The sequence below is a fragment of the Lemur catta genome, chromosome 24 (genome assembly GCF_020740605.2).
Source record: "Lemur catta isolate mLemCat1 chromosome 24, mLemCat1.pri, whole genome shotgun sequence".
NCBI lineage: Eukaryota > Metazoa > Chordata > Mammalia > Primates > Lemuridae > Lemur > Lemur catta.
Window position 1 is genome coordinate 1,637,998 of NC_059151.1, and position 288,358 is coordinate 1,926,355.

A 288,358-nucleotide genomic window follows, 5' to 3' on the forward strand; every position below is an offset into this window, starting at 1 on the left:
ACTCTCACAAATAGTCACATCTTTCTTTGATATTTTGGGGTTGTATTTTTTATCTTTTTTTAATGTATGACCATGACCAAATCATCACTGTCGAGCACCTGATACTAAGAATGAATTTGATAATGACCAGATATGATTGCTTAGCACACAAGCCTTCTAGACATGTCAATCACAAGTTGCACTCAGCATCACAGATGGAAAAGTTAATGTTGAAGAATGAACTCGGTTGATTTTTTTAAGGTCATAGCTTAATCAAATCATCCACTCCTCTATCCCAACCTTCTACCTTCACCTGGGGGAACTGGGTAGGAAGATAAAAATAATTAAGAATAAATCCGTCTTCACTATTAGAAAGCCATCTCTGAGTCTGCCCGGATGACAGTAACTTAATGTATTATGATACTTAATATCATACACAGGGAGTTCTTCTGGTCATTAAAAATATCCCATCTGGATGGGATCCGAAAAAGAAAAAAAACAGCTTCTCAAGAGATCCTTGGGTTGGTTCTCCTGGGGAATTCTAATTTTAGGGTAGTTCCAGAACTGAACATTCCCCCAACAGCAAATGATACCTTGGGGGAACCCCTAAGAGACAAACGTGTTGAGTTCCCCTTGGGAAACAGTTTCAACCATTCTAGAACCGCAAGCCTACTCTTAGGCTAGACTCCACTCTAAAGCAGTTATGTTCTTGTTGGTCATTGAGGGTGATTTGAAGCCAACCACCACATAAGGCAACTTGACCACACTTGTTAGAGTTTACTTAAAAAAAAAAATGATTAGAAAATATAATGCATTTACCAGAAAGGGTATAAAATTGATATGTACAGGTTTAGAAATAGTTATAAAAGAACATCCCCATGGCTATCAACCAAACTAAGGACACTGTCAACAGCCCTGGAAACAAGTGAAGCCCGTCCTTGTCACAGCCCACTCTCTGCGTCCGTTTGACTCATTCCCTCTTCAGTCCCCACAGAGATTCTTGGCCAGTATTTTGTCAGCACCGGAGAAGCGTCAGAAAGGCTTTCCAAAAATAGTCCTTACTGTACAGCAGCACATGACACTTTTTGGCATTTAACCAAAAGGCTGCTACTATTTTCAAAAACTTCATATTGATCCTAGGAAATAACTGTTTTCCAGGACATAAAAATGCATAGATGTTCTACAGGATAGCTCGCTCTAGCAGTTTAAGATAATTCAACTTGCTTTTTTAATGATTATGTCTGAAAGAATATTGTAAGCAATTTACATTTCCTCTTCTGAAGTCTATGTTTATATCACTTAGCAATTGGTTTCTTAGTATTTTTCCTATCAACCTGCGTATGTGCCTGGTTGTATATAAAAATGCACATGCATGTATGTGTATAAAAATGGATGCTAATTCTTTGTCTGCCATATGTGTAACTAATATTTTCCTTAGTCTGTTATTTAGGAAGGCATAAGAGTTCTTAAAATTTTATTTATGGAATAGAATATATTGACCTATTCTTTTGTGATTTTTCCCAATGTCTTTCAAATAATTTAAATGGACGTTTCCAATCATACAGAAAATGAGTAAGAAATATTATAATAAACCCACATGTACTTATGACCCAGTCCAATAATTCTCGACATTCTGCAGTTCTTGTTTCATCAATTCTCTCCCCTTTCCACATGGTTCTTTTGCTGAAGCATTTTAAAATTCATCTCAGACATAATATCATGTCACACATAAATACTTCAGATTATGTCTCTAGCTAACAAGAGCTTTTAAAATAACAAACAACACGCCCATCAATATTAACAATGATTCCTTTATATCTAATATCCACTCAGGCTAAGTTTTTCCTCATTTTTTTTAAAAAAAATGCCATTTCCAATTGGTTTTTTGAACCCATATTTGAATAGGATCCACATGCTGTGTTTGGTTGATATGTCATTTAAGCTCCCCCACCCCATTCTACTCCATACCATTTATTTGTTGAAGAAAGTGGGCCATTTTTCCTAAAGAATATCCTACGTTTGGGGTTTCGATGATTACATCCTTGTGATGTCATTTTCTACATTCTCTGAATTTTCTATCAAGGAAGTTTTCTGTCATGAGAGCTACAGATTTGGTAAGATTTAGGTTTACTCTGTTTTAGGCAGAATACTTTGTGTCATGAAACACAGTGAGTCTGAGTATCCCGTTCCACTTTAAGTCATATCAAAAATCAATTAGTGGCTTCAGGTATTGTCACAGCCTGATCTATCCTTTCCATAATTCCCAATGAGCTGGTGGTTTCAACAGTCATTGATAATGGTTGCCTAGATGTATTAGTACACTAGACTGCCAATACTCTTAAGCTAAGAAGGTCTTACTCAACATCAGATCATTAAATAATTGCTGGTAATTTTTCTAAGATTTGTTTATTTATTAACATTCAGTTCTTGGATCCATCTAGAATTCCCTTCAGTGCATAAGGGAAACGAAGATTTAAACTGATTTCTTCTAGAAAGTATGTCTTTCGAGAATAACTCAAGTAGTCAAAATGGTACCTGTATTGTACCCTACACCTAGTGAAGGAATTCTGACTGGCTAGAGTGCTTTTCTAAGGGGGATGCCAAACTTTTTTCTAAACATTTTCCTGACACTCTTACAGAGATTTCATTATTCACAGAGATGCTACAGTGGGACAGTTTGAGAGAATATCCCAGAAGATTGGGTGTTGATTGCATCTTCCTACAGTAAGGAGCCCTTCGATACCAGAGTGGAAAACTAAGGCTTTTGTGATGACTCAGGGTTTTGTTCAACCCCTGAGTTTCTGAATCTTGACAATGTCAGCTTTTTATTTCTGCAAACCATCATTTTGCCATGGAGGGAAATAACCTTCAAAAATCCATACACATAGCACAATGACTCAGTTTTAAGCAGAAGTAGTTACATTTCCTGTTTCCCTTCTTTAAGACAAAGGACACAGTTACCTCTGTCCAAATGTTGGCACCTTGAGTCTGCTCCTTAAATTGTCAGAAATGAAACTCATTGGCAAGGTAATTCTTTAAGCCATTTTTTTTTCTACATTAGGGGGGAAAAAAGTTATCAGACACTTGGTTTTAATCAGGAATAAAAAGCTGTAAGTCTTATTGTGAATGGTTTCTCTGACTCCAAAAATGTCCCATTCAAATGAATGCTAGACTAGTCTTGCAAAAATTTTAATCACATTATTTTTTGTGCTCAAGAACCAAAAATAGCTCCCTGCTGCCTACCAAATCAAATCCAAGTTCAAGTTCTTTCACCAGAGCTCCCCTATCGCCTAGCTACCCTTTCTTTTCCCACTCAATATTGTCATCCTAGTCCCTTCTCTAATCCTGTGTGCTTTTACACACGCTCATCCCTAACCTAAACACCTTTCACTTTTTAAAGAAAAAAAATAATCCAGATCAAGTTTAGTCTCATCTGTGAGCATTTTCCTATTGGTGGCCCTTGCAGATCTTTGCTTTAAATGATGCCTCTTTAGAAACAGGATGTTATAGGGTTTTTTTTTTCCTTTTACTATTTACAGTGTATTCGTTATGGTTGCCTAACTATTAACACATTGTAAGAGCAAAAGTGGTATGCTATATAGGACTTTATTTTTAGACCTTATTGAAATAAAAATTTCCATGAAATTTTTTAAAGAATAATTTTGAGGGTGTGCTGATCAAATCCACAAATGAAACGATCCTAGGAGTATGACAGATTACAAAAACGACCACAATTTTCATGTCTTCCTATAAGTAGGACCTTCCAAAGTAACTTTGAATGTCTTCCCATTAAGGGCTACAGTCTATTTTTCCAGTTATTTTGGCTAACAGAATGCAGGGCAAGTCACGGAATGGCTGTTCTGAGCTCAGGACTCAGGGGGCCTTTCTTGATTTCATCTGCCATGTATGTGGATGAGCCCGGGCTAGCCTGGTAGAAGATGAGAGACTGTGTGGAGCTGAGACCATGTCGACCAACCCAGCTGAGGTTCTTCTAGGCCAACCAGCTCCCACCTGACCCAGCAGCTGACCACAGACGTATGAGAGAGCCAAGTCAAGTTCAAAAGAACCACTGAACTGAGCCCAACCGAACTGCTGACCTGCAGAATTAGCAGCAAGATTGTTATTTCAATTCACTAAGTCTGGGGTGGCCTCACATTTGGCCAAAGATAATGGCTACAAAGGAGTACAAAAAATGTCAGAGGGCAGAATCTTGATCCTAAAAGATGTCAGCATTCAGGAATAATAAACCATACTGTTAAGACAAAATATAACTGTGGTAAATGCAAAGCTCTAAATTCAAATTCAAAAACCCAACTTGCAAATACAGGACGGCAGAAATAGAGCTCAGCAACATATATGCAAAATACTCAGTGGCTTTGATGGACACGAACATCTGGCTCAAACTTCCATACTTGCAACAAAGCTAATGTTACATAAAATGTAACTCTATACATTGTATTGTCTGTAGAGGAGCCTAACACAGAGTTTGTCCAGAGGACATTGTCAGAGACCGTCTCACACAGGAAAGTGTTAGCCAGTGTCACTGTCAGCCCAGCAGAGACACTGAGGGAGTAGAGTGGATTGGGGAGCGACCTTCAACTGTTTGAGGGTGACTATGTGCAACAGAGCTTGGACACGTTTAGTGTCAACCCACTGAAAATCAGGACCCATGAATAGAAGCTCTAAGAAGGTAGATTTCAGGTCTGCGTAGGAAAGAAGCCGAGTTAGAGAGGCTGCAGGTGTACACTGTTTAAGGGAAAATCCACGTAGTCAAAGCCAGGCTCTCTGCTGACCAGCTGTGCGATTTTGGGCAAGTTGCCCAACCTTCCTAAGCCTCGGTTTCTTCATCTCTAAAATGGAAATAATAACCATCCCATTGTATAAGGTTGCAATGAAGATTACATAGGATTTTTGAAGACAGAATACGTAGCTCAGGGTCTGGCACAGAGTGAGCATTCAATAAATTTTGTTTCTTATCATTAATAATAAGAGCTATAGAAATACGAAATGAGCTGCCTTGGGAGGCAGAAAGCTCCAGCTCCCTGGAGATACGCATAGAGGTGGGGCAGATGTTCGTAGGACAGATTTAAGCATCAGATGGGACGCTGGAGTAGGTGATAGTTAAGTTACCTGCCAACAATGAGCGTGCCTTTCTGTATTCCTTAACAGTGGAATAACGTCTTTGGTATCTTTCAGAATACCTAGCACTACTGACCAAATGCTATTCATCAAATACATCTGATAAAACTTTTTCGATTATATTATTAAATGGACACTTTCCTCATAGTAAGATCTGTTCCATGCTGAAATGAAGGTGTGTGCAGATTTTGATTTTTTTTTTTTTTGGATCTCATGTCCTGTAAAACGAATATATCATTAGAGTTTGTTTTTGTAATTCTCAGTTTTGACTAAAACTAAAGAGTGCAAATTTTGGCGCTACGAGCTCCTTTTTGTGTGGAGCTTAAATGCATATGTGCAAAGCCCTTTGTTTTCATACCTGGCATTCCTCACCAGAACGTCTAACTTTAAACAGGTCAGATATTTTCAGTGCACAAGAAGCCTAACTCTCTTCTGTGATTAACCTCACGTCAAAAGTCCAAGCTGGCGGAGCAGAGAGGCTCATATCTGTAATGCCAGCACTTTGGGAGGTCAAGGCAGGAGGATTGCTTGAGGTCAGCAGTTCGAGACCAGCCTGGACAACATATTGAGATCCTGTCTCTACCAAAAAAAAAAAAACAAATTAGCTGGGCACGGTGGTGTGCACCTGTAGTCCCAGCTACTCGGGAGGCTGAGGCAGGAGGATTGCTTGACCTCAGGAGTTTGAGGCTGCAGCCAGCTACGATCATGCCACTGCATCCAGTCTGGGTGAAACAGTGAGACTCTGTCTTAAAAAAAAAAAAAAAAAGTCCAAGCTGGAATCAGTAACCATTTTTCCTTCTCTTTACGCTACAGCATCTGGAAACGCTAATCACAATTACTCCTGCCTTCTAGAGGCACAGCAGGCAGTTCTAACTCCCGTTTCAATTCTGTTTAATAAAACAGATCTGGTAGAGTCACCTCAACTGGGTAATATGCCTATCTTCCCCAATTATCTCATTGTTATCAGCTAACAGAGAGAAATTCACCCTGGCCAAGGCTCCCGTCTTTACGGTCTCTGATACAAATCTTTCCTTTTCTTTCCATGAATTCCAGCGTAATGATGAGCGTGAATCATCTGTGAGGAAAAGAAGTGTTTTGCTTTCCTCATTCATGAAGTCGAGAGTCTGATACTCTGGCTGAGAGAACTGCAGAAACGTGCAAGTGAAGAGAAGCGTCCTCAATTCCGGGTTTGAATGAGCTCTGGATTCTGAGTGTGTAGCGAAATGAAGAGACAAAGGTTTTCAGAGCCACAAGCAGGGTTTCCGGACCATTCTGTGCCTAGTGTGTCCCACGCATCCTGCCCCACGCTCAACACAAAGACAAGAAACACACTCCATCACTAAGAGGAGACAAATACAAAATTTCAGCCAAGTGACAGCAATGCTGTAATAGAAGAAAACGCAAAGTACAGTTGTAACTCAGAATAGAGGCTGCAGTAGGGGAGGCAAAGAAGTGGGAGTGAATTGTAAGATCGGTTTTGGGAAAGAGGAGGGACTTGGGCAGGAACAAGAGAAGGGACAGCATGCACGGTGGCATTGCAGTGTGACCTTGCAGGTCACGGGCAGACACATCACATGCGCCTCACTCTGCCAGTCGGAAAGATCTGGACTAACCCACATGGACCTAGAACCGTATGAATTTGGTGGCTAAGCGAATGGACGAGAGAGGAGGAGGAGGAATCAGGGATGGTGCCCCAGCATCTGGCTGGATGGTTGGGCAGGAGGTGGGAAGGGACAGAGGAAAGGGACATTCGCAGAGCGGGACAAGCGGGAGGGAAAGAAGCCAACGGCTGCAGTTTCGAACATGTTGAGTAACCAGCCAATAGCTTAAAGACCATTGCTCCAAGGGAGTTGATCTTTTTAAAAAGTGCATTCTGGGGAACACAAAGTGAAAATTAGAACAGTCTGCTCTCTAACAGCCGAGAGGGGAACGACTTTCAAGAAGAGGGAAGTGGAGTCAAATGCTGTGAGATTAAGTTAGAGAACTGGGACGTATTCTCTGATTTATTTGGCAGTTGGAGTTTCCCTACTGATCTTGGCAAAACCGCTTTCACTTGTGTGGAGGAAGGAAACGGCTTCCATGCCACAAAGCATGAGATCAACATTTTCTCTGTTTTTTTCTCTCTCTCTGGCTTCTACTTTGTTTTAATCTCAGCATAACGTCTCTTATCGCTGATTCCCTTAGAAAGGCCTTAGTGTAAAAATTGTCCGTTCTGACTTTTGCAAATCAACAGAGCCTTTTAAGAGTTATCATTCTGTAAGCAACTGCCTTGTAAAATTTAAAGTTAAATTTTCCACTAAAGAATTTGTTCCAGAGGTTTTTGGGAGGCGTTTAACAAAAAGCAACCTGAACCCAGGTAACGAGGAAACACAGAGCTCAGATTCAACAAAATGAAAATTTCTTTCCTTTTCTTTTCCTACCACTCCCTCCCCTTAACAAGCGGCTGCCACGTGGAAAGAATTGTACTTGGTGCTTCGGAAACATAAATAATCAATAAGGCAAAATCCTTCCCCCACCCCAGCTCCTAGTCAAGGAGTCTCGAAGCCAGTGCAAAAGATAGATGTTCCATCAACCAACTTTAAAATAAGGTGGGCTGAGATAAACGTTCATCACGGTACAAACCATGTTCCACGGGAGCCTAAATGTAATTCCCCCATCTTTTATCAAATACAGGAAATGACCTTTAAAAACACAGACAGAATTGGGGAGTTCGTCACACCACTAATCACCTCCCTCGTCTTCAGACCATAAACTTTTACGTGATCCGCTTTCTGTTCAACTCATTTGCACTCGTTTATTTTAACAGGCATCCACACTGCCCACGTGCACAACCTTCGGCGCTGGCGGCGGGTAGGTTTCAGCTCCACCCTTGACTTTCAGATTCTTCCACTAAACTGAACTTTAATGATATTTAATAATATCACTTTGACTCTTTTCACGGCGAGTTTTAAAGTTCTTGAAATTAAATGGATGGCCTCGTGGATCTGGGGAGCACTCAGCCTGCTTCTCCCAGAGGGGACAAACTGGGACACGGAAATACACGGAACGGCTTCTGAAGAGCACTGCTCCGATCCGAGTAACCTCGCGGGGACATCTTTGCAGCTCATGCCCCCTTTAAAGTTCTTTGTAAAGCAACTGCCTTCAAAGCATCAGTCTGACGCTGTGTGCTCAGACTTTATTTCCCATTTGTGCGGGGGCTGCTATTTATAACCGAGGCCTTTTAGAAAACGAAAATCTAAGGTTGGTTAACTGTAGCCAGAGTGACCCATGACATAAGCCGGGTCATAATTTTTTCTGGCAGCCTTCTGTGTCCGCTCAGGAAACTTTGATTCTATTTCAACCAGGGATAGGAAAGAGATTGTCCAAATTAAAAAAAAAAAAAAAAAAATCCCTCCAGCAGGTGGTGAAGGCTCAGGTTCTTGAGTCAGCACGGCTGGGTCTGAACGTCACCTCCGCCATTTATTAGCTGTGACTGGAACAAGCCGTTGCTCACTTAGGCTTAATCTGTGAAATGATTAAATGAGATTCTGCTTATAAAGAACTTATTTAGTGTGTGGCGCAGAGTCTTCAAACAATGGTAACTGTAACAGTTATTACTGCTGTTATCATTTGTACCAGATTTCCCTGAATCTCTGTTTGTAGCACACCGCCTCCCGCAGGGTAGGCACTCGATGCCTGTTTATTCCTTAGCAGGTGTCTGGCTGGCCTTTAGCTTCACATGCAGTATTTCCAAGGAGTGCTTCCTCTGGCTTTCTTAAGAGCACTCCGAGTATCGGGAAGGTAGCCAGACTGCCTTCATTCTGTACTAGTTCTGCTGATAATTCTGCAGTGCAGTTTCTCAGACCTCAGTGATATTATTTTTTTTCTGATCTACGTGAAATGAGAGTATACGTATCCTATGGCAGCCTTAGGTCGTGTTTTTTCCTGGCTCTGAGGCGGTACAAATTAAATTTTCTTTTTTTCTCAATCATATGCATTTTTCTCTGCTTTGCATTTTTCTATCAGAAGTTCCACTTGATATTTTTCAGCTGCGTTCTGGGAGGGACACGAGGGTGGTGTTAATGGGAAAGCATTAGCGTATTGAGACGAGGAAAAAATAAGCAATATCGCTGTGACACAGATATGACCCCATGCAGTGGCACACGCCACACTAGCAAGGGCCTGGGGAGTGTGTGTATGCGTGTGTGTGCATGTGTGTGTGCGTGTGTGTGCATGTGTGTGTGCACGTGTGTGTGTGCACGTGTGTGTGTGCATGTGTGTGTGCATGTGTGTGTGCGTGTGTGTGTGCGCACGCGACTGCGGGCATGTGCTGTTAATAAGACATTTATTGTATATTTGAACATCAGTAGATTGTGTTGTGAGTGCTCATTCAGCCCATGCATCTTGTACCACGTATTTTAGCCTTTACAGATACAAGCTATAAAGCAAGATCAGAAGCACAAGAATAATTTTCATTGCTTCTATTTGTTTCCCATCTTTATGAGGAAGAGGCCTCTACATGCTTCTGAAATTAATGAATGTTATAAGCTTAATAAATATATTCCACAGATACGGTTTATATTTCATTTATTTTCTATGGCTTTTGGGAGCTGGCATTGAATATCTTGTGCTTATAAGAGGCCAGAAAACGAACGATAAAACCATTGGTGTAAACATATCTGTTAAGTTTATTACGACACTTCTGAGCTTGTCAAGCCTGTGCGCAGACCTCTTTCCTGTTGGGAGTGCTGGGGTGGGCAGACTTCTTGCCTTTGTGCATCAAGCTGTGTTTTTTTTTTTTACCCAGACGATCTCCTCGTACGGATGGAAGCAATGTAGTAAACGTCACCCTCGGTGGTGCTTGGGTGGCAGTGAGAATCCAGGAATCCAAATTTAAGAGGGACATATTCCTACCTCTGGTGATCCAGTATTTATGGGACAATGCTAATGACACTGGCTTTAAAATTTCCTTGTCGTTAGTCAAAAACAGGAAGCCAGTGACATAAACGACCACTTCGACAGGCATCATGAACGAGGATAAGAGGAGCACGTCTGACTGAGCAACAAACGAAAATTCCAGGTTCGTTTAACCATCGGCAGCCGGGCGGCCCCGGCCACGTGCGGACCACGGCGTCGGGCGTTTGAGGAAAGGACTCCAACGTCTGGCAGTGGGACCGGTTGACTTTTAGAGGCTTAATTTATCGTCAGAATAATAAGTGTCATTTCACGTTAAATAGAAGGCGAACGGAGCTAGCATGCGGTGAGAGGTGGCAATGCCCTCTCTTCCCGGAACAACCTGTGTGATCAAGTTACAGCACACACACCCACGACATTTGCCCCCCGGAATCCGAACCTGCTTCTGATGGTGACCGAATAGAATATTCTGCCAAATACAGACATAAGGGTATTTATGGACATTTCTAAACGAATGACAGTCTGACACGTAAATATTAATAGAAACGTTATCCGACAGACGCAGGCTCACGGCAGTGCTTGAGTTTGAGTGTTTTCAGTAGAAAGGTGTCTGCCTCACCCCAGGGAGAATTTGCTGGAACCTAGACACCGGGGTCTACTTCCTTCGGAGCTCAAAGACAGGGCTGTCTGCTAAGCAGGGTCCTGCTTGTCACTTTGATCTCTTAGCCGAAAGTCAGCTTCTTCGTCGCTTTTTTCTCAGCCAGGCTGACTCTGGGAGATGGGTGTTAGCAAGTGAGCATCTTCGTTCCTTTAACTGATGTTTATTGTGCCGGGCTCTGCCAGCGACCTCCCGTGGAGCGGGTGGCCTGTTCCCTGCTCTGTGTGACCGTGCACTAAGCTGTCATTGCGGCTGCAGTGACAGTGGCCACGTTCTCAGCAGTGGTGCAGGCAAGGGGGAGACAGAGCTCTGTCTTGGGCCGTCCTGGTTGGGCACAGCAGCCAAGGGCTCTACGGAGCCAAAGACCCCACTCCCCAGTGCTCCTCCCTGCCAGCCTCCCTTGGTCTAAGGAGGCCAGTCCAGCTGCTGCTCCCACACCTGTGTCCCAGCCAGCAAGCAGGGCAGGACTTTCCTACGAAGGGTGTGACACGTGAATTTTCATCACACATCATTCCTACCCACATCCCATTGGCCATAATCTCGTCAGTAAACACACCTGGCTGTGAGGGAGGCAGAAAAATGGTGTCTTTAGCTGGCTGGACTAACGCCCAGCAAAATCCTCCATGATTTTAGAAGAAGACAAAATAGACTCCTTAACATGAAGCTTTCATTCACCTTGTCACAAAAAGCCCCAGAAGAAAAATACTGGGCTTGATGCATTTTTCCCTCAGTGACCAGAAGCTAAATATATACAGAGAGGGATCCAGGCAAATCAGGGGTATTCACACACAGAAAAACTCAGATTATGTTTATCCACAATCATAAAATGGCTTGCTTTGCTGAGAATTATCTTCCGATGCTTCCACTCATGATTTTTAGTGTTTTTTGGAAGCAGCAGTGGGCCACAGACTAGTTGTTGGGTTGGCTTCTCCATCTTGCTGGGTCACTGAGAGCCCTAAATAATGAATATTAAGTCCTGAGGCACTTCCTATAGAATTGCTGCCATTCATCCAAACTTACTCATATAATAATAGGATATTCAGCGATTTTGAAGGGGCTATGACTTGAGACTACTCAAAACAGCCCCCAGTTGCTAAGCTAAACGTTCCTTTGCTAAGGAAAATTATCCAGTGGTAAAAGGAGCTAAAGATCAATTTGTAAAGGGGACACCTCTGTTTTTTTCTTCCCACGAAGGCCTCCCGGCTTTGAAATACAGCAGCTCGGCTTTGCCCAGTCTGAGTTCGCCGGTTCCTTTCTTCCTATCTGCTGTTTAAACAGCCACTTCCACCTGGCCCTTCGGCTTCCCCTCCGCCCCCTGAGACACAGCAGGCTTAGGGAGCTTATTTACTTTCTTAACTCCCTTCCACTTAATCACACCGCTACCCTTCAGAGCACTTGATCCCTCCATTTCCTTCTGGCCAAATGAAACAGTGCATTCAAGTTACATTTCTTTCGACTGAGGACAAGTTTGACTGTCACCTAAACTCTTTTGAGACAGGCAGGTCGGCAGTCACGGTCACCCCCTAATTCAAAACAGCCCCGCCTGCCTGTGTGTCAGGAGGGTCCCGCACAGCTGGCCAAGGCCGTGGCGCTGGGCTGGGCTATTTCAACCTGGCACAAGCAGCTCAGTGCCCGGCCAGAGCTCCGGTGAGAATTTTGTGGAAGAGCCTCGTAGTTGAGTTTTATGTCATCCTCTTTATCTTCCTAAATCCCGGCTTTTGTCTCCGTCATCACTGTCTAATTCCCTTGCAGCAGTCCGCTTTGGATCTCGGGGCAATTAACTGAACTCCTGAAATCCTTCCTGTGTTGGCCGACCTCCTGGGAGCCACGTGTTTGCTCCCGGGTATGTTAAAGTCGCTCTCTCTCAATGCGTCCTCCAGAGGATCTCCGATACGTCAGAAAGAACAGCCCTTCGGTGGTGACGTTGTGGGATTTGGCAGAGTAAGTTCAGCCAGAACTTTCTCAACACAACATCTAGCAACTGCAGAGGACAGGAAGACAAAGCTGCCAGGTTCTTCCCAGGAAACCCTAAGACACATAATTTTGACATTTGCATTCTTATTTACGTACATCTGTATGTGTATGTTCCGTTCAAAAGGCGCTGACGCCAATCATGTAAAATAAAGCCCTCAATCCCTCTTTGTGGAGGGTGGATAGGCTCATAGTCGAGGCTCGCTTGTCTGGTGCCCAGAGTGACGGCTCTGGTCCCTCCGTCTCTGCTCCAGGACTTTCTCTCCTCTGTTCCCACCTTCCGATCACAGACATTAAGGAAAGAAGATGTTATTTAGCTGTAGGATTTGAGCTGGCTCCAAAATATTCTTTTTTCTATTAGGAACTCACATTGGAATCCTCTGTTTTCCACGTGGAGTTTTCACGTGATCCTCCCTTCTCCCACAGCAAGGAAGCAACACTGGTCCCCGATTCACCCTGGGGCATCGCAGTTTGGGTGATAAAAATCCCTTCTGGGTCCAGTTTTCAGCCTTACCCTCAAAAGAAAGTTTCTTGGTAGCCGGGAAGAAAGTGTGGACTCCAGGCAGATTGATCCCAGGTTTCAAACATCCGCCCCAAATGCCGCCTTCGATGGGCCCCTATAATGGGAGGTTGACTCTGCTTAGATTTTCAGTGGCATTTCTCTTCTTCCAGGTAGATGGATGTCAGAGCCGACTGCGAAATGAATTCATTACAGTAATTCTCAGCAAGTACAGGAAGCTCAGAAGCCACAGCGATGAGGAAAGAGAACAGAGAGCAAGAGCATCTTTTGGGAGGGATCTCACTCGACCCAAGACAGTCCTAGAACACGGGGCGGAAGATCTGCCTGCAAACTCCGCCCGGTGGAGGAGAAGGACGCAAGAATCGCAATATTACAGACAACATCACAAACCAAGGTGGTCGAACTGCACCAGACTCACTCCCACCCTCTGAAAAGCCTTGCAAACAATCCCTCCCCGACGACTTCATACTGCTGTTCCCAGTTCCCAACCAGCGAGTAACTCAGCACTATCTATTCATTGGATTGAAATGAAGTTTAGCCAAGAGACCCCTCAAGCGTTCATTGACTTATGACCTCAGCCTTTGAAATGGCTTCTCTCGGCCCCCACAAAGCAGTGGTCGTTCCAGACCCTGTATCCACAAAGTCAGAGGCGTGGGGCTAGGAGGGACGCTGGTGCCACAAGGCAGTGAAGGCTGAAACGGTGGCCAACACATTTTGTGACATCTAGGGTGTGCTTTCTGGGTCGGTTGGTTTAATCTTTGGGCCACATTTTACTCCCCTCACTGTGACCTGAAGTCAGCAGAGGGGAAGTGCAGACAGTGCCGAACACAAAGTGCGGACACACGATCCCAAGAAGCTCGGGCCGCTCCCCTGTGACGACAGCCAGACGTCAGCCCCGCGGACAGGAAAACAGCTTCCCTTCCTGCAGAAACTGCAAGAAACTCTGGTTCCGCCCACATGTGTCTAGAAGTTGGAGAGAAGCCTATTTCAAGAACTGTTATGTGTTTGGTTTTGGCTTTTCCTGGCAGTGACTGTGTTTCATCCTAGATGTCGGCTGTGTGTGATCCCGAGATGCAGCACAGCAGCGAAGGACCGGACGGCAGAGGGGACACCGGGGACCCCGTGGTCCCTCTGTTAACGTGGCCTGGAAAGTGTGTTTGTGCTTGATCGACTCACCTGAGTTCCGCTTCTCTTTCTGAAACACAACACCACCTTCCCCCATTTCCTGAGCTAAGCAAATAGGGGGCTTGGTGTCTCTAAGCTCACTAGTCAGCTTTCCATTTATGCATTTATTCCATTCACTTGTGTAACTCCTTGGTGCTTGGATACACGGTGAACAAAATGGGTAAAAAATAATCCTTGCTCGTGTGGGCTTGTATTAAGTTATTTCATCCGTGCGACAGCCCCACGAGCCAGGTACCATTACGATGCCCTTTTCACAGGGAACTTGCTCGAATCACACAGCGAGCGAACGGTGGAGCCGGGATTCGAGCCCAGGCAGGCCGGCTCTGGACGACCCACACCCTCCCCAGGAGTCTGTGCCCCCCGCTGGGACCCACGGCTGCCACTGCGGGTCCAGAACAGCAGCAGTTCAGGCATAAATATGCAGTTTCTAGAGGCAAAGTCCTCAATGCCACCGGAACGTTTAAATAAAAAACTACTTTAAAGTTAGTATGGTGGCTGAATTTAACACCAAGACGTCCATGGCTAAAAGCACTCTCTTTCCTTCTAGCAAGGTCTCGTAGGCAGGGGAAGGCGTGTCAAAGAGCTGAGAGACCAGAGGGAGGGACGGCCGGGAGGATGTCACCAGGATCGGGAGAGTGTCACCAGGATGGGGGTGGAGGCAGGGGCTGAGCCCAGGGAATCTCCACGCTTTGCCCAAGGCAAGTCCCGCGAGGGCCAAGCGAATACTTCAAATTTTGGTTTTCACCAGCCTCTTTTTTTTTTTTTTTTGGAGACAGAGTCTCGCTCTGTTGCCCGCACTAGAGTGCCGTGGAGTCAGCCTCGCTCACAGCAACCTCAGACTCCTGGGCTCAAGCGATCCTCCTGCCTCAGCCTCCTGAGTAGCTGGGACTATAGGCATGTGCCACCATGCCTGGCTAATTTTTTTCATATATATATATATTTTTAGTTGTCCAGATAATTTCTTTCTATTTTTTAGTAGAGACAAGGTCTCACTCTTGCTCAGGCTGGTCTCGAACTCCTGACCTCGAGCAATCCTCCCGTCTCGGCCTCCCAGAGTGCTAGGATTACAGGCGTGAGCCACCGCGCCCTGCCTTACCAGGCTCTTTTAATGAGATCAATTTATGTCACCCAAAGAGCTCAAGACAAGAAGAAACAACAGCAAATCAGCTCAAGTCATCCTGTCCAACAAGAAAGGGATCCGTTCCTACCTTGCCTGCCGGCTTCTCAATCAGAGGGCTCGGGAAGCAGACTGGAGTCATGCTGCTGCACACAGGGGACTTCCATTGCTGCTCCTGCAAGAGGGAGACACACACAGGGAGAGATTTCAGGGACCTGGCTGGCTCCCCTGCCGCCTGGAGCCATCCCCTGCCACTCGCAGTAGTGCCTCGAGCACTTGACAGTTGTCACTCGAAATACCTGAGTCGGCGTCTTTGAGTGGCTGCTTCAGTTGCAGCCTGTGTCAACCCGTTAAACCTCGGGCACGGACCCCACTTAGGACATTTCGAAGGAATCCGCACGCACATGTTGACATAAATTGAGACTATTTTCAGCTTCATCTGTTAAGGTATCTTCCTAGAACATAGATCGGACTCTGTGAATCTTTTTTAAAAAATCAACTTCAGTAATATCTCATTGCATAGAAACAACGACCACATGTAAACCTCCGGTTTTCAAATCTCTGAATCCATATGGGATAATTTTCAAAGTTCTCTGCCTGCTACACAGAACCCTTCCCAAAGGGTCCTGATTACTTTTTCAGCTTCAGCTCCAACTCTGTCCCAAATTTATCCTAAATCTCAGGCAACACTGGTCAGTGCATTTTTTGTAACAGTCTCCAATTTATGCCTTTCTCTGTGCTGTTCCTGATTCCTAAAATAGCCTTTCTTCAATATCTGCCTGTGCTGTAAAGCCCAGCTAGGAAACATTGCAAACTCACTGGGAAACATTTCCCTATTTTCTTCTACTTCCGACTAGAGTCAGAATAAATTTCTCCCTACCACAGGGCCCCATGAGACTATTATCAGAGCATGCTGCGGTTTGATTGTGGCCCCCGTAAGTTCATGTGTTGGAAACTTAATTACCATTCTAACAGTATTAAGGGGTGGGGCCTTTCAGAGGTACTCAGGCCACCGGGGCCCCATCCTCATGGTTGCATGAATGTTACATTGTCACAGAGGTGGGTTAGTTACATCAGGAGTGGGAGCTGGATAAAAAGGTATATGCAGCCTCTACTTTCTCTGTGTCTCGTGGACTTGCCTACCCCCTCTCCTCCTTGCCATGGGATGACCCTCAGCAGGTGCCAGTGCTGTGCTCTTGGATTTCCCAGCCTCTAGAACCGTGAGCCAAATAAATCTCTTTTCTTTATAAATTACCCAGTCTGTGAAATTTCCTTACGGCAACAGAAAATGGACGAAGACAGAGTACACTTGTCACTCTCTGCTGGGAATGTGAGCTCCTGAGAACAAGACCCACGTCTTAGTTATCTTGCGTCCTTCACAGTCTAGCACAGGTCTTATAAAACACAGGTGCTCTTTTTTTTTTTCAAGTAAATTTTTCTTTTGTCAGTCAATTTTTTCTTTAGGTCTTCACTCATTTCCAATACACCCACTAGATCCAGTTCTCTCCTACCCACAGCCCCGGTTCTCACGACACACGTTTTTTACCCTCTCTTTTCGATCTTGTTGGAGAGAGACATGAACAGACATATTGCAAAAACTTTACTTGTAGGCACCATTAAACCCCGTAAAATGAAAATGAACTTTAAAAATGATTCAGCAAGGACTGACCCCTCCCCACCCCCTGCTGTCCACTAACGGGCTGTGCTTCTTGAGTAAGAGGAAGATGTTTCGGGGGTCTCACCCAGGAGTGGAGTGTGACCCTCTGGAATCTCTACCCCTGCTGTGACTAATTATCTTCCTCCCTGCCCCCAGGCAAGTCACTTGCACTCTCCACCACGTGGCCCTGAATGCATATGTGGTTTGCGTTATTTACACACACCTTGCAGGGCATTTTGAGACTGATTGCAGTAGTCTCTGTGGTCTAGAAGGCAAAACAGAATTCCTAGGGAGGAGGCCCTGCAGTTCACCCTCAGGAAAAGCCATTCAAACTTCCGACTTCTTCCCAGGGTCTGAAAACAGGGGGTGTAGTTGGATTCCGAGCGAGGTGGCTGTCTGTCATGAGTTACAATGAGTTACAATGAGTTACAATGAGTTACAATGAGTTACAATGAAACCAGCAGCTCATTGCACAGGCCACGTCCCAGCCGTCACAGCCTAATGACCATGCAACCCCACTGGCGCAGGCATGAACGGAAGCCCCAGAGGATCCCGTAACCAACTCCCACCTTCCAGAGATAAAAAGACACTGACCGGCACCAGGAAAAGGGCCCGGCTCTATCGACTGGAAACTGCAACTTTGTTTGTTTGTTTTTTTAAATGAAAATAACACTGTCCGTGTCGATGATTGGGAAATAGGATTCTGTTTCCAGGAAGCCGATCTGCAGACGCAGGTAGATGAATCTGGAGAACTCCGCCCTCCATCACAGGCGGGCCCGGCTACCACGGCAACGGGGGACGAGCTTTCTTGGGGTGTCACCCAGCCTGGTTTTCTCCAGGCCAAACATTCCCTCGATACCTTTACACTGGGTGTACTCGAGACTCAAACAACTCCGCAGTTGCAAAAACGTAGATTTCTTACCTAGACATTATTTGTTTGGTGGGAGAACATGATGCTGAGCCACTCACAGAAGGGAATTTCTCAACTGATGGGTTCACATGCAAAACACAGGGTAGCGGGGCATCAGGGGCATCGAGTTACCACCAGAGTGAGTTTCCCTTTTCCCAGCCCTCACCCTCATCTCAGGCTTCCCCGCAGGATGCTGTTGTTGTCGTCTGGGGTGACTGAGGTTTGCTGTTGTTTCACACTAACTCAGTATTTGCGGAAGGTCAGGGTCTGGCTGCTGAGAATAGACTTTAGAGACAAACTGCTGAAGCCTCAGGCCAAACAGCCATCTTCTGCAGATCTCTGCAAAACGAGGGCAATTAGTGCCCCTTGTCCCTCTTCCCATAATAACCTCAGAGCCCCCCAAAAAGCTACAGAACTTCTCAGAGATTTCCCCATGAAAGGTGCCTGGTGTTACTCTCTAAGACTGGACTCGTGAAAGGAGACCAAAGACATTGTTAAGGCCTTGAACTGTGCTTGCAACTTTCAGTGTTTATCCTCGTGCCTTGAAATGTAAGAGCAACTCCTGGTGCAAAAGGAACGAGGTGAGCTGGGTTTTTAAGGAGTGAAGACATGGGGCTCATTTTGCAGGCTCCGCCGGTTGACTGAGCAGTGAGATCAGTCCGAGTGGCATCGGCTCAAGGCTGCCTCACTGGGTCGCTCAAATGACCCTAGTATCTCTAGAGGAAAGAATGAATCCTCCCTCAGAAATCCGATTCTATACTCCATATAAACACGGACGTTCGTGTCCAGCCACTGCCCGCCCTTCCTCCCGTACCTCAAGGCTAGGAACACACGAGCTGTTTCTGGGACATCGGATTTTGAAGCAACTGGGACCTTTCAAACACTCCATGGGAACAGAGGAAAGAGAACGTTCCTGAACCAGGACGTGACTGCAGACAATTGTCACTGCCCGGGCCCCTGCTCTCTCTGGCCCCCCAGTCTGGCTGTTGAGGCCGAGCAGTGGGGCCCCGACCTCGCCCCACCCCTCCCAGCTGGAGCTCCTTCCTGGAAGGGTTGAGCACACAGACAAGCTGAGGTGGCCTTGGGAAGGGAGGGCCACTGGGCAGAGGGCGATGACCTGTTGACTCACTCGGGCTTGACCAGACTTCCTCCCTTTTTCCACGCTCCAGCACAGCTTTGGGTGGACTCAAGTAAACCGTGCACACTGCTGCATTTCCCCCTTCCTTCTGGGCTACGACCACAGACTCACAAGCGGAGGAGGGTGGTGGGGAGATCAGGCTCAGGAGCCTTCTGGTTTTTAGGTTTTCTAGGCAGGATCCTGCCAGGGCCTGACCTGTTGATACAGTCTTTGCACCTCCCTCACTACCCATTTCTCTTAAACAATCTGCTAAATTTTTGCATTTAAACATCCATTTCCTGGTTGTTTTGCATGCTGAGTTTAAAAAATGCCCCTAGTGTGTTTGCTTTCCTCCCCTAAGGTTTATGCAACTTCAGTGGCACCTGTACCTGCCACAAGGCTCCGCTTACAAAGGAAAGAGGCACATTCCCTTCCTCAGACTCCCATGTGTGAGTTTTCTGCCTGCGTTTACCCACACGCACGTCCATGGAGCTAGACCACTTTGCATCGCATACTTTTATCCACTCAGCAGCAGCAGTTACCTATTTTCTGGGTTGTTACACAGTTTCTGGGTTTATAATATTTACTAGCTACAGTGTTCCATCAACATTCTAAAGCATCACGCATTTGATATCTTAATACATATTTTTATTATTTCCATTTTCCTCTGTCATTAAGTATACTTTTTTTTTTTTTTGTCTTTTGAATCATTTCTTTAGATTATACTTCTAGAAGTAAGATTCCTGGGCCAAAGATATAGACATTTTTATGGCTCTTTTTATTTACTAGCCTATTATTGCTTTTCAAAAGGATGAGACTGTTTTGCACAGCTGTCCCTAATGTGTACATGTATATATACACACACATACAGGTTTATAAATGTACATGTGTATGTACATATACGCACACACACACACACCCAACATTTTTTTTTCTTAACCTCAAACCCCTGAGGAAAATGCCATAATTAACCTCATATTTACAGATGAAGACACATTAAGGATCGCAGAGGTGAAGTAACTCAGTGTCAGATGACCAATGTCCTTTTTATGGGCTTCGTTGCCTTCAAATGCCTGTTCCCAACACGTTCCTGGTTTCAGTGAGTAATTGCTGACTCTGTCTCTGTCCTGTAATTTCAGCTGCTGTCACAGGGAAACCATGACCATGGAGTCAGAAACATGTCAGTGTCATAACCTACTAGGTTTGAAACCCGGAGTAAGTTACTGAACCTTGCAAAGACTCAGTTTCCCCAAATGCAAAATGGGATGATTCCTCTATCGTAGGCTTGTTTGGAGGATTTATATTGAAATTCAGCTCAGCAAAGGAACTTACATAATAAGGGCTAATATTATTTTTCACTGTAATAAAAAAATGTTTTATTGTTATTCTTCCTGGGTGTCTTCCTCAGAGGAGTAAAATAGCAGGTGTCTACAAATCTCTATTGTAATTTAGTAAATACATACCCGCCCATACTGTCAATCAGCAAATTATTCTGTAAGTACTGTAACTTAGCTCTGTGCTAAGTGTATAAAAATTTTTATATAAAATGTTCATAAGGTAAGTAATATGAGTTCATTAAAGTATTTAAATAGAAATTATAACAATTATAAAAACTACAAAAGGTATAGAATATTTAGACATTTATTAAATAAGCTTAAATAAATGTTTACTTTAAAATTTTAAACATTCAACATGTAAAGCATAATTATAAATATAAATTTTAAGTTCACTTAAAACTTATACAATTAAAGTCTCTAAGCAAATGTTTTTTAAAAGTAATCGATTATGTGTTAATAAAATAAGCATAGGTTTATAAAAGTAAATGCTTACAAAATATGTTTATGTCGGCTTTTAAAGAACTTGTAAATATTAATAAGATATTGAGTGGAAAACACATTGGCCTGCTAGTCTGAAGACCTGAGTTTGAAAGCTGGCTTTGACACTTGATATGTGACCTTTTGGGGTCTCCATCTCATCAGCAATAAAGAGTATACAGCATATAATTTGCTTTTTTTTTAAAAAAAAAAAAGATCCAACAAGGCAATAGATCTGAAAACAATCAACAATCTTTTATGCATCGCTTTGGAACGTCAAAACCAAGACATGATAGTCACACCATAAACCGGGCATCCACTGGTATGATAGGAACTCCAGATTCTCTAGGAGTTCAGAAAAGATGAGAAAGGAAATGAGAAATCATCTATTTAAACATGAGAAAACTTCACATGGGAGAAAAAATGATTCTCCGCAGTTCTCATATTGTCCCTGGAGGTCAACTTCCTGCCCTAACAGGTCCCAAAAGTCATGAGGAGGAAAGAGGGCGGCAGGGACGCTGTCACTGGCATCTCTGCAGCGGGGCTGCTTGGGGACCTGCAGCACATTCAGGGCAACGTAACAATGGCTAAGAGACATGTTATGTCCCCCCAGATTTCAAAGGCTGAATTGTGCACCCCCCCCCCCCCAAATGTGCATGTTGACGTCTTCACCCTCAGTGACTCAGAACATGACTGTATTTGGACGCAGGGTCATTAAATAGGTAATTAAGTTAAAGTGAGTTCATTAGGGCGGGCCCTAATCCAATCTGACCGGTGTCCAAAGAAGAGGAGGAGATTGAGGGGGGGGGTACAGAGGAAAGACACAGGGAAAACGTAGCCATCTACCAGGACTCAGGGGAAACCAATCATCCCCATACTTTGATCTCGAACTCCAAGCCTCAAGTCTTCATGTTAGGAAAAAAAATTTTCTGTTGTTTGAGCCGCCTAGTCTGCGGTGCTGTATCACGACAGCCCTAGACTATGGATACAAGGCATCCCAGCGAAACCAAAAGCCCCCAAAACCTCAATGTCAGTGGGAGGGACTTTCGGGCAGAAGGCAGTCGGGTTAGGGGAGGTTTCCGGATGAGCTGGGCAGAGGGTGCCGCAGTGACCATGACAATGACGTAGAAGCTTGAACGGGCAGAGTTCTCTGTGCCAGGACTGTGCAGGCACTAGGGATGGCAGTGAATAAGACGCAGTCTCACTGTCCAAGCTCCCTCGAGTCTAGTGGGGAGAAAGGTAAACAAATCATGTCTAAAAGGAATGGGGAATATTGAGGACAATATTTGCAGAAGATGCAGTGGGAGCAAAAGGAAGAGCATCCAGCACAACCAGGAGAGGAGGCTGGAAGGCTTCCCGGAGGAGGTGATGTATGAGCTGAGCATAAGAGGGTAGAATAAAACGTAGGTGGACAAAGAAGAGGTGTGGGATGGTCCGGGGATACGAAAAGAGGCTTACGGTGCTTGAGGAAGAGGAAATACCGTGAGTGCTAAAAAAGAAAAGGGGGTGTGGAATAAAAAGAAATGCTGAGCTTTTTTGTGAAGCATAAATACTCTGGTGCTGATTGAGACTGGGATGGCGAGAGACGGTGCAGGAATCACTTTTGTAAGTTATTTGAATGGATTACTTGGCAAGCAGAGAGGACGATGCATTTGCAGGGAGGAAGGAGTGAAAGCCAGGCGACTATTTAGGCTGCTGGTGCCACAGCCAGGAAGGACAGGCTCGTGCCTGTGCAGTAGCAGAGTGGCTGGAGAAGAGGGGACAGACTGAAGAAACAGTGTGGGATTAAAATCATCAGAACTTATCCATTGGCTGGAAGTGGAGGCTGAGCGGGAAATGATCCCTGGCAGGTTTCTAGGAAGTGGGGCAGAAAGGCAGTCGAGACGAGGAGTCCGGACTCTCGCTAGGATTACGAGAGAAGAGAGGACGTGGCAGGAGCACGGTGCAGTGCAAGGAGGGACAGTTTGTGCAGGGTAGGGTGTGTCTTGACATCAAAAAGCGCAAAGAGCATTCACCATTTTGCAACTCTGGTTTTGAACACACTGTTCTTTGATGTGAATTTTGCGCTACATTCTGGCCTCAACCTGTCTTCCTATCTCAACCTGAACTTTTTGCTGCAGCTAAAATTTTCCGCCATCAACCATGCATACGCTAAGCTTATTTATTCCTCGGTCCCTTCTCCTTTTTCTCCAGTTCTGACTGATCCTGGCTCCACCCTCTACTAGGTGTGGGAACTTGGGCAAGTTGCTAAATCTTTCCAATCCTCAAACCTCCTGGTCCACCAAATTTGGATGATGCTAATAATGCCCATCAAACAAGGTTGCTGTGCAGGTTAAATGAAACTAACGCGGGGTTCCACGGGAAGACAGGAAGAAGGCTCTCACCCAGACGTGAAGGTGGAAAGGGGTGAGGGGTAGGAAAGCCAAGGAATGTCACAGAAGTGGGAACCCCAACTTCCATCTGCTTCCACTCATAAATGTCTCTTCCGTGGACTTCTGGAAGATCCTCCACTCTTGCTCCCCTCCGACCTGTTCTCTGCACTACATCTGAGAGATCTTTCTAGAAAGAAATCGAATTGTTGATCCTCCCTCTCTATTCTCTTCCCCCTCGAAGCAAACACTCCAGAGTGTCCCACTGCTCTTAGGCGCAGCCTGAAATTTCATCTTGGCCGACGGGGCCTTTCTTGGTCCGGCCTCTTCCTCCCTCTCCGGACTCACACTGCACCTCTCGCCTCCTTCTGTTAGAATCTTGAATGTCAGGTTTTTTCCTGCCATGGAACCTTTCCTTCTGCTCTTCTCTCTTCCAGGAAAAATACTCTTTTACCTCCCAGCACCCCCACTGCTCACGTCTCTTTCTGAGTTAATCCAACCTTCCCTTCAGTAGGGGCAGCTTGACTATAATTTCCATCGGGTTACAGTCACCCCTTTCTGTGCCTTCATTCTACAAAACGTTTCTGCTTTGTAACTCCCACCAGCATTGCAATGATTTGGCCATTCCTTTTTTGCCCATGTATTTGTGTGGCTTTTAATAAGAGAGTACATATCATCTGTCACCATTCCACATGACTCTAAGCTCTCTGTTCTTGTCCATCACTGCGTCCCCAAACTCTAGCGTAGCACCTGGGATATCAGAGGCACTCAACAAATATTTCTCAAATAAAAAAACAAATAGTTAAATAAACAAATGGATGGATTCCTACGACAATTCTTCCAGTAAGAAGGGGGTAGGCAAAGAAAACGGGTAGAGTTTTCTAGGCACATACATAGACAGATGGGAGAGCGAATATATCTTGAGTAACTGCAACTTCTGTGAAAGGTCATCGGTGTGCAGCCGGCTTGAGCTGGGCAGGGCCAAACCACGAAGGACCATAATTATGAAGATATGGGAAAGCAAGGAAAATATTTTAGGCAAGAAACATCTGCATTGGCCACGTGCTCTGCAAGAATCGCTTTGATGTCATGGTGAAGAATGTATTAGAGGAGCCTGAGGCTGGAGGCCCGGAGATCAGACATTATTCTGGGAACAAAAATAAGGGGATATAGAGAAGAGGTCAGATTGGGGAGATTCGATCTGTCTCCCTCATCAAGCCGAGCTGCAGGATGATGCTGAGGTCTCCTTTCACGTGACTTGGCTCTGTGCCCGTGCTTGGCGAATGCCCAGACTTCATCTTCTACATGTATCCAGATCCCTGTTGAGATCGTGTTGTGTCTTTGTGGTCCCAAATAAAAGAAGAACAGAGTGGAGGTGCCTCTAGAGTTCGGGTGGGGAATGGGAAAGGAAAGATGTCAACCAAAGGCATAAAAACCTGCTCATTGATCGGAGATGCCGGGTCTCATCCTAACTTTTAGAGTTAGGTGTACTGCTTTCGATCCCGGACAAAGGAACAAAGTGTGCACAGGTAGTGTGAATAAATAATCAAGATATAAATAAATTATGGTAGATACCCTTCTGGATGACATTTTGGCAACAAATTACTTTCGTGATAGCTCATTCAGGACCAGCTCCATGGGCGTACGACTGGCACAGTACACAGGACTCAGCACTCAGAAAGAACCGGTGCTTGGTGGAATGCTATACTGTCGCCATTTTTAAATTTTTCATAACTTTATCTTTACACTCTGTTTTATAAGTGAAGTCAGACAGGGCAACAGAGGAGGTACACGGCAGAGGAGATGAGCACAATGTCCGTGTCTGTCTCTCCTTGTCACCCATTAGCATGTAGTGTTTGCCGTGACCATGAGCACGGCATTCTAGTGGAACCGCAACGTGTGGGGGTTCAGGGACATTCAAATCAAGTACGAGATGAGTATGTTGCGTCTTCAGCTGAGTGAACAAGAATGCTGACAGCCCTGAGAGGTTGTGCTTTCCACTGGGACCAGAACTTGCTTCCGACGCACCATGAAGGCAATGGTGTTTTAAGAAACAAAAACAATCAAAGAACCCTAGGATATACATTTTATTCATCTTAATTTTCTATTAGCTAACCACTTGTGCTGAAAACAATGACACAGGAGGTCACAGAAGGTCCTAGAAGAAGAAGAGATAGGGACATCACCGTCCTTTTCCCTTTAGTCCTTCCTCACTCATCAATAAGTCCAAAGCAGGAAGTGCTGGTGGAATGTGTGTGTTTCAAGAAGTCGCATGAAAGCTGTTGAGTCGGTTGTGCAGGGTGTCCGCTGTTCTGGTGAGAATGGAACACATATGCATGTACGAGCTGCTAAATATAAATTGCATAATCTCAGCGATTCTGAGTATGAATTAAACGCTCTTGCATTTGCCTTTAAGGCTGACATTGCACAATATAAAGATGAGGGATAAAATTCATAGCAATAATTTAAAATTTAATTTTTCTTTACTTGGAATGACAACAAATAGAAAATAAAAAAACACCATGGCAAGCTGAGAGAGAGAGACTACGGAAGACAGGAAAACACTACTTTTTAGCACACTGAACAGCAGTTTTTCCCTACTTTTTTGGACAAAGGACCCTCTATCTACATTTTTCACGGGCCTCTGCAAGTCACGAAGCTAGCCTTGCTGCTAAATAAAGCATGTCCAGGTCCCCAAGCACAGCCAGGACAATCACCAATCCTGTCCACAAGCAGTTAAAAAAAAATAACTGACAAAATTCAGTATTAAAAACCGATTTGTCTATATAAACTGCCGTGGCATTTATGGCCTAAAAGATGAAACTTATAAGCAAATTCATCTTAATATAATATTTGAGTACTATGATAAACTGCACTTCATACATTGCATCACTTTTCCCAAACCAGGAGCTCAGGTAAAATTCAGAGACAGTCAAATTGGATTCCAAAATCACCAAAAACAATCTTGCAAAAACTTAAGAGCTTTATGTGGTCCAGGGTGAAGCCAAGCTTTGGATTCTGAGACTATATAGACAAACAAAATTTCTGTTCTCAAAGATGAAATCAATTAATATTAGCATAAGTTTTATGGAATGCTAAAACAATAAAAACCCCCAAATATCCATGCATTCTTTACACTTGAATGCAACTTTTATGGAAAAGGGAATAAGCTTTTGTTCTCACATTTTCTAGGGCTTTCTCTGTTTCACGAGCCCATGCATTTTGGCTGATACTCTTACATCTTCCTTATAGTGACTCTTGGATCCATTTTTACCAACTTCTGGAAGACAGACCACCCTGAACAGAGTAAAGTGGAAGATTCCTTAACCTCCTCTCCTTGCAGCTAAAAGATTTCTCGGAATCACTCTAATATTTCTAAGAAGTATTAATACTTCTTAGTGGTAGTAAAATTACTACTATATTACTACGTTAGAAGTATTAGTACTTCTAAGTAGTAATAACATTTCCAACAATATAGGCCTTAACTAGTCTTCCTAAAAGTTTGTGCTACTAGAAATTAAGTGGGGTCACCTGGCAGATGACATGCCCAATGGAGTGACAACCCACAGGCACGATTCCCAGTAAGCAGACAGGTGGTACAATTTCAAGTGCAAAGGTTAAAGAGGCCCCACCCATTAATTGCCTGAACTGGAACTTTCTGTCCAGGGAAACATTCATTCTGTGATTAATAATTAGCAGAAGGCTTAATGTATAAAATTCCCTGGGAGAGACGGCATGTTGGTTTTAATTCATGATAGGGGGGACAGTGGCTGAGAGCAAATAATCTGTCAAAATCAGGTTTTGGTAGGAAAGAGGGCAGAGAGGAATGACAGTGACCGCGGCTGAGAGTGGGGTAGAGTGAGGCACGTGAGATGCATCTGCCCTGTGACTGGGTTTGGGGCCTCCATGACTGCATGTTCCGCACCGCAGTGATTTATGAGCCAACAGCCATCCTCGCCATTTTAATCTCGGTGGTAACAGCAGAGCTCTTCCCGGGCTGGACTTCAGAGCAAGAGCGGAGGTGCCGCCTGCGTGGCAACGTTGGACGCGGAGTTCGGAGCACAGCATCGCGCGCTGCTCGTGTTACTTTTCAATTGTTAAACCAGCTGTTTCATTTCCAGCACTGGAAAGCGTGACCCATTATCCAAACTCCATTCAGACTGAAGAGCGCAGCATTTAGCATGAGAAGATTTACTCCTCAGGAGGAAAGTAAAGACACTGGGACCATTTCTCCTACCTGCTCTGCCCGCTTCATGGCTTTGCTGCGAGCCGCCACTCTGGTCGGAAACTGTGACAGAGGCACCCTTGACATTGTCTTTCATCTCCAGAGCAACACTCCACGCGATAAAGCATGTGAACGTGACTTACAAGCTAGAACACACGCAAATGTCAGTTTATCTCTCTCTCTCAAAAAAATAATTTACAGTATTATTTATTTTAGTAGAGAGGGTGCAAGCCAATAACCTTTTCATTTGGAATTTTATTATGAAAGGTAAAAATAAAAAAGCAGACACAGGGCGTGTTTCACAACACGGAGTCATCTCTGCCCCGTGTCCCTTAGTGGGCCAGACTGTCCTCTCATTTCTCTAAGCCAGGCAGGGTGTGGTATCCCAGACCCCTCAGGCCAACGAGGACAGAAGTTTTCTCTCCCTGCCTTCGGGCAAGCAGCCTCCGGCTCAGCAACCTGAAGGCCAATTAAGACCCCACCCTGAGATTCATTGTGCCATCGTGTATGGCTATTGTTCACTCAATGCCACTGTTGTGTAGAATTCCATTCTGTGACTATATGCAATGCATCCATTTCCCTGTTGATGGACATGTGTATTGTTTTCAACTTGGGGCCATTACAAATAATGGTGCTATGGACATCCATAGCCAGGCCTTCGGGTGCACATATGTACATTTTATCCTGTGGGGTGTATAGATGGGAATAGAATTGCCAGATCCTAGATTCTGCCAATATTCAATTTTAGTAGACAATTCCAGTAGTTTTCTAATACATTTCTTTCCCTGCTTATACTGGCCAGAGCTGGATTCTGTTGCTTAAAAATACGAAGTACGTGAAAAAACTGGAGAGGAGGATTACAGGTTGAGAATAGCAGGAAGAAAGGCCCTGGGGCCTTTAGGTAACCACTTTGTGCTGACTGCTTACTCCGCAGATACTGTTCCCACATGTTTACTCACACACGTCTAGATAGATAAATAGATAGAGATGGACAGATAGGTAGGTAGGTAGATAAAGCCAGAAATAATCTCAGTTAATCATTCTTCCTTACCCATTGTACACAAGGCACTGTTAGGCAAAACTCTATGAAATAAGTATTATTAATATTTATTTAGGTTAGAAAACTGTCCTTTATTAAGTTTAGATAACTCGATTAAGACTAAATATTAAATAACGACAAAGCAAGAATTTAAACCCAAGATTGTCTGTCTCCAATGGCTATACTGTTCACCAATGTAACACACTGATAGAGACTATTTTTAAAGCCAAGAAAAGAGTTAACAATCTCATAAAGGGTATTTAGAGCGGATTCTGTTAACTCTAAATAATACGAAACAGCAGCAACCATGTTCCAGGGTTCTTCCTTTTTTCCACCGTCTGTGTAGATCATCCTAGGCAAGATGTAGATGTGTCATGAGAAAGACAGAACATTCCAGGGAGTGGAGAACATGACAAACTGTTTGTGAATATTCTCCGTTTACTGGTGGATGCTGACGCTGCATTCCAACTCAGCTAAAATCAGAGTCTTAGGTAACAATGGTAACTCATAATTATAAAATATTTTGCATCCCTAAAACATTGCAGGTCAGAATGCTGCCAGGTCATAAAACATGACATATTTCTTTACCATCCATACTCAAGTCTTTCTTTAAAAGATGCCTTTTTTTCAGAGTGAGTGCAGACTAGAGAGGGAATATAATTTTGTTTGCTATTATGATTTGTTTTATTTCATTATCACAGATAAATACTAAATTTGAGTCAACTTATCAAAAGACTGTACAAATTTAACCTGTAAGAATTTTACTGATTGTAAGATGGATGTATTTTCATTGGTTGGTTAGCGTGGAAAGGCTCATACATGTACAATAACATTCAGGTAATTACCCTTATTTAGTTGTAATCCCATATTTCAAGGAGTGTTGCTGTCATTATGTGGGTGGTGGCTTATTGATGTTTGATTGTCATAAATTGTCACTGGTTCAGGGACCCTGATACATGTATCAGGAACACTTCATTCAAATAAAGAGGATCCCATCCTTGGATAAGATTTCCCTCAATTCTTGTTTTAAGTTTCTATGATTCTAAAACATAGATAACATTAAAAGAAAATTTAAAAAGCTGGCTACTTTTGGCACACACTTAAGGTCATTTCTGCCTCTCCTGTAACTGTCCCTATAAAGTTATGTCACATCAAAAGGACACATCGGAACCCACTTGGAAATCAGTAGTAACAATCATCCCCTAAGAAAGGGCTTCCCACGATCAAATAGGAAAGGATAGAGTAGGCCCGTAAGAAGAGTTGAAATATTTCCTCTTTGCAGCTTATTTAATTACATTGTTTCATAAGCCAATTCTATTTTGAAAACCTCTCTCTGAAAACGACTCCTGAGCAGTTACAGTATCATCTGTTGCCTGCTGCTTGTAACTTACAAGTGATTGCTGGATGTAAATTGTATAATTAATCAGCCTTAAAGAGAAGCAATAGCTGTGCCCTCCATCCAACTGCAAAGCTAATTTTTGGTGCTGGTACTTTCTATTTTTGCAGCTTGGGCTGATGTGAGCATTTAGCAGCCACGTGCAGGCCAGCTGCTGCTCCCAGCGGTGCCCTTCAGCCTTCAGAAAGTGGGCAGCGGCCTCCTTCGTGAATGGCACCAGGTGAGCCTACACACCTTGTCATACTTCACCCTCAGTCGTGTCCATACCCGGGGAGAGAAACGCAGCCTCTTCTGCAAAAGGGCAGATGCCCACAGACAACCAGCCCCCCTGTGCACCTGCAGGAGAACGTGGCCCCCGTGACCCAAGTGACACTCCTTCCCACCCCCAATGCTCTGAAGGAACAGTTTATTCTTTGTGAGTGTCCCTAGCATTTAATTTATAATCATATTTTCAAAAAGATAACTCTGGAACCGTGAAAATGAACTTGACAGCTAAAGACACATTGAGGCAGAATTAAACTCCTGATGGAAAACTATCAATTTAAGGCTTTGCAGTTTTTTCAAAACCCAGCTAAGAAACTCAGAGGATGAGCCAGCACTGCGGGTTTGGAACCTGGCATTTAGGTGTCTCCACCTGTCAGAGGTGTCTCCAACCTGGTATTTAGTGTCCCTGAGTCACCCTCCCTCTAATCTCCCGTTCGTCAATGTAGATTTTAATGGATTTTTCTTGGCTTAGGAAAGCTAAAAATACAAACTTAACATGGCGACACAGCTATTATATTTCTTCTCAGCATAGTATCTTTTAATATTAGTGTATGCATATAAATAGTAAAAAAAAAAGAAGAAGAAAAAGAAAGGAAAGAAGGAAAAACAAAAGTTGATCCACCTTAACTTACTGCTATATCTGTTCTATATCTGCACTCTATGTGACCTGGCATGATAAGAATTGAGAACTTCTAGTACTGACCACCAAATAAAATAGAGAATAACAGAAAACATTATGACAGAATTCACAGAGTGGGAAAGAACTGTCTTACCAACTTTATTCCAGGAGACTCCCCCTGCTCTTTGGCTGAACTTGAACTCTGGTCTCTGTGAAAACTATTTGTTTTGGCTGAAATTTGGAATCCAGCTAATGTCAGCATTAGTTTTATCATTAACTACGAATTCAGCTTAATATTAAACTTTAGAATAAACTGAGAGGATTCCTTGGCTTGCTTATTTTTTATAGGTGCCATCCCGACATGTGAAATGGAGCTATGAATTATGTTAAATTAGTAAAAATAATGTTGCAGATGTTTACTTTTTGCAATCTATGATATCCGCCCAATGCATGTGTCCGATTTGAAGGGTCCGGGGCACCCTGAGAGTGACTTTGGTTTGAGAGTATAGGCTATGGCCAAAGCTGTTGTAAACTGGCCGGGCCCATGTGCTTCAGTCTGCTAGAGTTAAGTGTGTGTGTGTGTATGTGTGTTTGTACACACAAATGAAAGAAGGTCCCTCTTCTTTACAATCAGAATCCTAGTCAAAGGACTCTGATTTCAGTTTCCCGTGTAAATGTTTCACAGCGATTATCTCTGATTTGTAATCCATGGGGACAAGGATACTATGTTTTATTCACTGTTGTGTCCCGAGCACCTACCATCCTGCCTTGCACAAAAGTGACAATATATTTTTGAGTCCTTGTTGCTGAGTTGTGTTCTGAGTGCATTTCTATAACTGCTAAAATCTTTTTAAATAATGAACCTACATTTATGACAATGAAAAAGAATGTTATTTCTATAATGCTTAATATTCTACTTCTTTCACTTATATGAGCCAACTTGTGAATTAGTCTATCCAGAAATTAAAATTTTGAAAATTTGAGAGGAATAGGACATGTGTAACTGTTTCCTTGCGCTGCCTTCCCGTACGACCTTCTGCAAATATTTCCCACGAGGAACGGGGGGAATTTATGAAAACTGGGTCTGCTGACACCATGCACAACTCCGCCTGCCAAGTCTGAGCGTTCAAGGTCAGTGGCTGAGCTGCCAGGATGGAATTTCCTTCACAATAAGATTAAAAAAAAAGCCAGAATCTGTTGTTTTCAGAAGATCGGAGCACTTGCTTTCCCTGCTTAATGGGCCTTGGGGGTCGGGTCCACACGGACGTCTCTATTCAGAAAGACGGATTCCACGGGAGCAACTTTTCAGTAATGGGAGGTAAAAACAAATTTCCTTCCGATGAGGGAAAAGGGAGGAAGTACCGAAAGGCTCTGGTTCATGTAGGAATGTTCAGGGCAGGCCAGCGAGACTTGACCGAATCACTGGAGTGGACCAATGACTACTTCTTGCCATTCTACTGCTATTTTTTCCTTTAATTTACCGGAAAAAAAAAATTGCCTTAAGTGTTGCTCATACTTGTACAGTAACATTCATGTAGTTATCATTGTTTAGTTCTAATCCCATATTTCAAATCTTCTAAACCGGATTCTGTGCTCTCCAAGAGCTTTTTGTGTGAGATATTCGCGATAGTTCTGCAGCCTTGGTCACTGGCTACGGCCGATGAGTGTCCCTCGCTACGACTGGTTCTCCTCTCCTTCCAGGGTACATTCAAGGACTTCCCAGTGTGACTTTGAGGTCATATTGGAGCAAGATGTGGTTCTGGTAAACAAGCTCTGAGCAAACATAAAGAGAGTTTCAAGTTCATCTCGTTATCTCTTCTCTTTTGCAGCAGCAAAATCTTAAGTACCATGTTAAGTGAGGTGATGGTGTCAGAGGATGGCAGAGATTTTGCCAGCCTCGGTTGTTGAGTGACTACGTGATGGAGAACCTAGCATTGCATGTGTTGTACTGTGTTAAGCCAGTAAGATTTTAGGGGCTAATTTGTTACCACAGTATAACGAAGCCTAGACTGACTAACATACAAAAAAACATGTTGAGGACATGCTTAGTTGTCCCTAATAAGAGAAGAAAATCCTCAAATGAAGATTCACGCCTCTTCAATCTGTCCAGGGAATACTCAGATAGTTTTGGACTTACGAATGTGATCTCTCTTCACTTTCTGTGCAAGTAACAGATCAATAACGGAATTCACTCCTTCATTAAACAAGCCATTACTGAACACGGCATTTTCTAGATGTGTTTCTAAACACAACACTGAACAAGACAGAGAACCTCCTGCCCCCGGTGGAGCTTAGATTCCATTAAACTTAGATTCTAGGGGTGAAATTAAAAATAAGTGCGTGAAATAGGTAGTATTTCAGAAAGTGAAAGTGCTATGAATGAAAAGTAAATCAGGGAGGGGGCTGGGGAGTGGCCAGGGCGGGGAACGGTTGCCTTATTCCTGGTGTGTGACAGCGCCTGGCACCAAGCTCCTCCTCAGTGAGTGGGGACAGACACTGGAACATACTGTCACGCTGCGAGCAATCAGCTCCCCTTCAGCTCTTGTCTGGGATTATTCTAACACATCTGTTTAAACGTACACGGCCTTGAGGACCTGCCCTATCTCCTCCGCTGCCCCATAAGGCAGGAATGGCAGGTGTGGTCTCTGTAAAGAAATAGACCAGCCTCCCCTAGAGATGCCCCTGCCCCTCCCCGACTGCTTCCTGCCCTCTCCTATCCCGACTGGTCCTTGCTGGGCTCCTGAATGTCGGTTCCATTTTCTCCCCACAAGCTCCTCTGGACTCTTGGGGTACTTAGTGCTGACAGTTAACCTCCCCAGTTAACGTTGCGTCCCCCTCAAGCACGCGTCTCATTTTCCGAATTAGAGACGTCAGTTGGTATCTGCTCATCCCAACCGCCCCTGGGGAGAACTTTTCACACTCTTAGCCCCTGATAGCACATTTTACATGTTAAACCCCACGATCCCTTCGCTTCCCTTCCTCCTGCCCTCATCCAGGCTTCGGGTAATGACGCTAATGTCACCATCTGAGCCACGCTAATCCATGGGCTTGCTGGTGTTAAAAAAAAGATGAGCTGGGACAACTGAGTTCTCTGTCTCCTAAATTTGAATTAAGTCATTCAGACGGACTATACCAGCTGGTGGTGTGAACTGAAGCTGCAAAACAAAAAACAAAACACCACGAAGCAGAGTTGGGTTCATGGCAAGGATACTCCATCCGAAATCATGAGGCTACAGAAAACCGTGAGTGAGCAGAACAAGCCTACCGGGGAAGGAAAGCAAAGCTGACACTTGCAGGCGGGCCCAGAAAGAAAAGGAAAGAGAGAAAGAGGGCGAACGAGGGCACCTTGTTGCTCCCTAGGGCTGTGCCAGGAGCACATTCTAGTTTCAGTCGAATGAGAGTGCGGAACCCACAGCGATGCCTACAGCGATCACCGCCTTCCCCAGGAGCCAGGCCAAGGGACCAGGCCCTACCGGTCCCGTCTCTTCTCTGCTTGGCTCTGTGGCCACGCAGAGGCGGCTCTGTCTGACGGTGACTGTGCTGGACACCAGGGACACAGAGACATCTCTGTTCACAGCAGAGGCTAAGAGCAGGCCCGTAAGCCCCGACCTTCAGTGAGCCAGGATGGACAGTGCTGCAGATTCCCAAGTGCAGAGGAGGCATCGAGGTGACCACTGGAGCCAGGCTACTCCCTGGCTCTGAGTTCCTCACCCTCAGGGTGCTGAGCCTGTCCCTGCGACTAGGTTCTAGCCTCCGTTTCCCTGTTTTGGGCTTAGGGACCACATGGGGCTCAGCACTCTGCCATGATGCTACTGCTTGGGTGTGGTGGCGCTTGAGTCTCTGGCCTGCCCCCCCCCATGTCCCCGCCCAGGAACTGGGCCTGGACTTCGTTTTTCCTCCTCCCCCTCGGTTTCCAGTGACTCAGGCTCTTCCGTGAAAAGTCTACACGTCGGGTCAGGCAAAGACTAAGTGAGCACTGAAGGACTTCCCGGCTCAGAGTCTTTGCACTTGCTGTTCCTTCTGCCTGAAACAGGCTTTGTTTTGTTTTTTTCTATTCATCCACTCAGCAAATAATGGAGACAAAAGAAATAACAAGGGCAAAGACCTGGAGGCTCTTCCCTCATACTTCTGCATTGTTTACTCCCTCCCTTCCTTCTGGTTTCTGCTTAGATGTCACCCATGACAGAAGCATTACAGGTTAATGGCATATAGAGTGACAACTTGCCCATCACTCCCTAACTATTTTGTTTCATTCTTTTTCATAGCATGACCACTGTCTGACAAATTTTAGTTATTTTTGTGTTTTCCCTGTCTCCCCAACTAGAAGGTGAGCTCTGCAAGAAAGAGACACAGATGGTCAGATTCACTGGTGCATCTGTAGTGCCTGGGAGAGTACCTAGTAGTTGCTCAATAAATGTTTGTTTAGTGAATGGCGAACAACCAGCAAGGCAACAGGAACCTCAGTCCTACCAGGGAAAGGAACGGAATTCTGCCAGCCACCTGCCTGAGCACTTCCAGATGAGAACACAGTCAACCAACGCCACGAGTTCAGCCTGGTGAGACACGGGGCACAGAATCCAGCTACGCTGAGCCTACAGAAACGTGAGCTGATAAGTGGGTGTTGTTTATGCCACTGTGTTGGTGGTAATTTGTTATGCTGGACTGGAAAATGAATACAGGCTTCTGCTACTCTGTGTGGGAAGCAGCTTGCAGAGGGTTAAGACTGGAGGGAGAGAGACAGGGCGTGGTTGCCGCAGTCATCCAGACATGGGAGAAATGCCCAGAACTGCAAGGATCCCACGCATGTGGAATTCTCAGAGGCCTTCCCTGCTGGGCTGAGCCCACCGCTGCCTTTGAACTCCATGCTTTAAAGCACCTGGTAACTTCGGAGGGAGCTACTTCCACAGACAGGCTGGCTACGCCAGCTCTAATCAGTCCATTTCCAGCTTCTCCATGTTCCTGCCAACACAGGTTGCTGGGTGTCAACAAGCTTCCTGTCCAAGGCGCCTGAGTTATAAAAATCAGCCAATAGCTTCCTTTTGGAGGCACGGACACGTAGCAGTAATTCTCAACCCTGGCAGCCGAGGACAATGGTCCAGGGTGCTTTTAAGTACATGATATCCAACCCCTCAGAGATTCTCATTCAACCGGATCTCAGGTGTTGTGTTGTTTTGGATTTTTTTTTTTTTTAACTCTTTCAGTGACTCTAATGTACAGCCATGGTTGAAAACAACTGAAATACAGCCTCCATTGGAAGGTGTAAGATTAGAGAAACAATAATAAAATGCCCCTCTCTCCTCTATCTGCAGAATAGCATTAGAAAACAGGGATTCTCCTTCCTCCTCTTCTTCCTTCTCCTTCCAACTTTACCAACAGGGAAACTATTATCATTGTCATTGTCATCGTCATCGGTATGCAACATTTGTTAAATGAACACTTCATTGTATAAATGATTTCAGATGATTGACGACGAAACTAAGGCTGAAAAAAGTTAAGTGAATTGACTTATAATCACAGTCATCGTGGACTAGGCCCAATCTCCAACCAGGGTCACGTCCCAGACCCCGTGTCTTCCCAGCAACACCATCTGTAAGGAACTAGAAAGGACACACTCACTTCACTCCACCAGCCATCAAATTCTGATCACCGACTGAGCTCCAGATACTTGACCCTCACACTGATGTGATGTGATGAGAATAGATACTTCCACGGTGATAAAACTGAGGTTTGGAATCAGGCAAGAATCAAGTGATCAATCCGGAATCTATATCCCAACGTTCTGATTCCAAGTTCAGCGTTCCCAACTGTGCTCACTCGATCCTAGTGACAGAAGACTCTGGCAAAGGCACTATTGTCCTTGGAAAGCATATTCTTGAGCCCAAATAAAATAATAAAAACATCCCCCACTATTTCTTCAAGTTTCTCCCCCACCACTTGGGGCACCCACGTAAATTCTCCACGTGATTCTAAGCTGTCATTTGTCACCAGTGGTGTCAGGCTGCCCTTCATGAGAAGGTTGCCGATGACCAAGTGCAGGCCCTCTGAGAGCAATGACCCTGATAAGACACTGTTTCGCAAAAAATCACAGGATCATACACACACGCATGTGCACATATGTGAACACGAGTGAGACACACAAGATGTCTATACCGCAAAAATCTAATCATCATTATTCTGGGAAGTGAATTGTTTTTTTTCTTCTTGTTCTCCTTCTCCTTCTTCTTCCTCTCCCTCCTCTTCCTTCTGCTCCTCTTCTTTTTCTCTTCTTCTTCATCTGCCTATTGCTCTTTCTAAATTTCCCACAATGGACATGTAATATTTTGTAATTAGGAAAAAGCAAGTAAGAAGAAGAGAAAAAGTAGCAGTCTCCAAAATTCCTTTTTCTCACCCCCTCTACCCCAGTGCTGTGCATTAGTACCCAACCTCCCTCCTCCAAAGATTATTTGCTATTAGGCCTCAAACACTCTCCCCTTATCATAGTGCCACATTCATTCAGTTATAATTACAGCTACACACTTCTGTTGAACCCCTACAAACCGCCCACGGCAACAGAAAGGTAAGCAATACTTTCCCTTTGTCCCCAAGAACCTTCAATCTAGGGTAGGAAACTACTTAATGGATTATTACTCCTTAAGTATTACAACGCAAGCAAGAAGCAACTCCTTCATTCTCTGCTTTTCATCTTAAGAAAAATGTCTTCCTGGCTCCACTTACCCCGCCTTGGTTTAAGAGAGTCTACACCTGGCAGCTAATGCACGATGGGCAAGTCACACAGATCTGTCTAGAAACAGCCCGTCTAGTTACGAAAAGAAATTAAGAGAGAAAATGTCAGCGGTGGAAGACTAGACCCACAACTGTGGACCATAAGGAGGCTGACCTGAGCATTTACTGTTCAAACCGTTGAGCTACTTTTGAGACTGGAAAGGCAGAGCGGCATTAATAGTCGTCCTGGGACAAGAGACACAACACCCTGATCCTTCCAAGAAAACTGAGACGTATGTTCTTGCTCACAAGGGACTCAGGAGAAAGCCAAGACTCTTTTCCACTGAGATGACTTCTCACGGAAAGTCAAGGACGGCTGCTCAAGCTGCTCACATTCTGTTCTGGGACAATCCTGAAATAATCCCCATTCGTGTCATTCTCACCCTTCCACGCACGGCCCACCTGCCATGCGCACAAGGTTTCCACCAGCTCTGCCTTCCCGGTGGGCTCTGAGTTCTCCACCTGCACCCTCCAACATTTCTGCCCGGGAATTTGTCCTCCTGGGTCCCTTATCTCTGCATCCAGACTTCTGGAACTACAGCCACTGGGCCTCCCTGAGCCTCCTTAGTGTGGCGGCAGGGGCCGGCCTGGTCCCAGCTGCAGAGACAAAGGTAAAGCCCCCTGGAGCTGGCTGGGGGGTGGGGGGAGAACAGCGGCTCAGGCTTTGGCGTGGGTACGCATTCTTCCCGTTTGCCGTGGAATATGATTTGGGGGAGTAACGAGGGAGCCCTGTTGTGCTCACCACATGCGGCTTCATCGGCACAAAATTTCACTCGGCAGATGAACACAGGCAGATGCATGTGTTCTTCAGCAATGAAATATTCAACACGACAGGTGCGCTGCCCGTCGGGAGAGGCTGCATGCAAAATGCATGCACAACCCACAAGGCCCCCCCACCCCGTGGTGCCCCCGCTGGGCCGGCCCCCAGGAGACCCTCCTCTTCCTGCAACTCGGCTCAGGTATTCAATTCCAGCTCACGGCCAACGCCATCCCCGGGAAGGTGATTTAAAGGCTTTTGGCTTTAAATTAAGAACCCATTGAGATAATAAAATGTTCCTTCCAGTTTATTGTTATTCTGCCTGAGGGGTCTGTGGGGGGAACACAGGATAAAAAAAACTAGGGAGAGAAAGATTCCCGTCGCTATGGAAACGGGTTCATTTATTTTTATGGGCTGCTTTCTAATTCCTGTCTCTGGGCAAAGCTCCCACTAACTTCGGATGCTAGGAGATTATGCTCATTCAAAAGATATTTTGCTGCCGGGGGCCGCATTTCCTGCTTATTTGGGGAGAGGGGTGGCAGGGGAGGGAGGCCCAGTAGAGAGCGGTTGAGTCTAAGAACATCTTTCCAACCGTTTACCTCGATCAGAATAGCGCGCTGATTGGAGTGAGCGGGCCGTAGTCAGAATTTACTGCCCATACAGGAAAAAGCAGCCCCTTAACGGTGACTAGCCTGACATCGAGTCTTAATAAAGGTAAAATACACAGAGAGTAGGATTCAGGAAACATAACTTTTTAACGAAATTCTATCTGTTGACTAGGTTCAGCCTAGAACCTCATAATTCTGTGTAGATATTAGCACAAAGAGTAGCGTTCTTTAGGAATCACAACATGTTCCAAGTCAATTATTTTTAACTACTTAGTTCTTATGGGTTGTAGAGTATATATTCTTTCATGGAACGCCAAATTCTACCTCCTACCAGCAGCGTGTTTTTGTGGCTAAGCCACCGTGTCTTGCTTCCCCTACTAGCAAAACGACAACGGTGGTATGTGGCGACTTCCAAAAACAGACGAGGAATGTGACCGATACCCGCTGCTACACCGTGGGACTCTTCGACCTGAGAGCTGCCAGGGCTATAAATAGCACTTTGGTGACTGAACTCCATCTGCTCCAAGAGATCTTGTGCCGCTGTCACTTTGCAAGAAAGTGATGTCATGCCTGGTTATTCAGCGGGCGGTGCAAGCCAGCAAACCGTGAAGACGGCCAGTCAGAGACCTTCGCGTCAGAATTTGCTCGGGGCCCTGGAATGCAGGATGGAACAGCGCACGCAGAACCGGTCGCAAGATCGGTGGAGCGTGTCACCCGTCAGTTCTGACCAAAACATCTGCCACTGCCCTTCACCAACTCAGACACCAGCCAGCAGTCATGGAAAGCCACTGGCGGGAAGCCAGTGAAGTGCTGATTCAGTAAGTCGAGGTTCAGGTAGAGTTCAGCGTGGCATGTTTGTGTGTGGGCGTGGGCGTGGGTGTTGGCGTGGGTGTGGGTGTGGGTGCGGGTGTATGAGGAAGGCTGTGGGAGTGGGGAGAGGTGTCCCTGGGTGTGGCAAAATGTCCCCGAGATTGGGTTCCTTACCCAGTTTCTAACAGAGAGGTAAAGCTATTTTATTAATAATTGGTTTTTAAGATGTCTAAAGGTTGTTTCATATTGGCGAATATTTGACATCAGGAGACACTTGGATGTTTGAGCAACTTCTTCATCATTTGGTTTGACCCCAGTGCTTTAGTTTATTGCGGTGCAAATACGCACACGGCCCTTCAGATGGCAGTTGGCCCATTTGCCTCCCAGCCCCAAAGGACCCCAAATGCTACTGACAGCAAGATGCAGAGTTGGGTAAAAATGCATGTAGGAGAAGGCTAAATCACCACCCCTGGGACGGAAGTGTACATCATGTAATATTGTACATTCAAGGCCACCTTTTCCAAAGCAGGTGGGGGAAGACAGTGTGCGATTTGAGGGTTTTGGTAAGACCACTGGCATCCCTCTGAATTAGAAATAAAAGCTGAGAGATAGCCATGTAATGGAAACACGGAGCAATCACACACTAAAATCCTCAAGTCAATGACCATATGTTGGCAGATATGTGCAAGGTATCATGCAGAAGACGAGATAAACATAACACAGTTCCTGCCCTCAATGACTCTGCCGTCTAGTGGAGGATACAGACCCGAAACAATGAATCACCGCAAAAGGAATGGGGAAGGAGGAGTCTAAGACGATGCCAAGATTCCTACTTAACAGAGAGAAATACGGCAGGATGAGCAATTAAGTGTTTTTTTCATGCATTACAAAGGCATCATGTGCTCACTCCGCCCCCCACTGCCCCACCTAGGGAAACAAGTCTGTCCACCACCCTGCCACTTCTTCCTCCGTGCCCGTCCAAGCACACACACACACACATATACAGGTAGAGCTTTTTGTTATTTTTGCTTTTATAATAATGGGGTAATGGTCACATTAATTTGCAAGCTGCTTTTTCACTTCAGAAGATATAATAGATGTGTCTTCCCATCAGAGAGCTGTATAATGGCCATAATTCACTGTTTTCTATTCTGGCTCCCGGTTCTCTACCACTACAAACAATAAACATCCTCACACATATACCCTTATAGAGACAGATGCTTTGATTTCAATACGATAGAGTCCAAGGGCTAGGCTCACGCCTGTAATCCCAGCATTCCGGAAGGCTGAGGCTGGAGGATCGTCTGAGGCCAAGAGTTCAAGACCAACCCGGGCAACAAAGTGAGACCCTGTCTCTATAAAAAAATTTTAAACAATTAGCTGGGTGTGGTGGCCGTGCCTGTAGTCCCAGCTACCGGGGAGGCTGAAGCAGGAGGATCTCTCGAGCCCAGGAGTTCAAGGTTGCAGTGAGCTATGGTCACACCACCACACTCTAGCCTGGGTGACAGAGCAAGACGTTGTCTCTAAGAAAAAGAAAAGAGTCTAAAAGCGGGATTGCTGGGTTAGGTTAAAAGGTATACATATTTTTAGTTGTAACTGAGTTTTCCAGATTTCTTTTCCAAGAAGGTGAAGCAACGTATGTAACATGGAAATTCTAACAGACGACCAGCAGCGGTGACAAGCGGGGGCCTGGGTGCAGGAGGGGAAGGAAGGGAATGAGATTTAGTTTGATTTTCAGCTGGTTGAGTCTGAGGCGTCTGCGTGTTCACACCCAGCGGGCAGGAGCCGTCCCGCTGGGCTCTAAGGGGCCCAGGTGCGGGTGGGGACCCCGGCCCGGGCGGGACGTGCCGGAGAGGACAGCGGGGCAGGGAAGGGGCCACGACAAACCCTCAGGCAGCCCCCCACCCCCCAACCACGGGGCGGAGGGAAAATGGGGAATTAGCATGGAGGCCGAGGGCAGTCGCAGAGGCAGGGGGGAGGCGGGGGGAGGCAGACTCAGCGCAGCAAGAGGACGAGCCGGTCGTACCAAACTGGGCGTGGACGATGGTGGCAAACGCTGCTGACATCTTTCCTCCCGGTGACCTGAATGTTGCTCTCATACCCTACAGCTAAGGCACAGAGACCCGAGTTCCAACCTCATATATATATATTTTTTTAAATGTCATCTGTGTCACCTTTTAAGGACCAGGGTGCTACCGATACATTAAAAATAGCTTTCTCCAAAACTCATGCCCAGGCGTCACGGCTACTGGGGTCATACCCCACCCCCCCAACAGGAAGTTCTTTGGCAAAGCTGAAAACGAGTCGGAAAACGGTCACGTTTGAGTTTTGTCTTGTTCCCCTCCCCCGCCCGCTGTGGGCACGAAGTGCTGGCATCACAGGGTGACGGGCCCCAAATCAGTCCCCGAGCAGCAAGCCGGCCGCGCACGATCCCAGGCTCGTCCCATCCGTGTCCCCAGCACGGGCTGTGACGCCGGGATCGTGCACGCCTCCGCTGTCCCTGCACAGTGGAAACAGAGTCCTCACCTGCCTGCTGTCCAGTCCTCCCGGTGACAGCTCTAAGTGAGTCGCTGCGGCACGCCACGTAATTACCTACATCACACACTCGTGACGCTGCCCTGCATTTGCCAGGGGACCCAGGGCAGGAAATGGCTCTGTCGTCACAACTGGCACCCGTGTGAACACGCTTAGAATCTTTAACCTCCAGTGGGCACTTACAACCCCCCCCCCCGCCCACCCGTTTCTTTTGTTCAGTGAGGACCCACTGCCATTGCGGGGGCCGCACGTGTACGGAAAGGAACAGCCATGACATGACATGACCGTGACATGACATGACTGTGACATGACCAGGCCCGACTAGAGGGAAAGCGAGCTTGTCCACCCCAGCCTCGTGCAGCCAGGTGAGGCACAGGTATCCAATGCTGCTCAGACTGGTTTGCAGGAAGACGGCGTTTGCACAACCCCAGGCTGGCCAGGAATTGCAAATTCGATTTGACTTACAGCAGCCCTGCTTGCCTCTGGAGACCGGGAGGATCTGAGCTGCAGGAAAAAAAACATACCCGACTCTTTGCACATCCTGAAAATTAGTATGGATTGACAAAATGCAATGGCACAGCAGACGGGCAGAGAGACAGTAATTGCAGTCGGCGACCGGGGCTGGCCTAGCCCCGCGCAGGAAATTATCATTTTGATTATGTTCAGGAGAATCTATTTATGAGGACCGGTTTTTCCTGCTTGAGTCAGGCTGAATATTTTTCTGGCTATATTATAGCACAAAATTTGGATGGAAATAGACACAGTTAGGTAAATTCTTTGACCCGGAGTATTTTCAATCATTTCTGCTTGATGAAGGGTCGTCCTGAGGGTGAAGGAAAGCTTCCCGTTTAGATCACGGATCGTTCACGCCTGCAACTCGCAGAGGTTTTGATCTCATGTTTTGGCAAAGAAAGGCCGAGAACCCTCCTCCCACGCACTCCCCTGCCACACCCTGTCTCCTTTTCCTCCTGCTTCCTCTGCCAACCGGCTCAGCCCTGATGACAGACAGCTCAGCCTCTGCAAGAACGAGGAAGGAGAGGCTCGTGCAGGAGAAGAGCTGCCATCTTGCAAGGAGGCGTTTGCAGGAGACAAACACCAACGCGCTGGGCTTTGAACTCACAGAGACCCGAGTTCAAATCCCGTCTCACCACTTACAAGGTACAGCACCTTGGGCAAGTGATGTAACCTTTGTTTCCTTATGTGTAACCAGGGAAAATAATATTCACTTCTTAGGACTGTGGTAAGAATTAAAACAACAACAACAAAAAAAATAGGCAAATAAATGGGCTCAGACATGCACATGGTTAGGGCCCCCGGCATGTTGCGGGCCACGGTCACGATGTAACGATTGTGTCTGGATGTAACGAATTGTATGGAAGAGCCGTACGATTTTATAACAATGTGCCGGAGTCGCTGACTTCAAAGCAATGAACTAATTTTCTTTAACGTTAAATGGCAAAAGCGTCACTCCAGAAATGTTCTTTCTCTAGGGTTTTCCCATAAGATCCACAACTTCTTTATCCTATCAAGTCGGCTGGAGGGTTTCGGGGGGTACCGATCCCCGGACTGAGGTTTTGTTCTAGTTTAATCACATTAAGGTTAGAAGAAATTAACAGATCAGGAAGCCATTTCTAATTCCTTCCGTAAGGAAGGTGGTGGCTGGAGACAGAGCCCGGCGGGGTCTAGATCGCGAGGGAAGCAGGGACACAAGCACCACAGACCCAGGGGCTGCTACGATGACATCAGACCACCCTGGCGTCCTCGTCACGGGTTATCGGAGCCAGGACGTGAGGATGGCACGTGTCAGTCCACTCAAGACACATTTGTTTCTTCTTTCTGACATTGCATCGACTCACCCTTGTCCCGGCCACCTTTCTGTCACTGCTCTTCCTTCTTCCAACAGGCCCTTCCTTTTCACTCCTCCGTGTCACTGTCTCTGCCCAGAATCCTTCACCCTCCGAGCTGGGAAATTTCTACTCTATGCATCGTTCGAGGCCTCCTGCTTTCTCAACTTGTTTATGCTTCTCCCTTTGTCAGACAGCATTAGTGGTGTCTGTCCTTATGTTCCCGTGGTGCTTTGTGTGTACCGCCATTCAGGGCTTATTGCGGTGTGTTGGAGGTGGCAGGCCTCTGCTGGTTCCAAATAAGCAAGCACGGTAGATGCACAAGTTACGAACTGGTGGATCACTCGAACCCAAAGCACAACTTCTGACGCTGTGCTTCCCTTATGAGCCTGACAGCAAAGTGCTGTTGACGTGAAAGGCCATTGTCACAGCCCATCGCCTCACTGGGTGGGGGGCTGGCAGGACGCCCGCTGTTTTGTGGTGCATGTCACGTGTGCAGGTGTGTGCCAGCTTCCATGCCATCAAAGCCACGTGGAAAGGAACTGGCAGAAAGGCAAGATGTGCGGAGTGTGTCCCCCACTTTGAACTCTGTCATGATCAGAGATAGAAAGACAGAGGAGACTCGAAGGCAGGACGCTGTCAGCAGGCCACCTAGCCACAGTGCCTTTTCTTAAAAAATTCCAGATTCAAAATAACCTTGTAATGGCGCATTTTAAAAAGTTACGAAGAGAAACTGTGACAAATAAGAATGCCACACTCAGGACTAAAGAGTTAATTGCACGGCTCAAAATCAAATTGAGGCAGGGTGGCTGCTATAAAAGTCGATGAGCTGAGTTTTTTCATCTTGAAATTGCCATTCTTTCATCTCCGCACTAACGCATTACGATAAGGACGCTAGGTAGAGAGGAGAAAGCGTGTAGCGTGAGGCTGTAACTCTGTTGAGCGTCTCCCGATCAGGAATTCAGCATCACATGCAAGCATGGCCGACCAGCTCCCCCTTTGTAACCAAAACTCAGCTTACAGTTCCACGTTCTAAAGTTCCTATAAATGATCCCACACTAAGCTCTTAAGCTCCCCTCAAATTCCCACGTCAACATGTCACATCGATGAGCTAACAAGCAGATTGTAGAGGAGACTTTCAGATCACACTCCCATCTCAGCGTGAGGAAGTCTTGCTCCACTTCAGCCAACGTTCATTAAAATCAAAACCCAAGTTTTGCCTAAACAAGTGTTCATACCGTGTGACTTGTCTTGACGTGTCTATAATATTTCTTCGGCTCTGATCAGGTTTTCCTAAGCTGACGGGTCTTCCCCGGTAACGATGCAGGCGTATGAACTGAGTCAGAGTTCGGCCGAGTCGGGCTGGCAAGATAAGGGAAGATGGAGCATGGGACTCCTGGGAGAGGCCCAGCAGGATCTGTTTTGGAAAACGAACGTATTTTAAATCCTAAAAAGGAGAAAGTTATTCCAAATAGGAAGGGTGGCACACGCAAAGGCTCAGGGGTAGGGAGACAGAAACCTGTCACCACAGCACAAGCAAAGCTGGTCACCCATTATCATGGGCTCAACTGTGTCCCCCTCAAAATTCACACCTGGAGGCTCTAAGCCTCGGCACCTCGGAACATGACTATGTGTGAAGACATTGCCTTGAAAGGGGTGATCAGACTAAGACGAGCCTATTAGGGTGGCCCTAGTCCCATATGCTTGGTGTCCCTGTAAGAAGACACCAGGAATTCGCACACACGAAGGGAAGACACAGTGAGAAAACGAACATCTACAAGCCAAGGAGAAAAGCCTTGGAAGAAACCAACCCTGTGGATACCTCGGATCTTGGACTTCCAGCCTCCAGAACCGTGTTTGAGCCACTCCATCGGTGGCGTTTTGTCACGGCAGCCTGAGCCGACGAATACACCCACCAAGCAACCGTTCCTTTTTCCCGGCCGGCAGAGCCCAGCTCCCACCATAGCGTCTGCCCTGGGGTGTGGACCACCGAACCCACCTTGGCACAAAAGGGCAAGTCTACTGAGGGATTCTGGAAAGGGTTTTCCTCTGTCGTAAACCGGGAGCGACACACAGGTCGGGGGCCCTGTCCCCGGAGTTGTGATCACCTTGTACCAGGAGGGAACAAACACAAGGCAATTACAGAGAAGCTGCCCCGGCACCCTTGACGATATCGAGCCACCGAGCCAACCCCGTAGCTGCTTTCCTGGGATGTCTCGTCAGCTGAGACAACAGCTCCTGTTGTCTGAGCCCAGTTGAGACGGATTTTTGACCTGCTGGGTCCAGTACGGAGAATCACCTGGCTGATGGGAGAGATTAGGTTAGTGGAACCAAATAGACCCAGGGCTTAGAAAAAGGCCTTTGGACATTTTGTAGGGAGTGATACAGGAATCTGAGTAAGAGAAAGAAGAGTTAAAGATAAATTCTGCGTCTCTAAACTGGGAGCCCACGACAAGGGAAATACCTGGAGGAGGAGGATGACCTTTCCCTCTGGATGAGCGAATTTGTGAGTTTCCAAGCCCGTCCCTGTGAGTTTATTTAGTAGACTAGTGATGGCTCAGCCTGTTGGGAGAAGCGATCGTTCTCTGAGTCTGCTGAGAGTGGAACCGGGCCCGGGGCAAAGAGACTTGGAAGATTCCCTTCCAAGAGACTGTGAAAACGAGGTATTTTTTCAGTTTGTTGGAAAGATTCCGGGAAAGAAATTCCTCTTTCTGACATGACAAAATTGCCTGACGAGAAGTCTCTGTGAGGATCTGGGCTTGGAGCTACCGCAGCCACTTTGTGACCATCAGGGAAAGACCAAAAAAATCGCAGGAACCCAGAACAAGATCCTTGATGTCTCTGAGCCACTGAACCCTTTCTAGAACCCCCTCTCTCCAAGACTACCTGCTGTGTAAGGCAAGTGAACTCCGTTTGTTAAAACCACCGTGAGGTTTCCTGTTACCTGCAGCTTAAAGCATTGCTTCTCATACACGAACATTTTCAAATCGATAAAACCTGGCCTCTAACCCTAGGGAAAGACCCCAAAGATATAGGGTTGCCAGATTAAATATGGGACACCATAATAAATACAGGACTTGTCAAAAGCAAGTCATTTTTTTTTAGTACAACTGTGTCCATTCAATATTTGGGACACACTTACATTTTAAACTACTTGTGATTTATCTGACACACAAATTTAACTGCGTGTACCTCTATTTGTATTTGCTGAATCTGGTAACTCTTCGCGGATAGCAACAAAGGCAGAGTAGATGCTTCAATCAGAGCAACTGATTGAGCAAACAAAACCACTCCCCGGATGAGATAACAGCATTAATAACAACTTAAATTATACAGTCCTTCACAGTTTGCAGAACTTTCATAGACATTACTCATTCAGGAAACAGTTGCTGGGCTTGTACTACGTAAAGTATTTCTAGCAAGCTTTTTGCACGAGGTGGCACAGATAGGTAAATATAGGAGTCGAGATCTGAATTCTTCTCTTCTGGGGTCTGGTTTCGTGCTGGTTCTTTATAACAGAGTTTCCCAAACTTCAATGTGCATCACAACCACCTGCAGGGCTTGTGAAAAACACAGATTGTTGCACCTTCAAGCAGTAGTGGTCCGAGGTGGGGCCCAGGTATGTGCATTTCTTCCAAGTTCCCCAGTCATGCTAAAGCTGGCAGTACCGGGACCACATTTTCTCGAAACCACTGCTTTACCCTACACAGAGGCAGTTCATTCCTCACGGGGCAGAATCAACAAACACCTCTTTCCAAGAAGAGAAAAACCTAAGCGGTATTCCAAAGCCAAAGGTCTTTTGACAACACATTGCTTGCCAAGACAAATAATAACTAAACCCTCTGTTTCTTTGAGTTGCATCGCTTGGATCTGGGAAGTTAAATGCACATATGAAGAAACACTTTAAAATGAACTTGGTGCCTTCTTACTCTCTTGAACACACTGGTTTCTATCTGCAGGTGTGGACGTTGCCCACATAAGCCAGGAGTTTCACTGTGTAAATGCAGGAGGCGGGAGTGGGGTTTGCACACGTGTCTGTGTGTGAGCACACGCATGTGCAGCACCTCTGGAGGACAGGCTGCGAGGAACTTACTACAGAAGTGCTCAGGTGCTTGGAAATCAGAATTTCCAGTACTTCTGTCTTGAAAATCATGTTTCCTTTAGGTTATGAAACCTGGTCTCTCGGATGAAGAACCAAGAGATGATGGCCTTTCTTTATCAGGAGTCACTTACGTTCTCTTCGTTCTTTCCTCCTTTCCTTGCCTCCTTCATACGCCCACCGCAGCCACCTACCAGATGGGAAGATAAAATAGAAACCGAGAGGAGCAGCCGAGTGTCAAGCAGTCGAGTGTGGCTGGCAGACCGTGGGTGCTGTGGGGTGGGCAGGGGGACGCGGGAGAGAAGAAAGAGCTATTTATCCTCTGAGTCTCTGCCTGTTAATTTCACTGTCTACATAAACAGTAGCTGAGAGCATTAGAAACAAATACAATTATACTACAAACAAGGCTCCTATTCTTGGGGTCTCTCTCCATGGTGAGTTCTGAAAGTCTTCTGGGGACCTCCAACACTGCGGGCCAACCCCGGACCCTCCAGCCGGAAGGTGTAACAGCATCGCTCACTGCATTCCAGCTTAGCAACTACCCTCGTCTATGCGAATAGAGTTCCTGCCAATATTGGGCAAGGATGAGTAATGGATGTTTTTAAATTTTCAAAACCATTAATGTTATAGAAAATGACAAAAAAAAATAACATAACGAAGTGGATCATACTCCTATGATCCAGATATAACAACTGTTAACATTTGATTGTACTTTTCCCAGGTTTTAATATTTCGTTTTAAATGACAGACATAATTAAACATCTTTTTTAGCTACTTTTCCCTTTCCCATTCTCCTTCTGAGACCACAAATTTTGTATAAGTCCTTTTATATTCCATTCTTTGAAATTTTACATATAAAACATGCATCCCAAAACAATATATAATATTGTTGCTTTGTTGATATAAAAAATTCATACTGTTTTTGTTCTTCTCTTTATTTTCATTCAATGTAATTCTTGAAACATAACCAGTTGATTTAGATCATCATTTTCAACTGCCCATTTGATCCATTTCTCTATTAAGGACATTGAGATTGTTTCTATTGTTTTACAGACAATGCTGCCGCGGCCGTTCTATGGCATGACTGTGTGCAAATGCACCAGGGTTTCTGTTAGACATGTACACAGAAGTGAAATTATCGAGACCCAAGTATTATATCTTGAGTTTTACCAGATGAGGCCAACATATCTTAATAATGGATATATACCAAACTACACTCTCAAGAGTCATGCAGAAGCATACCATTCCACTCACATGCTGACAACTCCTGACATTGTCGGACTTCTTAATTTTTACCAGTGTGACCGAAGACAATAAAAGATGTCTCATATTGGTCCGATTTGGATCTTCTTATAAATTATTGAGGTCTTCCTGGTTCAGATTTCCTCCTCTGTGACTTGCCTGTTCACATCCTTTGCCCATTTTTTATGTGGTTATTTGTCTACTGACTAGTGATCTGTAGGAATTCCTTTTAAACATGTTCTGAACAATAGCACTTGGTCCGTTATTTATAAGCATTACAAATGTCTTCTCCTTGTCCATGGCTTCTGCTTTAACGTTATTTATGAGTCACTTATTACCGATTAGAGAAGCCAACAGAAGTGAGCACAGAGCCTGGACTTGGCCCCATCGAGCCCCTCGCTGGGCTGAGGGATGAAAACACAGACTCAAAAGCGAAGTTCTAACTGAAGGAACCGACCGTTTAAGGTTGTGTCCGAAAACCACAAATCCGGTATTCGCTTCACTTCAGACCAACAAGCTTCCTCACATGTTGCCTCTTGCCGAAACGCCACTAAGCCTTATCGCAGTTAAAATATGCAAAGATAGAATTTATGGCTTCAGAAGTATTTTGGGAATCCTGTTAAGAGGCCAGAGATTTTTATTCTGTAAAACTGGGTAAGCTCTAGCAAGTGCGTCCTACACGAGCTCCCTGGGTGACAGTGATGCCAGTAGGTGGCCAGAGTTTGAGGACGCTCTTGACAGCGAGTTGAGAACCAGAGTTCTCACTGAGCTGGTGGCCCACGGGAGGTCGCGGGGCTGCAGCTGCCAGTGTAAATGTTTGCTGTGGCTCCCTCCTGCTCATCTCTGGACTCCACGGGGTCAGGGATTTGCTGTTTCCTCCCAGCATCCAGCACGGTGCCGCACTCAGTCAACATGCGTTGAATGAGCAAACGCTCTGTGTATCACTCTCCAGGCCACTGGCCCTGCCTCGGAAGAGTCCTCGGAAACCCTGCACTTGGCCTCAAATCCTCAACTTCTTTCTCCCGCTAAAAGGGAGACAGACGCCAGTGATTCGCTCCACGTGCCGAGTGCTCTTGACCTCAGTCAACTCACAGCGTTGGCCCCTGCACCGACGATTATCATCCGAAAGTGCATTCGTGAAAACAAATGTTCCTAAGAACGGTTGTGTCTATAAAACGACAGTCAGTTCAGTAGAGAAGAAAATGTATCTGAACTCTTTAGCATGTGACAGCGAACACCCACGGTTTCTTTAGCAGCCGATGCTCCACAGGTGCCATCGGGGCCCTTTGGAAACCTCCTCCGCTCACCTTATCTTGGGGACACAAGGCAGAGTAAGCTCCCAAGGGCTCCCTGCCTCACGACTTCTCTCTGAAGCAAGCGTGAGTCACTGGGCCCGCGCGTTCAGTCCTGACAATTGCCTGTGACAGGTGCAGGCCACCCCTGTCTGGTCACAGCTGTCAGCACACGCCTTAGTCACACACCGTTGACATGACCAGTGGGTCTCCTCTCCCAGGCAGGCCAGCCAGGTACAAACGCACCACGGAGTGACGCAACCTGCAGAGATGTTTGTCAGGAGAGGGAAAAAAAAAAAAGCACAAGCATTTCTGAGACCTCTGTCACCTCCGCCCCGTTCCACTTCCTTAAAGGGACAGGTGTCTCTGAATGTCCTCAGAAGGCACAATGAGAGGCCCTGAGAAGTGTACCTGAGCGAGAAGGATGACAGAGACATGAGGGAATGTGGTTCAGGCAGATTCTTATTTCTCTTAGATATTGTTATTTTTTAAAATAACATTAAATTACCTTTTAGAACTATAGAGAGGTTAAAACTCCTTACAGTTGAAATCAAGAAACACATGGAGTTGCTGGTTTGAAGACGGGGACTGTGAAGTTGTCACCTCCACAGCTAGAGAGGGTGACACTGACTGGGACCTTGTCTTACGGCCAATGTGCGGTGACAGTCAGGGCAGCGGCTGCAGGTGCAGCTGAACAGAGGCGGGTGCAGGATTGTCTTCTCTGGGGGAGGGTTGGGAATTCATTCTGCCCACCTCCCCGGGCTGGCCGCCAAGCTCCATCCTCTTCTGATCTGCAGAGCAATGGGCCTCTCTCTCCCACTCTTCCCTGGAAGCGGCAGCCCGACGGGGGATCCACACAGCACTGCTGTTTGGGCCCCAAGCACGGGGGCGGGGGGGGGGGTGGCTGTCACAAACACGACACACAGGGAGTGTGGGAATTTGCTGGCTGGTTTCGGCAACGGACGGTAGTTTCCACAGCCTGGATGAACCGAATCCAGATGTTTTTGCCTATAAACGTATATATAGCCTCTGAAGATATTTTAAGACATAATTCTGATTAATTAGCACTTGACTCCTAAAAGCATTTTTCCTATGAGCTTAATGTTGTGTGAGAATTATTTTCTGATCTTTTTAAAGCTCTTGGCCTTGGAAACAGGAAGTGGCAAAACAAACTGGAAAATAAAAAAGTTCAGATTTAGGGCAAAATCCAACAGTCCCCAAAATTCTGGTCCGAAGTATTTTCTGATCCCAACATTAGAAATAATATCAATCTCTCAGCAGTTGTTTTAAGAAGAAATAAAGACTAGAGATAAAATAAAATGTCTGTGAGAGAAAATAGCATATCCCAATTCTTATCTTAACTGCTTATATATAAACTAGCATTTGAGGGGAAGCGACAGGGTGGAAGGGGGACTCCGGGTCTTCTTATGACAGTTTGATTCATGCTCCTCACGCCTCAAAGCGTCAACTTTCTCAAGCCTCTCCCCCGTGATCCAACCTTTCCCACCTGCTGTTTGCTTTCCCCTCTTCCCACAAGTGCGGGCATGTGAGTGTGGGTGTGTGTTTACATGTGACCTGTCTGTGCATGTGTGTACGACTATGGCACATGCATGTGTGTATGTGTGTGTCCTTCACTCTTACATCTTATTTCAATACTCCAAAAGCCAAGACATGGCGCCAACCCTTCTTGGGCCAGTAGCTTTCTTGTCCCTGGCCACACTCCATGCCCCGACCCTCTGCCTGCCATCTGACGAATAATATGTAATTACGATCTGCGTGATCATAATCAACTGTCACTTCTTGAGTGCCTTCTATGTCCCAAACACTGTACCTGGCACTTTACATGCATCTCATTTAATCATCAAAGTAGGCTTATGGTGTATTCGATAACATCTCCATTACACAACTGAAGAACTTTATGTTCAGAGTATAGAAATCACACAGGTAGGGAATTTTGGTTTCAAGACTCAAATTCAAATCTTACTGATTCCAAAGCCCAAGATTTTCCCGCTACGTGACACTTTTAGGCATAGACAAAGGCTTGAGAATGCAATGAATTAGGGCCCATTTTCTCTAATGGCAGAGAAGAGTGAATGTACGTGGGTGGGAGGGTGGGTGTGGGCACGTGTCAGAGGGGAAGGAGACAGGTGTGCTTTTAAGGATATTAATCTGAAGAATTCTGTTGCATGTGCATAATTTCTCTGTAGACTTCTATTCAGCTTAAAACTTTTATTTTAATTTACATCCTACCTCGTAATATATTTATGTTTGCTATAATGTTAAAGGGTTAAAAAAACTTGCCATTGACTAAATTAATTCTCTAGGAAGAGGTACCATGTTCATCCTGCTAATCTGGGTCCCAGGCACCCGGCCATTGCCCTTGGAATTACCGTACGCAGGGGTGAACAGAAGAAAAAAACAAACACTTTCCACGACTGAAAATACAACTGAGAAGAATATTACTTACAAAAGGTGTGCCAACAATGTATCCATTGCACCTAAAGGGGAGCACATTACTATTAACAATCATATAGTGGATTTTGAATATTTGAAAGGTGACTACAAAGACAATGATAAATAAGAACAGTTGAGTGAAAACTTTGATGACAGGGAATGATTTCTACAGCCTAAATCAGCATTTAGAATCGAGCATAGACAATCAATCAAATGCTCAGCTCCCAGCAGGGCACAAATAATTATGATGTACAGAGGCAACAGGTCACGTAAGAAGAGCTTGGGACTGGGGTTCAAGACCTGAGTTCGAGATCCATCTGTGGAACCAGTTTGTTTGGAATGAACCCTGGTAGGTGCTTAGCCCTGTTTTCTCACCTATGAAATGTGGAGTTGAATAGGGGCGTGGATGATTTCTAATGTGTCATCCGGCTTGAATTCTGTACGAATCTCTGGTGCCTAACGCAGTGCAGTGGATAGAAGACAGGCATTGAGATTGGAGAGGCCAGAACTTGAATCCCAGCGGACGCATTTGATAGCTCCAGGAGCCTTGTAAGCTCCTTGTGAAAGGTAAACGAGAAGACATTTGTCAAAACCTACCAGAGCACCGTGACAGGTACTTAGCACTCAATACTGGTAGCTATTACTGTGATGATATTTATAACGTCTCAAACAAGGGGATGGAGGAGAAGCACCCAGTTTGTTGTGCTGAGCTGTCAGTGCACTGTGAACTTAAACGTTCTATCTTTTTTTTTTTTTTTTTTTGAGACAGAGTCTCGCTCTGTCACCCGGGCTAGAGTGAGTGCCGTGGTGTCAGCCCAGCTCACAGTAACTTAAACTCCTGGGCTTAAGCAATCCTCCTGCCTCAGCCTCCCAAGTAGCTGGGACTACAGGCATGAGCCACCATGCTTGGCTAATTTTTTGTATATATATTTTTAGTTGGCCAGATAATTTCTTTCTATTTTTAGTAGAGACGGGGTCTCGCTCTTGCTCAGGCTGGTCTCGAACTCCTGACCTCCAGCGATCCACCTGCCTCGGCCTCCCAGAGCGCTAGGATTACAGGCGTGAGCCACCATGCCCGGCCTAAACGTTTTGTCTTGGTTCACATGAGGTCCTGCTGTCCTGCTCTCTTGGCTCCATGGAGTTTTCCTTCATAGCCTCTACAAGCTGCCACTACCTGCTTACTCTGTGATTCGAAGATGGTCTATTCGGTGTCTTCGTCCTCGTGCTGCTATGAGCCCCATAAGGGCAGGGACCACATCTGCATTGCTCACATCTGTATTCCCAGAATCTAGCATAGCGCCTGAGACAAAGTCAGTGCCCGATAACTACCTGTTGAATGAACGAACGAACGAATGGGCCTGAGAAACCCTTGTCCTTATATCGCCTAATCTACACACATCACGAGGAGAAAGGTACACATCACTTGGGACCCAGGAAACTTACGTCTTCAATCCCGCCTGTATTACTGAGTTGGATTGTTGTACCAGAGGTCATTTCCTGAACAGTATAAAATGTTCAATTGTAGGACATTCTGCTGTTGATTCATGAAGTTACCAATTTCGGGGGGCTCCCCCCAAACTTCTAGCCCCACAGCCCAGGTTCTGCCACGTCACCCACTCACGTGGCCGCCCAGTGACACACTTTATCCGCTCACAGCAGCAGTGGCGAAAGCTCTGTTTCCATCGTGTTTAAAGAGAAATGACGGGGTGTTTCTTGCATTTTACTTATTTTTTTAATGCTCTAAATGTACGGTCCTTATTCTACAAAGTACACCAGTGTCATCTAGGAACCTGCTAAATGTGAAGATTCCTAGGTCCCACCCACTAGATATTGGACTCAGAACATCTAGCGGGAGGCACAGGAATCTACCTTTTAAGCAAGCTTTCCAGGCAAGATGCAAGAAGACTGGCCCACGCTTTGAGATATCAACTTTTAGAGACTGTACTGAAAATAATTGACATCGGGTTTCTTAATGACTTTCGTGCAGAGAAAATATTCTGAACCAATACTCCTGAGATTTAAGTGGATATAATATGTGACAATATGTGCCTACCCTTCTGAACTTCTCAGTGGAATTTAAAAAAGGACCGACAGAGACAAAGGTCTACATTAAGTACAACAGGAGGGAGAGTTAATATTTTTGATCCTTTAAAAAAAAATTGAATATGTATATCTTTTGTAGCCTCAAGGTTCTAAATTATTACCAGTTACAAAAGTTGCTATTTAATTTAGCAGAGAATTGGTTGCTATTTAATTCAGCAGAGAGTTGCCATTTAATTCCCAAGCAATGGGAAACCTCTCAGGTTGCTTTGAGTTCTGTCTCCTCTGTGGACATGAATTCATTTATTTCACTCTTTCAGAAAAAGCACTGGTTGAGCCCTTATTATATAACAGAGAAGAGACCATTAATAAATACTCAGGCCTCCAAAACGGCCATTTCCAGTGGCTAAGGAGATAAGGAATAACTATAATAGCGAAGACTTGTTCCCATTGTTCTGGAAGCCTTTGGAAGGAGTGACGAGGGTGCCCGAGACGCTGTCCCTTGGCAGAGATACCAAGATCACGCAGTAAAAGTGCAGATCGGGACTGATCATCTCACCGATGCCAGGGGGACCTGCCACATGCTGGGGTCACGGATGTGAAAGTTCCTCTCACCGCTGACAGACTGCCATCAGCTGCGCCCAGCCGGCTTTGAGAGGGGCAGTGACGAACACCCAGGCTTGGTTTAGTAGACCGAAGGGCGTCAGTCTCTGAAAACTCAAAATGCCAGGCATAACTGCCTATTAAAATCACACCTGTGACTTATCTTCCAGCCTAAATCGCTCCAGTGTGCAGGTGCCACAGCCACTTCACCTGTAGACATCTCCCACACACCCGAGAATAAATTATCAAGCTACAGAATGGGATTCCACCTCTCATTTAGAACCTGAATTTCACGTCTCTGGAGGTGTAGGAAAGGCCTGTGCCAACCTTTTGCTTTCTGCAAAGATAATAATTTAGGCCATCACCAGACACCTGTCCAACCTGTAATTTTTCTTACTCCATTTTATTTTGTCTCCATGGATATGCAGCCCCCAGTGCTTGCCGGGGCGCTGAGGTGCTTTACAAAGGGGCGTGCATTTAATTATCCAGGTGGATGCGGAGGGAGGAGCTTAAAGGTGGCGAGTCCCCAGCACTGGGATCCACTGTCCTCCTTCATTTCATCCCGGGTAATTATGGGCCATCTATCGTGCTTGGCACGGTATGCCAGGAGCCCCAGAAAGGCCATTAGGGGAGGAAGAAAAAGGATATTAATGCAGCTGATGAGAGACTAACAGGGATCGGCATGAGGAAGGGCCACAGGGGGCATGCTCGCTGCAAGTTCGTGATTGCCTTCGTTCCGCTCATTTATTCCGAGGGGGCGGTAAAGGTATTAGTAGAATTATCATCTGGCAATAAAGAGGTTACCCTGGGTATCAAGCGATGGGAAACCTCTCAGGTTCCTTGGAGTTCTGTCTCCTCTGTGGACATCAATTCATTTACTTTACTCTTCTAGAAAAAGCACTGATTGAGCCCCTGTTATGTAATCGGGATTTGCTCCAGGCAGGGAGAATATAATAGGATAAGATACGTTTCCATCCGCGATACGTTTAAGTCTACTGGGAGAGATGAACTAGCAAGTATGTCTTCCCGCTAGGACTTGGGGTCGAGGAAGGCCCCTGGAGCGGGTCCCCAAGCTGTAGTTGGGAGGAGACGGGGGACCGTGCGGGAAATGGGGGGAGAAGCTTGCAGGGAAAGGCTTGGTGACGGGGGAGGAGGCAGAATCAACAGGCCGCGGGGAGGAAGGGAGTACGTTGACTGGAGGCAATTTCTGGAGCAGCAGAAGAAAGAGCTACAGAATAGAAAGACGTTTTCACTTTCTCATCCCACTGTTGCTAAACATGGCAACACTCATACTCCCTCCCGGCACTGCGAGCTGCTCTAACCAAGCAGCCAAGCTTTGCAGACTGACTTCTGGTGGTCTCAGATCCGTTTGCTTGTAGCCAAGGCAAACACAAATTATACTTTCTTAATCTACCTGCGTACACCACACCCTGAGGCTCCGTTTCCTTGTGGCCTTTCTTCTTTACTTCCTTCATTTCATACACAATGAACAATGGTACCTACAGTGCTGCCTTCCCAGACAGATTGAATACTCTCTCTCTGTGTTTATGTTGTCTACATTAAACCAACTTTGTCAAAATGTATCTCTCCAAATTCTTCTCGTCTCGTGTTCAGTCGGGTTTATTTTCTTTTCAAAATTTTAAGAAGTCTTTTTGATGTTTTTAGAAGTGGCCTCTCTGGCAAGCCGGGCTCCTCTCTCGTTGCTGTTGGTGTGATCTGTGTGTTAAGAGCACAGTTGCTGGGGCCTTGTGCTGGCACCAAACAAAGCACGTTCCATGGACACATCCCTGCGCTTTAATTTGCTTTGCCTTCGATGGGAGTTTAGAATCACTTACACTTCCCTGCCCAGTTTTTCAAGCATTCCAGGGAATTCACAGAATTTCGCCTCTGTTGGCTAAATGTGTGGGCATCGCCAGTCTGAGGTTGGCAGCCCCCAGGCGGCCGGCGGTGGGGAAGCAGAAGTGGCCCAGGACGGAGGCCAAGGAGACAGAAGACGGAGGAGAAGCAGCCCTGGTGTCCGGGCGTGTCTGGCTGGAGTGGAGGAGTCGAGAGCAGACAGAGAGGGAAGGAGCCCAGTGTCTGGGCACACCCACACCTGTCTCTGCCACCCTCGGCTTTGCAAATCACCTCCCCAGGCCCATTTCAGGAGTGCAGCCCTGATTCCTGACGGCAGCGTCCGCAGCGGGACAGCCCAGTCCAGTGTCCCCAGAGCTCGGTACACTCACCTGCCACGAGCGTTACCCAAGAGGATTGGCAGTAACACACACATTTCAAAATTTAATTTCAGTTGTCATGGGTTTCTCTTTTACATATTAGGAAAGTAGAACATAAGGCCCATCATTTCTTAGCTGTTCTTTCTCAGGACAAAACTATGTTTGAAAAAGTGCATTGATTGAAAGAAGAAATCCTTGAAGGGATAGAAGAGGTGGTATACAGACATGGCTTAAAAACAAAAAAGTCACAAACAGTCTTTGAATACCTTACATTTGGGAAAAGCTAATCCAGTGTGATAGGACAAATGTCTGTTCTCTTGCTCCTCTGTCTCCCCGAGTCCTGGTCTCTGTTGTGCACCTGAGGAGCATCACACTGCAGAGGAAGTGCCCAGGTGATCGTGTGACTCACGAGTGCTCTTTGCTTTCCTGCTCCTGGCCAGGTGCCACCTGCCACCCGCCTGGGAGCCCACCGGGGCTCGGCCTCTTAGCAGAACACACTTTCTGCTGCCTCATCACCCCGCGCTCTCTAGAGCACAGCTTCAAGTCACAGAGAGTCAGAGTTTTAACTGTTCCTGCTAAATGCTGACACAAGCCAAGCCTTCGGGAAGAGGAGAGGCACAGGGAGGCAGGCTTTGGATGCACGCAAGTGCTGGGAGCGTGTGGTAAGATCCACCTGAATCCACTTGAATCCTTGTTGGCACATTGTATTTAAAAATATTCTGTTTGTAGACTCTATATTAGCATGGGATGGAAAGGAAGTTTGAGCCAGTCCAGCACAGGCCTTTAACATTTCACAGGGGGCAAAACTGAGACCCAGAGAGATTCTGGGACAGCCCCAAAGCAGCCAGCCAGTCAAGGCGGTGACAGGACTAGAATACTACAATGACGCTACCGCATGCTAGGAACACTGGTCCTTGTGGAGGGTAAGCTCTGGGAAACTTTTGCTTGCTATGAAAGCGAGAAATACCATAAAAAATAGGCTTCCCAGAGAATGGCAAGGGAAAAGCTATTTCAACTACTAAAAGCACAGTCTCCAACTCCAGAAAACCACTTTGGTCTAACAGGGTTACTTCCAAGCCAGTCAGATTGGATGGAGATAAATGTGATAATGTTTAGGCTAAGGTATACTTTTTGCACTTTACATTGCTTGGAAACTGACTTTTAAGATGATATTATAAACAAGAGAACTCTAATTAATACAATTTAATTACTTTTTCATGACTTAGATTTTTTTAGGATCTCATCGTTTCATTTAATCACTTAATGAGGCCGTCATTAAAAACACCGGTTATGGATCTATTAAACAGGCAGAGGTTCTGGTTAAAGAAGTTCGGCTGGTCGGTGAACCCATGTTCACAATAACCTGTTTTCTGTCCGGTTTGGGGGTGAAAGCGCCTGCTGGTACCGTGATGCCCGGCACGCGGTGGGCACAACAGATTCGGGTTTCTCTCCTCTCTTCCGCCTAGGTGCACACATGGCTGTTTTGGATGTGTGTGTGCATGTGTGTGTGCATGTGTGTGCACGTGTGTGCATGTGTGTGCATGTGTGTGCACGTGTGTGCATGTGTGTGCGCGTGTGTGCATGTGTGTGCGTGTGTGCGTGTGTGCATGTATGTGCGTGTGTGTACGTGTGTGTGCGTGTGTGTGCATGTGTGTGTGCATGTGTGTGCATGTGTGTGCATGTGTGTGTGTGTGTGTGTCTGTTGACAGGGAATTGAGGACGTGGTTGTCCTAAGAGCCCAGGCCCCAGAGTACCCGCTCTGTGGCCCCCTGTCACTGGTGGTCATGAAATGGGAACCAGACTTTTCCTGCGCAGTGTCGTCGGGGTCTGCTACCGCAGTAACGGGTCTGCCCACCCGCACAGAACAGCCCCAGCTCTAGCCACAGCCAGCGACAGGGGGACCCGGAACTGACGTTGTCAGACAAACCCCTTCTGCCTTCAGGACAGGGATTCCGCTCTGGAGGGAGAGACCATGAGGCTCAGCCAGGGCCGCGCGACTGACACTTGCTGTGCACGTCAGCTCCACGTGGGTCTTGCGAAAAGGCAGATTCTGATTCCTTAGGCCTCAGATGGGGCCTGAGATCTCGCCTTTCTAGCAGATTCCCAGGGGATGACAAACGCTTCTGGTCCACAGGCCACGCTCTGCACAGCAAGGACCCAAGGAGCAACTCCAAACTACCAATCACCGCCCACGGCCGCCACCATTCGCTGCAGTCCTGAGCTCTCATCCCGGGGGGAGTGTGTTAAAACCTTCCAGTGAGTTAGACAAGAAAATCATTTATGATCAGAAAGCTGGAGAGTTGGAATGAGCACAAAAACATAACCGAGGGAGAAACGGAGCAAAGGAAGGAGAAAGAGAGAACGAAAGAGGAAGAAAGAAAAGGAAAAATGGGAGTTTTTAGATCTCTGACATTCTTTGAATAGTCAGTCTTTATGACAGCATCCATGTTGCAGTTTTCTTCCCCCCAGAGTATTTCTATAAAGCCTTACTCTTTTCTTTTCACAACTAAATGCATTTCTGAAATTCTGTTATCTAGGCATCTGCCATACAGTGTATGTGAGGGTCTCTCTCCAAACCCCAGCCAATAAGAAAACGAACTACTAACCTATGTCAAAAAACAAAATTTCAACCGAGTTTAAAGACCTAACTGGTTTTTATTAATGATTCATGAATTGAGCAACACTTCATCCATAAAAAATGGAAAGGTGCTTTATTGGGCATGGCAGAATAGTTGGGTTTTTATGAGGGAGCTTGAGCAAAAACAAGGAAATAGAATAATACAAACAGCAGATTGGTCACCATCAGGCCACCTTGCTTGTGAGGGGACTTCCTTGTCACACTGGCTCGGGTGGACTGGACCCTTTTCAACTGGTTGCTGTGAATCTCCTATTTGTAAAAGAAAATACCGATCTGTTTAAGGATTTCTCTGCTTCCTTGAAGTTTCAGCTTAATTATGCCACACTTAGATTAACTGACTGCATTTCGGTGTGGTCTGCTGGGGCCTGGTGCAGGACCTCAGCCAAAAACAACGGCCTCATAATTTTAGTTAACACCGGTTTCCTGGAACCTGGTATGAACACAACCGCGTGTGGGGAGGGAAGGGCAGTATCACCGTCTCCGTTCGGTCTCCAGCAGTAAACAAGAAACTAGCACAAGGAAGCTTCTTGCCTTTCAGTCACTGTGTGTGAACATAGTCCACGGAGGTCTTTAATCTGGGAAACTCTCCAGCAGAGTGGAAAGAGCCTGGATTTTGAGGCCAATACCCCTGGGTTCCTACCCTTACAGTTTGTACAACTTTGGGAAAATTACTGACACTCTTTGAGCATCTGTCCCACATCCACAGAACACAGACAATCATGTCCCATCTTACGGGTTCTAAAAAGAGCTAAGTGAGATAACAAATGAAAACGTCCACTGTATCCTGCTGAGCACAGTATAGACACTGAATAGAGACCAACACCGCTATTTTCATTTTGAAAAAGAAAATTTCTTTTTCAAAGTCTGACAAGTAAGATGGTGACTTAAATAAAAATTATATGAACGTTATGTTATTATTATTACGTAGTCATTTTGAGGTTACATTTAAAAACAAACACACTTTAACATTGTAATCTGCAAGATGACCCATTTCGAGCTCTCAGTATCCACCTCGGTGGGCTGACTGCAGGATGCCTCCAAATCCATCAAAACAGTGTTTAAATTCTGTAAGATTCGGAGGACATAGAAAGGAAGAAATGTTAACATTAGCAATTTCGGCTTTTATGTATGTCCTAGAATTTAAAGAGAAAGAGATGTCTTTGCTTAAGAGTTAAGAACATTAATAATGAAGTCCAACTCCAAGTTGAATATGTAGTCACTATAATTATTTAAATATCGATTACTATTCGTCGGGTACCCCCAACCCTGCGTCCTTCCACTTCACTCCTATCCACACCATCTGAGCACGACGGCTACTGGCTGGTGACTCCCCAGAGAATCTCCCTCTCTCAGAGAAGACTGACTTTCAGGCCATCTGGATGTCATCAGGAACGAAGAACAGAAAGAATAATTTACTGGCTGAACAGACACTGCGACAGCTAGTGTGGATGACAAGGAGCCCATGTTTTTGTTTTTATAAAAAAAAAAACATTTTTGTCATTTGGCTCGTATGTGTTTCACATTTGGAAACATTTTGAGACAAGCATTTAAACTGTGAGATTGAATCCCATCACTGCGGAGACAGCAGCGGCCCTGGTCGCCGAGTCGCCCAGCCAGCTGACCCCTCTCCCGGCCTTTCTGTCTGTCTCGGAAGATACAGGGCAGTGGGGTGGCCCACACGGCGAACTTGGGGGCGATCTTGCCTCACGGATTGGAAACACTGGGAGGGGAGCTGTGTCTAGCTCCGCTGGCGTCCCCGGGCTGCTCTGGGTGACTCTCGCCTTCCAAACCTTGCTCCATCTCTTCTGCCACCAAGCGTAAAGAGAAACTGTTTTAGCTCCCTGATTCCTGCCCAGGCAGATCTGGTTAGAAGGAGGAAGAGCCGATCAATGAACATCTGTAACCTACACATGTAACCAGGACACAGATTATTTCCACCGAATCTGGTGACGCTGGCGGGGAAGGAGGCAGAGCTCCGGGGAGAGGGACCCCAGGTCCCCCGTCCCCTTAGCAGTCCCCAACGCAGACCCGACAGATCCAGTCCTCGGCTGCGGGAGAGGAAAGGCTGACGCCTGGTGCAGGACCGCCACAGTAGGGTCACATTACGTCACACACACTGTCGTGGAAACCACTCCTTTTGGAGCGAGGTGGGAAGCAGATTAGGGCATGTCTGGGAAATATCAGAGCTTGGAGTTGCCCAAGATTTTCCCTCCCTTCCTCCCCGTGTTTGTGTTGCAGTTTGCGGCCGCCCCAGCTTCCTTGCAGCGGAGACAGAAGGAAACCTACACCCGGCCTTGAGTGAGCAAAGCAAATATCCCAGCGCATCTGTGCCCGGTCAGGATTCCTCACCAGAGTCTCCCAAATGGGGACCCCGCTCCCTGAGGCCAAAGACGCGGTGTGAAGAGTGTGGGTGGGGAAACCGGGGCAACAATAATGGATTAAAGCCATCACATATGTAGCAAGTCACGCATCACGTTGACAGTATGGTCGTCCCGTGGGACACTGAGTCCAGGAACCGGCTCGGGTACCAAAGTCGGCAGATGCTCGAGTGCCTTGTATAAAACAGTGGGGTATTTGCACAGAACCCATACACATCCTCCTGGGCACTTGAAACCATCCCCAGATTGCTCACAACGCCTAACACGCCTGCACACATCGCTTCATGTTCAGGGATTCAGCGTAGTACTGGGCACAGGGCAAGTTCAAGGGTTCCTTTCTGGAACTTTTTGGAATGTTTTATTCTGAATTTTCAGCCAAGGCTGGTTGACTCTATGGATGCGGGACCCACGAGTATGGAGAGCTGCCGTGTTTTCTTCTTCATGAGCGGAGCACGTCGAGGGGCACAGAGAGACAGGAAGGCACAATGGTCAGGACGGCTGTTCCCAACCCTGCCTGTCTTTCCCCTTTGTAGTGTGGAAAATCTGGAAGGAATATATTTTTTTGAAATCTCCACAGATAGGAGTTACAGATTTGAGCACTTGGCTGCAGAATCCAACCAACTTCTGCTCAAATCCTGACTCAGTCATTAGTTATGTGACAATCCTGCCACGCTACTATTGCCCACAAGAAGCACAAGTTGCTCACTCTCTCTAAAATAGAGATAATATTTTACACACACCAGAGGGATGGTGCAAAGATTAAGCAATTAAGTTTAGAGTTGGCACCTCATATGCACTCCATAAACTATTGCCTCATTATTTATCATTACTATTTTTCTTCTTCTTGTGACTACAACAGGTGCAGTTAAATTTTCCCAGAAGGTTGTCTAGGGACAATATCGCTGTTCTACACTATTTGGGGTATATCAAGACTTTACTCTGAGTTCTTGTTGGAGGAAGTGAATTCTGGCCCACATATAACTAACTATTCATAACAGTAAAAGCTACTCTATAGGAAGTTTCTGAACTGTGCGCCCGAGGCCTGGCTTCGCTACAATAAGTAAAATTGCCAAGTCACAGGGTACACATACCTTACACTTTGATACATGTTGCCAAATCGCCTTCCAAAACATTGTACCAACAACAAACACATAACTATTTCATCTGAGATCCTACTATGTGCCAGGCGCTGTGCTGTATCTCATTTAATTCTCCATACAGTTGTGGCAAATAGATTTTATCTTCATCTACCAGGTGGTGAAACTGGAGCCCAGGTGTGTCCAGCCGTGCTCTGCCATCACCCAGGCAGTGAGCGATGGGGAAGGGTTTGAACCAGGTCTGAGTTAGGATGGACCAGATGCTGTCCAACTGCACCACGGAAAAATTCTAACCCAGGATAAAGACGAATCTGGGGTGCTGAAGCATACCCATAAATCGGTCAGATTTGTAACTGAACGGTACCTAATCCCTGCATTCGTTCACTTGTCTGTAAAATGAGGAGGGTCAACGTAAGTAGCGTCTAAGGTTTCTTCCAACGCAATGAATGAGTCTGCGTGTGGAAGGACTGCTCAGCGTCAGCCTTCAGGGATGACGGGATGTCTATGTGTAAATATTGTAAGGTGGTGATTTGTTAGTTGTCTCCCACATTTACAAAGCACCAAACAGAAGAAATAGACCCTAAGTAAAGCCAAAGGTTTTAGTTGAGTTGAAAGATCTCATAAGATTATGTGTCTCAATGATCAAACCCGGATATATTAATGGGTTCTCTGTCCTTGAATGTCTCCAGCAAGGAAACAAACACTGCACTGGGCTGACGTAGGAGAGGAGAGAAGGAGGCATCATCCCTCAGCTCACAGACGGCTTCACTGCAGATGCTCCATCTACGCAAAGTCATCAGGAGGTTGGAAGAGGTGGTCTGGACAAGCAGTTCCTTTGGGGTATATTTTTCTGCTGCGTGTTATTACTGAGTTCTCAAAGACCACATACATTGTATTTTGCTGTTGCTTTTGCTTAATTATGTTGTGAAGTTACACCCTATTTGTTGATAATAAAATAAAGAAAAACTGGTAAAAGTAAGTATCAGCATAAAACTTTTAGAATCTCTTTTGAAGGATTTGCTGTCCTTAGTCTCACAAACACCACTGACAATTTTCTTCACTGACGTCACTGCTTTCAAATAACATTGTAACATTTATCAAGAGATGAAATTTGTGCAGCTTCTTTTGGAGATGTATTAACAACCCAATCCTGCCTTATAGAAATATATGACTCGATGAGTCAATGATGTTTACTGATCACTTAGCATTAGAGACATACAAGTAAACAAAATAGAACCACTGCTGCCATAAAGCTTGTAGACTAGCAGGGAAACAAAGCATTCAATGCAAAATTCCAAGTATGAACAGTATCATGAATACAAGCAGAAGGTGCTAGCAGAGTCTACAGTAGAGGGGCGCAACCACTGAATGCATGAAGTCTTGAGATCGTGTTTTCCTGAAGACACATGTTAACTCTGAGACCTGAAGAATGAGGAGGAGTTTGCTAGGAAAAGAGAAGGCAAAGAGAAAAAAGGGAGGGAGGCTGAAGCATGAATGCACTGGGCAGAGAAGCAACGGAGACAATGGCCACCTTTCAGGCTAAGGATGGTGGACTTGACCCTAAATTCATTGTGAGACCACTGAAAGGTTTTAAACAGAAACAAAACTGATCTGTTGTTTTAGAAGATCACTTCCTGCTGCGACATAGTGATCGAATTGTAACCGGGCAGAAACGGGTGCTGGTGGATCAGGTCAAAGGTGATCCAGGTGGACATTGGCAGACCCCACTGTGACAGTGGCAATAGGGATGGACAGAAGTGGGTGGATTCCCAGGATGTTCAGGAGGCAGGATTGGCAGGAACTACTGATCGATTGGGTGTGGGGAGGACGAGGAGTCCGGGACACTCGGGCTTCTAGCCGGAGCAACCGTGTGCCATTGCTTGACATGGGAAAAGTCAGAACAGGACAAGAGGGTGACGAGGGGATCGTGGATGTAGACAAGACCTCCCAATAGCAATTCAAGAACACGTAAAACATATTTAATCGGTAAGGAGCCACAGGAGAATCAGGCAAAAGAATATCCACCCCTTCCACTCAGTTCACTCCAATTATCATCATCTCTAAAAATACTATTTAACACGAAGCTGTTGATCTAGGATCCGACAGATGCAAAGTCCCACAGCAATTTTCTGCCCAAGCTTCCACTTCCACAGGATTCTGAGCTTAAAGCCAATAATTGTCCAAGCTAAACCATACATTAAGTCAAGCTGTCTAAAGAGCATGTCCGTAATGACATTTGATCTGCTTTTTTTTATTGCATCTGTGATAAAGTCTTGCAGAAAGGCCAAGATTGAATTAATTGACCCCTATATAGCCATCATTAACATATCTCATGGAAACAAAGAAATCCTTAATGTTGGGGGTCTCCTTAGTGTTGGAGATCACTTTGCATGTACATGTTTCTATACTCGATGTACAGTTATTTATTGAATTTTTCAAATAAACATTCTTAATAATCCAGGTCACTCAGACTACCACTTGGTAGGACTTAGAGCCACACCGGGTCAGAAAATACCTAATAATATCTGCTATGCACTGAGTTCCTACTTAATACTGTGTATTTACTAATAACTTCATGTGTTTCGATAACCCTAAAGACCATTTGGTAATTGAGAAATGTAGAGTTGGGTGAGGCTGAGTTGACCAAGATCATATAATTAAGTAGGTGTTGATGCTGGAATTCACACCCAGGTGATATTTTTAGGTTTAGAGAAAAAATATATGGTTATTCCCACCCCTGCAATTAGGAAACAGGTTCTTAAGACTCTCAGTCCTCTTTGTAAGAAGCACAAATAACATCTAGCAACTCCCTGGTATACATAAGTCATTTGTCTCCATGAATAATTGAGACCTTTGTCTGCATGGTAATGCCTGTGAAAAGGATACGTTTGATTTATTTCAGCCTAATTGAGGAAGAGGGTGTGCAGCAACATACTGGTAAAAATAATACTTAAATTGCCCCAAACCAGAAACAACCCAATGGTTCATCAACAGTAGAATAAAGAAGCTGGGGAATATTTAAACAGTTGAATCCAGCAATGAACATGAACTTAATATCACTGCAGACTAACAGCATGGATGAATCTCAGAAGCATAATGCTCAATAAAAGAAGGCAGACACAAATGAGCACCTATAGTATATAATTCCATGTACTTAAAGCACAAAAGCAGGCAAAACTAAGCTACGCTGTCAGAATACAGGCTCCTGGGTACCTCTGAGAGGGCAGTGGCTGGAAGTGACCACACAGGGTGAGGAGGTTCTAGGTGCTTGTACTGCTCTGTGCTGATACTGTTTGAATATTCATCAAGCCTTATGTTTATGATTCGTGTACTTTTCTGTATGTATATATTACTTTCATACAGTTCAATAAAAAGTTTACTAAAAGAAAACAATGAGACCTTATGTATTTAGAGGAGTCTCATCAATAAAAAGACCAAAAAAGTTCCCTATAATTTAAGCTCCAACTGAAAATGTGCAACAGATATATAACAAAAAGGATTCACAAAAGCACAGATTAAAAACATAAAAAACAACTTAAGATGTTGAAGACAAGTTATTGAAAATAATTTTTACAAAAGGCTATTGACGCATTTACTTTCCAAACGAAGGCTAAGACCACAGAGAGACTTCAACCATATGGAATCTTGGATGACAATTCCCATTGTCATCGTGGATAAATTACTAAATCCTTTAGTTTCTATGTCACCGCATCTAAGAGCAAGATAATTCCTACCTTCATCACAGGGGTGTTGTGCTGCTTAATTAATGTTTATGCAGCACTTTCTGTTCCCTGGGTGAAAGGTACCACTAAAGAGCAAAGTATAATTATGTTTTAATTGTAGGGCTAATTTTGAAGACGCCAAAAAAAAAAAAAAGTGCCTATGAATTGTGATTTAATCAAATCGCTGCACTAGAATCATAGTCATGACTTCTGTCTTCTGCCTGGTAAATATCACCTGCTGTACTCGAGAAATGGCCTTTCGTTTGTTTAAGTCACGGCTTGGCTTATCCATCTATAAAATGGGGTAACACGCTTTCTGTGATCCCCAAGTATGTCTTCACTCTTTGCAAAGCCCTTCAGTGATCCGAATTTAGATGAAGAGAAGGTACATATTGCCCGGAGAAGAACTGCAGCCTCCTGCTGCCCGCGATGAATGGAATTGCTTTTCTCCAGGGAAAACTAAAGTGCCAGCTGTCCCGTACGGAGACCACGGAGGGGCTGGCTCTGCAGCAGGCCAGGCTGGGGACAGCCAAGCCACAGGAGCCCAGGGGGCCCGGACGAGGACTTTGGGAGTTCTTCGGCATTCGAGGTGGTAACATTCCATTTTCTCAAAGGGTCAGTTGATTCTACTGTCTCTTTTGTTGAGGTCATCTCTATTCCTGCTCTTAATCCAAACAGTTTACACTTACACAAAACCGGTCATTGGAAATCCACTACTATGTGCAACTCGGACTATGAGCCTGGATGAGGTGACCGACAAGATCAGGCTGTGACATTGCTTTCTGAGACCCTGACCTGGGAAAATCAAATAACTATGTCACTATGCACTACATAGTTTTGAAGGGAAGGTATTTATAAGAAGAAATTCTAACAATATTTTTTATTTCTCCTTTTTAACAGGCGAGGTAAAACATACAGAGACTCAGAAAAAAAAATTTGATCCCTTGAGGAAAATAAAAGAACTTCAAATCCTACATTAACCATATAGAGCTTTTCTGGCATTTATTTATTTCCCCCAACGTGTGGATTTGAGTAATCTGTGTCTTCGATTTAATTGATGTATAGAAATAGTCCTCATCGCCCCTCCTTCGTAAAAGAAAATAAATGTCAAGTCAGACCAGACTACTCAGAAATGCAGGTCACATCTTGGAGCAATATACTCCAATGTCTGTATGAAAATTTTTAATAAATAACCTTCCTCTCTCCACAAAGACAAATCATACGGAGATACTTTAAAAATAAAAAGCAGTATAAATCTGGATGACGGTGGATATGACTTTGCAGCAGCTAAAATTCCCCTGAAAGATTAAAACGTCTATTTGAATATCTCTGCACAGCCACTAACATCTTCCCGGGGACGATCTGGTGCCTCAGGAAAACATGACCCAGCCAGGTGCACTGAGTTAGTGACACTGCTGGCTGTTTTTCTGGAGACCCCCGACTTACACGGCTGTTAACACGACCAGTCACGTGACTGTTTATCAATCATTTCTTTCTAAAGCTCAATTCAAGGCGAACTGATTCAAACCTCTTCTGCAGGACCAATAAATTAGGAGAGATTCCAGAGGTTTCTAGCACAGTCCTTACTGCTATCCACCAGACTTTTCCACCTCTCTGACTTCTGAGCGCAGTAGGATTGTAAGTAGTAGAATCTTTGCGGTTAGGCGTGATCCTGTGACTTGCTTTGGCCAATGCAATGTGAGCAAAAACGGCACGTATTTCCAAGGCAAGTTTGAGGAGCCAGTGAATACTTCTCCATGGCGCCATTTCCTTCTGCTACAGCTGTGGGCAACGTTCCAGGCGGTGCCTGCTCTGCCGGCCGAGGAGCTGGAGTGACAGTGACAGGAAGCAGAGCTCCTAGCTCACACACGAGAGACACATGTGTGCATGTGTGCTTGTGTTCTATGTGTGTAGAGTTACAATCGCATACTTTTGTAACGTGCCTTCTCACTTGGTACATAAATGTCAGCCGAGGAACATCCCCCACCACTCGTGCTTCACTTAAGAAGGAGGTTCGTCCCAACGGGGGAACATAGGGGACCCACTTCCGGCCTCTCTCTCCACCTCCAAGGCAAGAAGGGGGACACTGTGAGCTGGCCCACGTGGCACGCTGAGTTCCCCTGGTGCATGCATCCACCTGGGTGAAGTCAGTGGGGGAAACCTGACCAGGCAGCTGACCCTCCTCTGGGATGTGCCCGCAGAAGCACGTGTTCTGGGCCCCCCATGAAGAAGCCGGCCGGAGACGCGTGGCCTATCATTCGGGGTGGAAGGGTTTAATCCAGGAGGGGAATTCATAGGCAGCCTGATTGTGGCCGTGAGTCAAGCTGCTTTCTCCAATCTCGCTGAACCGGTAACGCCGCCGCCATTTCCAAGTTATTACACATCACTGTAGGCAGCTCTTTTGATGGCTGGATAAGGCCAATGAGAGGGTTTGTTCAGCCATTTCCCCATAGTTGACATTAGATGAATAATTTGGTGTTCATGCCCAAGCCTCTCGGACATTCGGTGACTACAAACAATTCTGCGAAGTGTCTGTTGATTGGACTGGTTTGATTTTGTTGAATAGCGTCTTTCATTCTCCAAGGGTGGCCACAACAGTAACTCCAATCCCACATTTTTTTTTTTAATATACCAAGTGAGAGTACCACTTCCTCATCAGACGGGGGAATCTGACTCCTTTCTTCCTGGATTGGGGCAGGCCCTGACACCTCAACCCATAGAATATGGCAGAACTGAGGCTGGGTGACGTCTGAGGCTGGGTGACAAAACGCGATGGAGCTCCTGCCCTGCTCACTGGTGTTGGCTGTGCTTGGAGCCAGCAGGGAAGAATCCCATCCTCCTGCAGCTGTGACGACCAAGCCACACACGTGGCCTGCAAGCAGGTGCCCAGCTGCCACCACCGAGTCACCCTGCCCAGGTGCAGGGTACGTGAGTGCAGAAATTCCAGCGATCAAGTCATCCCAGCCTTCAAATCCTTCCGGCCAGGCTTCCAGATGTGCACAGCAGACACAAGCCACCTCGACCGTGCCCGGCTGGAATTTCTGACCCACAGAATCCCTGAATAAAAAAATAGTCACTGTTCAGATCACCTACAGTTTGAGGTCGTTTGTTACGCAACTTAGTAACTGGAACAACGCCTGCTTTATGCATTTGCATCTCGCTCTCATTTCCATAAGCGTTTACCGAGTTTCGACTGCTCAGCAGGCGACGAGCCTGGCTCCTGAGGTCCACAGGGAAGTCGGACGCGACCCCTCCCTTAACGTGCCCAGGGCCTGGCGGAGACGTGCAGAGCTGCCCTTGGGGACAGGAGTCGGGGAGACGCAGCCGAGCCCCACCCGCACCTGCCGGGACCTCTCCGTCCACAGCCGAGAGCGTCACAGTTTCCTCCTCATAAACGGAACTGAGATCAGTGTGGTTCTTAAAATGCGATCGGTTCTCGTACATAATTATTTAAATGAAGGTCAAATACAAAAATGAAAACAAAGAACATATGCCACAAATGACTCATTGTTATGGGCTGAATTCGGGCCCCACCTGCGCCCCTCCCGCCGAAGTCTGCAGGGCGAAGCCCTAAGCGCCCTAGAGCCGGGAATGCGGCTGTAGGGAGAGACAGAGCCTTACAGAGGTAATCAGGGGAAACTGCGGTCATACGGGGGCCCCGATCCAACCTGACTGGGGTGCTCATAGAAGAGAAGGTCAGAACACAGGAGTGCACAGAGGGAAGACCAGGGTAGGACACACGGAGGAGACGGCCACCTCCAAGCCGAGGAGACCAGCCCTGCCCATGCTGCGATCTAGGATCACCAGCCTCCAGAATGTGAGACGACACATTCCTGCTGTCTAAGCCACCCAAGCCGTGGTATTCACGATGGCAGCCCCGACAGACTAACGCGGTCATCACAGGACGACTTTCATGTTCCACAGCCGCACCACACAAGAACAGCAGCCGTGCGAGGAGGGGACGATGGAGCCAGCCGCAGAGGGGGTGGCGTTGGGCTGTGGGGAGGCCGGACCACACTCTTCACTTCTGCCGCCAGCCCCCATCGGAGCAGGAAAGCTAAGGCAAGCAGTGACTGATAACGTGGCCACACTAATTTTGACTTCCACAGTACAGTCGGTCTCCCTGTCTTTAACTTGCAGTGCAGGTGATTTCTCTCCTGCAGTGTGTCATTTATAACCTTCTAGTGTCACTCTGTGCCTGAATCATCCACGTAAATATGACTTGAAATTTAGCCTGATAGGACGGGCCAAGAGTGTCAGAAAAACCACCATTCTTCACAGCATTTGAAGAAGCTGCATGTCTAACACCAAATTACACAAAAATTTAAATCCTCTGAACAATTATAAAGGACAATTTGAATAAACACTCAACTTTAAATTATATGATGGCTCGAGGTCAGGAGTTCAAGACCAGCCTGAGCAAGAACAAGACCCCGTCTCTACTAAAAATAGAAAGAAATTAGCTGGACAACTAAAAATATATAGAAAAAATTAGCCAGGCATGGTGGCACATGCCTGTAGTCCCAGCCACACAGGAGGCTGAGGCAGGAGGATCACTTGAGCCCAGGAGTGTGAGGTTGCTGTGAGCTGGGCTGATGCCACGGCACTCATTCTAGCCCAGGCAACAGAGCGGGACTCTGCCTCATTCATTCATACATACATAAATAAATGAATAAATAAATAAATAAAATGATGGGGGTAAAACACCAAAGCATATCCCTAGCACTTAGTAAATGCCGAATGTTTGTTGAATGAATCCACAAATGAATGAATGAATGATGTTTGCATCAGCCGTCGGCAACCATCTTCTGTGCAAAGTCAGATGGTAAATAGCTAAGGCTTTGCAGGCCACGTGGCCAGGTGTCTCTGTCACAACTACTCGACTGTCCCATGTCACCGAAAAGCAGCCACAGACGATACAGAAATAAACAGGCAAGGCTGACAGGGCTGTGGTTTGCCAACCCCTGGTTTAAAATATTTAAGATTCACCTCCCTGATCCAAATCCTCTTCCAGCGCCCTATTACCTACAAACGTCAGGACAAGCCACCATTCGGGATCCCAATCCTCTGCAGCGCGAGTTCCACCCACCTACCCTCTCATTTCTCCTTCCTCTGCATGGGTGACCTCCAGTCTGCGTGAACTCGACTGCTACTGCTATGCTCCAGGTTTGGCCGTTTCTTCACTTTGCTGGTCCAGTTCCTCTGTCCACTAAGATCCTGTTTACCCGTCAAGGCCATTCTCCAATTCCACTGTGTCCCAGGAGCTTTATGAATCTGTCCCATCAGACGTGAGCTTTCTCTCCTCCGAACCCACCCCTGGCGTTTGCTGACTTGCTAACTGCACTTGTTAAACTCAGCCTCACCTTGGAGTCAACCCTGTAAAACTTCAGGCTTCTTAGGAGCAGGGGCGGAGGTTCTCTCCAGCTCTGTCTGTCCGGCAACGCTGCGAACATCACTACAGCCCATCACTGCGGCCTCAATGCATGAACCGAATGCTACCGTTTTGAGTTTTCTGCCCCAACAGAGTAGAGAGCACTGACTGGTCTCTGTTCATGTGGATCCCAAGACTTGTCCTCTCTGGAATGTCTGTACCGGATGCCTCTCCGTGGGGTCATTAATCTGGCAGGCCCTGCAACGACCTCGTTGGCTACAGGACCTTATAAATGCATTAGGAAGCCGGAATGATGTATCCAGCGTTGAGTACAGTTCTCTGCTACAAGAACAGACTCCAAACTGGCTTCAGCGTGGAAAAACATTACCTCTACCAAAACGCAGTGAAGGATGACCTTCTGTTAACATGATTTTTTATATTTTCTTATATTAAAGGATTGCCCTTCTCTTTCTCAGTACTAACTGACATTAGCACAGGCCTCCTGCTTTTTAGTTTAGTCTGGGGGCTCCCAAATTCTAGGAATGGGGACTTGTAGGTGAGGGGCATACACTCATCTCACTACAGTTTACCACGTAGTCCTTAAACTAAGAAGGCGAAAGGCAAACTAAAATTATAAACGGGGACATGGATGGCTTTTTATCAGTTTTAATTTCTACTTTTTAATTTTTTCCAGATTTTCTACAAGGAGCAAGTGCTGCTTGTATAATCTAAAAATTTAAAAAAACAACCATTCTTAACAATTTAATTCTTAGCAGAAAAAGTCTGCTTTCCTTGTTTCAACAAACTATTAAGCACAACTTTTTGCCAGTTAGTGTGCTGGATAAAAAGATGAGGAATTTTGAATGTTCCCAACACAAAGAAATGATACATGTTTAAGGTGATGGATACATGCTAATTACCCAGACTTGCTCATCACACACTGTATATACGCATCTAAATATCACTCTGTACCCCATAAATGTGTACAATTAATACGTGTCACTTAAGAATAAAATGTCTTTTAAAAAGATGAGGCAACGCTGGCCTATCTTCATTCACAAGGAAGTCACAGATATTTGAGGAGAAAGAAGAGCTACATGTTCAAGTGATGCTAACATGCGACACGCTTTGCAACCTATGGAATGGACAGAGCGTAACGGGAACACGAGAGAAGGAAGCACACAGAAAAAGGAACATTCAAGCTGAGCTTAGGAGAAAGTTTCGTCTCCTTATTTGGGGGGAAACAAGGCAAGAAAAGTCCAAGGGGAGAGAACAGAATGAAGGAACAGGGTCAGGCTGGACCCCCTGCAGCTGTCACGCTAATCTAGATAAAGGTGAAGGAGGTGTGCTCAGTGGCAGCATGGGGACAATGGCAGGCAGGAGGGACTCGAGTGACAAAGCAGAGGTGAAACCACAGGACTTAGTGAACCCTTGGCTGTGGGAGGTGAAGGATAAAAATTGAAAAGCCACTCCAAGTTTTGTAGTTCAGGCAAGACTAAACACCCCCACTGTTGGTTAGGGGGCCATTAGCTAAGTCAACTGAGCAAGAGAGAGGGGAGGCTGGGAGAGAGAGGATACAGAAGACAGGAACTTATTCTGGGCGTGTAGAATTAAAGCTGCCTCCGCAACAAACACGCCGACAGTAGTTGTGCCTGATACGGAAAAAAGAAACCTGCTGGAGCCCAAGACAGAGATCAAGGTTGGGGGTTGACATTTGGCAGGAGAGGTTATTGCCAAAATAATGGTAAAGGTAAGAACAGAAGCAGCCTCCTCACCATCCTCCCTCCCCAGTTCCCTCCTCCCATCCTACTCAGTTTTCCGTGTTGCAACGCCGGCGATCTATGAAACTAGAAATCTTACGGTTTCATGCCCCGCCTCAGAGCCTTTCAGTGTCCCCAGCCTCGCTGGCAGCCAGAGAAATGTCAATTGAAAGGACAATGAGATTCCATTTTTTGCCTGCTGGGCTGGAAAAAAATTAAAGATTGATAATATCTACTGCTGGTAAGCACATGGGGAAATGAGCACTCATATATTTCTGGCATGAGTGCAAATTGCTAGGGTATTTTGGGATATCTATTACTATTTTAAAATCTCATGACTTTTCATCTCACTTTTAAGAATCTGTCTTCGAGAAATAAAGCAACAGTATGAAAGGATATATGTACGATAGTGCATTGCTACATTGTTTGTAAGAATGAAAACAATAGAAACAACCAAACGTCTACTAAAACTGTAGTGTTCAAACAACCGGTGATCTGCATTAGGCAGCATTATGCAGCTATTACAAATTAATAATATCTACATATGTCTGGATTTGAATCTAGAAAAATGCCTGGGATATATTCAGTGAAAAAGTGAGCTGCCAGGTTCTATATAATAATTTAAGAGAAAATTAAAAAATGGCATCTCGTAATAGCTATGCTAGTAATAGCTAATAAGAATATCGTACTTACTTTGTACCAGGTATTATTTTAAGTGCCTCATGGGCTACTCATTTAATAGAACAACCCACACGGTGGGTAAAAAAACATCACTCCCATTTTGCAGATAGGGAAATTGAGGCCAAATAGGTTAAATAATCTACGCAAGGGCACATAGCTAGCAAGTGGTCGGCAGGCTTTACCCGAGGCATTCCCGGGCTCTGCTACACATACTACTAAAGGAGAGGGTTGGAAATTGGTAGATTCCTTTATACCACTGCATCGTTGGACTTGTTAAAAAAACAAGTTATTGCTATAATGAGAAAGAAGTTCAGTACAAACACATAGGGACGGGGACTCCAAAAACTGCCCCGTCCTTACGACAAGAGCTCATACTGCCCCACAAGCGGGGTCATAGGCCTTTCTCGGAAATACTTGGTAAGTGGGGTCCCCCCAGCTGGCGGGTTCATCGCTCTCCTGGCCTGGAGGTTCATTTGCACGGGACAACGGCAGTCTGTGTTCGTGGAAGTCTGGAAGGGCTCCCGAGGACTCAGCCTTCTAGAGGGAGAAGGTGGGAGCGGAGCGGAGCCCCCGAAGGGACGGCGGTGCCCGGAGGGGAACCCGGCCTTGGCACCCACCCAGGACACAGCGAAGCCCTGGCGCCCTGTTCACGTGGCAGCTCGTAGCTGCCAGGCTCGGGCCTCCTGTCCCTGGTCCCCGGGAGCTGCAGGCCCCTCAGGGCACCCTCGGCCCGCTGGGCTCTGGTCACCACGACCAGGCATGCACGGAGGGGCCAAACGGACACCCGGGATGCGCGTCCCCAGCAGTCCTGGATCTAAGCTGCCTCCCCGCGCCCGGGTCGGGGTGCAAGTCCCCTTCTCAGGGGATTTCCCAGGGGGACACATCAGCCTCCTTGTTTGCCGTCCCCTCGCCCTCCCAGCACTGTCCCCATCCAACACTGCATTGGGACACTCATGTCCCGCACCCAGGCCACCCCGCACCCCACGCACACGGCACCCTCCCCGGGCAGGTCACGGGCGTCCGGGCTCCCAGGACAACACAGGCTCCTCGGGGCCGGGACTGTCCTGCTCCAAGACACAGCGTGGGCGCTCGGTGCGTAACTGTCGCAGGGACAAAGGTGCTGACTCCTGGGATCCCTCCCCTGCTGGTTCTAGAAGTCTCTGCAGTTCTCCGCTTTCCAGTCCAGGCTTTCTCGGTTTGGGACATCCGGACATATGTGGAGGTATTGTACTACAAGCCATTTCTTTTTTACTAACGCTAATAACCAGTAACTGGAAAGAGAACGCCATTCTCACTCCAGTGCATTCTAAGATGCTTGAATTGAGAGGGCAGGGGCTAGAATTTGATAATGTTCACGATATATTCACAATAGCCAGCGGCACACACGCGTGCACACACACGTACTTTAAGAATATATACATTTATTGAGAGTCTTTACTGGGGGTTTTTAAATGGATAGGGGAAGACTTTTAAAAGTTTAAAGACTAGTGGCTTAACGAGAGAGAGAATAATGCAAACTCCTTTCAAGAAAACATCCATCTCTCCCACCGTGGACGCACTTAGCAGCAGCTCTCCTGGCTGCAGAGAAGAGCAGGGCTGGTCCTTTAGGCAATTGCCATCAGAGACAGAAAATGAGGGGCGGGTTTTCAGGCACTTGTCATCCTGCTTATACAGAAACCTGCAGGCCCAGCTTTTCTCCAGAGCGGCTGGGCGCTGCCTGACACGCTGGTCGCCATTTGCCTTTCTCCTTTTAAATTTTCTGTCCATTTTCCGACCAGTAAGGTCCCAGCAGGCTCTGAGCTCTCGTGCGGAGCTCACGGGGCGGAAGGGCAGGGAGAAGCCGCGTTGTGAGTACACGGGGGGACGGGGGGTGACCTCTGCCCCAGGAAGCCATCCCTGAGCTCGTGCTGAAGACCCCGAGGCTTTAAACTGCTCATCACCTAAGACCGCCGTGACATGGAGCCCATCGCAGGCATTCCACAAAGAACGGGAAAGGGGGCATATTCTGATGTGGGGGTGTGCTTGTTGCACTTGAAGGGCATCTTTCCTTAAAGATTGAAATGCAGTTTCCTGTTGGGAACAGCTGCACGCGGGCAGCCCCCCCCTTTTGGTGACCAGGGGACAAAGAACTGCACAGGCATTAAGCTAATCCATCTTCCCCATCAGTCCTGCAAGTAGATTTACTGAATACATGAGCCCTGGAACATTCTTTTTACAGACTTATAAAAACGTCGGCAGCATCTCCCCTCTCTCTCGATGTCGCTATCGGTCAGCAACTCTGATTGGTGCACGGTGCCAATGGGATCAGTGCTGTGCACCTGACGTCCAACATGACAATCGGTTCCACACAGAAAACTGTCCCACGGACACAAACTACACCAGCAATGCCAGCCAATGGTGCCACAAACGCCGGGTGAAAGACTATAGCTGGATGTTGCGAATCCACCAGAACGTGGCCCCCCGTGAGAAGGGCCAGAGAAACGGACTGTATGTGGGAAAGCCGATTGGGCACAAATGCCAGGGGTGACGGTGCCTGGTGACTCTGCGTGTCAGCTGCTCAAAGTACAAGGTCAGACTTTTAAGTCTTAGCAAAAATGTTTAGTTTCCTACTTCACGTGGGTTGTTTGGTTTAGACCTAGTTCAATTCCTTCCAGGCTCAGATTTCTCCCCTGAATTCTGGACCCAGGCACCATCGGCTAGCTGAGCATCTCAACCTGCAGGTCCCAAAGGTGCCTCGATTTCCAATTGTCACAAACCACGCTCTGTCCTGGCCTCCCAAGCCTGCTCTTCCTCTGGCGTTCCCCCTCGTGGCGAGTGCGTCCCAGGGGGTGGTTTCTAAACCAGAGAGCTGGGGTCGACCTTGGCCCTCCCTTCAGCGCACTTTTCACAGTCAGTCTGCCACGTGCAGTGCAGCATGGAGTGCAGGGTAAGAATCCAAACCTGCTGCTGCCCCTGACTGGCTGTGTGTCCTCGGACAAGTAGCTTAACTACTCTGTGCTTCAGTTTCGTCACCTGGAAAACACCATAATATCAACCGCAGATGGTTGTTATAACTGTTCAATGACAGGTGGGGTGCTGCGCACAGTGTCTAGCGAAGTGTGACACTCGGCAACCACTGGCTACTGTGAAGTGTGTCTTTCACACACATCGCCTCCTGCCCGACGGCACTGCCACCACCGCACAGCCTCCAGACCCGCCTTTTTAGTTCAAACTTCAACTATTCCCTCCTCCTTGTTCTCAGGTTCCTGCCACCGTGATCCCTCTGGGCTCATCGCTGGGTGGGGGAGCTGGGTGTGGCCCGGGGCCTATGCTTGGGGACAGAGGGGGGACGGGTGAGACACAGAAGTTTCATCTTTCTCCTCTTTCCTGAATAACATTACAATTCGACTTTGACATTTCTGTCTTGAACTACATCCCAAGCAGCCTGTGAAATACGCCAACAGCACAGCCCTCTTTCAAGCGCAAATACCTCGGGCAACTCCTAAGCTAGAGTATCTGCCTTCTTCCGACAACCTCCAATCTTCCAGGGGCTGCCATACACTAAATGACGACCTCATTAAGGACAGAGCCTGTATCATTTAACTTTGACCATCCCAGACATAGCCTAGCGCCTGGTATGTGGTAGGTTTTCAAAAAATGCTCGTCAAATGGCTACTTGCATGGCCACCACGTATTCTGTAGGTCCAGGCCAATTCGCTACCATTTGGCAATAGAGCAAATCAAGGCTGGAGGCAGAAAGAAAAGCAGAGGTATTCTGGTCCCTAAACCCTCCGTACACCAGTTACTCGCGCCCTGTCTGCAAAAGGGGATGACGGTGACGTAGTCAGTCCCACCGCTCCATCCTGTTCCAATGTGACAACCAGAGACCAGAGGAAGGCCTGCTGGAGCCCAGCCGGGAAGTGATCATGGAAGTCGAGAGGAGCTGCCAGCACATGGATCCACCCAGAAAATCTTCATTTAACGCCCGCCCTGCACCTGGCCCTCCCCTCCTGGGGGACTGGGACTTCTGCACCCCACAACTCAAGGGGGCCACTCACGCCCCACTCAGGGCCCAGCCTAGTTCACACAGCGCAGCACGGCAGGGTCTTTGCAAACTCCGATTTCTTTTCGTAAAGAAATTAGTTTTCTTCAAATGGAATTTCTCACTGTTATTTCTTCTAACTGTTTGTTGATCATAACACGTGTTCTTCTCAGTTGCACGATGCTTCGTATTTGAACAGTCTGACCTTTGTCATTCAGTCTCACAGACTCACGCTCGTATCCTCCTGAGCAGCACCAGTAGGTAGTTAAGAAAAATGGGGCGTCAGGTGCCACAGGGGAAGGGTCCGTCCCTTAGGGGAATCAGCCTGCCTTCCGTCCTGCACAACTGCGTGTTCCAGTGATAAAGCTCCCGTGAGTGTTGCAGGCCCTGAGCTGTCATTGACGCACGTGGCCTTTGGGGACTGAGTGTCTCTTCTGGCCTGGAGTTCCCTCTCCCTGACAGGCAGTTGACATTCCCACCCCCAGGCTGCTGTGCACAAGAGCCACCTGCCCCTTTGGGTGACTGGCGTCGGGGAGAGGATTCGAGGGCTTGGTTCAGAAATGCCCGGGAGTTTGAAAGGACCTAAAGCTTACGGGAGAAAATGACTTTTCTTTAAAGTCTTCTTGGTTTTCTGCGGGGAAAGAAGGATTCTCCTCTTGCCGCGTATGTCTTTCTTGGCCTGAATTCCAAGAATTTTGTTTGAAATACTCTGTACCCTCCCCCTCCCCAACACACACGCACACAATTACTATTCAGCAGTTGCCTAGAGCGGGGTTTCTGCACTGTTTTCTCTACGTTACCTTTAAAGGGCCTTTTGAGACATTGTTTCCTAATCATCAGACCCTCCCGTGAAATGCCAATACCACAGATACACGCTACTGCTTACGTGCTGTACGGATGTCTGTGCTTTATATGTAAAAAGACCGAGATATTTTGGCCCCCCAAGACCAGTTTTCACCTCTTAAAGGCAATATGGCCCTCGTTGAGAATTTGTGGCCTAGGGAGGGCAATTAACCAACTTAATAATTTAAAATTAAACTTTACTTTCTATATATCTCAGCAGTATCACAAAGTGTCAGGAGTTGTCATGACCCTGACGCTGCGTGATGACTTCCTTACAGCTCCTCAGGGTCCTGGGAGAGGAGAGGAATCAGTGGTCCCGTCTCCGCGTCATCACCCAGGGTCAGCCCTCGTCCTTCCCCCCGTAAAGTGCATTCGCTGAGGACTCAGCGGGAGCCAGATGCCCCGGTCTGTGTTCCCGGGACTGAAGATCAATGAATACCCTCGTCCATGAGCCGCTTCGGCCGAGGTTGACGGACATGGGCATTCCCGGTTCTTCTCAGAATGTCACTGTCTCCCCAACTCCCACGCAGCTGTTTTTCTTTGTCTCTTGTCAAATACAGAGAGAAAGAAGCAACTTCTTAAATTCCGACTTCTATTATGTGAACATCTGTGAGCGAATAAACTGTGAATGTGGTTTCCATCTTTCTCCCTGCCTGGGACCCCGCATTTCACTTCTAACCCACCGAAGCCCAGTGCATCTGGCAGACGAGTCGGAGCTCGGTGGGGTGGCTTTAAACCCATAAATGATTCAGAGGCAATAAACAAAACAAAGGCTCCAACCCTTTCACTGAGAAAGGAGACGGTGTTTAGGAGATTAGCACCTTAGGCCACAATTTAGGAAATTATTTTCCCATCTCAAAAGAGCTGATGATGCAGAGAAAAATAAAAGTTTCCTGAATACTATCAGAAAATTCCCTGTCATTTTCATATTTTGACTCCATGCTGGTTAGCGTGAATATAGTGCTATAGGAATTTGACCAGAATGCCACACTGGAAATTCTAGTCAGCTTTGTAAATACAAATAAATATAAAATTTAAATCAAAACATCATGTTAGTCTCAGAACATGAATGTTTTGGAGGAGTTATGTTCCCCGGAGTATACCCACAACCTCACAACATAAACTGAGGGGCAGTAGGGGTACTGGGGACACCCTGGTCTGTCAGTATCTTGGTCACCTTTCCTTTAAGGTAAACTGGGGAATTATCAGGCTGAGCCAAAAAATCAGTCACCCTAAAAGCTTGTAGAGTTGATGAGACTACTCCCTCGCTTCTCAGGCTACCAGGGCAAGATCTAGCAGAGAAACATACGGTTTTGGGTCTGACCACACAAATAACCTGTTTCTAAAGACGGTCAACTCTGGGAGAGAGCGATGCTGTCATCGGGGTGGTGGCCTTAAAAGGGAGCAGATCCAGTTAGCCACCCCCATTTATTTGAAAGCTCCATGTAAGAGCTGATACTTTGTTTAAAGAGCTATAAACGAGAATCTCCAAATTCAGGAGTGAGAATCTCCCACATTCATTCTCATTCATACTTACAGTATTCCAAGGCAGTTTGGTCATCTCGGGTTTGGAAAGGACACAGGACTCGGCAGACTGGGAAAGAACAACAGGGCACGTCTCACCTCTGCTCCCAGGCAGGGCTCTCTTAGAAATCAGAGCTGCCTTTCTCTTGGTACCTGTGGTCGATGTGTTCACAAGTATGAGGGGTCACACCATCTGCTTCGGTAAACACAGAAGTCACAAACCATTGGCAAACTCTTTTTCCTTTTCTTTCTTTTTTTTTTTTTTTAGGGTCTCACTGTTACCCGGGCTAGAGTGCAGTGGTGTCATCATAGTTCACAGCAGCCTCAGACTCCTGGGCTCAAGCGATCCTCCTGCCTCAGCTCCCCAAGTAGTTGGGACAACAGGCATGCGCCACCACACCTGGCTATTTTTTCTATTTTTTGTAGAGGCGGTATCTCGCTCTTGCTCAGGCTGGTCTCGAACTCCTGGCCTCAAGCGATCCTCCCGCCTCGGCCTCCCAAAGTGCTTGGATAACAAACGTGAGCCACAGCGCCCAGTGCATTGGCAGACTTCGTGCACTTAACTCCTACTGGGCAATGACTGTAAGGAAATCCGTGTTCATTTGCTCACTCACGTGTTCATCTATGCAGCACACGTGCACAGCGGGTGCCCAGCATCACTCTGTGCTGAGGATACAGCTGTGCACATACAAGGATTCTGTCTTCAAGATGCCTACATTCAATAAGAGAAATAGACAACTCCCAGAAGCCAACAAACAAAGTATTAAGTACTTGCTGATTGCAATATGAACAGCAAGTCCTTGAATAATGCCATTTCGTTCAATGTCCATGAGAAAAAAAAAAAAGTTGATTCCCAGCCGGGGCCCCCGTCTCTGTGGAGTTTGCATGTTCTCCTGGGTCTGCATGGGTTTTCTCCAGTCTCCTCCCACACCCCAAAGCTGTGCCCGTTTGGTGAGCAGGCATGTCTCAGACGGTTGTCCCCGGCTGAGGGAGGCTGTGTGGGACTGTGCCCTATGAAGGAATGACACCCTGTCCAGGGTCAGTTCCCACCTTGTGCCCTGAGCTGCTAGGATCTACTCTGGCCACTCTTGACCCTTAACTGCAATAACGGGGTAAATAATTATCTTACTTGTTTTTGTTCATCTTTCTTAAATATATGAATAGCTCACGTTTATTCCAATGTTTAACATTAGATGTGTTTGGGGTCTTTATTTGGAAGTTTGGTGATGTTTTTGTAACCAGAAATATGCCGTAGGAACGTAGCTCTTCTTTATATCGAGTCTTGTTTGTATTTAGTCCATGGTGTGATTGGTTCAAAAATGACAAAAATATGCCCAAAATTCTCCAATCGTTGTTCTGAAATTAACATCTGTCGTTTCAGCTTCCCTCCCCCAAAGCAATTCCTCTGACCTAGTTATCTTACGTCTGATGAAGAACGAACGGATATTCATACCTTTGCAGATTTTTTTTTTCACCTTGGGATAACATTTGTTAAACTCTTCATTATTAGTGGTTTTTATAGTGGCTTCGATATCAATTCCACCTGTAAGAACTCCCTTCTTACAATTTCATTAACCACCAGTCTGTTCGTATTTGTTAAGCCGGTGTCTACCGTAATTCACAAAGAAACCGCGCATGCCCAGAACGCTGTGAGCGGGAGGGAATTTTCCACCTATGGTGCAATTAGCCGGGTATCTTCCAGAGGTTCCCAGGGACCTCAAGGTATTACCGCTGCTCTTTATCCTCAGTTCTCCTGAGATGCTTCATCTCCAATTAACTTTTCAATCTCACGGAAACCACGTTCCGACCTGGGACTGGCCCAGGTGAGATGCTTATTCCCTGCTCCGGCTGGCTGAGCGGCCTAGCGGGGTGGGGAAGAGGGCAAGGCCGCAGTGTGAGTCTGCCCGAGGGTGAGTCTTGGCACCGCCGTTTACAACACTCCTAGGCTGTTGCTAACTCTGTACAGCGGAGAAAATATTAGCACCTCCTTCAGTGGGGCTGTTAGGAAGAATAAATTAATTAACACATGTGAAATGTTGAGAAGGGTGCCTTGGCACATAATAAGCTCCCGATAAATGCCAGCCATTATTATTAGACAGCAAGGCGAAGAGCTTTGTGTCCCTCCCAAAACAGGGACAGCTGCACACGGCACAAGAAAACTCTGTCCACGGTCCCCTGCCTTCTCGCCTCAACCAAAAATCTAAAATAATAAATGATGTTTAATGTTAATGCCTAATCCAAATTTAAATGTATTCTTTCTAAGCCTCTCAGACAAGCGTCCCAGCGATGTGTGCCTTCCCCCGTCGGGATGGCCTGTCTCGGGGCTGTCCCCTTCTGTCCCCAGTACCAGGGACGGGAATGGCAGGCCAAGGTGTCCCGGGAGGGCCTCCTCCCCAAGTGACAGCTGGTGCTGTCAGGAGTTGTTACTGCTGGCGTGCACAGACCTTCTGGCAAAGCCGGGCGGAGCAGAGGAGCCGCGGTCCCCTCCAGGAACAGCAGAGAAATTTGCTCTTTTCTTCCTTCAAAGGGTCCGGCGTGCCCAGAGCCCGCATTAACACGCGCCCCAGCCCGGCCCGCCTCGCCGCCCTCCCCAAACGCACACGCCGCAGCCTACTCTCCCAGGAAGGGGATTAGCCCAATTAATCTCAGGACAAATGTCAAGGAGTCTCGGGGAGGGGGCCCCTTTCAGGCACCGCGCCCCAAATAGCAAATACACCCAGACACGCGCCGGGCCGCGGAGCACCCACGTGAGCCGAGCAGCTGCCAGCACGACCCCCCGAGTCCTCCTAATCTGGGGCTGAGCTCCCCGGGGCTCACTCTCGCCAGCCCAGCACCATCTGGGAGGGGGCAGGATCAGAATCCACTTTCTCAGCAAGCACTGGTCTCCTCTCACCCCCGCCTTGGCCTTCGGTGCTTGCCCTCTCCGCCCTCGAGGGCAGGCAGCCGCCCCCAGAGCACGGCTGACAAATGCGACATCGTGGGTTCCAAGTAAGGAAACACAGAGGGCAAGAAAGTCACTGTGAGGAGGGGGTGGGAGCGGAGGACGTTCTTGTTATCCAGACACAGAATGGTTTCCCCCACCGCGGGATTCGCTGCCCCGATCCACAGCATTCCAGGAAAGGCCCCGAGAGTGCTGTCTCTTCACTCCAGTTCCCCAAAGGACCTCATCCGGCCCATCCAAGGGAGTGACTGAACTTGCAGTAATTCTCTGGAACAGAGATGTCTCAATCACTCCATAAAGTCGTTCCAACTTCTTAATCGGCGGGGCTTCCTCTATGAGTTTCGTCCTTCCCTCCCTCCCTCTCTCCAGCCCCCCTTTTCGCTGCAGCCGGCCAAAGCTGGCTCCACCAGCAGGCTATTAGACAGCACTTGCACATGCTCCAGTCCAATGACTCAGTAATTAATTTTCATAACGATGATCTGGAAGGATTTCTAGAGCCTCCTGGAAGACCCAAGAACTGTCCCTACCCTACTGGTTACGCATATGCTTGGGGTGTGAGAGACGGTCTCGCTGTCCAGTCCCGGTAGTGTCACTCGCTACCCACATGGCCGTGGGCAGGTTACTTAACCTCTGTGCCTGTTACCATTCCCTCGTCTGCGATACAGGGATACAGAGTTTACTAAGCAAGACAACAGCTAACGCTCTAGTTATGACATGTGTCTGGTGAACCAGGCCCTGCACCACATCACTTACCTGAATTATCTTATTTAACCCTCGCAACAACTGCTGAGTGGATATCAAGTGTATTTCATTGCAGCATGATTTGTCTAACACTTAGCAATGCATGCACGGCACTTACAGTGACTATTAGCCGGAATATTTGCTTAACGTAAACACCTCACTTCCAGACGGTCAGATGGCACAGGCAGTCCACTTCAGGGCTACAGTTATCGTCTACAACTCCTCTGTTCAGACATGCTTTTGAATTTGATTCAGAAAATGTCTGGACTTTAGAAGAACAGTATGGCTCATCCACCAAATACACCACCCCGAGCTGGGGCAGCACCTCCACCTGAGAGCACGGGCATTTCTGCACTAAAACAGAAGAATATTCTCACGAAAGAGGACAACAGAGAGCTTCACATTATCTCAAAACAGGTTTTGTTGCCAAAAGCTGTTCAGGGCCGGGCGCGGTGGCTCACACCTGTAATCCTAGCACTCTGGGAGGCCGAGGCGGGTGGATCGCTCGAGGTCAGGCCTGAGCAAGAGCGAGATCAGCCTGAGCAAGAGCAAGACCCCGTCTCTACTAAAAATAGAAAGAAATCATATAGACAGCTAAAAATATATATAGAAAAAGTTAGCCGGGCATGGTGGCGCATGCCTGTAGTCCCAGCTACTCGGGAGGCTGAGGCAGGAGGATCGCTTGAGCCCAGGAGTCTGAGGTTGCTGTGAGCGAGGCTGACGCCACGGCACTCACTCTAGCCCAGGGCGACAGAGCGAGACTCTGTCTCAAAAAAAAAAAAAAAAACTGTTCAGAACAGGTAGTTCTACCACCAAATTAGTTAGGAAAGAAAACAAATAACTTTATGTTGCTGGTGTTTGGATTTCAGAGTTTCAGATAAGAGACTGTGAACTTAGCTACAAAACAACCCACTAGATAAAGAGTCAAGACTCTAGTCCTGGCTTTTATGGTAACTACTTTGCGATCTTGAGCAAACTGTCGAACTTGTCTGGCTTCAGACTCTCCATCTACATAATTAGCCATGACTCCCGCCTCCTGAGTTATGCAGAGGTGCTGTGAAGATCAAACGAGGCAAGATTCACGGAAGTGTTTTGAGCAAGTGAAGCGTTTAGCAGATTCAAGCTGTTTATTATCTTTCAAAACTTCTTTTTACGATGATTATAGATTTGATCGTGCACGACTGCCGCTTCTTCGAGGGGCACAGCACTGCTTACGCGGAAGGGATCTCCAGTTCCATCTCTCTCTTGCAGGCACCACCGTTGCTGTTTCGATGACGATCACATCCGTGGTGACCGTACCACGGACATATTTCTCGGGGTTAATCTGCAAGAATCACCTCCGGGAAGTAACGACAGGCTGCCGTGGCAAATCACTGCAGCTACTGCACCCCCGAAAGACCTTCCGTGCGTTGCAGAAGCAAACTACTCAAGTGACAGGGTGAGCTCAGCCGGACGTCACAACTTCTTGAGAGTCTGCCCGGGGCTCCCCTGTCTGTGTGGTGTGTGCAGAGAACCTGGCCCGGGAGTCTGACCGTCCCGCTGCTAGTCCCAGCCTGGCTCCCGTGTCCTGCGCAATCTGGGACATCACACCTCTCCGATGCTCTCCCCATGTCAGCTGAACCCGGTCAGACTTCAGACAGCAAGAGGGGGGCTCCCTGCTGCTACATGGCACCCCCAACGGAAGAGTTTCCTCTCATAGGATTCCAGCCCTGCTTGTCCCTGCCACTCACCCTGGCGGACGGGCGGCTGTCTCTGCACGGGTCTCGATCACACGTTGCTGATGTCAGCCCAGCTGTGACGGCTGAGGCCACTGCCACCCACAGCCGACCAAGTGAGTCCCATCTGCCGGCTTTCTCTTTGCCACCAACCCCTGAAGCCCGGGACAGAGCCCATGACCTGCTTCTCCCCGTGCGTGTCTTTGTACCCTTTAGGCCTGCAAATGTCTCTGTGGCCGAGTGATTTGTCACATTAGCCACGGTTGTGCAAAATTAACTACGAATGTCCCCCAGCGCCTGCGGTAACCTTTCTGCCAGGGAGCAGTTACAACTAAAGATGCCTTCTCTGGATGTTAACTTCTAGAAACACAAGCTCCTTGGCCACTAGAATGCAGTGAGGTGAGTTTCTCGTAAGAAAGGAAACACGTTAAATGCTCCGTTTCCTAGAGAAGGGGGACACACGGGGTGACCGTGGCTATGTAAGAAAGCTCGTCATTCCCCTCAACAACTGAAGGGCGTTCTGTGTTTCCAAACCCCAGGCCCACGACATGTATGAAAATGGCAAAGGTAACATGCAGGAAAAAGTGCTGGACTTAAAACCTGAACCTCCCCTACCCGCAGGGAGGATGTGATCTGACAGAGGCAGCAGAAATATAAAACATATTTGACGAAGACAGTCACAGTTTGCTACGGGAGATGTAACAATGTTGAACCCATCCTGAAGTCTAGGGAGGGCTTCTTGGAGGAGGTGATCTATTGACGTTAAGTCACTTAAATTCTCCGCGTCTCGATCTTACCATTTTTGTAGTGGAATTTAAAATACCCACATCTACATTTGTAGTGAGAAGTTCGACATGTAGGTATAAGTAGTCACTGAAACACCACCTGCTGAGCTCCTGTACTGATCGAGAAGCTAAGGTGCTTAAAACAGAAAACACTTTTTGCCCAAACGTCCCTCCGAGATTTCCCTGGCCTGTGTCGCCTCCTATTGCTTTAAGACACGCCAGCGTCTGAAGATGCACTGATAACGGCTCCGAGCAGCCTCGCTTTTTGATAACTTCCAGCAAACAAGTTCGTGCAGGTCAAAGAACAAGCTGTGTTTCTAGGTGTATTTTCCTTCCTTGCTCCCTGCCCCTCACCCCCGCGTCTGGGGCTCTCCGTGGTCACGGCGTTCTGCCTTCAGGACCTGCACCGCGCACATCCGCAGCTGCACGAGGAAACGTCAAGGCGGCTACGAGGATACGGCGGCCGGGGGACACGGGCAGATGTCTCGCTAAATTATTCAACCAGTATTCGCTCCGCACTGCGTCGTGGAGGATGACAAAGAGTAAGAAATAGCTCTTCCCTCAAGGAGTCTTCTGCGTTCTAGTTGGAAACATAAGGCTGATACGATTGGAGAAATTCAAGGGTAATAACATGCAACATCTAATGAAATGCAAGACTAATGTGCGATGTGCACACCGCGGTGGTTTAAGGGACAGTGACCTATGTGGGTGGTGATGGCAGCAGGAGGCACCCGGGCCTGAAGGCTGCGGGGGAGGGGACTCAAGGGGGGAGAGACAGGTGGCCCCAGGGCAGCGTGTCGACCGGCCCAGCTGGAGCGAGGGGTGTGCACCTGCCCCTCAAGCCTGACCTGTCCCCTCAGGTGCGTCTGAGGGAGATGATGACCTCATCGCTCGCCTGACCCTGTACAGACTTCTTACCTTATAAGGACATTCCAGAGGCCTGAAAATACCTGGAATGTCCCGTGGATGTCTGGCCACTCACTGGGTGCCGAGCGAATGTGACGTGCCCCGGTCACTGGACACGCCGTGATCTCAGGACGTGGTCGGCCGTCCAGGCAACTTAACCATCCCACAGTCGCTGTCTCTGGGCGTCACAGCGCTGTGCTCGCTGCTCATCCAAGGAAGAATAAGCTTCCCACAGTCACACAAAAGTCCCATGCGGGATGCAAGTTATTTGGGTTGGTATTATATGAAAAAAGAAAAGGCAGGAAGACTTCAATCCTCAGGTGCTCAGCCTTGTCTTGCGAACTCGACTCACCGGGGAACTTTTGCACATCCTGGGGTGCAGGCCCCCCCCAGACCCTTTGAACCTGACTCTCGGGGTGGGGGGGGAGGAACCCACGCGTGGGACACTCTCAGGCTCCCCAGATCATGACAACGTGCGGCCAGTGTTGAGAACCACTGCCGGACTGAACCACGGAGGTGCCACTGTGTCTCACGATACACTGAGTAACAGAGAAGGAAGCCCAAGCAGAGACTGGTCACCAGTTAATCCTAAGGATTCATCTGATGAATGGACAAGACAGGAGTTGCCAGCAATCGAGGTGACGTGTGCACCCACACTTCTGCCTGCCCGGGTTGGCTCCGATTTCCACCAGGGAGAGGTGATTCTGCCTCTCTCCCCTCTCGGGAAGTTTCCTGTCTGTCCCCAGCCCGTGCCCTAAACACGATGGTTTGGGGATTGAGTAACTGCTCACAGAAGAGGCCAGTGGCCTTCAAATGCGGGAACACAAGCAGGGAAGGACTCGTCTCCTTCCTGCAGTAGATAAGGGCAGGGCGGGAGGTCTGGGCAGGACTGGAGAGGAAATTAGGGGAGATAACCACGCTCGGGTAATGAGCAACCTCATTATGAGCTGAGATGCTGCGACCGGGATGGGGACAGTGAAACAGGGAGAGTCTTCGCTGGGAGCGTGGGCTCCAGTCCACAGGGCTCGGGGTGAGGGTCACCTGCTTCAAAGGCAGCGATGGGAGCCGGGCAGGGACAGGGACAGGGACAGGGGTGGGCTGGGAGTGGCCTTGGACCTCTGGTGGCCGACCCAGCCTGCATATGCACAAGTGAAAACCAGCTTCTCACAGAAGACGGGGGTCTCAGTTGGAACATCCGTGTGACAACAGCCTGCTGTGCCCAGCTACTTCTCCCTGGGGTCCCCAGGGAAGGCGGTTTGGGAGCCGAAGCCCTGAGGGCTGTGGACCGTGACCGATGGCCCTCAGCACAGTCCCAGCACCTTTCTGCGTCCTCCTGAGCCTCCTCACCGTCTCTCCCCTCTCTGTCGTTTCCTGCTACTCCCAGGCTTTTTCGAGGTTCACAGTAACGAGGCTAACTTGTAAATACGGCGCAAATGTGTTTGGTTTTTTTTTCTTTGTTTTCTTTTGTTGAGACAGAGTCTCGCTCTGTTGCCCGGGCTAGAGTGAGTGCCGTGGCGTCAGCCTAGCTCACAGCAACCTCAACCTCCTGGGCTCAAGCGATCCTCCTGCCTCAGCCTCCCGAGTAGCTGGGACTACAGGCATGCGCCACCATGCCTGGCTAATTTTTTCTATATATATATTTTAGTTGGCCAGCTAATTTCTTTCTATTTTTAGTAGAGATGGGGTCTCGCTCTTGCTCAGGCTGGTCTCGAACTCCTGACCTCGAGCGATCCTCCCGCCTCGGCCTCCCAGAGTGCCAGGATTACAGGCGTGAGCCACCGCGCCCAGCCTAAATGTGTTTTACTCTCAAGGGTTAGACAGGGTCGCAGCTCTAAAGTCCCTTTAATAGGTAAATATTGCTCTAATTTTGAAGACTTTAGGCCCATTGCTTACTTGTCTTCTTTTAAGACCAGTCTTTTTGAATCCCCTTTAAAAAGCTGTTCCTCTAGTTTTTTGCCCCATTTCTTCTGCCTTTTCTACCTTGGGTCTCCAGCTCTTGGCTGCTGTAACCAGCAGTATTATGTCGACAATGCTGGGACTGGATTTGGTTCCCCTCTAAGGTGTTAGGTGCTGAGTATTTTGTTGTTGTTGCTGTCTGCGCTGTGTGTGTGTGTGTGTGTGAATCCCCTATCTGTGACTAAGTTTCCTTATCCGTAAAATTTTGATGACAATAGCGTCACCACAGGGAACTACTATGAGGATAAACAAGCCTATATACAGTGAGTGTCAAATAATGTTATCGTCATTATTTACAGTATGTTGTTGGCTTGGAAATACAAATGGGGTCAGGGAGGAGTGGAGGGGTGACAAGTGAGGGCAAAGCAGGGACACTCTGAATGTCCCCCTTATAAACACGGTCCTAGTGATTCCCGCATTTTTACTGGACGGGGAGTTCGGAAGCCAAGAGTGTGTTGTGGATTACTTTCCCGTAAGGCCATGATGTCGCATTGGTCCAAATGTTAGCTGTTTCCATTCCCTGACTCAACCTGGAGACACCTGCCTCGTCCTTTAGAGCCCTGAGCCCGGTGTCTCACTGTCGGGAGGTGCTACCAGAGCAGGCATTCCAGAATGTTCCGCCACCTCTTTCACGCCGAGTGTGTCTTCTCGCCCACCAAGGCCTGAAGGATCAGCTGAGTCCCCGCATGGACATCGGCCACTGCTCTTTGAAGAGACCGTTGACTAGACCCTGGCAACCCTAAAATGTGCTTCTTTAATTCTTTCTTCATTCGTATAAATTTATGGTCTGTCCGTAGCCTCCCACACCCTGGGTGCTTTCCTGTGACCCCTTGGAGGCTAACTTTTCACTTTTCAGAAGATGTTTTTCCCATCTACCCGGATGACCGGCTAACCCCCACCAGGGCCGTCATCTAAGCACCTGGCTGTTTTGATCTGCCACACACATTTTTCCAGGCCTTGTAATAAAGCTTAAAAAAAAAAATAGCAGTCAAATGTTCCTTTTCATTTTCTCTTCCCAATGGCTAAGCCAATTGCCTTTTTGTGTGTGTGTTTAGGAAAATCAGACCCACAGAGAACCACCCTCAATGCCAAAGAAGAGCAGACGGAAGGCCCATAATATTCTAGAATTTTTTTTACATCTTAATTTAAGGGAACTTGTAATATTCTTTACTTGCCTGTGATCTCCTATTAACTGAATATCACATTTTCCCAGCAACGCTGGGCCAGTGATCCTCCACGCAGTGTCCGTGTGGGGCTGCTTGTATGTCCCCCGCACGGTGCCTGGGAGCTGGGGGTGAGCTAGACACGGCCGCTGTCCGCCTGCAACTTAGAACGTATCCTTGGCCTCAAGATACCTTTGACAAGAGATAAACAGAGACATCGTTCTCTATTTCTAATGTGCACTAGAAAGGTCCCTTTGCTATTTTTTCTGAGGCTCGTCTTAAGGTGTGGAGCACAGTTGCAGTATTTAGATGAGGGCTGCCTTGCTAACTGTACGTGCAGTGCGTGTATCTAATTATATCTGTGTCCATCCCTAGAGGCAAATCTTATGCTTCAAATTTGAGGGGTGCAGTGTTTTATGCAACAGACCCCAGGTGTAAATTGAGATGACCTACAGCTTCTGACTCTGAGTAACCCCAAATAGTCATTAAAAGCTTAGGATTTGGAGCCATAGGGTATGTGGCTTTGAGTCCTACTTCTGCCACTGACTGACTGACTTTGGCAATGTCATTACCTCTCTGATCCCCACCACCCCCACTATGTTTTTTCTCTCTAAAAGGGGATAGTACCCCCTATCCCACAGGGATGCTGTGAAAACTTATATTCATGTATTTCAGATGCAGTGCCCCGGCACTCACGGAGAAATAACCAGATGGTAGTTAACAGCTGTGATTGTTGTCATCATTACAATGTGTGACACCATGTCACCTTACCCAAGCACACCTTGAATCACACGTACACTGAGAGCTACATGCAGGAGGAACTCAGCTGGTGAATAATCTTAGCTACTTAGCTTTGCTGAGTCGCTACTTACTGTTAATAACTCTTGAAGTGGCAAAATCTTTGTCTTCTTTTGTTAAGCAAAAAAAATATTGTCTATCCCCTGAAAAAGATAAATGCATGTATCTTTCAGTGAAGATATGATTTGGGAGACAGCCAATCAGCTGTATCAACAATTCTATACTTGTAATTTCAGGGACTATTAGAACATACTAAACATATTCCCTGTAGATACCCATGTCTTATGATATTTTCCAGATCATATTCTATTATTTACAATCCTTCTAACAAAGTCGATAGCTTTTGCTAAGTGAAAGTGAAACATACTTTCCAGCTGGATGAAGTGATAAGAGCAGGGATCACTTGGCAAATAAAAAAGTGTGGCTGCTACGTCCTTCCTCTTCCTCTTCCCTTGACAGGGAGGGGACCACGGGCTCCACCAACAACTCAGGAAGCCGAGTCACAGCTCCAGGAAGAGAGACGTAGTCATGACCCTTCCAGCTGCTGAGGACCTGTCCGTGGCTCTGTGACTGGCCCGCTCTGGCCGCACGGCCGCAGTTCACAGCGGATCTACAGAGGATGGGCGAAGACATGCCCAGGGATCCTCTCCGAGAGAACCTACCGTGGGGAACGTAATCAGCCTGTGGCTTCCAGCTGCCACCCTGTGGATCCACCCCTGCCGGGCCAAGCGTCCCCCAGGCCACACGTAGCCAGGGCCTGAGCGTGGTGAAGGGGTAGGTGTGACAGCCAGGCCGCTCCTGCCCAGGGGGATTCTCCCCGGAGACACCTCTGCTCAGGAAACCCACCCTCCTTGCCGAAACCTTCCCAGAACCGAGCCACAGACCGTGTCTACCTAACCCTCCCTTCCTTCCCGCTCTCCTTCCCCAGGTGCCGGACCCGCACTGTGGTCTGAAGACTCTCCCTGCCTGCGCCTGCTCTCCTCCCCTTTATTTTCACAGGCGTTTCCCCCAGGATGGCTCTCGTAGGTCGTGTCCCGTCTTCGATGTTTCTTGGGGGATTTGAACTGACACTCTTGTCCACTAGATGCCGTTTACAAAATAATTACGTATTAGCCTCAGAACGGCAAATCGATTGGTAGTGACTGCCTGGAGCACTCTCTCATGAAGGTCTTTGAGACCAAGTCTGGGCCCCCCAGGGAAGTATGCTGCCATCGACTATCAATGTCTGCAATGGGGACAGAGGGGGATGGGAAGGCATGCATGCCGGGTGTTTGTCCACCATGGGCATAGGAGCCTAGACTTATACCCTTTCCCTATCTAAGTTATTCAATGCTGTAAAGTTTTAAAATTGGAAAAGTTGTAAAATTGCAGTTAAAATGGAGAACTCTAAGCTAACTAAGTATCAGCCCCTCTGAACTCTACCTCTTCTCCTTTGGATGGCAAGCTACAGGTGCAGCCAAGTACCTACTTTCAAGCCTCAATTTCTTCATCTATAAAATAAGACTTAAATATTTCCTACCTCCCAGAATTATTATGAAGTTTAAACGAGATTATACTAGGAAAGCTTGCAGCAAAATATATGGCGTTATGCAAGAACCCAATATGTGTTAATGTTTAATAGTATAGAGCCACTTGAGACATAATACCGTCATTTGAAGGTGCGTATCTTTATATATTTTACTGATTAATAGCCAATTCAAGACAGCGCAGCATGGTCTGCTCATGCATTTAACTAAGGGATGTGAGAAACTCAACCAAAATAATAACATGGTTGGATTCTTCTCTGCTCCTGCTGTAATGTGGGTGTCTCGCATGGATTGCACGGTTATTAGATATTCACATCATTTACATAGCGTACAAATAGCCGGATGATGAGATAGATAACATTCTTGGAATTAGGAAAGGACGGCCCTTTAAAAATAATTTGTTCTCAGTGATAAGTCTTTGAAGCATGATCCCATAACTCAATAATAAGCTTGCGGTACTCCCTATATATTCAATAAAAAGTTCTCATCAAGATCAATATACCCTTATAACTCACAGGGGACACTAAAATGATGGGGCTTCCTTTTAACTAAAAATAGTGAGTTTCTTGTCACCTCCCTCTGCCAGGTCTCCCAGGACACCTTCGTTCCTCCCCAGGAGTGTGTTCCTGAGGCCTCTATATCTCTGTCTCAGCCTGCCCCCACCCCACCGCCACACGCAGTTTAACACTAGACAAACCTGTCCCCCCGCTGCACTGAATGTGGTATTACATATTAAGGTAGGGACTATAGTTAGAGTATGAGGTGTTTTGTTTTGTTTTTTGGTAACAAGAAGTGACACTAACACAGCAAGTACTGAGGTCACACTTGGCCAAGTACTGAGGTGGTCACTCCACTGCTTACACCCCTCAATGGCTCTCCACCACTTACAGTGTAATGTGCAAACGCTTTACTTTGGGATTTAAGACCTGCCGTAATCCAGCCACTGCCACCTTGTTCTCATCACACCTCTGACCCACATGGGCCATGTGCGGCTCTTCTGAGCTGCCTGCAGCTTTCTGAATTTATTCTGCCTTTTTGTTCATGCTCGTAAATCTCTCGCCAGCACCCTGGCCTCACTGCCCTCTCCCTGGCAAAGCACCTAAATCACCTTTTCATACTTATCTCAAACGTAGCATCCACCGTGCATCCTCATGCAAGCCACCTCCCCACCTTGTCCCCCAAAACTAACAATCCTCTCTTCTGTGACTGCACTATTTTGTGCACTTATATTTACTATTGATCCATAAATACTCCACTTTATACATTTACATAACGGTCTGTTATCTGTCCACTTCACCACATACTCTCCAAGGACAAGACAATAACTCCTTCATATTTATATCTGCATACACAGCACAGAACCCTTTGCCCAGCAGTTGCCCAAGAAATGTTTGCTGATTAAACAAAAATTACAATAGTTACAATTTATTGGGTAGTTACTATATGAAAATCACTCACTGTGCTAAGCAGTGTACATATATATATATATATATATATATATATATATATATACACACTCCTATATATGACAGGTGTATATATAAATTCATTTAATCCTCACAACTCTGAGTTAGGTATCTTATATTCCCCATGTTACAGAAAAGGAAACTAAGGCTTATAGAATTTAAGAAACTTTCTCAAGGTCATGTATCTAGCAGGTCACATATCTATTAAGTCACATATCGAGTAACTGATAGAGCCATAAACTGAAGTCACGTCTGATTTCAGATTCCAATCCCTTTGCTACTGCACCTTCCCGAAGTGCGACTATCTCATCAAATCAGCGTGTTGGCAAGGATCCCCCCTCAACATCACATTATCCTACAGTTAAGAGCTTTAAACATTACATTAAGAAGAAATAACCTAAGTATAAAAGACTCCACTATATAAATCCACAAGACACCACATGTGGCTTATAAAGATTTTTATTGCTTTTGTTCCTAGCACATTGTCACTTTAAATTTTAAAATAAAAAGTTAAGAAAGCTAGCAATAAATACCTAAGCCTTTGTCTTGTATATTTTAAGAGGAAACAGGGAGTCCTTTCTAGTAATAATAATTATAATGGCATTAGTCAGCATTTCTCAAAGAAAATTAGCTCTTGGAAATGCTCCATGAGGTATAAATGGTCAGAGTCAAGATAAATGCATGTTAATAACCTCTAGAAACCCTGCATTCAGGTCTGAAAAAAGCCACCCACACTCCTTGAGTGCCCCAAACGTATTTGACCACAGAACCCTTCACAAAGAACTAACGTCCTACAGCATGCCCCCCGGGGAACGCTGATTCTAGCCATGTCTTTTTGGCTTAAAATAAATGCCACAAAGCTGCCCAGCTGACATTTTTTGCCATGTGCATGTACTTTGAACCGACCCAGTTCCACTCGGGGGCTCCCCAGCCCTGAGCTCATGACTTTCATTTCCTTTGAGCCTCAGTAGCTGTATTTTCACTATCTAGCTTGCAAAGCCTTGAGGCTTCGTGTTATAATTCCTTCACATTAGAGAGACTTTTATTTAGTTCTTAATACATGGATCACAAAAAGGGTATATAATCCTTAAAGGAGATGGTGTAAAAGTTAAAGAGGATGGGGATAGAATAAAGGGTAAATTAGCATTATGCTTTTTAGAGCTATGTCTTAAATCTAGCTCTAACTTTCTGACGGCTAAAGCAAAGAGGGAAAGACACAATGCTACAAGATGCATCACGTCGGTAAGAGGAAGACAAATCAGCCTCCCAGCAGTAACACGGTTTTTCCCGGTACTTAGACACCAGAGCAATGTCTCTTATGGGATCTCACGAAGGGGCCATTGCAGGGTGTGGTAGGCAAGGTCCTCAAACACATCCCGTAGTCAAATCACTCACAAAGGACGCTCAGCTACTGATTAGGAAAATCTGCACTATGAACCAAGGGCAGTTCAAATTCTAAGGTGCAATTCAGCTACAGCACTTCTATAAGGATCGAGATAGACAGTTCTCTGATGATCTTCTTAATCCAAGGAAAAAGTTTTTCTATCTGGAAGAGTGCACGGACTATAACATCTGCAAATGCCCCTCATGATTATTTCTTGCAACCACAGTTTTTGACAGGGATCGGACCCGATGAGATCAGGTACTGGAGGTTAGAGAATCTATGTTGTGGGTTACGAGCAGATCCAAATGCTTTGACACTGAACAGTGGTCTGGGCTGGGGTGAGAGTAGCAGCCAACTGCAGGATACAGCTGTCTTACTGGACACTTTACAAACAACAGAAATTTATTTCTCACGGTTCTGGATACTGTGAGGTCTAAAATCAAGGCACAGGCAGATTCAGTGTCTGGACAGGGCCCGTCTCCTGGTTCAGAGATGACACCATCTCACTCTGTCCTCACTTGGTAGGACTAGCAAGCTCTCTAGGGTCCCTTGTATACAAGCACGACTCCCATTCGTGGGGGTGGAATCACCTCCCAAAGGCCCCACCTCCCAATACCATCACCTTGGTGCTTAAGATTTCAACACAGAATTTGGGGAGGAAACAAACATTCAGACCATGGCAACAGCCATATGGAAGATGAATCCATTGGAAAAGATTCCAGCTCCCCAGACACCCAGGGGAGGCGGAGGGAGGAGAGCTCCACGCAGCTTGCAGGGACCGTGCCGGGCCACCCTGCCCCCTTGGCAGCCCCGACCAGTCGCACAAGCTTGCTCGCTGCCCCCCACCCACGTCCAGCTCCGTCCAATCACACGCCAGTGGCTTTCCAGTGTTTCTTCCACACACACTGTTGACCAAACTCTTTGATCTAGACCAGCACGATTAACTTTCTGACAGCAGCATCACTGGCAACGTAGAACACAAAACCAGGCAGAAGGAAACAATAGCAGGCTATTTTCCATCCCTTTTAAGCCAAGTTGGAAAACGTGTGTTTCACAGTACCCTGGCAGGCTCAGCTCTTCACCAGCCAACACAAGCCGTGCTCTGGTCGATTTGCTGTGGCTTTTCCTAGGCAGCAGTTTAAGACACAGCCATGAGGAATAAAACTGTACCGTAAATAATCGCTAATGCTCTGGATGGGCAATTTCCAGGGCACAGCCTCAGACCTGATACGCTTAACAAATCACTTAAAAGCGGAAGACTTGAGCCTTAGAAACCAAATAGATCAGCCTTGTAGACTTTTTAACTTACATATTTTGTTAAGTTGTCTTACCTCTTCTTTATATGTCTCTATCAACTTTGCTCTCAAAGCAAGCAAATAGGAAATAAGAAAAAACATAACGGCTGCTGTAGTTTGGATGTGTCCCCCATAATCCATGTCAGAAACTCAATCCCCAACGCAACAGTGTAGGGAGATGGGGTCCAAAGGGAGGAGCTGAAGTCACGAGAGCTCTGCCTTCATTAATGGATTAATGACACTATAAAAAGGGATCGCAGGAGTAGGATTCCTCTCTTCTGCCATTCAAGGACATGGCATTCCCTCCCTCCCTTCTGGAGGATGTGACATTCAAGGCGCCATCTTGGAAGCAGAGAGGCCAGGCCCTAACCTGCTGGCACCCTGACCTTGGACTTCTTAGCCTCCAGAGCTGTGAGAAATAAGTTTCTGTTCTTAACAAATGACCCATCTCAGGTATTCTATTATAACATCACAAAATGGACTAAGACAAAAACTAAATCTAAGCTAGTCAGGTAATAGAATTTCACTGAGAAAACTTTATGGAGATTTTAAACCTTTCCACGACAATTGTCACCCAAGATGTCAATTTGTTCCAGTCCTCAATCTTGCTTTTAGTAGCTTTGGTCCTCATAGAACTAGAAGATAGAGACTCCCACTCTCTTCCCTCTGTGCTGGAAAGGAAAACTCTCTAAGCTCATTTCATACACACACACCCCTCACATTTATGACATTTGTGAAGGATTGAAATACAAAGCTTTGATGAACAGAAAATGGATCCTATGACAAGCATGAAAAGGTTAACGAAAGGCCTAGTGAATCAGCAAATGGAAGTTGACTATGTTGCCAGGAATATCTTAATGTCATATTTTTATTAAAAGAATAATCATGAGACCATCATGACTCATTTGCAATTTGGTGGCATCGAGAGAGAAGTCATTACTTAGAGTAGTTATCACATCTGTGTTGCTTTTTCTCCAGCTCCTAGAGATTTGGCATAAAAAAATGAAAAAACCCAGACTGTCCATTCCGTTTATGTAAGTGAGCATGCACAAAAATAAATAAATAAATAAGCAAACACTCTTTCCTACGGGGACATTTTTTCATAATTAACCATCATTAAACAGATCTTCTGCAACCCAGCCCTGGCTAGTCACTCCTCACAGAGATTTCATCTCATTTTTCATAGTAAATTATAATTTTAATAAAAATGACCTTTGTCTTTTAAAAAAAAAAAAACTTGCATGACTTTTCAACCACATTTTACTGGAATAATCCCTTCTCTTGACCATGATCTTTTCTTCACCTGGTCCTGCTCCATCTCCAAACTCTTCAACTCCAAAATTTTACTTCTTTCCCCCCTCCCCCCAGAAATAGGGTCTTGATCTGTCACCCAGGCTAGAGTGCAATGGTGCCATAAAAGCTCACTGCAGCCTCAAACTCCTGGGCCCAAACAATCCTCCCGGCTCAGCCTCCTGAGTAGCTGGGACAGGCATGAGCTACCACGTCTGGCTCCAAAATTTTAGTGACCACAAAATGCTATCCCACCAGCTCTCAAATCCCTAACTCTGAATGCTTTGCATTTAGATTTCATTCAGATTTCGAGCGGCTTCATTTCTCACTTTTCTTCTCCCAGCATCATTTCCATCTTCCGTCTCCTCACGGGCTGGAATCTTTAATTCCTTCTTCACCCACTTAACATTTATCTTGCACCTGTTTTTCAAATTCATTCACCCACACTCCATCTGCTTTCTGTGTTACTCTACCCAGACCATGGATCATCTTTGAAAAAGTTGACCCTATCACATCAAGTGGAACCACTAAAAGTTTGTGGTTTCCAAGCTCTGCTAGACCAGCCAGCAATTCCTTGGCCCGAGCTGGTGAACTTTTTCTTGCATTTCACAAAGGGGCTATTTCAATATTTCATCTCTATCTTAGAGTCCCTTATTCCACCCCGCCTTTGCTGCTCTCAGGAGATGAGGCTGCCTCTGATGTCACAGAAAATAGAGGTGACCAGGCATGAATCTCCCCAACTTCCTCCTCCTCTTCATCATCACCAAATTTGCCCATAGTTGTACTTCCTCCAACCCCATCCCTGTCACCACTGAGAACTAAACATTCCCTTCCTGTGCATCAGTTTTATGTCTCCGTACTCTGTAGGGCTTCCCCATGCATTTCCTTCCTGTATTTTCAGCCTTCATTTTCAATAGCTCCTTCCTCTCAATGTACAGATTTTCTCATTGCTTTCTAATTAATGAGAAAATTCCTTCCTTCCTCCAGTGTCTCCCTCTGGCCAATTCTCTAGCCCTCCCCTCTTCTTCTGACCAACCCCGAGAGAGAATAATCCACAGGCACCATCTCTACTTCTTCACCACAAACGTGTTTTTCCACTCACTTAAAACTCCTGCAGCAGCCCAACAAGTGACAAGGCAGCCTGATGCTGGAGGGCCCCTTTCTGTCCCCAATCCAGCAGCTTTTCCCAAAGGCATCCCCACCCCCACACACAGGCACACATTAGGGGCAACGGGTTCCCCAGGCCGGCTCAGCCTCACCAAGGGCAGTGGGGTTTGACACAGCCCTGCCAGAGCTCTCCCTAGTAAAAGAGGCGGCCAAAGAGGCTGTGTGTGAGCGACCACATTCACGAGACGAGCTTACCTGCCGTGGGAAAACAAGCCTTTGCAGAACAGGAAAGAGAAGTGCTTTCTAGAGTCCTTACTATTTTTAGTGTCACAGAGACATATTTACTGTGTTCAATCACCAAGTCTATTGAAGGCAATTTATGTGCATTAACAAACAAGCTTGTCATTTGAAATTGGAATGAGACATATCGCAACTGACGCGCGCAGATGTGGCTGCACTGAAGTTGGCCGGATTGGGAACAATCCGAACGCTCCCTGCCTCATCCTGGGGACCTCCTGCTATTTTCAGCTGCGTGGAGCCCTTGTTCAGCATCCTGAAGGAGCTCACCGTGCACCAGCCTAAGGATCACTTCCAAACAGGCAGCCCTAGTGGACACAGCGGCATCATTGTATGCTTTAGTGCTGACATTTGAGGACATTTTGGGGAGCAGCGAGATGCAGAACGGAGCACGTTTTATTGCACACTTTTCATGCATCTGGTCAGTGTTTAATGTTTGCTGTGCACGCTGGGTGTGCTCAATCAGGTCCTCGTGGGAAGAATCTCCATCTAGAGAAATGCATATCATCAAGTGATGGCTCAACTTATTTGCAACCAAGGTGTCTGCAAATTCTACACAAACACACGACATAGATTACAGTCGTCCGTGGTGGTGCAGTCTATTAACCGTCTCATTTTCCTGAAAAGGTATTTGCAAAAACCGTCTTAGAAGAGAACACACAGTCAGTCCAGACTCCGAGCTGGAAGACCCACCAGGATCACACTAGTTGAGGCCCTTGAACTAGACAAATAAGCTTTCTATCTTCTCACATGTGAAATGAATCAATAGCATCTACGTCAAAGAATTATTATGAGAATTAAGGAGAATAGTATTTGAAATGGGCTTAGAACAGGGTCTGGCACACAATAAATACTGTATAATGTTATTTGGTAATATTGCTTCTCTCTACAGCAGGAGTGGGCAAATTATGACCCACGTGTCAAACCCAGCCCTCCACCTGCTTTTGTAAATACACTTGTATTGGATGACAGTCACATTCATTCATTTGTATATTGTCCATGGCTATTTTGGCTCCACAATAGCAGAGCTGATTAGCTGTAACAGAAAGCTGATAATGTACACAAAGCTTAAAATAGGTACTATGTGCTACTTTAAACAAAAAATTTGCCAACCATTGTTTTACAGCATATCCCAAAGGTTTACATAAATGTATATAAAGAGAGCAATCATGACTCTTTATAGTTACATCTTGCTGTATTTAAAAAAAAAAAAATAACGCGCATACAACGCTTAGCAACTGGATCCTGGTTGGATCTCTTGGGCCTCAAGTTGTCTGATGCTGTGTAAAAGCCAAAGTCAAAGCTGTAAGTGCCCAAGGACAAGACAGGCTGCTCAACCTACACCAGATTGAACAGGAAGTCACCTGACCACAGAGGAACAAGGCTACTGGTTGTGTTAATTTTCCTAATCCCCTTTTTAACTGATAGACAGAATTTCAGTAATTACACATGGTTCACGGGTGGAACAACCCACAGAAGAAGGGTTTACAAAAAGTATCTCAAGCTTAAAAACAAAATGGCTGTGCAGATATTGACTCATCAAAGCTCCCAAATCAGCATCCGAGCTCTGTCTCCAGTTTCCAATGCACACACTGCAGCCTGGCTCATGCAAACCTAAACCATCTCAACTCTGTTCTCCTTTGCCTGCCTCCGCTATAGAGGGTGGAAAATAAACAAAACAATTTTCCAGCATCTCTTTCAATGAAAGACATTTATATGTCAAAGTTCTGGACAAAAAGATGTAAATGAAAATCTGTCGGTACCACCTTTCTGATTTTTGTCTTCTTTTTGCCCCGAATACAGGCGTGGTATCTGAAGCTGCCACAACTCTTGTGATCATGCGGGGAAAGAGACATCCGTTACAATCACGTTGAGCCTTTAATCTAAACCAACATCAGCAGCACCTAGCTCTGCCCCGGACTGGATGTGAGAAGAATAAACCACCCTTTATGTGAGCTGCTGTCACCGTGTTTTCTGTTCCTTTTAACCGAAATCCTTCCTACGTGATGTATTTCCCAAACAACAAACCGGGGGACTAGTGACAGGCAACGTGTTGTAGGAGAAAGAGTGCAGAACTCGACTTCAAAAGATCTGGACTCAAACTCTGACCCCTTCCATCTATCAGCGGGAGGACTTAAGAGCATTAAGATCATTCGCCTGCCCTGTAATTCTAACTGTTTACCCACCTCTGAGGGCTGAGGGCTACGCACGGCTCAAGGCAGGAGACGTAAGAACAAGCTCACAGATCCACTGTGGAGCTTATGCAGCACTCGGATTAAAGATCTGCCACCAGGGAGTATGATTTCAAGTTTTAATCACACATATTCAACGCTCCACCGTGGGGGGATTTTACATTCTCTCTCTGGGTAGTTTACCGGGTCATCAGCAGGCGTGGCTGGTCAGAGAAGCTAAATGCCCCTATTAGCAGAAAGAGAAGAAGCAGACGTTTAAACAAGGGTTAATCATGCTTGCTCGGTGCTTAAAGTAAGCTGTGCCTGTTTTGAATTAGACCGTGGTCCGGATTCTGCCAGGGATGAAGCCGCTTCTCCATGTTTAGAGATAAAATGTTAGGTTTTTTAAAATGTGAGAAAAGATAAAGTACACTAATAAATATAGCATTAATGTTGGCGTAAGGAATTATATAGCATATTCTCCCAACACTCATAGAAAATATCTGCAGAAGTGGAAAAAAAACCACCATACAAGACTTCAGGCTATATTTAAGTAAAACACTATTTTCTTGTACTGATTACAGTGGGATATACATTCTGGATTACCACATGCAGAAAAAAAGAATCTGTTCTTAGCCCACCTTCTGTACGTTAATTTTTGATTCATACAGTTTACGCTAACTTTAACATGTGCAGGAGGTTTATATTTGAAAATCCAAATACCCCAAGTAGTGACAAACCAGCTTGAGAAATAGAATTAAAACCCTCCAAGCCCCCCTTGCCCACTCTTTCCCAGTCCACCTTCCTCCTCCCCCCAAGAGTAAACTTCACCTTGAAATTCTGTGAAACATTTTCTTCCTTTTTTTGGTAGTTTTACCACTGATGGGGGTGTGTATGTGTATATATATCCCTAAAAGAAATTGTTCCATTTTGCTAGTTTTTGGCTACTTTATTTATGAAGCATACAGTACATATGCTTAACATTATGTTTTTGATGATCAGCCATGTTGATACACATAGCTCTATTTCATTCACTTCTACTGCTACTCAGTATTTCATTTATTAATATATAAAATTTATGTGCTCATTCTTCTGTTGATGGACAGTTTTTTGCTGCTATGAATGTTGCCATATTGCCATGAATATTCTTATGCCTTTCTCTTGATATTCCAGTATGAGTTTGCATATACACCTAGGAATGGAATGGTTCTAGTCTTCAATCTTGCATGGAAATGCCTAAATATTTTCCAAAGTGTTTATAGCAATTTACAGCCCTCCCACCAACAGTATGTAAGAGCTCCCATTTCTCCACACCCTTGCCAAAAACTGGTAACCTCAGCCCTGTTAGTCATTACTGACCCTGTGGCTGTGAGACAGGACCTTGTTGCTCCTTCCCGAACATACCAGATGCCCTCTGATATCTGCAGGGCCTGCTTCTTCCCCTCCCGGAGGTCTTTGCTCGTGTCACTTCCTCAGTGAGACCTTTCCCGACGACCCGATTTAAAACTGCAGCCCCCGGACGGTTCCAGTCCCTTCCCCACTTTATTTTGCCCCATAGCACGTATCACCCTGGACAGCGTTGTGGGCAGAATTATGTCCCCCTCCAAGTTCGTACGTTGAAGTCCTAACCCCCGGAAACTCAGAACGCGATTGTATTTGGAGATGGCTTTTTTTTTTTTTTTTTTAAGGTACTTAAGTTAGAACGAGGATCTAGGGTGGGCCCCGATGCAATGTGAGTGGCATCCTTATAGGAAGGGGACATTCAGACACGCAGGCACAGAGGTGAGACCCAGCGGGGAGACGGCGATCTCACAAGGAGAGAGGCCTCGGGAGAAACCAACCCTGTCAACACCCTCATCTCAGACTCAGAAGATAAATTTCTCTTGTTTAAGCCACTCGCCCATTCTCTGGCAGTTTGTCGTGGCAGCCCCAGCAAACTCATGCAGACGTACTGTATGCTTAACCGTTTACTAGTCAGAAAAATGCAAACATAAACCACATTAGACCGATTCGTTCGTGCCCCAGTGGAGAATGCGGGGCAATGGCGGTGGGCACCTTCATTGTATTCTTCACAGTAAAATAAATGCCTTCAACTTTTTAACTATTATACGTTATATTTGATATCTGATCATTTCAGTGCCTGTAGTTATTGCCAGTTTGCCTCTATAGTTCCTTGTCACTGTTATTTCTCACTTACAGTGGCTTATTTCTTCACATCTAAAGAGATTTTTAAACTGCAAGTTCATTTTACTTGGAGCCCCGTCTGCGGGAACTTCTGAATATTACTTACTTCTAAGAGACGATGGTGATCTAGCACCTCTTATATTTTCCTAAATAGAGCTTGAGCCCATTATCCGCAGTGAGGTGTCACAAGAATGGAAGAACAGGCACCACATGTACTCGCCATCAAACTGGCACTGACTGATCAACACTATGGTGCTCACATGGTAGTGATATTCTCCAGGGATTAGGGGGTAGGGGGGGTAAACTCACAACTAATGGACGTCGTGAGCATTGTAGAGGGGAAGGGCATGCCTCTAATCCTCGCTTGGGTGAGGCAAAGTCATCCAATCTAACCAAAATGTTTGTACCCTCATAATATCCTGAAATTAAAAAAAAAAAAAAACCAAGCTCTGGATCACCTGCCATCTGCAGACAGCCAGTTCAACGCCAGCTTCGGTACTTAGCGTAATTCTATGGAGTCAGGCTTCCTTATCACATCTTAGCCCAAAGAGTTCCATTATTCTGCCTCCAAATCAGATGCGTGTGCATCATACCAGGAATTTTTAGATGTGTATGAGAAAAGGTTTTTAACTGATATAATCCACCTTATCACCAAACATAAAAAAAACAACCTTTAATTTACACATGGCTGGCCTCTCCAAGATCTACAAAATCATAATTTCAGGAGTGTGGCCCAAAAATCAATATGCTGGCAAGGTCCCCAGCTGATTCTGATGCAGCTGGTCTACCAACCGGGGATCTGGAATCACTGCCTGAGTCGGGTGTCTTTTGTTCAGGATGAAGCTTCTGACTTAAGGAGAAAGTTTAGCTGTTTTGTGCAAAGTGTGATGCAGTGGAGTTGAAGCCTGTTTTGGAGGCATTAAATGCCTGTGTATTTCTGTTATCTCTGGCTCAGCGTTACTACTTTTAAACCAAAGTTACTGCACTTATAATTAATTGGTATCTTGAGAAATTTCCTTTCTACTCTCTTATACATCATAACAGTGATAATATGAGTAATTTAATCAGGGTGATTTGGGATTTTTAGAGCCTACTGAGATGGTGTAAATTTAAATTAATCCTGCATGTTGGGTTTGCAGAAAGTAAAATATAAGTTTCGGTTTTCTGCTTCTGCTGACGTGTTCAAGGGCCTTGAACGTTTACTAAAAATTATAGGGAGCAAAATCCTTATTCCTGAGCAACGCTGTGAGTTTCTGTGACTGGCTCACCACACTTAAGTTGACCCATCAGGCAAACATCAGGGATGAAACGACGCCAGACATTTTTTCTACATACCACTCATTAGGATTCTTTTAAAAAGTTATTCCTTGGGATTTCATGCAGTGGCTTTGTAATTTAGCAAAAATGATAGTGACTTATCGATACTGCTTATTTGTCCCTTCCAAAATGGATTGTATTTTCTTAATAAGCAGTTACTCATTTTTTTTCCAACGGGCATTTATTGAGCACCTGCTATGTGCTAGGCATTGTGTTGGGCAACATCAGATCTGTTCCTCCTTCCATCACTTTTCGTGGGCATTAAATGTTGTGTGTTTGAACTACGGCATATATTTCTCGACATGGAAAAGAGAAATGTGCTCTAGGTCCCACTTAGTCTGATAAGAAAGTAGTTCTCACTCTGCTGAACCACTAGTGTGCTGTGTGCCCTGGGAAGCTTGCTGGGGCGTGCGGGCATCACAGCCCATCCTAACACAGACAAAAAAGGTGCTAATGCCTACTGGAGGGTTGAGGGGACAGAAAAACAAGAGCTTCACACAAAGGCCCATGATGAGACAACTTTGGCTAAGAGAACCAGATAAAGCCCTTCTCAGATCCTAAGAAAACTATTTCTGTGTGTAGAGAAGAACACAAAAGGGTCATAGACTGGAGCAGTTTGAGGTAGCTTTTGGAAACACCTTTTCCCATGGCTCATGAGGAATTGTGAAATTATAGCACAGTTTGGATGTAAAACTATACATAGACTTTCTCCATTAGAAAGGAGAACCACTCAAAGATTTATAGACACAATTAAGTGGTAACAGTTGAATTCGAAATGATAGACTCCCATGAACTAGTGGAAAGACCTGACTGGTTACTTCACCAGCTGATCGGCAAAGGCTGCTTCACTGAAATATTCTTTGCTACAGTGTCTACAATTATCTTCTGTTGCTCCAGGAAAGCTGTTGCAGTCAATCCACTTGCAAACCAACATCTTGGCATGGATTGATAGTATACCCGCAAATTAGATTACCTGACTTCATTTATTTTTCAAATTAAAAAATATCCATCTCTAGTACCCACTGCCCACTCTAGCAGTTCACTAAAAATTCTCATTCCAAATGCCTCGCATTGGGAAATTGGAACTCCGCTCAGCCCACAAGCCATTTGCCTTTCTCAGCTGATGGTGCTCTTGTGGCTGCCACACACGTTACTACTGGAAACTCTCAAAGCCCCAAAGGCCTTTGCCCCACTGTTTTATGGCTCCAGTGGCTCATAGCTTTGCACAGGCCAAGCTAGACTTCCCAAGGAATGAGATTCTGTGCCCTCCAGGTTCACCCTTTGACACCCAAAGTCTTTGTTCTTTGGCTACAGTAACACAGCCAGCCGTAGTCCCTAAAGCAACGTTAGGATAGTAGGAAGAGTGAATCTTTTAGTTAGTAGCCGCCCTCCACCCAGACTTGTAAGTCCTGGTGTTGAATCCACCTTGCCAGGTGGGAAACCTCTTTTCTTCATGAGTTTCCCTTGGGCCAGGAAGGGAAGGTGGTATTCTAGAGCCATCTTAGTCCACCAGAGAGCGTCTAAGAACAGTGAGCCTCAAAGAGTATAGGATCACTAGTCTCCTCGCCCTTTGTCAAGCCATCCAAAAAAGAAAAAAGAAAAGGTTGTAAAGCCTTCCCTCCAGGACAAATAATTATCCTCAGAACAAAGCAATTTCTAGGTGGCTTTGCTCCATCTAGTCAGAGAAGTGACTTGCACAGTTAAATATCATTCCTTCAAGAAAAGAAATTTCAAATCCTCATCCACCCAGGCGTCATGCTACATATCCATTTGAGAGCTAACAGCAGACCCACGTTTTTGCGAATACCATCACCCTTTTGTCTCCTTCTAAGTGCTAAAACAAGGAAGCTACTGAGACTAAGAAATTGCTGTCTTCCATTAACAGATTCCTTGAAATATGTTTTCTACTTGCTTTGAACAAGAAGTGGCACAGTTTTTTATTAATAAAAATATGGACAATACTCAATGGCGCAGTGCCTACCAGAATGAAAATAACTTTTTCATATTTAGCCTGGAAGAAAATTTATATATTAACAGAAATGTCTGTTAATTGAGGCAAAAGAAAAAAAATTAGCAGATGTGAATTCTTTCTATCAAATCGTACAGGCTAATTATCCTCTGCCTTTGAAGAAGTGCAAAGGTCAAAAGGCTAATATGTAGCTTAATCAGAAAATTATGTAAATTAGCCCAAATCAAGCATATCACGTAACCCCCATAATCAGTAAAATATGTGGTTCACTGGCAAATTAAGTGAAACTTCCAACTATTTGATCAGTAAGGAAAGAGGAGGAAAACCTTAAACATGAGCAAATGTTGTATCTCAGGTAAAGGTGATTTTAACATGCTAATAAGAAAATAAAATATAGCACGGGAAAAAGACAAAAGCTCAAGAAATACATGGAGATGATTTGGGGGGCAATCACTAGAATGTCAACACCATGAAGTCAGAGTGCTTTTTGTTTACCGATGTATTCCTGTCACCTAGAACAATGCCTGGTACATAACAGGTCCTCAGTAAATATCTGTGAATGAATATTGAACGAATTATTGGAACAAAAATGTCATGAGAAAAACATGACAATGCAAGTTTCAAACTGAGGAAACACAGCTACATTATCAGAATTTCATGTCTTTCTTCCTAAAGTTATTTGATATCCACTGTTAGCAATCTTCCGTTCTTTACCAAACATTAAATAAATTAATAAATGGAAGAAGTAGCCCTGAAATAGCAGCCTTATTAAAAATAAACAATAATAAATCCTTTGTGCTTCCAAAGATACCTAGCCAATTCTTTTTTAAAAACTCCAGTAATATTAAATACCTCTCATAAATATTTGGGGACGTACATTGTATGGATATCTACTCTTCCGAGATGAGAATGAGACACAAAGAAGTAGAGAGATTTTTTTTTTCAAGAGTCACCATGAATTAAAACTAAAATACAATTGATTATCAGAGTAAGAGTCTATCCATTTCAAGTCATATTTTATTATTACCAAACATTCTGTCATACTCTATATTAACACCATTCTAAAATTTCCCCTTTGTATCTCTACATAATAAAAACACCATCATTATTCTTTATCCCTCAAATTTGATCACTCCTTTAAAAATGTTTCCCTTATACCTTCCCAGGTGGGAACATGCTGTATATAAGAAATAACTTTGCATAAGTAACATATGGGTATTACTCATCATATTCCAGGAAAAAAAAATTAAGGTAGCTTATAAGATTGCAAGCTAGGACAGAAACAGATTGCTATTAAAAAAAATAAGTGGATAAGAAAATGAAGGCAGAGGGAAAATGAGGTGTGAAAGACAAGAGGAAAGCAAGGAGGAAGTTACCACACAAAATGCAAACTATGGGGTCTGTGCATTTAGCAGTTAGCCACCTTGCCAAGCTTCCTAGCAACCAAGACAAAGGTATTGAGAATAAAGAGAAATATCTTTCATCGATCCTCACAGTAAGGATAGCGGATGGTGTTAAAACAGTGTCTCCAACAACTTCTTTCCAGTAAATACAGTTATGAGTGACACATGGACCTGTTTAGACATCCTTCCCCACGAGGACTGGCCACCAAGAGCAATGCAACAATGCAACGGCAGACAGGGAACGAGAACAGCAAACGATGAGGTACCAGCCTGGCTTAATCTAGAAATGGATTTCAGCATGTCTAGAGGAGCGTGGAAAGGCCACAGATCCTTCAGCCAACTCCACAAATGCTGTTCTATGAACGTTTGATAAGAACTAGGGGGTGTTCGTTCAAAATTCCATTTCCTGATCTGGACCAAGACTATAACTACTTGATGCTACTAGATCCAATGTGTACACAATCATACACAGAACCAGCCACATGATTCGTGGGATCCCATGCAAAATGAAACATGGAACCCCTTGTTTAAAATTATTAAGAATTTGAAGATGGCAACAGCAGAACATTAAACCGAGAGAGAGGCCCTTCTGAGTGGTGGAGTATGGAATTGTGTAGACCACCCGCGAAACCAGCCCTGAGCATGGGCTTTCACAGCCAGCCAGATTTTTCTCAGACGTGCTCTTGGATGGTAAGGACACCCTCTCTTCCATAGTTTCTGTCCTCCCACGGCGAAGTCCGAGACTCCCCCAGTCTAACGCACGGATGAAGTGACAACCAAGATGAGCAGAGTTCAGTCTCAATGACATAAACATGGAAACATGGCCCCAATATTTTAAGCCTGGACAGTTATAAAAATAGGTATTATCAAATGACTAGATTGGCCATTGAAACATATATATCAGTCAAGCGCCTGCAAAATATTTACCCTTGAGCAATGAAACTTCATTTTATATACTCCAAAATGAACTGCTTTCAAAGTGTATCTTGGGTAACCAGATAAGTTACATTCTTGAATAGGGTTAATTATAATCCTGTTAATACTAGAAGATATCTAACCTATCACAATGACCCTGTGTTTGAGGTCCTTCCTTCCGGCACCTGCTAGATGGTGGGGCTCATTGCCTACGGGGCCCGTCTGGGATTGTGAGTAGAGTCACGGTGGGGAAGAGCACACAGGATATTCTATTCTCTTTAAAGAGTGAGGGATCACGTATCCAGCACACTCAAAACAGGCAGCAAGTCGTTAGGGCAGAGCTTCCAAAGAAGAGGGGCTGCAACACAGCTCTGGTTTACCCATGTGGAAACGGCACCTCTCATTTTCTTTCCTCTCCCGCTTTCTTAATGAATATGTTCCACCCAGAGGAGAGCTCTCCCAACACATGACCCAGCTGGCATTCGTTAGGATGCGTTATACATTTCTCAAAATGACTTAAACAGTGAAAGAATCTTTTTAAATTTTCTGATTAGGAGTCCAGAGGTAGGGCAGACTCTGGGTTGATTCAGGGGCCCAAAGATGTCATCCAAGACTCGGGATTTTTCCACCTCTCTGTTCCGTCCTTCTGTGTTGCCTTCATCGCAGGCTGCTGGCAAGATGACAGAGTTCCAGACAACACGAGTAGACACAGCAGTGTCCAAGAGGACGTGGAGTCTCATTCTGAGGCCCTATTAACTATCTCAGAAGCCCTCCAGAAGATTCCCTCTCAGGTCTCATTGGCCAGAACTGGGGCACATGTCCATTCCTAAACCAACCACAGGCAAGGGGGACGGAATTACCATGACACCCAAGGTGGGCTGGACGCTGGGCAGTCCATCACAGCGATTCCTACCTGGGCCCCAGCCACTGCCAAATGGACCAGATTTGGACACAAACTCCAGAGGAACCAAGCCATACGCACACTTGAGTCCATGAGACTCTCGTTCTCAAAAACCTGAACTAAGAGGCATAGAGCCTCGGGGATGTGGAGCTAACTCATATTAATGGCAGCATACTAGATGAGAATTCCTTGAACTTGAGCAGCTGAGATCCTCAGAGCCACCCCGAGTCTTACCTTCCTGAAGCATAATCACTCAGTTCTTCTTTGATTTCTCTAAGAATTCTTATAATAAACTCTCTTTGCTGAAGCTCATGAGTTAGTGTCTATTCCTTGCAAGTAAAGCGCTGTGTTTACAGCAGCCGTACTGGAAATTAAGATCCTACCACCTTATGGTTGGATTATGGTGCAGCTTCTGTTTGAGCTTCAAAGTAGGGTGACTAACTGTCGGCGTCTGTCCAAGAGTGACGGGATGCCTGGGACCCGGGACTTTCAGTGCTAAAACCGAGACCGTCGTTTAACCCAACTTAAACGAGCAGGCTCTGTACCAAATCCACAAAGCCCTCCCATATATGCCTATTCTGAGAATCAACAACAATGATACACCTACCGACGACCTTCTGTTCTCGCTCTCAGACTCTGTGCAGGGCCTGATACGGCAGCTGTGCTCAGCCCGGGGCCCAGCGCGGCCTGAAACTCCCAGTGGTCGTTCAATAGACATTGAGAAGACAAATCCAAAATGAGTAACACCATCCCTAACGCAGGGGAGCAGCTTTCCTAAATAAAACATACTATTGTGTTAAAGCAAAAAAAAAAGTCTCTGCAGTCAAAGGAAACATCTCTAGAAAGCCTTGCAACCCAAGTTATCCTCGGTGCAGTGCAGGCAGCGTCGGCTTATAAATAAAATAATTGTGATTAATAATACATCGAGTTTCCTCATGAAATAGGATAAAAGGCCTCTTGCCGCCTTAAACAACCACAGGAGGAGAACGTAACAACATCAAGCAAGGACAGTAACTTGTCCTGAGAAGCATCCTGAAAGCGTAGCGCAAAATGACAAGGAAATGGGACTCAGCAACCAAGGGCTCTTAAGCCATATTTTCCACCTGTCTTTAAGAGCACGGTCAGGGAAGTGACAAAACAGAATTCATTCTCCTTCCTCACGGATGTGAAAGGACACCTTATTTGTAGCTATTGTAGAAAAAACACCAAGATAATGAACAGAAAAGCCAATTTCACCAGAGGCTGCGGGCAAGCAAGTGGAATCCCATTAGATTCAGCAATAATATCAGGGACAAAAGCCCAGCCCCTCCCTGGGCTGTCATTTTTCCATCAAAATTAGCAGTACGGTATTCAAATTTCAAATTGTTTTAATGGAAAGCAACTCTGATCTCATTAGGTCGTAGTGCCTCTCAAGAGTATACATGCCCTAGTAAGAAATAAGCCCGCTAATGACAATTTGATTCATTTTCACAGAATCTTCCCCAGCTAAAATCCAACCCACCTGTAGCTTTTTGAGGAACCTCCATTCTGTTATAATAGCGGCTGTACCAATTTACATTCCCACTAACGGTGTGTAGAAGTTCCCTCTTCTTCGCATCCTCACCAGCATCTGTTATTTTTTGTCTTTTCGATCATAGCCATCCAAACTGGGCTGACATGATACCCCACTGTGGTTCTGATTTGCATTTCCTTGATGGTTGGTGATACTGAGCATTTTTTCATACGTGTCGGTCTTTTGTGTGTCTTCTTTTGAGAAATGTCTGTTGACCTCATTTGCCTGTTCTTTAAACAATCGTTTGATTTTTAAGTTGAGTTGCTTGAGTTCCTTGTATATTCTGGATATTAATCCCCTATCAGGTGAGTAGTTTGCATAAATTTTCTCCCATTCTGTAGGTCGCCTTTGCACTCTGTTGATTGTTTCCTTTGCCGTGTGGCAGCTTTCCCACCACCGGGCATTTATCCAGAGGAAAGAAAATCAGTATGTTGAAGAGACGTCTGCACCCGGATGTTTATTGCAGCATATTCACAATAGCCAAGATATGGAAGCAACCTACACGTCCAACAACAGATGAATAGAGAAAGAAAACGTGCTGTTTACACACAATGGAATACTACTCAACCCTAAAAAAGAATCCAATCCTGTCACTCATGGCAACATGGGTCAAACTGGAGGACATTATGTCAAATAAAACAAGCCAGGAACAGAAAGTTAAACACCACATATTCTCATTCATATGTCAGGAGTGGGGGGAAAGTTGATCTCATAGAAGGAAAAAGCAGAACTGAGGATACCAGGGAATGGGAAGGGTGGGGAGAAGGGGAGACGGGGAGAGATTTGTCAAGGGATACAAAATTACAGCTAGATAGGATGAATAAGTTCCAGTTACAGTATTCTATAACATTGTAGGATGACATAGTTAACAAAAATATATTATATGGTTTCAAATAGCTAGAAGATATTGAATGTTCCCGACACAAAGAAATAATAAATGTTTGAGATGAAAGATATGCTAACTGCCCTTATCTCAGCACTATCCACTGTATGGATCAAAACAACCCTATGTGACCCATAAATATGTACAATTATATATCGATTAAAAAAATAAAATCCAATCAATTGGACACCCAGAAATATTTGCTAGACAAACGTGTGAAGGAAATGACCAAAAGGAAAAGAGAGAATTACTTGAGTTAAGGGGTTGCTGGTATCAAAACTTAAACTTAGGCATCAAACTTCCAAATGAAAATAACAAACTATTTCTATATGAAGACAGATACACATATACAGACATATTTTTTTCTGCCTCACCTCTTCCCCAAAAGGATTTGAGGCACAGCAAAGGCAAGATAAATTGATAAAGTTTTTAATGGGAAATAGGGGGAGAAAAGTAAATATTCAAAATATAAAAACGAGGCAGATGGTTGTGATTGAGCGAAAAGACCAACTTCCATCTTCCTGACAAACAAGGCCAAGAGGAAAATGTGATAAGTTACTTAAGTCATTTTGATCTGAGAAGAGGAAACCCACTACTTTCCCAAGGGAGATAAAGCTTTTCCTAGAACCAAACTCTGATAAAAATTTCCCACGTGAGGAGGGAGCAGGGATCGCTCAGTGACATCACAGGAGGTATCTTTACAATTTCAGAGCAAATGCAGAAAATCTGAAAACAGGGCACCTGATGAGGGTTAGGCAACACTTCAAGTCGTCACCTTACACGCCAAGAAAAATTACTAAAATCGGTGCTCCTAGACACTCAGGTTCATACAGCCTGGTCCACAAATAAGTATATAAACTCAGAAGTCAATAAAGGAGACAACACGATCTTTGCAAAGATTTTGACAAATTTTTTTTCTGTGATGTAAAAAAAAAATACATATAATGGTCAAAAATAACAACAGCAATTTAAACAAACACATATTTTATGAGCATCTACTATATACCTGGTTCTGAGATAAGTCCTTTACAAATATTATATCATTATCATTTGCAACAACTCTAATGTAAGAAGTATTTTATCTGATGTTTACTAAGAAGAAAGCAGACTCAGAAAGGCAAAGAAACCTTGTCAAAGAAATGTGTCACACAGCAAAGTCAGAATAAAATCTTAGGATGCTCTGACTTCAAATTAGTATGATCTTAACCACTGTACCTTCCTGCCTCCGTTGGCAACACAGCAATGCCTGAAACCCACTTGTTGCTTCACATAAAATATTGGACCAAGAGACTTGAAAATCCATTTTTAGAAGAAAGCTGCAATAAACCGTTGACAGCATATTTAGAAAAGCGACGATTCTATAGCTTTGATATTCCATCATCCATTGTCTAAACTGTGCTTTGAGGCCATTTACATTATACCCGAAGAAGCTGTGTCCTGGATCACAGCTTCCCAGCCAGAGTGGTCCCTGAAATGATTCTGGAAATAAGAAACGTTCACCTAGAGCTCTAGACAGGTTATTAGTCGAACTGCTACACAAAGGGTTGATTACCGAGTTCCATTCACAAAAGGACTCATTCTATAGAATTTTAATAATTTCTCTGATAAGACATAGACTTGTCAGATGTCCTCTGTTCATCTCCAACCGATGTCACGCCACAGACTAACGGCGACCCCTTTATTATATCACTATTGGTCCTAAGAGCCAAATCTCCCACTGGGACTTTCTATACTTGAGTTTGGGGTTTCCTTCCACCTTCTTAAAGTAATGAAAGTATGCATAGTAAGATATACACTCTATATTTGTGATTAAGTTCTTATTTGTGTTTGATATGCCACCCAAGGAACTTATTAAATCTGTTTTTTGTTTTGTTTTTGAACAGTCTTTATCAATTTCAGGGTTAGAAGGACAAAGACCTTTAAAAAAATTAATAAAATACAGAATAGCCATGGCTTTGTGGATTCTCAATACTTCATTTCTCAGAGGGGGCAAGTAGATTTAAGAATGTCTTTTATTAACAAGAGATACTTGGAAACTGGAGTTGCCAAACTCCCTCTTAATCCTTTGGCTCCGTCCCTGTGGAGAAATAAGCAGGACAGAGTGGCTACCTTTAGGGTAAACACAAAGGGGAAATGATGGCTTCTGATGTCACCTACAATAGACTACGAAAGCTATAGTTTTTTCATTTGCTAAATGCTGTCTCATCACAGCAATTCTGGTTTCCTTGGGGGAACGTCATTGGGCTGCCAATCACGATACCCCTCAGTCCCCCATCTTAGCTACTGCAGTGGGCACAAGGACCAAGCCGGGGCACTCACAGCACCATGTGCCTCTGAAACCATGAACGACCATGGAACTGGCACATGACCCGCGAGGCCAACAGGCGTCCTCCTTGGACCATTCTAATGACGGACGTTGGGGAAAAGACTATCCTCATCCCATTGGACAGAAGAGGATAAATATCTGAGCTCTGGCTTCCAGGAACCATCTTTTATGTGACGCAGAAAAAGGCAGCAGGAGGACATTGCACCAACGTGCAAAGTGGAACAGAAATAAGGAAACAAAGACAACATTTCTGAGTCCCTAGCTTCAGCCACTTAGCATGCTGTGGTCCGGCACTGGACTGCCAGAATGGAGGGTCAGTGATTTCCCTCCTTTGGTTTAACATAAATGGATCTGGGGTTAATCTCTGGCACAATATTCATTCCATGGATGAAAAGGGAGCTAACTCCAAAGTTCTCTGAGTAACAAGCCCCTGAGTTAGAGGTATTAGTAATATTTCCTTCCGATTTGTCCCACAACATGATTTCAAGTAAATATTCATATATTGGCTAAAGCTGTGCTGACGTACTTCTAGGAGAGACACCATCTACACAAAACTTAGCAATCAGATGTTGCAGGTGATAAGAGAGCTCTGCAGTCCGACGTGAACCTGGACCTTGCACTCATCTCTTCATTCCTCCTCTTCTTTCTTCTGCCTGAGAAAAGTCACAGCTCAGAAATCCGGGCTCTCATGATGACGGAATGTGAAGCCACTAGAAAATTTAAACACTGAACTCTAGGCCTTCAATTATCAGACAACTGGGTATTGGATCTGCTCGACTCTGTGCCTTGTCAGGATGTGAAATTATAACTGGGGACCGTGGTGGTTAAATACATTTGTCAGACAGAACCGCAGAGAGCATGCTCCGCTGGGGAGCTCTCCGCGGGCGGAAATGACTGCAGGGCTCCGATGACACCGGGTTCCACCTGACTGCATTATTCACTGCAGAGCAAAAAGGGACAAAAACCCAAACCCCCTCCTACCCTGTATGGCTAAAAAAAGGCTGTCAACTGCCACTATATCCAATAAATATTGTTTTTAATAACATTTATTAGGTATTTTCAAATGCTGAGGGGCATATAGAACAAAAGAGAAGTTCTACTCCCTAGATAAACCTTAACCTTTTTAAATAATAAAATTCTTACATACATAGTAAAAATTCCATGCACTTTAGAAAGATGTAAGATGAGATATAAAATTTTCTCTCCCCAACCCCACTCCTTTAACTATTAGCGAAATTTTTTATGCATCCTTCCAAAACAAAAAAATGATCATTGACTAGCATATGTGTTTGTTTGTATATCCTTTTATTTATATAAATGGGATCATTCATGCTGTCCAGTACTTTTCTGTTTACTTAATTTTACGTCTTGGAGAACATTCACATCAACATGAAGAGATGTGGCCGGGTGCAGTGGCTCACACCTGTCATCCTAGCACTCTGGGAGGCCGAGGCGGGAGGATCGCTCGAGGTCAGGAGTTCAAGACCAGCCTGAGCAAGAACGAGACCCCGTCTCTACTAAAAATAGAAAGAAATTATCTGGCCAACTAAAAATATATATAGAAAAAAATTAGCCGGGCATGGTGGCACATGCCTGTAGTCCCAGCTACTCGGGAGGCTGAGGCAGGAGGATTGCTTAAGCCCAGGAGTTTGAGGTTGCTGTGAGCTAGGCTGACACCACGGCACTCTAGTCCGGGCAACAAAGTGAGACTCTGTCTCAAAAAAAAAAAAAAAAAAGAGATGTACTTTGTTTTTTTAAAGAGGCTACATAGTCCCATGATTTACTTAAGCCTATTCCTTATTGATATATATTTAAGTTGTTTCCAGGGTTTTCTGCTATTGTAAATAATGCTGCAATATGTATGTGTATGCACATATGACATATTCATGTGTATGATACGTGTGTACATGTGTAAACATACTTACACATACATGTCACAAATACATATTAATATATCTCACAATATATATACACACGTATATCACAGACACATACATCTATTTACATAAATATAAAAATATATCTTGCAAATACACCCTTATAGATATTATTTTTCCCCATCTGGTAAAATCTGCTGTGCTACTTACCTCACAAGTCAAAACACAATTAACAAGTCCACTCTGGGCTAACGATCCTCGGAACGAAGGTAGCACATTTTGGAAATGTAAAGTCACCACTCACGTTTTCTCCTTACAAATTTCATGGTTTCTTTTCCTTTGGGAAGAGTTGCCACTGCGTTTTGTTCTAGAGAGTGAAGTACAATGAACCCTTTCCCCTGCATCCTAACCATTTCAGCCTTTGTCTATATTCTGATTTAATAATCAGTTTGGTGAGCTTTCCTATTTCGCAGAAAAATTTAACAGTAAAAACGGAAGCGATGCCCATTGCATTTCTACACTGAAACAAACACTGCCTTGTGTTTGCACGTGGGAAAGACAGGGCTTTCTCAGAATTTTTTACCCGGGTATCCAAGTCCTGCCAAGAAAGTCACACTCCATCTGTGCTCAGAGAAATATTTATCTATAAATCACGTTCACGCATGCGTGCTTATCTCAAACAATATATACACAGAATGCACGGTCTGTTTCTTCATGAGCCTGCTTCCCGACTCTTGAAGCAAAAGTCACTTTGTAATCACCAAAACCGCACCTCTGAGTTTGAGAAAACACATATTAATACATTCGCCAATGCGCTTAGAAGCCCCTTGACCTTCTAACTCAGTTGTGCAGCCTTGAAACTGAACGTCACAAGCTGTTAGGCAGATGCCATTTACTAGCAGCGTATCCCACAGTGCATCCCTAGCGAATTACAAAAACAAGAAGGAGGGAAATGAGTTCCACGAGTTTTCCTCGCCAAGCACATATTAAGCACACGTCCGGGTTAGTCTGCCACTCACAGTGCCCAGATGCCACGGGACACCCACCCCCCAGACTCAGTCATCTCTGGAGGAAGAATGTAAGATACCAACGGAGGGATCTATCCCTGACTACAGTGTACACTGACTACAAAAGAAAACTAAATGCAAATAGATTCCAGAATAAAGTCATTTTTAAGCCATAGCAAGGGCTCTTAACTTGGATTCCATTTCTTTTTTTCTTTTTTTTTTTTGAGGCCAACATTTTGCTATTTAGATATTCTACTAGAAGTTTTTTTTTTTTTACTGTATCTTTAAAATAACTCCTCCAGACACCATAATTCCTAGCTACCAAAGAAAAGAGATTATTAAACCTAAGGACTTTCAACATGCAATGAATTGCTCCAAAAGAAGAGAGTTGAGAGCGCAGATAATATTCTTGTTACTAATATTGAATTGTGTGTGTGTATCAATTACAAGGGTAGCAGAAACTTTTGATTGGAAGGAACATAGAGGGGTTTAAAGCCCAGGATCTGTTCAGACTAAAGGAATGCTGCACCGGCTCTAGACTAGCAAAATAAATACATAAATTACAGGTTGCCTTTCCACGTACCAAAAGGCTTCACTCTACAGCTTCTTAAACCACTAAAATGGTATTCAACTAGGGGCATATTCCTCCCCGCCAACATCGTGTGAGTTGGTATGTTTGTATCAGGTCCCCTTGAAGATTTTAAAATGCCAGCAGGGAATTTTAAAAGTTAGAAGATCCTTCGTTTGTTTCTGAAAACATTTAAAGTACCATACCTCAGAAGTAAACACTGTTAACATTCCCTGCATCTGTAATGATATTCGGTTACTAAAAATGGGTATGGATTTTTCAAGACTCTTGACATATATTTCCAAATTCCCCTTTAGAAAGGTTACACCTTTCTCACCATCAGTGTATCAAAATGTCCATTTTACTGAACCACTGGGGAATGGGTCGCTGAATCCTTTTGCCAAAATCCTTTGATCTAATTCAGAGGTCAGCAAACGTTTTCTATAAAGGGACGGACAGCGAATATTTTAGGCATAGCTGTGTTCCAATAAAACTTCATTTACAAAAACAGGCAGGGCCAGGGGCCATAGTTTGCCAAATCCTCTCAAGACTCTATGTAGTCCTATGATTTTAAAAACCAAGCTTTTGACAATTCTTAGAAAGAAATCTCTAAGAGCCTGGCCGAGGTGGTCATGGCTGTAATCCTAGCACTTTGGGAGGCTGAAGCAGGAGCATCGCTTGAGGCCAGTTCAAGTTCGAGATCAGCCTGAGCAAGAGTGAGACCCTGTCTCTACAAAAAAATGTAGAAAAATTAGCCAAGCCTGGTGTTACACACGCCTCTAGCCCCAGCTACTCAGGAGGCTGTGGCAGGAGATCACTTGTGCCCAGGAGTTCAAGGCTGCAGTGAGCTGTGACGAGGCCACTGCATTCCAGCCTGGGTGACAGAGCAAGACCCTGTCTCAAAAAAAAAAAGAAAAAGAAAAAGAAATCTAAAAGGAATTTATTTGTATGTGTGTGTGTGTATTCTTAGAGATTCTGTAACTTCCAAAAATCATACTGTCATAGCTAAAGCTCATATAGCACTTTATAAAGCAGCTTATAAAGCATTTTCTCATTTATTATCTCATTTGATCTTCAAACACTCTGAGGTGGCTCCGATCATCCCAGTTTCACAGACCAAGAAGTGAAGGCTCAATGTCCTGGCTACTAGACTCACACCCAGAAGAGACTTTCTCCGGGCTCTATGCACAGTTCTTGGGCAGCCCCAAAGTAGCTCGAGGCATGGTCCTCGTACTCTGCCCGTTCTCCGACACTCGGTCTCTGCATCTTCACTTAAATAGCATCTTCCACGCACGTTAGCTAAGAGCCAGGGAGGTCCCTGGGCCACACCTTCTCACTCACTTCCTGTGGTTCTCCAGCATGCAAGGCAGAGCTTTCGGAAGTCACTCACAAAGTTTTCCTCCCATATTTCCCACAGTTTCCAAATTCAGCTTCCTATGCAGCAGCTACAGCAGCATCCCGATGCCCACTTTTCTCTGTGTGCACCAGACACGTGAGGCTGTATCGTAAACGCCCAGGTGCTGTGATGCCGCAGGTCCAGCTCTGCTCCAGGCAGACGGCGGGTTTTCAACGTGCCGGCCTGTTATGGGCAGTTTGCAAAGTCAACGCTGCGTTTTGGAAAAAAGAACAAGCCCAGACCCAGCCAAGACCATCTGCCAGAACGTGGCAGTGAGCTGCTAAGGTTTTCTTTGGAAACGCAGCCTTAAAGACGCTCACAAATCCTGCTCCCTAAGCAACTTGTGTTCCAGCGATGAGCTAACCCACAAAATGGGTAGCACCGAGTCGGAAGGAGGGCACGTTGCAGCAAAGCGGGCAACCGGTTCCCAGGTTTAAGCAGCATTGCCTGGGGTGGTTTATAGTTCCAGCCCCCGCCCTTGAGTTACGGGGACCTCGGTGAATGATTTCAGCTACCTGGACTGCATTTTCCCCACTACAAATATGGGAAAGACAACATAGTCTATGATGTTTGTGCAAAGGACAGGAGAGTGAGCTTCGTAAACTGTCAGATGCTATTCAACCGTCAGGAACTGTTACCTCATAATAGATCTTGCCCTACTCAGGATCTCCAGGGATGTCATCAATAATTCTCGTGCAGGTTTGTCAATACCTCCCGAGAGACACACCGAACACCACCTGGCGCTTCACTAGCAGCCACGTGAACACCTGGCCCGCAGCCAGGCCCCGTGGCAGGGAATGGGGCTTTAAGGGAGGAGACACGTTAAGAGGGAAAAGAGATTGTGTCTGTGATTTCAGGGTGTCTCACCGTACTCAAAAGAAAGAAAAAAAGGAGCTGAAATTTTAAGATCTGATGAGAAACACAAAATAGAAACAATCACCCTGCCCAAGTTTGTATATTTTTCACATAAGATATTTGATAAAACTCCACCTTATACTTACTTTACTGGGCTTAGAACAACCGATTCTAAATCAAGGAAATTATTCACGTGGGAAAGAATCTAGAAATGTTCTTTCCTAGCCCTTATCCTATAAAAAATGTAATATATGAATCCTGTTAGATTCAACCATATAAATTGCCTTTTTTAAAGAGGCAATATTAAATATCAGAAATTTCATATGGCTCAGCCACTAGGTCAGAGACTGAACTAGACATGGTACAAATGACCGTCTCTGCCGTGAATTCACACTCTCATACTTGCTAAAATGTGTCCCACGTGATCTGCTTCCTATCACAGCTTGTGTTTCAATTCATCACGCGCTCGCTTAAATAAAACACCTTCCAAAAGGTTTATGAACTTGTATACTCAAGACACAGCATTTTAAAGGAAGTAATAGAGTCTCTACTATTTAAATAAAGTTTTAAGGAGAGCTACTCTTAAAAGGAGCTGCCTCATTTTTCTTCATTTTGTCCTTTTTTTTTTTCCCCCCCTTTAAATAACGGAACTCGGCCTCTGGATTAGTCAGGGTTCTCCAGGGACACAGGCCAATAGGAGGTATATGCATAAAGAGAGAAATTTATTTTAACGAATTGGTTTATGCTATTACGGAGGCTGCTAAGTCCAAAATCTGCAAGGGAGGCAATCAAGCGGGAGACCCAGGGAAGTGCTGCTGTCACAACTCAAGTTCAAAGGCAATGTGCTGGCAGAAGTCCCTCTTGCTTGGGGGAGGTCAGTCTTTTTTTCTACTCAGGTCTTCAACTGATTGGATAAGGCCCACCCACACCACGGAAGGCTCTCTGCCTTACTCAGAGTCCACCCATTTAAATGTTGACTTCATCCAAAAGCACCCTCGTAGAAACATCCAGAACAATGTTTGACCAAGTATATGGGCGCTGTGGCCCAGCCCAAATCGACACATAAAATAAATCGTCACAGCCTCAGACAGCCTGTTCTAGGGACGGCGCTGGGTATGATAAGAGGAAAAATACTGTCTCTCCTATTACCATTAAATTTGCATTTGATAATTACTTCCCTATGATAAAACTGAGGCTGTTTTTCCAATGAATCTTTATAACAGGAGTTGCTTCCTTCATACCCTAAAGAAGTATGACGGGCAGACTGCAGCCAGGGTGGTCTTGCTTTCTGGTGCTATTGCTCAGGGACACTCCATGACGCCTCCCTGACACCATGACGTGACATGTTTACCTTCAAAATTCAAATTCAGCTTTGAGAATTTTATCAAATATCTCGAGATAATTTTTCTTACATAACCAAGTTTGGAAGCTAGCAAAACACTGAAAAATCACACAGCCTTTTCCTGTCAAAAATCAGCAGAGATTTTGCTCTGCTGAGCTACTTATAAAAGAAGAAGAAAATTATCTAGGGCCAGGAAACACGGAATTATTTTTAAACCTAGGGATCAACTTTCCCCACAGACCGCTAAGCTCATTCACTTAGATTTCATCTCCTTAACTGATCTTTTTAGGTAGGACCCGTTGAGAGATGAGTAATGACAGTAACTAGCAAAACTCACTCTGAAGTTCACCCCCTCACCCAGGAGCCCACAGGTGCCCTGCAGGCTCCGGGGACAGGCTCCGGGAGCAGCTGCAAAGCCCTCTGGGAGAGGGAGCAGGGCAGGGATAAAGGCAAAATTCACCTTCTAGCAATTTCCCCGCTTAGAAAACTTAAGTCAGCGTTTAATCTCATTGGGATGTGGTTTTTTTCCTGTTGGCTTTTTAAAATTAAATTTGTCAGATACAATCCACCTAATCTTATACGTAGTATTCTTATTAGGGTTCTTAGCATGTAAAATATATTATTGTTATAAGACTATTACAAGGGCTAAAGCTCAGAAAAATAGAGCCATTATCATCACTTATAAGATCCATGGAGAAGCAGGACGGCATAATGGAGAAAGATGTCTAATAAATTTGATTCCAAAAACCACAGACAGGTTCAGAAACATGTCAGTACTCACGTCCACCTTTTTCTCAGCCGGGTATTTCTCAGGGTTTCTGCCCCCATCTCGGCAGCCTCTCTCTCTCCCTGAGGGAGGAGGGTGGAGATACGGGGGAGCCTTTGCCCTCTCTGTGCCTAGACACTGGCTCGGCAGGTGCACACAAGGCCCAGGTGAGCGCGGGGCCCAGGGCTTCACTCACCAGGGATGTTGTGACATCATACATATGACATCAACATGTTGCATTAGAATATTAACCTGATATGACACAGTCTCATCCTCAATCCTTCATTTTATTCTTCTAGCAGATAACAAGTCTTTTTTCCTCCCGGTCCATCTTTATGCTTCCTCTGTATCCCCGGTGGTGATTTCCATAAAACTAAGCATGTACGAGAGGCTAAATGAATACATAATGATCTATTGGGCTTTTGCTTTTTTTTTTTTCATTTATGGGATAGACAGCTTGGGGTGAGAGGAGAGGAGAGGGTAGCTGCTTGATCGAATGTGTTGTTATGGCTTCACTAAAGTGGACAAACAAGTGAAGCACACTGCCTGTTGTTTACTGAAGATTTCACTGTGGAACTCAGACATCCTAATTTTCTAAGGCTATGAAAGACCCAGAATAAAAAAAGAGAGAGATAGCAACCCGGAATTTCACAGTTGGGACTAAAGGTATGTGATGTGCTCCCTACTCCCTACCCCCTTTCTCTTCCCGTGTGCTTCCCTGAAGAGATCTAAGGAGCCCATAACCCACCTCTCCCACCGTGCACTTCAAAGCCTTCTGCACCAGGCCTTGGGCTGCAGCTGATGGAACAGGGCAGACCCCTGATCCAGACCAGGCCAATAAGATTACAAACTGGGACGGTCTTTCTGGATGGCTGCAGCTGTAATTAATTCTGGGACCGACATTCCACAATGTGGCAGATATTCCGCCATGCTCATTGGTGAGCAAAGCAAGCTGGCCCCAGAGAGAACGAAGCTACTGAGCAGAGAAGAGAGAGAATGAAGATCCCAGTGCATAGGCCCAGCCCCTTTCTGAGCTCTGCCCACTCTCCTGCTCTTGGTGCTGGGATTCATTCCTTCGTTCTTACAAATAAGTTACCATTTTTTTGTTCAGCCTATTTGAATTGATTTGCGTTTCTTGCAAGCAAGAGTCCAAGTTAATGCAGTGGGGATCTGTTTTGAACACACAGGCTAAACAGAAGGAGGTCTGGTGCCTCTTTGGACAGATAAATTCACAATAAAAATTATTTCTTTCCGGTGAAGCCTTCTGAGCCAACTCAGACATCTGGTATTTCAGTTACCCATAGACCCAACTGTCATTGTCATCGTCTGGCTTCTCAAAACTGAAATGCAGGAACCCTGAAGTGTGAACACATTCTATACAACATGTTGTTTCCCCTCCAGCCAGGCGGATGCACAGCTGCCCTCTGAGATCGTGCTATTTTCCCACAGGCTACAAAAAATAGGCATTACCATGGGTGGGATCACACGTCGGGAATACACAAGAGGGAACTAGCACGGGGAACGCTGCCCTCCCCTGCTTGCCTACTGCTGAACTTCAGTCCCATTATCTTCGTTAATCTTCTCATACGTATTAGGAATTCCCACTGGTCCATCATTCATGTCCACACCTTTCATAGCAGTTCGTTGCCATTTGTCTACCGTCCTCCTGGCTCTTCCTTGCTGTTCCCTCAGCAGCCCGTACATGCTGCTCTTATTGTACTATCTAAAACACACTATTGTGTACGTGTTTTTCATTCTCTCTCTTCCCCCCAACCCAGACTGGGACCCACTTATTGCAAGAAGCTGTGCCTTGGTGCTCTAAGCCCAGTGTTTTGCACACTGACTGTAAACAAATGTTTGATGAGTGAGGAGCAAATGAATAAATGACCTTGCTCCATCCAGCATTTATGGTATTCCAGGCCTATGTTTTAAATACATTCCCCTTTTTTTATCAGAACATGTGTACAGCATGCTGTTTGGCTGAGTGCCTATAATTATACCTTTTCATTTAACACCCTATTCTTATCAAGGTTTCTTAACAGAACGCGATGGTTTTTGGATGTGTCAACCTGGCCAGGCTGTAGCTCCAGTCATTCAATCAAACACTATGGAGGTATTTTGTGGTTGTGATTAAAGCCAAGGTTGGTCGCCAGGCACAGGACAGTAGAAATAGAATGCCATCATTTTTCCTGTTTTTAAATAGTTCCAAAGAGTTTTCCTCCAGATTTTGCACGGGACAGATTCTGTATTTGAGCTGGGAAAATACGGTTTCTTCCATTGACTGCCTTCCTGATACCCACCCAGTCCTGTAAGATTTAGTACTGGATTGCCTCTTGACAGAGAAAAAGGTGCCTTGCAGATCTTCTTAAGTAACCGGTAGCTTTTCCAGGCACCTACCATGTGCTGGAGCTGTAGTAGTATTTGGAGGTGCAGTTTAAAAAAATAGGGGGAGAAGCTGTAGTGTCCTTCTGTATAATGGAATGTTTTAGGCCGGGCGCGGTGGCTCACGCCTGTAGTCCTAGCTCTCCGGGAGGCCAAGGCGGGAGGATCGTTTGAGCTCAGGAGTTCGAGACCAGCCTGAGCAAGAGCAAGACCCCGTCTCTACTAAAACTAGAAAGAAATTAGCTGGACAGCTAAAAATATATAGAAAAAACTAGCCAGGCATGGAGGCGCATTCCTGTAGTCCCAGCTACTCGGGAGGCTGAGGCAGGAGGATTGCTTGAGCCCAGGAGTTTCCGGTTGCTGTGAGCTAGGCTGACGACACCACGGCACTCTACCCAGGATGACAGAGTGACATACTGTCACAAAAACAGAGCTGAGAGCAGATCCCAGTCCAAGAACAAGGTGATGACCCCTGAGGAGGTGCAGCTCACCCCAAACCGCTAAGAAAGAGGACCAGGAACCCGACAGGCCTCGCAGAACGCTGAGCAGACTCTGCCTTCCCCTTCCCTGAACGGAGGGAACATCCGAGAAGCAGAAATGGGTCAAGCCAATGAGGGGTCCTTGTCAAAAAGATTCCTCATCCAGGTTCTGGAACACTTTGGAGAATGGGGCAAAACTTGTTATGAGTGCTGCAGAGCTTGCAACCTCGTAGAACTCTGAATTACAGTAATTTACCCCTTGCAGACTGTGAAAAGAAGGGATATACTGCTTTGGAAAAGGTTAGGAAGTCTCTAATAAGACAGACATAAATATTTACGCCCTGTGACCCAGAAATTCTACTCCTGCGCACACGCCCAGGTGAAAGAGTGCTTGTGGCCCCTGAAAACATACACAGAAATAATCACAGCAGTGTTATTCACAGTAGCCTAAAACTGGAAGCAACTAGAAAGTACAGCAACCGTCGAACAGATTAATAAATGATGCTGTGTTCTGGCAACAGAATGCTGAGCAGCGCTGGAGAGGAAAGAACCGTTGCAACACACAATACCGCAGAGACTCTCGCAGACAAAAGCAGCCAGAAGCAAGAAAGTAAGTACGGTGCGATTTCATTGATATATAAAGTTCAAAAACAGGCCAAACTCACCCATGGTGATACAGGCCTGAAAAGCGGTTGCCCAGGACGGGGAAGGTCTGCATCTCAGTGTGGACGGTGGGTGTGGAATACACAAAACGTGCTGAGCTAACGCACTTAAAAGCTGTGCACTTGCTATAAGTTAAACGTCAATAAAAACGAAACAAAGAGGATGTTCGTTTTTAAAAGTAAAATAATTAGGAGTGTGCCTATTAGCACATGGGACTGGCTGAAGATCAGATGGGAAGAAGCCAAGTAAGTATCTAAGGGAGTCGTAGAGCATGGGGTTAAGAGGGTCCAGGCCGATCCGTGAGCCGGTGCCGGCTGAGGAAGCAGCTCCCCGCTAAGGATCACGTGTTCTCTAACGCCATCTGCACGCCTGGCTGCGGAGGGTAACAGTAAAAAAGCAAACTTCGCAGAGGGAGGGCCGGTGGCCTGGGAAACTATCCCCCGGAAGCAGAAGTGAGGCCTGCCCAAGGGCCAGCGGCCTGAGCAGGTGTCAGGACTGCACAACCCGATTCCCCCTTTTGGATGGGAGCGATTAACGTGGTCGTCTCTCCTCTGTTCCACGTGGCATGCTGCATGCGTGTGGGGCATGTGTGTAATTTGCCGTGCAGTGTGGGGGTGTAGATCTCGCTCCACGCAAGAGAAGCTGCACACAGAAACGATACAGACATTCTCCTGAGGTCCTGGGCTTTGGGTCTGACGTCATGACTGGACAGTAGCTCCACGAGGTGGATGCTGTGATCGTCTCCATTTTAGAAATGAAGAGGCTCAGAGAGGTTTAGTGACTTCGCCCGGCAGCACAGAGCTAACACGTGCTGCAGGCAGCACTGCACGGGCATTTTGGCTCCGGAGCCATCTAGTGGTTGGTTACATACGAACTGGAAATTATACCAGCTGGGGCTTTAAATATGATAGATATTACATAAGCTACGTTCACCAGTAAATCCATGACTAATAACCCCATTTGATGTGCGAAAGTGCATTATCATGGTCTTTAGAAGCTTAAAAGATTTCTAGAAATACTTTAGAGAGGGGCGCTGAGGAAACGGTCAGCGAGGGAATTTCGCCTGAGATGAAGAAGGTCCGGGACTGAAGCCAGAGGAGGGAAGCCAGGTGCCCCGGGGGGGTCAGGACCAGAAGCTGCACAGCTGGTTGCCCTCGCTGCCATCATATGACCTCTGCCCCGGTCATCTCTGTAGGGGAGGTGAGCGCATCGCTGTCCTTTCTAAGTAAAACAGAGCAAGTCTTCCAGAAGGCATCTGTGGTAGCAACGTGAGCAGAGGTACCGCAGGGAAGCACAGAGAGGGCTCGCAAAACCTTTGCAAACCTGCACGATCTCCGAGACACCTGGCGACACCGCTTTTGACAACTGAGTCCCAAATCACCAGCACAGGAAACAGAGGGGATGCCTCTCAAAATGCCACATCACCTTGATGACTCTAGAGAGCGTCAAGATTTCTTCCTGGTTGAATAACCTTGGGACTTCCGGAGCTAATGCAAGATGACAAGTGCTGATTCGGCCAGGAGTGCGGCCTGTTGCTAGACACCTTCTGTTTGCTCTAGGGGTCTCTGGGGTTCTCCAAACAGAAATGGAAACAGCACCTTCCTTTTCATGCTTGTCCCACTTCTAGGATTGCGTATGGGGAAAGACGTTGCCAGGAACCTCTTTGCACAGAGAGCCCAGTATACAGAAGCAGATTCCTCGTCAGAAGCGCAGGGCAGGCACCTGTCCTTCCTGCAGAGACAGGTGGACGCTTACAGCAGGCTTTGGGGCAGCAGCAGGTCGCTGGCAGGGGCCCTCTGCAGCTCTTGTCACAGGCCACCGTGTTCAGGTGCTTCTGTGGCAAGCTGCCAGCTCAAGGGCTAGTTAATTAAAGGGCCCTGATTGCCAGGGATGGTGGACGCTCGAGCTTACGAAGGTTCCGCTTCGGAAGAGCAGCTCTGCCTCTATCACGTTCCATCTCCCCAGTGGGAAAAGCTGAGTGCCCAGAGTTGCAATGATCATGTTAAGCACCAGTTTCCTTTGCCAAAAAACAGCGCACTCTTTTCTTTATCCTTCCCTTGAGGAAAACTCCCACTGAGTCATTTACTGGGTTCTCTGCTTATCTTGCAATTCCACACCAGCGGTACCATTTTTTTTTTTCAACGTATGTAGGCAGTTCTGCAAGCCCGCATGGTCTGTGGTTTTAAAGGAGATCATTAAATTCAGGCTCAGCCCCAGGCAGAGCCGGACAGAACTCATGGTCTCTCCCAACAATATTTAAAGTGCCAGCCACGCTGGAGAGTTATCCGATGCATTTCCACAGGCAGACGAGTTCTTGAGAAGACAGTTCCCCAGCCCCTCGCTCAGAACATAAATAGTCCTTGGCCACCAAGCAGACAGAACCTACTCAGTAACCCAGAGATGCGTTTAGATGTCCCCTAGCAAGAGTTTAGAATGGAACAGGTAGAATGAGTTAGCAGTTCTCCCAGGGAGGGTTATTCACAACCCTTCCTCTGTTATCATCTGTACATTTATTCTAGAGCTCACCCTGTTGCGATTTAGTTTTCCAAGTATAGTTTTATCTGCCCCCACTAAACCATGAGCTCACTTATGACAGCGATCCATTTGTCTTTCATCCTCTAAATAATCCAAGAGAGCCCTTCAATATGTATTATATAATTAATTAATGGGATGTAGGTGATTCAAACCATCCACTCAGCCAGAGCCTAAAGCAGATTTGAATACATTTGGTGTGTGTTGGGGGAGGGTGGAAACAACTTACAACTTATACTTATTTACCTGATATATTAGGTCAAGGAAGGAAGGAAGGAAGGAGCAGAGAAAATTAGAGAAATGAAGAAAAAGAGAAAGAGGAAGAAAGAAAAAAGAAAAAGATTTATTCAGTTATTAAGACACACAACTTAGACATTACAGTTGCAAAAATACCTAGTGATAGGTTTTATCTATTTAAAAAACCAAATATACACTCTTTTCCTAACACAAAAAAACTTCACGTGGTCAAAGCCCCAGTAACGGTAAAATGCTAAAAAGCTAAATCTTTTTGTTAATCCTTGAAATGAATGTTATTTAAGCAGCTACAATCTCCATAAATAAAAGCGGCTTCAGGTGTCTGGCTAAATTTGCCTAATCCAACACTTATCTCTGCTTGAGCTTAGAAACATAAAACTTAAACTATCAAAAACACGTTGCATGAGAATTTAGTAACAGGTTCAGAGCTTGTCCAAAGGGAGAAGCAGAATATCAGGATCTCTGGAGACTTCGGACTTCACAGAACGTCACAAAATCTACCTCTAGTTCTCCAGACTTTCATACTAAAATAGTTAAATTAGCAATGTTTTTGTGACTTTAGGATGCATCCTTGAATCCTCCACCTTTTTGATATTGTTACTATCGTCACTGACAAAATTAAGAAAAGACAATGTGAAATACAGTCCAAGTAGGAAACAACATACATACAGTCTGGAGCATATTTTCACTGATACGTTTCATTGGAGTCAGATAACATCTTTAAAATATCCCTAATTAATCCAGTGGGGCTCATTTTCTGTACGCATTACAGCAATCTCATATTCTCAAAGCATTTTGCAATTGCCCCTGACCTCATTCATTATCAATAATTGAAGGCCCCTGGTATATAAAACCTGATGTGTGCTCAATACTTCATAGGGTTTTTCACAGCAAAGCCCCATTCTCTGCGGGAGCTTGGAAAGGTCCTGACATGGCACACGTGGAACTGCATATAAAATACTGTAAACCTGTTTCCAAAAATGGCTTTCCACCCTCTCATTCCCACTATCACCTGTGATACTTTTTCGTACTTATAATTCTTGCCTTACTAAGTAAAAGAAGAAAAACTTAGACTATAGGAGAAAACATAAGGGGTTAAGAGCCAAAGGACATGAAAATAAACTGGGAAAGGAGCAGGAACGGCAAGCCCCAGGGGAGGAAGAGTGCGCAGCTGTGGTTTTGCCTGCTCAGCGTCTGCTTCCTCCCTGGTTCCCGCCTGGGTGGTGACAGTCAGGCCCAAGTCAGAGGCGGGGACACAGCCCAGGCCTGGACATCCCAACGCCCGGTCATATAGCCCAGACACTGTGATTGATTCAGAGGTGGTTGCTTGTCCAATCCAGGCCAATAAGGATCAATTCTGGGATTTCGCTTTGAACTATAGCAAAGATAGGTTCTTCCGATCCTAGTCAGTCAGTAGCCATTTTGCTGCTTCCTAGAAGAGCCTGTTGGAGAATAAAACCAAAACCGAGGAAACAGAACCAAGTGGTGAAAAGAGAGAGAGAAATTCCTAATCACGCCACACTTAAAAATCTGGATCCAGCCATGCCCGAAATCAATTATTCCTGGACTTTTTCAATTGCATGGGTCATCTTCCCTGAACCGGGCTGAGCTGGCTGATGTCATTTATAACACACTACACGGAGTTCAAATCCCCACAGTGCGGGCGCCTGCCGTGTGCGTGGATTCACACGAACCCTCTGCAAGAGAGCGAGCCTGCATAGCTCCGCTCGCGGGTGGCAAACGAGTAACATAAAAGCATCTCCCGGGCACGGGGCTACGCCACCTGCAGGATCCCAGCGCTTGGCCCACTCAACTCACCTATGCCGTGTTTTTGTGCAAGAGGAAAAGCTGACAGTTAAAAACTGCATGTGCAACACGTGACCTGACGAAATGAAATGATGTTATCACAAAAATCTCAGCCCTGACCACGTCCACCAGGGTCAGGCAGCAAGCGGGACGTCGGGTTTGCAGTGAGCAAATCCCGTTCTGCAAGAGCAGGCACTTCGCTGAGTTAATCTGAGCAAAAGGGAAAAAGAAAACGGAATAACCTGAGCAAGCCTCTGCCAGGCACAGTGTCCGATTCCATTCTTGCCACATAATGTGTACTTACTAATGAATTAAAGTAATATTAGTATGATTAATTAATACTGACAAATGAGTTGATCCATTAAATAAAAAAGAACTCTCGCACCGACCTAAAACTCTGTTAACCGTAAGTGAAAACTACCTCGGAACCCTCTTACGTTCTCTGTAAGTGGGGAAGGAAACAACGTGAACTCTGCGGTCAGCCCAGATTCGAATCTGGACAGTCTGCGTCTTGCTCTTGGATGACCTTGAACAAGTTAATCAACCTCTCTGTGCCTCCATCCGTCATCTGGAAATGGAGGCGGTAACAGAGCGTCCCTCATGAGGCTGTCGGGAGGATAAAACGTATCAATCCCTATAAAAGGTTTATTAGTCACTGGCACTCAGTAAACCTTCAAGGAATGTTAGCTTTTATTATTTTTATTTTTATCCACCCAGTCGCACCTTCCTCTCACCCTCCTGCGTGTGCTCCGGCCACATCTGGTCCTAGCGTCCCACGCTGGCTTCTCCGCCTGGCATGCTCTTCTTCCCTGTGAAACTGAATCCCTCATCCCCGTTTGACCAAACGACACCTTCTCCACGACCAACCTATTTCAAATTGCAACCTGCCCCGACCCCAAGAGCCTCCAAACCCCTTATTTTTCCTACTTCACGCTCTCAGATACTATGAATTTATCTGGATTATTGTGTGACCACAGGTCCTCTCTCAGACAATTCCATCTATGGAGAGGAACAGCTGTCTGATGACACACTGTCTTGCTGACCGTGTCCCGCCCGAGCCTGCAGGAGGACTCACAGGTCCAGCCTCAGTCTGCGGCAGGCCTGGGTCACACACGGCGGCCTACACACGGGCTCCTTCACCCAGCAGCTCTGAGGTCACCATTACACAGCTGCCTTAGTTAGCGGTTGGTCTGAGCAATGATTTAGGAGATTACAGCAATTATCGAAGTGTAGAATTAAAATAATAAAGAAAAACAACAAACATGGGAGGGGAGAAGAGAGAGGGGTTGCTTTTCCCTACACAGATCATTTATATGAACAAAAGGGACAGCACAGAGCTAAGCCGCTAAATCATAGGTTGCAATTAGCTCGATTGTAGAGTGACTCGGTCCAGTTTTGAGCAACAATAGCCAGAGAGAGCATTCTTAATTGAGGTAAATTAAGTATTCTGACGGCTCCACTTTTATAAAAAGAGTTGCAAACCAGTACAGAGACCCAAATGATGCAAACTCTGCTCCATTCTTCACACTGATGCATCTTTTAATTTTTTTTCTGCTTTTTACATCTAGAGTACTTTGCTGTAGACTGAGAAAATGAGACAAAATAGTCAGCCCTCGTATCTGCAAGTTCTGCATCCGTGGATTCAATGAACCACGGATCCTAAACACAGTATTAGAGGGATGCAGAACACAAGGATGTGAAGGGCCAGATTTTCTGTATAGGGGCTTCCATAGGGCTGCCTGGGGGACTTGACTGGGGGGAGGGGGTTCTGGAACCAGTGCTCTGTGGATACCAAGCAACAACTGTCTATGTATGGCAGCTCGTCCTCCAAAGCATGTGTGTGTGTGTGTGTGTGTGTGTGTGTGTGTGTGTGTGCATGTACTTAAATAGCTACAGCCCAGTCTTGATTATGTAAGATTCTGGAAAATCTGAAAGGTAAATGGGCAACACAGGAAGAAGGAAAACTTGCTATAGTACCCCTGAGGTTCAATAATACAGCAGCCAAGAAGAAAAAACTCAGGGAAACACAATTTGCAGCCAAAGGTCCATCATAATGTTTTTAATACTTGACCGAAAAACAGGTAGAATCCAGCTAGTGATTATGTAGCTGAACACAGGACAGTCCGTGGCATTTGCCCACAAAAAATACTGCAAAGAGAAAATAGTGTAATAATTAAATGCCCTTTTGCATGTGTCATTTGCAAGATGAGTCAACTCCTCTTTATTCTGCCAGCCCTTTAAACTAATTTGGCAACAGGGAATTGCTGTGAGGAAAATCCACGTTTTGTTTGTAGCTCAAAATAGCATCTTTTGCAGGTGTGCTGCTAATTGTTAGTTTCCAACGTATTCCCGAGTCACGGACTGCAAAGGACACATTGTTGAGACTTGTTTCTGTGCAGATGCAGCCGCGATAATCGCAGCTCACAGGGGCTCAGAGCGACAAACGTCATGACATTTACCCTCAACGACCTTCCCCTCTTACTAGCGACGTTGCTGCTGCGGACAATGACTACATTGCACAATCCACGCATCTAAATGTGCTGTTTATTCTGCAGGGACAGTGACAACTGTAGCAGCTGCTGGGAGACAACATGCTCGAGCATTGGCGGGGCTGTGGTTGGCAGTAAGGCCCAACGCACCACAATGCCCCCACCCCAAAAGGCACCAGGAACTAGGAATGTGATTCCGCTGCTAAATTTTAAAAATTAGTATCATTAAACTTTAAACTTAAGATCACTGCATTTTACTCAATGTAAATTATAATTATACCACAACAACAAAATGATTATAATTTGTTCCTTGATTCTTGCTCAGGGGAGGAGATATATAAAAGCAGGCAATGCATTTCCTCTGGTCGTGAGACTATTTTCCATGACCAGTTTTAATCCTGTAAACTAGGACTGCCTGGTTTGACCTTGGGCGTGTGTGGCTCTCTCTTTGAAAGACTCATTATCCTAAGCCTAAGAATCAAGCCTTCCTGGCCTAGGGATATGACACTCTATAACATTTCGGAGGAATCACCAGTATTCACTCTACTCGATTATCTCCATGGCTACTTTACCAAGAGCAAAAAAAAGTACACATCTCCGTAGCACTTCACAGTCATCAGCCCAGACCCTCCAGCCTTCGAAACGCTTCCCGTGAGTGAAGGGAGAAGCCCACTGTGCCCACAGCTGCTCAGTCCGTCGGGCACACGAGATGTCCACACCACAGTAACACCTGATACCCCCTCAACACACCGCAAGGCTGATGGGCACAAGGGATGAACATTTAGGAAAGGCAATGGACTTATATTTATTTGAGGGAGAGGAATACTTTATATTTCATATCTCTAAGCAGGTTCTAAGGTATTTGTTCCTACCTGTGAGTGTTCTAGGTGCTGGCATTAGAAGATATACAAAGAGGGGACATTCTTTGCCTTTTCTTTTCCCCCTCAAGCCTCTGGAGGCCTGTGGAGGAAGGACCACGCCACGGTGAGTTCACAGGCATCGCTAAGTGCCTACTACGTGCTGATTCTGTGAGGTGCTGGAGACAGAGAAGGTGTGATCCTTGCACGGGGCTACCGGGAAGGTTTCGTGCTCCTTTTCAGGAAATGCTTTGCTTCTACAGAACTGGAATCTACAACCATACTGAATTTGAGTGCATTCTAATTATTAAGATTTAGAATTATTATTAAGAATTCTCTTAAGAGTTAGAGAACCTCATGAGGGTATTTCTCCAGTGCAACCACGGTTTAACTTTTTTCCAAATGCTGACGTTGACCCAAATCCATTGACGTACTTTCCTTGATCTTGTTGCTCTTGTAAAGCAAAAAGATAACACTGGACTCCAGTTACTCTCTGGCAAGCACAGGAGTGAAATAATAATGACCAACGCCTACTGAGATCCTGTCCTAGGAGTTTTACGTGGGTCTGCGTATTCGATCCTTGTGACAATTCTATGGTTTGAGATCATTATTTGTCTCATTGTACAGATGAAACCAGTGAGGCACAGAGAGGCTAAGTAACTTGGGAAGAGCTGCACAGCTCACGGGTGGCAGGGCTGGGACTCCAGTCACAGACACGGAGCCCGAGAGTCTGTGCTCTGAACCACGGCGCCACACTGCCCCTGAGGGGAGGAGGATGGGAAATGGTGACAATAAATACCAAAACCAGGCAATAAGACCAGAAAGAGGAGCACACTGAATCCAGAACCGCCTACCCTGACCCCAAATATTGCACGTGAGCTCTGAGCTCTTTCTTTGCTGGGGGGAGTAGGAGGAGAGGGGGGGAGGGAGAGACGGTGGAGGGGAACAGAGATGGAGAAGGGGCAGCAGCAGCGACTCCCCTCTGTTAACAGTGATGCAACTTTCCTTCCTGTAACTTAGTGGCCTGTGTTGGCGCAGATGAAAAAAAAAAAACAGGAATTTTGTAAATGTGTATATGGCATCCCGTATCCCCCAGACAGCCCTGCAGCAAGTCAGCAAAACGGCACTCTGACAAAAATGAACCGTCACTGCTTCCAGAAAACTCTATTTTGAAAGTAAACAGCATCTGAATTTACTTGAAACGATACCCTTTGCTGTGATTGCTCCAGAACACGGGATTCTGTCGTTCCAGAGCGGAACTGAGGAATTTCGACGCTGCCAGGGCTGACTTCGCCTCTGTGCCCTTGCTCGGGGCCATGGGAAGAGGGCACCGGGACCTGCCCGCCTGGAAATGCTGCCGAGAGGCCGGGAGCCCTGGGAATCTCCGGGGAGGTCAGGGAACGCCACCAAGACGCTGAGTCCTGCAAAGAGGAAGCAGCTGCAATACAGTTTCAAAAGGTGGAGGAGCCAATATGACTTAAATGTCTTAGCCACCGATATTACTGCTTTGGGCATTTACCAAGGGACCTATTCATCAACATCGATGAACACTGAATCTTCCAATAGCCCCCCACATCCCACGTTCTGAATCACCTCTTCCTGAAGCAAAATCCCCTTGCTTCTTATGCGAGTAAAGCATCGCTGAAGTCTATTAAAAAGGAAACTTCACCCAGTGGGCTGAGAGGCCACAGGGTCGCATGCCCTGCACGCTCACATCAGCGCTAGCAGCAGAGGGGACGCAAGACAAAGTCAAGGGTTGGAAGGAGGAGATGACACAGCCACAGCAATCCCACAAAATTACTGGTGCCAACACGTGGATTTCCTTTGGGTTTCCACATATTCTAAAACCAATACTTTTTTTTACATGATAGTATTCCTATCACGTAAATATTTTTTCTACACTATTTTTTTAAAATAGCTTTTTAAACCAAATTTTTCTAAACTATTTTTTTAAAGTTGCCATTTATATGGGTAAGATATCAGAAGTACAGGGAGAGAATACAGGGAGAGAAACGGAGCTCCCTTCCCACAATCAGGTACAACAAACCATCAAAATGCTAGCTGAATTTAAAATAAACTTCCAGCCTGAAGAACCTATTTCCCTGACTTCAGACAGGGATTCTGGATGGGATCCTATTTTATTGTAGGTAGACAGATTACAGCAAGATGAAGCAGAGCATTTTGATGTCACAGTGAAAAAAAACCACTGTTTTTCATCTTCAAGTAATTTGTGAAACAGACATCCCTGAACTGTAACCCACCGCTGGGACTCGTCTTACCCCTGACCCCGGCCCCATCTGTCACCCTCACCTGTCTATCACTCCCGCCCACCCCTGACCTCTGCCCCCGGGAAAGGAGTCACAGGGCCAGAGCAGAGAAGGAGTGAGGACATCTCTTCTGCACATTTACCTACACTCTCCAGTTAAAACGGTGGGAGTCCCATAGTGCTGTGTCAGAATGTCCCTGCACAAAAATTGCTGAGTCAAAATCAGTGGGTCCAAATATCTGGCACTGAGAGGTGTAAAAGTATCAAGACACGAAGATACAAATGTCAACAAACATAAAATAGGGGGCATGAGACACTGTAGAACATGTGTCAACAACGTGAGCTAAATAGTGTGGATGGAGGTTATACAGGGAAAATAAGAAGGTATGAGTTAGGCCGGTCCTCTAATAGCCTGGCATGGCCTTAACATGCGCCCTGGAGTGAGTCATTTCACGTCTGGGCACGTTAGTTTTTCCTCTGTAACGTGTTAACAATAACAACTGCCTCACAATGGGAGGCACTCGATAAATAATCTTTAATGAATGAATGAATTCACGTATCTCACCTAGATGTTTCTAGGTTTTCCAAATTAAAAAGTAAACTGGTCTTTGGCTGAAAATAAGAACGAGGGTTCTTATAAGTCCATGAAGTGGTGTTTGGGGGCAGGCTTTGGGGGGTATGCCATCTTCGGCTAAACAAAACACTTCCATCTCCCTAGCTATCCATTAATACTTTATTTTAGTACAGAAATCAACTTCATAAATAAATCCTGAATATAAGTATTCTTTTCTCAACTCCTGTGAAAGGGAGGAAAAAAGATGGCTTTTTAGAACAAAATGACCCCAGAATAACCTCATACTAATTAATAATCATGTATATAGCAAATCCATTCATTTTCTTTATTTTAGAATATTACAGGGGTGCAAAAGTTTTGGTTACATGGATTGCTTTTGTATTGCTTGAGACAAAGTTACAATTGTGCCCATCACCCGGATGGAGGACATCATACTGGTTAGTATTTCACCCTGCACCTCCGCCTCTCCCTCCCCGCCTGCTTGGTTTCCTTTGAGTTTTACTTCGACCTGTGCACATGAGTGCTGTTCGTTCTCCATTCTTCCTGCACTTCACGAAGGAGAATCCTCTCCAGTTTCATCCAGATTGTTACAAAAGGAATTCCTTTTGTTTAATGGCTGAGTGGAACTCCATGGCATACATACACCACATTTATTAATCCGCTGATGAACTGATGGGCCCTTGGGCTGATTCCACATCTTTGCGACTGTGAATGGCGCTGCTATAAACATTCAAGCACAAGTGCCCATTGGATCCAGCAATCCCACTACTGGGTTTTTGCCCAGAGCAAATCCACTCACTGAACAGACGTTTCCTGAGGCCTTGCTGCCTGTGAGGAATCGTTTTACTATTCCTAACAGCATCAGGCATTTTTCCTCCCCTTCAAGAGCTGACAGTTTAGGGGGATCCAGACCCACAGATCAGTACTTAGAATCCAGTGGGAGGAGGAGGGAGTAAGACACTACGTGGCTCTGGCCTGAGACTGCCGGATTCACAGTGCTTGAGTGTCCTCAAGCAATTTCCTTCCTGTCTCTAGGCCTTAGTTTCTTTATCTGTAAAATGGTAATAATAATTACCCACCTCAGGGGGTTGTTATAAAAATCAAATTAAGTCATCCATGTAAGGCACTTCCTATAGGGCTGAGAACACAGTAAGCATTTGACAAGTTGTGTGACTGTTGTAGGATGTTATACCACGTACAAAATATTATGAACCCAGGGGGTAAAACCTCTAATCTTTCTTGGAGAAATCAAGAAAGTCTTTGAAAAGGAAGTGACGGTGTGAGGGGTGTCTCCATGGCAGAGTAAAAGTTCTCTGGCAGACAAGAAGGAGAAGGTGACATTCCAGAAAGCAGCAGCGGTTCGCACGCAGGCACAAAGCTATCCGAGAGTTTCGCGTTCAGGAACAGTCTGCTCAAGGCTCCCAGACTCCAGCACCCAGGGGGGCACGCGGAGACAAAGGGGCAGATGACAGAGTGACTTCTCACGGTGAGCTGGGGCTGGAGACCACTGGAGTAGAAATTCCTTCTCAAGAGGAGTCGGGTTTATTTTGTGGAATAAAACTAAAATCCCTCAGATGTTTTTAAGTAAGGCTTCAACATGAACATATGTGTGTGGTTTGTTTGTTTTCTGGAAAGTAACTCTAGGAGTATTTTAAGAAAATGGAGTGGATAAGGAAAAACTTGGTATAAGAAAAGAGCAAGGAGGGAGTTGCTGCGAACTTCTGAAGAAGGCACAAGGAGGCAGGGGAAGGCAGTCGATGATGGAAGGTGCCAGGAACATCTCAAAATGGAATTTATAGGAGTTCGCAGCTGGTTGGATATAAGAAGCAAACGAAAGAGAGAAATAAGGGATGCTATTGAGGTTTCTGGCTTGGAATGACGAAGCCATCAACTGAGGTGGTGAATCTAAGAGAAGAAGAATGTCAGAACATGGAAGAGATTTATTCACGTTTGGACGTGGTCTACAGGATATCACCGTGGAAAATATGGACCTTGGGCTCAGAAAAGATTTCAATGTTTGGGACACAGATTTGAGAGTGATTTTCTTAAGATATTTCACATTTGAACAGACAAGATTGTCCAGAGATTGCTGATCTTATGAATGGTACTATGTATGCAAAATATTACAGGGAACTATCTGTAGACTAAATAATGTAGAAATAGTATACTTTGACATTAATAATATACTTATCGAAGTCTCTCTTGATTTCCCTGTCTATAAAATAGAAAAATAACATTTATGTAAACAATTTGTAATGTTCTTTTTCTAAATACTCTATCTCATGAATGGATAATATAGTTATGCAAACTGAAAGGGGTTGAACGATCATCCCACCTCTCTGAAGAAAAAAAAGGAAAAAAAAGCAGATAAATTAACCAGAGTCTCCTAAAAGCATGGGCGCATTTGTTCTCCCAACTTCCATAACTTTTACCTACATGGTTCTATCCCTTCTTCCTTCCCTCCTATCACAGAACAAGGCACGTCCCTCCAACTCTCTATGGCAATTCTGGGCTCTGGCATCTGAAGTCTCCAACCTTCCCAACGACCTCACTCGGTGGACATTCCCCTCTCTCTCCGAGCATCCTCGCCTGTTCCCCTCCTATCGTCTTCTTTCTGACCTCATTTCCACACACTCGCTGCCTCATCTTAGGATACCCGCCCTCAACCCCATCCCCTGACCAACTACTCATCTCTCCCCTTCCTTCTGCAACAAATTCCTTTAAGGAGACTCTATTTCACCATTTCTCTTTTCTAACCTTCACTTAATCTCAAACCCACTGCGATTTGGCTTCTGTGTCCATCACTTTGATCTCAAAAAAGAAAACTACAATGGTCTATGGTATTTATAAAGCCAATGGATACTTTTCAGTCCTTATTTTACTTATCCTCTCAGTAACAGTTTTGATACTAATGACCCCCTCTTTTTTCCATTGACTTAGCTTTTTGATTGACTTCTGAGACAGTAGTACATCCTGCTGATGTCTCCAAACCTCTATGGCCTCTCAGGTTCCTTCAAAGTCCACAGTCTTCTCCCAGCTCTTATACATTAACTCTCAAGATGCTTATAAACCCTCCTCCTTTCCACTCTGTACTCCTCTCTGGGCGATCTTCCCATTCCCACTCTTTCAGTCATTCTCTACATGCATATTCTTCTCATATCCATATATCCATCCCTGCACACTTTCCAGAATTATAAATCGACATGCCCAGTTGTCTGCTGGTCATCCTTACAAAGAGATCTTTCGGACATCACAAAATTGACATGTACCAATCTGAACTCATCAACTTCCTCCCAAAACCTGGTCTTCTGCTAGTGGTTCCTGTCCTCAGAAAATCACACCAATATTCCGTCAGTGGCCCATATCAGAAATCTGGAAATTGTCCTTAGCTACTGCCTCTTCCATAGATCCAAACTATTACATCATCTCTGGTTGATTTTATCAGCCAGATATTTCTTGATCTCCACTATCATTCTGATTCTGGCCACTACAATCTCTTGCCTAGATTATAACAGTAACCTTACACCTGGACTTCATGTCTAAAATCTTGCTTCTTCTGTCTTCTAGTAGCCAAGTGATCTTAAAATAAAAATCATATCATGTCACTCACACCCACTTTCCCAAATTCAAGTCCATGATCGGTCTTCCTTCTGTTGTACTGCTCACCTTCTGCATTTCGAGCTGTAATTTCTAGACACTCTGAAATTTCACGGTTCTCCCTGCCGCCTCCAGACATTCTCAGCTGCTGTCCTTCTGCGGCCACCTTGTCCTCATGTAGCCAAATCGCAACCATTCTCTGGATCTCTGATTGAACATTACTTCTTCGAGAAAGTTTTCCCTGACCCCTAGATTAGGTTAGGTTCTCCTGGTATGAGGTCTTGTAAACTCCCAACTTAAAAAAATGTCATCCATCCCAATTTTGCTAATTACTTGACTAATGACTGTCTATAACGTCTACGAGGGTATGCCTGAGTCATGTATCATGCATGTGACTTGTTCACCGTGATACTCCAATGCCTGCCATACGGCAGGTGTTTGGTGAACACCTGTTAGCTGACTGGATGGATAAAAGTGAAATCATAGAAACAGACTATGTACTCTCATTTGTGTGTGACACAGGACAGGGAGAAGTAGTAAATAAGCTGGACAACAGAACTGGGCTGATAAATTATCCTGATAGACCAAAACTTTTTAAATGAACAGGAATAACTATAATGGCGTATATTCATATTCAAAGAATCATTTACATAAATGTAAACGAGAGTCATGATTTAACAGCAGCTCATGTGAAAATGTCTTAAGGGCATGTACAGGGACTTCAAACTTCACATGCCCAACAGGAGGATATGGCTGATCAACAGAAACTGATGCCGTCTTACACTGGATTCGTGCTATGCTCGAGAAAGCCTATAGCCTGCCCTCTCACTGTCACCCACACCTTACGTCGTGCCTGGCATATGCCAAGTGTGTAAACAAAGCTTGCTGAATGAAGAATGAGAAGTCCCGTGATGCTTCATGCCAGACAGACCACACCTGGAGACTGACACACAACTGTTGACCTCAGTAACAGAGACTGTGCACAAAAAAAGATAACCTGGTCTAGAGAGGCTATAATAATAACAGCTAATAGCTAAGACAGCACTACGTGTTGGGCATTATTGTAAGCACTTTATGTGCATTAATTCACATACCATATGAAGTATGTAGGTATGATTATTATCCCCATTTTACAAATGACAAAAGTGAGGCACCGACAGTCACGTAAATGGTCAATGGCACATAACCAACCCAAAGTCACATAAACAGCAAGTGGCAGAGCCAGGCTTCAAAGCCAGACAACCAGAACCCACGGTCTGTGCTCTTAGAGATCAATCATGTCAATGCGCTACTGGAAATGAAGAAGGAAAATCATTAGCCTGGGGATGGGATGGGAGGAGATTCAGGGAAAAGCACATTAACTGGTTTCATACTTAAGTATTAAGAACCAGGTAGAAATTTAAAGGAGACAGCTATTGGCTCAGTAAAATGAGGAATTCGCTAATACTTGGAATTGTCTCACTAGTGCACAGTCAGGCTCCTTGGGTCCCCTGTCAAATAGAATATTCAGACACAGGCCAGATGTCCATCTGTAAATGACGCCAATGGCCAGAGATCCCCCAAAGTCCCTTCATTCTCTAAGGAATCTACAACTCTAAAAACAACACATGGTCCTCACTCTCAGGCAGCCCACAACTCAATGCAGAGAACAAGCAAACATAGCAGAATTCAATCACAACGGGGATTGAATAGGTAATTACAAATTATCAAAATAACGAAATGGATGGCATTTAGAGCAGTGGGCCCTCACACCGCCTTTAAAGATAAACATCCCTGCTACCCACTTCCGTATCGAGCAACACTAGGAACTGAAACAGCACAGCAGACAATGCCGTGGTATAAAATCCTGAGAAATGCCAAGTAACTAATACATCATGCCCAGGTCAACTCTTCATGCACCTGGTTTTCCATATCAATGGATAGTGTCAAAGAATTTATTTGAGTTGTGTGGACTGTGAAATCACTTCTTTCCCCCCAAGAAGGAGAAGATCTAGTTAAAACTGAGATTAAAGAGGTGGATAAAAGTGACCCCTGGCCTGCAGAAGCCAGAAATTGGTCACGCTGCCGAAGCAGGCAGCGCTCAGACACGATCTGTCACGGGACGTGCTCCGTCAGTCGCTGGTGAAGCTAATCCTTTTGCAGAGCACGACAGCTTCTCCAGATTGACTGTGGCGAATCCAAACCAGATTTCTATGCTGTGATCAGCTTTCAAAACACAAAATCACTTTCATATCGTACTGGGTTTAAGTTCAGTAGGTTTAGATTTGCAAACAAGGATACAGAAGCCTGCAATGCGGTTTATACAACATGCCCTGAACGCCCCATGCTCATCTTGCAGAATAAAGTGTCAGATGACAGTGAGAGAGAAACAGATGGAACCAAACCAGAGCTTCTCTAGAAAAAGTGCTGTCAATACAATAGCGGAGTTTCCCATTCTTAAAGCGAACCCTTCACATTTCCATCTCTGAAGAAAAGGAGCCATCATAACGCCATCAGAACATTCCCTTTGACATCATAGCTTTTTCAGCTCAATGTCACCCAGTCTGCAGCCTTTGTTTCCGTGACAGCACGCTGGAATTCGTGGGTGCTGACTTACCTTTTTGCAGTCTGATAAGGACTTCTCACCGGCCAGTGTGCTGAAAATGGTGGTCTGCAAAATAGAGAGGAAAACACATTAGAACTGTCAAAGTCTAATAACATTGACCTTTCCTTGTTCATTTCCAATCCAAGGTGGGTACTACCTCCTGTGACTCCTCTGGATTTAAAAATGTGTCTGCCCTTCACTCTTCCCCCAGCCACCCTGCCCACGTTGGAATATTGATTAAGGACCAGCAAATATTCAGTGAGGAGGACTCTTATTTATCTTCATTTTACAAACAGGGTAACTGAAGCACAATTAGGTTAATTGCCAATGATAACATACCTTGGATATGTTATTGCTTTTGGTTGTTTACTTTCTTTTGTTTGCTATTAAAAACTATGCTGCAATGAATATTCTTGTGTATGTGTGTGTGTGTGTATATATATATATATATATATACTATATATGTGTACTATATATGCATAACATATATAAGTACACACATGTATGTGTGTGTGTGTGTATATATACATTTATACTGATAATTTTATTTTGGTTGAATAGGGCCAAAAAATAAAAGAAATGTATAACAAAAAAAGATGGATATAGCTGAAAGACATATAAACTCTCTCCCACTCTCTCCTCATATAACATCATAAAACTATTTACCACCTCACCTAGGGTTTTGTTTTGTTTTGCAACAAGCATTGTATGAAATGTCTTCCTCACAACTTTTCATCGTCTTTACTCGTGAGCACCGTGTCACAAGAGAGGCCCCAATGTTCCTGCTCAGAGTTCTGCTCTGAGGGGAAGGTAAAGACCCGATGAGACTCAGCCATTGCAGCAGTCCCCTTATCCAGCCCGGTGCCTGGCATGAAGGCATCCAATAAATATGCACTGAATAGACGCAAAAGAAAGTAACATCAGGCAAAACTGCAATCCTTATCCTAAAACACTGTTTTGGAAGCACAATGCTGGAAAAGCAGCCTCACACGTACAGCATTATAAAGTGAAGCTCAGGGAGACAGGAAGGGAGAGAGATCAAAGACTCCTAAATAATGGTAAAATACACCTCCCCTCTGTTTAGCGTATATCTATTGTCTATCATCTACTTGGTTCGGCTAGACCAAAATTTTTCAATGTTGGCCCTGTGAACATGCTGGGCCAGATGATTCTTTGTTTTGAGGAAGTGAGGGGGGTTCATTGTAGGATGTTTGGAAGCATCTCTGGCCTCTAGTAACACCCTCCACCCACTGCAATCATGACAACCAAAAATGTCTCCTGACGTTGCCAAAGGTTACCTGGGGTTTGAAAGTGTCCCTAGTTGGGAACAATTGGTCTAAACTCTAAAAGGCCTAATTATGAAAATGATCTTGATTTCTTGGCTAATATAACTAAGTTTTCTCTAGTAAACAGAAATCTAGGGCTGGCAATTTCTCTTCCTACTGCTGAACTCAAGTTCATTCTCTGCCCCAAATGGGAGTCAGAATCTAAGGAGGACCCAAATTCTACCTACTGAAGACTCCATGTGGGGGCAACTCAAGGGACCACAACTGCCATTTGTAACTAAGCTTAAGACACCCCAGCAGGGCCACCCTGGGGAGAGTAAATTAAGGAACATGTCTCAGAATTCAGACAGTAGTGCTATAGCCCCGGGGGAAATGATCTTCGAAATTAAAGAACGCCATTCGACCTTTGAGAACAGTCTCGGGTGACCTGAGAAACATGTTTGGAGGAAAAATTAGAGTCAGAGATGGGTGAAATTAGCTTGACTAAAAAAATTAATGCAAGTAGCGCTAACTGTTGCATTTGTAGAAAGGAACCAAAGAGCAAACGTATGGTGGACTCCCAGTGCCTGCAATGAGGGTGGCAGGGGATGGCCTGGGTCAGTGGCAGTCCCTACCCTCAACTCAGCCATTTTCCAAGGGAATTTGACTTCTGCGCCTGGCCAGTCTCATTTAATTCCCTTCAAAAGACTTTTTAACTGGCATCCCAGTTTCCTAGTTGCAGCTATTGTAAACGACTTTGGGTGGCTTTCTAAGCCTTCCAGTAGCATGTTCACTCTAATTACTGAAAATGGAAGACTCCAAACATGGTGCCTTACCCACGCGGTGACCTTCTTGATTATCGCATCAATAGTTTTCTACCAAAGAGGAAACTCCTAATGAGTCGCCTCCACTAAACTTTACACGATGTTGCGTTTGTCACAGGAGCACGAGCACAAAGCAGCACGGCGACTGTTTTAAAGCACTAACTTCTCACCCTGCTGGTGGGGTGACCAGCATGGGGTGAACAGTATCAGACACAGTTTTAGCAACTTCCCGAAATGGATTTAGAAAGGTGAGGCCCCACTTTTGTCCGTTTATATATACTCATGCCTGAAATTTCACTTATTGGAGCTGTTTTTAGCCGCTCCAGTAGGCTTTGAATCATAACAGACTAACTCAGGAGGGATGCTAAGGTATGCGGGGGCCACTGTAAGGGGGGAAATTTGCCTTTTCTCCACCTTTTTGTTCTATTTACGCCCTCAATGGATTGGACGATGTCAGCCCACGTTGCTAAGGACAGGTCTTCTTTACTCAATCTTCTGATTCCAATGCTAATCTCCTCCAGAGACATCCTCACACCCACACCCAGAAATAACGTTTTACCAGCTGTCAGCGCATGCCTTAGCCCAGTCAAGTTGATGCATAAAATCAGCCATCAGAACAGGTGATCCACTAAAGCATACCTTATAAAACACCTTTACATTTGACTCTGAGACACATTAATGGTTAACTTAGAAGACTTGGGTGCTTAATCGTGTCTTCCCTAAATTAACATTGATAATCGTTTGTAGACATATTCCAAGTGGGCAGAAAAGCAAAAGTGACCTAAAAAGAAAAGTGAATTGAGATGAAAAGCTGACCCTAGTAAGCCCTTGGTCAGAGAGCCCCCAGATGAAAGATCAGTAACTGACGGTTCAACCAGTCCAGCCTACAGAAAGAGACTTCCAGAAAGTGAGCTATTAATACTTACGGGATTCTCACTGGTGGGAAGGTTTTGCAAAGTGATTGGGTGCTGAAAAGAGACTCTATGTTTTTATATCCCTTTTTAAGGGAGAGCTTGCCTCGGAGAGTTATTACAATGTTGTTTGCTCCCATTAAATTAAGTTCAGAAAAAGAAACAATGTCTACCTCTACTGAGCCAATTTCTGCCATATGATGTCTATAACTAAGATTTATATTTTAACAGCAAACCTATGACATTTACTTGATTAAATTGGAACAGTCATGTGCAAAAGAAGAGAGTTGCTTAAGTATTAGATTATAAAAATTAACAAATTCAAAAACTGAATCCCTGAGATGGCAATATTATGAAATTTTATTTCAAGCACTAGTTGCTTCTTTATGTATGTGTGTGTCTGTGTGTGACTCTCAGCCAAATGCCACCAGACAGAGGCCAGGTAGTTTTGATAAATGGTCAAACGCGGTTGAAAGCTAAGAGCCATTTAAAGCCACGATGCCTGCATAAGGCATCTCCATTCAATACCTGCAATTTACACCTCACAGCCCCAACGGATGATTTCTTACTCGTTGGTAGATGTCAGGACGAGACCTACTCATATTACCAACGATCTGGAAGTCTCTTCCACTTGAATCAATGGGTCCCCAAAGTGCACACTACTTGGATGCTTTCTTAGACATTTTCGTCAGCCAATTCTAGGATTTCTAGACAAAGTATGAATTTCCATTTGGTCTCCGTGCTTTAGTGGACCAGGAGTGTTATATATACACTGACAACAGTGATATTCCCTCTAGGCAAAGTGTGGCATTCACATTTATTTTTTTGAAAAAAAAAACTGCATAATTATAAAACACCAGCCAAAGGAAAAGAAATTATACCCCCTCCATCCAAATAAATGATAAAATTAGTGTTTTCTTGTAGTCCATGAATACTGAAAATTTCAATTAACCAAGTGAAAAGTCATTGAATGTGCCAGTAGGATTTATATCCCAGACTAATGACCATCATCTGCATCCTATTTAGCTAATGAAGGCTTGGAACACTTGTGGATAATTAAGGGAAAGCTGATGGGAGGAAATTCGAACCATGGAAAGATCAAATCTATTTATGTCTTCATTTAAAACTAAACATATGTAACAGTTCACTCAATCAAGGCATAATGTCTGCTCATCTGGGGTAAGATAGATGCTCATAAATTAAGTAGCTAGGTTAGTTCCCCAAACCCCAAATACATTCCTCCTTCATTGACTCGATACCTCTCTGTTGAACACCTACCATGTACCTCTGCCCTTATGGAGCCACACAATGGCCCCATGGTCCCCCCTAATGTGTTTCCCACCTTCATTTAGTTTATAGCTCTGGTTTTCACTCAACCCAAGTAACTCCCGTCCACCTGTCTGTCACGACAGGGTTGACATGGCTGCGATCCAGGGACGTGACGGGGCAGTACAGGGTGTGCGGTGGGCACCTGGCTTTTTCTCAGACCTGGCAGAGCACCTCATAGACAGGTTTTCACGCGGGGAAGACTAAGGACGTTAGGAGGAAGACAGAAACCTGATGTCCACGAGTCACCAGAAAAGGAATCAAGCTCAGTGCAGCCCGACCGAATTTTACTGAATAGTTTACCAGTTATTACCTCACTTACGCAGGGAGCCCCTTAAAACCCTCTCTCTGAACCCCCACCATAATCCCTGACGAGTGTGTGTTTAGCAGAGGTGATGCTCCAAGAACCTGCAATCCCAGGGTCTGTACCTGTGCCGGAAAATGGCGCACACAGCTGGCGGGCCTGTCGTGGGAAGTCAACCGGGGACATCGCAAACTTAGATGCGCACAATTCCCTTCCACACCAGAAAGGAAGCCCAGGTGGAAAACAGCAAAATCAGAGCCTACACATACCCAACTGGGCACAGCTTTAAGCCAGTGGAGTGCAAACTTCAGTGGCTTCAGAATCACCTGGAAGGCTTTTTAAAACACAAATTGCTGGGCCCCACCCCCAGAGATTCTGATTTAGAAGGGATGGGGTGGGGCCCGAGAATTGGCCTTTCTAACCCATTCTTGGGTTAGAGCAATAGGTGTTATCCAGGAACCATACTTTGAGAACCAGTAGTCTAAACTACACCCACAGCAAATTAATACCAATGATAACTATGCCTTTTATGATCTAATAAAAGCAGAAAATGTCTCTGGAATTTTCAGAACCTAGTTTTAATTAGTGACAATGTTAACAATACCTTCTGACATTTATATAAAACTTCCAATTTCTAAAGCACCTTGACACACATTGTTAGACTTGAATTTCCAAACAAGCAACGCTGTCAGGTAGTTCTCATTTCAGAACACTAAGAAACATAGATTAACTGACTTGCCCAAATTTTCTTAATGAGTAAGTAGTTAAGCCAGGACTCAGTTCAACGGCTTTCAGAAGTATTTGTAGGGTAGATTATGCTATTAAAATTATACTCTGGGATCACTGGAGTATAATATGAAATTCACTGAAAAGCAAACAAAATGAGGTTGTTCTACTCTCAGAATATCAATGTCAAAGTTTCTGTAATAAATTAATATTCTTTTCCTACTCAGCATCATTTACAAAGGCTAAGGAGCCTTTCTAGTCTTAGTGAATTGTATAAAAGAGGTTTAAAAACCTCTCGTAAAAGGGACAGTAGGTTGAGTGTGGTGGCTCATGCGTGTAATCCCAGCACGTTTGGAGGCCAAGGTGAGAGATCACTCGAGGCCAGGAGTCTGCGACCAGCCAGGGTAACATAGTGAGACCTTGTCCCCACAAAAAAAATTAGCTGGAGCTGATGGTTCAGGCCTGTAGTCCCAGGTTCTTGGGAGGCTGAGGCAGGAGGATCACTTGAGCCCAGGAGTTTGAGGCTGCAATGAGCTGTGATCCGGCCCCTGCGCTCCAGCCTGGGCGACAGAGCGAGACTCTGCTCTACCAGAAAAATAAAAGAGTGGGGGTGGGTGGTTAGAGAAATGGATGTATGAAGGTCAGGGCAAAGTTAAGGTCAGCTGCAACCGTGAGCCCTAGACAGAGAATACTGTCAGGAGGAGTTTCTCTTTATTACCCACTCCCTTTCCTGCAGGGGGTGGATCTTTGACCCCTTCCACCAGGTTAGCACCTGCGGGATAGGGAACCAGCAGGAAGCTCCGACTCTGCAGAGACCAGAAGGAACCGGCGGTTTACAAACTGCACACAGGTAAACTGATAAGACCTGGGCAATGTCCCCAAATAGCTCCTGCCAGAACCAGCAGGGAAAAGACAAACACCCTTCCTGTGCTGCACCCTCCCGCCCCAACCCTGCCAAGGAGGCTCCCGTGAGACCGGCAGGACACTGAGCTCCGGGGCTCAGGGAGGAGAAGCTGTCAAAACACATTTCATGCACTTCGCAGCAGTATTTGAATGTGACCAATTAGTACCAGGAGGAGACAGCAGAGCAACAAAGACGCTCAAAGAAGATACAACAAAAAGCAACATATTTGGACAAAAGGCAGCTGAGTGGTGACAAGCTCCATCGGCCCAAGCTTCGGACCAAGTTTCCCTGAAGCCACCAGCATTAATACAGCAAACCCGGCACGAGGTCCCTACGCAGCATCTGGTCCCATTGTCTTTCCCAAAGCAGAGTCTCCTATCTGACATTGTAAATGCTGAGAGGAGGAAAGACTGAAGGAATTGAGACCAAAAAAGAGGGGCAGAGCATTTCTACACATTTTGACTTTAAAAGAAGAGTGAGGAAACTATGCTAAAATTCTATGTATGATTAGCATCTACCATTTTTTAGTCGACAGCTGTGATACTTAAATAATAGGACCACGTCAATGGTTTTAAAAGATTATTACTCGATATTCGGGAATTTAAATCCTTAAAATGCCTCCAAATTTCCACTGTAACTTGCACCTCTTTCGCAACACTTGTCACAGGTGGTTTATCTTCTGCGTGGCACGGGTAGCTCAGGAGGCCAGAGACCAGCTCCTAATCGTCTTTCCACCTCGACTGTGGCACAGGAATGAAACACAGTGGGGACTTCACAGACGTTTGTGGAACGTACAGCGAATAAGGCAAGGCAGGCAGGAGGAAGGAAAAAGGAAGGGGCGGGGGTGGAGGTCCAGAGGGAGGAAGGCAGGGACACAGGAAGAGTAATGAGGGGACGACACCCGACAGTGGAAAGTCTGGGGGTTGCATTGTGTCCCCCCAAAGTTGGGGGTTGCATTGTGTCCCCCCAAAGAGACATTGCTGTCCCGACCCCTGGTACCTGTGAATGTGACCTTATTTGGAAGTAGGATCTCTTCCCAGATGACCCAGCTAAGATGAGATAATTAGGGGGGGTCCTAATCCAATACGACTGGCACCCTCATACAAACGGGGAATTTGGACACATACAGAGGGAAGCAGAGGGGGCAGCCACGGGAAGAAGGAAAGCAGAGATGGGACTGATGCAGCTACCGACAGAGGGACACCAGAGATTTAGGGCCACCACCAGAAGCTAGGAGGAGGCAAAGGATTCTGCCCAGGGTCGCAGAGAGAGCGCGGCCTTGCCGACATCTAGATTTTGGACTCCTAGAGACAACAAACATCTGCTGTTTTAAGCACCCAGTGTGCGGTACGCTTTCTGGCAGTTCTAGCAAACTCATACAGCAAGTATGTACCAGGGTCTCTAATTATTGATCTTCCATGTCAGAGGTCAGCAAGATTTTCCTGTAAAGGACCAGATAGCAAATATTTTCAGCTTTGAGGGCCATAAGGAATCTGTCACAACGACGCCACTCTGTCATTGTAGCCTGAAAGGGGCTGTAGGCAGCATGTAAATGAATGAGCTTGGCTGTGTCCCAACAAAACCTTGTTTTATAGACACTGAAATTTGAATTCCATACAATTTTCATGTGTCATGAAATAGTATGCTTTTTCTTTTGCTTTTTTCCCCAACTGTTTAAAAATGTGAAAACCACTTTTAGCTTTCAGACCATATAAAAACAGGGAGCGGGTCAGAGTTGGCCTGCAAGCTGTGGTTTGTCTACCCCTGCGTGTAGATCTAAGAATCAGAAAAAGCCCAGCTCCAGTCCTGGTTCCACCAATTGTCCTCAGAACCTTGATTAAAGCAACAGCATCAGCCTTTAACAGAAGATAATATTTTTTCCTGCCCACCCAGATTATGAGGATGAGATGAAAATCATATACTTTAAAATGCTTTGTGTAAGGTAACAGTATTGAACCCCTGATGTGTTGGCCTCTGTCTTACTCTTCCAGAAATAAAGATTTACACTGAGGCCAGGGTGAGATCAGTTGATTCCAGGGTGGGGGTGGAAACACACACACACAGGCCCCTTCGGTCACCCCCACCTTCCGATGGAACCAGGGAAGAGGACAGGAGGAGGCCCGCCACACACAGCTGTGGGTGGGCACAGCACCTCCGAGCTAACCGGCAACTCCAACGGCAAATGTTTCTGCTTTGGTCACATTTGACTCCGGGCTGCAGCTGAACCAGGAATTTCTTCTTTTAGGGAATGTTCTGGACTAGGACAAGCCTATTGCTGGGAGGCTGCACTGTAACTCTGGTCCCTGGATCATCATTCTAAACACACATTTATCTTCCACTGAAGCTCCTTTGGCCATCTTGAGCCCCTCTGCATGGTGCCAAGAGCTGACAAAGCCATCAATATTACCCTGCAGGCAGGAACGTCGTCACACTCCCCACCGTAAGGAACTGGAACCCTGCCACCGCGCTCCAGAGGAGGCTGGACTGCAGCCGACGGCTCCAGACTTTCAGGTCTGGCACAAGGTAGAGCCACAGGAAGCACCAAGGAATACAGAAGACAGTTCGCTGGAGGAAACGTCACTTCGCTGACACCGTGTGGGGCTGAGACCTCCCGGGAGCTGAACTAACACCCTTGAGGAGCTGAGAGTCGACCCTTTCAAATGACTAGTGCGACCTGCCACGGTCATAAGGCCTTAGAAAGTAGAGAATTCTGTCCACGTTAATGATCCCAATTCCCCTGCATCCTTAGGCCTGTGTTTCCTTGATGTAGAGGGGAGCGTTGCCTCTAACCTGACTCTCAGTTCCTCACTCTTCATACTCAGTTTTGAAGCGAACAGAAGAGAATCCGTATCCTCGGCCAACTCTGTAATCTAAGCTGATGGAACGCTAACGTGCAAATTCGGTAGGTGGGCAAGAGAGGAAGGAGAAGTTCAGGGAAGAAAGACATTGTCATAATTACTGGCTATTATTACACATCATTTAAATGGAGGCACAACCAGAACGGAGGCAGCCCGGCCCGGCGTGACGAGTCCCTGTGTGAAAGCCCAGCGCTGTCATTAGTGAGTGAATGGTGATGTGTCGTTATCTCAGATCCTCTAAGTGACGGCTGGACAGAAAACCGATGGCTACACGATTTTACTGCACACCAGAAATAAAAATAAAAAGGTCCGGTTCGCCATAAGCACATTTCGTAATTAGGGCACTGACGTATGCAGCCCTTGCCCTGGTTCTAAACCGTGGCCTTTCATGTCTTCAGAGAGTTTACTGTGAGCTCCACCTGCACCAGCTCCCCAAGTGAAAGGCTAACGAGAGATGACTGAAGTGTTCCCCAGGGATCGAGGAAATCCCACAATTCTTCTTCCTTTTTCTTTATTTCCCAACTGCCCTGGGCCCATTTATTCAACAAACACCACTGAGCATTTCTGTCCCAGGAGCAGGCTGGGCGCAGCGGGGATCGGGCAGATGGATGAGCTGTATCATGTGCACCTTCAAGAGATGACGAGCAAATCTGTGAAGCACATTCTTTGGAGAAGTTCAACCGAGTTCTGCCCTTGGTTTTCTTCCCTTTCTTGTCTTCCATCCTTCCCGTGTGATCTTTCTTCTTTGTGCCAACTCTGTACCTTGTACACACTTCCATCATGGCCTTTTCCACATCACATTGCATGTATCTGATTACGTCTCTTGCCCCAGAGAACTCTCTGGAAGCGGGCACAGTGCAATACTCTTACTCCTATTCTAATGGCACAATGGCTGCGGGTTTTTTAAAAATTTGTTGATACTGTTAAAAGATATTTAAAATAGCAGGTATTTTTTTTAAATGTGTTAGATGTGAACATAATCTCCACCCACTTGTATGGCTTCAACTACTAGCGACACGATGATCATTTTAAATGGGATTGTCCATCCCTGATTCCCCTCACAAGCTCCAAACTCACTGTTTTCTATTAATAATTGCCTATTAGATATGGAATGTCCCACAGGCAGCTACATGCTGACTTGTCCAAAACTGAACGCACCATGCCCCCTACTCTACATCTGTCTCCGGTTGTTCACAACTTGGTCAATGGTGAGACCGTCTTCTCACCCTTCCCCCCTCCTTACCCAGCACAGGCTACTGATTCAACTACACAAAACCCTCCCAGATGACAAAGCTTCCTTTTCTCATGGCCCCCGCCACTGCCTCTGTGCAGACCCCAGTCACCTCTTATTTGCTACCAGATCTCCATGCCACCAGTCCATCCTCTAGCCATTGCCAACAGAATGTCTGCCTGAGACAAACTGGGTCCTGCAATTTGCCAAGTGTAGGGATCTCTGCTGTCTCCCTAAGGCCTGATACACTTGCTTCTGAGCATGGTGTCTGCTCACAGTCTGGCTACACCTTGCTTTGTCAGGCTACATTCTGCAGCTTTCCAGTTCACATCCTATAAACGAGCCACACCGAACTTTAGATTGTTCCCTAGACAAGCCGGGGAGACACCTTGCACATACTATCATGTTTCCTGTGTTTAAAAATCCCTTCTCCTAACCAACTGGCCAGTTCCTACTTCGCCCTGCAAAGATTTCTCTGACTCCCCCAAGAGTAGTTAGTGGTCTCTCTCTCTCTGTTCCTAAAGTCCCTCATTCTCACATATTTTATAATATCGTAAGTTCTTGCTAGCTAGAGAACTCAATGAGCACTATTGAAGGCAAATTGAATTCATCTGTTACCCCAGGCATGGCCTGGTACATGATAAATAGTCAATAGATGTTTGCTAGAACAATGAATAAGTCACGAATTTAATAGTCTAAAGCTGGTTAGAGAGAGAGTTAGGCACCAACTGTGTATAAAGACAGCTGAAGCCACGGATATGATTGAGAGTGCCTGGGAAAGTGTATAATTATAAAAAATTAGGGGCTGAAGCAAAGCCCAGAAAGCACTGACATTAAGAGGAAGAGAAAGAAGAGCCAGCTACAGAAATGAAGAAAAAGCAGTCAGCGGAGTAGGAGAAGAGCCAGACTGGAGTATCGTCACAGAAGCAGGCCTAGGGCGACACTTTTGAAAAGAATCCTTCCTGGTCTCCCAAATTAGAACTAAAATCTTCTTCTACCTGCTCCCACCTCCCGGCGTATTCTCCCTGTCACAGTGCTCATCCCAGGACACGGAACCGCCTACCTGTCTGTAGCTCTCAGAGAACATCAGAGCTTCAGGGACGAGGACTGTCCTATCGACAGCACAGCCTCTGCACTCGGCCCGGCGCATGACACACGCCTAGTGCTCAGTGAGTGTTTGCTGAATGATGGAAGGGATAAATGACTAAATAAATGGGTGAAACGCAGCTAAAACATCACCTAAGAGAAGGACTGGAAGATGCCCTGATTTTCGTATTTAGAAAGATCCTGGGTGACTTCGAGTCTTACGTTTTACCGCGTTCCGTATCTCTCGTTGATTTCGCATCGGGAGATCTGGAATTTGCGGTTTAATGAAGAGCTCACGGCCGTCACTCGGCCTCCCGTGCCAGAGTGATGGCGGTGAAGACGGATGGATTGCTCTGAACAGGCACAAATAGTTTCCATCCAACAGTTTTCACCCGGAGAGCACATAATAGAGTCATTATATCGCTTAAGAGATTGAAAGTTAAATACATCACTTCAAAATTGCTTCAGCAAATAGGATTGTCTTTCAGCCAAGGAAACTTCAAACAATGGCAATCAACTCACGTCCCAGCGATCTGGAGTTTTCAGCTATTATTGCTCGTACATGTTGTCCTCCCAACCCCTCTATTTGAGGGATCATCGCAAAATTGGACAACAGATTATTTATCATCGTAAGAGCACACGTGGCTGATATAAAAGGAGGATTCTGATGCTAAAAGCGTAGACAAATGAAAGGAACAGAACCTCTGACAGATTGCTAATGTTTTGTTTTCAGATTTACAAATGAGGGGAACGTGAAACAAGGAGGATTGGAAATGGAAAACAGAAGTACAGCTCGTAGACAACAAATGCCCTTCGGGACACGAGGTGGGGAACCAAAAGGGAACGCCTTTCAGCAATTTCCAAGAGCTGCTGGGAATTAAAATTTATCTGCCTCTGGCCTATGCGAACACAAGGATGATCAGGGAACTGCCTCTTCCCTCCCTGCCCTTCTTGACATTACCCGTGAGTGCCATTTGCGTGCCGGGGCCTGTCAAAGCAAAGAAGACAAGACGCATGAAAGGAATTTGCTCCGCTTCTCAGCCTCGCCCCTTGGGAAGGTTAAGTGACAGAGCGAAATCCACACCTTGCTGCAGCCTGGCTCTCCAGGACATCTGTGGACGCTGACTGGAACCCCATCCTCAAGTCTGTCAACTGGCTCTCTGTTAAGAGAGAGACGTGGAGGAAATACTCCTTGGGGTTTTGTGTTTGCTTGTTTGTTTCTTTTCCAATTCAAGGCATTTTGAAAGCTATTTCCTCAAGTAGCACACCAGAAGACAAAAGGAATCCAAACGCCCCAAATGAGTTACAACACAAGCCCTGCTGTCTCTTGCAGAGCACTGTTTACTCTCTGGAGAAGCAATTCACCTGTCAGAAACTTCGAGTCTCACTCTGTCCTTTTAATCTCCAAGATCGAGCCTGGAGTTCAGCAAAAATCATTCTTATGCTGTTTCATCAGAGATGTCAACGTTTTTAAAGGGCTCTCAGAAAACTACCTTGTTCAAAGAGGGCTGAGTTCCAGATGTTAGAAAAATGTTCTTGTGTTAAAGATTGTAACCTAAAATATCGATGCAACATCGCAGGGAAAGTGTAAGATTTGTGGTGAGAGATAAAAATACTTCATTTCAGACAGTGACCCATACTAAAACAGCATGACTTTGTACAACTTACTGACCTTTCTAGGCCTCAGTTTTCCTATCTATAACATGGAAACAACAAAAAAGCCTATTTTGTAGTGTTATGAGTATTAAATATACCATATATGCAAAGCACGTGGCTCCGACATCTGGTGGACATTCAATAAATGTTTCTATTTCTCCCACTCTGAGCTCCCTAAAAAAATTAGATTAGAAATGGAAGAAGTTCATTTGTCAAGCAACTTTTTTAAGACAGCCCTGATCTCTAATAAATTAAGATGGCTATACCGTAATATCAGATATAGTATTTTATCAAATAAAAGTTGATTTAAGATTTCACTAAGAAAGAAAAAGTGCAACCAATTATAATTGTATGTTGCCCTTGATTATATAAAGTATCACAATTTCAGAAATGTTAAAAGATACAATGTGCATATTCTCATAAAATCAATGAAGTACAGTAAGTGTCTAGGATTCCAGATAAGCTTGGAGATACAACGGACCCAAGCAGCAGAAAATGAAGAGACCTGTATTTCTTCCTGTGGATTCATCCCTTACTTTAGGGGAACAAAAAGATCTCGAAGGTGTAGCCAAAGAGCCAAGCAATTGCTCAACTGGGAGTTCCTTTAAATACCAGCTCACCCAGGCGAGGCTAGTCAAGAGAGATGCAGAAACAACATTTGAGGGAAAAGGCATATGGAAGAAGTCAAGAGCATTTTAGGTTTTACTATTATATCTTCTTTTTAAAATCATTCTTAATTTCCATCTTAGGGTTTTTATATTTAAGTATTTAAAGTATGTAGCTCTAAACCTGTAAGATGACCAGATGGTAGTTCTCAAGGCTCCTACAACACTAAGGTAGAGCTTGCCCGACCCCGTGGTTATGTGACCTACAGCGACATTTAGTGGGAGCTCCCGCAAATTACAACCAGGCGTCCCAAAGGGGTAAAACAATTGCTGGGACAGAATGACTCAGCAAAATTCTCCCGTATCAGCCTGTGAGTGATGTCAGCACAATCTTGCCCGGCAGGTTATTAAGAGGCTCCGGGAGGTGGTGCTAGGGGTGGAGCCGCTAATATCACCGCAATCTAATATTTTATATAGTTGGTGTTCTCTGCTTATCCTTTACTCTGTAATAGAAACAATGCACGAACAGGCCCTAGGACTACCTAATCCGATTCTCACCTGCAGATTATAAAGGTGTGACTCGAATATGCGAGCCCAAAGCCATACAGCTAGCAGGGGGAGAATTCCCGAATGCTCTGCTCTCTCAATTAAACGACTGCTGCTCATAAAGCACAGATTAGAGCACTGGCTACACATACTCTTCAATACTGATTAATTGAGCATTTAATATAAAATCAAATGTATTGAAAGGATGTTACGGTTCTGTTAGAAAGTTTGAGAGGAATTAGGGATTGGTACATAAAGAACACAGTCAATGAAAACTAATAAACTTACGTAGCTTTGACTCCCCTATGAGATAGATATGGTTATTATCCACATTTTACAATTGAAGAAATTGAGGCATAAAGAATTTTTGGTAATTATTAACTCCAAAAAAATACCCTAAAAGTTACATAAAAAAGTAAATGCAATCGTAATTTACTACGTGACTTAGCGTAAGTGATAGTAACATAGGCTCACTGGTGTAAGTCGTGACTTTAGAACATAACCGTATCTGCCATATTTAGTTTTTGTTTTTTCATTTGTAGAGACAGGGTCTCACTATGATGCCCAGGCTGGTCTCAAACACCTGGCCTCAAGTGATCCTCCTGCCTCAGCCCCACAAAGTGCTGGGATTACAGGCATGAGCCACCACGCCGGGCCAGTATTTGCCATACTTGGAAGACAGAAGGCGAAGCATGTGTTGAAGAATATGGCAAGGGAGACAAAGATAGAAGATGTAAGAAAACTAAATCATCAGTTTCTGTAGTCGGCATCAACAGAAAATACCTCAAACTGGAAAATTAACACAAAAAATAACACAAGCATAGACGTGTTTATACAGAGGTGAATCCAAATGAAAAATGGAAGAGAGAGTTAAAGTGGCCGCCCATGGAGAGGGGAGAGGTGGAATGGAGTACTGCTGCTTGTAATTATAAGGTTTATAGAACTATGTGGTGCTTTAAAATATGTGTGTTTAATAATATGACAAAATATAAAATCAAACTTAAAAACTAAAACATAATAAAGGCGAATCACTATAAAATAGTGTTTTCAAATTATGTGTAAAAAAGACAGACGTTCCACAAGCATCTCTAAAAATAAACTGAAACAGGACATTTTACACAATGATCCACTTATGTCATTTGTATAAAACGTAAAACATCCACCAGAGACCCATACTCAAATAAAGCCCTCGTAGCTGTCATTAAAAGGTTGCCAAATGAACCCACATACCTATATTTTAGGTGGAAGTAGGGTATTTGCAGATGCATCTATTGTTATTATGATCCATTCTCCTCTCAACTGGGTTTTGAACTCACCAGCCAGCATCCTGCAGCGTTGGGCGGTGGTGGCTGCCGGGGTGCCCTGCCCTGGTCCCCTCTTGAGGCTGACGGGCCAACTCCTCCAGCTGCGGGGAGTGATCCTAGCAGATGGCTCTCAGCTGAGTCACTCTCCAGCGATCGCCCTTAACAGAACAGCGCTGCCCAGCCCAAGGTCTACCAGCCCTTTCCAATCACGGTGAATGTGATGGTTTTGCCCAAGATGCAACAACTCTGAAGTGCTGTCCAGCTTCAGAACTGTCGCTCCGGTCAGCGGAGGCCACATGGAACTGCTGTCCTGCTTCCTTCTCCAGCCTCTCTGTGGAGGTTGATCCCACCCTGAAAGTACTCCCAGTAAATTTCTCGCACACAAATCTCCAGGGTGTTTCCAGGGAATCTGACATAAGACGGGCCAGTAAGAGCCTTCTTACCATCCTACTAGACAATAATACTATCACTGTGTTGGTTCAAGAGACTTAAGTATATTATGTCTTATTTAAAGAGTCCCATCATTTAACTGCACAAAAGCTATTTAGTTCATTGTGAATTATGCTCCTTATTCATTTTATTTTACAATTCTACTTACTTCAGGCCAAATCCAGAGACTGTAGGAAAACCATGTTCCACCTTTGTTTACAAAATAACAGGGGAGGGAGAACACACCCTCTTCCATTCCTGATCATTAGGGCTCTAATCTCAGCATTGCTGTTTTATTTTAATTCCTGAACACGTTTTAAACAGTCACAACCATATTTACTACATGAAGATGTCATGTTTTTATAGCTGTAGACGTTGACGCAACTCACAATTGCATAAATATGCCTCAAAACAAAGCTTTTCTATATTCTAAAGTAGAATTTTCAACATAAACTTCCCAGTGATCATCTCAGATGACCCAGCTGGCCATCAGCTCAGTCCCAGCAGTGACATCTTCTCTGCCTGCGTCACAGTATCTTTTCTGTGCAATTTTTTAAATATTTCATTTCCTTTTGCCCCTCCTCTGCTTTTTTTAACCAAAATGAGACAAAAATCAATTAATGCATATGCCAAAATTAATGATAAGAATGAAGATCTCATCAAAATCATGACACAAAAGAGAGACAAAGCGGCAAATTCTTAGCTCTTCTCCCAAAAGTGGCAAATCCTAACTTTCAATCAAGACCTGATGGGACTTAAGCTTGTCAATCATGTGCTCAATGGGAAAGAAAAAAAATGAAAGAATGTGTATGAAATGAGATAAATATATACACGGAGAGAGCATCTAAAAGGAGCAATGAGGATTTTAGGGTATATTTTAGCTGTCTGGCGCCAGCTTCCCATCCTACCCTACGGCACCTTGAAATTCTAAAGTCCATTGATCATCTTTTATGCATGCAGCTTTTGTGCACATTTTCAAGAATGTGCTAAGCCTGGAAATAGGCAATCACACTAATTCAGAGGTAATCTTATTTCAGCATAGTGGTACAGGCAGGTATTCAAATGAGGACATGCTTTATAACAGTACACCTAGGTCATAAAGCTCATGGCTAGTTACTAAAAAATAAAAGCTATCATTATTTGAAATTTAGACCAAATGCATTGATCTCTGCTACAGAGAACAGAATTTATAACTGGAGGGGAAAAACATTAAACAAGGCCCGTATGAGTCACACCTCCATATAATGCACTTCTATGTAAACCTAAAATAAACAAGACAAAAATGGGGACCTAGAGAAAGAAAGTCAAATGTGAGTGAATGGTTAAATATACATGCACCCAAGAGGGACACTAATCTACTCAAACCATGAAGCGAGTAGTAAACAGACTGGACCAGGATTGGTGTGGGAGATGGAGCTGCCCAATTTCCCTCCCAGCATTCCACGCCAACACTGCAGAACTTGCTCTCCTGTGGGAAAGCTCCCCTTTTCCTGTGGGAAATCTCTCCCCTTTTTCCACTAAGGAGGGATCGAAGTCCTTTAGCTAATTAGGTAAGGCAAGCGAGCAACCTGTTGTTCAAGTTCTCTGTCTTTACGGAGAGGTTCACCAACAGGGGCAAGAAACTTGTTATGAGATGACAAATTTGGTCATTAATTTTACATTTTCACATCCAATTATTCCTACCAGACTCTTTCTTCCTAGTGCTTAGGAAGGAGTTTCCAGACCCCATAAGGACAAGTGTGTAGAACCTCCTAAACTGACCCAGATTAGAGAGTTTAATTTCTTAAACTTAACTGGAACCAGAGGGAGCACTCTCCCAATGGTCTCTTTAGAAATAACTGCTAATTTCACTTAGAAAGTATTACAGAAGAGCGGACTGGCCGAATTCAAATGTAATTCGTAATAGAGAAAGTCATAAAGAAAAAAATTAGCTTTCAATTGTAACTATTTATACAGAAATTAATTATAAAACTAATAAAACCAAAATGGGTAAAATCAGGACTTTACACACACTCCAAAAGATACACCTTAGCCTTGGATTTTGGACCATTGTCAACTCACGATGTCAGACTCACTCTCTGGGCCAGTTTGTTCCTGGGGGCTGGACAGGAAAGTCGTCCTTGGTGCCAGGCTTCTTTGGCCAAATATCAGCATGGGGACATCCCTATGTGTCGGTGATCTCCAGCTAATTTCCCAGTAGCCCAGAAACTCCACATGCAAGCAGGATGGCTCCCGTCTGCTCCCAACCAATGGAGCTGCAAACCCACCCCTCGTCCACCTGCTGGCAGGTCTTCAGTGTGGAGTTCCATTTGAGGGACCGGGACCCACACTCTCAGGGGGTCTGCTGGTCCCCAGTCCAAGAAAAGGTTTGGGTTTATTCCACACGTCAGCATATGTCGGTCTGACTGCACAGTGGGGCAGAAGTCTTGCCAAATAACCTGGCACTCTTCACCTCGGCTTTCAGAAGACCAAATCCATAGAGCTGTTTCAAGCAAACTGCCAAGGCAATAAATTGGTATGTCTCTCAAACCATTTCTTAACTCAGAATGAAAACAGACCTGGGTAATTTCCCAATTTTCAGTAATTCAAGATAGTCTATTAGTAAGTTCTTTACAAATATAGAGAAGGAAGGGTGTGAAAGACTAAAATCTCATGAGGGATGGTCTAGAAATTACCCACCCACATGCTATATACTAGTGTTCCAAAGGTAAATTAAATATACCAGAGTGATTGAGAGTGTTTGTATCTTGTTTAAATCCAGAGATAACCATCATAACCTCAGTTTGATCTCTCTCCATCTCTCACTTTCCATACATTTGTACGCAGTGGCTAGAACACGCCTACATAAATCAGTACTCAGCAAATATCACTATGTGCAAATGAACAAATAAACACATGTCAATCTCTAAAACGAGCCCGAGTCTCTCCCCCTTTCTCCTACTCCCACTCCCACGGAGAGCAACTGGTGGGAATGGTGGGGGCAAGGGCAGTATTTGGTCACAAACAGTGAAGTTGGGGACATGATAAATGTTAAAGATCTGCCTTCTGGGCTCACAGCATTTCCTATGGATTTGATCATTGGAATTCCGACCTCTTTTTGGATTCTCTCTCCTGTACTCCTGTCCCCAACTCCTGCCCCTACCCATAGCCGGAAGGAGGAAGTTGTTCTTCCTTCCCATTTTCTTCATTGCCTTTACATCCCCCCGCCCTTTATAAAGGCAAGCAGACACCAGGGTTAGATCCAGGACAAATGAGGCCTACAGAAATTGCCTTCGTCCTCCTGTGTAGGCTGCTCAGAGATGTGTCCTCCTTTTCCTGTAGTCCTCTTACCACACTTCCTCTGACCACCAGGACGAACACAACAAGACAGAGTGAAACTTGAGGGAAAAGACCAAGCAAGCAGCAGGACGTGTGTCCAGTTTGGGGAAAGCTCTCATACACACTCCTGTCCGGGATACCTAGAGTCCACAGGTTGGTTTGTGACCAAAACCCCACACAGTAATAAGGAGAACAGGTTAGTCTGGCCTTGCCTTTTGTACATGTATCTCTTTACCGCTCCTTAATTTTTGGCAAATGGCTGGTTAAAGATTTAAAGAGCTTGATAATGGTCCGAATCATCTGGACACATTAGAGCTTCATCATGGTCAACACCTTAATCAACACATAAATAGATCAGCAAGAACTGATTTCAATAAATGGAATTAATCCATTGTGGCCCAGAAGACTTCAGAGTGGTGAATACAATGTAGCATCTACAGGGCATCACTGTGAAACTGTGCAGGGTGAAATGGGGTAGGAATCGGTCCCCCCCAAAGGCCCGAGAACAAGACGACACATACAGTCTCTATTGCTCCCAAGTGGCAGCATGAAGTTCATTCACATCCTTCATCAAAAGACAATGAGGGACCCAAGCCCCCTGCAGGTAGAAGCCTAACCTGGAGGTCGTTCTCAGAAAGCCCAACCTCATCTATAGTGACAGGCACTTCCAGACCTGCTTGGTCCATTATTACCTTTCTTATTTTGGGATACATCAATATTTACTATCCACAGCTAATCTCTAACATTTTCATTATATCTCTACTGGCAGCTTTCTTTGCACACAGAGAAGCTTTATGGTCACCAAATTATTTAACCCTACTCCCTTTTAGAGAAGTCTGGAAAAATCCAAAGCTTTATATGAGCCTAGGAACGGTTACTTTCTATCAGAGAACAGTTGTATGTGAAATTAGGCAGGGCAGATGGAAAAGAAGACATCCAGACTCCTAATCCAGTTCTCATGATGCCCTTTGTTATTTTATTTGAAAAGAATTGTGCACACAGCAAAGTCATTTTCAAATGTGATTATAAAAGCTACAATGTATGTCCTCCTCATTATGCTGTGTGAAATATTCTGTTTTATTGAATCTATTAGTAAGATGCTATTACTCATAAGTGACATTTTATTTATTGATAAAATATAGAATTGAAAGAAAAAGAGATGAAGAAAGGATTTTTATTTCCTGCTTTGTACTATATAAAGGAGGCTACAGGCATTTTTTAAAACTTAAAATTTTAAATTGTTCTGAGCACTTTTTAATGGAATGTTAGACAAGTGCTTGGGAGGTTTGTTTGTTTCGTTGAGGGTGTTTTGCTTGTTTTCAAGTGGCAAAGTGTACTGATTAACTCAGAGGCAGCTCAGCTTTATGTTGTTATAGTTAACAATTAGAGCCCTTCTTAACACTAAAAAAAACAGATTTTTCAGATTCCTCTTCCTGTCTCCCTTTCTGGTACCAAATTGAAAAAGAATGAGTGGGGACGCCCCCAAATGATAATAGTTAATGTGTCTTAACACTTTGATCTAAGATTTTGAAACGAATGAACTCACTTAGTTTTTACAACAAACTCTCTAAGAAGGTACGATTGCTATGGAAGCACAGAGCACAGCGGTAATTGCCCAGGATTATATACCCAGTGAGGGGCAGAGCTGGGGCTCATACCCAGGCAGCCTGGACCTAGAGCCCGTGTTCTTAACTACCGTAGTCTACTGCTTCTTACTGTCAAGATACAGCACGTGTGTTCCTTAACTGGAAGCCATTTATGCCTCTTCCACGTGAATGAAGCCAGTCACACAATGACGCACACAACGTCTTTATGCAGCATACTTCAGTAAGCACATACACACCCAAAAGCCTAGGATAACGTGAAAACCAGCCACTTAAGCCAACTGATCACAGAAACATTCCCAGATAAAAGGAATAGTCATAGACAAAGTGAAGACTGGATTCCCTACAACTCTAGGTGTTTTATCCCAGTAACTAAAGAGCAAGTAAATTTATTTAGAGGAAAAAATAAAGAATAAAAGACACTGGTGAAAAAGTTGCGAAGATTGAATAAGATTCTCTTCATTTTGACATTAAATTACGCAAACCATATGCAAAATATTCAAATCTGCATGAAGGTAAGAAGAGAGAGGCTGGAGTTGAGTTGTTTTTTTTCCTTTCTTTAAGCCTTAAGTAAACACCTTCTGAAATGCAGTGAGGGTATCGAATACGGATTTCACAACGGTTTGACTTTTCAGGTCTAAAGGCCCACAGAAAATTCAATTAACCACATAGTCAAAAAATGTAAATGCTATAGGAAATCTTATAGTCCTTTTATCACCACGGCCGTTAAAATATGGTTTTTAAGTACCTTCTAGGACTCCTTCCACTTCCAGAGCTGCAGCCTTCAGGGCATACGATCTCCCTTTCACAGTGGTGCTGGAAGGAAGAGGTATCACTCAAAAACGTCAAAGGATGTTCTATCATAACTGGTATCATCAAGATCAAAAAACCCAGGCTGACCATGAATATATCCTAATCCATACACCGACGAACTGGATTGTAACAAACTCTGCTGCGTGGGATAAACAATTTCCCAGCATTTCACTCTCCGAGGGGATTGCTACGGCTGACTCCTTTACTTAGGAACAACTAATTTGACGCCGTGTTATTCTGACTTCGAGTGAAGACCATTACAGAAAAAGCGGCCTCTTCAACCTACTCCAGTAACACAGAATGGCTTTTTCATTGGCTTTTCTGTTGAGTCTATAACCCTTGCTATAAAACAAAAAAGAATTCCTCAAACGAAGAAGAAATAGGAAAGTAGACGCATAGAAAATATGACAAGCATGGAGAAAGCCGATTAAAAGGACCCAGAAAGATTTCTGCCAGTTACTTCTTTAGAAAGAAAATCTACTAAGGGTAGCAGAGATACAAAGATAAATAAAATAGAATTCCTGCCTTCAATCTTCTCAGATTTTTTAAACTTTATGTTGGAACCCAGGATATGAAATTCCAGAGTTAATCAGAATACAGACAGGGGGTGGGGGGTGGGTTCATAAAAGAGACCTAGCAACTCTCCATCAATCAAAGTAAACTACCCTGCCCTAGGGAATATACATGTCCTATCCCTTATTGGTAGTACAGGACAGGAGAAAATCCTGTTTGCCACTTACCCTCTCTTAAAAGGTTTGGTGAGGAAGGAAACTGAATCCGCTGGGTGACATTCGTAAAACATTAGCATTGTAGGGGACTTCAGAGAATTTGTTCTACTGGTCAGACAAGAAAACAGAAAAAAACCGAACAGAAAAAAGCCCAGTGACTTTCCCAAAGTTACTTAGTGACAGTGCAATGGGACCCAGCCTGATACCTATTTTTAACTTATCATGCCCAAATAATTTTCACCAAAGGATTTCAATTACCTATGCTTTCCTAGACCCAACTTATCAGAAACAGTTGGCTGCTGGCTCCATGTTCCGTGGGAGTCCCAGCTATTTGGGAGGCTGAGGCGGGACGAGGATCACTTGAGCCCAGGAGTTTGAGACCAGCCTGGGCAACGTAGCAAAACCTCGTCTCAAAACAAACAAACAAACAAAATTATCAAGTAATATCTATTCAGAGATTGCTTCCAGAGTAATCGTCCCAAATGTGACGTTAATTTTGCCACGTCCCTGCTTTAATCTAACACAGGTTCTTCCACAACGTAACCCCCAGCCTAGACTTCCGGACCCCCCACCTCTTACCTTCTGTCCCAGAAACACCAAACTGCTCGTCATTCCCAAAATGAGGAAGATGGTTTGACACTGCCTTGCTCCACTCAGGCTCCTCCCTCCACCCGACAAGCTCTTCTCCCACCTGTTTTCAGGAACAACTTCCACTCATCCCTTCCAACATCTCTAAAGACGATGCATTCGAACTTTCAAAACGGAACGAATCACTGCTGCCCCTGTACTCCCCCACTGCAGTTGCTGACCGCTCACACTGCTTAGCAATTGCCTGTCTGTCTCACGAGACTGTGAGCCCTCCGGGGGAGAGTCCACAGCCTCGCACCTCTGCTCTAAGCCCCAGCTTCAAACACACAACAAGTACTCAATAAATACCTGTTGAATCAAATCAATGAGACGAAGGTTAAAACCGGTGTCATTAGTTCCGTCTCTCTCTTTTATATCAAAGACATCTAGTTCAAAATACGATGAAGCTAGAGATCACCACTTGCAATTATCAGCAAAATACGTAAAGCCTGGTTGTGGGAAAGGATTTGCCGCGCAGAGAACACCCCACGCCCCACGCGGACTCACTGAAGCAGGTGTTTTTGGAAAGAAAAGCTTTCTTGGAACAGGTGACCTTTATTGCCGCTTTGCTTTAATTGCAAATACTTTTGAGTACCTGATTCCTATTAACTTGTCAGCCCTGCCAGGAGCAAAGCCAAGAAACCACAACAAGAGAAAAATAAACCTTTAAACGCAGGTAATAAAGCACGGGCTCTGAGTCACAATTACCCTGGGTAACGCAGAAATGCTAAGGAGCCAGGACAGTTCACTGAATAAATTGCATTCTTAATTATGGAAAATAAGGAGTGCAAAATAAAAACTTCATCATTCACTGTAATTTGCAGGCATCCACAGAGAAGTAGGGATTACTTGGTTTTATTTTATTGGGTAGAACAGCTCAGCCTCACCGAGGCAGTGACACCGGGCAGAAGGCACATGGCTTGTGTAGTCACAGCAGCGTGTACAGCACGGGGCAGAGGATCCAGATATAAACTGCCAAGAAATTTCTCTCTGGCCGTTCTAGAGGTCACTCCGATGACAGCAATTTGATGGGACTGAAGAAATAATTTGGTTAGTGTCTACTTCTTCCTGCAAATTGACTGGATGCTAACCCTTGGCATCAATAAAATCCTTGCAGTACCCATGATGCTTTGATGCTGCAGTACGCCAGAAGGTAAATATTCTAAGCATACAACTATTTCCCCGGAAGTCAAAGTTCTTGTGAGTTCCTGACTTGGTGATTTCAAACCCTGGGATCAAGAACCTACACCTGGAGCCGGGGGCAGAGGTTGGGGGGAGGCGATGTTCTAGCCCACCTGCCTTACTCCGTTTGTGCGGCTATAACAAAATATCTGAGACTGGGGAATTTATACACAATCGAAATTTATTTCTCACAGTTATGGAGGCTGGGAAGTCTAAGATCCAAGGTGCTGGCAGGTTCAGTGTCTCCTGAGGGCTCCCTGCTTCCGAGATGCCACCTTGAGCATGGCATCCTCACGTGGCAGAAGAGATGCAAAGGCAAAGAAAGGGTCCACCTAGTTCTCTCCAGCCCTTTCATATCGACTAATCTCCTCCATGAGGGTGGATCCTCATGGCCTGATCACCTCCTACAAAGCCCACCTCCTAATGCTGTTGCATTGGGGATTAAGTTTCAACATGAATTTTGGAGGGGACACAAATATTCAAATCATAGTACCGCTCAATTAAATAGTTCAGGCAGGAAAGAGGAGAGTCCCTAAAAAAAAAAAAAAAAAAAAAAAGGAAGGCTGTTAATAAATAAGACAATAGGGGAATGAACACTAGGCAGATAAAAATACAAGATGTGCATTTCAGAACCTGAGAAAGTTAAGAACTGCTAAATGTGGGCCAGAGAATAAAGACACACCAACTTCAAGTCTTGCCAAAGCAATTTATAGATTCATCCCATAAAGTGTCAGGAAAGCAGAACTAGGACCAAAGGTAGAATAATAAAAAAGGCAGCTTCAACTTAAAATAAGGCAGAACTTTATTGCAAAAGGACATAGTTAAAAATAAGCAGCCGGCCCTGTACGGAGTGGCTCCCCATGGAGGGTGTTTGGAGGTGGGAATGTGGGAGATCATCAGGATATGACGGTGGAGCACTCACGAATGAGATTAGTGCCCTTAGGGAAAGAGAGGCAACCAGCTCTCTCTCTCTGTCACGTGAGGATGTGACAAGAAGTCTGCAGTCTGCAGCCAGGAAGAGGCCCTCACCAGAACCCAACCGTGCCGGCACCCTGGTCTCCGATTTCCAGCCCCACAACCATGAGAAATACGTTGCTGTGGTTTGTGAGCCACCCGGTCCGTGGAATTTTGTGACAGCCGCCCAAGCTAAGGCGATAACTTAACAGGAACTGGAGCTAAACAAGGAGACGTTTTTGTCAGAGCTCAATGAATCGTGCACTTAACACGTGGGGATTTCACTGCATGTATATTACCTCAAAAGAAAAAATGTAAACAAATATGGAACTCTCATTCATGACGGCACGCTGAAATATTTGGAGGAAGAGGACTCATGTCTGCAATTTACTTTGAAATGTATAAAAACATAAGATGGATGGGGGTGACAGAGAGATAGGTAGAGGGACAGACATACAATAAAGCAAGTGCAGGAAAACTAATGGGAAAATCTAGGACAGGGATATGGGTGTTCACCATAAAACTCTTTAACTTTTCTGTATGTTTGAAAATTTTCATAATACAATGTGGAGAACATTAGTAAAAGATACAATTTATAGCTCTTATTCACTGAGTGCTTACCACTGCCAGGTACTGTGCTAAATGTTTTATAAGCATCATTTAATTTACTCCTCACAACTATCTTGTGAGTTAGATGCTATTATCACATCCCTGTTTTATTAGTAATTGAACTAAGGCTTAGAGAAATAAAGTCACTTAAGGTCACAGAGCAAGTAAATAAAGAATGAACTCAGCTCAGACTGTCTCTGAACTATACCTCATACAAATTTCCTCTGTCCAGAAGAGACAAAGTGGAGAAACACAGAACAGGAACAAAAGAGGAAAGCAATCTCAGCTGGTAACAAACTAGAGATTGGAACGTCTGGTCAGAGTCCCCACTTGGCCCATCCTTTAATTCTAGACTACAAGCAGGACTGGCTACGTAATTTGCAGAGCTTTGTACAAATAAACATGGAGGATCCCTTCGTTCAAAAATGATCAAGAATTTTAAGATGATGACAGCGGAGCGTTAAACCCAGCTCAGCCTTCCGAGAGCCAGCTCTGCGTGACCCCACAGGTCACAAGCCCACGAAGCAGGCCCTCGGCACAAGAACAAAAAGTGCTCAGTGTGATTACGGGTACTACAAACTTCTCAGAACATCAAACCAATCTTTCTGCCATTCCACTTTTTCCTATCTTCCTCTCCTGAAGTCAGGGTTTTTACACTCAAGAAGCAAAAGAAAAGGCCAGCCCAAACCTTGGTGGTCACGGAGCCTGAATATCCCGAAGCTGTGGCAGGTCTCCACGAAAGACAATTTTATTTTCTCGCCAAAATCAAGACGCAGTAGTCATAAATGGCACTGATTTTCCTTGCGAATTGGCCTTCATGGACGCAGCTGGGAAATGCTGACGGATCACCCTGCAAAGGTAAACAGGTTCCAGAAAGGCCGGCTCTGCCACTGGTGGAATGAACCGGTTCTCTATCCATCATTCCCCTCCGCCTCCCAACCCACCGGGAGCCATCGAATGTCTCCTGCGTTTGTGTGGCTGCCTTGTACCCTCAGGATTTCTAACCAAAGAGCTCATTTGTTCTGTGCAAAACGGAGACCATGGTGCCAATTGAAAGTGCTTAAAAAAAATAAGGCTCCCATCTATTTCCAGGCCGCTTAGTGGCTTCCCGCCTGGGCCGCGGGTGTAATCAGTAATTCTCAGACGGACGTAAAACACAGTCGTTTGGCTGCGGATAATGGGCTGTTCAGCCACTGAAAAGACTTCCGTATTTTTTCATGTACTGCACAAAATGCTTCATTTCGACTAGAATCAAAATGACAAATCCTTTCCCATCAGAGTTTTGCTGGCTGCCTCGGGAGGCTGAAAAATACTGTCACTACGGAACAACCCGGCGGGTTTTAAGAAACCCAGGCTGGGGGCAAAGGTGCAGGAGATGAGACTGGCCTCCCCTTTTTCATTCCGCACCGACACTGCTGGGGTTATTCAAATTGCAATGATCATTCTGGAGGCTTTGAGAACGCCACATTCAAAAATGATGCCCCACGTTACGAGAATGTAAGATCCCTGTGTGAGAGAGGCCACAAGAAGACGCAGCGTAAGAATGAGCTGTTTTGAGGACTCGCAGGAACTCCTTAATTCCAAGGGGGAGCAATCACTTGAACCGGGAATGGGGGAAGACATTCAGTGCGCTGATCTTCTAGCAGTTTCTGGGGCTGCTGCTTCATTCAAGGCTACAAAAGCCACTCTGCAAAATGCAGAAAGCCAGCCGCTTCCAAGGTGACTGGGAGGCCCAGCTGCCTTGCTTTTGGAACGGGAAAAAACACTGTGCATTTTTAAGTGCAAAGAGAGTCTCCTCTCCTTTGCAGACTTGGAACATGCCTGGAAATAGGGCAAGGAATTCTGCCTCTTAGGGATGGCTGGGCTGTTTGGATCAAAGTCCCTTTTGTCTTGGTAGCAACTGAGAACAAGGACAGGTGAAATCAGCATGGGTTTTTAATTTGAAGAGTTCACCAGCATTAGGGCAACTGCAGCCAGTAAAGCAAATCACAATCACCTGCCAAGCGTGTTTACTCACACGCCAACGCACACCGGCCCCGGGTACGATGCTAAGGATGGAGCTCAAGGCATATGTGCACCTATTTACACCTTCAAACAAAGCCAACCCCTCCCTCAAATAGAGCGAATGAATGGATAATCCACCAGGGCTGGGCATGTGACAGACAGTGTGTCCGACTACAGACAGACTCTTGGTTTTTCAGACAACCAGTGATGTCTTTGGAAACCACTTATTCACTTCTATTACTGCTGTCAACTCCGCAGAGCTGGGAGGTAATGAGAACAACATCCTTTTAACTAGGATGGAGAGATGTCTGTTTTAAAGATAGATATTGACCTAGAATTTACATTTCTAATAGTTTTAAAGTATCACCATTTGCACCTACCTGTTTTTCTTCGAAGGGCTACACTGGGAAAAGGATGAGCTTTGAGGTCAGGTGAACCTGGCTGGAATCCTGTCCCCATGGGCTAGTGGTACTCAACTGCTCCAAACCTTGGTTTTCCTCTTTGGAAAAATGGCGGAAATGATACTACCTCATTCGTGTGTTGTGAAGATTAAATAAGATAAGTACGTAAGACACCAGCACAGGCCTAGCATGGAAGAGGTGTTACACACATCGTTGGCTCCTTCTCCCTCTCCCCTCCCCTTCCCCTCATCAAAGCCCTGGAACCACAGTTTTGTGCTGCATCCTCCTGCCTGCATGCTAATGATGGCCTGAAGGTGGTTTGAGAGCGATTTTAACAACCTCAAGTTATTCTACTTGTTAGTGCAGTTACAGTGAATAATAAATACAACTTGTTAATCATTCTGGACAGTTTTTGCATTGGAAAAAAAATCACACTGGCAGCTTTGCATAACAAAAGGTAAAAATATGAGCTTTAAAAAGGAATAAATGAAGCTTGATCACTCAGCTCAAAATTCAGTATTTCATATTTTTGCCTTTCAAATGAGCGCTACTGAAGTGCCTACAATTGCCTTCTGTCAACATTTCATCCCTATTTCTCTCTAATAGGTATTACTAAATTTGCAACATCCTCCCGCAGAAATAGTGGAGCACTCGGGCTCTCACGCCAAGACCACCTGGGTTGGAATCGCAGCTTCCCCACCTAGTAATTGCGTGAACTTGGCAAACGACTGACTCCTTTCAGGCGATGGTTTCCATGACTTTTAAATGAGGATAACAATAGTACCCCTTTCATCTTACCAAGTTATTGTTAGATAAATGTATGATAAAACTGACAAGACACAGATCCCGACACAGAATAAGAGTTCAAGTAACTTTTTTTCTCCCCCATGCAACTAACACATCAAATTGAAATTCTTTCAGGGAGACAGGGTGTTGGACCACCCTCTTCAAATAGAATGTGGTCGCCGTTCTCCTGAGAAGGTCAATTTCCCCATCTGTAGCTGTTCAGATTCCTATAAGGAAAGGGTTAGGAAATGGAGAGGGGACAGTGGGGACTGGAGATACCCACAGCTCCGCTCTGGCTTGTGCCTGGGAGGTACACCCCAGACACACACACACACACACACACACACACAGACCAACTGCCTCCTCATGGAGAAAAACATCTTGAGGAGACAGAGATTCAGTGACTAACTCAAAATCCATATCTACTTTTAAATTAAAAAGAAAAAAAGGAAATATAAAGTACTTAAAATGGCCCCTTCACTAATGATAATTTCCAAAATCTGGTTAAGTGACCAAGTTCAAAAAGATCTCTTCTGACTTCTGGGTCAAAGTTGGGAGACTCAGAGCTGTCCTCCTCAAACTTCATGCACACGAGTCACCCGCATTAAAATGCAGATTCTAATTAAGCAGGTTGGAGAGGCCTTGCAATCCTGCATTTCTCACAAGCTTCCAGAAGATGCCAGTGTTGCTGGTCCACGGACCACACTTTGAGGAGCAAGAACCCACCGGTGGCCAGGCATCCCCATGGCCTGCTCCTCTCCTCAGCAGACAGACACAGCCCCTCAAACTTTCCCTAGGTGGTTTCTCATCACACTTAAAATAAAACCCAAATTCCTTTTCGTGGCCTACAAAGCCTACTTAGCCTCGGTTACTCCATTCCAACCACGCTGGCCTGCAGGCTCTTCCAGAAAACGCCACGAACATTCTTCCTCAGGGCCTTTGCACGAGCTGCTCCCACAGCCACAAAAGCTCTCAACAAACACCCCCGTGCCTCATGCCCTTACTTTGTTCAGGCCTCTGCTCAATGTCACCTCTCCAGAGAGGCCTTCCTTGCCTGGTGCCAGGATGGCACTGCTAGCGCGTGGCTGGATGCTGTTCTCTTTTGTTCATCGTTACACCCTTGGATCTAGAACATCAAGCACACATTAGGTGCTCAATAAATCACTGAATGAATGAACAATTCCTCGGTGTCTATTAAAGTAGCTGTATGAGCTATCTTTGAACATTTTACCAAACTACTGTCTGTAGGTCTATGTTCATTTTTCAGGCATGCACTTCATTACTAGGGGATACATTTTTCAAGCTAAAAGAGTGATAAAAAAGATGATTTCCGATATTACTGTGGCAAACAATTCACTGGAGGAAAGAGAAAGAAACAGAGCAGAACTTGTTCTCCCTGGGACATGGCAAAGATGGATGAGCCCGAGTGATGGGATGAATGAGCAGTCCGGGAGGATCACAAGGGAGACCAGACAAATAAATGCCCTGATTATAAAACATTTTTCCCAAATTGGTGCTCAGTGATCGCTGAATAAAGAGGACAGTGATAATGCAGTGCAGGGATTATAAATTAGGGAAATTTTGAAGGAAATCTGAGATACTTGAGGTATAAGATAGTGGCTAAGGGCTTCATAAATGAAACATTAATAATAAAATGACTTCATTTTTACCCATAGACTCTTAATGTTGTATGGCTAATAGTTATCAGATATTTGTTAAATAACAAGATTCTGATCAACATATGAAATACTGAAAAAGCAAAGTAAAGATTGGTCTGGCACAGTTATTCTGCCCCTTGTCTAACGTGATCTTTGTTGTCTTTCTCCATCCCCAAACTCCTACTTAGTCATCAAAACCCAGTTCAAACGCCACTCCCACTGTGGAAGTACCCCAAGTTGACATGGGCAGCACTTTTCTTTCTTCTCCACTCGTCGAGTCCTAGCTCTACTGGGCGTTCCAGACTCCAAGTATTTGCTTATATGTGTGACTCCTTCATTTGACTATGCCTGGGAATCATGGTTTTTTTAAATCATACCTTTTTAAATCCCACGTCCTTGGACTAACTGCACATAAAGCAATACTAGATAAATGATCAGAGTCGCAGCCAGGCTTGGCAGTTCCAACCAGGAGAAAAAAAAAAAAAATCCAAATTCCTAAATATATCAAGACAAGCTATTTCTCAGGCACACATTTCTTAAAATTCAGTAAACTTTCAGAATATGCAAATGACAATAAAACTTCCCTTCAGCACATTACGGTGACAGTTACAAGAAAATGACATAAAACTGCCCCCTGAGGAACCATCCCAAGACAGCTACTCAGGGTTGTCACTATGAAGGGCACCATCTAAGTCAGCTTTAGTAACAAAGATGGCACAGTTACCAGCATGTTCGCATTGCCACCTCTGTCTTCAGAACTTGATTTCAACTGAGCCTGAAGCAGGAAAAAAAATATGTGTCATGAACATTAAGCACATGATGACAGAGTACTCATGGGTTTTAAGCAGATACATATCAGAGATGTGGACCTTGGGCCCACGGGATAGCAGCAGAGACTCTCCGTCCTCGAAATTCCCTGTGTGAGCCTCAGCCCTATCCCAGTTCTAACACGCAGGATGAGCCGCCTGCCCAAGGTCCGGGCAGCCTCAGAGTCCATCCCAGATGCTGGGACCAGTCAGAGCTTTTGGAGTCAATGAACCCTGAGCCAGGAGGAAATTAATATTCTCCGCGTGCACATGGGCATGCAGTATTACAGGGAAGTTAGACAGTCACGTTATTCTGCACTTTCAGGAACCAACTCCGGGTCAGATGAAGGCCCCAGCCAAGTCCATTGCCAAGTCTGCAGGGTAGAAAAACATTCATCATTGCCAGTAAATAATTTTCCACTCTCTGGCTCCCGCATGTACTCAGCTAGTCAAGTGTCACAGCACAGAGCCTGGAACTCGCATGCTCTGTGGCTTTCACGGTGACAACTGCATTTCCAAGCCTGTGGTTGCAGGCAAGACAACATCTGTAATTGTCTTGTTGGCGCAGGGTAAAACAAATACACATTTAGATCACAACAGATAAACACTTCCTCTGAATTAATCACACAAGGGAGGCCAGAAACATACATCCTTCGGGGAAATGGAATCTCATAGTGGCAAACCCACAAAGAAGACAGAACTTCTTGAAATAGAAGGAAATTTTAGGATATTAACAGCATCCTGCAAGTGGGAGCTCTTCTTATGAAGCAAGTCCATATAATGGCAGCAAACAGACAAGGCTAACTGGGAAGGCCCTACGGTGAACAGCAGTGGAGGGGGGCGGTCATGTTTCAGGGAATCCCTCTCACTCCAGCTACCGAGACCACACTGATGACAGCGCCAAGACAACCTCTTTCAAAACGTCCCTTTTGCAGGCCCACTGTGTGCCTGGCAGGGAAGACCATGAAACCTGCTTCCACACCCAACTGGCAGGAGAGAACAACATAAGCCCCGCACTCTGAAGCCGTAAGTAGATTTCCCCCACTTTTCTTCTAACACATAAATTTTCTTCTAGAACACGCCTGTTGTTCTGGTCAGAGCAGAACTGGTGAAGCTAGACTATGTTTGGTGGGAAGGAGGGAGGGAGAGAGAAAACAGATTTTCTAGCAAAGCCAACTCTGTATGCATGGCCGGGTGCTGGCCTTTGACAGCGGAAGGTGAGCAGAGCCCAGGCCCATGAATCGCCAAGTGGAGGGAAGCCACCGTCAACCACAAATACCACATTCGACTGTCACATAAGCAATGACTGCAGTTCTGTTGTTCAAAGTCACTGATATTTAGGGGCTTGCTTGTTGTAGCAACTAGCATTACCCTAATCAGCACACAGGGTGAAAGCTAGACTTCCATTTAGTCGGTTATTCATTCACCTAAACATTATTGAGTAATCTCTACCAGTTGGGTATGTGCTCAACACGGGGGACGTAAAGATGCACAAAACAGTCTCTTCCTTCCAGGAGCCCACGGTGTGGTGAAGAAGCGAGATCATTCCCGGCACCATGGAAACGCTCAGGAGGATTAGCTCTGCCTGGTCTCGTCTAGAGAATTTCTCCCCTGGGTAGACACTGCCATTCACGTGGGAATCTTCTTTTTGCTTATGTTTTCTAAATTCATTACATTACTACAAATTCTTCCCATGTGGATTTTCTGATAAACATAAAGATTTGTTTGGGAGAAAAAAAAAAAAATCCCTGAAATCAAATCTGGAGAGGAAGGTGGTTAGAATGTAAAGTGGGGCAATGTATTCAGCGATTGCTAGCAACGCCACAAAAAAAATAGTCAATAATTTTTTGAGGCCGGGCGCGGTGGCTCACGCCTGTAATCCTAGCTCTGGGAGGCCGAGGCGGGTGGATCGCTCGAGGTCAGGAGTTCGAGACCAGCCTGAGCAAGAGTGAGACCCCGTCTCTACTAAAAATAGAAAGAAATTATCTGGACAACTAAAAATATATATACAAAAAAATTAGCCGGGCATGGTGGCTCATGCCTGTAGTCCCAGCTACTCGGGAGGCTGAGGCAGTAGGATCGCTTAAGCCCAGGAGTTTGGGGTTGCTGTGAGCTAGGCTGACGCCACGGCACTCACTCTAGCCCGGGCAACAAAGTGAGACTCTGTCTCAAAAAAAAAAAAAAAAAATAATTTTTTGAATGCTGGGCACTTTTGTCCTCTGCTTCGGAAACTGGTTGGTGAAATGGAAAGATTAAGAAATACAATAAGTATAGATGCAAGAAAAAGGGGCATTTTTCTTTCTTGGTGTTACTTTAAATTACGCATGCTTGTGAGAGGGGAAAAGCCAAGCAGAACAGAAGAGACAAAAGAAATGTTTTTCTACATATACATACATTCCTCACTCCCTCTCCACTTATACCGTTACCCCAAACTCCGGAGCTGGTCCAGAATATTCCCTTTCCTGTTCTCTGCGTCCACTGGTATTAAAAAAAAACAAACAAAACTTTTCTTTCCTTCCTACGTCTCATCCATCCTCCCATCCCTCCACACCTCTCCACACCATACACCACCCTCCCCACCCCCCAAGTATCCAGCCTATGCCATCCCTTTATCTTAGCAACTCTACATTTAACATATATTAAGAACTTCATTGTTCTGTAGGTATTTTGTTCAGATTTACGCCTTCCCATGTGACTGCAAACTCCTTACATACAGAAAACACGGATGGCTTCTTTCTCCATGAGCCTAGACGTGTACTGAGCACATATGTAAACAAAAAGGACACGCCTGTTGAACGAACAACTGATAACTGACCCTTCCTGGGTAATCTCAGGGGCCCCATGATAAGAAGCTTTGCAACGACACGAGGAGTTACTATCTTTAGCAAACTTTTAGCAACAGGCAAGGCAACATGGGCAGAGGGAAGACCACCGGGCTGATTTAAGACCAAGGCAATCCTAGCTCTGTTTCCATTTCAACCCGGGTGTGGCCCGGGTATGGCACTTCCATAACCTTCTCTGACCCCCAGTTTCTCATTCTTTAAAAAGGGAATGATAATACCTTCCTCTTAGAATCAAAACAGGTCAAGGAGGAGAGAGCCCTTCAAAAACTATTCTGTTGAAGGGATTTCCTTCTGTATTGAATTAGTGGGTAACCGAAGCCAGCCATTCTTGTCCAGAGTAATTCCAATAAGCATCTCAATAATGGCGAAGGAGGGATTACCTCTCAGAACAAAACAGCACTCCCTTCTAAATCCACACTTCTCCCCGAAGCCATCGACGAAATAAATGAAAGATGCGATGCATTTAACTCTGTGCCCTTGGCTTTTGCAACCTCCTTCTGCAAACTGCTGAAAAGGCATTTCTGCTCTAATGGAACCGGGAGGGCAGCGGCGGACTGTCTCGTCACAAGCCCAAGCTACGGAAAAAATGGAGAGGTGTCTCCCGCCATGGCGCTGCTCATTAATTGTCCCGTAGAAGGCCAGTCGTGGGGGGACAGTGAGCTCCTCCAAGACCCAGCGGGGAGGCTGCAGAGTCGGGGAGCCGGGCTGTAGGGCTGTCCTGCTGTTCTGTCAACAGGCTCCAAGCCTCACCGGGGGCCCAGGGCTCTCTCAGAGATCTTTATTCTTCCTCCTCTCATTAACGCACGTCCTGGGGTCTTGTCTTCAGAAGCTGCAGCAGCATTCTTGAAGATGGTTCTCCTAATTGCTGGGGGAGCACCGGGAGGGGCGCATTGGAGCAGAAGCAAATGTTGACACGGCTCCCCTCTCACTCCCCCTTCTCAGCAACAGGGACAAGACCCCCGGGGCGCAGTTTCCTTCATGTGCTGCACGGCTGCCCCCCTTCTATGCTCGCTCCCTGCTCCCTCTCCGGGTCTCTTCACCACTGCAGGCAGGCCAGCAGCAGGGGCTCCAGGGTCAGACTGCCAGGGACTGAGCCCTGGTCCTGTGCAAAGTTGGGCAAGTCACTGCATTTCCTGCTTCCTAACCCGTGAAATGGAGCCAGAGCATCCCCCACACAGGGTCATTATGGAGATTAAACGACATGATGTAGGTAAAGCTCTTCCAAGCACAGTCCCTGCTGTGTGGTGAGTATAGATCGTCATCAACAATCCTCTTCGACCACCTGTAATCTGGCTCCTGTTTGCACGAATCCCACAAAACCTCTCTCTCCCGGAACACACTTCACATCCTCCTTCCATCCTAATCCGGCCATCTGACTCTTCTCCTCCTCCCTCTGCTGCTTTGAACCGGGCTGCCTCAGTTTACATGACGCCAGAATACCAAACACTCTTTCCGCAGGTCAAGGTTGTGCTTGGGGCTTTTGTGCAAAAATTCCGAGTACTACAGATCACCTGGAAAATCCACAATTATCCTCCACTACATTCTAACCTTGATGTGATCCAAGGCCCCCACCTGAGAGGCGGCGGGCAGAGATCACTGCCTGGAATTCTAACGCCAGAGAACAAAACAAGGGGGAATCTTGTCCTTGATTTTGCAGCTAATGAAATTATAAATCAAAACCACAGGAAAGCCTTCCTATTCAGGTTTGCAGCAGCACTAGCATGCATCTCAGAAAACCTCACTAGCATTAGTAGGATCAGCTGAAGGGACAGACCAGGCAGCTTTGCAAAAAAGTGTATTTTCTATCATACAGAAGAAATATGTATCCAGTTTTTTTGTCACCATCATTGTTTTTCTCAGTCAGCTAACCTCCAAGACCTTCAATATTTGCTGCCTGTCTTCTGTGGTAGGCTTATTTTAAGGGATTACTGAATTAAAAATGTTTCTACATTTTTGGGTAAAAATCAGAGTGTGTACACCACAGCTATTATAATTAATGCTTGCGATGATACTCATTAAAATGAGAGAAAAAGTTGATTCAAGCATGAATCTCTGAAGCAAAATATTAAATTTAGCAGAGAAAAGTCTATTGTGCAAACTGGACATGCATTCATTAGCGTAATGAACCCAGTGATTTTTTAATTATTGCTTTTTACTTTTTTATTTCAGAGGTAATATTATCAGAAACTGTAATATAATTTAAAAACTATGCTAGGAACGATCGGTTTATGGGAAGCAGAACACTTGGAAAATACAGAAAATGTCACAATCCCACCAGCATAAATACCGTTAGCATATTCATGGTTTAGTCACGGATCATTTATTGACAGCCCCAAATGGGCTCCGTACTAGACAATGGACAGTCTCAATTTGATTTTAAGCCTAAATCAGAATCACAAATCTCAACTGTTCGTAGCACAGGGGAGAGATGGGGAAGAGGAGCAGGAAAAACTAACGTATTTGCTCCTCTTCCCTCCCCACTTCAGCGATGCAGGACTCTGGGTCTGAGGAAAGCCACCACGTCTTAGGATGCCACGTCCTCTAAATGGAGAGTCTCGGTTCCGACAGAGTCTCCTTCCCCAATTAGAATCGTATTTCACACACTCCACAGGGAGCCTCCTGAGCGATCCCTGCAGGAGTGAGAACTACAGTTCCATTAGAGAACACTTTTCTCACCTTCTCACCTCAGTTTTACTGCCTTGTCCTTAAGTATGTTTGAATCCAATAAAATTAGACTTTAACTTCCAAAAGATAAAAGACCCAAAGGGGTCCCCCAAAAACCTAGAATCTGTGTAACACAGTTTAGTGACAAATGATTCTATACTTTTGTACTATATTTTTGTGTCTATTGTTCTCAACTCCTATCCAGGTTGTAAACGAGGTGACCAAGGTCTTGCATTTCCCCATCATTTGACACCTGACCCCGCCCCCACCAAGCACCTAGTGCGAGCTCCATAGATACCCTTGACATGACGAACTCTGATTCCAAAATAAAACCCCAGTTATTACCTAAGAATTAAGAATGACATTCTGGAACACCGTTTACGAGACATTCACAAGGCTTGCTCCCTTACTTCATCCAGGCCCACGCTCACACACCAGCCCTGGGAGAGGCCGCCTTTGACTACGGAACAGGGAATTCCCTGCCACTTCCTGTCACCTTCCTGTCACCTTTGATACCCATCAAAAAAATCACCCATCGAAAATAATTATTTTTTAAAGGAATAATGCAGGAGGATTTTAAAAACATACCTTTTGCTTGGTGCTTGATTTCAGGCCAACTCGGGAATGACTTTTGGACTAGAGGAAAAATGAGAAAGAAATCCATGAAGAACATGGCATAATGGTAGAACTTATTCTGCAGTCATTTCTTCTAACAGATACCAGTTTTAAGTTAAAATCCTTCCCCCCAACCTTCCTTCTCAGCCTCGAGAAATCCAAGAATAGCAACACCACATAGATTCGTGTTGAAGGTTCCATACTGCACGCCGGGTCCGTGTGTCTCCAGGTCTAATTAGTGTAAGGACGTCTGATACTGAGCACTCTCTGAAAACACAATCCCACAAAGAAAATATCAAGAAGACCAGATATTTTCACATGACAAACTCCAACTCAAGGGTCAATGTCTTATGGTTCTCCACCACTTTCTGAAGATGCGTAACAGGAGCTTATGTGTTCATCGGCCAAATGTTTTCAGGTGTCTACACTGAACCAGGCACAGGCTAGTGCCGGGGACACCAGGCTGAGCCAGACAGACCCGGCCCTGCCCGCGGGAAGCCACGCCAGCCAGCGGGACTACCCAGTGATGCGTCCACCATCGCTGTGACGGACCAGTTGTGAAACTAACACAAATCCAGAGGGAGGAGCCTCCTTTCGAGCTTGCAACCAACTCTCTGTCGGCTACTTTCTAGCTAGAGAAAGGGACAGGAAGGAGGAGAGGCAGACATTTTATTTGTCGTCACAAAAACAGAAAGAGGATGAAGATTGCTCGAAGAGCATTTAGAAGTTCACTCCCACCACGCCCCACTCCCATCCTACATCCTCGAAAGATCTTTATTTTTTTTCTCTTTTGGTTCTGAGATCTCGTCCTCTGCTGCACCTTTTCCCCAACACAACATGGAGAAGAGCATCGCTCTGAAGTGTCAGAAGTGGTATTTGATGGTCCTGCAGGGCCTTTTTGTCTTCTCTTTCCAGGGTTCAGAGAGGCGGCCCAAAGCTCGCACACGCACACGCACACGCACACGCACACGCACACGCACACGCAGAACTCTCAGAGCTCCCAAGGCTGCTCAGGCTGCAGGGTCCCCTCATTCTCTCAAGCTGTCATGAAACCAGCTGCCGTCTGCTGTTCGGGACACGGTGCTGGACAGAGCCAAGGGGATTGCAGGCGGTCCCCACCTGCCATGACAAACGTCACTCAGTCCCTTCTGAGCCCTGAGCGTGTGAAGTACATACACCCCTCTGGAGTCTGAGGAATCTCCAGGTTATTTTCTTCACGCTGGATTGCAGTTTGACTTTTATACTTAATTATTTAATCTACTTGGTATTGATTTTACTGGATGCCTTAAATTAACTCCTTCCTCCCAAATTGCTAACTAGTCATCCCAACAATATTCATAGGAAAAAAAAAAACTGTTATTTGCCACTGTTTTATGCTATCTCTGGAATCACATAATTAATTTTTTATGTGTTGGGGGCGATGATTTTTTTTAAATGCCTTTTCTGTCTGGTGAATGCAGTTTCCTTCCCACATATTAAGGCTTTTTCCACCATCGTCTCCAATGAAGGCTGAGAGCAAGATAAGACTATTTACAGGCATTTTTTACATTTGCATTATAGTATAATATGAAACGCACATCCATAAAAAAACAAAAGAATGATATATTTTCAAACTTGTTTATAAGGATTAAAATATTTTCACTATCACGGCTTTTTATGTTTTAAGATCTAACAGGTATAGTCTCTCAGAGTATACTTTTTCAGAATTTCCATTGTAAATTCTGATTATTTATGCTTTTAGATAAACTACTCCTCGTTCCCATCAGATTTTATTTGCTATTGTATTAAGTCTATAAATCACTGCAGTTTGGGGAAATCTTTACACGATCTAATCTCCCCATCCAGGAGATATTTACTGTTAATGAACTCGGACAATTATGCTGCCCAAAGTCACCCCTTCAGTTCCAGAATCCCTGACCACGACCAGCCTGACCCGCCCCCATGGACAGCATCATCACAAACACACTCAAGAGACAGAGCCCCACCGCAAAACGCCTCTCAGGTCCTCTCGATCATTGACCAACATTTATTAAGGCTCTTCATAAAGTTAGGAGCTGAAGACACAGTTCTTGCCCTCAAGAGGCTTATAATTTTAGATGAATAGGTGTATAATACGCCCAGAAGGAAAAATAACCATAAAGGCAGCATATGTTAAACATCAAATGTGCAGCAGCTACAGGAAGTGCTAAAGCGACAAGAAGGGCTGAGACCACTGGTTGGAAGAAGATACAGGTGTGAGTAGGACCTGAGGGAGCCTAAACAGTGGAGTCCTACTTAGGCAGGGAAAGATAAGAGCCAACACAATGTCGGGGACACAGGTAGTCACTCACTGCCAAATAAACAAGAAGGATGGGCTTGGTAGGCCCACGGACAAGGGCACAGTGGTAAGAATAAATGTATATGGTGACCGATTTCTCCATAAGGTATGGAAAATAGGCAGAAGAGGTGGACAAACCAGGCTAGTTTCAGGCTGGTGAGGGGTCGGGGTATATAATCTCACCTACATTTTCTATTAGAGACTCACAACTCTCTAGGTTTGTTGTCATTGTTCAATTCAATTCCATAAACATTTACTGAGCACCAACACATTCCAGGCATTGTGCACTCAGAACGTAAAAATGACAGACATTCTCTCTGCACTCAAAGACCTCTTAGTCGAACAGTCAAACATACAAGCAAACGATGGCCAGTGAACATGGCTGGTATTATACCAGAGCAATGCAACAGCATCAAACATGTGAGCACAAAGGGAGAAGGTGCTGGAAGGCTTCTGAGAGGTGATGGTACAAGGCTGAGTTCTGGCGGATGAACAGGGGTTGTTAGACACTAGGGAGGAGGACGGGGCTCCCAGGAAGAGACAATGACAAGGTACTAGAGAACGTAAGTCTGGGACTGCACACAGTCAAGTATGTCTGAAAGCTACAGCTTGTGGGTCAGGGGGTGGGTACACACGACCAGAGAGGTGGGTAGGGGTCTGGTTATTATGCAAAGGAGTCTGGACTTTACCCTCAAAGGCAACGGGAAGCCACTGAGGACTTTTACATGGAAGGAACGAAACAATCAGATTTGTTTTTGGAAAGAAAACTCTAGCAGGACTAAAGAGGTCTGAGGGAAGAGTTAGGAGAGTTAGAAGAATTCGACTCATATTGCTAACATTAGTAGTAATGTGGGTTTCATCCTACAGCAAGTACCTTGAACTCCGTTCTTTTCCTAGTACTGACACTAACAGTTACGCATCCTGGACTAGTCGTTACTTCTCTGTGGTCCCAAGTTTCCTCGTTGCAAAATGAAGACGCTGTACTGGGTGATCTCCGAGCTCCAGAGGGCAGTCGTTCTCCAGGACCTCTTACTTGGCCTCAAAGAAAGACTGAGTATGCAGGAGGGAAGGTGGGTTTCAGTCTTCACCTTGACTTTCATTGAAACCAAACTAATTTAAATGAGCATGCTATCAAATTAATCAGACTTCCTTTTTAAGTTTTATCTACGTTTTAAAATTCCCAGAAAATTGGGCGGTATATACTGCATGTTTACACAGACTCGAAACTGCATTTACGAAAGCCTTGTGAGCCCTTTGGATTAAATACGATATTTCAGTGCTAAGAATCACACCAGTGCACAGAGCACCCAGGGGAACGTTCGCACCCTCTGGCTGCTGATGCAGCCTCCCAGCCCTAGCTCAGCCCCGTTTTATTAAAATTCCTATTAGTGCGACTCAGTTATGATTAAATATTCTTCCTACTTTTTCAAGAAGAAAAGAATGCAGCTAACTCCTGACAGCCTGTGTCAACTGGGGACATGGATCACAGGGATGAATTAAATCCATAAATAATCCAGAACTTTCATTTAAGCCAAAAGCTTCAATCTCCTTCCTCATCCAGCCTTTTCTGAGAGCTGTTATCAAAGTATTCAAACTGCCTTAAATGGGACGTCTTCGTACAGGGTCAGCTGTGGGTGAAACTGGAAAGTGGCACTTGCTACCCTGCACCCCTGGGCCCCCCCTGCCTCCTTGCTCTGAATCTCCTCGTCACGATCTTTCTAAGCGCCAACTTGCAGCCTTCATTTTATCTGACCGTTTTGCAGCTCCTGACACTCCCAGCTACTCCCATTTTCCTGAATCTCTGCCCTGGGCTCCCACCTCTCCTCTCCCCTTGGCTTCCTCCTTTGTCAACCGGGCTATCTGGGGACATCTCTTATGTCAGTCCCTCCCCCTCCCCTCACATCCCCAGAAGTTTGTTTTTCCTCTGCATAGTCTTCCCGGGAGACATCACCCCACACCTAGGGGTTTAACTATGATCACACACACATAGCTCTAGTCTGAGCAATTTCTTGACACATAGTAGATGCTTAGCAAATGCTTATGAAATTGAGTTAAACAAAAAATGGTTATGTGCTTTTATTCTTTTCTTTTTCTTTTGTTTTTTTGAGACAGGATCTCACTCTGGTGCCTGGGCTGCAGTGTAATGGTGCCATCCTAGCTCACTGCAGCTTCCAACTCCTGGGCTCAAGCGATCCTCCTGCCTCAGCCTCCTGAGTAGCTGGGACCACAGGCATGCGCCACCACGCCCGGCTAATTTTTCTACTTTTTTTAGAGGGGGGGTCTTACTATGTTTCTCAGGCTGGTCTTGAAGTTATATGCTTTTAATACAAATACCCATGATCCTTCTGTCCTTAAAACTGAGATTTTATTGTTATTGACTCCTGCTGCCTTGCTGCTGTCTTGGTAGCCCCTTAATGTTCATCTTTTATCTCCTGCTTTAGCGGTGAATAAACTAGCCGTCTTAGTTCAAATACAAGATAGTAACAGAAAGCAAAATGAAATAAAACAAGGCTACACATTAAGTAATCAATCTCTTAAAGGGGCTTTGGGAAAAAGGAAGAGAGAAAACAGATTTTAACAATGCCTCGGCATGTTTCCTGAGGGACATCTGTCCACCCATTGGGAAGGTTTTATTGGTAATGCGAAAGTTTCGAGCATGAGAAATAACGATCATTAGCTGCTCCATGACAACTGTGGTTTGCCTGCAATATCCACCATGCTCCTGAGGACCACAGCTTTTTCACAGCTCCAGTCCCTCGGTGCAAGGCATTAGTGAGTACTGATGCTGTTTTAATTGTTTCTCACACACAGTCCATTGCTACGTGTCACAAAGTCCGCATGTGCTAAAAATCATTATTGGACTTTTGGGAGCTCTGGATGTATGAAGTAATTCTCAACTTGCCCTGCAACTGTGACCGGGTCATGCAGCGAAAGCCTTGGCAATTTGGTTTGATTAACAGGGTCAAATTGAGTGAGATCCCGGATCAAATAAGATTTTTGAAAGTGGCACATCTGTACTAAAATGTCTACCAAAAAAATCAAGATAACAGGAGGACATATCATAGAGCGCATATATCACAAGACTAATTAAATAGCTCTTATCTGAATTATAATTTTGTCAACTAAAGATCATGAATTTCACAAGCCAAAATAAGTATCATTTTTGAAGCCTGAAATAGCTTAAGCCCTACAAACATTACAGCAGATCTCTGTTTCAATCATTTCCAACATTGAAAATAAGCTTAAAAAATCACTAATAGTCTCAGATTCTAGCTTCAGAGAACCAGGAGAAACACATTTTTCTGTACATTCTGTATAAAGCATCGGCAACCTTCCAGACAGGGTCTGGCCTCCAACGTACAGAGACAGAGCTTTTAATATTGTCTACACATCTGAGTGGGTATGTACAAATATGTGTATTAATTTATATATCTACACATACATACACATTTACATAAATATAAACTGGATTTCAGCAATTCTAAAATGCAATTGTTTCACATCTCTGAAATTGGGATGTGTATTACAATCTCATAAGGTGACATTATGATAACATGTAATTATTATAACGCAGAGCTTTTTCAATTTTAGCAGCATATACTACTATACGTTCGCATTGTTAAGATGATACATCTCACAATCGATGGCATCTCTGACTGTATGCGTGTGTTTACGTGTCTGACTCCTATTGTCTTCCTTTGTTGTTACTTTAGCATTTTCATATTCTACGTGCTTCCCGGGGTACTTTTAATCTTAGAGTCGTGGATTTATCAATCTGGTAAATAAACTCTAGTTACTAGGAGAAAATCAGCAAAGCCATGAAACATCTTGTCAACACTCACCACACAGAACTTACACCGAATCCGATAAACTGACTGCAGTATAACCGAACTTCAGGAACGAAGTTCCGACAGGCACACCATCTCCGCAGCAGAAAATAATGGCCCATGAAACTAACTGAAGGTTATCGGGCTCAAACTTCATGGATACGTTATCAGACTTACAAATGATTAAAATGACTTTTCAATGCATGAAGGCGTGGAACCAAATTTTACATAACATTAAGATACACAGGCAGCGCCTCATTTCAAATCCATGCTATTAAAGCCACAAGTACTACAGCTAGTTTCATCCTCTCTGTGCCTCATTGTGGGTAGATTTCAGTCGGTCCCAATCGGTCTCATTAATCTTGTTTTTTTTTTCATTTGATATATATTTAGCTCTTACTATCTGTCATTTTTCTGACTTCACCTACTCTTTTCTCCCCTTTATTTAGGTCAAATGTGGACCATATGAAAGTAGAAGTTGCAGTTTTCAGAATTATTTCTTCTGATCACTATTTCCTTGACTTTCTTTTAAGAGAATCTTTCAACTGGTAAGAAAACTTCAACTAAAACATTAAACAGAAATCTTTTGGATGCCCACTCTGTGTTGGAGACCAAGGATACACAGGTATCCGTGGGACAATCTTAGCCTCGTCCCTCGCAGTGTGGTCTGCCGCCTGGGACCACAAGCATCACCTGGAAACTTGTTAGAAATGTAGAATCTCAGACCCCTCCCCGTGCCCACTGTATCAGTCAGGGTTCTCCAGAGAAACCAGTGGGTGACACAGAGAGAGATTTATGATACGGAATTAGTTCATGTGATTACGGAAGTTTGCAAGTCCTGTGATCCACAGGATGAGTCAGAGAGCTAGAGCCCCAGGAGAACCAGTGTCTCAGTTAGAGTTCGAAGGCACAAAGCAGCTGAAATCCCAGCTCGAAGGCAGTCAGGCAAGAGGAACGCTCGCTTGCTCCAGGGGAAAGTCAACCTTCTTGTTCTACTAAGGCCTTCAACCGACTGGATGAGGCCCATCCACATTAGGGAGGACAATCTGCTTCCCTCAATCTACTGATTTAAATGTTAATGTCATCCAAAAACACCTTCACAGAAATATAAGTTAAAACCGCTGTGAAATATTACCTCACGCCTGTTAGAATGGCTTTCACCAAAAAGATGAAAGGTAACAAGTGTTGGGGAGGATGGGAAGAAAGGAGAATTCTTACGCATTGTTGTTGGGAATGTAAATTAGTATAGCCATCGTGGAAAACGGCATGAAAGTTCCTCTAAAAACTAAAAACAGAACTATCATACGATTCAATAATCACACTTCTGCGTACTTATCCCAAGGAATTGAAATCAGTATGAAGGGACATCTGCATGTTCATTGCAGCACTATTCACAATCGCCGAAATATGCAAACAACCTAAGGGTCCATCAGTGGATGAATGGATGAGAAAATGGGGCATATATACACAATGGAATATCATTCAGCCTTAAAAAAAAAAGGGTAAATCCTGTCATTTGCAACAACGTGGACAAGTCTAGAGGACATTCTACTAAGTGAAATAAGCCAGGCACAGACAGACAAATAGCACATGGTCTCACTGGCTCCACTGCTGCCTGTATCCAGGCTTACAACACGCACTAAAGTTTAACAATCCCTGAACTTACGGCCAAAGCAATCATTCTTAGCCTGCGGTTCTTAGCCCCCTTCACAGGTGCACGAAGCTAGATGGGAAAAAGTTCTACCTTTATCTACATCACTTAACTCTAACTGCAGTTTGGCATTTCCTTCAACTACAAACGTAGGCAGCACAGTAGTAACTAGAAGTTCCTAAGACTTGATCACCAATAGAAACATCACAGATATTTTCATATGCATTTCAGCTGCTGCACGTATCTTGAAATATCATTTACTCATATTATTATTTAGCAAGTTTGGTCATTGTTAGATCTGCCACTAGATTTTATAGTTTCATGTGTTAATAAATAAGCATATATATTACCATATCACGGTTTTGTATTTTTAGCATTTTGAAAACTTTATTTCCATATAATTGGTTTACTGTGTAATTCTGTGTGCTATTTTTTGTACTGAGAAACATTATTCTGAAAAAGGATCTGAGGGCTTTCCAGACGGCCCAAAGACGTTCATGGAACAATAAGGAAATGTGGATATTTTGGCTGTTTTCTGCTTGGCCCCCGGCCACTGCCTCCCCTCCCGCCTCTAACGTTTTCCTAGACTCAAACACAGGAGAGCCGCTGCCCACGGTCCTCCTGCAGCTGCCACGTGTTAGCGTCCCCTGGAACAAGCCCAGGCAGCTTTGGGAGGCATAAAGGAAGCCTTTCTTCGAGAAGGTAAAAGGTGAGAGATTTGACGGATACCCACTGCTGGAGACAAGCACAGTCCGGCTGTCCTCGCGTGTGCCAGATACGCTCCCAGGCGTCTCTGATTTCCTAAGGCTTAAGTGACAGGAAGAAAGAACCTAGATAAAGTCCTACTTGCAAAGATCATTTCTCCTAAGATATTTCTAGGCGCCTGCCCTCCCCTCTAATTCCCCGGGACAACGCTGGCTGACAGCCCTCCGATAGGGAAGAGTGAACGGAGGAAGCTGGCCAGGCAGGGAAGGAAGCCGGCCAGAAGCCCCTGCCATCTATCAGTGTGAGCTCCAGATAGATAATCCCAGCCAGCCCCTGCAGCTATCAAACCAAAGGGCATGTTGCAGGTAGCAAGATAAATCGCTAGTGTCAAGGATGTCTTTGTTTGTTCCCGACAGCCTCTTACTCTGTCTCCCTCTCCTGACAAAGCCACCCCCAGGAACGGGTTTCTAACGGCGCATTGCCCTCTGGAAACGACAGTGCTTTTAGGGAGAGAAAAATTAGCTTGAGCTCCTCGGTCCAGAAGCCAATATACCATTGGCTGTGGGGACTACTACTAAATACAGGTCAGAAGCAAAATCTATCGGAAACAATAGCTACATGCTGTTTGCACCGAAAGTCATTCTATTAATCCAGCCTGGCAAATCTGAGTTCCCAGTGGTCCATCAGCTGGCCCAGGTCATGAATCTCATTCCACGCCGGCCTTCCATGGAACCCCTCCCAGCCCATCAGATATGATATTCACCGACAAACGCAGGACCCTGGAAAAGCTCCACGTGGAAAACTTTGTACGGGAAATAGGTGGTCGGTTTTTTAATCTAAACATAGATATTGCTTTAATATCTTTCCAGAAATTTCAGAAATATACAAACCATTTGGGACAATAGTTACAACTACATTTGTTAAAACTTTCCAAATACGTCCATCAAGATTTCACCTACGTAATTTGGGGAAGGGACCCTCAAATTCCTGTGAATCTGAGAGTCTCTGCACCGGACTGTCTCTCTGTCCACCACCGTTGCAGGGATTATTTGGGGATTCTGTGTACGAAGCAACGGAGAGCAAGGGGCAGGCAGCTCTGGGCACGCAGAACCAGGCTTGGGCAGCAGTCACCCCCTGGGCATGAACAAAAAGCTGCCTGAAATCCCAAAGCACTGAGCTAAAATTCCCCCCATTTATATGTCAGTCTCCCTCTCTTTTTACTTATTCCTCCCTTTTCCACACAACAGTAAACGTCAGAAAAGGTTAGGAAGAACATGTTCCTCTTTATTTCAATGCAAAAGGAACAAGGGTGACTCTCCTGCCACAAAGCGAAGCATCCATCTGCTCTGGCAGGAGAAGCCTCCGGCCTGTGGGAGTCCAGGGGCGGCTGCGGCTCTCCTAGCTTAAACGCCTAAGTCTCTCGTCACCTCGCGCTCACCAGCAAGAGCTTAGCCTGGAGAAGGGGCTGGGAAGACGGGCCTGCCACTGACTGCCTGGGTTGGGGTCCTGGCTCTTTCTACCACTTACCTTGGGCAAGTTAGTTAACTTCTGTGTGCCTCAGTCTCTCATCTGTAAAATGGAAATAATAATAGTTTTGTTATGAGGATGAATTTATAAAGCACAGAGAACAGGACCCACTACACAGTATGTGCCAATGTTTGTTAAATACGTGAACGAACGTGTGACAAATAGGCCCAGCTGCCTCTGCCCACGCCCAGCTCTACTCTCGTGTCGCCCGCGTCTCTCGTTCCAGAGTGTCTCTCCCTGTGCGTGGCGGTGCTCGCCTGGCCACTGGGCCACACTGCACTGTTGGGTTCAGATCCTCAAACGCGTCTTTACCTCGTAACTAACACCTGCCCGTCCACCAACTCTGAACAGTCGAGTCTCCCTCTTGCAGGCCCCCGTCCCAGAGTGTCCCCTCCGCGCCATCCACTCCTCCATGAAAGGCATGGAGCTGGGGACGAGAGGTGACACGCGGGAGAGAAGCGCACAGGAGGCCTTGGTAACTTGCGGATGAGGCGAGGTACATATCGGATCCTTAGCGTTTTCTCCCCACTGCGACAGACTCGAAACTGCCCAGGTGACTACGTAATTCTGACTTCAGCCTATGGCAAGGGGGGCTCTGAAGGGGTTAACCCCATCCCACCCTGGACCCAGCTGACACGGAGTCCCTGCTAAGCTGCTGCATCTGTCTCTGCAGCCGGCACGAACCCGCACACGCAGCCCCGGCCCAGCGCACACGAGCCTTTGCTGTTGCCGGACTGTTCTGAGCTCTGCAGTGGCCATTCCAGGGGACTGTCAGAGAGACCAGGACAGTGGGGACAACAGGGGGAACAGTGCCCCAGCAGGGGAAAGGCAAGGATGAACCTAAAATCAGGCCAAGATCAAGCAAAACTTAGTTTTTACAAAACAGAATAGAGCAAATTTTTCTTTTGTTAAGAAAAATTACCACGTTGACTCTTTTGCTACAATCAACTGCATAACTTGGCAAATTTTCATTTACTAATCGAGACACACAAGCACCATGGTGCTCTGGGTCTTTCTTTTTTTTTTAATTTTTAATTATCATGGGCACATAATAGTTGTATATCATTATAGGGCACATGCAATGTTTTGATACAGGCGTACAATGTGAATTAAATCCGGGCAACTGGGGTCTTTCTGACAGATTGTACAGCCGCCAGATCTGAATGTATCTCTGAATATGGTCATTTTCAAGTTACTCAGCATAAGCCCTGAATATTATTCAACGTAGCCATTATCCAATTTAATGAGATATAGGATGTGGGATATTGAATTTGTAGATTTGGGAAATGGCAAGACAAAAAAAATTTAAATGCAAATGAAAAAAAACTTTTTTTAAGCATTAAAAATCTTTGTAAAGTGAGGAGCATGAAAACAGCCCGAATGCTGCAGGCAAAGACATCTGGCCTGCCGTTGTGTTCATGAAGGGAAAGCAAGGTTGTCCGCAGACAGGAACAAAGCAGGTCAGGGGACAGTGATGGGGGTGGGGAAAGGTGGGGAATTACGGAGAAAACATTGGGTGTTAGGTCGGAAAACCTGGATTTTAGACTTATTAATAATTGTCCTCTTATTAGCTGAGTGACTCGGAGAATCACTTATCCTCTCTGAGCCTCAGTTTTCACATATATCAAATGGACATAATACTACTTTCTGCCCAAGCTCTCTCTTGAACTTGACACTAGGATCAAGTCAGTCATGAGTTTGTAAACTCCCAGCAGAGGGGCTGGTGTACAGTGAGGCTCGAAAAATGTTTTCTTTGTATTTTTAAGTTGGAACAAAATAAATCACCAAACCAAGTGATCAGCTTGTGTATCTCTCATTTGGACCATGATGAAATATAGCAGTCAGAAGATTTTACCGCCACTTTTTAAAACAATAATGATGGTAGGTAACACTTACTGGACATTTATAAAGGAGATGCCAGGAGCTACGCTAAGTGCTTTCTACACACTTATGTGTTCCTCCCATTACTGCTGACGGGGGTCTGTTATTACAGATGAGGAAATGAGGGTGCACGGAGGTTAGATCACATCCCCAAAGTCTTATAGCTAATAAGTGATGGAAACATTTTTTTCTTTTCTTCCTTTTTTTTTTTTTTTCTTTTTTGAAACAGAGTCTTGCTCTGTTGCCCGAGCTAGAGTGCCGTGGCGTCATCATAGCTCACTGTGACCTTGAACTGCTGGGCTCAAGCGATCCTCCTGCCTCAGCCTCCTGAATAGCTGGAGCTACAGGTGTAATTTTTCATTTTTTGTAGAGATGAGGGTCTCACTATGTTGCCCAGGCTGGTCTTGGACTCCTGGCCTCAAGTGATCCTCCCACCTTGGCCTCCCAAAGTGCTGGGATTACAGGCGTGAGCCGTCACACCTGAGTGGTTTTTTTTCAATTTTTTTATTCAAAAAGCAAAGTGGGAAATTTGATCAAGAGGAGAAGGACATGGAAAATATGCAAATTAATTCGAGGACTTGTCTCCATTCTACCGCTCATCACATCTGCGACAGAAGGAAGCATGTCCCTGGCAGGGCTGTTACTTTCCCTCCATCCCTGCTGCCTTAGGGCGTCCCCGGATGTCAGAGGGGCCTGAATTCCAGGCGCCAGCGTTGCCGACCCTGGGCTGTCAGCCGGTGCCCTGAGGAAGGTGCTCAGTTCCGTCTTTACTTTGCCTTTCAGATCGTAAGAGATTTTTCAAAAACGATATTTTATCGAAACAATATTTGTGCATATTTATGAGGTGCACATAATATTTTGATACACGCATAGGATGTGTAAGGATCAAGTCAGGGTATCTAGGGTATCCGTCACCTCAAACATTCATCATTTCCTTGTGTTGGGGACATTTCAAATCTTCTTCTCTAGCTATTTTGAAATGTACCATATATCGTTGTTAACTGTAGTCACCCAACTGTGCCATTGAACACTAGAACTTACTCTTCTATCTGTCTGTTTGCACCATTAACCAACCTCTCTAAATCCCCTCTCCCCCTCCCAGACTCTGGTAACCACCATTCTACCCTCCACCTCCACGAGGCTCACTTTTTTAGCTCCCACATATGAGTGAGAACATGCAGTATTTGTCTTTCTCTTCCTGGCTTATTTCACTTAAACATAATGACCGCAAGTTCCATCTAGTGCCGCAAATGACAGGACTTCATTCTTTCTTTATGGCTGAATAGTATCTGTGCACACAGACCACGTTTGCTGTATCCATGCATCTGCTGATGGACATTCAGGTGGATGCCATGTCTCGGCTACTGTCTGCAGAGCTTCGATAAACATGGCGGTGCAGGTGTATCTTTGATACACTGATTTCCTTTCCTTTGGATAAATACCCACTAGAGGGACTGCTGTGTCATACGGTGGTTCTACTTTCAGGGTTTTGAGAAATCTCTATACTGTAAAACCAGTACGTTTTTATTAAGATGTTTCACCTGTAATGCAGGCTGACAAATTTTTTTGTTTGTTTTGTTTATAGTTTTCAGAGAATGAGTCGGTGCTCTAACTACGCCTACGCCATCCACTCTAGAGCCAGCCTGCCTGCCTTCCAGTGCCGGTCCCTCCGCTTCAGAGCGGAAGGAGACAAACTATTTGCAAACCATATATCCAGTAAGAGATTGATACCCAAAATATATAAGGAATTCGTACAGCTCAATACCAGAAACACAAATAACCCAATTATAAAATGGACAATTGACTCCAATAGATACTTCTCTGAAAAAAATCAGACGGCCAACAGGCGTATGAAAGGCTCTCAGTAACCCTAATCAACAGGAAGACGTAAATCAAAACCAGGAGCCGTCACCTCAGACCTATTAGAGCGGAAATTATCAAAAAGACAAAAAAAAAAAGTGTTGGTGAAGATGTGGAGAAAAAGGAACCCTTGTACATTGTTGGTAGGAATGTAAATTGGCACAGCCATTATGGAAAACAGTATGGAGGTTCCTCAAAAAACCAATCATACGATCTCACGTCTGGGTATTTATCCAAAGGAAATGAAATCAATATGTCAAAGAGGTATCTGCACGTCCATGTTCCTTGTATTCACAATAGCCAAGATACGGAAACAACCTAAAAGTCCTTAGACAGACGAGTGGATGAAGAAAATGTGGCATGCATATATGTGTGTGTATGTGTGTATGTGTGTGTGTATGTGCATGTCTTGTATAAACATTGTATGTGTGGATATATATATGTATGTGTGTGTGTATATATATATACACACATACATACACAGACACACATACACACACATGCACTGGAATATTATTCAGCCCTAAACAAGAAGCAAACCCTGCCACTGTGACAGCAGGATGGAGCAGGGGGCAGGTATTATGCTAAACAAAATAAGACAAGCACAGAAAGAGAAACACTGCTTGATCTCACATGTGGAATCTACAATAGACTCACAGAAGCAGAGAGTAGAACGGTGCTTGCCAGGGGCTGGAGGGAGGGAGGGAACATGGAGTGACATTGGTCAGAGGCTACAGAGTTAGACAGGAGGAACAAGTTCTGGAGGTCTAATGTACCGCACAGGGACAACAGATAAAAATAAGGTATCATATGCTTGAAATTTGCTAAAACGGGAGACCTTACATTTTCTTGACATACACGTACACACAAAAGGTCCCTAGACGTGATAAACACGTTCATTAGCTGAAATGTGGTGATCATTTCACAACGTATAGGTATACCAAAGCAATGTCATATGCCGTAAATATAAACCATTTTATATCTCGCTGATAGCTCGATAAAGCTGTTAAAAATATATATATATAAATAAATAATAAATAAATAAACCCAAGGACAAGGAGGTTTGGTTCTACGGCTCCCCAGACTGCAGGTGGTCGGTGTTGGTACCAGGCCAGGCTTCTCAGCGTGGGAAGAGGAATGGCCACAGCATCACAGGACCTGACCCACCATCTGCACCTCCATATGTGCACATATTTATACGTGTGTTGGGGGGGGGTGGCTCACTAGAATATAAGCTTCATAAGGACAGGGATTTCTTTGCCTGTTTTTAGAGCAGTGTTGGATGAAGGAGCAAGCCACGAAACGAGGCCTGGCTAGAGCAAGCGGAGCGGACCGGCGTGGCAGGAAGTCCAGAGCGTGGTCACTGCAGGGAGATCAAAGGGCCAACACGGGAGATTTAGAGCAACACCAAGAGAGGAAGTGAAAGGCACAGTGTCCAGGCCTCAGAGATGCCCCTGTCCTACCTGAAGTCAGAGGGAGGCCACAGAGGTGAGCTGCAGTACCCACAACCCAGGGATGTTCTCACCACCGGACCAGAGCCCTGCACCAAACACCTTACTGGGCAGACAAACAAGTCTAGGACATTAAAATGGATACAATATGCTCAAAGATGGTTCCTACCGAGATGTGGTCTAAAAAACACTTAGAGATTAGTGAATATTAATTTGGACACACTGCAGAGATGGGCCCCGGAGGTTGGGTTTTTCCATCTGTGAGTCTGTGAATAATCACTGAACCGTGGCGGGGTCACAGCCAAAACCAACCAGCCTCAGGAACAACGGCACAAACCCCTCTTCCGTGATGCAGAGCCATAGCTTTGTTCCAAGCTCGCGTGGGGTGACAGGAGCCATCAGAGCAAGAGGTTGACCAGAAGAACCCCTCCCTTTCCCCTCCAAATTCCAATATGTCATCTTTCATCCCAGCACCTCTGAGTAAGAAACACGGCAGAGATGAGGAAATGCATGAGAAAATGAATAGAAAGTGTCACCAAGGCCAAGCACATGGCTAAACGCAACAAGGTGTCTTCTATGTTACAGAACACAAACAAAAAGCAGACGAAGACTACCTTTGGCTTGTTACACTTGCAAAGCAGTGAGAAGCGCTGGCCTGTGAGCCTCTCCCTCTGTCCAGAAAGACAACTTTGTTACATGTCTTTGTTGCCATCCGGGGCACCTGCCACAAAGATACTACACTGCAAAGCGTAGTTTATTCCCGGGTTTATAAAAAGCTCTGGGACAGAAGCAATTAAAGCTTTCTATGCCGGTGGGGACATCCCATTTTACATCCACAAATGTTATGTCATCTGTAACCACGCCGATTTCCATTTGAGGACTTCCAATTATTCCTACTGCTGGGGGGTGAATTCTGGCTTTCTTGCTAACGATTCCATTACCTCTTCCCCATCCCCCTTCCCCAAAAAAGAAATATTGTAGGCTTTTCTCGGGGGGGAAAATAATCATAAACAAACTACAAGGTCAACTTTCCAACACTACAAAGCTGGGTGCTATTTTCCGTACCTCCAAATGGCCTCTTTAAACCTGTATGCAATAAACCTATTTCATTTTCACACACATCATGGTTTCCCCTGCAGGTTGTAGAAAAGCATTTTCAGCTGGTCAGCAATTGCTCCATGTGATACAAAGTTTTTCTCACCGTCCTGCCCCCGGGGTCCCTCAGACTTGCAGGGGGGAAGGAGGAAGACATGGTCAGGAAGTTAGGAGAGCCCCGACTGCTGACGCTAGGGGAGGAGTCTGCACCTGCCGGGAGCCCAGAGGTTACAGAGAGGCAGCCACCTCGTCGTCGGCTTGAGGACCAGACAGATGACAGAACTCACTCCCCGGGCTCCTGATGGCACTGTGCATAAATTAGCATCTCATTCCCTGCGCTCACCGCAGTGGCTGCAAGACACGATTGATCTAAGGTGTGGCCCCCCGCGGAGGGATGTGCTAATGCTGCCTTCCAGCCCTCCCCACTTCCCTGTGCGCTTAGCTTTTCATCACCAGATGTCTGGGCTGAAGAGTGGGGGCCATCGGGCAGCAGGCTACCCGCTGGGTGGTCCCTCCACCTTCTGCCTGTCTGAGGGGCACCACAGCCCCCGCAAGGCAAGGTTGGCGATCCCGTAGTCAGTGGCCCCGACGACATCAGGAGCCGCAGCAGGTCCGGTTTCAAATCACCGACCTCCCTCACCCTTGAGGGCTTTGTTGATGTTTTTCCATGTAAAAGTGCACACGTTTGCGCAAAGTGGCCTTGGTTTGCGGGAGGAGCCAAATTTAAACAAATTCATCTGGTTTATTCCCCTTGAGGTAACTGATTAGCATTTGGTTTGTTTCTTCTCTCGACATCATTCTTTAACCAACGAGCGAGCGTGTCCCAGAGCTTTTCTGTTATCAGTCATCTGACCTGCTGGCGTGTCTGAGAGTGACCCCACGCCGAGCCTGGCGCAGAAGGGAGGCACCTGCCTGCAGGGCAGGGAGGGCTTTGCTAGGCCCCACGGGGGAGGGGGGGTGCCTCTTCCTGCTTTTCCCAAGGCCTTTCCGTGGGTGAGTGGCAGACTGAGTGATGCCATCATGTCACCACAGTGACGTCCACGCCACCTCCTCGCAGAGGTTACAGGAAGGCCCTGTAGTTTGCACGTGGTGCGGGCTCAACACATGTTTGCTAGCAACGAAGAGAGTTCTGTGCATGAAATGCAAGCTGGTTTCCTTCGGGGAAGAGCAGGTGGGGGAGAGGAGGTAATCAATGTCACTTTCGCCGAGCTTTTGGCTTACCCAAAAGGATGGAGCAGTTTGTGAGAGACGGAAGGATTTGAAAGCCAAGGTGCTGTTTTCACTGTTTCCTTCTCGTGAGGACTGAGACTGGGAAGAAAATGATATGAGGGGTATTGAAGATGTGGTTTTTCTAGACTGAGGTTGACAACGCTAGAGAACCAATGGGATTGGCTGGAAGACGCCCCTCTGTTTTGCGAATATATGGTAAGTCCCTGCTACGTCCCAGGCACCGAGGGAATATATTTCATAGAGACTGTGAAGCTGCCACTCGAGCCAGGTACGGACCAAACCAAGGGCGCGGTGGCCTGGGGAAAGGAGCGAATTAGCTTGAGAACCTGGGGCTGGGAGCACTTACAGGGCTGAGCGGGGGACAATTACAACTGTGCTCCAGCGTGGGAAGAGGGGCGAAAAGGGACTAGTTAGTTCTGTGTGGCCCTTCGTGTCGGACCCACTAAGTGCTGAGGAGGCAGAGTTTGGGTCTCAGTGGAAGTAAGAAACTTCAAACCATTATTTCTGAAGCCTTGCGTGCCAATGATTTTCTTGTCATCGCAAAAGTGTTCAAGCAGGAGTTGAACAAACACTTTTCCTGGATGTCAAGGTGGGAATTTAAGCAGCACAACAGAAGGTGAATGAATTTAAAGTCTTTACAATCCTTATACTCCGCGAGATTCTAAAAGAAAGAGTTCTTATGCTTTTTGTGTCAGTTCTAGGGAAACAACTCCTTCTCTGTCTTCTATTAATTGTAATAATGAATATTTTATTAATCATACCATTTGTTGCATTTTTGCTGTGCCCTAACATTTATGAAGTGATTGACTCGGGCCCTCTGTCTCATTTTATAAATAAGAAAACTGAGAACGTCTGAGTTAAATTGACAATCAAGGAAGAGTTCACTGTACTAATAATGCTTTGTTTATTGAGCTCGATGGTAAATATCAATGCCTATTCTATCTATCTATCTAATTGGAAGGCTACAACTCAATTATAAAGGAAAAAAATAGCTAACATTAGAATGCCTAGACTCTGACTTTCTACCTTAGAACTCAAAACTTAAACTATCCACATGTAAGATGGATAAAATACAACCTTAAGTTAAAGAATTTTTCACTTGGCTTCTAGATATTCAACCTCACAAAAACTTCAGAATTATTGCTCAAATTGCCATCAGACCCACCCACATTTTTCAATGTCCCTCTCTTGGCTTAGTTACTTCCCCCTTCTATTCCCCCTTCTATTCCCTACTTCCTACTACTATTCCCTGAGCCACTCAAGGTTTTACAAAATGAAAGCAAACAGCTGTCAAATCTTAAATATAATCAAACATAACATCCTTCTCAAGTCGTTCTCTTTTTTGTCTCTCTCCCTCTCACCTTGACCCACCCCTACCCCCGCAATGCACATGCATGCACACATGTACACACACACATGTATACACACACACACATGTACACACACACACACACACACACACACACTCCTCTGGAAAATTCATTGCCTGACTCCTGGCAGCTCTGAGCGCTGGCAAATTGCACAGCATCAGAAAATCCATATGTATACCAGGGGGACGCGAAAAGAATTTCCCCTGGAATTTGATGAGATGACCACCCAGAATCAGAATCACACTTATTTAAGACGTTTAAAACACACCAGACAAAGCACTAGAGATTATAAGGTACAGATCAATTCTGCTTCTAGCAAAGGAAGGAACTAGGTGATTTAATGTACCTTCCCACTGTTAATTTCTATGATCTTGAGATTAATTTGAATGCAGACAAATCCATTTGAATAATGGCTCAAGAAAAGAACGCGGTTGCTAATTCAATAGGTGCCAGGGTGTGAAAAATTATTGTCATGATTATAGTCACTGAAACGGAGCTTGTAGAGATATTTTTATGGAATATTAAATAGTTCTACAGTGACTAGGGCCACACATGCATACATATAACACAGAAGGCTCCACTTTTTAATGCATTTATATTTTTCCTTAAGTTGAAAAATTGTGCCAAGATGCTATTGGGTTAGGATTGTCTTAGCACAACTCATTCTGATTTGTCATGGTTGTGCAGGAGATATGAGATAAATAAGAATACTTCAATATCTAAATAAGAATATCACTGAGGACTCAGAGCTTCAGCAAATGCTTAACACAGTAACATTGAAGGACACAGCAAGGATGAGAGTATGGTAGAGAGACATCGCCAGTATTTGCATTTTGGAATTCTTACGTCTTGAGCTCAGGAGTTCAAGACCAGCCTGAGCAAGAGTGAGACCCTATCTCTACTAAAAATAGAAAAAATTAGCCGGGCATGGTGGCACGCGCCTGTAGTCCCAGCTACTCGGGAGGCCGAGGCAGGAGGATCGCTTGAGCCCAGGAGTTTGAGGTTGCTGTGAGCGAGGCTGACGCCACGGCACTCTAGCCTGGGCAACAGAGTGAGACTCTGTCTCAAAAAAAAAAAAAAAAAAAAAAAAGACTTGCTCTCACTATAACCTGGCTCCAAGGGTGTATCTACTTGGGGGCTGAGGGCAGGTACTATTCATCATACACTCTAATTAGTGGGGCTGCTAAGATCTACCCAAAACTATGTCCAAGTTGGTTCAGGCCTATCTACAACAAGCACTCACACTCCTAACACTCCTCAACACAGTTCTTGTTGCCAGACAATTTTATCATCTCTATTCTATAAAACCCACCCTTATGCTAATGGGATTGATTTAAAGAATAAAACCAATATTGAGATAAGAAGATACAAACACGATGGAGCCCCTGAGGGACAGATCAGACTATCTGCTGGAACAATCATATTAATCCTAAGCAATAATCTCACCTGCCTTATCAACATCTATCTAATCCACAACCAAACTGCATTTGAGAAAATTTTAAACTCCTATGTGAAAAGGAAACATGAAATCAAATTGTTGCCAGGATCAAACGGAGTGAGCTGGCTCTGCCCGGCGGGTACAGTGGGGGTGTGGGCATGTGTGCAAATCTCCTACCAGCGAGGACACACTGCACGTCTCTGCCCCACTTGAAGACAAGTGGAGAAGGAAGAAAAAGGCCCATATTTTTCGAGCACATTAATGGGTGTTTAGTTTGCAGAGAGAGACGCCTGGAGCTGACTTCGGGAACAGCTGAGCGGGGAAAACCAGACAATGAAATAGGAGAACTTTTTGGAGTAGCCGGAGTCAGTAAAGAAGAATTGAGAAACAGAAAACCAAGAAAATGGAAGAAAGCTCAAGTTCGGGTTGGAGGCAACGGCCATGAGGCTTTCTGTGAATGCAAATAACAAAATTAAATTTCAACTTCAAGTCACTAGTGTTACTGATGAATACAAACTCCTTGGACTGTATGTAAGGTCTGATCCAGACACAAAGGCCTTTGGCGACTGGTTTTGGTATTTGGCGCGAGGCAGAGCGGGAGGTGGGTGGCAGTGGGGGTGAGGGGCTACCGAGAAAAAGCTATTTTTTGTTTTCTGTTTGTGTTGACTCTGCTATACTGGAATAGCAATGTGAAATAGTGAGATGGTTTATAAAAAGGACTAGAGGTCACAGGAAGCAACCTCCTTCAGGGAACATCTGGATTTGTGGGTACATTATTAAATATGAAATGTCCAATTTCCTTAAGTACTAACTTCGACAGTTGATATCTCTGACATTTCACTTTGACACTTCTTGTTTTATGTTTATTTTGAAGGTGCATCTTCAGTCATTCAAACGCATGGTTTGGCTTGTGATTATCTTTCAAATTTTTTTAGAGCAATTTTTGTGAAACCATGGATAAGTCAAAAATTTATGTTATTTTCGAATATGAGTTCCGTTGTGGAACCAACGCAGCACAGACAGCTTGAAATATCAACGAGGGTTTGGGCTAATGAATGAACTCACAGTACGTTGATGGTTTGAGAAGTTCTGTTCTGGTGATTTTAATCTTGAAAATGAGCCAGGTGGGTGACCTGAGACCAAAGTCAATCATACTGAACTGAAAGCTGGAGTGGAGAAACTGAGAGGGCATGGCAACCACACGCGTACATACAATGCAAGCAAGTTCTTCTAACCCTGGCTTTTGCCCCCAGCCTAGACCCTCGCCCCTGGGGTTTCCTGCACTGACCTGCAGGAAGTCACTTCACTGCTTAAGTAAGTTTCATGTGCACCAAGGGATCTGCACCTTCCACCCTAGGGAGGTCGTTATTTAGCGAGAGAGCAGTTAGCATGCGAAGTTCATCAACAGTGGAAGCTCTGTGGATGACCCAGAAGGCCCACTTCTGGGAGAGAAAATAGGATTTTAACTGACAGATTCGATCCCAGGCTCCTCTCTAGGCCTCCCAGTAGAGGTCATGAACTGATGCAACTGCCTGGTTTCCAACACTTTCAATTCAGTTCACAGCAGACCCCAGGAAACACACTTCAGGCTACAGCATCATTCGACATCCCAATTTCAACGGCTCTGTCCCACTTCCCGGCCACCCCATGTGTATGACTCTAATACAAGAAGCTTAAGTTGTGTCAGTCTCTGTTGCTGATTGTGCATCTGTCCTCCAGACTCCCTGAGTCCTTTCCAAAACGCATCAGCCCTGCCCCCAACACTGATCCCTCTTAGGTGAGTGAGTTCCTTCTGGTCAGGTACTGACATGAAGACTTAGCTTTCTTGACCCCGTTACAGTCAGACTGAGAATCTGACAAGGATTTACCCTTGAAACTCACCAAGAATCCTGGCAGTTCAGGGGCTCTGTTCACCAGTAAGAGCCTTAAATTTGGGGACTGTGTTTTGTTCACTTCCGAGTCCCTAATGCTAAGCTTGTATGAGTAGGTGTTAACACTCTAAAAGCAAATGTCTGCATCGAAACCTTCAGTAAATGCTCCAGAAATTAACAAGATGATGAGCAAGAAGGGTGACGAAAGGTACTTGCTTATAAAGGGGTACGAGAGACTCTGATTCCAGCTCAGCCAGATTCCACTACCTGGGAGAAGAGTTTTTTCTTTTACACACCCACGTGGGCTGAGCTGTTTTCACATTTGTGGGGTTTGGCTGCTCAGAATAAACCTCTTCCTCATGAAAGATGAGTACTTGGGCCACCCTGTATTTTATTTGGCAATTGCACTTTAGGTAAAAGCTGAACACATGTGAGCACACACACACACACACACACCCCGAAAGGTGAACTCTAACCAGCTTAAGCAGCACGTTGCTTCTTTGGTCACTGTGGTTCAGGGATGACACGAGAGGCTGAGACTCAACCTAAAGAGAAGTGCAGAGCTGCTTCTTGGAGGTTTCTCCTAAAGACAGCGTGAGGGTGGGAAGCCTCGTAGGCGCTCATGGCGCAGGTGGAGAAAGATTGCTCATGCAGAGATTAGGATATATAACAATAAAAAAAATTATTTTATCTTCTCAGAAGGATAGAGGGACAGGGAGGGGAAGAGCAGGGAGAGGGTGAGGCATCCCAAAGAAAGAGAAGGGGTCCCAGCAGTGAGGCCAAGCGGCTGGCTGACTTTAAGGGGGACAAAGAGAAAAATAAATAGTGATGCTGTCGGTTGATAACAAAAGTGGCAGCAGGAAGTCAAAGTCCAAGACTTGGTTTCCCGCCTTTCCTTGCAGGAGGGATTGTCACAGGAGATGCGACTCTGCCCTGGAGATATGACTGAGGCTGCAGCTCGTTCTGCTGTTGACTCAGGAACTCTATCAAAGCAGATTCTCAGAAAACAATTTTGAAAGAGAGCGGTTTACATCTCTTTTCTGTCCATCCAGCTCTTCTCAGAAGTTGTGCAAAACAGAACTCCCGCAGGTGCCTGTCAGTGAGAGAACTCACAGGCGTGATCTTGAGCTGTTACTGGGGACGTTGGGGACGTTGTGGGATTCAGTGTTTTCCTGTTGGTTTTGCAAGGCCTCCCCTGTCGATCGCTCTTTACTCTTCTGTGACGGCCACTGAGTTGTTCTTTCTCCCGCAGCACAGAAGCAAGGAAGCCCGGAGCCCCGAGAAACTGCGCACAGCCGTCTTGTGACAAGAGAGGCCTGCCCAGACTACACCAGCCACAGTGAAAACCGAGAAGAGAAAGGTAGAGACAGAATGACAGCATCAGGGAACCGCTGGCCCCAAGCCTGACCTGTCTCTGTGACTTCTCAGTTACCCGAGCTTATAAATACCTTATTGTTTCAGCCAATTTGAGACCTGTTTTCTGTGACTTGCACGTGACTAAACCCAAATTCACTAAAATTGATCAGGGCAGCTTTTAAGAAGTCGCTATGTCCTTGCTGAGTTGAGAAGATTCAAACACGTCGAGGTTCAGTGACCTGCTAGGGGCCCTTCCGTGCAGCCAAAGGAGGGAGAGGATGCAAAAAGCGTCACGGCGCCCGGCCTGTGCCCTCACCTCTGGCCATTCCAGCCTCCTTGGATTCACTGCAGTCACTGCATGCTAATGACGTTAAAGCCAGCACCTACAGAATGAACAAAAACATCGTCCCTACTCTCCAGAAACTTACAAATAACTACAGAATGTGTGTAGGCAAAGAATTAGAAGGATTAAAAAATTAAATAATTATGTTAAGGTACTAAATAGTGTAGATTTTTCCTCCTAAATTTCCTTTAATTTTAAGCCTTATTATTATTACAATTACAACTTTGATTTAAAATAAATTCACAATAAACTAGAGATGTATTAATAGTAAGTGCCAGAGAGTGGTATGAAGTCTAACAAAATAATACCTGTGAAACCTTATGAAGCACAAAGACCCATGCATATAATGTTTCGTAAATAACAGCCAATATCTATTGACCATCTACCCTCTAACATATATACTGGCGTGTGCTGAGCACTTTGTTTACATTATTTCAATGTTCACCACAAATTACTATTCCCATTTTACACATACGGATGACAAGGTACAGGGAATGCAGTTGACTTGCCCCAAGACATAGAGTGAGAAAGCAGTGGGTTCGGACTTGAATTCAGGCAGTCTGACTTCAGACCCTGGGCCTTTGCCCCCGTATTGTTCTATTCAAAGACTCCATAGAATACAGTAAGCAGAATAATTTTCCCCCAAGGATGTGCCTGTCCTCGTTCCCGAACCTTGTGCATATGTCAAATCACTTGGCAAAGGAGAATTAAGGCTGCAGGTAGAATTGAGTTTGCTGATCATCCAACCTTGAGATGGGAAGATCATCCTGGATTATCCACGTGGGCCTGATGGAATCACAAGAGTCCTTAAAACCGGAAGAGGGAGGTAGAAGAGACAGAGAGAGAGAGAAGTGATGAGAGAAGTGGGAGGGATGCAACATAAGACTAAACCAGCCACGGCTGGCTTTGAAGACGGAGGAAGGGGCCATGAGCCAGGGAATAAGAGCGGCTTCTAGAAACTGGAAAAGGCAAGAAAACAGATTCTCCCAACATCCTTCAAAAAAGAATGCAAGCCTGCTGCCTCCTGGATTTCAGACCAATGAGACCCATTTTTGGACTTCTGACCTCCAGAGCTGAAAAATAATAAATTCGTGTTGTTTTAAGCCACTGAGCCTGTGCATTTGCTACAGCGGCAACAGCAGACTAATACCCAGAGTATGCAGACATTTCAATCACATAGTATGGGGGGGGCGTAATTCTCCTCTAGCCACCTTAGGCTCTTTGGTGGGACAGACCCCTGCAGTGAAAGGCAGATTAGCAAGAGGGAAACGAGCAGAAGTTTATTAACATGTATATTTCATAGATATGGGAGACACTCAAGGAATGAGTAATTCTCCAAGAGGGGGCTTTAAATTCCAGCTTCTGTAGCATCTTCAAAAAAGAACAGTCAAATTTTAAGCAAGTGTCCAGACAAAGGAAAAGGACTGTGTATCTCTGGGGGCAGCATTGTGGGAAGGCAAATAAACGGTAGACAAAAGCTAGTTAGGAAAGCTTGATACATAGACTCCTCTGGTGCCATCTCTGGGCTGACAGGGGCTGAGAGTTGTCTTCAGTGGTTAATCTCCGTCCTCCCTGGTAGGAAGGGAAGGCCAGACACCTTTGCCTTTTTAAACTTTTGACCTGCTTGTAGGCAAAAAAGAGAGAAGGCAGGGAGCTTTTCCTGTAGCTCCTTCCTTCCAACGACACTCAGCTCAAAATAACTTTTATGTCAAAGAGGCAGATTTCGGGGTGGCATATTCTGGCTTCCTTCAGGAGGTGAGAGATTAATAAAAGGAGTTGTCCCCAAGATAATCATTTTAAAAACTGATATCAAAATTTAACCCGGTGAGGAAAGAAGCACACTGGCCTTGGAGAAGCCAGAGTTTGGTTGGTACCAGTAAGTGATCTAAGATTTCGGTGTTTCCTCCGCTGTAATTTGGAGACGGGGCTGCAGAGGGACCAAGAGAGAGTTCTGGGAAAGGAGCTAACACAATGCTGAGCACTCACCTCAGAGCTTCCTGCCCCTTTCTTCTGGCGAATTCCCAAGGCAACACTGAGAAACACCAAGCTTGTCTTAGGAAAAAGCTGCAGCTTATGCATATTAAGGTTGTCAAATAACTTAAACATCATCAGTGCAATCTGCTATGTGGAAATGGTATGCCATCTTAAAAAAACGAACTACATGCACAAAACCTTAGGGCAAGAAATTCTCATCCAAGCAGTCATTCTAGAATTTTATGCTCTCTCTCTCTCTCTCTCTCTCTATCAAGTTAAATAGTAATCAGACAAAAAGAAGGAGATAAACAGATTGATTTATGTTCTTTTAGCTGAGCAAATAACTAGCATTACATTTGCTACGAAGGCTGCTTCTCAAGAGGAATATATATTTTTAAAACAGCTCTCTCTGGGGGCTTCGACTCGGATCTGCATATGAAGGTTTTGCCCTTTCCCCTGCGACCCATTTGTCTGGGGGAGGCGTCCAATGAGGCTGCCCGCGCAAACCGATTCGGTATCGACCAGGAAAGCCTTCGCGCTTGAAAGACACATCACACAGAGCGGGAGGTGTCACTGCCCCAGGTCAGTACTCCAAGCGCAAAGGCCCCGAGGATTCCGGAATATGAAATGAGGAAGGTCCTCCCCGGGCACTGGGAGCAGAAAAGCCTCCTCTTCCTCTTACAGAACAGATAGCGTGGGAAGGAGAGGCTCGTTAAAACGTGTTTTAGTGAAGGCAGGAAATTGATTCCCACTCTCTGCTAGCAGTAAACGGGCATAAGGCAAAGGTTTCTTTGCCTCAAGGACCAAGGCTGGAATTTGAGGTTCCAGATAATCTCACCTCTCAAGGTCACTGCTCTCTAGAGAAACACCCCTGCTCTTTCCAAATACCCTTGCCCCACGGACCCTCTCCTGGGGCCCCGCTGGACCACAGCTGCAAAGCCCAGGTCTGACAAATTTATCAAAACGCTCTCCTGACATCCTGCACACGTGATGTTTATCTTTATAAACAAAATGCACTCGGTTATTCTGGACAGGAAATTGAGTCCTCTGACATCTAGATCATTAAAATGCACGGTATACCTAGGAAGATCAAAATAAGTGCTAATCAATGCTAAGAATGCTTTATTTAATATAAAACTGGCACTTAGATTAAAGGGCAGGAAGGACACAGGCTTGTTGGAGCCAATGCTGGCTTCTAATCTCTGTCATTTCTCAAGTGATGGCTTTGATTTGTGGAAATGTTTTAGAGCCTTGAATATCCGACAGAATAAATTAAACCTTCCTAACAGCCTTCCCTTGACTACCCCAAGTACACACCATAGATACGGTTGTCCTTTCCACCTCACTTGAAAAATCATAAGATTGACTCCATCAAAATAATTAGGACCTCCCAGCCTCATCTGAAGATTTGGCCTCTACCTATTTATAGCACTCCGCTTTTATTTACATTTTCACGTTGTTAGAAGAGGGGGATCATTTTTATCGTGTGGCACACGTATTACTGAAGATACGTGGTTTCCAGATGTCACTGGTGAAAGCTGAAATCCATTATCATTCATTCTCAGAAATGAAGCCCATCATGCTTTGCACTTGCAGAAAAGAATAAGGAGGTTTAAGCCAGAATCTGCATAATCCCAGGTAGAAGCAGCGGAGGCAACAGTAGGGAGAAAAAGAGCATATGCAAACCACGGAAAGATCGCAGGTATCACAGACCAGGCCTTCTGAATGGAGAGGACCCGAGGACGAGCTTCAACCAGTGCACACATAGTCATGCACCGGTCTGCAGCACTGGTGATAATTTGCAAAGCTGTTTGATGAAGTTCTTCAGACACACGTATGGGCAATGCTGCAGCTAACAGAGTACAGCTGTGGTTTCCTCTGCTTTCATTTGGAAGGAAACGTCAGATAAAATGAAAAAAAACTCTGCCTTCGAACATTATCCGAGATGATCCTCCTCGCTCATTATTTCCTTCCGAATAAATTTCTAATATTATGCATGTCTGCATGAAAGAAGTGTTTTAAGCGTTAAGGAAAAGGGGCAAAGAGGGCAGCAAGGAAATGGGTGAGCACAGGGCTCAGGCAGAGAGGAGAGTGACCTGTGATTCCAGAGCTCTGCTCAAACCAAAAGAAAAGAAGGAGAAATGTTTCTCAAATCATCCATTTCTTCTCAGTACAACTCACTTTCAAATCATCATGTTAACCCAATAAACTGACAGTCACTAAAATGATAAATATGAAGATTGTAGTAAAAAATGGAAAGGAGTCTATGAAATGCAAATGGAAAAGAAAACATGCAATGTATCTATACTCTTACTGCAACTATGAGAAATTACTTATACCTACAGAAAAAGTTCATAAAAGACTATATTACACACAGATCTGATGACAGGAGTTATTTTTTTGTGGGGGGAGGTGGTGGCAGTTCAGGTCAGATTTTTTTTCTTTTTCATTTCTTTAACTGTTATTTCTAATATTTTTACAATGAGCATGTATTGCTTTTTAATTTAATTTAAATTAAAATTGTTTTTATTTTAAAGGTCCAAGCGGCTGAAGACTCTTGATGAGGTCAAGACACATCACCCCAAAATATGACAGTAGGTGATCAGAAGATGCCACTCCAAAATACGCCACCTCAAAATATGCCTCTTTGGCATAAGGATTATTGAACGTGACCAAGATTGATCCAAGAATCATTTTCGGCTCTTAGAAAAGGCTGTTGTCAGTCTTTACTTACATATATGTTAAAAAGAAGGCAGAGATTTGAGGCATTATTCCAGAGAAAGATGAGTCTTGGATTTTTCCAAGCACGAATTCATTGTAATTCTCCATGCTTATCCCTGATACTTCCTTACCTCATTTACAGCTCCTTAAATTCTAATCAGTTTTTCATTTTTCTAATGCCTTTGAGAAACAAGAGAAATATCCAGTCTTAATGTCTGAGTAGTTCCATTATCATTTATTAATTCCGAGTTTGTTGCAAATTTTATTCCACTTGGGTCGGTCTTAAATATCCCAATTATAATTCCTGGGTCCAGACAACAAGGCCAGATCCTGCTCTGATAAAAGATGATAAAAAAGTTCTCAAATCAGTCCATGTCAAACAAGCTACTCAGATGTGTTGTTCTGCCACAGTCTGCAATTTTTTTCTATTTAAATTACAACTCAGAGTTCGGAAAGCACTCTCGGACTGCGCAGAATTAGATTTAAAATTCTAACTCTTCTAAGTCGGGGCACATCCCTGATGTGATTAGCAGCTGAAATCAATACGGACCCTATTGTTAAGTGATTACTGAGTAATCCTCGGCTTTAATGCAATACGGTGGGTGAGGTAGTTTTCACTTCTGCAATTTATTCTCTATTGTGAATTCTTTTCCTTCAACTGAACTCACTCAGTACAGTAGTGCTTTACATCCTTCAGAAAGTGTCAAGGAAACACAGTGTATCTATCTACATAACAAATCAATAGTGCCATTACCATTTATTAATTCTGAGTTTGTGGGGAGGGACGGGGATGTTAAGGTGAATCGAATTTTTTATCGACTGAGAGGAAACCAGATGGTAATTAGCTAATATCTTTTAAAACTTTCTAAAACGTATGCATTTACTACCAGTTAAAGGGGATGCATTGAACACATCTGATACTCCGCTTTGGGGAAAGACCAACAACAAGGAAAAAGTGAAGGGCAGACAGAAAGAAGATACTGCAGCACGGAGAACAGACAGCAGACAGACTCGTGATCCTGCCTTCGCAGATCCAAGGAAGTTTAATCCTAAACCTGCAGTGAAAGAAGCCAGTCGATTATGTCCTCAGAATGATGAAATGGCTCAGGAGAGAACCATGTCCCTTCAAAGAAGTAGAAAACCGGGCAAGGCTAAAACTCGGAAGATTGATCGGGCATCTGCATACGAAGCCCTTCAACCTCTGGACGTCCGCCCCAAGTCGCAGGAGGCTCCAGAGTCACCCCCTGGAGGGGTGAAGGGGAGGGGTTATGGGACGGGGGAACATTGGGGACAGGGAGAGCAACGCGCATCACACCAACACAGTCATCTCCCCTTAACGGGTTCACATTCCACGACTTCAGTTACCAGTATCCACTGCAGTCTGAAAACAGGTGAATAAGATACAAGATATTTTCTTTTTTCTTTTTTTTTTTTTTTTTGAGACAGAGTCTAGCTCTGTTGCCCGGGCTAGAGTGAGTGCCGTGGCCTCAGCCTAGCTCACAGCAACCTCAAACTCCTGGGCTCAAGCGATCCTCCTGCCTCAGCCTCCCGGGTAGCTGGGACTACAGGCATGCACCACCATGCCCAGCTAATTTTTTCTATATAGATTTTTAGTTGGCCCTATAATTTCTTTCTATTTTTAGTAGAGACGGGGGTCTCGCTCATGCTCAGGCTGGTCTCGAACTCCTGACCTTGAGCGATCCACCCACCTCGGCCTCCCAGAGTGCTGGGATTACAGGCGTGAGCCACCACATCCGACCAAGATACAAGATATTTTGAGGAGAGACAGAGGGAGAGAGAGAGAGAGAGACCACATTCACATAACTTTTTATTACAATATATTGTTATAACTGTTCTATTTTATTACTAGTTATTGTTCATCTCTTACTGTGCCTGATTTATAAAGGAAACTTCATCACAGGTGTGTATGCATAGGAATAAAACACAGTATATGCAGCGTTTGGTACTAGCCACAGGAGAGAAGACACAAGGAAAAGAATCCTTACAAAAGAAACATTGTCAAAGAGAAATTGCACCAGACAGTTAAACAGGCATGAAAGACCATATTCAAGACTCTTGCAACAGGGCTCAAGACGACTGCAGGAGGAGAGAGAGACCGAACTCAACTTGGAATACGATGGGGACAGCTGGGGATTTACAGCCCACGGGCAGGAGGAGTGAGTCAACTAGGCTGGCAAGATGGTTCAATTCCTGCTTAGTCGAGTCACACTTGCAGCTGGACTTCTACTTCCCAGTATTAAGCCTCTTTTAAATTTGAATCTCTAGTGAGCAGCAGAATCATCTAAGTTGCTTGTTAAAAATGCAGAATCCCAAATGCCACCACCAGAGATTGTGACTGAGTAGGTCTGGTGGGTTCTAATGAGTCTACATTTTCATGCATGTACCAGGATGTTCCAAGGGAAGCACATCTATGTCAGTTTCAACGGAGGCGTCATATCAAATAGGACCCCACCAGGGAACAGATGACACGCTGAAGCTGAACGATGAAGGAATGTCTCATAAAAGTAGGATTCACAAAAGGAGTGGGCAGGGCACAGGGAAACCACAGGGGGTAACGCAGTGCCCCAGATCCTGTAACAGCAGGGCACCTGTCAATACCCCTAGACCTGAAAGTCAAGAGACTAGTTAGCAGAATCAGCGAGTGCAGGAGCGGGGTGGACAGAGCTGATTGACAAAGGCTGTGGCATTTGTTGAGGGATGCAGCAGCCCAGGGAAACCCAGAGAGGGAACCTGGGGTATCAACACCCCAACCTCACTCTCCTGTCTTCTTCCTGCTTCTTCTGATGCTCCCAACTGACCAAACTCAACAGGAAGCCACAGGGCCACTGATAGAGTCCACGCAGGTCGGCCTCTTGGGCCGCACAAGAGGGTGGAGAGGAATGAGGAGTGGGCCCGGAGGGGTAGAATGCAGATATCTTGCACAGGCACCAACACGATAGATAACAAAGTGGGTGTAAACCGCACCCGCTCACTCCCCTCCCATGTGCAAAATTTACAAAAGAAATGATTCAGACCAGTTCTATGACATTGGGCGCTTCATCTGAACAAGGATATACAAAAAGGTCAGAGTGTGGAAAGAGAGAGACGAGATCACTCACAGGGCCTGAAATGTGTTCCTGGCTGTCGAAAGACAGCAGGTTCAGCTCACAACTGAAACAGCAAAAGGGCCTGGGACCGAAGAATCCAGTTGTCTAGTGGGGCTGAGTTCAGTCTGTGCTCCTAGAATGCATGGGGTAATGGGTAAATGCAAGTTTCCTCTGGACCAGGTAGGCCATGCAGAAGAGAGGGCAAGCCTCACATTGGTTTGGGTCCTGCTCCAGAGAACCTGCTGGAGCAAGAGTCAGGGTGGGGTGGACCTCTGAACAAAACCAGAATAGTGAGGGGAAAAAACAAAAGCTGCACTTGGATTATATCCCGCATGGCAATGTTTAGTCAATGAATCGGCTCCACGACATAGTGATTCTGATGCAGGCTGTCTAGGAAGTTTTCGAGAAGCACTGATCTTGGACTATTTAAATCTGCCTGGATATGGCAAAATGAACAGGAAAAATAATGATACACCATGGTGTTCTTCTTCTTGGAATCAAAAATTGAATGGAGGAGTTCGTGTAAATTCTAGACTCAGATTGCCTATAATTGAAACCACAGCTCTGCCATTTATTGCCTGAGTGCTTTTCCACAAGTTACTCAACTTCCTTAAACATCAGGGTCGCCATGTGTAAAGTCAGTATAATAATAGTAAATGCGTGCAAGTATTGTGAGGATTAAACAGAGTAATCCAGGCTCCTTGGCAGAGTGCATGGTACACAATAATATATAGCAGTTCTTTTTATAATTCAAAAAACATTTACAGAGCTATAACTACAGGCTATATTTAAGTGCTGATATGCAAATTACCAAATTCTAGTATAAAACCAAATTCATCTAAATTCATCCTCCTTTTGTTTTCCTAGAATATTTAGCTTTACCCTAAAATACTCAAAACCTGAATAAACACAGACTTTTGATACATGAGACTGACTTACTCTGATTTTCCTACCAAACAAAAGGTTGATAGGTTAGTTAGTTAATAATCGTTTATGAAGATCTCAGTTTGGACTGAAAACGACATTAAATGCCGTGAGAAGCATCATTATTCAAAGTGAAAATGTCTGTGCTGGAGGAATGCCACTACCACCATGGCACACTCAGAAGGAAGAGCATTTATAGATTTCCTGCAGGAATTGGGTTTTGAGCTAGATGAGAATGGAGAGATTAACTCTTACTAATAGAGCTGACGTGGAGGGCTTTTCGGACGGTGGCCAGTCTGTCACCAGGCGAGGGTGGAGCACTTGGAATCTAACAGTTATGAACTGGGCACCACACACGGCCCGACTCCAGGGAGGAGCAGATGGACAGAACTGGGACAAGAACCGATGTCAAATAAGGAGAAAACCTCTCCTTGGTTGTATCATCCAACTCCAAGCACATCGCAGTCCACTCGGACACACAACAATATGTACGATCAGGAGCAATTTCTACAGTTTCCAATATTAAGGCTTTCTAAATCTCTCTAAAAATTAACTAAAAATTGTTATTGTAAGGGGAAGTGTGGTTAATCCATGATTTACTGCTGTTAAAAGTTCAGATATTTCTATCGCTGACCACAGACCCCAAGGAAGAAGGTTGAGAATTAATTGTACCTTCCTGGTCTTTTAGGAATTTCTCAGGGTCCTATTTTCCTCTCTTGTGAATTAGGTAAAATTGCTAATATACTCACCTTTCATGGTGAGGGCTAATGAAGCACTCACGGTAATGACTCTGTAGAAAATACCCTTGGAGTGTGATAGATTGGTGGGGGGGGGGGGGTGATAATGAATTCTGCTTTCTTCCTTTAACACTCACCCCAGACCACTACTAGCACTCCCTCTAATCAATTTTAAACTTCAACAAAAATCCATAAAGTTTCAAATGACCAGATGACATGTTTATTTCTGCAGTGATTAATTTCCTCAAAAGAAAAGGCAAAGTTCCAAAAGCAATTGGATTCATTTAATGGACACTCTTTAGGTCTGAAGGCAGTGAAAATCCTAAGCAGCTTTCCACCTCCTACATTTCCAACCTTAACGGTTTTTAAGACCAAGAAAAACATGAGGTCAGATAAAATAAAGCAACCCCCACTCTTAGGAAGACTAAAAAAAAGTGCTCTACATGGCAAAAAGTAAAATCTTTTTACAATTCTGGTGATAGAGAATAGAAACAATACCTGAATTTAAATCAATGGTGTATCAATTTTTTTAAAGTAATTCCCATGTTTATAAGGCAGGAGAACAGAAATTGACTCATGGCATATCTGAAATGCATAAAAATGATATACACACTGTCACTATATTTGCAAATTAAGTAATAAGAAAGCAATGTATCCTAAGCCACAGACAGATCCAGCCAGAAAAATTAAATGCCTGCGTTAAAAGAGTCCCACTAGCAAGTCACCCCCAGCTAGGCTAGTTTCTTTTTATCACAATCTAGTTTCCATGTCATTAACCTGGGGGTCAGAGCTTCCAGAAAACTGTTGGCAATATCTCAAATCGAGAGATAAATGTGGAAAAGGGACTGATCAGGGAGGAATTCTGGGAAGATGATGGCAGCCGCAATATAGTTTTTAAATCTCCCCATAAAAACAGACAGAACAAGTAGAGTACCAAAACCAAAAGCTCATGAACAATATTCATTATACATCTTGGTAACATTGAGGTGATAAGATTTCCCCAGGAACCTGAACATATCAGCAGATGGGATAAACCACTAGCAGCCAAAAGACCCGTGTGGTGTTAACAACCGCTGTGCAAGAGGTGGGAGAAAGAAGCAGAGTATCTGATCCATCTGAGAACAGACAACCCAAAACTGCCAACACATGCTCCCTGGGAAGCACAGTGAGCCGGCGTTAGGATGGCGGCTGAAACCGGAAAGAGCTTCGCACATTCTAATTTGCAGGGCAAGAGGTGCTCAGTAAGGAAAGTCTGAAGGGGCTGGAGGAGCTTGGCTCCTACAAACTCTCAAAACTACACAGCCAAAGCTTCCTTCCGGAACAAAACCCATGGAGGAGAAACTGCTGGTTATAGATGCCAACTTGAGCAGGACAGAGATGACAGAGACAAAAAAGAGAGAGAGAAAGACCGGGCATGGTGGCTCACACCTGTAATCCTAGCAACTTCAGTCCATACCTTACACTGCCTGCAACAATTAACTCAAAATGGATCACTGATCTAAATGTAAAACTTGGAAATTTCTACAAGAAAATACAAAAGAAATCTTTGTGACCTTGGGTTAAATAAAAATTTCTTAGCTATGACATCAAATGCATGATCCAGAAAAGAAAAAATGATAATAAATTGAAGTTCATCCAAGTTAAAAACTTCTACTTGTCAAAAGACTCTGTTAAGAGAATGAAGAGACAAGTCACAGACTGGGAGAAGGTACTTGTAAGTCATTTATCTGGTAAAGTAGTTGCATTAAGAATATCTTTTTAAAAATGCTCAAAATTGAATTAATAAACGAAAAAAATTGGCAAATGATTTGAACAGACACTTCACCAAAAAAGATATCTGGATGGCAAATAAGCCCATGATGGGATGTTCCACATTATTAGTCATTAGGAAAATACAAATTAAAGTCACAATGAGATCCCCCCACACCTATTAAAATGGCTAAAATTTAAAAGGCTGACCATACCAAATACCAGTGAGGATGTGAAGGAAGTGGAACACTCAAAACCTGCTAATGAGAATGTAGAATGAACCAACCACTTTGGAAAACAATTTGCCAACTTCTTAAATAGCAAACATACATCTACCACATGAGCCGGCCATTCCACTTGTAGGTACTGCCCAAAAGAAACGAAAGTATATGTCCAATTGCACATAAATATTCACAGCAACTTTATCTGTAAGAGCCCAAAACCGTACACAACCCAAATGATCACCAACAGGTAAATGGATAAACCAACTGTGGCATATTCATTCAAGAAAATACACTCAGCAAAATAAAGCATGAACTATTGATACGCACCACAATAGGGACAAATCATAAATCAATGAGGGAAAGAAGCCAGGCAAAAATGACTACAGACTGAATGGTTTCATTGATGTAACATTCTGGAAACTACAAACTAATTCCCAATGACAGAGGACAAATCAGTGGCTACCTGGTGGTAGAGGTGAGACGCAGGTAGGAAGACCAAAAAGGGGCACAAGGAAACCTTTGGGAGTGACGGGTATGTTCATTATCTCAATTGTGGTGATGGTGCCACAGGTGTGTGCATATGTCAGAATGTATCAGGTTGTACACTTCACAGCAATTTTACACTTTTATAGCAGCTTATTGTATGTCCATTACACCCCAATGAAGCCTTTTAAAAATAATGAGTGTTTGTGTTTAAACAAACTAAATTATAAGATAAGAAAGATAAGCCAGGACTGTGTCATAAATTAATTTTTTCCTAGTACAATTATAAGTAAATAGTATGCACTTATATAACACAATGAATACATGGGTTTAATTTAAGATGGGTGTATTTTTTGCTGTTTTTCCTATATATACATTTGGAAGGCACAATGTTTATATTTTCTCCATATTCTAAATAAAATATAAGTAGTCTTATTAATTTTTAAAAAAAGACAGTACCAAAATAGATTTTAAGCATTTCCAAAAGACAGTCAAACAAGGACAAAAATAATGGGGAAAGTAAAATTAGCAATCCAATTTGCAAGAACAAGCTAAGTAGTATCTCAAACAATCCTGAAGGGAAATAAAGCCTTAGCAGATAAAATTCTGCTAAGCGTAATTTAGAAGGATGGTTCGTGTTCTATCTCAGAGTTTTTGCCAAGTAGTCTCAAGATTTATTCTTCTAAACGTTGCATCTTTCCCATATGTTTTCTTAAAAGTATGAGTGGACAGTGAACCACTTCACATAGCTGGCTCTCAGATAATGAAGTGATTGCTCATATTTGGGAAGTCCCCCACAGTCCATTCGAATGTTAAGAAGGCCTTCCAAAGACTCAAAGGTGAGGAAAGATTGGGAATGTTTTTTAAAAAAATTATTTTTTCAAACAGGATTTATAGCCCTCAAAAGGAGGGTTGTTACAAGCTGATGAAATCTCATCAATGTACCCTACAAGGAAAAAAACTCTATATTTTCTCATAAAACTATATGAGAAAACTATATTTCACATAGTTAATGAAGACTCATAACACCGTAGCTATTTTTTCAAACTGAACCCTGGAGTTGTATGCTTTTAACTTTACTTGGGATCCTCCGGGGTTGAAGGCGGTTTGGAGCCTGGTAAAATGGGGAAAGAACCGGACTCTTGTCTCGATAAGCCATACAGACTGCAACAAATTAGGCAAGTGAGTCTAGCACTCTACAATTCTTCACTGAAAATTAAGGAATTGGAGTAGAAAATTTCTCATGTCACCATCACTTTGTGACTGAGAAGACAGTATGTTTTCAGCACCATGGACAGTCACAATGGGTAGGACAGAGACTCTGAACTCAAGGGGAAAAGCCAATAGAGTTGTCTTAAAAGTCATTGCAGCAAAAATTCATGGATAGTTTTGATATTCCAAGTACATGTGGTGTTTATAATAATTAGGAAATTTTTCCATTTTCATTTTTGTAACGTTTCAAAATGATGAACATCTTGGAATACAATAGAAACTATCTGCCTTTGAGAAGAAAAGCTCTGTATTTATTATACAAATGTTCCAATTAACACTGATTGAAAATTTGTACAAAAAATGCCTCAGGAGATGTAAATGAATGCACAAGGAGTTACAAAAAGTGAAGTAAAAGTGCATTAAATTGTATGCTTCTGTGCTCTTCAATTGAATGACACCAGTAACTTGAAAAGAATGAACATGACTATTTGGAGCTTGGGGTGGAGAAAGGTCAAGACCTCGAGGGGTAAAGGAAAAGTCTAACACAATCCTCTTCCCTCTACTTACAAGCCGGCTAGATTCTCAAAGAGTTACACTGGTCCCCTTTGTCTGAAGCTTCTTTGATGGTGACACAGGGCAAGCTGCCTGTCCAGTGAGCTCATGTAACACGCTGGATCCCTTCCAAACTCTGACTATGTATTTAATGTTCAAATCATCTTTATTCTAACACCAAGAACCTATTAGAACCCTCTAATGTAGTCATCGGGGACAATTTTAGATCTCCATAGGTTTGCACAAAGAATGTAAGCAAACCAATTGCTTAAACTGGAAGAAATGTCAACGTTAGTAAAGATTGATTTTCTATACTCTCTCTCTAATTAGTTGCTTTGGACATCAATGGGTTGCACAAAATGAGCTATAATGATTTCTCTGATTAAGTAGCTCCAGCAAACCAGAAAGGTTGGAGCACGGTATTGTTAACCCTTTGATGGGCTAAGCATGTAGAACCATGCAGACGATATCAAAATGCTCCAGGGGATAGCCAAGCAAAAGTGGATGACAGGAGCAGCTTCGGAAGGACTTAATTTAAACCACTGGTCTAGGAAAGACAAGGAGCAGATCCATCAACACAGAGAGAAAACTAGTGCTACCTGCACATCTGCTACCATGTGCCGGGCACTATTCTAAGGGCTTTCACATCATATGTCACTTAAAATTTGCAGGACAGTCCAGTGAGATTTTTATTTAGAGCATTTTACATATGAGGAAAGTAAGTTGCCTAAGGAACCACAAAAACAAAATCAGAAAATCCAATAAAGAGTCATAGTTTTAAAAAGGTTTTACAACCAGATGCAACCTCAGTCATAATCCTACGTTTTTACCATTTTTAATCACTATTTGTGTCTTAGAAAGTGCAAAGATGAAAATTCTGCCTATTTATAGCATCAATCTGGAAAAACATAATGTCATCTGAAATCAACTCCTTCTTTTGAAAAAATATTTTAAGTGGTGTCACAGCACTTGGAAGAAAGTTGAGAAAAGAGTTAGCTCCTGAAATCTTTACTGTAGAACAGGCATAGTGGTTTCTACCACACTTCAGCTCAGAACAGTCCTCTGTTTGGGGGCTTAGGAATCAGCCTCCTGAAGGAAACTTGGGGCAAAGACCACACCTTGTTCCTTGTAATCCGTGTAGCACCAAGACACATATGGAACACATAACTGGGATGAAATAAATACTTGTTCCATGAGTAATAAGCATAGTCTGGTATGTGATGGGCAAGGGATTTCAGAAATAAAAAACACACACTGTTTTATTTACCCAGAAAAACAGAAATCAAACCAATCTTCTACCACTGCTAGCGCGATGGAATCTGATTTGGTTTTCATATGGGCCATAAGGTGCTTTGGTAAATCCTAAAGAACTGTGATCATTGTTTGTTGTCCACAACTCTGCTGAGTGAGAGCGTATTTCTCAGTCACTCTAACCCATACCAATTCCAAAGCAAAGATGCAACCCAAGGCAAGCCAAGAAAAGCCCCTCCATTTATCCGGGAAGTGTTCACACATAAGGAAGGGCCACGTAACACGCAGAGGGAGGTTCACACATAAGGAACGGCCACGTAACACGCAGAGGGAGGGAGCTGCATCAACCCAGAACCCCAGAGGGTCCGCCCAGCTGCTTGGACACACAAACCTGGCACCAAACAAACGCCCTCCTAAAAATCACAGCAGGCGTCAAGAGCATCACCCAGCCATCTGACTCACTCACAGCATCTGGGCATGAGAAAATTTTATTTCCCAACTCCCTCTTCCCTGCCCCCACGTCCCCCAGCCTCACATGCAAACAATCTGGACAGTCCATAAGGTGGAGGATGAATTTAGGGAGTTCCCCAGGGCCTGGCTGGCTGCTTTCCAGCCATTTCTTTCTGGCCTGTGAAACCAGGTGCACCATTTCTTGATACACGAGAAAAAACGAAGTCAGTTTCTATTTGCAGAGGAAGAGGGAAAAAATGAAATTCGCACACAGCCATGTCACAGATTCTTCGAAAGGAAATGCCTAAGCCGGAGGAGAGGGAGGAGGCAAAAGAGAAACGCAAAAGGAAAGGAAATGCGGCTTGCTGACCCCCGAGAAGCGTCCCATGCACTTGGCCTCGCGGACACGAGCACATGTAAGGTTTTGTAGCAAAGCTGGTAAATTAAATCAGTGAGGTTTCTGGATGCATTTTAGCCACTGGCCATGACGCGGTTTAATCATCTCAGCCATCCCAGGAGCAATCACTGAGTGTCACTGTCCACGTGCCTTTGTCTGAGGCTCTGCGTGTGTGACTGACCTCTCCGCACAACCTCACGTTCTCCTAACAGATAAACACACACTTTAACATACATGAAATTTGGTTAACATGAACATCAAGAAGAAGCTTGTTGGGGGAAAATGGCCCGCAGGGTTGGATTTCATGAGTGGCCCACCTGCCGCCTGCGGGAAACATCGATTCCAGCACGAATAGGAAAGAAAGAAGTTGACAGGATGGTATGGACCCGTTTTCCGTACCCAAATACAGTCACAAATCAGCAGGTGCCCCCAGGGGAGGGGCACTATGCCATGTAGCTGTTGCACCAGTCCAGGCAGCCACTAGACCGGGCCAGCTGGAGGTGCCTGTGTCACCTGCAGCAGCGACCCACGACTGCCGTGACGGCCAGGCCACCAGTGCTCCTCATGCACGGAAAAGGCTCCCTCCTCCCATCCTGCTCTCTGAAAGGACCCCGTAGCAGCGGGGCTGCCTGTGTCATCATTAGTCAAGCCCTTTTTGTCCGGCACAGGCGAGGCTAGATTCAGGGGACAGAGGGAAAGTGGAGTAGTTCCAACAACAGCCAGTATATGTTCCTGCGATCTACAATCCCAGACCCTCAGACCCTGTCTCCGGGTCTGGCCCAGGAGCCCCTCCTTGTGAGGGGTCACTGATATGGAGCCCCGCCCCTGTGTTGATAGAACTTTATTCACAACCCTAGTTCAAGTTTAGTTCTCAGAAAGTGTCTCAATACCTATGTAAAGGGCTGGATACAAATAGCTTCCATTGTTGCACCATTGGACGCAGCCAAATCTCAGCTCTGACACAGCAAGGCGGGCCCCAGTTACACATATTTATTATATGCACCTGGAAAAAAAAATTTTTTTTTTTTTTTTTTTTGGAGAAAATTTTTAACACCATCTAGTGACACTGCTTTTGTTTCTCCCACTTACTGACCCTTGACATAGTTCTAATTTCCTGGATAGGGAATGCCTAGAGAATGTTGAGTGGGTTATCATTCCTTCTAGAGAGTAGCAGTAAACAGATATAAAAGAGTAAGAGTGGAAGTGTTTTGAACTCTTGTAAGAAAGGTTTACTATGGTTCCAGTAACAAATCTGGCATCGAACTTAGAATGAAATGAAATTTTTTGCCCAATTATCTATCAAAATTTTTTCAAATGTTCACTATTCTCTTTCTCTGCACTCTCTGATCCCTCTCTTCTCCCTAGCTACAATACAGTTGTGCCAGTTACAAATAAATGGCACAATTCTAGATAATTATTAATAAGAATTTTTAAAATTAAAAGCATGGGATGTTGAAAGACTAACTTAGTAGACAAATGATTATTGCTGTAATGGATAACTATGTCACAGACGCTGAGCAAGTGCATTATATATGCTACCTCACTACCTTATAAGGTAGGATCTATTAAAACACTGACTTTTCAAAGAGGAAACTAAAGCTCAGAGATGCTTGTGACTAACGCAGGTTCACACAGCTAAGTATGAGGACACTTAGGGACAAACTAAGGGACATACGAACCTGTCATATGCCTGGGTGGTTATGGCCATGTGGGGACCCACTCCTAGAAGGAAGATGTGTCATTCGAGCAGTCAGCCTTCCCCCTCTACGAGCCCCTGGAGGCTGGGCCACCCTCATCCTGCTGTGCGTCCTCCACAGGGCCCCCCCAGCTATCGTAAATATAGGAGACATCATGAGAAATTAAAATGATATCAAAGACTTTCTCTAGAAGAACGCATCAAAGACAACGACTCTTCACAACCCAGAATGTCAACTCCAGTGACCACTGGGAACACACCCAAGCCTGCAGCCTTCCTAGGAGGTCTAAATCATGGGCAGATTAATTCCTACCACATCCCTTCACGATCGTATTCTAAACTGAAGAACATAGTTTTGGAAAATAAATCTCCATAAAATAAAAGCATGGGCTCTTAAGGCTGCCTGAAATTCAGGCTGTCAGCAAAGTTACTGCACATCCCAAGACAGCTTTCTAAGACAGATGAGAAGCCTACTGGATGCAGAAGCTGTGAGCTCGAGCTGCAAATTCTGACTGCTTCATCTTTCCTTCTCCACCTTCCAAATAGAAGCATTTCTGTTCTTCACCATTTAAACCACCCGTAACAGTCCATTCTCTAGCAAGTTCCTGCACGCCCAGGATACCAAGTATGCACCTTATGTTTCCGTTCTCTTCGTTACGGTATCAGTAAGGACAATTCACATTTGTATCGCGCTTGACATTTTAGAAAGGACTTTCACACTCATGACCACACTAGGGCCTCGCATCGTTTCTGCGAGCGAAGCAAATTGAATATTGATACTTTTGTTTCAGAGCTCTGAAAACTGACTCTCAGAGAGGTGAGGAGATTTCCCCCAACAGCACACAGCCGGCGAGGAGATGAGCTGCGCCCGGATCTCAGGACTCCCCTGCAGGTTCCTTGAGAGTCACGACACTGTCACTCTTTAGTTCTCAGCCCCACGTGCCTCTCTGTAGGCACCGTTGCTTCATTTACAGTCAGGTTCAAATAATCCTCAAGAAAGACAATTCCCTTGCTCCAGGCACCCAACAGAGTTTCCAAAGGAGTAGGGCATCATTCCTCTCCCGCTGGAAATATGACAAGGAAGCCCACTGTGTTAGTGTTCTTTTAGAGAGATTACTTTTGGAGTAATCTAACCTGACTTCCAGCCAGAATTCTGCACCAACAGCATGGAAGATAAAAGTCTGATGAATAAAATCTTGACTTGTGCCATGGATCCGCTTCACTTGACCTATATTGAGGATATAAGTTTGCAACCCAATTGAAAAATAAAAAATACTCTGTATTTAATTATATTACAATCTATGGCTGAATTTCATTTAAGTGGCACTTATAATTGGTACGTTTTTCAAGTACTGCTTCTGCGGCAGCTGTCTGTAAAAGTACATTATCATCATTTGTACAACTGCAGACTAAGTTAGCATCGATACACATCCCATAGATCGGGGGGCAAATCACCGAAGGACAGTGGCTGTCACATTTCCATGAAATACAATTAAATATGTCCAGAAATAAGCTGGCTCCCAGATTCTGCTATAGCAGCATATGGAATGTTTTAAAAATTAATAAGCATTGATTGAGCACCTATGTCTTGCTCAACACTGTAGCGGATTCAGAAAGGTATAAGCTATGTTCTAAGATAGTCAAAGAAGAGAGATAACCCAGGGTATGAGGGTTAAGGTGAAAGTTTATATAATAATAATTAAATTATACATATTATTTGTCAATTACATGCCAGACATTATGCTAAGTATTTCATTTGAATTACTTTACTTAATTCTTACAACAGCTCGAAATAGCTATTATTCTTCCAGTTGTACAGAGAATAAAACTGAGGCACAAACAAGTAATTCACTTAATTAAGGTCATATGGCTAAGAAGTAGGGGGCCAGGATTGGAAACCAAGTATGTGATTCCTCAGCCGGAGCCTCTCTGCTGCATCTGGGGAAGGGCTGGCTCTTTGCCGGGGTCCCGATTAGGCAGGTTCAGTCAGTGAGAGCGAAAGGCATCAGTCCTATCTGAGGACGGACAAATAGCACAAACAAAGCCACAGGAGCAAGAATTTGTGTTTGAACACGTGAGGGTCCCTGAAGAAAATCAATGGCAGGAAGGAACATTGGCCAGGCAGGGTGAGACACTTAATAGAAGTTAGAGACTTGAGCCTTTGGAGACAGAAGGTAATTTGGACTCTTCTATAGGAAAGCGACAATGGAAAGGCCGTCCGCTCAGGAAGAGTGGAGACAAGCGGGACTGGAGGGAAGAAAGCCAACCAGTGGCTTGTTGTGAAATCCTCTACAGGCTGCCCCTTGGTCTTAGTAGGTACTCAGTAACTGTTTGTCAGACCAGCGAATGGAGAGCAGTGTGGGTAAAAGGAAAGGTACAGATCCAAGAAAGAATCTGCAGGAGTCACTGACAGATTGTCCATGGAAGAAAAAGAAGAGAGAGAAAGAAAGGATAACAACAAAAGTGCTACTCAAGGTGAGCAGAAGCGTCTGGTGCTTTTGGTGGAAGACGGAGATGGAAAAGGAGAAGTGGGTCTCGGGTGGGTGCAGGGAGGACGATGAGGCCTCCATTCTGGTTTGGAAACGTAGAGGCTCGAAAGGAACAGAGGACACTGTTAATACATTACAGGTATTTAGAGAAAAGCCTAGACTACACGTAAGACTCTCCGAGGGCGGAGAGCACAGTTCTTCCTCATCACGAACTCACATAGCAAGAGCTGCCATTTTGTTTATGGGCCCTCTCAGTAGGCAACTCTCGGTAGGTAGAACTTTCCTATGTAAATGTCACTACCGGACCTATCACATTTTATCAAAGATGTGCAAAGTAAAGACACTCGTAATATACCAGAACCCCATTATGAATTGAAAAGAGCTGAGCAAAAGGAAATACATCAAAGAATCAAGCTCCTATCCCTGCTCCCTGTGACGGGCTGCCAGCACCGGCCATTCGAAACACCAGCCTTTCCTGATCAAAATACAAAAAGAAAAAAAATCATGGAACAGTTTCTCAGGGAGAAGCCATTAGACAGATGTAATCATAATGGGACCAAATATTCTCATAAACGAAATGCGTGCATTTAGGACCCCATGCGGAGTTTAAAAGCAGCTAACACAAAAGGTAAGTAGAGTTGCCCTAGTGTATACAACGGCTCAGATGTGGTAGAGCAATCCAATTAGCCCTCAAACAAACTGAATTGTGAATTTACAAGACAAATCCAGTATCCATTAGCTTAAAATTCAAATGACTCTCATCGAAAGCCCAGCTGTGGCAATAGGAGCTATTATTTTCAAAGTAAAATTCTCTCTTATGATCATCCACCAACACCCAATCACAGAAGCTACAGCCATACTTGTCCAAGTTATTTGCTTTCAAAACAGTCTGACCACGTGGTTCATCCTCTTGATGCTTAAAGCCGATCAGAATGACAAAGTGGATAAGAATGTCCAAGATTCATTGAAACAGACAAAGCAGCCCCTCTATTCAAGTATTAGGGACAAAATCAAGTTCTTCAACAGGCAAAGTAGAGAGAGGAAAAAACTGCTTGAAAGTAAAACCACTTTAAAGAGAGGAGTTTTAAATATAAAACTGGGAAGATTCATAAAATGTAGCCCTGGGAATTGGCTAAAAGAGAAATAAGTTGAAATTCGGGTACATTGTTTGAAATAAAAAACCTGTCATAAAATACGCTCCGGTAACACACCAAATCTCTTACGCAAACACTCCCCAATTTAGAGGCAGAATATTTATCCAATGTTGTCTGGTAAGTTAGTAGTTTGAAACTCTGAAAACATATTCTCCCCAAAAAAATAATGTTATGCTTGGTGACTGGCTTCCCAAGATAGACCACAAGAATCTTGTAATGTAGAGTGTCATAACATATAAATATAGTACTCGGATAATGGGGTAGTACAGATTGTTTTGTAAAAATAGAATCTTATTATTTTATATAGCAGAGCTTTCCAAATTTTGGGTCATACCCCATGAAATCAGTTAATAGGTCTTTACCAGTTTGTTTTTTAATGGAATGGAAGAGATGGAATGTAAAAGAAAAAAATAAAATTGCAGAGATCAGAGTACATTCCATGTCATAAGGGAAAATATTATTCTTGAAACTTCATTGCAGTGTTATAGGTATAAATAGCTATGTGTATCCAGGACTGCAGTGTAAAATGTATTTCTTAGTGTGGGCCACAGTCAAAACAGTTTGAGCGTCTCTTAGGACGGCTTCCATAGGGTGCCTAGCACAAAGACAGCGTTTAAAACTGGTTGAGTCAATAAGAGATGGAATGAATTGGTGAACACATGAGGAATAAACCGGATGCTAGTAACACATTCTCAGTCACAGCCCTGACACTTGTGATGGGTCACTTGCTCACTCTAGCACTTCCACAGGTGAGTGCGATTAGATTCTAGGAGCCAGGTTGTGGGGGACGGAGGGAGAAGGTAAAATGATGTTGTCTGATACAGCAAATAAAAATACAAGGCGCCCAGCTAAATCTGAATTTCAGATAAACAACAAACAATTTAAGAGCAAAGAAAATCATGAACGTTCAGGGTGGGAAGATCAGTTTGATCCACTGGACATTTATTTGAGGCAAAATACTACGCTAGGTGCTGTGGAAGGGAACAATACATGGTTCCTGGCATTGAAGAGGATAGAGACACATGCAACAATCTCAACAATGAACATGCACTGAGCACTATTCTAAGTCCTTGAACTCACTTAACACTCAGCACCCCGCATTAAGCATTACTATTATCCCCACCAAAGATATAACTAAAGCACAGAGAAGTTCAAAGAGAAAGTTGTCCAAAGTCTCATAGAAAAACACACACGCACACACATAATATTCAGCGGGACTGTGGTAGAGGGCTGGATATTGTTCAAAGCAGGGGGCGGGGGTGGAGGTGGGATTTTAGCTGAACCTTGAAGAAACGGGCAACTTCAATAGGCCAATATTAGGAAAAGAATATTCCAAGCAGAGGAACAGCTTGGAGTGAGAGGACATAATCAAGATTGGTAAAGTGACCTTAAGCAAATTAATTAAACGCTCTAAACCACAAAACTGGTGAAGACAGAAAACAGAATGTGGAAATATGCAGTATACGTGAGATCTGGCAAATTCTGGAGACCATATCCATGGACAATGGCATGGAATTGACCGTCCCTTTTCTACAGAGACAAATGTGTTCAGCCCAGTGGATGGGGTTCCTCAAAGGTGTCCTGCCAGGTTAGATGATAAAGGTTGACAGGGACTAAAAATGCAGATTTGTGGACTGGGGGAAGATAGGCACAGAAGATAAAAATGCAATAGCCACTTCCTGTCCTGGAACTCAGACCCCATTACTATCACTAAGGCACCATGGAAAGCAAGACCTGGGCTGGAGATGGGGGGTCGGTTCAGATGTCAGAGCTCAAAGGGGAAGGGATGGAGGCCGGGGCCAGACGTCCATCCCTCCAAGCACACAGGGGCCCGCTAGGCCCAAAACCACCTGCCTGTGAGCTTCTGTCCTCCCTGACGTTAGGCACGCAGCCAGCCCAGTCTTTCCGCAGGTGCTCTGCCTTGGTGAGACACAGACATTACTCCAGAAATCTAGCCCAGTACTCAGGACACTGCCGGGGCCCTGCGGTAAACTTACTATCCTTTGCTTTGTATTCTAGACATTTTTAAATTGTTCTCAAAGACTTGCTTTGCAAACTTAGTTTACTAAGAAGACACAAAGCAAAAAGGTAACAAAATGATGACGAAGACACTCCGTGTCTCCAACACACACCCTCTGTCCTTAGCCTCTGAAGACGGGGCCGCAGGACACACTCGGGAGCTGTTTTTCAACCACAGGGACTGTTCTGGTCCTGTGTTCTCCAACCCTGTCACCCCCTCACCCTTGCTGGACAACTGCAAATACACACGAGCTCCCAGATTCAGTACCGAGGCAAAACCTCCTCTGTGTAAGCCCAATGTAAGAAGCAACTACGTTCTTGGCCACATTCTAACCAAAATGCAAACAAAGGCCATTTATTATGAAAACACCCATCTCTTCTCCTGGTCTCCCTGAAACTAACGGTAATCTCCCAAGTTAGAATTCGAGCATCCGGTGGAAATGAAAAGCTGCCTAGAATTTCCTCAAGTGCCCTAGCACTTTTGCTTTTAGGAAAGGAATATTTAGAAAGGTTTAATAATATCTTTCTTGCACATTTCTCTCCCTCTCCGACGCAGGGAGTCTAACAACTGCCTCTCTATTTATGAGCGAGAGTGTGTTGATGGGTTATTGCCTCAGAAGCAAGCATCCTTAAAGCACGTTCCTGAATTAGCTCTTCCTCTCCTTAGACAACTGCTTTTCCCCAAAGGGGTGATCACTGACTTCCCCAAGCAACACGGATTAGAAGTGACACCTGGGTGGAGTGTTTTAGGTCAATTCAGCCAACGTGGAATCAACTGTTTGTAGAAAGAGACGGCAGATGCTACAAGTAGCTCCTGCCTCTGGATGGGTAGAAATAACAAACCAAGGATGGAGGGGATTCCCTTTCCCTGGAGCTCTTCAAAGGCAAAACAGCCACTGGTTTTTCTTTTAATTGTCTAAATGCATCTATGGCTGCTTTTTGAGGCTGCCTCTTCCCCAGAGTGACTGGGAGCCAATCGTTCAATCGTTCTAAAACATCAAGAAGGGGCCTCTGTTGGCTGCAGGACAACAGGGACAAGAATATACAACCAAAAGGCAGCACCTACGACCAAAATCACCGGGCATGGGTTTTGGTACCTTAAGAACAAAAATCCAAATACAAGGGAAGAGAAAGGCACAGAGAAGAGCGATTTTAAAGAAGTAGCTGAGGCCTCCAGAGTAACCCCCAAATGCTAACACCACGGAAAAGCAATCGGGCAGGGACGGTGCCAGGGGACACAGCTAATTTTCACTGCAGGCCTGGAAAGCTTTACTTTTCCGGGCTCTTCTTTACGTCTTAGATTTCAGGCTCCCAACCCCACCCAGGCATTGCAGCCTGGCTTCCCCCAGTCCAGGCTTGTTTGCCCAACGCCCCCTTATCCCCCAGTATTGGGGTCTCCTTGCTTAACAACCATTGTCACACAGCACAGATTACGGGCTGGGCGATCTGAGCTCCAGAATCAAAGGGAGGTGACCACATGACCTCAGAAGGTACAAAGTAGCACCAGGAGCAGCCCAGGACGAGGTCGGGAGTTTGGAACCCGGAGTAGCACCTTCTAGAAGCACCAGCTCCTGCACCCAGGAGCAGAGAGACCCAGCTCTGCGTCTGCCCGGCGGGGACCCTGCAGACAGCGGGGCTGAGGCAGCTGCCGGTGTCGCCCCAGCTGGCAGCGCCTGTCACCGAGCGGGCAGGACAGCGCCCACAGAGACCGCCCAGGGGTGACCTGGCCGCTGCCACAGCCCTACCTGTCAGGCAGCCTCTTGAGGGAGGGCAGGACAGTGACAAAGGCCACGGGGTGGGGGGACCTCTCCCTGCTGAGTGGCCGACACAGAGGTTTCACGTACACAGTCAGCGCCGCCACCGTTCCCCGGGGCGACAGCAAGCCGGCCTCCCCCGGGACCGCTCCTAGCAACCGCCACCGCCACCGCCGCAGTCACCGCCACCGCCACAGTCACCGCCACCGCCACTGCCACCGTCACTGTCACCGCCACTGCCACCGTCACTGCCACCGCCACAGTCACCGCCGCCGCCACTGTCACCACCGACAAAACTCGCGCGGACTGACAGGAAACGTGTCCGCCGTCAGCGGCGACTGAAAGGAGGGCCCCGGGCTTCTGGTCCCCTCGTCGCCACCCTCCCGCCCCGCTCGACGCCCGGGTGAGCCGGGACGCCCACCTGTCCGCCCGCGGGGACCCGCCCGCCACCGCGGGGACCCGCCGCCCACCTCGCACGTGGGCGAGGCGCCCGTGCCCGGCAGCGCGCAGCCCAGGAGCTCGGCCAGGAGCTTGGCCATGCACAGCGCGGAGGCGGCTCCCTGCGCCCGGGTCCTGTCGCCGGTCCCGTCGCCGGCGGTGACACGGGCGGGAGGGCGGGAGGCGCGGGAGCCGGGCCTGCGCCGGCCTTTCCCGCTGGATGTCGCCGTCACCGGCGCGAAGGGAAGGGCCCCGCCGAGGGGGTGGCGGGAGGGCCGACGGCGCCGCAGGACGGGACCCGCCCGCCCGGGCAGGGCGACCCGGCGACACCCCCGGCGGGAGCGGACGCCGTAAGCTCCCGGGGACAGCGGCAGGCGACGGGGCAGGGCCAGGGGCGGGCGCCGCCGAGCGACCCGCTTCCCCGCTCCCCTCGCCCGCCCGCGGCGACCCGGCGACTCCCGCTGCCCACCGGGCTCCCCGCCGCCGGCCCCACCCTCCCCTGGGACAACCTGCTGCCGCACCTCGTGTCACCGAATGGGGCAGGCACAGGGAGCGGCGACCCTGCAGGCTGGGCCTGGGCCAGGTGAGCTCCAGCCCTGGGCTCGGCCGGGAAGGCCACCGACAGGGACAGCGCGGCCGTTTCTCTTTCCAAACCTGTATGGCCTGTCTTGTAACAAGGAGAACACTTTTAGGACACGGGTCTATACTATACATTTATTTTGCACCCCACAGCTGTACGTCTCAGCTTTAACGTGCTTAGGAATGACCTATAGAGCTTGCTTAAAATAAGAAGTCACAGCCCCCCAGTCCCAGTGTTCCCGGCTCGGCAGGTTTGGGGCCACCCCAAGACCTGCTTTTTTATTAGGGCCCCGGGAGACCCCGATGCAGGCGGCTCCCAGGCTGCAGTCCGAGAAACACTGCTCTACCTTGTCACATCCAGGGGTCACACGCACCAAAACTGTACAAGCACTAGATCTGGTGACAGACACGGACCCTAGAGAAAGTTTTGCCAAATCACCTAATTTTATATGCAAGGAAACAGAACTAGAAAAGCTCTGACTGCTTCACCAGGCCACACTGTGTTAGTGACACTCGGGGCATGGAGCAGGCTTGTTGGAGGGAGTGATAAAAGGTGGACGGTTGGGTGGCTGGTGAGGAACAGGTGGGTCCAGATTCCCTGATTCTCATTCCAGAATTCCAGTGGGTACAGCAAACTCACTATGCATTTAGGGACTAAAAAGGGAAAGGAAGTCAATTAGCTAAATGACATATATATTCAAACTACATTAGCTTGAATATATCCTCTCAGTGCTTCTCAAACTTTTTCAGTCAAGTATCTTTCACGATAGATTATTAAGAGTATAAAGTTTCCTTGAAATCTCTGGTTTTATCTTCTGCATTCTAGCCTACAAAATGTTCAGGTTTGTTATAAAATAAAAAGACCCACCCCCATGAGTAAAACTAATGCTCCAAGTATGCTCTTTATCCTGCGATTTGCAGAACCCCCTGCAAGATGACCCCAGCGGCAAAATCAAGAAATGTGCCAACTGGGTGCTCCCTGAAAAGAAAAGAGAAGGGAACGAGAATCTGGGAGTCTCAGGCACTGGCCACTGGGGTAAACACGGGCTCTGGGGTAGACTACCTCGATTTAAATCCCACCTCTGACACCACTATGGGTTGCATGGTTTTGTCCCCTCCAAAATCCAGGTTGAAATGTAATCCCCAATGCAACAGTGCTGGGAGGTGTGGCCTGGGGAGGTGAGGACGTGATGGAGGGAGTTCACCCCTCTTGCCCTTCCGTCCTGTCACGTGAGCACGTGGTGTTTGTCCCCTCCAAAGGGTGCAGTGTTTGAGGCACCATCTTGGAGGCAGAGAGCAGCCCTCACCAGGGGCCGGCCTTGATCTTCAACTTCCCCATCTGGACTCCTGCTCACACCACACGATTATTTTTTGAGAAATAAGTACAGGTATGTATTTAAAACACTTAGGACAGTGTTTTGTTTTGTGATGCTGCTAATGAGAACTCAGTAAAGGTTATTTTTTCCTACACATGGCTCTTTATTTGATTGTCACTACAACTCTGTATTATTTTAAAGGTGAGAAACTTAGAATCAAAAAGATTCTCCAGGACCACATAGTGTATTAGTGGCTGAGCCAGGAATCAAACCTAGCACAGCTGGCAGTCAAGTCTGTCCTTTTGTGATTACATGGAACCATGTCACTAAAAGCTGGGCATTAGGAGATAGGACAAAGGACAGATAATGTGCATTTGGAGGAGCGGGACTTGAGAAGGAGGGTGGGCAGTGATGAGGAGCAGAGGGATATTTACAGATAGTCACTTGCTATATATGAGCAATCTATGGTTTCGGTGCACGGCAGGCTGCACTAAATACTCATGGAAATAAGAAAGTCTCTAACTGAACCTGGTGATTTTTACCGAGCAGTGGCATTTTCTTGTGATGACATTCATCTGAAGAGGCTCTACATCCACTTGCCATCTAGACTCACCCCTCTGATGAGCTCTGCCTCCCTGTGCCCCTCCTCCCTGACATACTGCATCTCGGAGTGGCAGGAGGAAATAAATAAACCTGTCCGAGAGGCAGCTGCCCACTGACTCTGCCTGGACAGCAAGCGCACTGCCCGGACCTCCAGGGCACGCCTGGGCCCGAGTCACTGCCATGTCTACTTCCTGCTGTCACTTAGAGCAAAGACAAACACTCAGGACAAAAGGAAAAGAAAAGAAGGAAGGCAAAGCAATAAATAATCCTATCGTCCCTGGTCCTCCCCCATTTAGGACTTTGCAGTATCATTCACTCCAAGGGTTGTTCATATTCTTTGACCTGGTATTTCCATTTCAGGAATTTATCCTAAGAAAATAATCAGAGAATCTGTCAAAGATTATTGCATTTAAAATTGTTTTATGTCTGTAGGGGCAAGTGACTATCTTTTCTACTGACACACTAAAATCCATGGTCAGAAGAACAAGACTGCACTCGGGCTGCCTGGGCTTGGATTCTGGCTCTGCCAAATACCAGCAGAGTAATCCTGGGCAGGTCTCTCCAATTCTCTAAGCCTCCGTTTCCTCCTCTGGAAAACAGGGATAACAATAATACTACCTCATAAGAACTTAATTAGATAATACTATTATATTACACTAATTTATTGGAATGATTATTACACTAACATAAACTTACTTCTGCACAGCACCTAATGTTCGTGACTATGGGAGACAGTTACTTTATGAGTATTAGTCTCATAATCATGTGAATATTCTAATTTTCTGATTTTCTAATTTTCTAATACTAATAAGGTACCTGGTCCATAGTAAGTAAAATAATATTTAATGGCCTAGAAAAATGTCTTTATATAATGCTTCTAGGGGACAGCATACAGTATATGCAAATTATAGTGTGTCCTAAATTTGTAAAATGTTTATATATATATATATATATATATATACACACACACACACATATATATAGTGATATATAGTGAAATGAAAAGAAATATACCAAAAGGCAATAATACTTCTCTCTAGGTAATGAAATTAAGAATTATTTTCATTTTCTTCTTTACATATTCCTTAATTTTCTGGATTCTCTGCAGTGAACCTGAGCACTATACCAATTTCAAATGCTTTTTTTTTTTTTTTACAATCCCATGATTAAAAATTTGGACATTAAAAACAAAGTTATGGCCGGGCACGGTGCCTCACTCCTGTAATCCTAGCCCTCTGGGAGGCCGAGGCGGATGGATCGCTCGAGGTCAGGAGTTCGAGACCAGCCTGAGCGAGACCCCATCTCTACTAAAAATAGAAATAAAAATTATCTGGACAACTAAAACTATATATAGAAAAAAATTAGCCGGGCATGGTGGCGCATGCCTGTAGTCCCAGCTACTCGGGAGGCTGAGGCAGGAGGATCCCTTAAGCCCAGGAGTTTGAGGTTGCTGTGAGCTAGGCTGACGCCACGGCACTCACTCTAGCCCAGGCAACAGAGCGAGACTCTGTCTCAAAAAAAAAAAAAAAAAAAAAACAAAGTTATCAAGTTCATCTTAACTGATTTACAATCTTATCACTTTAACAAAACATTTAGAATGGACCAATTAACACAACTAAATCTACCACACGGATACTCTCTCGAAGAAATCTCTGGTGTTTGTGAAGAGATTCTACTAAATATCGTCCAAAGGGTGATTTTGAAGACATTCACGTTTGCTGTTAAGAGCTAGCACTTTTGTTATCAACAATAGCCATGACCTAGGGATGGCAAAGTCTTAAGAGGCAAGTATAATCTATTTTTAAAACTTCTCTATTTTCTCTTCTCATTTAGTTTATAAGGGAATGTAGAAGTTGAAGAATAAAACTTTGGAAATTGCCATTTTCCCAGAATGAGTAAGTCTAGGTAATTCATGCCTGCCAAGCCGTAAGAATCCTGCTTTCATTTGCCCTGACTCCTCTGTGGCTCTCAGGGGGAGAGCCGGTACTGCAGTTACTGCAAACTCTGCACTCCAGTCGGGTCAGAAATAGAACAGTCTGATTAATCAACTATTCCGACTCATTATCGTCTGCGCAACACGCGAATTACCACTTTTCAAAAAATTAGGCTGTCGTAAATTGCAATTAACGCTGAAAGTCTACTGAAGGTTGCATAATTCTCTGATGATTCAGAAGGTACCTCAGTGTCTCTCACGGTGTCAGGGTCACCAGCGTAAAAATCATTTATCCCAGGAGGACGGACGAGCGGACACGCTGGGTAACAGGAATTTTCATTTGCGGGAAATGCAAGCAAGCCGGGTTGTACCGTGTTTACAAGGTTGAATGAATGTCTACGGAGCTCTTTCAGCGCCTCCTGAGAAAGGCACTCTATTTGTCTGAGATGTTATAATTACTATTGCGCAGAAATACAATGGTAGCCTTCTATTTTACAACAAAGAAAATTAGATTACAAGTCATCCCACAACCCTCCCTCCCCCCGGCTGAGATCACACACCCTGTGGAGCCACGACGGGGCCAATTACAACATCTTTTCATGCGCCGTGTGTGTCTCTGGCTTTCGCTGATCTCAATGGATTTCGTACCAAATAGCAGCCACTGGCAGCAATCAAAACACTTTGGGGGAAGATAGTTTCATCTTCTCGATTCAAGAAAGGCTATTGATTTAAATTTATTATTTGCCTCGTCTCTTTCTCGGTACAACGAGCTAGCCTGCGGCTTCTGTCTGGGCCCCCTTCCTGCCTCACTGGAATGGCAAAGCCTAACATTTACTAGGCCTTCCCCATCACTCGTTGCTAGAAGCCAATGTCCATCAAAAACAGAGTGTTTTTAAGATTGTTTAGTTCAGTCCAACACTATACTCACGTACGCCCTGCTTTAACAGACGAAGAATGAGAGGCACAGAGAGCTTAAGTTCTTTGCCCAAGTTTACACAGCTACTACGATGGTGGAGCTGGGGCCAGATTCTAAATCTCCTGAGAGACAGCCCATGCTCTTTCCATTGAGCCAGTGCCTCGGTGCCCACCGTGTGAAACCCCACCCTTTCTCGGGGTGCTAGGCTTTGATTTTGCCTGGAAAATAGCATTTTTTTGAGCTAGGTGTAGAAGAGAGAGGAGAAAGGAAAGAAGGAAGTAGGAGGGGAAAGAGAGAGAGAGGGAGGGAGGGAGAACTCAGCATCGTGTCCTAGAGGAACCATTCCCACATCACAGCCAAGCTTACGCCCCTGATATAGCGATTTAGGGGCCTGGCACAGTGAACTTCCAAGGTTTATTTATTTGTAAAGCTATGACTGGGCTCCCTGGAAGAATCTTTGGAAGAGACATGGAAGCTGATGGCCAAATTCGCTTTAATAAGAAAAGAGACACACTTGCCCTTCCCAGCCCTGCTCCGGCTGCCCTGGATGGGAAGGAGACATTCGGTAATGGGAGAAAGAGTCAAGGTCCGGGTCAATGTAACTGGCTGAGGGTCAGCACCACAGGGAGTCAGGCCGTTTAAGGAGTTAAGTCATTCAGTGTGATGCCAGTCACCTTCTAACCCAACCCTGTACGGAACGCATATCATGACTCACAAGGGAGGCCCAACCTGGAGAAACTGAGTCCATAAATGGAAGAGTTGCAATATCATAGGTGTGATAAGAGACTAAGAGAATAATCTATTCCTCTTTCCAGTCTGGGACTTAAGTCACCGTACTGCGGCAAAGGGCCTGGTTCACCACGGTGACAGCGGAAGTGCCTGGGCAGGTGCATGACAACAACAAAACCTGCCGTGGCATCAAGGCTGTGCTACACCCTGAGGGACCACAGCTCAAGAAGCGAGACAGAGCCGAAGGTCACTGGAGAAAGAAGCGAAGCCTCAGTCCGGAGCCAAGTGCACCGGCGGACAGCAGCGAGCGGAATCGGAGCCAAACATCTCGCCAAGGAGCATCAGAACCGGGACGGGGCACCTCCCGCCTGGCAATGGTGGCTGCAGAGGTCACATGAACACTGGTCACACGCACACAGTCGCAGGCAGCGCAGCAGAGAGGGGAACAGCTGTGACACAGCAGGGACGCGGCGTGACCAGCGCTGACCAGTGGGCTGCCTGGATCCTCGGTGAGAAGCGGAGCCGGAAAGCCAAGGGTCCGAAAGATCACCCAGGAGGGGCTTGAAGCAAATGCCACTTCTGTTTGCGTTTCATGGCTTCCCACCCCTCCTCTGACTGGCCCACCATCCTAGCTGGTGTGGCCACATCTGTGACAGTCCCCATGACCGACAGCTGGGACAGCCATGGACAGGCTCCCGGCCCTGGGCAGACCCTCCCCAGCCCCTAAGGTTTGGTTCAGTTCTAGCTACCCACGGAGGTCCGGGCCTTCTCTGCGTTCAGTGGGCAGTGAGAGTAAAGAGTTCTGGACAGGGTCATCCCCGGGGCTTCGTCACCACCAATGGGATTCCAAAATAAGTCGAACAAATCTGAACACCCGGGGAAAGGGCAAGGCTAATCCGCACTAGCCTGACGGGGAAGGATGTTCCCAGCCAGCTGCACACCTCCACGGTTCCATAGCAGCCACGTGTGTAAACCAAAGCTTTAAACAAACAAACAAAAAAACATTTCTATTTTCTTCGTTCTTTCACCTGTCCTCCTGACCTCTCCGTTCTCCACGGGCAGAGGTGAGTTTCTGACGACAGCTTCCACAGCCAGACAGCGCAGGCCATGATCTGGGACCCACACTCCTAGTCTCCCCACCCTGCATTTCTACGGTGACAATGCTACCAGCAGCCGGCAGGTCACTACGCGGGCGGGGCTCTGCTAAGCGCTCTCCCTAGGTTATTATGCGTTATTACATTTCATCATGTCATCACCTCCTTCGGGTAATACTCTTGTAATCCCCACTTCACAACCGAGGAAAACACGGAATGGAGATGTTGTTTACCTTCCAAGGTCACGGAGCTGGAAGGAGACAGGCAGCCAGGCCACGTCCTCACCCAGCATCCCCTCGCTCTTAGACTGGAAAAACAGCCAGGGCTTGGGTGCTCTCACTCGCGTCCTGTGGGCAGAAGGGAATGCGGAATGAGTTTAAAGATTACATGCTGATGCAAAACAATGTGAATTTTTCTGACAGAATAAAAATGTGCAGGACTGAAGAATTTTGACCCTTCAGCCTTCAAGCCTGCACGACGGGGCATCCGAAGCTTACTGTCCATCTGTCACCCCTGCCCAGCACTGGCTTGCTGGACAATGCTAGGAGAATTCTAATGGCATTCCCACACAACGCTCCAAATTCTGCTGCCAGATTTCTCTAACCTAAGTGAAATTTTAAATTAAGAGCTCCATTTGATTGGCTCGACTTATTTTCATCTCTTTAAGAGCTTGAGATGCCCCCATAGCAATTATCTTTTTAAAAAATGACATAAGGGTTTTAGATCAGAGACCCAACACCCAAATAACTTTAGTCCTACTGTGAGTTACAGTGACCAGAACAGGCCCATCAATAGTCACGAGATTTGCCTCCAAGGAGGAAAAAAGTCAAAGTCTCATCCCCCGGGAAAACAGCACTCAGGTTTCGTCTGGGAAAAACTGTCAGACGTCCGGGGTCTGGGCTGCACCCACTGGGAGTGCCTGCCGTTTAATCCCGACCACTCCTGGGTGCATGTAAGATGTTACGGATACTCACTTCAAGGATTTCAGTCTGTAGGGGATAGATGGAGATCAGGAAAGAGGAAACCATTCATTTAAATGTGCCAGAGGCAAGAGAAAACAAAATGAAAGTAAATATAATTACAGAAAGGGTGACCCTAGTAACCTATCCCAAAAGACAAAGAAAACACAAATGATCTAAACTAAAAGGCTTTGAATCAAGGGGGGAAAAACAGGGGGAAAAGACAGGCTCTTTGTGTTTGATTCTGGAAACATATATTAAGCTCACACTGTGAGCTGGCGGGCAGATGGCTGAAGCTCGTACAAGGAATATTAAATCTATTTGGAATCCTCCTGCCCTCCTGACACAACACTGCAGACGCCTAGGGGGGGCAAGACAATGAGCACACAAATGCCTACAAATCCCTGGGATTCTGTCACCGACTGGGAAGTCCTCACTGCGTCCCCAAGCACAGGGAGCTTCGTGGGCTGCTCCATCCCTCAGAGCAGGTCAGTCGGAGGGTCAGAGAGAACCCCAAGCTCTCCGTGTGTCTCTCTCTCTCTTCCTCTCAAACACACAGCATCTCTTTGTATTCAGCCTGGCTTCTGCCATCCTAGCCAGATATGAAACGAAATGACACATGAAAAGCACCCAGCATACAGCCTGTTCGTGGGGTTCAATCTGTCTTCGCAATCGCCTCAGAGGAATGAAAATAGATAATTAGAGAGATCTGAGAAGCCAGGAGAAATGAAGAGTCAAAAAACTCTTCCCCTGTACAGTTGCTTTATGCGGGCCCAGGTTCTAGGTAGATTCCAAGCCTAAGGTGACAAACGAATGCGTTCATTCAACACCTGTTTGTTTAGTCTCTCCCAGGTCCTGGGCCCTGGAGCCTCCTTTCTGGGGGAGAAGCAGAGGACGGGCAGCCACGCGGGAGGGGACAGGAGCCGAGTCAGGAGACGGAGCCTGTCACAGCGCAGGGGCAGGATCTCGTGGAGACAGAGCAGGTCACAGCAAGCACGGGGGGGGAGGTGACGTTTACGCGGAGCCCCGCAGGAAGGCTGAGCAGCAGGACGTTAGACACGGGAAGCCCACACGCGGGGACAGGGAGGCAGAAAGACGCCTGGCACCGGGACACGCCTCAGTTCCACAGGGAAGAGCCTCCCAACCACCACTGTCCCTACCCTGAAGCAGACTACTCCTCAAGGGACATGAACCACGAAACTTTACGGAGGAAACATTTTTTCCTCTTTTTCTTAAGGTTGGGTGGGAGATGCAGAGGGACAAGAAGGGGGACGTGGTTGGACGTGAGGAAACTGTTTGCTATAAAACTTCACAGCCGGAGCCACCATGATGCTCCCAATTTAAACGTGCGATCAGGGCCCGCCCTGAGGCCGCTCCCTGCACAACTAGCTTAGTTATTTTAGAAGTTCAATTGGGCACATGTTTTCGCTTTGCAGTCCCAGTGCTCCAATGTCTCCACCACCTTTCCCCTGAAACATCCCGCACGACTCTCCTGAAGCCTCGTCCCCTCATCAGAAAACCAAAGCTCTGGCAGGCACGTGACGCCTTCCCTCCTGTGGGCCAAGGGCCACGGCCAACGTCTGCTGATTCCAACCCCTCCAAAGGGAATCAGCACGCGCCTTGGGCCCTGTCAGGAGGAAGGGAAAGGCCATCTGGAAACTGCCGGCAGCGTCATGACAGCTACGGATTGCCAGTTATTGATGGCGCCCAATCTAACAGCCAGGCTGCGACAGGGACTCTCGGTTTGTTAGGAAAAGGCTGGAGACGGCCGTTCCCCAAACGGAAGGGCAAACACAGGGGCACAAAGGCTCCCCCAAGCAGTTCAAATGCGCAGAACCTTGTAGCTGCGAAGAGGCGACTCATTAGTGCTGGGAGGGTGATGCCTCAAGCTGCGGCTCATGACTGAATCATGTAACAGACACCTTCCTGTTGACCTTGAATTGCACACCCAGTGTGTGCAGACATTAAATCTGCAATCAAGGTAAATACAATTAACACAAACACTATGCAGAATTATTTAGGGAATCGAAATATGATTTTTTGTTTGGTCCCTTATGTTTTCCATAAAAATTGCTCACCCACGTGCCTGTGATTCTGAAGGTTATTTTATAAATCATTAGGATGACGAATAGATACAGTCTGGTGACCCAGTTGCCATAGATGTTTAGCTTAAACTTCTAGCTTGCAGAAGTAAATGTATATGATGCCATTACTATTAGGACAGTCATTTTAAAGCCATGCTACTTCATATATAAAATATCTTGACCCAAGTCCTACAAAAAAAAAAAATAATAATAATGAGGACCTGGAAATTTATAATTGTATTTGACCTGAAACTGAAACTGTAACCAAGTAACCGGGAAATTTTCAATAACAGCCTGGACTGAGCTGAATACTTTCCAAGCCATAAATCACAGGTTTGTTGGACAACCTTACAAGTTAAATGATGCAAGCAATTTCAGGGCATGCTGGTGAGATGCCCGCTGAAATGAAATGTGAACCAAGACCTGCAGGGAGATGCTCAGGCTGATCCGTGAAGATTTAGCCATAAGTCACTCATTAGTGTTAACGGAGCATGACTCTCAAATTCCACGTGACACCTTCGACTCTTACTGCCTGCAGAAAAGGTAGACCAGGGCAGTATCAACAGCTGTAACCTGAGGAAACTGAAGGTAAATAAAGTGTTTTCACCTATTAGAATTGGAGGGAACCAAAGACTCAAACTCTACTTTTATTAAACTGTCAATAGAGGATATTTTATACCAAAACTCATCTGTCATTCGTCACCAAAACCTTCCTTCCACCATGGCACTTCCATCCCTACATATGTAACTAAACTGCCAAACAGACATGGAGGCAGCAGTTCTGTCTCACTCTACCTTTGGATCTTTCAAAATCTAGATTAGTGTGTCGGCCATAATAGCTGCTCAGTAAATAATTCTTGATGAGAAGGAAAAGGAGGAGAATGTAAAATATGCTCAGTTATAATCCTGAACAGGGAGAATAATTAAGGCCTCAAATGCAGGGACAATTTCAAACAGTTTTAACACCCCCAGTTACACCCACGTCTAAGTTTAGAAAGTGCCATTTTGTCATTCAAACTCGGATGCCACTCAGCCTAGACTACTTCTTGTGGCTCATTCCGCTGAGGTTGGTATAACAATACATTTAACCTCAACGGTATTTACCCTCCACTTGCTCAGCAAGACTCCACAACGACAGTGGGGTTTTTACTTAAGTGTTCTGTTAGATAGCATCCTAGTGAGACAAGATAAAGAAATAACGTCTGTGGGCGCACATTGCTAACTCGGGGTGAAGTTAATCAGTGTGTGGGCAGCGATTCCTTGCATGCAGAACCATTCCGTGTCATTAATGAGGTTCTACACCCCAGTGGTGTGCAGTCATAGTAACTCACAACTTCCTGTCAGAGTTGGCAATTATTCTCGAGAAGGACTGATTCTCCTAAATTAGGTAGTCAGGGATAGTAACTTACATGAAAACTTTTTCACCCATAGGCATCTGTCCCCTGTTCTAACAACAGCTACACGTGCCAGGCACAGCAGTAAATGTTTTATATACGTTACCTGCTCACGACAACCTTACAAGGTGGAAATTACCTTCCACGTTTCACAGAGACTAAATAACTTGTCAAAGGTCCCAAAGCTGCTGTCCAGGGCAGAGTGAGTACCTGAAACCCGCGCTTGGACTCCAAAGCCCAAATCCTTGTTGGGTACACCACACATGCCCTGTGACCTCATCCCACGCTCAGGAGTCTGGACTCTTTTCCTGTCGCTGCATTTGCAGCCACTTACTAAATTTCTCCTATTCTCAGGATAGGGAGTAGGAGTCGAAATCACATCGACAGGCGGGAATCTGATTTCTCTCGAAACTCCTCATGTCTATAATTTAGTACTTTGCAAAGTTATTATTATTATTATTTATTATTATTATTATTGATATACTAAATCACAGGGTGTGTGATATTTTCAAAGTTGAACTAAATTAAAAGGATGAAGCCGAGCTTTCCACTGGATTACACTCACTCAGAAAGGACCTCAAGAGTTAAGTCTAAGATATATACATTAAACGCCAATTTCTGAAACTCGATGAGCCGAAGGGTGTCTCCATCTTGAATGTCAGTGGATTGTTTCAAGGGAGAGTTGAGACCTGCTTTGAAGGAAAAGTCCTGTCTATGGATGACATCTAACCCATGACATCATTTAGCATTTGCTATTATTTTAGCTTTTTAAACATAATATGTGCTCATCTTTGCAAACTTGTAAATACAGAAAAGATGTAAACAAACAAACAAAAGTCTCATGATCCCTGGACCCACAGGCAACCTCTGTTAACATTTTGGTGTAATTTCTTTCTTCCTTTCTATTTTCTACGCAGTTTTTATTCAGTTGATTTCATATCACAAATATAGCTTTTTATTCCCAAGGAGATTTGGGTAGGGTAAACATATATAAACTCAGTTTTAATCTCAGCATGTTGAAACAATACACATTGGTCAAAATTATTTACAAAAGGTTGACTCTTACAATACTAGTTTAAATTCATTGGTTTAAAGGAGCGGACCCAAAGAAACCTAAATTTATTCAAATATTATTGTTATAAAAGTCCTTCAGGTTTTCTGAACTACATAACTTCATAAACTTCCCTAATGACAGGAAAGCCCCAGTGAGAACTACAGAATTCTGCAAAGTCCGAGTAAGCAAAAAGGAAATTAAAAATTGTGAGGAAAATGACATTAAACAGATTTTGTTCATTTGTTTTAATTAGGATAGCTGAATTTTAATTATCACAATTCTTCACCAGATACTGGTAAATGTGCTGAAACTATCTTGTAAAATTAACAAAGCTTTAACACCACAAGGCCTTGTTTAATTTTATTCTATTCTTCACTTGCAAAAAGAGTGACTTCAGCAAGAAGATAGGGCATTTGAAGCACACAAGCAGAGGTTCTGCATCTAGCACAGTTAATAATTAGTGAATGACTGAATATAAAAATGAACAAATGATCGTTTCTCTTGTCTCCCCAGAAGTAGTACAGAATCCACAAGGACAGGGATTATAACTTGTTTCTCCCTCATACATAAAACATCGGTAAAAGGCTGAGTTCTCAGGAGTCGGTCAGTGGACACCCCTCAGCAAGCACACCCGAAGAGGAACATCTCACCCTGCCCCGCTGCAAAGAACAGAGCAGTCTGGACACAACCCCGCCAAGTCAGCGTGACCCCAGGAGACGAAGAACCCTGCTGCTTCTCTCCTTACCCCACAGGAAGGGTTTTTTTAACGGCAGGATTGTCCACAGACTGTCAGAGGAATGACTTGTTGTTCCCCATGGTGGTGAATCCATGAGGTTAATACCCAGGATACAAACACAATCGGGGTCAAGACCTGCACTCCCGAATCCATCAGGGGTCCACACACATCTGAGTGGGTCTCTCTCTGTCACGGAGATTACTTCACCTAAAGATAGGAGAGTCTAGGGGGCCCAGGTAACAGCTGCACCATCTAGGAGGGTCTCCTGATCCTAGCACTGTGCCATCTGACCCCTGATTCCTGTCACTCCGGCCCTCACTGGCCACCATCAGACGAGATCCTGACTGTGCTGCCTGCCTGAGTCCTTGATTCTATCATCACCTACAATGACTTTATGTTCACTTAGTTCAACCCACGGCTTGGCTGGGTGTGCTGCTGGGTTGGTTCTAACCAGGATGTTAGTTCCAGACCCCATCCTCACTCTGATCCCTGACTCGCCACCTGCAGCCACTGCTGTGTCCTTCCTGCCCCTTTACCTGCAACCACCTGCCTCCCACGGCCACAAGACAGTAGCTGCTGCACAGAAGTAAGCTGACATTTCTGAAAATGAAAGGCTTCGAATTATCGTGAAAGCAACACACATGCACACACTCACACTTTAGCAAAATTTAGACAATGCAGAAAAACACAAAATAGGATATAAAGCTTCCTCATAATGAGACTCTCAGGGAACAGCCACTAGTAGTATTGTGCATTCTTGCAAATGCCTTCCTAATTCAACGGCTTAGTTACGGGAGAAGAATTTTGTTTCATCGTGTTATGCATCAATATGGATTGGAAGTCACAAGAGGAAGAGACCACGGTGTTATAAGCACACAATGTAGTCAATAAATAGCTTTCGGCACTAATTGTAGAGGAAATCAATTGCTAAGAACAAAGGTAGGAGGGATCTGTCACAATTCCACGTCTGTTTGTCTCCCTGGTTGGCTGCCTGGACTTCAACAACATTTTCATTCAGAATGTTTGTAGGTGACGGGTGAAGACCGTAGAGAGGCATGGGAAGCGCTTGGCGTAATGGTTCAAATGGGGTTTTGCTTTGCTCCAAGCAATTGTTTCAGCCTACTGGGCTTCCTTCCTAACAACGAAGGTTTGATTCTTTCTATCACCTATTTGAATTACAGGGCTTGGTTCCTGTAAGTCAGGTGCTCAGTGGATTTTAAGCATTACATACATATGGCTGTCTGAAGTCGGATTAGTCTTTGCAACACAGATTTCAAGGAATCTGTCTGTCCGGGTGCTCACGGTTCACAGGCAAGGCTGAACTCTACATATATGTATGAATACACGTAAGTCTTTACAAAAGTTAGATACAACCTATAGTTTTATTTCACCTCTGCAGTCAAACTTAAAACCTTGTTAGGCTAATAATTAACTCTAAAAACAGGGGACAGAATCACTATTCATAGATAGAGGTGTTAGTTTTTCTTGCTGGGAACCAAAGAACAGCATTCAGTTTTGGGAGATGTATCTAGACGTCTAAGGATGTGTGTGAAGATGTGTTACATGCATTTACATGTACTATATGTAACATGCAAGGATAATAAATACCTCCCCATCTAAAACCCATGTGTATTAGAAGGCTTGGAATGTAATCAACTCACCACTCCTCTGCAGGGATTCAGCGCAGGATGTAAAATAAGAGCACAAGGCTGCTCCACTTTGCCTTTTCCTTTCAGGAACTGAATTTGCATTCCCCTTCTGCCATATGTTCAGGTAGCTTTCCCTGGTACCTCATGCAGCTGTGTCATTGAATTCCCCAACCTTAATGAATAAACTAATTACAGTCTGAAACGAACTCTTGCAGACTAGCTATCTCCTGCCATAGATCAAGGAGAGGACTTTATTCCCACAAGTACCTGCTAATTTGCATTCGTCGTTAAAAAGTGCATCAGAGCCTCCTTCCCTCCTCCAGCCGGGCAGCCAGAGCTGCACTGACAGGATTCTACACCGACGGTATTAATTCTTCACACTTCACGTTCGCAGCAGTAAATTTGCCATCGCCACGATTCTCAAGTAAAATGCGACTAGGAATCTATTGATTTACTTGAGTCGGATGGCAGCTCTGATATAATTGTAGGTTTCAGTGCATTAAATTTTATAATTGAGCACTATCATTCATTTGGGTCTTGGAGCTCTGTTTGTTTATAACGGGTTTCCAAAGAGGTCAAAATGAAGGTTTGTCCACTGGAAGCATTTGGATGTAGTAAGAGCAGCTTTACCAAATACAAACATAGTGGAATCGATGTCAAAAGTTATCAAGAAAAGCTAGGGAGAGACGGACACTAGATGCAAATCATTATTAATTCTCCGAATCCAACGTCTGCCCTCTGCTCCAGAGGTCCAAACAGGGAGCCTGCGGTGCCTGTTAATTGTCACCCTGGGTCTCTTCTTACAAAGGCACTAACCCCATCATGAGGGCCCCACCTCATCTAAACCTAACTGCCTCCCAAAGGCCTGTCTTCAAATACCATCACATGGAAGGGTAGACTTGCAACATGTGAATCTGAGGGACACGTAGCAACCTCAAACCATCACAAAAAGAGGGAATCGATAGTACTTTCCCAATGGCCCAGCTGTCCAGCCAATGGCATCATCTTCACTGCATACACTATTTGACATCACTGAATACCCCATTGCCCTTCTGACACTACCTCATGCTTTGGTTTTTATACTATTGTTCATTCCTCCTTCCCCCTCTCAGTCTCCTTCTTCTGCTCTTTCTGGCCTTTTTCTTCCTGCTTCCAAATTAAACATCAGTGTCCCCCAGCACTGGATCATTGCCCCCTTCTCTCCTTGCTCTGAGCACTCTACTGAGCAAAATCACCAGTTCTCGTAACTGACCTACATCTGCACCCCACAGCTCTCCTTTCCAAATGAATTACCCATAGGCTTTTTCCTCTCCAATCGATCTGCCTCACTGATGTTAGAATTATATTTTTAAAACATGTATCTGATCACATCACCTCTCTGTTTAAAAAGCTTTGGTGGCTCTCAGTTGTCTAGGACAAGGTTTCTGAGTATAGCATTGAAGTCCTTGAAGTTATATCCATTTCCCACTCTCTAATTCTCAGCACCCACTACTAGGCAGAGCACATGTACCTTATGTTTTTCTTTAACACACACACACACGACTCCACCATGCACGTGCACAGATTTTTGCCCTTTCTCACATTGTTTACTTTCTATCCATATCTTTCTCTGATGAACACCTATTCATCCTTTAAGCCTCAATTCAAATGTTCACTACTCTGTGATGCTTTCTACAAGCCTACTAAGCAGAGTTAACTTAGTGTAGTCCAGCGAAGATACCATGTTGTAATCGAATAAGTTTTTTACATATTTATCTTTTCTATGAGATTGAGCTCTTTTAGGGCCAAATGACACAACACTGAGCATGCAGAGTAAATTAAAGAGTACATGTTTGCTAACATTCTCACTGCCACAGACAGTCCTCCCTACCTTTAGAAAGAAGAATCTTCTGGAACAATAAAACCTTGGGTAGGAAAAAAAATGTTTGTTAAAAAAACCCTGGGTAGACATAGAAAGGAATTGACCTAAGATGTGCAAAGTTAACACTGATCAGTTAAGCCTGGGTCTGAGGCAGAATTAGCATTAAGGTTAAGACCACGGGCAATGAAGCCGGACAACCTAGGTTTGAGTTTACCAGATAAAATACAGGGCAGTCATTTAAATTTCAGATAAATAATGAATAATTATTTAGTGCATGTCTGAAATATTGCAAAAAGAGGGCAAGTACTGCATGGGTATCCTTTCTTGTGTGTATTTTTTTCCAATCTGGCAACCCTGCTGAGGTTCAAATCTCGGTTCTGCAGCTTCCTGACTGTGTGACCTTAGACAAATTAATTAACCTCTCTGTACTGAGGTGTCTCATTTTAAAAGTGGAAATAATAAAAGTAGCCACCTCATAGAAGTGTTGTGAAGATTAAATGAATGAATTAATATTCTTCTCTATAGCACAATTCCAGTTGTTTTCCAAGTCTCTGAACCGAGTCGAGAACTAACGGTGAGAATTTCAACCCTGTGCAATATACTTTAAATTTTCAGTGATAGAAAAGAAAAATAAATTATGTAAAAAGATTATGTTCTAATGTCAGGGAATGAGAAGCTCATTTTCAGTCATGAAAATGACAAGGAACTTTTAAAATCAATCATTTTCACCCATATGCAAATTTACCAGCTCCATCACAGCAACCCGTGAGAGTCATTATGCTGGACTTCAAACCCATCCTGATGGTAATTACGAAAAATTGTATCACAGGGCCATTAGCCAAGTGTGATACTGTACAGATTGTTAGAGCATGTGTGTATTTCTACACTGTCGTCATTGTTTTGTCATTGCCCATCCAGTCCAACACAGTCCAAGCGCCCTTAACCAAAAGCACAGCCAAGTGAAGAGAGAAATATGTCAGGTAAGAAATGGCTCCAAAAGCTCATATTAATATGCCCTAGTGGGAAATATCCTCTCACGTCTCACTACTAAAAACACACATGCACACACACACACACACACACACGGGCACATCTCAAAGCAATAAAGGGCCTGCGGAGAAGGAAGGTAAAATACGCTTGCTGAGCCATCATTACCGGGCAGGGGAACCTGAAATCAACAGAGCACCAGTCACAGGAAATTTATAAGTTAATATCGGTCACACGTGCAAATTACTACAGTGAGACCCTTGACCAAATCCAGAATGGCATTTAAATGGATTTGGTAAGATATTTACACATCCCTTGAAGTCACTGAAATGCTCTCAATCTAAATTTGTCAGTTACCCCAATTAAGTGCCGTGGAAATAATATCTATCACAGTGCAGATGAAGTGAATTTCACTGTACCACTCAAGAACAAGGTTTTCCTGGGGAATCTCTAATGCATTTATTCACACATCTTGTGATTCAGGATATAAATTTATTGTGTCATTTAATGGCCAATTAGGATTTTTTTAAATCCTCATTGCTTAAAAATAATGAGACTCTTGAATGCCTTAGAAACCCCAAACAAAAAACACTCCCACTAGTACCTTCCAGGAGGTTAGCAAAGCGTGTATATTGAACTGTTGGCCAAAATAACCCCATCTGAGTGACAATTTACACACATGTCACATCTTTTCATCTCCCTTGTTTTCGTGGAAAAGGTCAAAGCCATCAAGCCGACACGCTTAGCCAGAGTCAGGGAGAGTCGTCATTTCACGAGCGTGAAGTGGAACTCACGCAGCAAATGAGCCTAATCATTCAGCAAGTGCAAGGGAAAGAGATTATGAGATCATAATTTTCTCACCAATTGAGAATCACTGTGCATAAAAATAGAAATTACTAGGAAAAATTCAGAATACTTCCCAGGACAATAAGAGCACTAAATAAAATGATCTCTCATCTGGGAAATGACTTTCCATTTCAGGCAAAACAGAAAGCTCTCAGATACACGAAAGATAAGATAGCAAGAAAGCAAAGCAAAGCCTCCTGAAAACAATTTAATTCTGCCTCTTTATTCTCAAAATACGATTTGTGACGCAAAATGCTCTGAGTGGCCTGGCAAATGCCACTCCCCTGGCATCAGGGGCACTCTTTTTACTGGAAAGCGGAAAATAATTCCCTTTTCCTTTACTTGGCTACAACTATAAATGATACGAGCAAAAGTGTTGTAAAGACTGATGAGGTTAATTAATGAGAGGGCAGTGATGTGAACCTGCCTTTTAAAACCTTACAAAAATCCTGCAGTTAAATTAACTTTCTCCAGATGAGCATCTCCAAACAGAAAGATTCCTGGATGAAAAGATTCTTGCTCAGCTCTTATGCATTCAGGAAAGCCTCGATAGAATTAATTTTTGCATAGAAGAAACGTGTAATAGATGTTGGGAAAATGCTATTTAATCCCAAAATTGTATTCTAAGGAGGGCAGATTCTGTTAAAGCCGTTCGTGCAGCCAAGCACCTTGGTGGGTACTGGATACGTAAAGATTGTCCTCGGGAGGAGTTTGGGAGGAAGAGCCTGGGAAAGCTGACATGTTCTGCATAAAAGAATCAGAAGGACGTGGCAGCCCGAGAGGAAGCCTGGAGAGCCGGCCGGAAAGGAGAACAGGGAGCCAGCAAGGAGGACAGAGGCCAGGACACCAAAGGAAGTGGCTTCACCAGTGAGAAACGTCCCGGTGACAGGGTGGCCAAAAACACCTTCAAGAACAGGAATGTTGAATACCTGATTGTAAGTTGTACCCTGGGCACTGTGACGTGGCAGGGTCCCCTGGATTCTGCAATCCTCTGAGAAGATTCTGATCAATGAAACACCACTTTGCGACTGGAGGATCAAGAAGTGGCCTGCCACATGGGACAGGGATGAAGAGCCAGCGTCAGGCGCAGAGCAGAGCAAAGGGTCTCGCAGAAGTAACCCTGGGCAGGAAAGTCCCCCGGGATTTGCAGAAATCTTGGAAATGGCACTCACCATTCCAGGGGAGGTAGCAAAGGGTTTGAGCCGTCTTATCTAAATCTCAAAAAGCAGAGTGACTCCAGCTGACGTCTAGGCGCAGTTGTTTAAACGAGTCCTGCAGTGTCACCTTCTACCTGAACATCCACCGTGTGTTGATTCCGGCAGGCGCTCTCTCTCTGTATGGCCCCCAGCTCCACACCTTAGAACTTAATTAACCTGAAAATCCTGAGCCGTAATTCACCGGTTGCTAACTATACACTTTAAAAATGTGTTTTTCAGCCAGACCACTGATGGCACACACAGGCAACATCCGACTGCCCGCACGCGAAACTGCAAAGGTATACTTGGAAGCCAGTTGGTCAGAACCAGGAGTACATTTTTCCCATAGAAGTAGTGTTACAAATCAGACGTCCTCAAACTTTAATGTACGTATGAGTGGCACAGGGGACTTGTCAAAAACAGACTCCTGAGCTCTGCCACCAGAGATTCTGGTTCTGGGATGGAGTCCAACAAGCAGCATGTTGATTAAACCCCCAGGTAATTCCCATGCAACCACACTATGGAAATTATTGGTATTTGTAGTGGTAAGATTCTCCTTTTTTTCTTTTTTTTGAGACAGAGTCTCACTCTGTTGCCCAGGCTAGAGTGCCGTGGCATCAGCCTTGCTCACAGCAACCTCAAACTCCTGGGCTTAAGCAATCCTCCTGCCTCAGCCTCCCGAGTAGCTGGGACTACAGGCATGCGCCATAATGCCCGGCTAAATTTTTTTCTATGTATATTTTTAGTTGTCCAGCTAATTTCTTTCTATTTTTTTTAGTAGAGACGGGGGTCTCGCTCTTGCTCAGGCTGGTCTCGAACTCCTGACCTAAAGCAATCCACCAGCCTCAGCCTCCCAGAGTGCTAGGATTACAGGCGTGAGCCACCGCGCCTGGCCAAGATTCTCGTGATAACCCCACAGAAGCCCATGATGGAACTGAAATGGTAGTAATGAACACTTTCAGCCTTGAATCCCCCCTCTCCATATTCCCAGATCCTTAGAGTAAAAGCCCAGCAGCTCTGAGCACTGAGAGCTGGTCTGACGGAACACAGAGCTGAACGACTGAAGCAAGACAGCAGCAATTGTCACACGCAAGGGCTGCCCATAATTCCAGTTCTTGTTCCCTGAACTTGTCACCCATACAGAATTCTAATTAAGAAACATGTGGCTTAAAAGAATTAAGATAGCTCTCCAACTCACTTCACTTATAGCCAAGCAATAAAATTGAGAAAATCTAGCTTCATTAATTTCTGAATAAAGATAATGTTTCCAGAAGAGCACAGCTTATCTTGAGATTTTTTTTCCATGGAAATTAATTGAAAGTAATATTCAATTACAGTATCCAAAACCTAAAACAAAGACTCAATTGAATGTTGTTTTATCCATAAACACCAAGGTTTATGTTTATGAAAACATACCAAAAGCCTTAAGGCACAGGGGCTTTCTCGAGCACAGTGTCCAAAGCGATAAAGAAAAAAAATATATAAAGGACCAGAATTGTTCTAGTGGCTGAAAGATTTCAGAGATCCTTTGCACAACGGCCTGCCAGAACTAGCGAAGGTTACTAAAAGACACTAGACATGAACAGGGAAATTCTTAACTCAAAAAAAAAAAAAAAAAACCCATCAAACTTACAGCAGAGTGACTTCTACACTTTGAATGACACAAGATGACAATTTTATTGGCTGACCTTTCAAAAGAAAGAAGATCTAATTAGACGCTCTGATATGCAGGTTCTGAATTACAATGAGCAGGCAGGGGTCTCTAATGCCCCCACCACTGCGGCTAAACATCTGGGAGTAATATTGCTAGTTAACACGCAGCATCGCAACCCAAAAGCAGAGCTCCCTGTTCAGCCCCACACTGGTCCAGCCCGCTGTTCCTGCAGCCTCGCCCCAGCACACTACCTGCTACTGTCGACCGCAGAGACTCCCCCGTATTACAATTTCCAGTGTATTTCTATAACAGACGCAGTGTGTTTACTCGGGCGCCTGGAGACTGGGTCTCTCCAGGTGGGTAATCATCAGAATGAGGAAAGCCAAGAAATCCCTGCAATCCCCACCTCACCTCCCGCACAAAATAAATTCCACTTGGATTAAGGATTTAAAGCTAAAAAATAAATCCACAGAAGACGAGGAGAACAAATGAGCATGTATGCCATAGAGTTTATAATAGCAAAAAAACTTGGCAAAAAATTTTAAATCCTGCCTGTTCATCGACAGGGGAACAAACAAACATAAATTATAGTTTATTCATTCAGCGGAATAATAGGTGGCTAAAAACAGCTCTTTAGAAGGAAGAGGTGGAATTCTATACATTGATAGAAAGATGTCTACGACATGTCTACGACATTGGTGAGTGCAAAGGAAACTAGAGCAAAGTATGCTTTAAACAACAACCAAAACAGGTGGGTGAGTGCACACAGGAAAGAAGTCCTGGGGGAAAAACACACAAACCCCTAACATTTCTTATATCTGGGGGCAAGAAAATGGGGGAACCATCTCTCTCTTATGATACGTTTTGGGCCTTTCAGTATCGTTTGAATTTTTGCTACAATAAGAAAGTATGATGAAATCACATCATCAAAAATACTTAAATTGTTAAATTCCATCCTGCCCAGAGAGCAAGGCGGGAGAGCGCTTCCACGGCGCGATCACGGTGCAAAGTGCAGGGCACAGCAGTCACGAGCAAGGGTCCTGCGCCCCTGACTTCTTAGACTACAATCACCTCCACCTCCAATGCAGCCAGGCTCTACCCACCACACCCAGAATATTTTTGAATATTCTAATGACAAAAGAAAAACATGTTGATTGTAGAAAATTTAGAAAATAAAGACAAGCCCAATGAATAAAAAAGTTAAATCACTACATAGAATCCTACCACATACTGCCTTTCTTTTACAAGCATTAATGGAATACGTACTCTGTGCAAAGAATAAGACAGAAGCTGGGTAAGAAGGAATTAGAAACTTCAAGATGTCTGAATGAGAGGGCGGGGGAGAGAGAGAATCTTTTCATATGCTGCTCCTTCTGTCCAGAATGTTCTTCACCCCTTTATCGGGTGGCAAACCTTTTCTCATCCTTAAAGATCAACTCAAGCCCCTCCTCCTACGTGAATCTTTCCCGATTTCCCTTAGATTGAGCTAATTGCCACTCAGTTGTATCTCTCTGTACCCTGTATACTTACCCATGGCAGCCCCTGCAACACACGGTTAAAGGGTTTTGACCGTTTGTCCATCCGCCTGCTCTGCCAGTCTAGGGACCCTTGAGGCTGGGGACCATGGTGTGATCACGCTTCTTGGGGCTTCTCAGGAGTCAGGAAAACCCAAGTGGTTTCAGGAGGGGCAACTCCATTGGACAAGAGCTTCATATATTTTCCAAATTCCTCTTTGCATCTTAAAGCATTTTCCCAGGTCATGTTTTAAACGTAATAACATATATAATTAATTTTAATGGGGCACATTCCACACCAAGCAAGTTCTATTAGATACCAAAGCAAATGAGAAGAGTCATTTGCTCCAGTTTGTCCTCCCACTGAGCCTACTAAAATTACTTAGCCGGCCTTTCTTTCTGACACTCCGCCAATTTCAAAACATTTAAAATAATCAATTAGCTAATCCTTGCAACACCTCTCAGCGTCTAGTGAATGGTCTCATAACATTTTAGAGGCATATTTTTAAGAAGACAGAGACAACAAACGGCAGCCCTGCTGAGCCGCTGGACCACCCAGTCATGCCCAGCACCTGAGCCATCGGTGGCCGCGACACTCAGGGTTAAGACACCAGCAAAAGAGTCTTCCTTCACCAGGGACACCTGCATCCCCCTCTCCCCATTTGAAGAAGGCTCACCTGACAAGTCCACAGACTTAAGATCAGCAGAGCAGCCGTGACCACCTGTGGGAGATGAAGGGTCGTTTAGATAAGCAAGAACATGCGGGACACGCCAGGTGGAAGCGTCCGCGTGACTTGAAACACAAAGGCCAGCAGCCCACACAAAGAGGAGAGGAACTAAAAAGGGACCGCTTCGTCCCTGACCAGGCCTCACTGGTGAATAAAGTATTCAGAGTAAATTGAGGGGAAACAAACATGTAAATACACAATATGTATATTCAAATTATATATATATTCAAATTCATATAACAGTTAACATTTTTGAGCACTCACACATATTCTTACGACAACTCTGGGACATGGGTAACATTATTCCCACTCTAAATCTGAGAAAACTGAGGTTCGGCGTGGGTAAGTGATCTCCCCTCCCAGTTAGCAAGTGCTGTGGACGGATTCAAAGCTGGGTCAGTCTTTTTCCAGACGGACGCTAACCATACACCCCACCACCTCTCGGTAATGCAAGCACTCATCGAATTAGTTCATCCGTCGGGGCCCCAGCAAGAAACCGATGGCAAACTCCAAGTGAATGACTCGAAGGAAGTTTAACGAAGGGCCTGTCTGCAATGGGGTGGCCGGGGGGGTAGGAAGAATTTAAGAGACAAAGCAAAGTTAGTATCAATGATCCCTGTCAACACCCATAAGCCTAAAACAGCAATTTGGCTACTAGAATTTGGGCAAGGGAGGATCATCTCAGATTATCAGAGCTACAAGGAAGGAAAAGCTACTCTGGCCCAAACCACTCACTTTGTCTCACCGGTGAAAGGCAACAGAGCCCCAGAGCACTAAGGTGGGAGCCATTTCACACCAAGCGGAAACCTGTCAATTTTTTTATTTTCTCTTTCAGCCAAGCTTTTACATCTTTCAGGCCAAATCGTACTGCATTTACCATAATGGCAGCAGTGAATGAAGTGACCTAAATGATCACTCAAAAAAGTGACCATGAGATTAGCCCTCTTCATTACACTTAGGTATAAAAAGAGGTGGTCTCATCAGGGAAACGCAAATCAAAACCACAGTGAGATATCACCTAACTCCAGTGAGAATGGCTTTTAACTAAAAGTCCCCAAACAATAGATGCTGGCGTGGATGCAGAGAGATAGGAACACTCATACACTGCTGGTGGGACTGCAAAGTAGTGCAACCTCTGTGGAAAATAGTATGGACATTCCTTAAAGAACTAAAACTAGGCCTACCATTTGATCCAGCGATCCCATTACTGGGTATTTACCCAAAGGAAAAACAGTCATTTTATCAAAAAGACACCGCACTAGAATGTTTATTAAAGACACCTGCGCTAGAATGTTTATTGCAGCACAATTCGCAATTGCAAAGATGTGGCATCATCCCAAGTGCCCACCAGTTCATGAGTGATTAACACAATGTGGTATTTGTACACCATGTTGAACTACTCAGCCATAAAACCAAATGCATTAATACCTTTTGCAATAATCTGGATGGAACTGGAGAACATTCTCCTAAGTGAAATATCTAAAGAATGGAAAAACAAACACCACATGTCCTCACTATTAAATTGGAACTAACCGATCAGCACTCATGTGCACAGATGGAAACAAAACTCAAGGGAAATCATGCAGGTGGGAGGGTGGAGGAGGGGATGGGTGAAATCATGCCTAATGGGAACAATGTGCACTATCTGGGTCATGGACACACTTATAACTTTGACTCAAGCAGTACAACAGCAATCCATGTAACCAAAACATTTGTACCCCCGCAATATTGTGAAATTAAAAAAAAAAAGAGGACATGGTCATGAGTGACACTGGGACAGGAGCTGAGCTAGAAACGGGAGTGCGTGTGTGGCCAAAGGCAGAGTCTGCGTGAATAAAGACAGAAACAAGACAAAGAGCAGCTGGGTTTAAGGGTTTGCGTAAGTCCACCGTGGCTAAATGTCCATGATTTACTTTTCAAGTCTTCAGCACAGACAATGGAACACAATCGCGTGTTCACTAGCTTAAGCTCCACGTAAGGGCAGTCAGTTGTCCCAGTCAGGGTCCCACGTTCATGGGGGAGAATCCCCCACACTGGAGGGACGACGACTTGCACTTCAGGCGTTCACATCTTCTTGGTCAGCACCTGGCCTCTGCTAATTAACATAAAGAATTTCAGAAACAGAATTCCATTGGTGAAATTAGCAGCATTTTAATTAGTCCTATGGATATAGAACTGCAGGCTCTTGCTGGTGAAAACAGTGCTGTCCAAGATAATGTGGTCAGAATATTTGTCACACTCCCCACCCACACATGAACAGAGTGAGAGAATTGATTGGAGCCGATAGCCCATCTGCTCATGGGGGAGGCTTCGTACCTAAATGGCCCTGTGTCCTTCCCCTACGGCAACAGAAATGCAAACCAAAATGAAGCAGGTGCTGAAGGAAGAAAAAAGCCGCCACTCCAGGACAGAGATGAGGTGATGCTTTGTTTCTGACAGCAGAATTTCTTACATATATAATCATCAATTTTTTTTAATTTCTTGTAGAGAGACAGTCTCATTGTCTTGCCCAGGCTGGTCTCCAACTCCTGGCCTCAAGCAATCCTCCTGCCTCAGCCTCCCAAAGTGCTTGGATTACAGATACGAGCCACCGCGTTCGGCCTTTAATCATCCATTTTTAAGGTCTTGAATGCATTTCTTTCTAATATATACTCTGCGAAGAGGCTGTTGGTTACCCTAAGTCATACATTGTACTGAAAGAATCAGTTTAAAGGAGGCCACGTATTTATTCACCCCTAATCTCTCCCTGAAATACAAAAATCCACTTCCCAGCCACAAATACTAGATCTCTCGTTTTATGCTACGACTTTGTTCTCTGCACTGCACTGGATAACTTACCTTAAAGTAACCAGGTCTGTTTCACTGTCCCGTTTTCATACAGTAGCACATTGTAGCAATCTGTTGGTAAACACCTACCCTGCAGTGCTTCTAGATTGACATTTTTAAACATCTTGAGATTTTTAATGATTCCCATTGAAATTACTTTCAGGTTTTTGCAAAACCCCATTTTTAAGCATCTCCAACATACCTAGTTTTGTCTGATACTTTACCTCAAATATCTTCATTAATTATTTCAGTATTACATGATATGTCCACTTTACATATGGTATGTCTATTTTTTGTAAGGTCCCCAGCTAATTGCTTTTCCAAACTCTGTGCTGAACAACAAGAAAGAAGACATCGCAAATCAATGGACGATACCACTGACCACTGCCGGGGCTCCGCAATATTAAACACCAAAGATAAGGCAGCCAGTCAGTCGCACAGACCCAGCCGAGGCTGCTTTGCATAGTCCTTTAATGAAACGAGACCGCGACATCAGAGGTTGGCCATCCTGACCCAGATTCTTACAGGGAGAGTAGTTGCCCTAGATGTCCGTCAAGATTGTGCACTAGAGTGTATTCTTAATCGGTGAACAATCAAAACAAATATTTCACTTCACTTCATAAATCCATGCTGCATGATTGCATCTGACACATCTAGGGAAAACAATCCCTTACGGTTCACTTGCTCCTGTTTGTAACTGTAGGAGATGCTGACTTAAACAGGGCTCTCCACGCCGTCCTCACTGCAGAGAGACTCAGAGCGTTCAGAGCATCCGGTGAAGCAAGAATTTCTACCTGGTCCTTGGAATGGGAGTTGTGACACCCAGGACCCGTTGCCTAACAGGACTGAGGCAGCCAGAGTTGGTAGAGTTCTGAATTAGGCACAAGGAGAAATGTGGGATTCTTTTCAACAGAAATAAGGGTATTCATATGTATTTCTGTGTTGTTTATTTCAGTGTAAATTACTTCAACGTTGTTGGCAGTAGTAAAAAGAGAGAAAAGAGAAAATCACCTCACTCTCTAATCAGTAGGGAAATAATTGAATAAATTATTGTCCATTCATTCATGGATTATGATGCAATTAGAGAAGCGATATAACTTAGAGGTTAGGAGCCAGACTGCCTGAGCTTCTTGCCCTCCCACTTCCTAAGCTGGGTGACGCTCGCAAATTACTCCATTTATCTGGGCCTCACTTTTCTCAAATGGAAAATGTCGATAATAACAGGGTCTACTTCATAGGGCCGATGAAGGGATTAAACACATGTAAAGTGTTTATTAGAGTGATTTGGACATACAAAACATTTAATAAAGGAAGCTATTAATAATCAAGACTTAATTAAGTCTAGTTTATATAACTTAATTGAATTGATACCCTTGGCAAAATAATGTTCAGAGTAGGATAATATTAAAAAGTAACCCTAGGTATCTATATATATTTGCCTGGCACAGAAAAAGGTATGGAAGGATACACAATAAATTATTAATGTTGACTACCTTAGAAGTGTGCTTGGAGGAAGAAGAGAGAATACTTTTGTGTTGTTTATTATATTAATATGCATAAATTACTTATGTAATTTATTAAATCCAGTAAAGAAAAACATGTATATTAAAATCTAAGCATGTGTTTGGATACGTAAAGTCAGGAGGTGTTTGGCCTTGGGCTTAGATATGGAAAACGGAACCGAGCTCATGGCATTGAAACAAGAGAGAACGGAGAGCTACGTCTTCAAGCTTTGTCTGAAAGTGGCTCATCTCTTTGCTCACGTTGATTTGCCAGAGAGAGTCGCATGGGTGTGCCTGGGTTTACCGGGGCAGAGACACATAATCTCCCATCGTGGAAAGCACCCGTGTGGGTGGAAGGTAACGCAGTCCACCCCTCTGCGCCTCTCCATTGTTCTGTGTTATTCACACACATTCTCTCTTCGCTTCTTAAGAGCTGCTCCACAACCTCTTACCTGAAACCCTTTGGGCTTGATGTATTGCAGAATTCAGAATTTTTTTGATGTTGTGCTAACATATTAGGTAATACTAAAAACAGGATTTGGATAATACCTTGTTATTAATATTGATATAACAAAACATAAATATTCACATTAAAGAGATAAAAACTAGAAATAGCCTCATTTTAATTTGAGGCCGGTATTTCCACCAAATAAGTTTGTACGAATTGATAGAAAAATTGAAGACTTTCAGAGCTTTTCGGAATTCAGAATTGCAGGTAATGGATTGTGGACAAGTATAATCAAGAATGAGCTACCGAATAAATCTGCTTTAATGTCTCTTCCTCCAAAAGAAAAGAAGCAAAAATGACATATTTTGGCAGCCCCATGAGGTTTCCATTCTACTTCCTGTCAGGGACGGCATGATTTATGTCACTATTTAAACTCAACAACCCAGGTCTAAAGCATCCCAAGAATGAAAATCAAACCAAATTTGAACATGCTTCAGATTTCTCTTTACTGTAGCTTTGACATATATTTATGTCAAAGATGAGAGTTTATTTGAATAAACTCCAAGTAGGTAAAATTCCAATGTTCACTTAGGAAATAAATAAACAACAGCATGACAGAGCAATAATCTTGAATACGTGTTAAGAGGAGAAACCAAAAACAAAACTGCATGGAAAGTAAGTATCTCATGCCAGCCCCAGTCTGCCCACAGTCCACGGCAGGTGAGACGAGCTGGCCCACGCTTAGCTCCAGAAGAACGGCAGTCACCGTTCCAGGAGGTGGTGTGCAAAAAGGAGCAAGATTTACCGTCAAAGCTGGGTTTGATTGTCTATTCTGCCACTGACTTGCTGCTGAGATTTACAAGATTCTACGCATCCATTTCTTATGTATAAGTTTAGTGAACAATGTTGCCCATCCTACTGCATCACAGGACTGCTGAGAAGTTCTGATGAGAAAACATTTGCAAACTTACAGCTTTGTGCAGTGTTCTTCACTGCTACAATGTTGCGCCTTGTCCCTGTCCTTAGGAAAGATATTTAACATCAGAATTGCTTTTCTGTCCATCTTTCTTCCACATGACACATGCAGAGACCAACTTAAGGGTTCACGGAGCACTTCTCCTCTTAAGGAAGAGAAGCCCGCTCTGTTGCCTGGGCTGGAGTGAGTGCCATGGTGTCAGCCTAGCTCACAGCAACCTCAGACTCCTGGGCTCAAGCGATCCTCCTGCCTCAGCCTCCCATGTTCTTTTTTAAAATCTGTGTAAAAACATGTCTTCTTATCCAGAGTTTGCCTTTCTTTTAGGGGTCTATTTCTTTTTTCTAGTTCCTTCTATTTAGGAAAAATAAAATTTTCTAAGAGAATGGCTCATGCAAATTTTTGATGGTAATATCAGCCCCGAGAGCTCATTTGACAGGCTGGAATGACCACCAAGAAGGCAAGCCAAATTAGAAAAAAAAGGGGAGGGGGGAAGGAAAAGAAAAAGAGAAAAAAGAATAAACTAATACGATGCTGGTTTTAAGCTCAGTCTTTTAACTCAGATAAGATACTAATATTCTAATATTAGACAGCATTGAAGCAAGGAGTTGACTTAGTTAAGGCAATAGGATCATAAGCGATTTTTCCATAAAGAATTGGGATGAGGAAAAAATATGTACCTATCGATTCCATCCTCGTTCAATATTATTTACCGAGAAATTTTATGTGGAAAAGCTGGCTCTGATGATATCTGGGTTTAAGGTGGGAAAAAGGAGAGTTTGTTTTAGAGTCAAGAACATTACAGCTGCCTTTTCTAGATTTTAGGCCCCAGTACTGTTCAAGTTAAGTCTCTCATTTGGAAAGATTTTTTTTTTACACTTCTGTGTAGAGGTCATATAATGGGGGGGAGGGGAGGATAATTCTATGAAGTCAGTATTTTGGAATGGCAAAGCAGCTTTTATGTGCTATTCCTAAGAGCTGAAACGAATATAGGAAATATCTCTAGATAACCACAGAGAACTACAACAATTACTACGAACAGGAGAAGTAGAATCACAACTTTCATGTTCTTTTATTCAAACAATTTTCCTTCTAGGTTCCAAATCCTAAAACGTATACTTTCCTTTTAAAATGCCTCAGTCCGTGCACGGCTTCATTCCGAATGTGAGCAGCGTTTACTGCGCAGCTACAACACAGGAAATGCAGAAATGAGCAAATCAACACGGTGCCACCCACGCACAGCGGAAGCCGAGGTCTGAGTAAGCTCTGTCATAGACTCTGGTGGCAACAGAGTCCGGAGAGCCAGGAGGGGCTGGCGCTGGAGGGCCGCTGTGCCAGGTGGGCGCTGCCAGGCGCTGCCAGGGGGAGGGGCATGGAAGGTGGAGGAGGCTGCAAGAGGCAGCCTTGTAAGAGGTGCGTCCCAGACAGGTGAGTGAGGCTGGGAGGCACCAGTAGGGGACGTAGCTCCAGACAGACAAGGCCCAGAGTCTGGAACTACTGGAGAGGATCAGCAAGAAGGCAGGAACCGATGGACAATACTGTCGGAGACCCTGAAGTGGAAGCCGTGTGCTCTCTGCCTCACTTTGTTCTCCCTCTGGCTAAGAGTGGGCAGCCCTGCTGCAGCCCACAGCAGTGGGTGTAGTAAGCACCACGATCTTGAGGTCTACAGGGAAGTTCTAACCTCGCCTGGTGCACAGGCTGAGCCACTGGGCTCTCTGTGAGGTCAGGATTGTGGTATAGCCAAGCCCTCGTGGGCACCCAAATGTTCTACCTTGTAGCCAGACAGGAACAGCCAGAGCTTAACCAAGTGAGCCACAACCCCCTCAATCCGTTTGTGATGCACATGGGCAGTGCAACGGACAAGCCACAGCTCTTAGAATTAGTAGTGAATGTTCACATACTCCCGATGCCAGAGTAACCTGAAAGATTCTTGGAATAAATCCAGTATCTTTTTCTAAGTATAGAAATATATACTCATGTCATGCACGGTAATGCCTCTACTAAGTAAAATAGAGGGTTCATTTGCAATGACATCCCTACCTAATTAAGAAGTATGTTGCCAGGGACAGAGTAGGATAATAGGTATGGTGATGCTCCAGGCTGTCAGAAGAGGGAATGGTTTGGAACAGGAAAGTGTCTAAATACCTCTGAGCTACCACTGACTGAGCCGAAAGCCATGCACAGGGATCAGGATGTGGCTTTCTGTTCCGTGCACCGAGACACGGGGCCGGCTGCACGTGCATCTGGCCACACGGTTTCCCTGCAGCGCCACAGTGGCAGAAGGGCTCGCGAGCTGAAAGACCAGGAGCTGCACAGAGCAGATGCATTTGGCTGCGGTTCAGGCATAATTCACAGCCTACAAAACAGCCCACTTCCCTCTGCGGTTTTGTTCAAGGTCAGGACTATGCTCTGAAAAAACCTCCTATGCGTGAGTCAAGCAGCCAAACACAATTATGGTTAAGACCCTCCGGCACCAGCCCCTCCAGGGTCACGGGCGCTGTTGGAGCCGCTGCTTTATCATCTCCGGAGGTCCGGGTGTCCCCCGGCCACCCAGGGCCACCCAGGAGCCCCAAGTCAGCCTCCCTCAAGGTCACCAGCATTGCCATTTTGGTGGCATGAGTAGTACCACCTACTCTTTCTGACCCCAGTTCACCAGTTTCTGGCCGCAAACTCCACCTTCTCTCCAACATCATTCAGAGCTTAAGGGCTGTCCCATCACTTCAGTCCGTGCTACTGTGACACCAGCCAGCACTTGCACAGGGCAGGACGCCCCAGAACACAGCCCCGCTGGCTTTCGAACAAGCTGCAGGGGCCCAGGGCCTGCTCCACCGTGTTCCAATCTTGTAGCCCTGAGGCGGAGCCCAGGAATCTTCATCAAAAAAGGAGCATTTCAGGTTATTCTAATGCAGGTCAAAAGACCGTGTGGTGAAAAACGATGAGTAAAGAAGCTGCAATGATGTCCTGGCCTTTGGACATATTTTAAAAATAGAAAACAATAACTTTGGACAATTTTAAACTAAATACAGAAAATGCAAAAAAAAAAAAAAAAAACCCACCATAAATTCAATACCACAGAAATTCTGACGTAGTCTTCTCCTAGCAGTGGTGGTTTTACCTGGGATATAAATGCTCTAAAGTCTCATATTCACCTTGAGCTTCTCAAACTATTCACAAGAGGTCATAACTATTTTAGGCAAATTCTCATCCACAAATGCCCAAACAAACTCAGTATCTTAGGCACGATTGTCAAGAGCTGAGAGAGATTAAGCATGGTGCCATATCCTAACCCTGTATATTTTCCTGTTTGGGTTCACAAGCCATCATCTTGGTCTTGTACTTTATTTTAGCAGCAATAATGGTACTAGATTTATGCACCAAGGGAATGTGTCTTGCATAATGCAGTGCTTGATTTATAATTGATTTTCAAGCTGGTGGTGCCAAACCTAATGAATGGACCACTTTATTTTTCATCTCCTAATTTCAACTCTCCCCTTGAGTCTTCTAGAGCTGTTCTGTACCTTTTTTCTCTCTACCGTCCTTCTGCACTCCCACAGTGCTCAGTGACATCCGTGCCACCCGGCACCGCCAGCTTTCCCTTCCCCCTGCCCAGTGACACGAAGCCCACGCTCTCTCTCCCAACCCCAGTGATCTAGTCTGTGTGGTCCCCAGAGGCTCGCAGGCATGGAGCAAATACTCTCAAACATACCTGGTGCCCAGCCCGCTGCGTCCTCCGACCAGAGGGGACCACGCAGCAGCGGCAAAGGCATCCGCTCGTGCCTGGGTTGGGGACGCCCCGGCTCAGCTCACTGACGCTCCAGCAGCAACGTGGAGTCCACATACCGCCTGGATCTGGTCACCCCACTGGCGCTCTGAACAGCAGTCCAACCTCCTTCCCTGCCACCCTGACCTGGCACTCAATGAACATTTAACAACCATCGACTAAGTGCAGGTGCTATTTTTGATGCTGCAATGCAGAGTTTAATAGGATTCGGAGTTTGCAGTAGGGAGCATGGACATAACAATGACAGACAGCCCCGCTGGAAGAGATAATCAAAGGTTTCCTCAAGGAGAAGTCGCCGAGGTTGAGTCTTGAAGCACGAGCAGGAGTTAGCCAGCTGAAATAGTAGGAGCCAGGGTCCCAGTAAGCACAGGGGACGTCAGCATAAAGAGAAAGGAATGGATTTGAGCAGTTGTTCAGAGGCTAAACCAATCGGATGTATCAGGTAAGGAGAATTCTAGGAAGAGCCCCTGGTTTCTGACTCATGCGACTCAGCAGCAGGTTTAGCGGAACAGGGAAGGAGGAGGAGAAACTTACTTGGGAATATGAGGATTTATTTATGAGTTCATCATGAATTCCAAACCCCTTCCACAAGCCAAGTAATCTCTGCAAATTTTGAAGCCTTTAAAAATGCCCCCCGGCTGTAACCATACAAGAGCTATTTTCCCAAAAGGTTTGTTCGCTGAGGTTTCGTGGTCTGGAATTCAGTTTGTACCTTCCTAACTCCGTTACTGAATGTCCACACACAGGGAAGGTGTGTTCCGATTTCATCACTCTGCCCATGTGATGCTACCCGGTAAACACCGACGCTTGGCTCCTGTTCACGTTTCCCTGTCTGGTGTCGTGGTGGCAAAGGTCTGTGGCTGTGCCGGCCGGTGACTCGTCCCAGCACTGCCAGCAGGCAGGACAAGGGCTCCACAGCGTTGTTAAGAGAAAATCCTAAGTACTCTGTGATATCGTATTTCATAGTTTAAAAATCACGTGTGACAATCTGTTAGCAAGTATTACTTCTAGATAATAGATACATGGATATTTGTTACTTTATTTTCTGTATTTTCTTTTTTGTAAATCCTCAGATTTACTTTCCACAATATCAGCTCTGGTCTGGTTTGGATGTTCGGCTGTTGGGCTGATTTACTGGAGAGATATTTCCAAGGCCTCCACCAAGCAGAACCACGACTGGCAGGGAGGGACCAAGAGCAGCATCCTTGACATCTTAGGACTCTGGTTGGCAAGCGAAATTGGCAAAGCGATAGTGACTCTGAGTTTGGTCTGAGTGCTCTGGAGTTGGTCACTGTGCCCAGACGCTGCTCACCTTAACTCAAAGCAAGGCATTCTCTTTCCACTCCCTTTTATCAACATCTGTCTCTGTGTGGTCAACTCACGTCCCTGTAAAGTCTGGGTTTATCTGTAGTAAAACAGACCTTGCTCTGTACACCTTGCCAAAGACAGCACTGAAAAACAGCATAATTTTCGTGAATATATGTACCGAGGTGTTCATGAAAGTTTATAATAGCTGAAAACATAGTCTGTTAGTTCCTGGGGGAAAATAATGCCAACGGATGCGGAGCTGAACAAGTTTCGCCACATTTCTTCCCCCTGCCTGGGGTCTGTGGTCAGCAGTCACTGTGCGAACCAGCAGGACCCCTGAAACGCCCAGCCCAGCTCGGGCGAGGCGGGATGGCCCCGTGAGGAAGGTCACGGCTGATCAGGCTAGACAGCCGGGGTTACCCCAGCTCCACCGTCCTGCTGTATTGCCCTGAGCAAATCACTCGGCTAGAGCTGAATTCTAATTGTGAGCTGGGGTATTTGCGGCTTATTCCACACAGAACTGCGGCGAGGATTAAGTAAAGACGATGCCTGAAGCACAGAACAATGTATGATGTGTTCCTATTTGTGCTGTGAAACGGGGGAAAGATATATGTATGTACATATCCATATTTTCTTGTTATGCATAAAATATCTCTGGGAGGATATGTAAGAAATGAATAAGAGCCTTTTATTTTGGGGGGAGATGGCAACTCAGTGGATGGGAGAGGGGAAATTTTTACTAAATACCTCTTAAAATTTTTGAATTTTGAATGATACAGATATAGCATCTGTTAAAAATTCACTACTATATCAAAAGACAAGATCTACAGCGTGCACATCATTCAATGAATGTTAATTATTACGATGATAATTGTCATCAGAACCATTATCCTTACCTAAGCTTCTGAGCCAGATAGCACTCCTAGGTTTGTCTAACAAAAAGTCAAACCCCTGGGAGGAACCCTGGAATCTTTCCAGAATCTTTAAGATTCAAGACTCTCCGTGGCTGATCCAGAACTCCCAAGACGTCACCCAGGTCTAAAATTCTACAACACTAAGGTACGATCCCGCCACTCTCAAAGATGAAATCTAAGCAAGAAAATACTGACGCTAGCCAAGCAAGAACACGAATCCAGGACAAGCGGACAAGGGGAAAGACAGGGATAGGGAAAGCAGGAGGAAGGAAAGAGACTGGGGCAGGGTGAAGGGAAAGGGCAGGAAACAGTCTTTAAATGAGAGTGTGAGCACGACCCCGTTTCCATTTTTGCTCACCTAAGTCCACTCATAGTCCCTCCCCGACACTGCTTCTGGCTAAACACTTGTGCTATCCAGTTGGGGGCAGCAAACAACTTAGACTCCTGCAGACCAAGATTAAACAGCCTCACCAAACAAGCCAAGTCACACGATGCCAGCTCCCGAAGGCAGCACATCCTGCAGTGGCAGGTCTGTCCTGCTTCCCCAGACGCCCGGCCTCCCCAGGGCAAAAGGAGCAGCCTCCCACCTAGACACACCTGCAGTGGCACACCGGCTTGTCCCTGGGGTGGGCCAGCACTGCAAGACCCCGTGAGCTCTCCAGAGACTATGGCCACCTGATTCGCGGCACCTTTCCATGCCGTTGATGCTGGGCCTTGCCAACATCCCTTCTCTGGTCTCGATGTCACAGAGACGCAAAAGTCACTGAACGGCATCGCAGTCTCAGCCCCGTGGGCAGCGGGAGCCAGACAGCGGCTGCCTCGTTGGGCAGTAAGTTATTTAAGCAGATCTGCATTTTTATATCTTACCCTGTGCAGAAACTATTGGTTCCCCGTGGGTGCACGGGAATATAGAGAAAAGCAAAAACACATTGTGAAGTTCGTACTGGGAGTACTCGGATCATCCGGGATTGATCGATAGAGACACTATATTGGATGCAGACTTCTTCCCTCGGAGCCAGGCTGTTGCTCACGGTGTTTTTCAGTCCATACACCATGCTAACCTATTATTAACTCTCAAAGATTTATTTAATTATGGAGGATCAAGCCTTTCAGAAAATAATTAATTACAAAAGCTACTTAATATTCAGAGGTGTCACACAAGCAGAACACTGGCATTCTCCGTTGGTGGTTTAATTAGACAAGAAGATGCAAAAAGCTGTCACTCGAGGGTGGGTGGCTGCGGGGAGGGAAGCCCTGGTAGGCGCCCCCAGTCACCCCCAGCCGGCCGTCTGCACCAGACGCAAGCTCGGCTCTTCAGGGGGCCTCCCTGCGAGCAAGCCCCACGTCTGCAGTCCCCTCCGCTGGCAATCCCTCTCCGCAGCTCATAGCTGGAAGGCAGCAGACATTCACAAACTGTAATCTCAGATCTGACGTTTCACGGATGTGGAAGGCTGGGAAAAACAAATTAACCACTTTGTGCCTCAGTTTCTCCGTCAGAAAAATACGATTCGTAAATGTCATCCATCCATCTGCCTCCCAGAGCAACAGCTGCTGAATATTTTCTTTACAAATGGCCGGTAACATGCCAAGTGACAAAACAGGCCCGATGTCACACACTCTGATATGCATGTGCTGGCAAGAAATAGGAAAGCATCTTAATTTCTCTGAGCAACTGATTCTTGATGATTTCGGAGGTGATTTTTCAAGTTGTGACTTTTCTGTGCTAGGACTCCTCCCCCATTTCTAAAAATCCTCCTTGGCCATCTGCTCTGTGGATAATTCTCTTCTCTTTGGTATCTTCGTTAGACGATAAGTAATAATAATACCAAAAATCACTACTGCGTTTATTGTATATTCACATTTAGTCCTTACAAGTCGGTGAGATCGGTATCAATATCACCAGTATTTCTACTTTATAGATGACACTGAAGTTTACAGAGCTTGGGTGACTTAATCAAAGCCCCCAAATTAAGTAGCAGTACTGGGATTAAAATTCGGGTTACTTAAAAAAAAACAATTCAGGTCACTTTGATTCCAAGATTACTTTTGCTATTCTGCCACAGAGGAGGGAAAAAAATATCCAACACACATACACACATGGAATGGTCACAATTTCTGTTGTTTGGCAATTTTTATAAAGCATGGGAACAACAGAAATGATTCGATAAAATAAAATGTACTCTAAATGCAATGAGGTACCTTGGCTCGGATCCTGGAACAGAAGAAAAGACTTGGGAAAACTGATGAAGTGTAAACAATTGGGCTCATGGTGGGCAGTGCCAAAAAGAAAAAAATAAAAGAAAGGAAGAAAGAAATCTGAATAAAATCTGAGTCAGGTTTTTAAAAAAAATCACTTCTAAGGAATTCTTGCCACCTATATCCAAACTGTAAATACTATGGCAAGATTAAAATTTGATAATTGTTTAGCATATAAGCATTGTTTTGAGTATTTATTTCACGTAACATCTAACCCACAAGCCTTTCCCTGAGGGTCTTGATAGGAAAAATAACATTAATTTTGTATATTCATGATTTTCTTTACCTAAATAGCACAGAAAATTAAGAGTTGATTAAGTAACCAAAAAAATCAACCAGTACAGTGAAAAGGTTTTCATGTTTTAGAAAGGAAATAAAAATATTAATATTGATACTGCTTTAATTGATCAAGTATAGGATCTCTAATTCCTTTCTTTAAACAAATTTGTCTTACATATTGCACAGGTTTATTTCATACATTATTGAATCAATCTGCTTTGAGTAAAATTAGATTTTGTTAATAATTTTTAGCATGCAATAAGTTTCCAGTAAACCCATATTTGTAACAACATAGGTTTAAAACTATGTAAGTTTTCAGATGAATAAAAGGGACAAAGAAAATAAAATACAGTCACATAAAACTAAAATAACATTAAAAATCTGTATTTAATTTTAAAATTTCTCGTGCATTTATAAACTTTTTTTTCCCTTTACTATACTTCTGGCCTATGTACAAAATTTTGATGTGGCTATATAATGTGGAATTTTATGTGATTTCCAGTTTCACTGTATTCTTGAATAAACATTTTAAATTTTGTTTAGACAATGGACTTAAATCAAATCTAAATGAACTGTAAAAGAAAGGCTGAAATTAAATAATGTCTCAGAGCACTGAAATAAAATGAACTCAAATATTAATTTTTTTTCCTGGCTCACAAACTTTGCCAAAGCTTTGTACTAACAAAACAAAAAACTGGTGACTGGCCTCAGATCGATACACATGTTGATATAATGTACCAGAAAAAAAAACAGGGTGATTTAAATATTCTCTGCACCAGGTCTACACATTAATTCAAGTCTACACACTCTATCGCAAGCTCTATAGATATGGTATAGGGCCCCTCTCGAGCTCAGTTCTATAAATGATGACTTTGATTTTTCCGTCTTGTTTATAAACAAGGCTAAAGGTATCTAATTCTGCTCACTTTCAGGGACTGGTTGGAGACCCAGACCCTAGAAATCCGACTCTGCTTCAAGTAATAGTAAGTTCCTTTTGAGCCTTAAGCATCGAAGGAAATTCGGGTTCTACATGGAAGGCCCCAAGCGGAAAGTCCACCCAACTGGCCAACGGTCCTCCTCTCCACTACCGAACAAAGCTAGACCACAACTCATCGGACTCCAGATGTATCCAAGCATGGCCGCATCTCACCCGAACAGGCCCAGATCCGGGAAACGCCGAGAGCAAGACTGACATCCCTCGCTGCTGATCTGTGCTTAAAATCTGGCGTCAGGAGACGCCTTTAGAAACTGAAAGAACTGCTCCAGTCACTCAGAAAAGCTGCTGACATGTGCTTCGAGTTTGCTTGTGCTGGAGTGAGGATGAATTTTACAGGGCTGCTTTCACTTCCTTCAATTGTCAACATTTAGGTGAAAGAGCTAAAACTGTGATTTAGTACTGATGAAACTTGCTAAGTTTTGTGACGTGCAAATAGCTGGTTGATTGATTTGATCGCTGAATTCCCTGACTCTGTGGTCTAAATAGCATCTGTACCGGGGTCCTTGATCCTTGGGGTCCACAAATAGGGCTGGGAGTAGGGGAAGCTGTTTATAAACTCCTTGATGTGAAATTTAGTACACATGTGCATTTCCCTGGGTAGCCGGCCCCTACTTCTCATTCTCAAAGGAATCCCTAACTCAAAAGAAGTTAAATCCTACTAGATAAGAGCCACCGTGTGGTTAGAGAACCAAAGGGCATCTCAACAGATAGGAAAGTTTCTCAGATGCTGTTATGGGCAGAATTGTGTCCCCTCAAAATCCATACGCTAAACCTTAGTACCTCAGAATATGACCTCACACGGAGTGTGGACCTTTACAGAGTTAAGTTAAAATGAGGTCACTGGGGTGGGGGCCCAAATCCAGTATGACCGATGTCCTTTTAAAAAGAAGAAATCTGGACACAGACATGGACAGAGCAAAGACTATGTCAAGACACAAAAAGAAGACGGCCTTCAGAAGGACCCATGCTAACAACACCTTGATCTTGAGCTTTTAGCCTCCAGAACTGTGAGAAAATAAATTTGCTGTTTACGCTACCCAGTTTGTATACTTGGTTATGGCAGCCCCAGCAAACTAACACGGATGCTCCCTATATTCATCTCAGAATGCGTACACTCCTGGTCAGGAAAAATGGAAAAGGCTATTTGTAAGTAGAAAGTCTCCATTGTTCATGTTTTCTTTCCATATACAAGGCCATAAAAACAGGAAAATTAAAGATGTTCACCTGCTTAAATAATCCACTTCTAAAAAGAGTAAAGAACATAAAAATTATTTTTTCTCAATTCCCTTAAGAACCAGTGAAGGAATAGAACTGTAAATTGTGAACTAGCATCTTACACCCTACACTCCCTTCTTTCTCTCTCTCTTCATGGATCTCCTCTGAGCTCTGTGGGAAAATGTTTAAATGACGTTTAAAATGGTATCTTTTTAAACAAAGCAATATGTGGTTATTATAAATGAATTTTTAGATATAGGTAAGCAAAAAGAGAAAAAGAGAACTTCCCACAACCCAGAGGTAACAACTGTTAATAATATTTGTTACCATATTTTTATTGCTGTCAGATGACAACCTAACATTTTCCACAAAACTATGAAGCCATCTTGTCTTCTCCAAATAAGCAGAGTCATTATACAGAGGACTCCATAATATATGAAATGTAAAGCTGTCAGAATTATTTTGAAAAATCATTAGTGAGTGCTCATTAATAAAGCATGTGAACGATAACAAATCTGTATTGCACGCTTAAACATTTGCTAAGAGGATAGATCTTATGTTAAGTGTTCTTATCATAAAAAAAATAATAAGTAAAGAGGGCAGGAGGAAGCCATTTGAGGTGATAGATATGGATATGCTGATGTATACTGATCTCCAAACTCATCAAGCTGCAGACATTAACTACACACAGCTTTTTCTATGCCAGGCATTCCTCAATAAGTGGTTTTTCAAAAAGAAAAAAGAATGAGCACAATAATTACGTACAGAGATCGTATTTTATCAAACGAGTCACTTAAGAAGATCACATCTGAACAGAGGGACATTATTTACATTCATAGCAGAAATAACAGAATTAATCACGTTAGGTCTCATAAATAATTATTACTTCAATAACTAATCTCACACATGCAGAAAGCTCTAGTGATCAAGGAAGATACTGAAATGTTTGAAGACAACATCGAGCGGCAAGACCATATACTAAGGTGGGCGGACGTGAGAGACCAGGCACGAGGGCGCACACACCCACACGGGAAATCATTAGGCAGCACCTGAGGAACAGAGAAAACAAAATAACCCCTAACAGGAAATGAGAAAAAGTATTCAATACGATTAAAAGGGAATTAAATCAGGGAAAGCAGAAGTAACTTGGAGGAAGGGAAATGCCAATAAAATGTTCCCAACGCTAAAAACGATTGAAATATTAGAAACAATCTCCTAAGGAAAATTATGTAAGAGCTGTGACTGAAAAAATGGAAAATGTGTAGATTATCTACTTACCCTATTGCATAAAACAATTCTGATTTTGCAGTAATTTCTGAATTAGTCTCTCCTATACCTTTACTTTTAGGAGGCTGGTGTAGCACTCTAGTGTGAAACTACGTAAATATGACCTATTTGGTGAGTAATTTTTAATGGAAACATATGTTAAACATCGTTATATATTTCTATACAATTCCTTTTTGGTAAGAAAATAAATTGGCACCATATCATGAGTGCTCTTCGCCCTATTCACCAAAATTTTGCATGCACATACTTTCTATTGCAAGAATTTACTTCAGAGATTTTATCCACAAACTTCCTGAACAATACACATAAATATTAATATAAATACAGCTGACCCTTGAACACTGTGGGGGTTGGCACACCAATGCAGTTGAAAATCTGCATGTAACTCTGACTCCCCAAAAACTTAACTGCTAATGCCTCCTGTCGACCAAAAGCCTTATCAATAACATAAATGGTCAATGTAAACATATTTTATATTTCATATGTATTATATACTACATTCTTTCTTTTTTCTTTTTTTTTTTTTGAGAGAGGGTCTCACTCTTTCACCTACGTTGTGGTGCAGTGGCACGATCATAGCTCACAGCAACCTCAAATTCCGGGGCTCAAGGGATCCTCCTGCCTCAGCTTCCTGAGTAGCTAGAACTACAGGCGCGAGCCATCATGCATGGCTAATTTCTAAAATTTTTTTGCAGAGAGGGAGTCTCACTATGATGCCCAGGCTGGTCTCGAACTCCTGGCCTCAAGCAATCCTCCTGCCTCGAGCTCCCAAAGTGCTGAGATTACAGAAATGAGCCACCACGCCCAGCCTATACACTGTACTCTTACAATAAAATAAGCTAGAGGAAAAATGTTATTAAGAAATCATAAGGAAGAGAAAATATATTTACTATGCCTTAACTGGAAGTGGGTCATCAAAAAGGTCTTCATCCTTGTTGTCTTGTCTTCACATTGAGCAGGCGGAGGAGGAAGAGGAAGTGTCGGTCTTGCTGTCTCAGGGCACAGGCAGAAGAAATTCCAAGTGGACCCGTGCTGTTCAAACCTGTGTTGTTCATCCTCTGTAATAACCTACAAAAATAAAACAATTAAATGTTATTTTTATCGATCAGTAATCTGATGAGCAAAGCTTTTTTAAATATAAAATCCAATACGCGTGAGAATTCGGGGAATTGGGAACTTTTATTCACAGCTGGTAAGAGAATAAAAGTGTCTAATCTTTCTGGAAGGCAATTTATAAATATATACTTTACGAATCTTCTAAATGTATGTCATTTTATATGCTAAAAATCCACTTTTAGACATTTATGCAAGGCTATTGCTTATCGTAGCAGATATATATCAGAGTGTTTATATCAGCATTGGTAATTAAAGCAAAAAACAAAAACTGTAACCAACTAAAATTCCAATAAAGGAAGACAGATTAAACAAGTATATATATTGACTTATATAAATATATTAAAATATTCTATATTTTTCCATTTTTGTGCAATAGACATTGTCTTAGTCCATTTTGTGTTGCTGTAACAAAGTACCATAGACTGGATAATTTACAAAGAAAAGAAATTTATTTCTTACAGCTCTGGAGGCTGAAAGGTCAAGGTCAAGGTCAAGGGCCACATCTGGCAAGGGCCTTCCTGCTGCATCACCCAGGGCAGAGGGCAGAAGGGCAAGAAAGCACATTGCAGAGTGAGAGAACGAGAGGGGGCTAAACTGGCTTTTATCAAATATGACAGAGCCACTCTCTCAGTAATTAACCCACTCCTGCAGTAGCAACATTAATTCACTTGTGAGGGCACAGGCCTCATGACCTAATCACTCTTACAGGTCCCACCTCTCAGCCACTGTTGCGTTAAGTTGCCAACACACAACTCTGGAGGACACATTCAAACCACAGCAGACATGTATTCATTGGTTAACTGGGTATATTTTTTAATTCTTTGGATAAAAATTAAAACTTTCATTTAGCCTGTTTTCTAGGGATAAAACTTCATTCCAAACGAAGTAAGTGTATGGGATGGCGGCGGGGTGGTGGGGAGGGGTATCTAATTAATGGAGGCTCCTGCCTTAGCAAGATTCCTATGAATTAAGCTTTAACCATAAATACAAATGTAATCAATCAGTCATTAATACCCGTCAAGCAAAATCAAATCCAGAAACTGCAAATGCAGTGAGATTTCACGGCTCAGAGGTTTGTTAACGAGATGCAAAGACCTCCACTTCCAACAGGACTCCACGTGTCCCCCCTGGCGGAGAAACGCAGGCGCCACAGCCACATCCGAGCAGTGACACAATTTTACTTTCCAAGTGAATCCTGTCAAACGGGACATGTCGTACATTTCAGCAGCGAGTGCACTCCTGCAAGATCTGGAAGGTGGAAGAGAGGAGACAGGCGTCCTTTCTGTTCCCTCCGACAGCGGTGGCAGATAGGGACACTGAGTCCCCAGATGTCTTTCTGCAGTGGCCGCTTTGTTTCCCTTTCATTTATCTGCCCAGAGCTGGGGAAGCTCTGAAGCCACCAACCGCATCCCCTACGGTTTCCTGTCTCTGGGTGGCACCAGCTCACTGCTTCTCTGTGGCAGTGAACTGAAGCCACTGGCGGTCCCCATGATTGTCACCCTTCTAGCCTTTCCCATAGCTTTGTAAGCACCTCAGTGCCTTTGCTAATTCTTTTCAGGTTTAAAATGCCTTATGGGGGTTTTGTTTTTCTGACCGAACCCTGCTGGACACAGCCTGGTGGTACCCTGAAAGAGACATGTCACGTCTCTGCACGAATGGCAGCTGTCACCGTCTTGAAATGAAAGGACGTGGATGATCCCAGGATTTTCCTTAAGATGCCTTTAGAGATTCTTTCTAAAGAGGCTTCTTCATAATTCTCTAGCTGGGACTTGGGAGATCAGTCACAGAGAAGGAACATGGACACTTAAACGTAAACAGAACAAGTTTTCTTAGACATTCCAAACTTGGAAGCACAATGCACGTTCAGTTGGAAAAGACCCTTGCGGGCTCTGTTCCAAGAAGAGCAACATCAAATCGAAGTCAACACAACCATTCCTGGTTAGCTGAATTATCTACATAGGGAAATGCTCCCAAAACACCAGCTTCCCACTCTGCTAAATTTCATGATTCCCACTACTTCATGTCTCTTTTCCAGAGGATTTGCACCTGCACCTGTCATGTCAAAAAAAATACTTCCTCCGTGCCCTCCTTTTCCATCCAGCCCCCCAGCTTCTTAGCATTCATTTCCACGTTCTAAGCGCTACAGAGGCCAGACACACTAACAACTAGTGTTGTCAAGGAGGGATATATGCCGTATACACAAATTTTCTAATATACGAAAATGGCAAGGTTTTCATTCCAAATATCTAAAATGCATTAAACCCTTCCTTAATTTTTAAAGGAAAAAAAAATCTGAGTCAATAGCAGATAGTTGAAAAGCATACTGCTTATTCATTCTCAGACGACCTAAACTGGAGTCTGAAATCTGCCGCCTGCATGACCTTGGTCGGGTAAGTCAGCTTCTCTGAAACCCCATTTCCCCCTGTGTAAAACACAGGTGACAGTAACACAAGAGGCCACCCACATCCCAGGGGCAGCGGTTCTCCAATGTGGCCCCAGCCGACAGCAGCACCAGGACATGGCAACTTGCTAACGAGACAGATTTGGACCCCGCTGCAGACCTACCGACTCAGAAACCCCATGGGGAGGGTGGTGATCGGTTTTAACAAGCCCTCCCGGTGATTCTCATGTGTGCTGCCATCGGGATTTTGTGTTGATTTAATAAGAACACAAAATGGAAAGAGCCGTGTGCAGGAAAGCCATGCAAATACGAGCTCAGAGCACCGTGAACATCGATGGCTGCGCTATTCGGTGCCGCTCTGACTGAGCACAAAAGTCACTTACTGGTTGTTTCCTCCTAAACTAAACGGCCATTCAATGGCACCATTGTGCCAAAGAACTAGAGAAAATTTTTAAAAAATGCTTCTGCTTTCAAGAGTTCTCCTGTCTCCGCCCTCCGCTGTCAGCTGTCATTTCTCGCAGAGGTCAGCAGATCCTGCTCCGATCGGCAGGGGCATTATACACACGGTTGTTCTGAGCAACTGCCCGAGGGCCGTTCTGTCTCCCTCGGAACAACGTCTTGCACAGGCCGCAGCTTCAAGCCTCTCCTGGGGCCAGTTTCCAATGTGTGTCCTGAATGGCTGAGGCTGCCACGATCCTGACCTCCGGCTACGAGGAGGTTTCATAGGCTAACAACATACCGACGTATCTTTGTACAGAAATATTTGTGCATCTGTAGCACAAAGCAGTGCCTGCTCCCTACTGGGTTTGCAACAAGGATTTTTAGTTGAGCAAATGAACGAGTGTGTGTGTACGTATCTCCCGGAAGTGTGAGCGTATGGACGTACCTGGTGTCACTCTGACACCTCTGTCTCCCGCAGGCTAGTGTCACCCTGACACCTCTGTCTCCTGCTATCAGGAGACCAAAAAGTGTGGCTGAATCAGCCCAAGTCCACAGTCACTTCTGGGAAAACAATGCAAAGCGCGAGAGCTGGCGGGAAGCCACCAGCATGGTGCTCCCAGGGACAGGGCCGCAACGGGGAAGGCGCCCGGAGCACCCCGCACGCTGGATGAATCAGGGCTGCAGGTGCGAGTCCAGCCCTGCGCTCCAGGCCTCACTCGCAGAGTGCCGAGCCGCCAGCTGCACACACAGAGCCTCTCCCACCCCAGGACAGGGCTCCGCTGAGACCCCGCTCACCGGCTCCACCCCCGGGGCTGTCCTGTGCTGCCCTCTAAAACTGGTGGCACCACACCCCACAGCCTGTCAGTGCCACCGCCTCCCAGGAGGAACGCTGGCCACCTGCCTGTGACTTTGGCTTACCTCTGCCCTGCCGTCTGCTCGGCCTGCCCACGGTCAACCAAGGCCTGCAGAGCACATGACGGCCTCGTCCTGGTCTATCGGCCACGGCACCAACTGTCACCCCCTGTTCTCCAACACAGAATCTTAACTTCATTCCTGTCCCTACCTCGGTTTCCCTATGCTGACCCTCCTGTCGAGTGACCCAGCACACCCAGCCCTGCACCCTCAATGGTAGCTGAGCACTCGTGGGCCCACCTCCCTCCCATCTGCAGACTGACCAGTCAGCCAGGCCTGTGTCCCCAGGGCACACACAGCCAGGCCTGACCCCTGAGACAGGCCTTCTGCTCACTCTGAACCCTGTTACGGAGCGCTCAGTAGACAGTGGGGGGGGTGGGGGGCCCAGTTATTGTTGCTGTCTGCATGAAACTGTAGAAGTTTAGAACACTGATTCCCAACGAAAATCAGAAATCTGCTTGGGGAAAGAAAGTCAATGCTGTCCTGAAACATGAAGTCAGCAGAAATTTCTAGCACATCAATCAAAAGGGTTCACAGCAAGCAGTCAGTGAACCCAGGAAAGCGACCTTCACACCCCCCCTCCCGCCCCACTCCGTGTTCTTGTTAGCTGCTGCTGACTGATGGCTTCCAGGAAGAGATGATCCATCACCGTTGAGACCAGCAAAGCTTCTGCCACGACTTGCAGGTTATCAAGTCTCAAAAAATGCTAACTCATGGGAAAAAAGGAAAAGCTTGAAATAGCATGTTATTGCCAGGAACCACTGAAATTAACACAGATGGAAGACGGATGGATTTTTTAAAATATACGTAATGTATGATGTTACCAACACGTCACAAAGCCTGTGACATGGTTTTTAATTTTATACTGGAAATTATTCACTACCAGAATAGTCACCGGGAAAATTCGGTGCCCAAGACAAGATCAGCTACCACTTAAATGGAGCTCTTACTCAAGCTAGGCACTGCGCTAACTGCGTTCCATGTTATCTCATGCAATCCTTGTTTCCATGAAAGATAAAGATCTCTATTTTGCCCAGGAGGACTTGCTCGTGGTCACAGAGCTGATAAATGACAGCGTCAAATTCAAACGAAACGCAGTATGACTGCAACGCCCGTACTCTTACCACTCTACGTGCAGTTCTTCTACCTCCCAAATTTCCAGGAAGGATGAACCGGGTTTAAATGACCATGGCTACAAAAATGAGAGGATGAGTCTCAAAACACATGTCCTGGAAGTTGTGTGTGGAATGGGAGCAGCTACTCCTTACGCTGTACGGCAGCCAAAATGTTTATAGACCATGGAGCACTCACGAAAGACACACAAATAGGCCTGAACGAATGAACAGACACGTCGTGTTTTTGACAGGAAAACTCGGCATCACGAAAATGTTGGTTCTCCACAAGTGACTTCAAGAATTAGCATAATCCCAGTAAGAACACAGCCAAGCCTTACTTTATTGTGATTTACTTTATCACACTTTGCAGATACAGCATTTTTTACAAATTGAAGGTTTGTGGTAATCCTGTGTTGAGCAAGTCTATTGGCACCATTTTTCCAACAGTACGTGCTTACTTAGTGTCTCCGTGTCATATTTTGGTAATTCTCACAATATTTCAAGTTTTTTCATTATTATATCTGTATTCGTGATCTGGGATCAGTGATCCTTGACGTTACCATTGTAATTGGTTTGGAGCACCGTGAACCAGAACCACGCCCTTGTAAGACAGCAAACTGAATCAATAAATGCTGTGTATTCTGACTTTTCCACCCACCAGCTGTTTCCCACCTCTCTCCCTCTCCACAGGCCTCCCTGTTCCCTGAGACACAAGAGCATTGAAATTAGGCCGATTAGTAACCTCCAATGGCCTCTAAGTGCTCAAGGGAAAGGAAGAGTTGCACATCTCTCACTTTAAATCAAAAGCTAGAAACGCTTAAGCTCAGTGAGGAAGGCGTGCCAAAAGCCGAGATAAGCCCAAAGCTAGCCCTCTTGCAGCACCCAAGTCAGCCAAGTTGTGAATGCAAAGGAAAAGTTCTTGAGGAAATTAAAACTGCTGCTCCGGTGAACACACGAATGGTAAGAAGGCAAAACAGCGTTATTGCTGATATGGAGAAAGATTTAGTGGTCTGGATAGATCAAACCAGGCACAATATTCCCTTAAGCCACAAAGCCTAACCCAGAGCAAGGTCCCAGCTCTCTCCGATTCTACGAAGACTGAGAAAGGTAAGGAAGCTGCAGGAAAAAGTTTGGAAGCCAGCAGAGGTTGGCTCAGGGGGTTAAGGAAAGAAGCCATAGTCACAACAGGAAAGTTCAAGGTGGAGCAGCAAGTGCTGACAGAGAAGCTGTGCCAAGTGATCCTTTTGCTGGTTTCTTCTCATCTGCCGCCTCTCCTCCTGCCTCTGGGTTAACAAGATTGCGGGGCACCGTTCTTGGCTGGGAACGCTCTCGAACCAAGTCCAGGAGTGATGGTTGCTCGGGGCTGGGAGTCCTGAGTGAAGTGCTGGACCTCAGGGAGGTTCTGCTGGCCCAGATGTAGTGGTGGGGACTCAGTAGTGGGGTCCTGGGGCCCAAGCACAACCCTGAAGTCTCAGAGGTGGAGTCACAGGCCTAGCAGGGGCCCTGGGGCTACAGGGGCAGAGCCTCAAACTTGGGCACAGCAAGAGCTTCAGCGCTGGCTCTGGAGATTTCAGGGACAGAGCCCCCAACATGGGGGGCTGTTCCACCAGTGTGGGGCCTGCTGACGCCCAGTCACGCAGACAGGGGAGTCTCTCGGTGGCCCATTTTGAGCTGTCTGTGCTGAACTGGTTTCACAATGGAACTCATATTCAAAAATAACATGAAGTTTTGACTGATCCATGGTTTCACAAAAATTGCTCTAAAAAATTCGAAACATAATCACAAGTCCAAATGTGCGTCTGCAAGACTGAGGATGTATCTTCACAATAAACATAAAACAAGAAGTGTCAAAGTGGAATGTCAAAGATATCAACTGTCAAATGTAGTACTTAAGGAAATCGGGCATTTCATACCTAACAACCTTACCAGTTATGCATACTAAAATGTCTTGAGCCAGTTGTCAGCAGCAGAAAAGAGTAAGTTCATCATCCAGAATAGGTGAGACCTGGCCCACCATAACGGCAAAGTTATCTTGAAATCACATTTCATCTTTAAAATTCACATAAATTTGGCATATTGCTCAACTGGTGACCCCTGAATGAATCATGTCTTCGTTATTCAAGCTCTCCCCACATTTTCTCTAGGCTGGACCATGTGACTTACTTTGGCTGACGGGACATCAGCAAGTATGATACAAACAGAAGCTTGGTAAGTACTTTGACAACGGGCCTTGTCCTCTTGGAATGCTCACTAGGGGCCCTGAGCCACCATGTATAAAGATCCAGCGACCCTAATGGAAAGAACATGTTGAAAGAAAGAGAGAGATGCCTTGCTAACCACCAGCTCCTGCAGCGGAGCCACCAGACGTTAGTAGAAAAGCCACCTTAAATACTCCGTCTTAAACACTGCAGCTCCGGTAGTCACCAAGTGGAGCAGCAGAACCGCCCCACTGAACCCAATCTAAATTGTAAACTTTGGGAAATAATAGCTTCACCTTTGAGGAAGTATACCAGTTTAACTTGTGGTGTGATATATTCCTTGGAACAATGTTAAACATCTTCCCTATACTCCAACACTAATCACCACCGACATCAGAGATAGGAAAGCCCGTGTCACCCATTGCTCTAACTGTGGAGAACTTTAGAAACTGAGGAATAGTTGAGAAAAGAGGAGACAGTGGATGTAAGGTACAAACTGTCTCCCCAGTCAGGCTCTCCATTGTTTAAGAAACATCACAGGTATAAGGAAAAGTACATGAATTCAGAGAGTGGGTGTGAGTTATGCGAAACCAGAAAAAGTTTTTCACATACACTAGAGATGTTCTTTACTACCGTCTGGACAATTGGTTTCCTTCTATCTTATTTTTATATTTAGGCAACTTAGGTCTCTTGAAAATGGGGCCAGAAGGCCAAGTGAGAGCATTCAAAGAAGTGGTCAAGAAGAGGGCAACATGCTAGCACTAGGATGAACCAGCACATAAAAGAAATACTCGTCTTGGTAAGGCACTGTATGGGCACTAAAGCATGCAAACCCCACAAATGCAACTCAGCCTAACAACCCAAGCATTACTCCAAGCACACTGGATACAGGACTTACAGCATCAGTAATTCTATACTCACCTGCTCAGGAATCTAAGTCTACCATTAGAAAGCCCACCTTGGTCAGGATCAATTAAGGTTTGACTCAGGAATTGGAGTGACTGAACCTATGTGTTGAAGATACCAGCACTAATACTGACATTCGCTAGAGAAGGTAGAGGTTCGACTATCACACAGCCTAATACTCAGCAGATATTTCAGGAGGAAAACAACAACAGCAACAACAACCATGTGCTGCAATAAGATGTTTTCATACTTAAAAAATGAAATCCAGTTTAAAACAAAATACTCTTTGTAATTCACTTGGAGAATTTAGGAATGGTTCACTGACATTTCCATCTGTCACAAGGAAAATCAACCAAAATGTATAGGTTAAGATAGTTATTTCTCCTTTGGGTTTTTGAGAGTAGGTTTTTATATGGTATGGTCCAAATCAGTTGTTCTCCAGATAACCAGGACACCTGGGACATGCTTTCGCTCTTTTTGTACGTTAATAAATCTTTTACCCAGCTGAGGAACAATAGGATGAAGCAAGCAGATTTGGCTGTAAAAGTTTAGGAATGTATGACTAGACAAAAATAGATAGAATCTGACCCAGGAAAGCCCAAGAACTTCTAGGGATGGTCGTCATTGTTAAACCATTGTTTGCACAATCACATTGTTAACTGTGGGACTTGAGAAGTAACATGTTCTTTAACCCCGAGATATGTGAAAAAAATACACATGGTTTAACTGATGGGTAGACATTAGTGCTAACACACAAGAATCAGAACATACAAAAATACAGTAATGTCCTGTTCTTTTCCAATATTGAACCTGTAGTGGATAAATTATTCCCTATCGTCAAAGAAAAAAGATAGTGACCTACTTGAGAGAATTCATCAAGCTCCTTTGTATTCCCTCAGGATTTGCACTGACGGGAAAATAGCATGGCTTGCACACAATGAAGGTGTCACGTGAATAAAGATTTACACACAAGTAAACAAATAAATTAGAAGACAAATAGAACAGAGTTAGTCAATTCCAAGATTGCCTTTCATCAATTTTTTGTTTATCTTAGAAACACCTTCTGTTCTCTAATTATATATCTGAAAAGAACATTAGGTACCATTATTTTCCAAAATAAAAATATAAGCCATTGTGTGCATTTTTTCCATGAACAAGAGTTATAATGGGTTTATAATGTTCAGCTGAATTAGTTCTGATCTTCCTCCAGTGAGATTAGAAACCAAAGCAGTAAGTAAACAAGCTGTAAACACATACCAGATGCAAGAAAATATGCTGAGGAGAGAGACGATGTGTGAATTGGGCAGGTGAAGATAAACCGAGTTGGGTTCACACATTGTTAAAAAAAATATATAGCAACAAATGTCCATGAATCACATCCACTTCCCCAGACATGACTAGAAAGTGCGAATATGAGCAAGTGGGCTGTTCTCAAATATCTGCTATTATTTTCCAGAATCATTAAAATTAGATTGAATTGTTATGGATTTTTCATGAGGCGGCATTAGACTGCCGCTAGAGCTGCCATCTAATAAAATCAGTGATTTGCAACACAGAAATACTTCCCGCCAAAGAAGGTGTCTGCTAATTTATCACACCAGAAAGCTCATTGTTTTACTCGAGGGAAAATCTTTATGGAATACCAGGAGAGCTAGTAGATAAAAATGTACATTTTGCTGTCCCTAATTTTTAACATAGTGTAAAGGCTTTTTCGCTCTTTGTCTCATTTGTTTTTTAGTGTTCGCACAATCACATGGTTTATCCGTTGGCATGTTTCTGCCACTGGTGTTTGCTGCTTCTGGGAATGGAAAGAGCAAGGTCTCAGGCAAGAGCTATGTGATTCTGGTGGATCCCACGTGGCCTAATGATTTGGCTGGTTTCTAAATAACATCTTTGGGACAAAAGGGTCCCAGAATTAGTAGCTCCCCTACTCATAGGCACCGTTAGTAAACCTTGACAAATTGGGGTACAGACCCTCTCAAACATGTTTAATTCTCCTGCGGGCATTTGGCTATGACCACCTTGCTTTGCGCGATGCCTAGCTTAATAACACATGTTAAATAATGTTCAAAAATGTTATTTGATGATAACCTAATTTACCAAAAGTCCCTAAGTGGCCTCTTCTTGAAGTTTTACTTCCAAGCCGGATGTGCCCACATAAAACAAACGTCTCTAAATTGTCCTCCCTGTAGTTACACTTAAAAGATATTTCAGATTTGCATTTGGAAATAAATTTTCTCCCCCACTTCGGGGATACATTCTGGAGGTTCCCATAAATAATTTAAAAACGGTACATATTCCTGTGCTGGGTACAGAAAAGTCTCCAATTAGAAGCCACACTAAACAGCGTTAGCAAGAACGTTTAAAGTCATGGACTGTGTATCTAACCCTTTGGCTGCCTGCAGACTTGGCTGCAGGGGAAAAATTCAAAGGTAGAAATTATGGAATGTAACTTGAAAGTGTTTTCGGTCTGGTCAATCCTTGATTAACATCATTAATAGAAGGAAAAAGAGGTGTGGCTGTACAAAAATAATGTGTCATCAAAATTTGTTTATATTTGCCTACTGATTGAAATTTTAAAATATACCAAAACTCAGAGTTTTCAAGAATAATAATTATATCTGTCATGTGTTGGAAAGGAAAGGGGATTGGTCACGGGTGTGAGACAGAGTAAGCTTTGGATGGATTGGAGCCAAAGGAGAGGGCAGATAAGAGCTAAACACTGGCTTGTTAAATTGAGAAATAATAGGAAGCTGGAAGGGATAAGACTGGGATTCAGAGACAGCTAATGATGGGCTGAAAAGATGAGCCAAATATTTTAAAATAAACATCCTAAACTTAGGTAGGAAAAAAAATGAGGAGCAGAAAAAAAGTTAAGGGCAGGTGCAATGTAATTTAACAGTTGTACATGTTTTTTAAAAAAAACGCTCTGGGATAGTCCTTGACTACAAACTCAATCAGTCATCTGTGCAATGTGGCAGATCTAAGCAAAAGCATCTTTCTTGATTATAATCCTAAGGTTGCACCTTCCCCTCCTGAGACCTGAACCCAACCATCAGCCAGAGGTAGGCTTTGGTTTTCGGGGTTCCATGTGTCCAGACCCCTCGGTTGGCAAGGAGACTACGGAAACTGGGGTTAGAGTAGGCACCTGTTGTTTGCATTTTCTCTTACACACCCTACTGATCTTTCTCTGGCCTAGCAGTTCATGCTGTCCTGGTTATTTACTGAGCTACCAAAAATATGCATTACAGCAAAAGTGTTTGTCTAATCATCATCTTACCCTTGTAATTCCTTACTTTGACTCAGTATAGGCCGAGGAGCAGCTACAAAGACGGTGGAAATCTACCCATCCCATTGGAGAGGACAGCATCAAAGAGTGCGGGCGCAGTGCTGGTTCAGAGCAGGCACTAATTAGTATTTGTTAAGTCCTGAATGATTGACACAAAGGCCATGTTTCCAGGACCACTCGGTGAACAGAACAGAGAAGAGTCTCTGTGTTCATGAAACTTACGCGATAGTGGGAGACAGACGATGAAGATGAACAAGTAAAACATCCAGCACACGAAGGCGGAATAATCACAACGCAGCAACTCGAAGGCGGACTCTGCACTCTCCCAGATCCCCCGCGGGACTGAGTCCAGCTGCCACGTCACTAACCTGCTGGTTGGCACCCCCTGAACCGGCCGCCCGCCTTCCCTTCCCTCTCGAACCCGGGTAAAGTTCTCCTTTACACGCGTTTTCCTTTTCGGCCGCTATGGTGTGAAATACACATGAAGCTGTCAACAGGAATAAACTGAGACAGGCTAAGCTAATTTGCCACTGATGATCGTCATTGCAAACAATCTGAGCGTTGTTCCACCTCACTGGGACTTAAATAATCTGTCAAAAACCCTGTACTCTAAAATCTGCATACGGAATCAGGGGACATAAGAAGAAATGAGGCTACAGGTAGTGAAGTCAAGACAAATATCCTCATTCCTAACACCAGAACAGAAGGGCCACCTCAGGATTAATTTCTTTTAGCCCCTCTCTTCCTCATTCTAATGCTGTCCCATGCAAACAATTAGTACTAGCCCACTCCTTCCTCAATATTCAGGATATAGCTAAGTGTCTTTAGAAAATTTTCTCTTTTCAGAGCCAGCGAGAGGGAAAAGTATTAAATAGCAGGAGCCTATCTTGCATTTAAAAATTAAGAGTACCCAGAGCTAATGAAGACCTGGTTAAACGTACAGTCTCAAAAATTCCTGGGGAGAATATAAAATTCTCGTGAAAATGAAATTCTTAATTATATTCCATTTCTGTGAATATATTCTAGTGTAATCATCCTAAAGATGGAAAAAACTTTATGCACAAAGATGTTCATTGTTGTACTATGACTTCTTACAAGAAAACCTGGAAACAAAGCGAATCTCCAGCAACATGGGGATGGCTGAATAAAAGAGGAGGCAGCACGCAGGGAAATCGCATGACCTGTTTTAAATGTCAAGAATTTTAATAACATTTGAAAATGGTTATGCTATTAAGTGAAAACTAGCAGGTTATGATATTACATACATAATAGAGTCTCAGTTATGTTAAAACATGCAAAAGAGAGCCAGAGATAGCCAAGACTATTTTAAAGAAGATGGATGGGGGAGATTTTATTCTTCTAAATAAGAAGACTTACTATCGTGAAACTGTAATTATTCAAACTGTGAGTATTAGGGCAGAAATAGACAAGCAGACCAATGAAATAGAACAGACACATTATATATGGTATAATATATGTATACACACACATATTCTTACATACACATGTATGTAAATATACACATACATACACACACATACAAACAAAAAAGGTATTATACTTAAATTAAATAATGCTAGGACATGGACTCCAAATGGAAAAATATGTATAATTTAAAACCCTACCTCATATTGTATACAAAAACTAAAATCCACATGGATTAAAAGACTTAAATATGAAAAAAATCTGAAAACTCTGTAGGAAAATATAGTAGTAGTATATCCTTATGATTTGAGGGTAGGGAAAGAATTTCTTAAATAAGGTAAAAAAAAAAAGCCAAACCATAAAGAAAAAGTTTAATAAATTCAATTACATTAAATTTTAAAACCCCATATGACCTCCCCAAAATAAAAACTATAAATAAAGTGAAAAGACAAGCCGCTGATTGGGAGAAGATACATCAACATCTATTTTTATCCTGTATACATAAAGAATTTCTACAAATCAATAATATGAGAAACCTAAATTCCACAAATAGGGCAAGGACAAAGGCTATTAACAGGAAATCTGTAGAAGAAAAAAACCCAAATGGCCAATAAGCACATGAGAAGATGCTTAACCTCACTAGTA

The 288,358-nt window shown here is 44.8% G+C and overlaps 2 long non-coding RNA genes across 3 annotated transcripts; both read right to left on the minus strand.

Moving 5' to 3' along the window:
- Positions 1–15,582: 15,582 nt before the first annotated feature.
- Positions 15,583–232,422, minus strand: LOC123627379. Of its 2 annotated transcripts, XR_006731260.1 has the most exons (5): positions 232,325–232,348; positions 193,067–193,108; positions 183,013–183,060; positions 145,465–145,518; positions 15,583–15,637 (listed from the first exon to the last, which is right to left on the minus strand). It is a non-coding gene; the product is annotated as an uncharacterized LOC123627379 (long non-coding RNA). The 2 variants fall into 2 exon arrangements; XR_006731261.1 differs by lacking the exon at positions 193,067–193,108 and having other exon boundaries at positions 232,325–232,422.
- On the minus strand, positions 28,862–31,072 carry LOC123627378. Its single transcript, XR_006731259.1, has 3 exons — positions 31,027–31,072; positions 29,439–29,635; positions 28,862–28,945 (listed from the first exon to the last, which is right to left on the minus strand). It is a non-coding gene; the product is annotated as an uncharacterized LOC123627378 (long non-coding RNA).
- Positions 232,423–288,358: the final 55,936 nt, after the last annotated feature.